A 284218-nucleotide genomic window follows, 5' to 3' on the forward strand; every position below is an offset into this window, starting at 1 on the left:
TAACAGGAACAGAAATCCTTGCTCTCTAAAGCCTTCCTCTTGGGCTTCTATTCCTCCCTTTCCCTCTGCTGAAATAGTTCCTTTTCTCCTGTCCCCTCCCTGCTTCTTCCTCTTCTTAGCAGCCCCAAACAAGTAGAATTTTCTAGGAAAGAAGAAAAAGGAAGAAGGCAGAGTATATTGGGATTTGTGGTGAGAGGAATTCAGTCACATGGCTGCACAGGCAAGTTTGTGGATCCCCATAACCCTCACAATGCTCTCTGTCAAAGAGACATCACAGTGAAGAACGGAACTCCTTTCTCTGGGGCTCATCAAAGCCTCTCCAACTTCCCTTCCATCTATAGCATCCATCAAATGCTGCTGACCCCTTCCCCAGCTGGATCCCCATAACCACACAGCATCCTCTAACCCCTACTGCTGAAAATGTTACCTAAATCTGAGTAGCTTACAGCTAATGCTTCTTATTGTAAATGGCAGATGCTAAATGGCAATTCTGCCAATCCCTCCTCTGCAGCTTTGTGTCCTTACATAGCTTCCTGTGCCTTTTACACTTCCTTATCCTCTGTCCATACTTCAGGTGTTCTGTCCTGATGTTTTCACCTGCTCTGACCATGTACAAAGTCTCAGCAGAAATACACCAGGGGGCATCTCACAGCTCATACAGAATTCTCCTGCTATTAATATGCTATTCCCTAGAACAGCACAATGTCTATTCAGGATAAATCTCTGTGGTATTTATCTTCCAATTTCACCATTTTCCTTAGGCAGCTCACTTCTTTCAGAGCTTGGCATTTTCAGATAGTGAAATAATGGTTTCCTCCAGTCATTCATTTAATTTAATAGGCCCCAAAATTGCCTTGAGGGTTTTAATCATACCAATCTTTTTCATTCTAAAATAAGGAGTAAATGTACATGTAACTGCACAGCTCTTTGGTACTGTATAGACCAATTAGAACACTTATTTTTGTTTTCATCATTTATTGAAATTAGGTCTATGACACTTCTAAAACTTGCATTTTAGAAATACTGTTTTTTACAGCCTACTCTAACATATTTCTCTGGTAAACAACAAGTTAGTGTGCAACAAAGAGTACCTTGCTGATTGGGATTTTTTTTTTCTTGTTTTGCTTTCAATTTGCCTGGGAATTCTGAGAGAGGTTAGGCATCCCTGCTTGTAGTGATATTTGCCCAAAAAGAAACTATGTTTGGCTGCAAGTGGCTCTAATCTAAACAGATAAAGTAGGCACAGGTTGTGAGAGCAAGAATCTTATCAACATACTGTATAGAACAAATGAAGACATCAAGCAATAAATCCAGATTTATGGAGAGAGCACCTCAAGGGACAGTCATGTCTCCTAATTCTTGTCCTCTCAGCTATAAGAATATAATTTCCTCTGCAGTTTCTCACGTGTGCATAAGGTAGGAAACACAACTACTCCTGAATTTCACATATTCTTTGAAAAAGCAATAAAAAGATGAGGTTTACTGCAAACATATGTCAGGCCTCTGAAAAAGAAGAATGATTTAAAGTACAAGTTTGTAAATCAAATTGTCTGATTGCTCATGAAAATGGTCACGTTATGAATTTTTTTTAGGATGTGTTATTAAAGCAGACTAAAAAAGACAAATTGGAAGGGGGAATAGAAGAAAAAGAAGAAGAGTACCACTGTGATTAAAATTGCTACAGAGAAGTAGGAACTACTGCCAGTTAGTGAGAATCAGAATAATTTTATAAATTTTATAAAACCAATGGGAAAAATAGATCTAAAATGGAACTATGAATATTACTGGATAACCACCCTTTCCTTGTTACACATACATCCTTTTTATGCATTTCTCAGTTCTAGGAAAGTGAAAGCCCATTCCTGAGAATGCAGGAAAAACCCTGTAGTAGGAAAAAGCAAAAAGGCTCAGCATCCTGTTGTACAACAGATTTGGGGCTAGAGGCTGAGATATCTTTTGATGAAAGATTATACCTGCTGTGAGAAAAAAATACCAAAAAACCCTCCTGTATAACAGAAATGCCACAATTCAGGCTTGGAGTCCTAGTGTTAGTCTGAACTCTGTCTAACCTCAGCTTATGTGACATAACTAAAGGTTTTGTCAGACTGTTCAGGAAGTCTGAATATTTCTCATATACTTACCTATGAAAATGACATTTTAGAAGTTTTCATCAAAACAGGAAGACAAAGTGATGCAACAGAAAAAGCACTGAAGGACTCACTTCTATTTTTTTGTCTGCCACTGCTTTGTTGGGTGACCTGGAACAAACAACTTCATCTTTCTGTGCTTAACTTCCACATCTGTAAAAAGAAGATAATGAGACTGAACTCCTCTGAAAATAAAGTTTTTTTCCTTTTCTTATCAGGGAGTTAAAACAACGATGGAAGGAAACTCTTGGTAGAGTTGTGACATAGTTCACTGGTAAAAAGCCAATTCAATTATGAGATTTCTCGGGTTTATGGAATTGTTTTCATTCTCAAACTTTGCAAAACAGTCCAAAGTGGAAAACAAATCAGCCCAGGTTGGCCCAGACTCCAGAGCCTGTGAAGTGATCTGAGCACAGTTGAGCAACACTGGACAGAATGTTTAGCCAATTACCTCCCTCCACAGATTCCAAGGAAAGTTTTATTTCAGTAAAAAGAAATTCTAGAAAATGTAGCATCTCACTCAAAGATCTTAAGAGTGAGAACTTCTGAACATGAAAACCAGATGGAATTTAGTCAGCAACACCTCAAAGATAAAACACAACTTTTCCACAGTTCTGGAGAGACTCTACAGAAGAACTTAAAAAGTGTTAAGAAGTGCAGAAAAATAACACAGCCTTGGCTGGAAAATGAAGGACAAAAATTTGAAGGGAATTGAAGAGAGCATGACAATACTGCTCTGTGTGCTCAGTACTGCAATCCTTGCTAAGACAAAACAACTCTTAGCAAGATCCTCAGATCAGGGAATTCTCCCAGGCACTGTATGTCACACAACTGGCTCCTTCCTCATATTCCTGCAGATTGTAGGGCCACATCACACATGCTCATCATTCCAGTTTACTACTTGATTCCTCCTTCATTAGGATGGGTTAATATATTTAGCTGGTTTGCAGATCTTATCTGTGTCTTGTGTATGGGAAAAGGGAGAGAACCTGTTTATTGTAATGCATTTGGTTTGCTCTCATCTCTGTCTGAGCAGGATATTTGAGAGTACAGTGCTCTCCTGACACCAGCAATGCTAGAAGGTATTTATTATTTTTTATTATTTATTAGTATTTATTGCACCATCAAAGCATTCTGTCAATAAATAGCAAACATGCAGGAGCACAGCTGGTGCCCAATGAAGTTTGAGAAAAGCTTCATAGCTTGTTGTAGGATGTCCAAAAAAGAGCTTGCTGGCTTGTTTTGTTAGAACTTTCATCAACCCAAGAGGACAGCATTAGTGCTAAAAGTTTTGTATTTCCAACAAGAAAATGTAAATAATTTGAAGCATGAGAGACTGAGGAAAAAACTGATTCAGCATTCAAAAACTCATTTAATTATCATCTGGCTTTTCTAGTTACCCTTCTTTTTGATTTCTTTGCCCTGAATCTTAGCCTAAATTCTTCTAAGACAAGTTGTGCTACTCTAACAAGACCTAACTGGTCTGATTCACAGATGACAGCATGCAAAGCCTGTCATCAACCAAATTCGTTTTGATTTCCCTTTGTGGAAGAAAAAAATAAAATCTCTTTCAGCTACAGGATTGAATGGCTTACGAATTGGCCATTCTGGGTGTCAGCAGCAGTACCTGTGGCTGCCCCAGCACTCTTGACCATTGGTTGTCTTCCAGGATGAGGGAGTCATGTAACTGTTCTCCAAGTGTCACTATATATCCCTGCACCATGATGCAACACACTGTCACTAATCCTTCACACAAGCCTCATTACCAACAGATCTGAGTATTTTAGGATGGCTTTTCACACATAATCTCTTGGATTCTTCCCCTAAATCAATACTTGCTGAATCAAATCACTGGTCTGACTAGCTAAGGATGAAAGGCTAAGCAACATTCCCTCTGTACAGCCTGGCTGAACCTACAAGTTTTGACACCTAGACTGAAGTGTCCTCATGCCAATGTCTTCATCTACATGCAAATTCCTCCTGCAGTCGATACAGAACTACTCAGTACAGCTGATGGAGCAAGGAGCTATTGAGCTGCTCAGAATACACTGATCTATCTGCCTTGAGGTGGTCTGAACAGCTTGCTGTGCCACCATGAGCAGGGTTCAGCTTGCCAACCATCTGTTCTCAGTGACAACTATGGTGGACTGAGATATCAACAACTTCCGTGTGAGATTTAAGCCAGAACAGGTCTTTTAGGAAACCTGCTGCTTCTTGGAGCAGGAGGCCAGGTAGAAAACTCCTCAGTGCTTAAACTGGCACTTGGTGCCTGCATTTATGTAACTAAATCCCACATTAATTCTCTGCTGAGTATAAGGGGAGCTTAGACATCTGGTTCACATGGAGACACCTACACATGGAAAACCAAATTTAGGTGCCTTAATCTGCTGGCTGAATCCACCCCTTTACTTGGAGATTTCCTCAGCTGGCAGCTGCATTAGCATTATGCTTAAGAGGCTTCAGTAGACATTTTTCTCATTTCCATTTCTAATCTGCTCATGAGAACATTTATACTTTTGGCCTTTCCGATACACTTGCAGCAATTTACAACTGTAACTCTAGAGAAAACATACTTTCTTTTATTTATTTTAAATGTATTGCCTGGAAATTCCACTCAGGACATCTAAATCTTATGCTATAAGAAACACAGAATTCACTTTTTCTATTACAACAGATTTTTTGACCACTATCACATCCACATTCCTTCATGGTCTTTTTCCAAATTAAACCACTCAAGTGTATCCAAACACTTTTTTTTTTAAAGGAAGCAATTCCAATCAGTTCATTGCTGTTCAAGGTACAGAGGTACCTTTCTTGGTGCTTTGGGGAGAATTCCACACAATATTCAAGTTGTGTAAGCATTTTTGATGTTGCAAATCTTCCCATCTTGTTCTTTATTCTGGTTTTAATGTACTGAACATCCTTTTTTGCCTTTTCACCTGCTCCACAGCACAGAATTGATGCCTTCAATAGATGAGCCACAAGAGCTCCATAGATTCTTTCCTGACTGCTCCTAATAAATTTAAAGGCATGTGGTATGACCTTGTTCTACAGGCTTTTCCTTGGTGGCGGATAACAGTCTCTCCCATTCAGACACCTGTTTTTGCAAAGCTATTTAGAATGTAATCCCTTTGAGATCTCCACCCACTGTCAAATTTGATACGTATAGCCCAAGATTTCAGAAGTATTTAAAAAGAGACAGCAGAACAGATAAACCCATATATATATTCTGAGTTTTCATTTGACCTTATTCCCTTGGGAAAGCAAGGAAAAAAAAACCACATCAAGTGGTCTTCAGCAAAAGTAACAATGGGAAGGAAGAGGTTTGAGAGCAACCAGACAAATGTCCTGCTTCCTCAAACACTCCAAGTAAACTCTCCAGCACTTGCAAGGGCTTTTCTATGCCACTCAAAACCAGAATCACTTAGAAACTCTACTAGGGGATGTGCAGACTGACTTCAGTCATAGAGAGCCCATAGGCAAACAATTGTAACAGGAAACCACTGAAACAAATGCAAGTCCTCCCAGTTATTGAAAGAATACTTGGAGTTTCCTCCAGTCTTCTCTCTCACAGCTGGTCAACAAGCACTACATATCAGCTGGAGAAATTTGTTCTGAACAATTTGGATTTGGAAAAACAATACCATTAATTCTGTTTGGTTTTGGGGACATTTGCCTGCTTTTTCACAAAGTAGATGGGTCAATCTAAGAAAAGAGAGAGGATTTAAAGAATATCTTTTGTAGCTGACTGTCCTTTTCTCTTGTGTAATTTCTGTGTCCATGTCAACAACAGAAATCAAATTTCAGTGCTTGAGTACATATGGAACCCAAATTTTGACCCCAACCCACATTGACACAGGATTACTTTGGGTTATGGCTCCTTGCCAGGACTGTTATGAGTTCTTGCCTCTTGCTGTGAGCACATAGGAAGTGGGTCAATTAGTTAACACTAAGGAGTTATCACAGATCTTATTAAGCAATTGGGCTGGACAGATTATCATTATCAGGAATTTTGAGAAATGAAACACATCTCAAAAACCTTACAGTAAGTGACAAAAAAAAAGTATAGGTTTATTAATTCTGTTAATAAAATGATAATCCAAGCACCAGGGAACTTCTTATCAATAAGAATTAAAAGAGATTAAATAGATGGAATTACAAGGTGGGCAACAACTGGCCAAATTGGGACTTCCAGGATAATGGTTCTGCAGAAAACAGATATCATATATGCTCAGGTTGCTTTTACTTAAAAGAGCTTAACACACACTTGCAGTCCTTGGGCTAAATTATTATGAGAGAGAGATCAAAGCTGCATGTTAGCCATTATGAAGCTGGAATTCTGAAAAGCTGTCTGATGGGGGTTGACTGTGTGGCTATCTCATTTAACTGTACCTTGCTTTCATCCTGATCCCTGCTGCCTCCTTGCCATCCACCTACTAACCCCTCCACAGGCTTTAACTCCCTTTTCTCTCACTGCAGCTTCTGATTATGGATTGCCTTTTTGCCCTCTGTACTCTAATGCTGCAGCTACAGCTCTTTGACAGGTTCTGGGTTCTGCTCTATTTTTGCTATTATAAAGCACCTTGCCATAATCTTTGGATACTGGGAGCAATATCCACCAAAGAATGGGCTTGGATGTGTCAACCCAGTTTAATTTCCACTTCAATAAAATAAAATCTGACATCTTCAAAGTGTCACTCAGGAGCTCAAGTTCTGTAATCTGGGTATTTATTAAATAAGCTCCCAGTCCTGACTATGCTGTGCAAATCTGTCATTTAAGTTTGTTCTTAAACCTCACCAGGGTTTACAAACCCAACATGCCTTTCAGTTTCACTCCTTTGCCTGGAGAAACGACACCTGTGAAGTCAGTCCTGCACAAAGATGGATCTGTGGTGTGGTGGGTTTAGCAAGCCAGTGGTTTGACCCTTTATTCTGGATATCAAAGATCTGAGGTTTCAGCATGACTCCCCACCTGTGAGGATGTAAATCTTGTCGCTGTGGAAGCACATTAACTGCCAATCTCAGGTTATTTCAGTGTAGTTGTGGTAGATTTTCCTCTGATATCTCCCTCTTCCAGCTGAATAAAGCACCCCCTCACACTCCACACAGCAACTCAAACTATAGGGTGAGGGATCCATGGCTGGTCACCCCAGACATCCTCCATCAGCCTGACCTACATGCCTTTTTTCCCCCCTTCAAAGTCCCGGGACAAGTACAGGAACTGGAGTATCTCTTTTATGAGGGGAGATTGCAGGAGCTGGGCCTGTTCAGTCTAAAGACTGAGAAGGGATCTCAATACACAGAAGTATCTCAGAGGCAGGTGCCAAGAGGACGGTGCTGCACTCTTTTTGGGGGTGCCCAGTAACAGGACAAGGAGCAATGGCCATAAACTAAAACACAAGAAACTTCACTTCAAGATGAGTAAGACTTTCTTTACATTGAGAGTGGCAGAGCACTGGAACAGTTGCCCAGGGAGATCATGGATCTCCCCTCACTGGATCCAAACCCACCTGGACACATTTCTGTGACACCTGCTCCGTGTGAACCTGCCTTGGCAGGCTTGGGCTGGATAGGACCCAAACAATTCTGTGACTCTGTACTTCCATGAGGCCATTTAAGGCCAAAAAGCCCGAAACAAATACTTGGAGGGGCTGGAAAAGGCTTTAATCGTCCCAGAGCGCTGCCAGACACGGCGTAAACCCGGTGGGATGAGCAGACACATTCATAGCTAATCTGAGGGGAAGAGAAGAGTGAAAGCCTCACATCCGCAGCCCTACACTCCTGATTCCCCTCACAGCTCGGCAAAAGGGATACAAGACACACCACACAGCCCTTCGGCTCTAGCCCTCAGAGCTCGCCATGTTCTCAGGCTGCCCCAGCCCCGCCTGTCATGGCGACGGCGGAGGAGGGGGAGGAAGAGGAGGAGAATGGGGAGGGGAAGGAGGAGGAGGCAGCGGTCACATGGCGCCAGCGCCGCCACAGCGGGCGCGGGGCGGGCGAAGGGGCGATGCCACCACCGCGGTGAGTGCGGGGCTGTGCGGGACACGGGCCGCGGTGGCGGCGTGAGGGGAGGCGGCCCCGGCGGGGGAACCGGCGCCGGGGTGAGGGGCAGCCCGGGGGTGCGGGTCGGGGTCAGCGGAGGTATCGAGCTCTCTGTGCACGGTGGTGCTCGGTTGTAGATTGGACTCGATGATCTCAGAGGTCTTTCCCAACCGAATGGATTGTGTGATTCTCTTTTCCCGCCTGCCTTGAGGCAGCGGTTCCTGAGCCCCAGAGGGTGGTGCGGTGCGGGGCTGCCCCAGTTCGGGTCGCGGGTGAGGTGACAGCGGGAGGCTGCCCCGGCCGGGTCCCCGCCTGACCCGGCCCCTTGCTGGGGGTCCTGCTTTAACCTGACCCCGGGGGAAGACCGAGGGGCTGCAGCGGGGTGTGCTACACAGGATGGGAGATAACGTAATTACTGTTTTTATACTCTTTAAATGCATGTGAGAGAGCAGCAGGCGCCTGCCTGCAGGTAGATTGAAACTCTGCAAATCTGACCCGAAATGTGAGGATCGCTGGTGTTGCTGGCGCTGCTCCGTTCATTGATTCATTTGTAGGGCGAGGTCAGGCATTGCTTTTTGGAGCGCTGTGTGACCCCGTGAAGTATTAAAGCTTTCTTTCCTTTATGACTGGGAAATTTATTTTAAAACCGTTTCTTCTCCCCCCCCCCGCCCCCCGTCCTTCCCCCTTGTTCTTCAGTATATACTTATATGCAACAGTGAGGCATCTCTCTTCCTTTTTAGCAAATATGTGTTATTCTTCGTGGCTGGTCTCCAGCTCTTTAGTCAGTTCATTATTGCAATGTGGTATTTTTATTTTTTTTGCGTGTGTGTTAAAGCTTGTAAGGAAAGCTGCTGCTGAGCATGCTGGAGCAAATGGACTATCTCAAAGTTACCTGCAGGGCAGAATAAAGGTTCTCTGGTCCCTTGCTTGCAAGAAAACAGACGGATCTGAATAAGCCACTAAAAGTCCTGTGCTGCTTGTAGTGGGGGGCTTAGAAGGTCAGAATTCTCTGCTGTGGTACTGGAAACAAGCATTGTGTTTAGAATCCACCTTTCCAGACAGCTGTTTCACCTTTGTTCACTTTGTCACAGGTGTCAGCCTTAAAACTGCTGTTGAAAGTAATTAGAACACTGATGCTCTTTATTACAGCATCTCTACCAAGTTGTATCCTGAGTTGTTTTTAATATCAGTTACCGGGCAACTGCGGTAGACCCTACAGGACTTTATTTATGTAATTAAAGTGCAGCCCCTACTCTTTCAAAGAAAAAAATAATATCTCATGACCTGGTTTTGTTGCTATTCTGTAAACAATCAGTGTTTTCTTCATTTGGTCCAGAGTATTTGGAGCATTGCTTTCTGTTCAAAGGAAGGGTGAAATCTCTCAGTGCCAGTACAGTCATTTTGCAGGTGGGCAGGGTTGTTAGCACTCTGCTAACATGCTGTTTTTCCCTGGAAAATGTATTTCAAAATAAGATCAAATCCCTTCTTTCCTTAGAAAGAGTAGTCTGGTTGTCTGCAAGTTACATTAAGTATTCTTGCATACTTTATGCGCTAGAATTTAGTTGTTTTTTTTTTTCTTTCCTTTGGATGTCATCTTAATAGGCAACTATTGGGTATCTCTGATTAGTTTAAGCTGATCCAAATGCAGACTGTGCCCAGGAAAGGATGGTACCAATCTCTTCCTGCCAGTATGTTTCTGCCATGCTACCCCATAGAGAACCTCTAAATATGTGAAATAGTCCAGCTGGGATTCCTAGGCCTCATTTTAGAACAGCGTAAATGTCCAGGTGGTTCCAGATAAGAGGCTTTTGATTAACAAGCAATTGGCCTCCCCTGGTAGAACTGTCTCTGAAGAACTGCATGCCTTCTGCATAAGCTTTTCCTCATCTCTGGGTAAGATAAGCTCCTGCAGAGTTTTAGGAGCTCTTCTGCAGCAGGGAAGGAAAGAAATAACAGTGCAGCTCTAATGAGCCTTCGTCTCCCAGCCTCAAATGAGGATGCCAGCAGGGGAAGTGGCATTTGTTCTGCTGGAAGAGAGTCTGACTGCAGATTTCAGGGCCTGTGGCCTGGCTTCTGCTATATAATCCCATTCTCAGAGGATACAAATCAATACTGCATTATGCACAGGAGTAGCACTGGGTAGAGTTGCTGAAAAGCTGTGTGACGGTAGTTTATGAGAATGGGTGAGTCTGATCATTTTCATAGTGATGTAAAATAACAATAGGTGTGATTGAAGCACTTCTGAAGGTGGCAGAAAGCCTGGAAACAGCAGGGCAAGGGGAATAAAGATAAAGTATTGGTATTTTGAAAATTTATACAGAAAATAGCCTTCCTCACAATAAGTGATGCAAACCTTAAGTTTTTACTGCTAGGTATAAGGCGTGTGTGTGGTGTGGGGTCACATGGATGAGGTTAGAAGTGTCTGAGCAGATAGTAAAAGTGGGGATTTGGGATCTTCCAGTGACAAAGAGCAGGATACTGTGGGGGTGAAAAGAACAGAGGCAGCATGGTTCTTTGGTTACATTCCTTGACAGTCCTGTAGAACAGTTGCAGTCAGAGCAGCCTGAAAGCAGGCAGAGTAGCAGGCTGAGTTTGGCACTGTGGCAGCTGTGTGTTGATAACTTGAAGTGGAGAAGTAAAGTGAGACTTCCATTGAAAGGAAAATGTAAAAGTTCCAAGATTACAATCATTCCTTTCTGTGATTGTTTGTCAACTTCCTAAAAAGTTTCATCTGCCTGGTAGGTGATACTGCAGCTAAAGGTATCCCCAAAATCAAGCAGTTTCCTTTGGTACCATTCATTTTGGAGAGATACTGCTTATTGTTGCAGAGTAAAAGTATGTTCTTGTATTTCAAATGCAGAAATGAATTTGATTTTTCCTTCTCAAAAAGTATTACAGAGGTGAAGTCTGTTTGAGTCCCTGTTAGAGTGTGGGAGGCAGATAAACTGTCTTCTTATCTAAGGTTTCTTTTCAAAACATATGGTGGTTTGTGGGGATGGAAGCATCTGCTGTTGCAGCTACTGTGTCAACGTATAAAGTAGTGTCAGTGATGGGGTCTGTGCTGTTCAAGCAGGGTTTTGCAGCATGAGTGAAAGCATTTGTTTGGTTCTCTTTGTGTAAGAGAGTTGTATGCACTACATCCTTCAGCCACGTTCTAGCGTGTTTCTCATCTGAGTCAGCATTGTGTAAGAATTTGTGTAAATGTTCTGTTTGAAGACTCTGTAAAAACTAGAAATACGCTGCAGCAGAAAAGGTAGAAAATTAGGAAGCTGATTGCACTGTTTCATTCAAAAATTGACTTCAAGTGTACTAAATTTCTGATATTTTGGTATAAGAACTTCTGAGCTTATTCCCTGAGATGTGAAAATATGTTAAATCTGTAGATTAAATAACTGATGGTGTTACTGAAATGTAGAGCATGGATTAAAGTGCCTGTAAACATGTGTTTTATGTGTTGTATCTCAGCCCTTTCCTGTGCAGTCTGGCTTGGCAGCCTGATCCTTTGCATGTTTGAAACTGGAACACAGTGCTCAGGAGTGAATCAGCTTTTCCACTGCTGACACGAATTAGAGACCCCTGATGCAGGGTTTGCTGCTGCCTGCTCTGTGCTTTAGAGGGTGAGCAAGAAATTGTGCAGGCCAGGGAGGAGTCCAGAGCTGCTACCACACAGTGCTCACAGGTCTTTGATGTCTTTGTGGCTTGAAGTTCAGCTGGGAGCAGGTGAGCTCTTGTGGTTTTCTGTCTCATGGCAGTAGTGGCATTGCAAGTTCTGTGTTTCTGAATTTGGCTGTGACTGACAAGTTCTATCTTTCCAGCTCTTCTACAGAGACTGTTCACATTTGTGCTCAAGCCTCTCTTGCCATGGAGCAGACAAAAGCAATTCCTCTTGCTGCTCGAGGGGGAAGGAATATGTGCATAAGCTTCTTGTCATTCCCAAGACTTCAGCAATGGAGACACTGCACCATTTAAGAAGTCAGATTTTAAATTGACAGGCTAATAAACTTGCAGAGGCATGCTGAAAGGAAGGTACCTCAGTGAAGGGTTGCTATGTGCCAGACTGATTTAAGCAAATACTTAATGAATGTTAGAGGCATGTTCATGGAGGTCTTTTTAGTTTATGTAAAACCATCCAAATGTTGCCTGGCTAAATGACACAGATTTTCTTGTGCAGACAAGAATTAAACTGGATCCTTTAAACCTTGAAGGTGGCCTTAATTAAAACACAGATACTTTTCCAGGAAGCACAAACTATCTTGTTTTGATTCAAAACCCCTTATGAATCAATCTTTGTAGGTATTTTGACTATTTTGCCAGTTCCTGAAGCATAGCATCAAGAACAAAGAGTCCCACTGTCTCTATTGATACTTCTCATATTTGTTATTGAATATGTTTTCTGGAAGTATTTCCTTTAGTTTTTCATTTCCTGAAATACCTTAATTTTGTCAGTTAGCATGAATCTCTTATCTCTGGTGTCAGCAGATGTCGAGACTCATCACCTATAAACCAGGAGATGGCCAAGTTCTGGATTGCACATTAACCTTCTGTGCAAGCAGAGTGTTGGGAGGCATGGCTCCTACTGAAGCAAGAAAATGTATTTTTGATCTGCTATTCATTTTGTTGCAACATCCATGATTTCAACATCAAAATCCTGAGTGTTTTTTCCCCTTAGAAATATTGGCAATAGATAAGTAGAAGAAAAGTGACCAAGAGGGGATGGAAAAGGAGTGGTCCACAACTCTTTCCTCAAAGGGATTTCTTGTGAGAAGGAAAGACTGAGTCTGTAAGATCAGAGAAGGAAGGAAAGACTAAGAAAATTAATTTTTGCTATAACTTGTAGAAGTTTGCTGTCCTTATGCACAATGCACAGTCTGTTTCTTCTAGTGACTCGTTTTAATCCAACAATTAAAGTATTTTCCTTAATGCATGAGGAGAGAGCTGAGACATTGAGTTGCTGAGAATCTCAGCAAAATCTGCAGCAGAGCAAGCACTTCAACCAGAGAGTTTCTTGGCTTGGTCTGGTACCTGTCCTGGTGCAGTCAGTGAGCTGAAGAGAGGACACAAAGTAGGTTTATATCCTTAGGTTGTCTCTCTTTTATTAATGTCTAGAGACATTTGTGAGGAGTTAAAAGAGGTAGACAGAAACCTGTGTGCAAAAAATACTTTAAACTTCTGATGAGAAAATGAATCCAAAGCAGGAAGATTGCAGGGTCTTGGTTTATCTTAGAATTTCTTACAGGGGAAAAATGAAAGTTCCAAATGGCATGGATACTGTGGACTCTGTGCTAAAGCTTGGAGTGAAAACTCCAAGTGATGTTTGTTTCTGGACACGAGAAATGCAGATGGACATTAAGTTCAACTCATGCTTTTAGTATTTTCTTTACTTTGCTTTTTTTTAACAATGGCCATGCCAACAATTTCCAACAAATTCCAACATTTCCAACATGGAAAACACAGAACATGGTACATTGAGGAAATCACTAAGATTGTGCTATCCTTAACAGCATTGAGAAATGTAACAGGGTTAAGAGCTCTGAGCAGTTTTAGCATGAGTTAAATATTTTCTATTAGAGGCGATCTAGGGATTTAAACTGTAACTTGTTTTAACCTCACATCTAATTCTGGGGCTACATTTCATCTATTGTTTATATTTTTGTTTGTTTGTGTTTAGTTTTTGTTGTTTGGGTTTTTTACACAAATCCTTATGCTTATATCATTTACTCAGGCTCCATAAAGATGTTTGATTCTGGTCTGAGTGAGCCAAGTATTTTTATGTAAATTTCTGCCTATTGAAAAGGAAAACTGTGCAGAAAGAGAAATGAAGTAGACTTGTATGATTTGTGGGGAGTAGGCACGGAGGTCCAGGAATTCTGTGATCTGAGGCTGCAGGATAAGGTGCAATGTAACAATTCTCATTAAGGCAGTTTCCAACTCTCTAGTACAAATAGTAACATAATTGCAGCCATTTTGCCTTTGATACATATTCAGGTGGAGTCTTTGGAAGTTCCCAGCAGGAGTTGGCAGATGTCTTTTGTGTATTTTTTGTATCCAGCTGTTGATACCAGGTGAGTTCTGCGCAAGTGGATGGTAGATGTCTTCTGTGAGCTTCTGCAGAACCAGTGCCAAGTGCAGTTTCCATGGTTAGCAGTCACAGGTTTAAAACAGACTGGTCAACCCCACTTTGTACCCCTGTCCCACTCAAAAGTCATTAAGTGAGGCCTGTTTTGTTGGCAGATTTGCTGCCAGCTTTTTTTTTTTTTTTCCAGGGGGGTTGCACAAATGAGGCCTGAATTTTTTTTTTTTTTTTTGGTCTTTTTTTTTTTAAGAATTAGAAAATGTGTTTTCACTTTCCTAGTAAAAGACTGGAAAAAAACCCCAAAGCACTTCTGATGAAAATTTCTGAAAATTAACTGAAAATATACCTAGAAAATTTCTGTTGAAATGTGGGAGTCTTATGAAGTTCCTAGGGATTTGGAAAATGAGAACTAAAGGAATTTTTATACAATTTCATGATCAATTTCTCTAGCATTACTGTGGTCTAGTCGTGATGAAGAATGTTACTGATTGATTATGTGAGTGGCAGGAAAATGACCATGTGTATATTGCCAAATCCATGGATTGATAGATGGATCATGCATCAGCTGAAAAAACATAATAAAAGAGATGTGAAAAATAATTAGAAAAAGAAAAATATATTGCTGATTTTGGGGCAGTGAATGCAGCCAAATGAGTATATGCAGCATTGGTATTCTCAGACCCATCCAAACTGGCTTGTTTTCCTAGAGAAAGCTGTGCTTGTTACCCCATTCCCAGTCAGGACTTGCAAGCAACAAAGTGTTAAGTTTCTGGCTCAGCGGTTGATTGTTCCTTGGGAATGAAGACACCGCCGCTGCTGCAGTCAATGTGCTCTCCCTGTGTAACCTTGCTCTGCTTTAGTGCAGACTCTTCTGGAAAAAGGTGAGGGTTCTACAGTTCAGCTCTTCCTGTAGAAGTGTCATAATCTAATTATTTTGCATGAATCTGCATTTTTGTTGTTATTTTGGTAAGCTTTGCAGACATAAAATGTGAGGAACGGCTAAGCAGATTTTAAACATTTAGAAAAGGTATTAAGCAGCTTGTGTGTAGTTGACCTTGTAAGCTCTCTTACATTCTGCATTTGTATATTGTGCTGAAGGGTTGTTAAACTAATATTTGCATGCCCATGCATCTCTTTAATGTGAGAGAGATGCAATGAAGAACAACTTGTGGGGTGTTTAACCTTGCTGTTTTCTAAGCTCTGTGAAGAAGGAAGGGACTGTATTACAAAATGCATTGCAGCTTTCTTTGGAGACATTGTGGCTTCTTTCAGAGCTGATTTTATTGATGAAAATAAAATCTTGCTGTTGGAATTAGAAGAAAGTATTTGTTAGCAACAAGAAAGGCTGAAGGTATTTTTAGGACTCCGGGAATGGCATGACATGTATTTGTGAGCCAGATGGCTTAAAGGAACATCCAGCCCAGCAGCCTGAGCGTTTGTCAGGGGGATAGGTAAGAATTTCTTTCTTATAACTGTGCTTTGGGAAATAAAAAGCTTTTTTTGAGGGGAATGAGAACACTGCAGCAGCATGAAACTGTACTGTATAGCACTTATTTACCCAGAACTGAGAGCTAGGATTTTGGTAAGCTTGGATTTCTAATCCAATAGTTCTTGTTTTCTCTAATCAGGCTGCACTATTATGTTACTTTTCTTGATGCAATGTTGTACCACTGGTTGTAACTAAACCTAGTGTTCTTTTCAACTGTTTGTTAACATGAGATCCTGACTTTAAAAAGTTTTTCTTTCCAGAGCTTGTAACTGTTTTTTCCATTAAAATTGTGTCCTTTAATTAGAGCCCTCGTGAGATACTCTCTCTTCATGGAGTGGAGCAGTATGTGGGGAGAAAGAAATCCTTTGTCAATTAAGGAAAAATCCAATATGTTTTAATGTCGACAAGAAGTGGAAGATGTTACTGCAGAGGATACTTAAACATTTTTTTTAAGGGTGCCTTTTTTTCCACAGGAATTTCACATTTTTATTATAAAAAAGCCAAAGTGTTTGCATACACTCTGGAATGGCAGCCTGCCAAGTAAAGTTTTTTTTTATTGGAGTTGAGAAATTCCAAAAAGCTTGATAAGCAAATTTATGTTCCTAGAGGAGGCATTTCAATGTATAGTTCACAGATTTGAAAATGACACTATGCAATATTTAGACATTTCTGGTTAAAGCCCAAAAACTGAAATACAAATCAGTATATGAGTGAGTAATTTGACAGTGGAAAAATAGTCAGGGCTGAGAACATAAAGACTTAACAAGATGAATTTTTAAATTTATCCTGAAACACTTAAAGCTTTTCAGATGTCATATACTTGGAATATAGTTTCATAGATATTCAACAATTCATGCAACTAATCTACATGCCTTTCTTTATCTTTAAAATATAATTGATATTATTAGTATTTTAAGATTATCTGTAAAGTGTTGCTCAAGATTTTGTATTCATTCCAGGAGGATTTATTTTAGGTGGTATGACATGGATTTGTATATCTGTGATGAAATGACTAAACTGTTGGCTCTCAAAGCTTTGAAAGTTGAATTTAGAAGGGACTTGCTGAGGCTAATTAAAAATAGATCTTAATGTGTCATCTCATTAAAATGAATGGGAACAGTGGTCTTATGCAAGAGGAAAGTCTGTGGTCCTCAGGATATTTCTGTGAATGAGTGTTGGTGTGACTGAACATTAACATGATTTAACATTAGTCTTTTTTTTTTTTTTTTTTTTTTTTTTTCTTTCTCCTACCTTGCACCTCACTAAATAGCCTGGGTCTGTTTTCTTGGTAACATCCCCGTAGGTAGCAACAGGCTGCTATTTTAATTCTCATCCCAAAGCTGTCTCTTCTGCAGGCTGAAGGAGCCCAGCATCCTCAGTTCTCACAAGGCAAGTGTTCCAGCCTGTGACCATTCTAGTGGCCTTTTACTGACCTCAGTCCAGTTTTCTGATGTCTGTCCTGTACTGGCAAATCCCTCCCTGGGTGCTGTCCCTGCCTGTGGTCACAGGGAGCTGTGGAATTGCAGGTCAGCTGCCTGTTCTCTTGTGGATCCTGAGCTCTCCTTGCTGCAGAGCTGAGCTCTGGCTCGGGCTTAGACAGGCCTTGGCTGGTCCTTGTCTGCAGAGCTGTTCCTCAGGCTGTGCCAGCAGCCACAGAGTTTGTCTGTCCCAGGTGCAGGACTTGGCATTTGTCCCTGCTGAATGATTTAGGTTCCTGTAGGCCCAACCTATCTTTACATGAGTAGTTACCTGCCTGCATTCTGTCAAAAAAAGCCACTTGATTCATAAAGTGCAATCACCCATCCCTCTGTAAGGTCAAAAATTAATGGTGGTTTTTTAATTAAAAACAAACTGATAGGTAGATCCAATTTAGTGATAAAACAATCCTGTAGGAGGGGTTTAAAAGAAGGAGTTAAATTGGCTTGGTGCTTAGATTCTGGAGCACATGAAACACTTTTATTTGGAAGTGTCTATTACTTTTGCTCTGGCTGTATATTCAGTGACTGTTGCTCCTAATGATGTGTGTTGGATCTGCCTGAGGTGTCCCTTTCTCATCTTGCTGGTCTATTAACTGTGACTTTCCCTGAAGAGAGATTCTAATGGAAAGGTTGCATGGAAAAAAATAATTCTTTTGCAAGTGCAGAAGGTGTGTGAATGGCATCTCTGTTTGTGTAATGAGTGTCTCTTACTGCAGTACAATTTCTTCCTTATCTGGCCTCTGTTCATTGTACTGTTAATGCTGTTGTTTGATAATGATTCAACCAGTAAATTGGAAAGCCATTTCAGGGGTAGCTATAACATCTTGGAGGCCAAGAAATGTAGGAAGGGTTAAGGCTATTAAAAGAGCAAAGTTGCATTCATGAGTAGTGTTGGTTTATATTCTTGTGTTTTGCTCTCCCCAAAGAGTAAGAAAGTAAAAATTAGAAGCATCTATAGAAGGCTATGCAGCAAAATATCCTAAAACTCTGCAGAAAGATAAAGTAGTTTAATGATTTTTAAAATTTTTTTTTATAGAATGCTCCTTAAAAATGAGGATTATACACATCTGTTCCTTGCCTCAATGTAGGTCCAAAATACACAGGTAGTCTTGCAGGGGACCTGAGTAGTATGAGTTGAGTATCTGTCTTTTCTTTTTTTTTTTTTTTTTTTTTTTTTTTAATTGTTCTTGGAAAAACTACAAGCAGACTTAAAGGTTTTCTGAAATAATTTTAACTCCTATTTCAAAAATCTTGAGGTTAGTCTGATCCTCTGTTTGACCTCTGACAAACATGAGTTTTGGCACAGTTATGAAACATCTACTCATACGGTGTGTTTACTAAACTGTTGAGGTTAATCCAAGCAGCTGTCAGTGCTTAAGCAGTGGCAGGTCATAGAGTCTGTAGCAAATATTGCTCTTTAAGCCAAAATATTGTGGATTGTGGTTGACATTTTTTGCTTCCTTTAAAAATATCCAAGGCCAACACATTGGGCCAGTGTTACTGAGAGCTGCACAGGTTGCTAACAACAAACCCTCCTGGGCTGTGGGGGGAACACAGTTGTATCTTTGTTGGGCCAGTTATTAAATGAATGTAAATATTCCTGGGCTTGATGTATGAAATGAATGTCATGGTGGTGGTGTGAGGCTGCTAAAAGAAGCTGCTGTGACATGAAAAGCCTATTGCACAGTGAGTACTGCAGCTCAGGTCTGGCAGGTGGGCTCCTGGAGAGTTTTTCAGCTTTGTGATTGATTGAATTTAAGAGACTTTTACTGAGTTATTAATATTTAACCTTTATAGTTCTCTTAAAAAAAAATCAATTATTTACTTTGTGTGCAAGGAACTGAGAATTATATGCTGGAATTTGTGGAAATTAGAGAGCAGTATTTTACTCCTGGCATTTCTGGTATGTGGGTCTGCAAACTCAGTTCCAAGGCTTTGCCAAAGGAAAACTGTCATGAAATAAATATATGGTAGTCAAAATAGAGCAACAAGAGGGACGCTGAAAGGCTGAATATTTGGTTAGAAATTCTCAGAATACTGTTCCTTTCAGTCTTGGTCTCTTCTGAGCTGATGCTGATGGAGACAGCTTCTAAGATATGTGTTTTCGTCTCTTGCCTCCAATCTGGATTGTAATTTCCTGATGTAGGAGATACTGCCCCCTTGGATGATTTGTGTTTGTTGTGTTGAAGTGTCTCTGGATTCCTGAGTACACCAGAGTGAACAGCCATGAACTCCATGCATCTCTAAGGCATGGGAATGAATGCCTGTAAAATAGTTAAAGGTGTTATCATTTATTACTTGCTCTGGAAGCTCCTATCTTGCCAAGGGAAAGGAAATGCCTTCTGTTTATTCTGGATGTTCTTTACTACTTGAGTTTTTGGAAAGGGGAATTTTTTAAGGTGTTTCTTTTTTTATTTTTGGCAGCTGTACTGCTTTTCAGAAATGAAGGGGAGATACATGATAGACCCTCAAGTCTAATCTCTTTCCAGGAAAATTTGTGAGGAACTGTATTCTGAAACAATTTTTCTTACTATGTTTAAATAATGGATTATTCTTTTGTGGCATTTAGTATTTTTGCTTGAACTTGAATAAATAAATAGAAAGGGATTTTAGCTTTACAGTCCAAATAGCAATTTATTGGTGACTGAACTCTTTGTTACAACCTTGCTTAAGTGAAAATTGTTCTTATGAGCCCGTTGGTTATCTGAGTTATGCAGTTCTGCTTTTTAAATTTCAGTTGTTTCTATCTAACTGATCAAACCTGCCAGCTGTGCTTGCATTAGCAGAGCTTTAGGCTATTGAGTTGAAAATACATATAATCTGTTTTTTTCATGCAGCATATATCAGGGCTGAGAAAGATCCTAATACTTTGGATTTGAAAGGCATGTCCTTTGCATTTCCTGTATTCAGGAACAGGTTTTCTCTGTTGAAGGGGAAAAAAAAAGTGAGAAATAAAGAAGAATTTGGCTTTGCTTAAGGTTTTCCTGCTTGGAGAAACCGACTGGGAAAGGATGGATGTTTAAGACACTCATCACGATATTATGACCATCCATAGGCTGAGACAGTTGTTGGGTAAATTGGCAAAATGTATTTCCTAGAAGGCTTCACAGCACTGGAGAGGAAAGGAGCCTGGACAGAGTAAGACTTTTATTCACTGTGTCTGCATGGGAGGAGTTCATGGATAGGGAGATGGCTGAGGTAAGAATCAAGGGTTGAGTGTCAGGCTCTGTGAACTGAATGTTTCCTCCTGTGTCCTTGTGCCCAGCTGCAGTCTCCCCTCCTTCTCCCTCTGCACTTATCAAAGTGGTTATTTTTTGTTGCACACTGAAATGAGTGGAGGGATTCTTGAGGAGGGGCAGAAACATATTCATGTGATTGTGCTTTGTATGCATAGAAGCGTAGGGCTGGGAAGGTTCTCTTGGTTCCTCAGGGCAGATCCCAAGCAGGACTGACATGACTGAAGACTTGGAAACCTCCTCTGGCCTAAAGCACACCTGTAAGAAGGCAATCAGTTTAAAACTGTCTAAAATTGGAGTGTGCAGCTCTGATACAGATCATGACTCTGTCTGCTTAAATGGTGGAAGTGGTTGAAATCCAAAGGACAGTGTTTGTGTAAATACATATGTGTTGGTAAATACAGTAAACTAAAAAACCTCAATGTGCTTTTCATACACAGGGTTAACTTTTTTTTTCTGTTCTGCCTTCAGAATGGTGTGCATAGTGAGTCTGTATTTTCCTGCCAAATAAATTACCAGATATCTTATTTGAATAGCACGGTACTGAACGGGCACAGGCTGTGCATTGTGGAGGTTCTGTCATTTGAATTAAATGCAGTATTTCAACATCTTTATCATTTTACAAAATGCCAGCATAGTGAAGGAGAGGAAAAGAAGGTAAAGCAGATCTAGCAAAGATCAGGTGGAAATAGTACTTGGTCTATTTAGCTTTGGTTTGCATTAGTTACTTTTGTAGCAGTAGCCAAGTATGAGCTTTTAGCCTGGTTAGAGATGGAAGGGAACAGCAGTGTTCTCACTCTGGTGATTAGTAATTTATCCCTTCCTCTTTAATCTGAGTGTGCCTGATGTCAGTCAACAAACTTTAACCTTGCCATGGCTGGATGTGCCACAGCAGTGGGTGTAGGTCTGAGCTATGAAAGTAGGTCTGATGCAAAGAACTATGGAAATATTTAATCCATGAGGAATTCTGCTGTGTGCCTGTCTTCTGTTACTAGAGATAGAATAGATTAGGTTTGTTTTTTCTGTGCAAGCTGCAGTGTAGATGTATCCTTAAACAACTCTGAAATGAAAAGGTTCCTTCCCTGTTATAGTAATTTTTATCTAGCTAGGACAGTTCTGTTCCAAAGTGTCAGTGCATGTTAGGATTGTCCATCTGTGTTACCATAGTGAATGGAAAAACACCTCTAGCATTTTTTGAGGAGCAGTATGTTAGGCTTGGACAAATCTTACTGCAGATGACCTTCTGCTGGCCATGCAAAAAGAACCTGGCAAGGACCCAGATCCTCTTTTATGAAGAAGCATTAATTGTCTGCAGAGTGCTGAGCAAGAATAATTATTATAATGAGAGGATATAAGTGTCTGCTCTTGCTCCTCTGCAGCCTCGCATGCTTGTTCTGAGCCAAGGTTCACCTTGGTGTGGTTGTGTTAGCACAGGGCATGAGACACTGGGGATTGGTCATCTGTACTTCTCTAACTGGTAAACCTATTCTGCCAGCAAAAATTAGGATTTTTTTCAGTCATTTCTGCCCAGAGAGTTTGATGCCTGCCTGATTTAATGGCCTTGCAGCGAGATTTCTATGTGACAGTGTTAGAGAGAGCCTGTTTCACAGAGAGTGCAATTCATCTGTATGCACAGGGTCAGCCTGAGATTTAAACCCTCTGTAAGACCTTTTTAAGCTCCTTGGGCTCAACTGCTCCGTAGATTGTTTCATTGCAGAAGTGAGGGAGTTTGACATGGTAAGAACAACGGGTAAATTATTTTTGAGGAGGGTAGGTTTTGGTTTTTTGCTTTACTCTGTGGATATTTTATTCTTGGGAGATGATGACCTGCTGCAGTCTGGAAAATGTAAGCTAGAATTTTGACATATATTCTTTTTGGAAGCAAATCACTAAGGACTCAGAATTACATTGCCAAAGTAAATGGTGTCTTTATAATGTTCTTTGGGATCATTAGCAGCTTCTACCTTTGTTTAATAGTTTCCCGAATTGAGAAGGAATAATTTATTTGTGCTCATAACTGTTCTGTTTTCTTTGCCAGACTGACCTGAAAACTTCTGGTAGTTTCTGATTTTGGAGTAGTTTGAAAAATGTATCAGCATAAATGATTGACTCCTACCCCAATACTGGTTTTCCTAAAATAAAAGTTTTGCTAGCTAAAAGGAGATTCAATTATTTCCTGACTTCTTTTTACTGTGCAAAGACTTAGTTGTGGTTAGATAGTGATGAAAGAAATCTAATTCTTTGAGTCAGCGTTTTTCCCCCCTCAGTTTGAGGAACTGATCTGTATAGTTTTTAAGGCGTGTGGGGTTTTTTTTGTTAGTGTCGGGTTTTTTTGTGTATTGTTTGGAGGTTTTGTTTTGGTTGGTTTTGTTTGGTTTCTTTTGCAGGGTGGGGGAAGGGTGTTGAACATTTTTTCGATTTGGGGAACTCCAGAAAGTTTACCCAGTTCTCCTGACCCATAAATATTATACTTTCACCAGCTTTGTTTGCTTCACTTCACAGTTTTGCTTATGCAGTATAGCTTTGGGGAAAATTATCTTATGGATGTCTAAAGTAAAACTCCAGTCTGGGTTGCTTCCTTCCAGCTCTAGATGGGCATCTTCTTCAGGGAATATGAAAGCTTTTCTGGAGTCTGCAGAGGCCTGGAGGAACCCAGTAAATTACCTTAGAGCTTTTCCTTCTTTTCCTGTCCCATGTCTTCTTTCTGTGGAGAAGATTATCTGTAAATGTGACTGTCTTGGTGCTGTGTTGTTCAAATGCATCCCATGTTTTCTTGAACTTCTGGGACATTCATGAGGGCTTTTCTTAAATTTGGGGTAAGAAGAACTGAACCACATAGCTTTTTTGAATCTGTGGTCTCTCATTCTGTGTTTTAGGATAGGATCTGAGCTATGAAAATGGGTACATGTGGACTTACTCTTGGGCTACTGGCTCAGACTGGCCCTTCTTGAGCAATGGGGTTGGACAAAGTGACCTCCAGATGTCCTTTCCAGCCAAAACAGTTCCATGGAGAATCAATTCCCTGTGTAGAGTATATTATATAGTTATATGTTTAATTCAAGGCAGGAGAAATATACTGTTGTGGAACAGAGGTAGTTATATAACTATTCTGAGGAAAATTAATGATTTTTACCTTTAATTGTGGTGTGTCACTGGACTCTTAGTGATTGTTTGCTTCATATTTTAAAGCAGTGGTATCCACATTAAATGTGAAAACTGATCATGTTTACTTTATGAATGGGACAGTGAAAAGGGATTTACTTCTTATGGTCTGTGCCTGAAGTTTAAGCTCTAAAAATCATCTAATGGAGTAATAACCTATTGAATGTATATTTTGCAATGTATAAGGTAATAGGCAGGACTCTCAAAATGTGTGTTTTCACTCTTTTCCAGGTAATTGAGAATGGGCCCTCAAGGATGCTGAGTCTACAATGGGAAGTGTCACACTTCGCTATTTCTGCTATGGGTGCCTCTTCACATCCGTGACCTGGACACTTCTGCTCTTTGTTTATTTCAACTTCAGTGAAGAGAACCAATCCTTCAAGAATGTGCCCATCAAGGGGCTGGAACCTCAGAGGCCATTTCCAAAAAAATTCTACCCCCGTTTTACACGGGGGCCAGTTCATATACCTGAATTGCAACAGAAAGAGAATAAGATAGGAAATTCTTTTGGAAATCATATCCAGGATCCAGTTAAGGGGGAGATAGAATTCTCTCCTGAAATGGGTAAGTGGTTTTTAGTGTTAGTGACAAACTTAATGAAACAACAGGAGAAATGAGTTTTGTTTTTTTTTTTTTTTTTTTTATAATAGAACACTATCTCAGGGGAACATGTATAATGAAGAAGTTTTGTTTGTTAAAATGCAGGTAGTACTCGTGGCTCTCTTCATTAGGAATTACTTGAAATTTATTTTACAGTGCTTAATCCAAAATACACTCTAACATTTACATCTATGCTGTGTAAGTTCTGATGAAGACTAGGTTACAGCAGTAACCTTTGATGAACTAAATCTTGCTTGTGGAAGGTTCAGTGTGTGTTTGTTTCATATCTTACTCCTGTTTTAATTGGGCTCAAATACATAAGCCTTAATTAGCTACAGAGAAAATGTACTTATATGCAGTAATTAAAAATAGCTTGATATCAATAAACAATGAAGAGGACCTGTTGGTTTGGAGATTATTCTTGGAGTATAACTTAATCCACAAGAAATTCATGTGGGACGAACTTGCAATGCAAGATTGAGATGACAGTGGTTAGAGCCAAATCCTGCTTGCCTTGTACCTGCAAAGGTCTGTATGTTTCACTGGAGCATGTTTCATCAATGAGGTGGTTTTGTTTTGTGTTCCAAAATAAAATGCTTTCTGTGTTCTAGTGCTTACAGCATATTCACTGCTGGGTTTAGATGTGCAAGCAGGCACATTGTGTATTGGCTTAAATCTTGGTTTGAGTCTGGAGGCAGAAGTGTTGTGGCCAAGTGTTGGGGTATTGGCTTCTGCTGCTGCTTTGGGAAATAGAACACAGAAATAAACCTTCATAGCCAGGGTTTAATGCTCAGATCTCAATGAAATCCCCTGTCATGCCTGTGGATGAATGGTGAATCATGAGCTTAGTGAGTTTATAGAACTTCACTTTCTGAGTTGGTTATTAGACCTGTTTGGATGTCAGAAAAATGGCAGTTCATGTTGCCCTGTGGCATCACAAGTGTTTTTCACTTCACTGCAAAAAGCCTGAGTGCCAAGTGAGGTGAAGGCCAGTCCAGAGGTGGCCATTTCTTTCCAACTATTCAGTCTGGGCCAGGAAAGAAATGGAGCTTTTTAACTGAGAAGTCCTTTGATCTTCAAACCAAGTGACTGGTTTGGTTGGTGAAAGCCAAGGGGAGTAACAGTGCCAGGATAAATTCTACAGGAATCATCAGAAGACAGCTCTTAAGAGGAGGTGTTGTATGAAGGGGTTTTGTGAAGTCTGTCTAGGGTACGACGGTGATAAACACAAAAGCAAAAAATAAAAAAGTGAAAAGAAATTTGTATATGATAGTCAGAAATAAACTGTTATCTAGTAGGTCAGTCTGTCTTTTTTGTTAACCTGTGAAAGCCACATAACACTGCTGAAGTAAAGCCTAGAATGAGGTTTTGATTGCAAGCCCCGTGTTTTCCAGGGGCTTCTATCTGCTGTTTGAACTGAAATCATTCAGGTCTTTTGCATGCATTAGATACTGTTCTTCATGAGAAGGTTTTAAAAATATTAGCACTCCTTGAATATATTCATAAGATCAGGAAAATGTAGTTAGTGGTCGGCTATGGATGGATTGTAGAATGAAACATTTGGGATGTGTTTTAAGTTCATGCTTGGTGTGAACAAAACATTTTAAGGTGACCACGTTTTAAGGTGCCACTGATTATGCCAGAATAATGGAGCTGGGTGCATGAACTGACCAGATGGAGACATTTCTTTGGGAATGGATGTGGTTCATTAGGGGACTGACTGACCCTTTTAGGCTGCTGGGGCTGAGGGAGTGACACTGCCACTGTAAACAGACCTCATTCCTACCCCCGCAGTGCAGCTCATGCACAGTGGGAGCACTCACCCCTCAGCAGCACAGCCAGTCACAGGACACTATGTGGGTGTGTCCCATTTGTCTCACAGATGTCACTACCCAGCACTTTCCACTTTGTCTTGCTCAAATGTCAGGGCATTTACTCTTGAGCTGTTGGACAGTGCAGCTGCATTGCCATTGCTGAATTCAAGACTAAAAGCCACAGGGTGGTAAATGTAAATGTGGGAATGTGGATGGAATTCCCTCCTGAAAGTCACCTGGTGCTTGTGGGTAGACTTTGTCATTGAGACAGTGCTCAGAAGGCCCAGATGGATTACTTGTTTTGAAGCTTTTTTCCATTTCAAACTTTTAAAATTACTTCTCTTTTGTGTTTAACTCAATTCATTTTCTCCAGGCTTGAGCTCAGCTGGCTTTTGCATAGCTGGTGAAAACTGGAGAACATGAGGTGTGGAGACAGGCTGAGAGGATTGAGTTTATTCTGCCTCAGAGAGAAGGCTGAGGGGTGAGATTTTATTGCTGTCAGCAGCAGCTGAATAGGAGGCTGCAGGGAAGATGGAGGCAGACTCCTTCCAGAGTGCATGGGATTATGATAAGAAATTGGAGAGAGGGCATTTCAGTTATGGAAGAGGAAAAACATTTTCAGTGTGATGGTGTCAAATGCTTGAAAAGGGAAATAAGAGGTTGCAGAATCTCAATCTTTGGAGACTCTGAAGGCTTTTAAAACTCAACTGCACTGGTTCTGAGCAACCTGATTTAGCTGGACCTGCTTTTGGGAAGGAGATTAGACCAGGCATCCCTTTCAATCTGAATTAGTCTGTGAATGTATGAAACACATTTTCCTGGAAGTACAGTAGCATGTGAGTGAGGAACCCTCTTGTTAACTATTTTCTGCAGATTTTGAATGATAAGGAGATGATGGGCAGGGTGAAAGGAGATAACTTACATGATCCTTGCTCACTTCTTGTACTGAAATTTCAGTAAAATTGCTTGTGTAGGTTGATAAATACTGAAGAGGCATCTCATTCTGTGCAGCCAGCTGAATAGAGACAATAAAAAATAATCACTCTGCTAACCTGAATTGTTGCAGAAGTGGCTGGAGGCACAGGTGGTAGCAAACACCAGCTCTCTCTCCCTCATGGAGTTGTGTGAAGTGCCACAATGCTTTGGTTCTATTCACACTGATGAGTGCATGGCTCAGTGAGAGAAGCCCATGGCACTGTGTCAAGGCAGGCAGGATGGCATTGAAAATTTCATCTTGCCTTATAGCAGTGCATTTCCTAATACCAACAGTAACTTCTGCCGTGCTTAGTAACAGTTGTCAGTTCTGCTAAAATAATCAATAAACATCAGCTCTGCTGATGTTTTACTTGCTGTCAAAGTCCCAGGTGAGATAAACAAAAGTTTACAGTTCTTGTATAACTATTTATATTACCATGGGCTTCTGAACTGCATGAAATGGGAGCTGCTATTGTGAGGAGTTTTCTGCCATTTGAAATGTATTTCCTCACTCAAAAATCCCATTACACGCCCGTCACCTGTAGGGATAGATGCTGATTAACTGTATGCCAAAGTCTATCCTCTGTTGCTTGTTTGATATTGGTTTTAGGTGGTGCTAAGAATTAGACGCCATATGAGTGAAGGGAGGCAATAAACACGGTGGAGCCAGCAGTCTTTGGAGAAGGATTTAATTTTATTACAGCTGCAAGGGCTCATAAGTGCTGCCTGTTTGTGAGAGGGAGCAGAAATAGTTGCACAAACACACACTTTGCAAAAACAGAGAGATTTGTAAGAGCATAATGGGTTTTAGAAGAGGTTAAAGCATATGTTTCAATCCTTGATTTCTTTCAAATGATGTTTTTGAGCCTTTTAGCTGATCTTGGCATGTTTCTTTTGCAGGAATGATTTTTAATGAAGAAGATCAGGAAGTGAGGGACTTGGGCTATCAGAAACATGCTTTCAATATGCTTATCAGCAATCGACTGGGATACCACAGGGAGGTGCCTGATACAAGAGATGCAAAGTAGGTGCTGATTTTTGGAGAGAACGTGGTATAGTTTCATGTGCTCAATGGCTTGTTACACCTGATGCAGTATTTAATATTTTTGGTATTTCTGTCATACACTATTCCATCCCCATGTGTTGCTGAAGGCAGATTTTTCAGCTATTTAACAGGAGTGCTTGAAGTTAGGATTTCTATTCTTAGGTCTTTTCTGTCTTTTTGGACTGAATATTGTTTCTGGAGATGTAATTTTTATTTTGTCAGCTGCTAAAAGTATATGATAGTTGTGCACTGCTCTGAATATTTTCTATTAAAGAATAGATATTTTTCTATAATCTACCTGGTGCATATAGGGGTGGAACAGCTCACCTCTGTAACCATAAAAACTCCAAACACTGAAAAATAAATAAACTTGCATGAATTTTTCTAGTGGTTTCTCTGGTGTGGGTGAATGTAATGAATTGTACTTGCTGATTGTTATTCCCAGAATTGAGCTCATTCTAAGTAAATGAAACCTTTTCTTCTATACTTCTGGGTTTTCATTTATAATTTCTTATTTTTTATTGGATCCCCCCATGCCTGGCACCTTCATATGGCATTAATCTGTGATAGTTGGCCCTATTAGAAGTAAGGACGAGCTTTGCAAATAAGAAGAAAGAATGATCTTTTGCTTTGAGTGGGATTCATCTTGCAGATTAAGATGCTTAGATAACTGCTTGTTAGTCAGTTGTCTCTGCTTTTATTATAATTAGCAGAGATCCAGTCAGTGCAGTTAATGAAGCATGCAGAGCTCTTCAGCTGACAAAACACACTTGACAGCCTTAGGGTGAGCTGAACACTATTTAGACTGCACTGACAGCAGTGACTAGACTTAAGTGTCTTAATCTGCCCTCTGAATCCCAGTGTTGGTTGTGTAAATAGGTATTTAGTCCCAGTGGAGTTTTTCTGGGATATCCAACTCTGTCTCCAGCAGCTGGCCAATAAAGCTGTGTTATTTTTGTGGGCCTTATGTCATATTTGAACTGTCTGAGCTACCTGAAGGTACTAGACTGTGTTTTGACAGCTGAAACAAGCCCTTAGTATCTTCTGTTTTCTGTCTTGAGGATCTCTGGTTCTTATTCCCACCTCTGCATGGCATTCTCTGTTTCCTAACAAGCAGCAGAGTTAACTATGAGTCTGTGTTATGTGGAAAATAATTTACTATGCTGAGCCTTCCTATAGCTGTTACACGTCTGGGCTCATTATGTTCACGTTAGGGGTTCCTCCTCCACATTTAAGGTTTGCTTGTTACTTAGAAGTTTCAGCAGTGACCCAGCCCTGTGGAAACCCCTCTGTAAATAGTGCCAAAGACTCTGTTCCTGTTTGCAGATGCAGAGAGAAGTCCTACCCTGCTGATCTGCCCTCTGCCAGCGTTGTGATTTGTTTCTACAATGAGGCTCTCTCCGCCCTGCTCCGCACGGTGCACAGCGTCCTGGACCGCACCCCTGCCCACCTCCTGCACGAAATCATTCTGGTGGATGACAACAGTGAATTGGGTGAGATACTCTTTGGGAATATTACCCTGCTGGGCCTTCCTGTGCTTTATTGACTGCTTAAAGAAATTGTGGAAGTCATGATGCAAAACCAATTTGTACTGCAGCCCATCAGCAGAGTGCCAGCCAGTAGAGATGTGTGGTGTGCTGAGATGCCCAAGGTGCCACTGATGAACTTTGTATCATCCAGGCTTTAACATTCAAAATCAGGTTTTGAAGTAATGATCATAGAATCAAAGAATTTTAAGGGGCTGGAAGGAACCTTAAAGATCATCTAGTCCCAACTCCAGCTGTCATGGGCAGGGAACTTCCCACTAGACCAGGTTGCTCAAGGCCCTATTCAACCTGGCTTTGAATGTTTCCAGGGATGGGGCATCCACAGCTTCCCTGGACAACCTGTTTCAGTGTCTCACAAACCTCACAGTAAAGAATTTCTGCTTGATATCTAACCTTACTTTTCCCTCTTTCAATTTGTACTCATTACTCCTTATCCTGTCACTAAAGTTCTTGGTGAGTCCCTCTCCAGCTTCCTTGTAAGGTTCCTTCAGATACAGGGAGGTTGCAATGAGGTCTCCACAGAACCTTCTTTTCTTCAGGTTGAACAGCCCCAGTTTTCCCCTTCCTTCAGAGGGGAGATGCTCCACTCTTACCTCACCTCTTGCACACACTAAGTGGGGGGTCATGAAGCAGTTGTTTATAGTTTGGGTTTTTTAGCAGTTCTTTGCTTGGACTGCTCAGGTGCTCAGAGCAGGTGACAGAGAGGCCACTACTGAATGTATCTGAAAGGAGCTGGAGTGGCTCCTGGCTGCAGCCTTGCCCATGGGTTGCTGTGGCACGATGGAAACAGCGCTGGTTTGTACTTACTCAGCATTCCGGAGCGGCAGCAGCGCCCTGGGGCTCAGCGTGGCTGGGCGGGCTGTGCGTGGCTCTCGAACAGCCTCTTGTGGCCACGCCGGGAGCGGCTGTCCTGGCTGTGGGAGCGGCCTCTGCTCCCGCAGGCGTGGAGGGGCCCTGGAGGGGTAGACCCTGCAGAGTTGCTTTGCTCCTGTTGAAGGATTGCTGCTTTTTCTCTCGATTGACAGACAAGGCAAAGACAGACACGCAATTCAAGCATGGCCCTCAAAAAGCCTTTCATTTTGGTTCTTCAAAAGCCAAATGCCTGTTGAGGAATGTGCTGGCATAGCAGTTCTTGCCAGCGTGACTGTGCAGGTTCCCTGCTCACCTCTGTTCAAGTCCGCAGCAACTTTTTGCATTTTAAAGATTTTTTTTTTTAGATTGTATTTTTATTTAATATATATATTTATAGCTCCCTTGGTCTCATTGTTTGGTTTCTGGTTTAAGGTCTCACTTGCTCTAAGAGACTGATTAGATATGTCTGGTGTAAAATCACATTTTCTTGTTATGCTGGAAGTGGATTTCTCTGAGGTCAGATCAAATGTCGAGATACAAGAGAGAACAAAGATCAAACACTGTTCTTTGCTGAGAAGAATGTGTAGTAATTAAAAGCTTGTTTTGCTTTGTGTTTTGTGAGCATATGCCTTGCTATAAAGTGTCTTGTGCAATTTGCTGTGTATTCAGAGCTTGCCTTATTTCAAAACTCAGTCTTCTGAATATAAGGATGCATTTGATTGATGCCCTAGTTGAGGCAGCAATACCATTACTCTTCTGGTCTGTTGTTAAATTGAAGCAATTAGTGAATTTGAACCAAATTAAGTTCAAAACATTCAAGTAGCTATTTTTGCCTTTTTGACTTCAAATGAACTTGTTCTGAAGCCAAAGGCAGGAGGAGGTATTGTTTACACAGAATTACTGCTCTTGATGCTAATGATCCTATGGTTTTGCTGCTGCTTAATTTCAATGGATGGACTCTTACAGTAGAAGAAAGGTGGGGACTGGCGATGGTTTGGGAACTGAGGAAATGGATAAAAACTTTGGCTGTGCTATGGATATCATGAGCTCAGGCAGATTGCTTGATCTTTATGCCCCTTTGTTTTGTTTTTTAATTAAAGATTAATTTTCCTTCCATTGCCTGCTTTCTGAAGTGGTGTTCTAGATGAAATTTTCTCTAGTTCTTCACCTGCAAATATGAGAGTCGTGGTACATATCAGTGCTGTTCTGCCAACCTTGGGTCTTTGCACTTAGTTTTGCCTCAAAAAACTTCTTAACCTCAATCATCAACAGTTTTACTAGCCAAGCAGGCATTGCCATGGCTCAGCTGAACCCACTGTTGTATTTTTTTTTCTCCATTCCCTGAAAGGTAGGATTTCTTTTTCTGGTATAACTTCTTTCTCCCTAATTTAGCCTTAACCTGTTACGGAAAAGCCTGAGGATGTGTTTTGAAGGCTGTTACTGGAGGCATTCTTCTGTGTAGAAGGAGAGTATGAGGAACAAAAAAGGAGCCAATTGTCTGCAACTCAGTACTTTAGAGTAGTTTAAAATAATAACACTCCAGACTCCCATCCTAGGGCCCATTTTGCCTTCGTTGCATAGATATGGAAGAAGGTAATGCCTGAAGTAATTTTTGAAGACTGGCTAAAAGGGAGCAATTCTCTCTTTGGAGGAAAATTTCTCAGGCTGGACTGAAGCAATTTTTTGGGTTGTATCAGAAGTAGTCAGTGTTCCCAGTGGACGAGAAGGTGAGACACAAAAACCCATCAACAGCAAAAATCCCAATATGTGTCTGAGACAAACCTGCCTGTTCAGAATGATCTGTGATATAGGCACAGTTGCCAGCAGAATGCCATTTTTTATGGGTCAAAACTCTGCTGGCCCTTCCATTCTGCTGCTCAAGCCGATGTTGTGGACCTGGTTTAGCTCCTGGTGTGTGAGTGACATCTTTTCCTCTTTGTTTTACCTTCCTATTCTTGTCAGAAGTTTGCAGATGTGAAACTCCTTCTGCATTTATTTGTCTCATCTGCTGTAAGAGCTGAATTTGACAACTGAGCTTTTTCTGCTTTGTGCTGTCCCATAGTTTCTACAGGTGTACACTGTTCTTCTCTTGCTATAATGAGTCAGGTGAAGAGTGATTCAAACACTATTTTATTTTAGGTTTGGAAATCTGTCCTGCTTGTTTGGGTATCTCATTAGGAGATACTTCAGAGATTATTTAATCCATTTTCTAGGAGATTTTCTCTGAAAACATCTTCCCTGTTGTCTCTGGCATAGGATGTCGTTACTCCAGACCACAGGAGGGAATTCCTGTGACCCAAATTCTGTCTGTATCTCCCCAGAGAGTTTCCTTTGTCTTAGAGTATTCTCTAGCATTGTACTTTCTCTGTATTACCTTCTCACTTCTGATCCACCATGTTTTCTTGCAGTGCATAGGCTGAGATCTTAACATTTGGAATGGCATCTGGGAATCTTCTGCCTGAAAGTTCTTATTCCTCCTTAGGGTTACAGCTCTGACTTCCACATATATTCCATTGACATTTAACAGCAACTTTAATGTTTGAGCTGACAATAATGTTTATTTTGGCATATTCTCTGACAAAAGTCTGTCTGCCTCTCTGTACTAAGGTTCTCTATCAAGTCTCAGTTGGGTTTTTGCTTTTCTTTCTCATTTTATATTCCTCTTTATTTCTCCAAAGCTTATTAACTTATGCTTTTCCATTACTTCAGTCTTTGTGTGTCCATCTTCTCTTCAGTAGTTCTGCTTTAATGTTCGAAACCACTGGCCTTGGGTGAAAGGACTATTGTTACTCTTAAAATTGCCATTGATGTTAGCTAAGTTACAGTAGTGCCCATAGACTCCAGTGAACTCCGCACTCCTTCAAAAGCACAGGCTTGCCAGCAGAATCTTTGATCCTTTTGGATTTTAGAAAAGCAACCAGCTGTGAGTGAGTTGTACTTGGTATCTGTTGTTCTGTCAGTTAAGCAGGCACAGATAATATTAGGTGTCTTCCTGCCTCTTTTGAAAGGTCTCAGCATTTGTTGGAATGTAGTAATTTAAATAATTTGCCTGCATGAAATGTTTATTGTTGCATCTGTTGCAAATGTCAGTCACCATGAGAAGAATTTGGAAATGTGCTTCTTTGAACAGCAATTTTTTAATTTTTTTTTGAGTCTTGTAGTTCCAGTTAACTTGAGTAATGTACTAAAGGCATTGCAGGGGAAGTATAGAATGTGTGAGTATTGCCCTTATCATACTCTTGGTTTGAAGGTCTGTTGTGTCAGGGTGATGTTTTGGTCAAGACTTTGGCCATTTTTGAGTTAAATGTCTTGAGATTTTAAACAGAGCTTTCAGAATTTCTGTCCTGTTGTTGAATTTGTTTTCCCTTTTTCAGCTGACTTGAAAAAAGACTTAAGTGAATATGTTAAAACTCAGCTTCCTAAAACCACAAAATTGGTAAGAAATGAGAAGAGGGAAGGTTTGATCAGAGGAAGGATGATTGGAGCCTCCCATGCCACAGGTACACTTCCTTTTCTCTCCTTTCCTTGCATACTTTGATGATTAGCTGATTGGATGACTTCTCTTTTTGTAGTGCACCTTTTCAGATGTTGGATGTTTGACCTGTGGTTACTTTAGCCTCCTGAAGGGGCTCTGCATGTCATGCCACACTCTAAGCTATGCAACTTATATTTACATACTTGTATACTTATACAACTTATCCCAAATCTTTCTTCCCCTACTATCTCAAATGATAACTGAAATTTGGATCTAAATTTGAGTGTTTTTTAAACCTTGAGACACTTTAAGTGTCTCAGCTGTTGATTCTTTTTTTTCCTGGAGACGTTTGTTTTCAATAAAATGAGGTACTTTTTTAGAGTGTATAAGTGAAATTGTGAAACAAAACCAATATTGTGCTCTAAAAAACTGCCTCATTTTATTGAAAGTTATGAGCACAAGTTATCATCATCCCAAATCTTCCCCTGCACTATATCTCAAACAATGACTGCAGTGTTAGTAAGACAATGTGGAGTATTTCCTATTCTTGCCCTGAAAGAATATTGTCTCAGGAGCATCTCCATGTGGTCAAGATACTGTAGTTGCAGAATATTTTTTGCGTGCTTTATGTACAAACTTTTGCTCAAATGAAATCTGCTCCCTTTTAAGGTACACTAATCTAGTTTTTAAAGCTCAAATCTAATAACAATGTTTTTCTGTATTAGCTCTTCTGAGTGTTAATTGGGAAAACCAATATTTGGTGATTCATAAACAGCCTTTACCAGAATGTGCTTTCAGTTAAATTCTCTGGCATCTGAGAAACTGTGTGCTACTTTCTTAAATAATTTTGAGTGGCAGATAAGTCTCTTAATTGGTTTTTACTCATTAGCATTGTAATGGTATAATCCAGAGAGAAGACTGTGCTTGCATTTTCCAAGCTGTGCTAAAATTCCTTTCAGTTAGTGAAATTTTAAGTAATTTTATTGCTCTTCTGAACTGCAGGAGTTCCATCCCCATGCCTAGTCAAATACTCTCTGTGGGGTGACTTGTTGTATTAGCATGCTCCAAAGTTGTTTTCTTTAAAGCTGTTTCCCATCTTTTCCATGTTATTCCAGTGTTATATAAATTTTAAGTTGTGTCATAAGGATGCTGGTGCCTTTTTAGACCAACTGAGCATGAGGGTGTGTCACAGATCAAACTGTTCTTACTGACTGTGGCAGGTAATCTCCAAGTAAATTGGCAAGAGTTGCTTTGTCTAATGCATGTGTGTTTGCACTGAATTGCATGTCTGTGTTCCATGGCACTGAGGAACATTCTTGGCACTTTGTGTTGTGTGCTCTGCAGGGAAGGTGCTGGTGTTCCTGGACAGTCACTGTGAGGTGAATGAGATGTGGCTGCAGCCTCTGCTGACTCCCATCAGGGAGGATCACAGGACTGTGGTGTGCCCTGTGATCGACATCATCAGCGCCGACACCCTCACCTACAGCTCCTCCCCTGTTGTGCGGGGCGGCTTTAACTGGGGCCTGCACTTCAAATGGGATCTGGTTCCCCTGGCAGAGCTGGAAGGACCCGAGGGAGCCACTGCTCCAATCAAGTAAGGCTCCTCCTGTGTGGTGACAAGCTCTGTGTGACACAGGGCTGATCAGGAGCACTTCCTAAGCAGTAGGGAGTGTCCTCTGGTTGTGCAGGTTTAGGAGCAGGCACCTAACCTGTCAAATATCTGACTTGTTTATTTCACTTAGATGTAGGGAATAGTAACCAAAACTGTTTCACTTTAATTTCTGGCATTTAGTAATGAATTAGATATATCTGTTTTATTGGGTCAAGAAAGCACATTTCTAGAAAGTGCTTATACAATAGCAGTTTTTGCTGAAGACAAAATTCTGAGGGAGCTTATGGTAGTTTGTTATAAATCTATCCAATAATTTCACTTTTGAGCTATGCATTGATGTTTGTTTCCAGTCTGTTGATGTGCTTGGCTTAATGATCATTTTGATACTGCCTTTGTTCTCGGAGTAGCCTGCATATCCCACTAATAAGAACTATATAATTTCTGTGATGAAATGCTGAAGAATTACTTGATTGGGAAAATATGTTTGTGGTAATAGGAATTTGTTTTTGAGGTCTTTTGAGAACTGTTTTGAAACAAAATTCTCAGTGAAGCTCAACGCTGGGACTTGAAAGTTACCTTCCTTATCTTTTAACCATTGATGGCTGTGTGACCTGTACAGAAGTGGCAATATCTGGTTCTAGTGGATGTGTTGCTGATGTAAAATGGTGTCAGCAGGCACCTTTTTTTAGGAGCAGACGTGTGGTTCAGACACAAGAATAGAACTGTCCCAAGTGAATCCTTCATGAAAAGAGCCAGAGCTACTACAGCAAAGGCAAGAAGCTCACTGTGCTTTTTCTGGTTGCAGATATCAATCAGTACAGAATTCAGGTTTGTCAGGTGGAGGAGCTTCCCCTTTTTTACAAAATAACTCTTTGTGGATCAGATTTGCCAAGTGAATCAGAAATTGGTGTGTTTTCATTTCTCTCTCATTCTCTTTTCTTGGACTGTTAATGAAGAGCATTTCTGCTGCCACAAACAGTTCCAGCACAGGTTCTCTGCTGTCATCTGACAGCTCAGCAGTTGGCCTTCTCATGTCTCCCATCCCAAGATTTTGTCTGAGAAGCCAGGAAAATTACTAAGTTCTTTAACAGTTTGACTGGCCTGTTTGGAGAGTGTCACTGTGGCAGTTTCTGAACCTGGAAGGAAAGGACAGACTTAAAAAATCTGAGTGGAGAATCAGCATTGAGTGTTAAAATCCTTATTCTGTTAAGAACTATTCTCACATTTAATTTGGTCAGTGGCTGAAGATTAGCTGTTGCTGTGTTCAACACTGTTGTTGCATTCCTTCAACTCACTTTTATGAAAAGTCCTGTGCTAAAAAGACAGAGAACTTTATAGTTAAAGCAAGTGTAATAATCTCAAAAGATTACCTTTTCTGAGTATGAAAGTGATTTTTTCTACCTAAAGGTCTCTGCCTCCTTTGAATAAGGAGCCTAGATTGCTATTTAACCTTGAAAAAGGCTTTCCATCCAACAGAAAGTATTGCATTTCAGAGACTTTCCACAATGAAGTATTTTGGTGTCAGAGTGGGAAAACTGAGTAACCTTTCAACCCAGTTTTTAAGGTGACTGAAACTGGAGTAGAAATTTGTGTGAGAACAAGCAGTGAAATATTGGCCTAGGCTTGCTTTCATCACAGGGGGTTTTTGCAAGGGTGGGAAAAAGCCTTTTTCCAACCCATGAGATGTTCCACCTATCTGATCATGTTTTTATGTAGGGTTTTTACTCTGTTATACTCTTGTAGATCATCCACATATTCTAGTGTTGTGATACATTAGGAATTCAATCTAGAGACTGAACAGTGAGGATCATATGCAGATTTTTACAGAATAGAACACATTCTAGTAACATACAGACAAGGTGAAAAACTAGGAAATGCCAGAGGGCCCATCTCTATAAATACACAAAGTGTAAATAACTTGCAAGTAAACTGATAATTGAGTCAAGAATGAAACAAAGCTGCCTCTGGCATTTGGTGTTCCTCTTTCTCTGTCCCATCCCTTTTACTCAAGTTTACCAGGTAAAGAAATATGATTTATAGATATTGGAACAATGGAAGATCACAAATATCACTTACAGATCTGCTTTTGCAAATGCTTTGAGACTAGAACTCATGTCTAAGTGACTGAAGGATTTAAGTTGTGTTATGTCAGTTTATCAATTTGGACTTTGGGACCAACAGATTCAGCAAAAATTACTGTGTGGGGTTTTTTCTCTGTCTAAAAGAAAATGGACTTCCTTCCATGTACCTTTTTAGGTCACCCACCATGGCTGGAGGGCTGTTTGCCATGGATCGAGAGTACTTCAATGAGCTTGGGCAATATGACAGTGGCATGGACATCTGGGGAGGAGAAAACCTGGAAATATCTTTTAGGGTAAGCAGAGAATTTACAGCTCTGTACTTGAATGTTTATGGCTTTTTCTTGGGTTGGTGGTGGAGCTTTTCAATGATAGCTGTAAAGAAGCATAGGAAAAGAAGAATTATGCAAGTTCTTGAAATTAGTTTATGAGCAATGTCTAATGAATTTCACAAATTGATTAGAGATGAGTGGCTTGCTCGCAGCAGTATTGCTAAGATGTAAGGTTAGTGTATTTCCTTGGAGAGTTCTGCCTCCTTTCTGAGGACCTGGCAATGTAAAGTTTTCTGGAAGTAAATTAAGAGTCATCCTCATGGAGAGGAGTCATCTTGGTTGGAAAAGTAATGAGAAAATCATAATCAGAAGATCTGAAAACCAAGCTGCATTGGGCTTCCTATATTTTCTTTCATCTTCCCCGTCACTCCACTGAAAGAAAAACAACTTACTGTGCTTAAAGTCATGCTTATCTCTTTATTTTTGTAAAGGGCATTCATCAGCGGGTTTGACAAGAGTCTGCCTGAAAATTATATGCTATCATGACAGATATGAAAAGGGGATTAAAAGGTGAAGTTAGCATAAAAAAGCAAATAAACCTAAAACCAGACACAAAGCCCCCAAGACTTTAGAGAATTTGTCAGAGAAATCAAGATTAGGGTTCAAAAATAAGAACTGGAATTTTGTACATTTGAGTGACTTTAAAGGGGAGTGTACTAAATAAATAAAGTCTTTCAATTTTCAGTATAAATGTAATTATTAGGTATCTGAATAGAAGTGTGTGGAGTGTGAGGAGATTATTGTAGTTATCTTGTAATACACTGTTTCAATAAAAAGGGCTTTGAAATACTGGAATACATTGAGAGAATTTAGAGCTTTTGGAAGTCCCTGTCTGTCTGGGGGAGGGTGGAAAATAGTTGAGTCTTTATCTTGTCTAGAAGGAGTTTTAAGCATGTCTTGATTATGAACTGCTAATGTGGGGTGATTTTCTGGGCCTGGAGAACATATTAGTCCAGCAAAGGGCCAGTGCTGGTAATTTGCTGGAAGATGAAGTTAAAAAAGCAATTAAAAAAAAATGAAGCAGAGTGTAAATAAAGTGTATATCCCTGGTGCCACAGATAAAGACTCCTAAATGTAGCATCTGAATGGGAACAGTTTCTTAGTTCCTCTATCTTAACACAAACAGTTCTGTCCAATAAGTTTTCATACTTAGTTGAAAAGCTCTCCAGGTTCCCCTGATGACAAAGACTGGTCTTTGTTATCTGTCACAGAATTGTGGACAATTTTCCTGCAGGTAAATTAATTTAGTTAACTTAATCAGCCCATATATCCCAGTGTTTTCTGATAGGTCGTTAGTGCAAAACAGCAAAATTTTCTGTTTGTCTCTTGAAAGCCACGATGTGTTTTGTGGAAAGTTTGGTCATATGAGAAAAATAATCTTCTGTAACATGGAGATCTAAAAATCTAATTTGTCAGAAAACATGGCATGAAGGCCAACATTGCTGACACCTAATTCTGCATAATGTGTAACCTCCCAAGGTATCCCTTAAAGAGGGGGACAAGTTAGTGAGCAATCTGAACAGTGAGTGAGCAATCTGAGCATGTTCTGTTTTTTTATGGACAGATCTGGATGTGTGGGGGCAGACTTCTGATCATCCCCTGCTCCAGGGTGGGACACATTTTCCGTAAGAGGCGTCCCTATGGTTCACCCGGGGGACAGGACACTATGGCTCATAACTCACTGAGGCTGGCACATGTGTGGATGGATGAATACAAGGTAAGAGGCAGTTCTAGGTTGTGAAATGAAGTTATTGAATGGTTATTGACTGGTTTGTTTGCCAAAGAACTATGTCACAGTGAGATCTGTTACAACTCTGATTGGGTTTTCCTTCTGTAGTCTGAACTCCTAATGTTAGTTCTGATAGGAATTCCTAAATTCTGTAGAATTGTAATTTGGCTTTTGAGTGCTCAAGTCTCCTTCTTGTTACTTTACTGCCTGCAGGAGATTGAGTTTTATGCCTTTTTAGTGAAGTAAAAGAAAATGGATGAGCTTTTGTAAGCTCTGCATTGCTTTGTGTCCAAATCAGAATTACATGGCAGCCATGTACTGTGCCTTCAGGTAGTTTCCATGGTGGTGAGACAGGGATTTTTTTTTTGGCTGCTTGTTTGCTTTCTGTTTTAATTGGCAATCTGCTTCATAGTCTGTCTTGCCCTGGAAGAGCAATCAGAATTAACTTCTGGGTTCAAGGGCAAGTGTATTCCTTCCTTGTCTTCAAATCTGGATACTGATGCTTTTAAACATAGATCACGTGTTTCTGAGTCCCTCATCCCTGAGATGCTTAATGACATTTTGCCCTCTGAGACCACAGGATTTGCTGTGTGCTCAGTTCCTGTGGTCCCTACAATTTCTATACAAGATATATTTTATTAATTTTATGTTCTTTAGAGGTTTATGTTTCATTCCCCATCCTTTACCTTGATCTTCAATTTGAGGAACCTTTTAGAGGTTATTAATTTTTATCTCCATTCTTCATCTCTGTAATGCTTTGGTGGATCTGATCTATCACCTTCCCTTTTACCAATGTCTGGGCACAGTTGTTTTGTGATTAATAATGGCTTTCTCTGAAGCTTGGAATTGTTTTTGTTATAATTTTCAGTTGAACTGCTTTATCCAGCAAGCACTTGAGCTGCTGGTTCTAGCAGTCTCTTGTCACAGATTTGTGTTCAAAACTTTCCCAGCTGTTTCTGGTCTGATTCTCTGATAGCTGCCAGAGAATGCATGGAAGACAAGCTTGACAATATTTTTGTTTCATAAGAATAATGCAAATATTTAGGGCCAGTATAATTTACCAAAGCAATCTAACAATGCACAGAACAAAGATAAGACTTAAGGGAGTAAATATCAGTATTTAATAAATGAAATGGCATAAGGGAAATGATTCAGCAAAATTTTCATAACTGTCAAAAGTAAAATGCAGAAGTATAAGTTCATGAATAAGTGGTAATAAATAACACATTCAAAGTAGGATACCAACATTAGAACTTCAGCCAGGAAAGAGGAAATTGGAATAGCTGAGCTACTTTTAGAAGCAGGCCAGATTGTGATGTCCAGTCTGTCTCCAAACTTCATCAGAGCTGGCCAACAGTCCAATGTACACCAAGTACACACTTCCTCTTCCTCTGCTGTTAAAATAGCAGTGATACATCAAGCACATCCAAATGCTCAAAGATCTTGATGCGGAGAGAAGTGTAACTTCTCCAGAGGTGATACTGTCTGTTTTCTGAGTATCAGAGAGCAGGAAATAATTGAAAACTGTCAGAACCACATCATGGTGGGTGGATTCCAGATGTCTCCTAGAGATGAATCCAGCAAAATACCATAGTTCAGTGCCCTGAAAACTGAATTATAAATGGTACCTTGTAAACAAATTAATATGCAAATACAATGCCTTTTTTGTAGGCTCTATAAATCTATCTGGAATTAAATGCTAAAAGGGGATTTTTTTCCCTAGTTTTAGCAATAGTATTTGTGCCATGTTATACATTCATGAGTTCCTGTTTGTCCCCATTGTTGTCTCTGCATTGGAGTCAAACAGCACATAAGATTGCGTTGGAATCTTAATCCATCTTCACCTAATCTGTGTGTCATAAAATAGAATGTGAGAAGAATAACATTGTGGGAGCCTTTTTGGAGATGATGCAGATGAATGGAAAGAACTGGGCTTCCCAGAAAGCCCAGGTGATAGTTCTGAGTATTCACATGAATAACGTGTGTTCCCACTGAACTTCATTATATGAGTCCCATTTATAGGTCTATCCTGGAATGGTTTTACCCCAAACATTTGTAAAGTTGGAAGGCTGGAAACTGTGCAAGACAAAACACACTGGAATCCCACAACAATGAAAACAATCCATTGAACAATGAAAATAATTTCAAGAAACCTTTGTCAGATGAGGCTGCTGATGATACATGCGTCTGTTTTTTACTTCCTGATTTTAGGATGCCTCTATTGCCATTGGAATAAAGTCAGGGACTGATTTGTTTCTTCCTCAAGTTGGCATCTAAAATGGCTCAGCAAATTTGTACCCGAGAATTATCTTCATCAAAAAACCCCTCAGTAAGAAAGATAGATTACCTCAGAATTAGGCAAGATTAAATCTCACTTCCCGTGACAATGCAAGCATTGCAATTTCCTACTGCCAGTTTCAAACCTACTGGTTGAAAACACTAGCAAAATGAAACTAAATTTTGGGAGTTCTAGAAACAGCAAAAAATTGGGACTCAGTAGTCTGAAATTTTTCTCCCCCTTTCCCCAACCTGTTTCTCTTAAATACAGGAGCAGTATTTTGCTTTGAGACCTGAGCTGAGGATGAGGAGCTATGGAAATATCACTGACCGTGTAGAACTGAGGAAGAGATTGAACTGCAAGTCCTTTAAGTGGTATTTAGATAACATCTATCCTGAGATGCAAATATCTGGGCCCAATGCCAAAGCTCCACAACCAGTTTTTATTAACAGAGCACAGAAACGACCAAAAATAATCCAGCGTGGAAGGGTAAGAGAAACTTAACTATGTGGAATTCTGGTGTGTTAATTATTATGAGACTTTTTTCCCTTTAAGATTTGAGCAAATACAACAAAAATAGTCTGTTTCCATAAGTTTTGCAACAAGTTGTCTTGAAAATAACAGGATTTTTGTCAAATAAATCTGATATATATTTCAGGTCATCCTTAGGCTAGATACTGTTCTATGAGGTTTATTACCTTGAAGTTCTGACTTAGGAAGTTTTGCAGTCTTTAGAATGTGTTCTCATGGCTGCTGGATCTGAAGATCGATTTGGAGAGAGAGAAATTTGGCCTCAAAATATACATGCTCTATAGGTTTATGATGCAGTTTATGTACTTTATGAAGAGTACAGTGTAATTAGTTTCCAAACTCATTGCTTTTACTGGGTCAGTTTCTGCAAAGGTGAACATTTGCATCTGAGGCTGATGATGGCTTTTCTAGTCTTGCTGTTAGCTAATGAACAAAAGATGAGTTTTTCTCCTCTCTTTTTTTCTTAAAGTAGAAGTGAAGAAAGAAATTTTTTTTGTGTATTCATGAAGGAAATCATGATTAAATTCATGCCTTAGCTCTACACCTTTGCTTATGGGTTTGTATGCAGGCAGAGTTACTAGACAGTTTCATCTGCTCTTTCCAGGGTCAAATTCACTTGATGTGTGCTTTTTATGCTTCCCAAAAATAATGGATAGTTTCAAACCCAAGACAACTATCTCAATGTCTTTGGAATAAACTGCTTCATGTGCACTCACATTATGGTTAGCAGGTTCCCTTTTAACTCAGTAGTTGGAATCATTTAGTAGTGATGTCCCCCCCAGGCTGCAGTAGCTGCTGGTTCTGCAAGGAGTCAGGAGGATCTGTGTTCATGCAGGACCTCTTGACACCATTAGATTTTTTTCTTGGAAACATCTGTCTGGGAATCCTCAATTTGTGCAGTATTTTTATAGCAATATCCCAGCCAAGACGTGAAGTTTGTAATGTGGTTTCCCTGAATAAAACTGATGGGCTGATTCCTCTTGTTGTTGGATGCTGTTACTCCCCTAGTCAGACTTTTAAAAAAAAATTTAATAGCTTTTTTGCTTTCATTCAGACAGAAATGTAACTGAGAAATTGTTGATGTTGGAGAGAGCTCCTTGAGGGATCTGAATATCTCAGCAACACTTAACTGCTGGGAAGAGTTAACCTTATTTACTGTGGGTTAATTTTGAGAAAAACTTTGTGCACCCCTTAAGAAATAGGGTAAAGAAGCAGAAAAATGCAGTTCCTTGGCTTGGTTCTCTGGGGTTCAAGAATTATACCCAGCATTGTATGAGAGAGTCAGCTTTGGCTCTGATGGCTGTATAAAGTATTTCCAGATGCCTGCAAGGAACAGAATGATCAGCCAATGTCACCACTGTGTGCCAGACTCTTTAGGATTTGGGAGGAATCACTCCAAATCTCAGTTTATTCTCACAAACTAATTGGTCCACGGATAAGTGGTGGTTTGACAGCTGGGAAGAAATGTAATGATCACAAATGGTTGCAGCTGTTACCAGTGATATCCAATGCTGGCCATTGTGGCCAATAAAAAAAAAAGGACAAAAATCATGCAAAACTCATGTAGTCCATGGTTTCAAAACCTTCTGTTGAGTGAGGAATGATGAAAATGAGATCTGTGCTAGATCTGGGGTGTGAGGAAATGTTACTTAGAATGTTTTGTGTAATTTGTTTTAGATGTGTGTGGGGAACAGGAGAAGCATGGTACACTCAAGGCAATTGTTGTGCCTTGGGACAGCTATTTCCAGAAATGGTGTTTAGTGAAAAATATTATTTGGTATTTGTGCTAATTTTTGCTATCATGTGATCGAACAGTTTGTTCCTTTTATTACTGGAAGTGTATTTTGGTTTCTAAAAATTTGTAGAGTCAATAGCAATGCCAAGACTGCTATGGATGTCTTCATAATAAAGTTCAGCTGGCTAGTTAATCAGCCTGGCCTGGAGTTCAGGACAGCAGATTCTTTTTTCCTCTACATCCAGCTCCAGATTGGAAATAAGTATTTTAATGTGGGTGTCAGATCTGAGGCCCTGCCATCTCTCAGCTCATAGTGTGCCGGCAGTGTTTGCTGCCTGCAGAGCCTGATCCCCACCACATCAGGGGCAGAAAAATAATCAGACTGAAAAAAGTCATCTGCTGGCCAGCAGTTAGTTCAGAGCATGTGTGTAATTTAAAGCCAGAACCAGAGATGTTTTGTCTCCCTGAGACCTCTGTGGGGATACATCAAGATCTTAATGACTTTTTGGTTCTTGAAATAGAAAAATCTAAACATGGTACAGCAGAAAATGTCTTGGATGTCTCTTAGGGTGGGCATCATTGTTCAAATCAGGAGAGACTGGCAGCTTGCTGAGAGCCTCCTTGTTTGCTTTGATGGTAGGTGCCTACAGTTGTGCATGACAGGACAGGCTTCTGACCTGAATTCAGTCCTCTGATACACCATCCCCCTAAATCAGACTAGGTAGGGCATTAGAGCAAAAATAGCATTTAGATACTTGTAAAATGTTCTCTCTCTCCCTGATCCATCAGTAAAATACCATAGCTGATAACAGTGCTTTTCAGTTATGTAAATGCTCTTGAAAATCAATTTGCAAACAACATAAATCTCTGAAGTTGTTTTTATTTCAGTAATTCCTTCTCCTTTCTCAGGGAGGCCATCCTGTTCCATGAAGAGAAGCTGTAGGAGAAGACTTATGTTTAAGCTAAACTGTAGTAAAATGCAGTTTATACAGTAGAGTCAATACTCCTGAGCAGAATTTATGGGGCCTTAGACTTCCATGGAGAGTGAAGTGGGCAAAGAACCTTGACAGAGTATAGACAGGGTGTGTGTACTGCACTTGTACCAGAGAGAGAAATCTTGATGTAATTAGAAAGCAAATTGGAACTGTTCAGTGCAGTTTTTTCTCCAAATTATCTGAAAAACAGAATGGCATTTTAAAAGGCAAGATTTTTTTAATTACTGCAAGTGTTGGCTGAGTTTTTTTGAGCACACTAGGGATCTAGGGCTGTTTTTCACTCTAACTATCAAAGTGTTTTCCTTTCATAGCTGTATCACCTCCAAACCAACAAATGCCTGGTTGCCCAGGGCCACCCAAGTCAGAAAGGAGGCCTGGTGGTGGTTCGGGAATGTGACTACAACGATCAGAACCAGGTATGGGGTTCCCAATTATATTGAATTAATTAATGTCTTTAAAATGACCAATAAGTTTTCCTGCTGGCAAAGTGCCCTGGTGTGACATCTCATCAGGACAGGCTGATTACAGAGGGTCATTCAAACCATGGGGCTGGCCAAGGGCACTGTGGAGCTCCTACTAATGCTGAGTGTTGGATGTTATAATCTCCTGTCTCTATGGCATGAATCTCTCTATTTGGCTGAAGGCTGCCCTGAAGTGGCTCCTGATGGGTTCCTAATCCACTGATTGGCACTTCAGAATTTGTAGCAGCTCTTTCAGTTGGTTCCTTATACTGGAATTTAAAGCAGCCCTTTCCTGCCCTGCTGGTGTTTGTGTACTGCACAACCAGTCCTCTGCTGCTGGAGTGGCTGCAGTTTGGGATAAATGAATGATTTGTTGTTAAATAAAAGGAATTCAGAAGATTCTTTGGCCACAGGTGAATTGCTGATCTGGGGATTAATTAGGGATAGATGTGGAAACCTAATGAGAATTTTTGGATCACTACATGAGGCCTTTGCTGTTTCACTTCTTGCAGGTGACAGAAATTCAGGACTTGGATAAAAAGTCTCCAGGACAGAGAGATCTTCAGCTAATGCCATAAAGGCTTGCATAGCTAAGAACTATTCTGAGAACTTTATGATTTAGGAGCCCATGGGACCCAATTCTAAAAGCTAGGTTGGATCTAAAGAGAAAAGTAATCAAAGACACAGAATAAATGGAGCATGGGATGTAAAGCAGCATAGCTTTAGTAAAGGTGGGTTGTGCTGGACTAACTTGATGCTCTATGACACAGGCAACAGTTTTCAGGGTATGGAAACTGCAGCAGTGGAGGCAGAGTGATTTGAGATAGTCCCAGCAAAATGCTGTGTGCTTTGTCACCTAATGGGACTTTGTGCCTCCTATTGTGGCCTCACCAGCTGAGTGTGACAGAGGAAGACAGAGGGGTGTTTGCAGTTCTCTGGATAAGTGTGGCTGGCTCTTGACACGTGGCCTCCAGGTCCAGTTGTCAGGAGCAAGTACATCCTTGTACTTCACCTCTGGAGCACTGAGAAATCATCGCCGTGACCAAATTGCCAGTTCCTGTGTTAAGGGTGGATTAATTAAAGCTGGCATGAGAATTTTTCCTATTTGAACTATTCTGTTAGCCATAGGACAGGCAGCAAGTCTTGTAAATATAGAGGCTGTGTGAGTGTAATACTGACTGATGGGCACCATCACCACCAAGTGATTGCACATTTGCAGTGCCAAAGCTGCAATTCTGAGCAATTCTGTCTTTGGGTGAGAGAGCCTGGGCATGATGTCCACACAGTTATGCTTCCCTTCTCCTTGCTGCAATATTTCTCATCATGAAGTGCCACATGCATGAAGGAAAATCTGACTTTTTTTAATCCAGGAGAGCAAATTTCAGTTATCCCTTTGGTACTGAGCAAGATAAATCTGTGCTGTGATTGTTGATCTTTGGCTGCTTTTCTCATGAATCTGGTTTACTAGTGATAAATTTAGCAATTATTTCTCATAAAAAAAACTGGCTGTGCTATCTTCTTTCACAATGATTTTGTTTTTCAACCAAGTATGTCAACCAACACTGTTTTTCTGCTATTACACTTATTTTGTTCTCCTAATAAATCCCATGAATGCATTCAGCCAGCTTGCTGTCATAACCTTTTGAACAGTCTTGCTGTAGATAAGTGAGAACAATGTAGAGAAAGATGACATTTATTTAGCAGCTTCTTATAAAAATAGCAAGAAACATCCTGACTATTGGAAGCTTTTAACTGTAGTTTCACTCAGCTTGTTGGCATTTTCAGCTGGTTTTGCCCTAGAATTATCTGGTTTATGCCTTTGTCCTAGGAAAAAGGCCTGTGTTTGGTCTGGTGAATTCATGTGAGAGTTGACCAGCTTCTCTAAAGTCATGGGACTGGCCTTAAAAGCAATACTGTTTGATCTTTGGTTTATGCTTGCTTTGTTTTCTCTAGCCTTCATGGCTGCTAAGGAATTTCAAATTCTCATTTAACTTGGATTTAAAAGAAAAAACAGGTATTCTGTAGCTTTCAATTATATCAGCATTATGGGCAATCCTTTTCATTGTAGTTGACTTAGATGGTCATCATTAAGTAGAGCTGAAAATTAGTCAAGCACACCACACTGTCCTATTTTCTCAGGCTTGACATGACTGACATTGAGTTCATATTTTTGCTATAGAAAGAAAATAATAGGGGAAGTGGTTTTTGTATCTAGAAAATATATTAAAAATTTCGTCTGTAAGTTATAATGAAAACTAGGATGCTCTATTAACTGTAGTAGAAGCAGTCTGGGATAATTCTGGGGACTGGACACAATCCCAGTTTTAGAAAACAAAGTCTTCACAGTGATGATATCCTAACTCTGCTAGTTAGGAAGTGCATGCAGGTTGAAAATATCCTGTACCTCTGTTGCTTCTTTTTTTTTTATAGATTAGATTTTTTAATGGTTGTGTTTGGGTTTTTTTGTGGTTTTTTTTTTTTTTTTTAATTTTCAGGAAAATACATAGGTGGATAAAAGAAGAGAGCTCTCAGAAATGAGACATAAATCCTGGGAAGGCACTTTTCTGCTTACAGACTTTAGATACTGTACTGCCTGCCAGGAATTTCTTTCCCATATGGGGCTGTTGCTCCTGACAGTCTTTAGCAACAAGAGCTGAACATTATCCTTTCAGTGTTCAGCAGAAAATTAGTTAATAATTTTTTGAGTATGCTAAGGCTTGCAATTATGTAACAAAGAAACCTCATGGGGCTTTACTTTCCTGGTGCTTGAATCTGTTAATAATCTGCAAATTCATAGTGATACTCTAATCTGGATTTGGAACCAAATTTGGGGCTATTTTTCCTCTTCCTTTGTTTTCTACACTAAACTTATAATTAGTTTGAAATTAATTTTGGCTGTCTTGTGTAAGCCTTTCTGGAGAAGTATCACACTGGATTTAACTACTGCCTTGTGTTCTTTGCCATTACTCAGCTTTTGATTGAAGATCTGTTCCCTGTGTCACTGCAGTCTTCTCTCTCCACTCTTACCAGTTCATCTCTTGTTTGGACTTGGCTCCATCATTGTTCTTTCAATAGTAATTCTCTCTGGCAAGTCCTGCCATTTCTCCATTCTCTCCTCCCTCTTTAATCTTGCCATGCTTTCTTTTTCATGGCAGGCTTTAAACAGAAAAGACTATTTTAGAAGGCACAAAATGCCTGAGGTTGGGGCAAATTTTAATGTGATCTCTGCATTTCTTCCAAGGAGGCCTCCCTTGTGTTATAATAGTCACTGTGATAATGAACTGCGTGCTTTCCAGTCATGCTGTCCAACTGAGGCTGTGTCCCAAATCCCAACACCCCCCAGAAGGCTGCTTTTAGTTTCATAGGCCAAAAAAAGAGACAAAGCAAAATTTATGTGCCTGACTTTTCTGCCTAGAGTTTGATATGTCATATTCTGACTGTGAAACTCATGCAGACTTAATGGAAAAAAAATTAATTACACAGTGGGCATGGCAGCACTGAGCTGAGACATGGGAACAGGGCTGGAACAGGAGCACAGCACAAGAACTTTGTGTGTCTGTAGGTACTTCAGGGACAGGTATGGCGGGCTCAGCTCCTCTTGTTTCCCATGACAGGGGGAAGGGAGTTGCCTTGCCCAGCATCCCCAGAGGCTGGGAAGTGCTGTCCAGCTGCCCTGTGAGTGCCAGGGCTGCACTGTGCATTGGGAATAGCTGTCATTGGGTGCTGAGCCAGATGCTCCCAGTATCTTCCCTGCACTGCAGGGCTACACTTTCCATTTACTTCTCTTTTCTCTACCCCTCTGTAACCCAGCATATTTTGAGGTGAAAACCCCCAAGTTCCTTAATTGCTTTGCTTTCTGGCTTGGGATTCAGACTCTCCTGTTGGTTATGAGAGCTCCAGGTCTTCCACAGATGTGATCTTGGCCAAGGGAGGGAGAACCAGCAGCTCCTGCAGTTGAACCAGGCTGCTGTTCCTGCTTCCCTGAATGTCCAGCTGTGCCAGATGTGCCTTGCTGAGAGCCAGCAGGGTTTGGGCATGAATGGCAGAAACTGAAGGTGCCTGACACATTTCTGTGCCAAGAACAAAAATTACCTGCTCTGTTCAAGCAGCATGTGGGAGAGGACAGACAAGAGGCAGCTTGAGTGTGTCCTTGCTGCTTGTTGGAACTGACAGTTGGTTTTTTCAGTGTGATCACAGAGAAACTCTTCTGTCATGTAAATTTAGGAGCCCAATTGCAGTTGAAGCTGCAAATATGAACCAGTGCATTCCTGTTTCATGCAGGTGGACCCAGGGAGGGGACTGCATTCAATTCTCACCACTCACTGCAAGGCCCGTCTCTGACATCGAGATGTTGAAGCGTCTCCTCTGTAGGTCAACAAAAGATTCAGGGAAACTGCCCTGAAAATTGCAATAAATGTCTTTCTGTCTTCTCTTGCAGGTCTGGATTTACAATGAGGATCACGAGCTGATTTTAAACAATCTGCTTTGCTTGGATGTCTCTGAAACTCGCTCGTCCGATCCCCCTCGTCTCATGAAGTGCCACGGCTCTGGTGGCTCCCAGCAGTGGACATTTGGGGTAAGGGGAGAGGCTGCCCTATGGCACATTACATGTAATCAGTGTCTCAGTCAGGGACAGCAGCACTAACAGGACATCAGGGCCGAGTTTAATTGTGACCAAACCTCAGCTGTACCAAGGCAGTTGCACTGTACCAGGCTCAGCCCATGGTTCAGGCAGCCTGTACAGAAGTTGCTTTGATGGCTGCATTTCAGTCTTAATAAGACTTTTGCTGTGCTCTGGGACATGCAGACCCTTTGCAACAAAGAAAGGTTTCTGCAGCTCCACTGAGCTTTTCTTTTGCCAATCACAGCCCCCCACAGCACTGTGGCTCATCTGGAATATGCCAGAGAGAACAAAATCCACTCCAGAGCTTTGTTATGTTAGGTTTGCAGGCCTGGGAGACAGGAGGAGTCCATGTGGTGATTCCTGCTTAGTGATTGAAGAAGCACAGGGCAGAGCAGTTGCTTCTGCCCTGCAATTGATCTCATTAGTTGAATTGTTAAAGCCAGAAGTGGCCCATTCCACAAAACTGAGCCAGTGCTGCTCACACATGGAATTTGTCTCCTGGATATTCACTCAGAGGCTGTCCCTGACATGCCCTCAGCCTAGCTGAGAGTCTGTAGCACCAACATGGTTGAACAAAGGGAGGGAGAGCCCTGCCAGCACTGCCAGTGGTGCTTCCAGCACAGCTCTGCACAGCCTGTCTCAGGTTCCTACCATGCTGCTGGTTGGCAGCTCGAGTTCCCAAGGGGAGTCCCACCAGTCCTGTTGCAGCCCAGGATGGTGTGGAGATACAGAGGCAGATACTGTGTGAGCCCAGGGTTGTGTGTGTCTGACACTGGCACCAGCACTTCCACAGCCCCCAGGGACAGTGGGAACAGTGAGCTGAGCAGTTCTGCTGGGCAGAGGTTGTTGAAGGCTCTGCAGCTGCTGTTAGCAGGCAGGGATGTACAGGAGTGGGGGAAGGGCCACTGGCATTGGGTGCATGTGGCTGTTGGTGATGCCTGTGGCAGGACTGGAGAATCTGCACTTCATGTGTGACACGTGGGCTTTGAGCTGGCCATGGCCACTGTGGGTGTGGGAGGTGGATCTGAACAGGGTCACATTGGTGCTCATCAGTGATCCACAAGAAAAGAAAGTGACTCAAACACTAGGATTGATTAGGAAGGGGATAGAAACTGAAGCAGGGAAATGTCAGCACACCATGGCGGTTTGTACTGCATGTGCTGGTCCCCTCCTCTCAGAAAGGCTGAATTAGGCCTGAAGAAGGCTCAGAGGGGCATGGAAAGGCAAATGGAAGGTGTGGGGCAACTTTCCCATGAGGAATATGAGAGCTGGCTGGGGCCCTTTAGATATCAAGCCTTTTGGAACAAGGGGAACTCCATTGAGTGAGTCATTGATACAGGGAAATACTAACTGAGCACTGCCAGTTGTGGTACAAGACTTGGATTGGGGGGATATTTTGGAGGAGTGTTTTGCTTTCTTACCATGTCCTCCTGCTTCACTGGGCATGTGGTTGTGGCCACAGGCACTGGCAGAGCCTGGCATGGCTGTTCTCGTGGATCTGCTCCCTCTGTGCAGGAGAGCAGGAGGTGGCTGCCCACGGGAGCTGCTGGGGCTGTGCAGAGAGCCCTTTCCAGACAGCTGCTACAGGCTGGTAGTAGAGGAGATGGCACAGTCATCTAAAGGTGATAAAAGAATAGGATCTGTTCCCTTGTCACTCTTGGCTGGGGTTTGGCCTTGCCCTGGCTGTGGGCACCCACCATGCACGAGGCCTGTCATGATGTGTGGGTGCTGAGGGCAAGGGCACTGCTAATGCAGGGTCAGATGCAAAACAGGGATCTCTGTTCAGCCTGGAGAAGTGAGGGCTCCAGGGAGACCTTAAAGCATCCTTGCAGTGCCTAAGGAGGCTACAGGAGAGCTGGAGAGGGATGTTTTGCTAGAGCATGGAGAGATAAGACAAGGGGGAATGGCTTTGAACTGACAGAGGGCAAGTTTAGGTTAGATATGAAGAAATTCTTTTCTGTGAGGGTGGTGTGATGCTGGAACAGGTTGCTCAGAGAAGCTGTGGATGCCCCATCCCTAGAAATGTTCATGGCAAAGTTGTATGGGCTTGGAGCAACCTGGTCTAATGGAAGGTGTCTCTGCCCATGGCCGAGGGCTTGACATGAATGATCTTTAAGGTCCCTCCCAACCCAAACCATTCTAGAATTCTATGGCCTGTCTGTGCCCACTACAGTCTAGTGGGCTCTCTCTTTGCTGAGTGCTGGGGAATGGGTTTGATCATCCCTCCACCTCATTAAAAGACTGTGGTATAAACAAAATCCCAGCTGGGGGCCTGTGAGGATGTGAGAGCCTTTGTTTCAAAGTCTGGATGTGGTTATGGGGTGTGCTGTACTCCACTGCTGCTGTGGGTCTGGAGTGTCAGGGAGGCTGCTGAAAGGCTCATCTGTCAGAGGGAGCACCCCCTCCCCTTGGGCATCACTTCCAGCCCCAGTTTGACAATGGAGAACAGAAATTTTAGTAAATAAATCCCATCTGTCTTTGTCTGCTCTAGAAAAACAACCGCCTGTACCAGGTCTCCGTGGGGCAGTGCCTCAAGGTGGTGGATCCCCTGAGCCACAAGGGCTACGTGACCGTGGCCATCTGCGACGGGTCCCTTCCTCAGCAGTGGCACTTTGAGAGCTGAGACAGCCAGGAGGTGGCTGAGGAGAGTTCAGCTGAGCCCTGGTTCCCCTTCAGCCACGATCTGAAGTCATTCTGGAGGGGTTTGTGTGGAGCCCTTGGCTGCTACACCTGGCACAACCATGGAAGGACCTGCTGGAAATGCCCTGCCCTGAGGAGCTGAGCGTGGGAAGGTCGGGGTGGTCACTGGTCCCTGGTCACACACTGAGAGCAGCAGCCCCACTGCACCAAGAAGTGAAATTCATCATCGCTTCCTTGGATGGTCCTGGATTATTATTGGACTGGTTTTAAGTAAGAGAAATCATTAGAGCAATGTAATTTAAATGGTGAGATTTCAGCTCTGTGGATCTTCTAAATGACAATGACAGAAAGGAGTCCTCCTTGACTATTTCATGTGCAGTATCTCAATAATTTACATTTCTAGTATGGGATTACTGGCCAAAATTATTTTACTTTTTCTGGAAAATATTTTTATTCCCTTTCATCTTCTGATAATTGTCATTTGAAATATTTAAATTTAGTTCTTTTAATTTTAGGACATTTCATGTAGTTTAAGTTCTTTGCTGTCATTCGTCACCTCATATTTAAAACAAAGTAACTATTGCAAAGTCTATTTTGATGACTCATGACAGTAGCTGCATTTAAAATAAACTATCATTTTTTATTAATTTGTATGGCCTTACTCTTTGTAGCTGTTAGACCAGAAAGCACCAACTTAGACACTGATGGAAATTAATGTTCAGACAATTTGGGTCTTGTTTTCACTCCCTCTCTCCCTTCCTCACGTCTTGGAAGGCTTGACAGATAATTACTGGGTATTTTTACTCCACTTCTCTCTTTTCATTTATTTTACTATTTCTTTGACTTCCTGCCTCAGTTTCTTCAGTGTGTGGGAGCTCCTGCAGAAGAGAAAAGCTGCTCTTACCCAGTGTATTTTTTCTTAGCACCGTTGTTGGCCTTGTTTCCCACCCCACAGCCACAGCCTTCCCTGGGAACGTGCAGTTTGGATTTTGGAAGTTCCAGGACAGCCTTGTGCAGCAGAAACATTCTCCAACTGCACAAATACTCCAGCATCCCCTTCCTGACCTTTTGGGCAACGTGAAGAAAGTAATGATAATGCTAGAATAATTATAGACCCACATCTTTCTGCAGAGAGGAGATTTGATTGTGCCAGACTCTGCTTGGTCCTTCACCCACCTGCCAGGGCCAGCACCTGGGAGGAGAGAAGCAGAGGATGCAAAGGAGCAGGTAAGAGTGGCCTGGCCACAGGGCAGCTGCTTTGCCTAGTCCTGGAAGGAGTGAGCCCCTGGCTCACTGGAGAACCACGTACCAGCGTTTAAAAAGCAGAAGCAATGGGCTGAAGTTATTCAAGGTAAAGCATTACAATGGGAATAATTAAGTAAGACACCAGCCATGCTCCTTCCTACCAAGGAAAGCCTCTAAAACCAACCCCAGCCCCCTTGGTCAGCTGAGCCTGTGCTGTGCCTTGCTCAGGGGCAGCTGGAGTCTTTCCATCAGTTCCCAGGTGACTCCTGCAGTCAGGCAGGGCTTGCAGGGTAGGGCTGGAACATGGTGTCAGCTCAGGTGAGCCCTTTCATTGGCAGCAGTGGCAACCTGGGGGGTTGCTGTGTGTGGAATTCCAGTCTTTGCTGGGGTGAAAGGATGGGCTGCAGCTTCCTTTGTGCCTGTCTGGTTCACCCTGACTGCTGGCACAGCTCCTCCCAGCTGTGTGCAGGGGAACAATTCTCTGGGACATTGGTGGTGGGAGCCACATTGTGCAGAAGCCTTGCTTGGCCTTTTCTTCTGTTGCCTTTTTGTTGTCTTTTTTTAGAAAAAGTAAAAAATCAGGAAACAAACAAATAAATCCTCAAACAGGGAGAGCCACAGCTTGCTTTATTTACAGTCTGAGTCAGTTGCCACAGAGAATTTTGGACCTTTTGCTCCCAGTGGGGAGAGTTGGAGGCTGCTGTCACCGGGAACGGCGCTGGTTTGCAGGAGCAGATGGAGGTGATGGCGTTTGGGATGGTGACAGTTGGTCCTGCAGGGCATTCCTGGCCACAGACAGACCTGGTGCAGCCACACAGCCAGGCCATCAGCTGAGGGTGAGAGATCTCTGCTGGGAAAACCCAGCCCTGGGCCAGGGGCCTGTTCCCAGCTGGGCTGCCGGCTGTGAGCAGGAATTCAGAGTTCTGCCCTGTATTTGAGTGACTGCTCCCAGCTGACCTAGGAGGCTCTGGTGAATAGGAAGCACAGAAGGAAAAGCCTCATCCCTGTCAGAGGCCCCAGCTTGCTGCTGTCATACTGAGAATTTATTATTTGTAAAGAAGGAAACTCTGTCTGGGGCTGAATTTTTAAGTCCCAGTGTCAAGCTCTTGCTTCTTGCTGGCTCCTGGAGTGGGTGGTGGCCGTGGACAGACAGATCCTGCAGCAGCCAAAGTGCACCACATCAGTAACACCAGGGAACAGCTCTGGCCTGGCTGCTTCCCACTGCTCCATGGTAAGTCTTGGAGCCTTTTTTTAGTCTGGACCTATTCTGGGAGCTTGCTGGGAATGTCTCTGGTGGTAAACATGGAGGTTTAACCCCACTCTGTCCTTTTTGCCCATTCTGGAGGGGACTGGGGAAGGGTGTTCAGTGTTCCAGCTCAGGGGCTGAGATGAGGATGTGGCAGCCACTGTGACATTTAGGATGCACTGGAAAAGGGGGAAGGCAAAATATTTCTCAGTGGTGGAAGCAGACACAGATCTTGGAAGAAGCAGAAACCAGACACCTCAAATGACAACAGGAGGATGCACTTTATAGATGTAAAATATTTTTATTCGTAAATGCTGATCTTCTAAATCTGTTTCCACAAATTCCAAAACCCATAACACTCTGTATACTTCAAAAAATTCATTTTTTTGTGTTGTTTTTGTATTTTTTTTGCCAACATTAGATACTATTATACAGAACAGAAAAAACTGTAGGACAAATACTGGTAGGATGTTGGAATATTGTACAAGAGAAGAAAAATATTCAAGAAACAATTTAATACAGCTATTTATCAAGAGAAAAATATATACAATTGATTTATTCTGTAAGATAAAAATACATCATGCCATATACATTACAAGTTCAGAACTGTATTACTGAATATACCAACAGTTTACAGTCCACTTTAATTGTGCACACAAAAAAAAAAAAACTTCATTTTTTTTTTTTATATTTAGCCTGTGAAGTGTCAGTACCAGAATTTTAAGTACAAAATAAAAAGCTAACCTGGTTCAAAATGCTGATTAAATTTCTACAAGCAAACACAAAACAGTGTTTATTTTTAAAGAAATGTAAACAAAAACAATCCATACAAACACATCTTTAAATTACATTTTCCAAAATCCTATTGCCAGAGTCCTGCAGCTGCAAGCACATTACACCTAATTTTTTTCCTTGTTTTCCTTTTAAGAAGGCTATCACATGAGACTGAAGCTCCAACTCATTCTATGCTGTTTACATGATTTAATCTGTAGGCTGAACAGTCACCTAATCCTTGACTACTTTTGCTGAAGAATAAAAACCATGTCCAGCCTCTGTTTTGGGTGGTTTTAGCAGTTATTCACAGTTATCACAAATTGTAAGCACAAAAAAACCTGACTTAAGAAATAGGGATGCAACAATATAATACAAATAAAATTAATCTAAATTACCCAAACATCTACAAAAGTCAGAGTTGTAATATACACTGCCTTTACCAGGCTTAAGGTTTACTTAAAAAAATTCTCATAAGACCACAGTTGAGACTGCTTTAAACATACAAAACCCCCTCTCTTTAAATTGAGATTTTGGTTATTCCGAACTGGGAATCGCATGTCCGTGAGTTCATGAGATCATATTGTAACATCCCTATCAACGTTTGAGAATAAGCACCCGAACTGCTGCAGAGTCTGGTAGCATTTGGTCAATAACTATTTTTATACTGTATTTTTTTTCTCAAAATATTTACACTTTTATACAAAGTAACAGAGTTTGTTAGTTCTGCAGGTAACAGCAGCAGCTTGGCTTTCTTCTAACTTTCTTTTTAAAAATAGCTTCATTCACTTATTCAATAATAAATACAAAAAGGTTCTCTTATTTTACAGAAATCAAAAACTACAATAAACTGACTCATGGAATCAAGTATTTAAATGTATTTTAGTGCAAGTTATTTTTTCCCTTAGCTCTATCCCTAAGGAAGTCGTTTCAGTACATTCCTTGTTCAGTGGTGTCTACTTTTATTTAAAATTTTTTTCTTTAATTAGAGGGCCTGCCCCTTTATCAAATAAGGCTGTGGCCAGCACTTTGGACTTCTCCCTTTCGCTGGTGATTTCAGTCTTACATTCATAGTGGCCACCTGCCCTCCTGCAGGTCAGCCAGCGGTTCTTTGCCCAAGTTAAACAGTTTCTCCTTAGTGAGCTCAAAAACAAAAGTGCTGGACCATTCTGTTAACTCTGTTTCACCTCCACATGTCTGGAAAGTCAGCTTCAGATTTTGCCGGCTTGCTTCTGGCGCTTGTTGGTTGGTGGGTTATTTTTCCTTTTTTTTTTCTTTTTTTTTTTTTTTTCTTTTTAAATACTTGTGTAAAAATCTGTATTTCCAGAAGTGATATTTTTTTTCCCCCTTTAAAAAGGCAACAATTTTCCGTCGACAAAATCAAAATGTGAATCACTTCTTCCTAGGGACAAGCAACCCTCAAAGACAGCAAGGAATGCATTCTAGTTCATCCACTTTCGGCAGTTTACAGCTCCACAGTGACATGGAATCTTGTGCTGGTCATCTTCAAAATCAAACTTATAGTCGTAGCAAAGCTGGAAGGAAAGGCACAAGAGTGGTTATGGAAGAGCTGGGATTTGCCACAACAGGTTAAACAGCAAAACGCAGCAGAGGCTGCACTGTAAGGGACAGGCACGGTGTTACAGGAAAGGGGAAGGGAAATGTCACCTCTCCCCAGAGCAAACAAGTTGTGCCACTGGCCAGGAATCACAGAACGGATGCACGTGGCAAGAGGGGTGTAAAGAACTTGCCCTACCTCCTCCCCCTTCTGGATTCTTCTGCTGGAGCTGATGATAATTTTGTGTCCTCTCTCAAAAGTGACCACCTCAGCCACGCAGTTGGGCGCGCACGAATGGTTGATGTACCTACGAAAGGAGAGTGGGACAGATGAAACCTCTTAGGAAAAGCCAGCCCTTGAGGCAAATGTGAACCAAACCTCAGGATGGCCTTAGCTCCATGGGCTCACCGCCTTTCCACATACAATTACATTACTCTGTACTTGTTTCTTTACCTAAAAAATGTCAAAAAAAAATCAAGGATCAAAAAAAATTCCTTTCTTCACAGCTGCCACGAAACGTAACTGAAAGATGAGCAAAGCTGATGGAAGAGACAGTGGGACAGTTTGAAGACTGAATGTACCAGCTCAGAAAATAAACCCCACAAACTCAGAGCCTCCAACAGCCCCAGGCCAACACGGGGGATGCCCAGGAGGAGGTCAGGGATCCCTCCAGGGCCACCCACCTTGCAGGGCCTCCCGTTAGGGTGGCGTCGATGACGTGGTCGTTGTCAATGCGGAACATGTACACGCCCCGGTTCTGGAAGACACAAGCGGCACAAGGACTCTGGTGAGGTTTTACTGCATTGCCAGTGATGAGCCAACAACATGGGCCAGCTCCATTCTGCATTCCAGCTCAGGCACTGCCCACTGGCTCACGAGGGAAAGCACTGCCACGTACTGCCTGTGTCCCCATGGGTTCGTGAGGGATGATGGGTCATGAACACAAACCTCCGGATAATTCAGTTTTCCCCAAGAGCTTCCTACTGCCTTTCATCCAGGGTATATGATGGCCTCCCAGACAGGCACTAACTGATACAACGCCATCAAGTTACACAAAGGAAGTGGTTTTAAATTTAAGAAGTTCTTATTAAAAATGGAGGTCCTAACATATCTGGCAGAACTGTGTCCTCTGGAACAGAGAATGTGTCCTCCCTACCTGGCCAGGGTGCTGAGATGTATTAAACACTGGAATACTCTGATAACAACCATTGTAGAATCCTCTGGTTTTATTTTAAGCCTATTTGCATTTATGGCACAGCAGAAAACAAATCAGGGGACCTGAATTCATCAGGCAGACCAGCATTTGTTTTGTTCTTTGAATGTCTGAATGGGAAAGGGGAAAGAGAGAATGAACCAACAGCCTTACCTGAGACTCATAGAGCTTCTCCTTCCTGTTTGCCACCTCATTCCGGATAATTGTCCCGATATATTCAATGACCATTGTGTGCTTTTCAATGTCTCGAGCAGCATATAAGCCCAGGCCCTACAGAAAGTACACGGAGAGTTAATAACTTTACACTCACACTGTGTTCCTCACTGTGCCCCAAACCAGCAGTGGAAAGGGGAGAGAGAGAAGCAGCACTGATTAATAATTGATGCAGTAAAAACTCAATGCAGAATCCAGCCTCACACATATCCCAGAAAACTTGGCTGCTGTCTTGGTGAGAAAGTTGTTCTTACCCCTCTGACACAGACTGTGTAAAGGTTATAAATTCACTGAGAAATAAAAGAGGGTTCTGCGAGGAACCCAGGCATGGTGAAGTTCAGCCTGAAATAAACAACAACCATGCCCACACATGGCAGGATTAGTGACAAAGCTTTTCCAAAACAGACTGTGGGGCAAACCAGCAGCATCACAACAAGCAATGGATTCTATACTCTTATGAAGGCAAACAAGTACTGAGCTCTTCCTGCTGGTCTTGTATGGCTTCATCAGCTTGGCCTGAGCATCTCATGCTTCCACTGTGTATTTCTATTTTTATTAAGTTTTACTATGGTTTTGAGGAATAGGCTAAAAAAAAAAAAAAACAACAAACCACTCCAGAACTTTAAAAAAATCCTTTTTCTAGATGACAATAACAAAGGAATTTTTAAGATATTTACAGTAATTAGAAACAAAACTTACTTAAGGTAAATCTGTGCAATTGATGTGGCACGTTAAAATTTTAAGATTAGGAACGAGATTGGAAGGAATTCTGCAATAGGTTTAATTTCAAATTTTCATCTGGATTTGGATAAATATATAAGACATCTACAAAATTTAGCTGTAAACCACAATTTTTAAAATTCCATTTCCTGAAGTGGGAGCTGACCTGAATGCGAGAGCGAGCCAGGTACACGTTGGATTTCCACTCGGTTTTCATCTTGCGGTACTGGGAGGACTTGGAATGGACGAACTGTTTGCTGTAAGGCGCGTTCAGCTCCCCCGTGACTGTGCTCTGAAAGGACTTCGATGTGCTGGTGCTATTCAAGGTGTGAGGCCTGTAGGGATTGGGCATGTAACAGGAAAGAATACAAGAAAAACTGAAGATTTCTCTGAAAACAGCCGGGAAACCCAATAAAAATCCTCTCAGACATACAGACACTTAAAGCCAGCTAGCGGAGACACAAAGCAGTTCCTCTGACTGGGGCATGCACATTCACAGCCAAGGACGACAGGGTTTGTAAGCAGCAGACGAAAGCACAAATAACCCTAAAGCAGCCTATAAACCCTGGGCTGTACTATGTGAAATTAAAACAAAATACCTTAACACAAACCTCTTGACATGGGTACTCATTTTAGGCTCGGCACGGGCACAGCCCGTGGGGTTGATGGCAAGAGGAAGTTCCATTAAGGGGTTTCGGCCATAGCGGAAAGTGTAGTTCTCACAGGCCTCAACCCCTGGCAGCTGCAAAAAAAAAAAAAAAAAAGAACAGAGAGAAAGAAAAAAACCCAAATAATTACATGTTTAATTACACGTGAAAAAAAATGTCTGCTTTTCCACACTTCTTTCTGGTTCCCTTCTCATGTGTCTATCCAGCAAGTGGGATGATCCAGCAAGAACTGGGGTGGTGAACTCACCGATTCTGCAATCCTGGCCACTGCAGAGACTGTCAAACCAAAGAGGTCTTCACCCTTCAGATAGCTGGGGAACAGCTGGAGCATTTCAGATTCTTTCCTAACAGAAGCAACGGGCTCCAGGATTTTATCCCACACACCTACACAACCATTGGGAGAGAATTACAGTGATCAAAAAAATAAAAACTATTGCAGTTGGTTTTAAAACAAATGCCTGAGGATATGGGAACCAGAACCCAGCACTGAGAAAGCTTTTGTCTTTGATTGCCTGTACAAACAGGCCAGGGCCTAAAAAGTGAAGGGAAGAATGACTGTTGAGTTGCTAATTTTTGGGATTTAACAAATCCCAAACAAAAACACCATTGATTCTGCACCCTCAGTCCTCAGAAATGAAGCTTTCACTGTTCTCAGCATGGAAACTTTGGGTCCTCTGACAAGAACATGGACAGGCTTCTCTTGAGAAATCGTGCAGAAGTAAGATTTTCTGAAAATACACAATATATTCTATTTCCACTGATTGTTTGTAGTCAGTGCTCATTAGCACCCACAGCACCAAGGCCTTGAGACATGGAGGGTTACAGGCCTCCAGCACATGCACAAGCCAATTTCCAAGAGCTGTCTAGGTGTTTATGGACACCCTGACATTCTTCACCCTGACAGAGACATTACCCACCCTGAGAACAATGTGGTCACTCAGCTGTTTTTAGAGCTCCCTAACTGGAGCCCAGTTGATTAAAGGTAACTCAGCAGTGGCTCTGTGTTTAACAAAGTCACGTTTCATGAAATGAAACCCACACTGACTTTCCTACTGCTTTAGTTCATTTTCAAACTCAATCTTGGGTCTCCTCTGTGGACTTGGAACAATTCTTCTGATCTGCAGCTTATACAATTTCTTCAGAGGTGATCACAGCCTTCACAGCAGGGTATTAAAAATGGGCCCTGGAAGCTCACTATAAACATTATGTTAGAACAGTGCCTACAACAGCTGCTTCAAACAGGTACTGTACCACAGGAATCAGCAGTACCACAATGAACAGCAAAGCCACAAATTCATCATCTTGGCTGACAAAATTTACCTTTAGGTGTTGTGTCAGTCAGAACCAGATCCTCGTGGCCCTGCTCCACCACCTTGATGACGAAGAGCGGGAGCCCGTCCTTCTCCTCGATGGAGCAGAGGTAGCGGCAGCGCCTGTTGGCGTACCTCATGCTCCAGTACAGCCGGCTGGCCTCGTAGCCCACGGGGAACAGGGCTTTGGAGGAGTGGAAGGCCTGCATCTGCTGTGGCAGCAGCTGGCCCACGGCGTGGAAGATGAGGCTTCCCACACGGAAGGTGTGGTCGCGCTCGCCGCGCTGGACGATGCTGGCGATCTGCCGCACCTCGTCGCGCTGCACATACACCCTCCGGAACACCGCGAAGTAACTCAGCTCCTGCTCGTGAGTTCCCTTTGGTTTGTGCATGGGGCAAAGCATGGTCTTGTCTTTAAAAAACATGCATTGTGCTTTTATGGCACAGGTAAAATGGTAAATATTGGTGCACCTTAACCTGTGGCAACCGCTGGTGGCACCCATTTTGTGACAGAACATGCATTTCATCTGCAGGCCTCTCCGCAGTGCTAGTTCCACGTTTATTAAGGCACCAGCTTGTGTCTCGTAGACTTCTGTAGACCAAAGAGCACAGTTCAAATGGACCCAAAGGTCTAAATCCAGGTTGAGGAGCCTTGCTGGTCCATCAGTTAATCCGTCACCCTCCTCATGACAGAAGCAACATTTCCTGTAGTCTTTAGGCACGGGGTCTGGTTTAAGGGTTGTGCCCAGTTTTTTAAGAAATTCATCTATTTCTTCTTCACAAGGAGGTTTGAATGATCCTTTAGGAATCACAATCTGAATGCTCCACTTTTTCCATTTCATCCCTTTCCATTTCTTACTGGGAGGCCGGCAGTCCTCCAGACTGCTGTGTATTGCTTTTAACCTGGGTTTCAGTTTCACCGTTACCTTCAGCTCATCCGGTTTCGCCTCCACCTTGGCTGCTTCAAAGGCAGGGGGGAACATGATGGGGGGTGATGAGGGTGGGGAAACCTTCTCCTGCAGCTGAGGCAGACAATGGACATCCAAAGTGGAGATGTTGTTGCTGTACTGATGGAATGCTTTGGGCGGCCTCTCCTTCATCGGCGACTGTGGCAGGGGTGGGACCGATTCCTGATAATCAACAGAAAACTCTTTAAGAAAAAGATCCCAAACCTGTTAATCATTAAATAAAACCTGAAAACATGGGCAGCTCAGTATGGGAGAGGTTTCTCCAAATGCCTAAAATCATGATGCATCAACAGAGAAAGATTAAATTATCCTGACCCATGCTACCACAGCTTGGACCAGGATTTGGAGCAGGAAACTCCCTGCCTACCTAGAACATGGTGTCCCTTTGATACATGAGAGAAAGCACAAATAATGCTTCATCCAGGTTCTGAATGCAGAACTCCTCAATTGCCCTTGGTGAGCTGACTGCCAGCTTTAGCTCCTAGGGATTCTTAGAAAGTTTTGTTACGACACAAAGTCACAAACTAATTTAAAGCATAAGAATCTGCTATATGGTAGAAATGGAGAATTTAGAACTAGTGCCACATAATTTTTTCCTGGAAACAAGTGAGGAGTAATTTCTGCAGGGCTCCGGATTAAATACAACTTGAGGACTTAAACTATACAGTCACAGTAAACAAGAATTATACCTGCAGAGATTTGTGGAAAAAAAAAAAAAACAAACAAAAAACTAAGAGAGAAAACAAGAACAATAAAGGAAGTTTATATTATGAAGTGCTTAACGTGGTTTGTGTGATTAATCTTGAAAGAGTAAATTAAAGGATCAAGAGGCTGAACATGACATTTAATTAACTTAATTAGGTACATGCTGATGCACTTGTAGAGGAATGTTACCCTGTTTATACAACAACTGAAAATGAGCTACATGGGACACTAAAAGGATATGGATGTACACAGAGTTATCTTCTCCAGGTTGTATGTTTTTAATTCAGTTCCTCCTGAGAGAGTAAGGAGGATGCACTTGAAGGAAAGCTTCAAACTATACAGTCCATACAGGACTATGGAACACATTAATTAGGTAAAGCTTGAAGGACACAGCCTGTTCTGACCAATAGTTTAGGGAAAAAAGGTACATTTGATCTAGAAAGAGCAGAAGACAATTCAGTTAAAAGAAGTACTCAAAAAATTTTAACTGTGAGAAACTCAACAACATTCAGTCTTCAGTGAAGACTATTTCACTTTTAGTGTTTACATAATTAGATAAATTTAAGTTCCCCTTCTTCTGACCCTGAATGACCCCTGAGACAGCAAGAAATTATGCCACTCAGGTGTTGGATACCCCTTGCAGTGTCTGCAGGCAGAGAACTACAGCAGAATTATTCTCAGGGGACCACCTGAGAAAATTCCCTAGCCTGATTCTAGTTCAGTGAATGAACTTCTTCAGATGTACTTCTCCAGTAATAAAAAACTGCTTTCCCTGGTCACTGTCAGCTCACAGGCTCCTTACTGGTGTTCTGGTAATCAATGTTTTAAAATGGCAGCTTCACCCAAATAAAGTAAGGGAACAGGATTCTATTTTCCCAGTTACACTGAACAAATGAAACTCTTTTTACAACTCTTTTTACATCTTGCTGCTCAATTATTATTTTCACAGCTGTAATTTTATTTTTAACTGTACAAGCCAAATCCAAATGCAGGATATACCCCTTAAAAATGTGTCTGTGGTTGTTTACAATGCCCAGAGAACTTGAATCACTCATTGTTTGAGACTGCATCTTCAAAGCCTGGGAGGGGAGCCAAAGGTGATGGCTTTTCTGCCATGCATCTGTCAGACACAAAGTTCTGCAAATATGATTTTTAATTCATGCTGTTGCTTCAGAATCTCAACGTCTGAATACAGAGCAATTAATTTATAAACCTCTCAGATGAAGTGCAAACTTCCCCCTTGGCCCCTCTCTGTTCTCCAACAAATAGCTGCAATAATTTCAGCTCACTTGGGTCTGCCAGTGTTTGATACTTACTTTGTTCTCTGAGTTTTTTGCTTGCACAGCTGCTGAATAAAGAACAAAGCAGTTGTTGCTACAGAATACAATGTCCTTCATTTTATCTGAGCCTTCTTGGGAATCCTGGGAATCAAACACAGAAGAAGTGCATTTTAATACCATTCTTCACATAGTAAGTGTAATGAAACAAGTCTTCCAATCTGGCTGGAAACTCTTTTATTTGTAGAACATTTGTGAAATAATGAGGGATGCTGTGATATAAATACTTGATTATTTGACAGATCTAACGTTGCCACCACCTACACCCCTGTTCTTCAGCATTTCCTGCCTTTCACAGAAGTTTAACAATCAAAATAAAGCATTCTACACCAAGCACCCATCTGCTCCATAGGCACTCTTGCAAAGCAAAATCCATTTTCTTTTATCTTTAGATGGCAAAAGAATGTCTCATTTCAGCCTAATCAAAGCCAGATCACACTGTTTTATCTACTGATCCATCTACAAAACCTTACTGGGAATTCAGTTGCATTCCTGTCTGCATGAACACTTTACTCTCTGCAAGTTCTGGCTGTGTCTTTGTGGTGTAGTCACCTCCACTTCCAGAATGCACTGAAGAGCAACGGCATTCTTTGAAGGAATGACAGTTCCCAGTGTAAGGACAAGAGATTGCAACTGAAATAGGATTCCTGCCCAAAAAGAGTGCAAGTATTCTGGCTCTTACAGTAATTCCTGACACAGCAATGTGGCTGCCTCACAAATGAGCTTTTTTTGAATTGAGGTCCCTGAAGAAGTCAGGGAAGGAACTGGTAGCAGAGCTTTGAGAAGCCCCATAGATGGGACCTGTTTTATGAAATGTCCTGGGATTCATTTTGTATCAGTAACAACTTTGCCATTTTTTAGCTGTACTGCCTGAATGTCCCACTCTGAATCAGGACACACAAGGAAGGGGAACACCACAGGAAGCTGAAGTGCTCTTGGCTGGCAGGACAAGCAGGGCTTTGTGCCATCCCTTGCTTTAAGGAGCCCAGCTGAGCACAGGGCCCTGCCCTGGCACCTCAGCACTGACCTGTTTGAGGAAGGGCAGGTCCTTGAAGGATTTCCTCACGCCACTGCCCAGAACCACGACCTTGCAGTGGGAGCACCAGCGAGGCCTCAGTGCTGAGCCTTCTGCCATGCTCTGGCTGTGATCCTTGTAGCCAGCCAGACCTAGGGAACAGATTTTCCGTCAGAGGCTGGATCAGATCAAACCAAATTTATGAGATATCACAGTATTCTACTGGTGTAGAGCACTAGCACCCTCCTGAATAGGGCATGGAAGGAGGGCTTTAAACCTCGACCTGACAGGTAAATTGTATGAATCAGACCTAAAAACAGCTGTGCAAACCAGGAAAAAACACATTCTTGTGTAAAAAAATCACAAAATTACCAAACACAGGAATACAGGCTTGAACAACTATGTCAAGCTTTCCAGCATGGGAACAATCTTCCTGAATTATGTATTTTAAACCAGACTGGATATAAAAAACCCTAATAATCTTAGGAATTAGGGAAGAAATGCCTCACTGACAGTGATGTAAACAGACAATGGAAATCTGAGATGGATGAGAACTACTCATGGTGAAATCCAGGAGCATCCACATGATCATGTAAGAAGTGAAAAGTTTTGTTTAGAACAAGAATCAATTACTGAATTCTAGAGCATGGATTTCTGAGGCTGAGATGCATCAATAATGACTCAGTTAAACCGTGGTACTGAACACTGGGAGGTTCAAGCCCACTCACCATTGCTGTTGGCAGGGAATGGCACATGGGGCTGCTTCAGTCCATAGGGCCCCACGATCCTGGCAGGTCCCATGGATCCTGCCTGGGGACCCTGCAGGAGCAAGTGCTGCCTGTACTCCACAGACGGGTTCCCTCTGTGAGTGTTGGTGGCTGCCATGGAGGATGGGACATCTGGAGCATTACTGACCTCGTAACTGTTGGGAATTCTGACATGGAGCAGGTTGGAGAATGCTGCTACAACGCTACTGATGTTCTAAGAACAGGAATAAAAACCAAAAAAAAATGTTTACATCTGACAAGCAGCTCAGACAGCAGAGATACAAACTATTAGAAGATTGCAACTGCAGCATTATTGCACTGTAACCCCCTCAGAGTCACTATACATAACCCAAATTAACTGCTGTTGTACTCTATGTAATACATGCTTATTCTTTTTACCTCAGCAGCTGTGGGATGTAAAGTAATTGCTACAGAGATAAGGCCAGATTTGGGACCATTCTGGGATGGTCCAAGCTGGGAGGAGAAGAAGCCAGAACCAGGTAAGGCTCCTGAACCGGGTTCTGATTTTATGTAATTCCTTTTGGCTTCTGAACCTGAAAATAAACCAGAATACAGCACATTAATCCTACACTTAAAGGAACAGACAGAAAACCAATCCTAGCTGTAAATGTTCACTCTGCTGCAGCCTCACCTTTCCCAGTGCTGCTGGGCAGGATGGGAATGATGGGAGATGGGACAGGTTCTGGGTTCTCCTCCTTTACAACTGACAAGTCTGGGTAGCGACTGATCTCCATTCCCACCACGCTCTCAGGAGAGGAAGAAGGAACAAAGCTGTCAGGAGTGTCCCTGTCCTCACAGTGATCTTGAACCCTAGAACAAAACCCAAAAAGCCTGGTTTGGAAATGGACTAAACTTTTGGTAAGCCAAAGTTAGAAATCATGACAGGGAACTAAAATGAACTTGCTGGTTGCTCCTGGTCACGGAACACAAGTAGGTGGTTGGCCATCACCTCTGGGTATCTCATATTCCATTGCACACATATTCCATTTCTTGGGAAAGATCCATGGAGAAAACAAAGACACTAACAAAGCCAAACCCCCTGTTCCCCATGGCTCTATCCACCAGGGTAAAAAAAACGAGCATTTAATATTTGAACTGTTTTAATATTTAAAAATAATACTCTCTGGCCTTTATCCACATACAGGCTCCACGGCTTCACAGACACCCATATTTTGGGCAGGCAAGTGAAAGGGAGGCAAACGGGAAGATCTCTGCAGGGAGACCCATGTGCCAGCCAGTGTTTCTCACCTGGGACACTGAGTGGAGCTCTGCAGTTTCAGGCTGGCTCCTGCACAGTCTTGCTGTTGCTACAGCAGTCACCTGTCACTGTAGCACCACACTGCTCCAGGAAAAGCAGATATTTGTATAGTTTTCTTCCACTTCTAAGAGATCAAGGTAAGGAATCCCTAACAATTTAGCAGAATCTGGAGTCGAGCAATAGAAGCAGGTCTAGCAAGCTACTTCACCATGCTGCTCTCTACATATGGAATGTTAAGAGTTAAAATGATCCCATTCCATTCTCTGCCATTCTGTGCCTGTGCAAAAAGGATTTTGTTTCTCCACACCTTCGCAGTCTCATCCAATGAAAGATCACAGAATCTGCTCCAAACACCCTTTTGAAGATGTCAAGTAAAACCTACCTTAACTCCTCCTGGTTGTTGTGAGGTGGTGTTGGAAGTGAAGCAGGGACATCCACAGTTTTTGGGCCCTGAGCCATTGCTCTGGCTAATAAATCATCTTGTGGTCTGAAAGGCAACTGGAACTGCTTTGGCCCCAGAGCTTTGGTAACTGAAACCAGAGAGGCACAGCACAATGAGACATCTGGACAGCTCTTCCAGTGATAGATATGCTGCCTGCTGGGTGTGGGTGGGGCCTGATGGTGACAACACTCTCAAGGCATTTGGGAGTTCAAGTAATTGTGACCATTCAGGATTAACTTCCATTTTTACAAAAACCTGCAAATTTTGAGCAAACAGGGCCTGAAAAACTTTTGAGTGTGTCTTCTGCCACTATGAGAGGATGATTGTTTATGTAAAAAACCCACAGAACTACAAAAAAATCAAAAATTTTGCAACGACAAAGGAAAAGTGGTGTGAAAAAAAGGATTTTAATCACTGAATAGTCTTTACAAAGACCCAGTATAAAGAACAGAAAGCAATTTTAACTGTCCAAATTGTAATTATCAGGAAATACACACTTACTGCACACATTCTGGATAGGCTGCTTTGAGCTCACTCAACCAAGGAGCTCATGCCAGTCATTTGTACTGGACCCAAAAAACTGATCTTAAGGTTTTCTTTCTCATTTCTTAAGAGTGTGTCTAGTTCTCAAAATATTTTTTAATGGGAACAAGGCAAAGGCACTGACACCTTACACTATAATGGTGTAAAATATTGCTGGCTAGTCATTATTATAACCTTGAGAAGTCTGGGCATTTTGTTTTTCTAAAGGAGCATTGCAACTGAGAAGCATCCTAGGAGGTAACCTGGAGGAGGAGTCTGAGGGGACACCTCGCAGCAGCCTCCAGCTTCCTCATGATGGGGGGCAGAGGGGCAGGTGTGGATCTCTTCTCTGGTCACCAGTGAAGGGACCCAAGGAAATGGCCTGAAGTTGTGCCAGGAGAGGTTTAGGTTGGATATCAGCAAAAGGTTCTTCACCCAGAGGGTGGCTGAGCACTGAACAGGCTCCCCAGGGCAGTGGTCACAGCACCAAACCTGACAGAGCTCCAGGAGCGTTTGGACAACACTCTCAAGCCCAGGATGGGATTGCTGGGGGTGTCCAGTGCAGGGCTGGGAGCTGGACTCAATAATCCTTGTGGGTCCCTTCCAACTCAGCCTGCTTTGTGATTCTAAGATCTATTTTGCCATTTGCTAGAAGCAGGACAGACCTTACAGCACCAACACACATGAGCCTTACCATCATGGCCTCCCAGCACTCCAGCCTTGCCAGCGAGCTCCTCGGTGGTGGCGAAGCCATTGACCAACTTCTGGCAGGCCACGGGCGGCGGCGTGGGAGGGAGAGAGGCAGGGGGGGTCGGGGGATTGCTCAGATTGTTCTGCTGCAGGACAGGAATTAAAGGACCATCAATCAGGATGGAACACAGCGAGACAACGTGCCTTGTTCCAGTACCACACAGTGCAACCCACTCAGAGTTTTACACCCAGATGTAGAACTGATACGCAGCCATAGCTGAGACCCAAGCATGAGACACAAAGGTATCTACTGGACAAGACACAATGATTGGCTTTTCTTGTATCAGGGATATCAGAGTAACAGTTCACATGAGTAAACACTGCCAAATACCCTACCAAAAGATTTACAAAAATGCACAAAGAACATTAAAAGGAATGATTTCCAACAGGTTCCTACAGTTTCAGCAAAGGTCCCAACTCCATGCTGAGAGAGCTGTTCCACAGTGACTCTCCAGCACCATGAACAAGTCAGCTTCCCCAGCTGCCCCTCAAGGGGAAGCTGCCTCACCTTCAGCACAGGATGAGCTGTCACTGAAGCAGCCACCATGGAGCAGCAAATATTCTGCAAGTCCATACTCTGGGCTACCTCTCACCAGTTTATTCAACTGCCCATATTTTAAATGAAAATTAAATGAGAACTTCAGTATCTGCTGTTCCTGCAGTCATGCCCACAAAGTTAATCCTCATTACTTTTGACCACAAGAACTATTTCTGTAGGTCCCATTCTCAGCTTACACACTGTGTAAGACTGGAGAAAACACCACTGGTTTTAATAGGTTTTCATATTAGGGTATCCAAGCAGCAAATTTGATTCTGTCTGTTCAGTATCCCACTGCCCTCCCAGTACTGCCACTCTGATCTCAGAGACTAAGTTTCAAATGCTGTGGGTTATTAACTCATCAACAAACAGTCTATTTTGTTCAGAGTTCCCAGGGTCTTAGTTAGGGCTTGGTGGGCAAATGAGAAAAAGTCTATTTCTTATTTAATTCACATTAAGAAATGTTTAATGCTTTCAATGACTTTGCAAAATACTGAGAATTCAGTCTTTTCTGCTCCACAAAACTGTAATTACAATTTTCATTATTTAGCATCCATTTGTTAAAAGAGTATTTGTAGTTTTTCATTAGTTTACAACAACACAGTTTCCAGAACCAATATTCTCTTTCAGAGAGTAAAACAATGGCGACTGTTTCACACTATCTAGTCGAGCAATGGAAGGTTATTCTTCTTCTAGTTGCATAAAAGGCAAGAACTCTGACCAGTAGTAATACTATCATGGACTCTTTTCCCACAGAGAGCACACAACAGAAATCCAGATTAAAACCATACCTTGTAAATGAGCTGGGAGTAGTAATCTGAAGCCCCATCAAGAGTAGCACTACCAAAACTTCCCACGAGTCGATTTCCACCATTGAGTTGGCCACTGCCATAAGGGAGAAAGTGTGCAAAGCTCACTCCAATTATTGGTTCCACCAAAGGCAGAAGAGAAAGTTGCTGTATTAGAAGAAAAAAAAAAGTCAGAAATTAGGTCTAAGACAGAACACTGCAATTCTCCAGTCAGTAGAGTGGTTTCTAATTTAAGAGAAGAATTGGAATTTATCCACTGTCAGGAAATTGTTCAGCTCCAGCTCCCTGCCAGCTCATCCAGAGGCTGCCAGAGCTGACAGGAACTCTGTGCCTTTTGGACTACCTGCCATGTCAGCCCACCTTCCAAAATTAAACACCAAACTTTAAATTCCCTGATTTTGTGGAAGTTCACATTTTCCCCAACCTGTGATCAAAATTCAACGTAAGCATCAACTTCACTTCCATTGGGAGAAATCCACAGCTCCACATGGCCTCTGGACTGCCTTTGCCAGCCCCTGCACACTCACCTGTTTCAGCTGGATGAAGGTATCTGCATTAGGATAAACTGCCTGCTTCTCTTCTTCCTCTTTTTTCCTCTTCTTGGACCGAGGAGCTGCCTTCTCTCCCGTCCTCTGAGCCCGCTTGTTTCTCTGCTTCTTGGTTTCAGGTCCTACATCTGTTCTCTGGAGCTGGCTGTTACTGCACCCAAACGTACCTTGCATCTGGGCTCCTGCAGTTTGCTGTGTGAAAAAAGGAAGTGCAGCAGAATTTTTGACATGTTAATAGACAGTTCACTCCAATTTACTGCACGACTCTGAAAGCACAGGCACAGAGTAATAAATCTCACTGATAACAAAGTGTATTTTACTGGCAGGTGGAACTGCTAAACTGTCCCTACAGACAGAATTATTACCTCCCACTAACACCACTGACATCTGAAAACATCATTAAAAACTCACAGGCCAGTAACATTCTCTTTTGAATACCCCCTAAAATAAAGTTACATGTGCATGAAACCTTGGAGATGTTCACGAGGGCCTAATGAAAGACAGACTTGGTGGCAGAAGAGAGGCATGGAAATTAATATAATACAAAAGTATTTTGAGGCTAGCAACAAAAAAAAGTGTTGTGAAACCTTTCTGGATTGTACCACTTGCTTAAATACTTCCAGTACAAATCTGCAAAGCCTTTTTTCCCATGGAAGCATGGCTGGGTAAAAGGGATCAGGATGGGATGCTAATGCTACAGGGGCAAGCCAAAAGAAAGCCCATTTCTTAAAAAATTCATTATTATTTTAAACAGCCCTACATGAACCCTACCACCAGTATTCTAAGATTCCTATCACATGTTTTAACTGTGGATCTTTAACAGTTGATTACCTGCTGCTCACAACTACCTTTACTTTTATGAGTATTTTTTTCTTTTAAACACATTTAAATTTTGTATTAAGAATGAATTTGGAGTTTAGGCAGTCAAAACCCAAAAGCAGAAATTAAGAATACAATAAAATGACCAAGAAGTCTAAGTGTAAAGTGTATCTACCTCTACATAAAGAACTTTTCTTTAGGTCTGTTTTTAAAGACCTTATAAATTAATAAATCATACAGATGACTCAGGTGGAGTCACAGGAGAAAGGAGACACATCATGTTCTGTACAGACACATGCCAGTCAGTAATTAGGAATCATATTGTAAAATCCTGCATTAACACTAGGAAGTGGTATTTTTTGAAGACAATTTTCTGTACAAAATTACTTTTTTTTTTGCTTTTTAGTGGTTTCTGAATATGCTGACCTAAGAAGCCATATTAAAACTCATTCTTTGCTCAACACAGGTGATTTACTTGTGAAGAAAAGGCAAGAAAGAGGGCAAAGTTCCTTAAAGCTGTTTCCTCCACCCCTGTACAGGTAGGTTATGTCCCCACACATGCCCACAGTAAGGCACAGACTAGGCTGGACTGCTCCTGACCACAGTGTAACAAAACCAGGACCAGGCTCACCATTCCTTCAGCTGGACTCTGCTTCTCTGCTAACTTTTTATCCCCAGAAGCCTCTTCTTCTGCTCGGCCACTGTTCTCTGGTTTCTGATTTAGAAGAGATGAGGACTTCTTGTTTTTTAGCAGGTGTTTCAGCAGTTCATTCCCTGACTCCCCTTTGGCTGCCAGAGCACCGGGTGGCTGTGCTGGATTCGGAGCTGAAGAGTTTGGCTGTGAGGTGACCTTATCCTCCTCCACCTTAATACTGCTTGGATTTTCTGGTTTAGGCTCAGTTTGACCTGAGCATTGATCAGTTTCTGCCTTCTCCAGTTTAACTTCCTGGAGGCTGCTGGGTGTGTCCATTTTAGCCTTCTCAGCCTCTGCATTCCCCCCGGGCTGTTTCTGGGACACGCTGCTGCTGCTGGGGAGCTTCCCCTCCAGCTCTGGGGAACTCTCTCCCGTGTTGGATGTTGAGGGGCCCGTTAGCTCCACGGACTCCAGCTCATCCTGGTGCCGTGGCTCATTGGGGGTGTTCACTGTGGGGGTGGAGGTAGCATCAGAAATGGTTGGGGTTGATGGTGCAGTGATATCTGAGTGCGGAGTTGACGGGGCTTTTATGGACTCGGCATCGTCGTCCTTTTTCTTTTTCCGTGTCCTTTTCTTTTTGCCTTTCTCTTCTGGGATTATGTCAGAATACAGCTGGATGAGAGACTGGCCTGATACAGGGATGTTTGCAGCCTGGGGCACCCCAGTGTCCGACCCACATGGGGCACTGCCCCCCAGCACTGGAGATGAAGGGACAGCAGAAGGGAATGGAGGCCTGACCTGGTTCTGCGTAAAGGCAGCCCCAGGGAGATTCCCATGAGTTTGTTTTACATTATGGAAACTGGGGGCTCCACCTGCACCAGCAGATGCATCAGGTCCAAAAGCTGCAGGTCCCACTGGCCTTCGCTCTGTGCTTTGCATAAAATTGGTGGCAGGAGGGGAGGTCACAGCACCCTGCTGCAGGATCTGCCCCATCTGCTGCTGCTGTTGCTGTGGGGACGGCTGCAGGGGCCGAGAAGTTTGCATGAAATCACAAGGCAGCTCAGAATTGAAGAAAGGTATCTGAGATAAAGATGTTTTGTTATTCATTTCAGGCCCCATCATACTGTGCTGCTCCAGCTCCATCCTCTGCTGCAGAGCTCTCTGTCGATCCACCTCCTGCATCAGCTGGATGCGCTGCCGCTCCTGCTGCTCCCGTAAGCGCTCCTTGCGCTCCCGCTCCTGGAAACTTTCACTGAAAGGGTTGTTGTCCTCAAACTCCACCCTCGGGGGTGGCCCTGACTGTGCAGCTGCATTTGGGCCAGGCACAGGAGCTGGTGCACCAGGAGTAATTGGCAGTGGTGTCATTGGAGGCTGCATCCTTGCTGGATTCAGGGAAATATGACTCGGAGGGTTTGCAGGTTGCCATCCGGATAAGTTTGGCATCCTGGCGGGGTTGGATTGCCCAGGCATCACCACTGCATGCTGCTGATGCTGGAGCTGCTGTGCCACCATGGGGAAGCTCTGCTGATTCATTGCTGGTGCTGTTCCTCCTGGAACCATTGGAGGCTGGGCCTGGACCCCTGGCATTATGGAATGTGGGGGCATCCCACACTGCTGCTGCTGCTGCTTGATCCGGTACTCCTCAATCAGCTCCGCGTGCTCCTTCTGCTGCTTCCGGATCTAAACATTGAAACAGTCATTATTCACCTCTGCCACAAACTGGCTGTGTAAGCAGCACAAAGCATGTAACTCACCACTGTAATTCCAGGAGACAATGAACCTCAGGCCAAACCAGAATTTCTGCAGTGTTTTTAATGCTGAACAGCCATTATTTCATCAGAAATACTCCCCAGTCCAAGACTTCAAACAAAACAGCAGTGTCTCAAAGTTCTAATTACAGATCAAGACCCACTGTGCTAGAGAATATATAAACCTAAACCAGCAGTGATCCTTGTCCTACAGATCTTATCACCCATGCACAGAATACAACAGTTGGGAACAGACAGGAAAAGGGAAACAGTGAGATGGATGATGTTCACACATCAGCAATGTTTTAAAAAGATATAACTGGAAAGGAAAAGTTTGCAGGAAAACATGGATATTCCCATTTGTTCACAGGCAGATCCTCAAACACCCCATGTCAGATGAAAACTGCAACTGCTGCTTGGAAATTTAAGATTTTAAGACCAAAATAAACTCAACGTGGGCACTGCAAGTTATGCCTTGTAGCTTAGACAAACAGGAGAAATTGAGGGAAGGACACAACACTGTCAACTGGACAAGCAAGAGCCTTTCAGAAACACTGCAGAGACCCAACTAAAATGAAAATAGAAGGCTTTGCAATCCACTGGTTGATGATACATACATTATGGAAAATCTCCCTCTCACTTCTGCTCATTTGATTATGACTTCCACAGCTTATGTAGGGATAGAAAAACTCTGTAATGTATTTTGAATTGTGTGAGAGCCCTCTCCTTTAACTGAAGCAAGGACTAAGACAGAAAGCTCAGGATAACAGTGATGCCACAGGACACACTTCAGGCTGCAGGACAGATGCACCCAAAAGGTTATTTACACAATAATCCCAGATCCAAGATGATTTATGAGCTCTGCCTTGGCACTGACACTGCTGGATAAACAGTGCTACTGGACAGAGCCACTGACTGGATCCATCTGCAATGCACAGACCCCGTGCTCCAGGGCTCCTCTGTGGTCCTACAACACTAAACCTGTGCTGGCTCTGTGGGGCTGTACCATGAGGCCCTCAAAGCACCACAACCTCCAGGGGTGGATCAGGCATGACTGCCCCTGGAACGAGCTGTGGCGTCCAAGGCCCAGGGCTGAGCACACCCAGAGGCCCTGAGCTGAGCTGGAGATTTCAGCAGTGCAGGGAGGGCAGGGCAGAGCCTGTGAGCACAGGCACAGTGCCACAGGAGCCATCTGGCAGTGTCTGTGTGGCTCCATGCCTGGCCAATAACCCTGACTCACATCAGCTCCTGGGGCACAGTCAGCTCTGTGTTCTCTGTGCCTGTGTCCAGGACCAGCCACTCCCAGGGACCCAGGAGCTCTTTTCTCTCTCCATACATACAGAGACTTTTCAAAAACTAACAGGAGCTTGATTGCAGAAAAATGACTTGATCTGATTTGAAAGAGTGGCAAATTGCTTCCAACAGAAGGTGGTTAAAACTATGCTTTAAACCTCATTTAAGCTCCTATTAGGTACAGAACAAAATGCTGCTTAGGATGTGGATGAATCAACTGGTCTAAATCAGTGGCTAAAGGGCAGTGGATGGCTTCTGCTAGCAGTAGATTAAACTTAAATTTAAAAATTACCAAGAGGAGAACCTTAATTATGGGGCAGTAAATGGATCTGCCAGCAATGTCATGGTTAACAGCTCTTACTTCAGTCTAACTCCACCAAAAGATTAGACTGTCATATGTACAATAAAAATTGGTTAAAGGGTATTTTTTTTTTTTTTACATTTGTTCTACTTGTGACTCATAGTGGAAACGGAAAAAAATTATGTAGAAATAATTTACCCACTCCATTCCTCTTCCACACAGTGGAAAGATGAGCCAACTAATATTCCAACCAGCACATATTTTGTCTTGAAGCAACACAGGAGAACTCAAGGGTCAGATATTGCTCAGAACTTCATTCCAAGCTGTCTCCTGCCAAATTTTTTCCTTTATACTAGTAAAGGATAATTCTAAAGCATTTCCATTTTCAGCAGGACTAGCTGATCCTGACAATCATGCCAGGTAATTTATAATAAGTCTTGAGGAACACAGCACTAACTCCTGGTGGGCAAAGCATGTTAACAAAAATATCACAGGTTTCATCTCACTATTATCACAGTTACAATATGTGAAATCCCAACTGAATGTAAAGAAAACAAAGCCCAGTGAAAGTAGTTACATGTAGAAACAGGGGCCCAGAAAGGTTGGGAAATCCCTTCCCCTGGCGACTTACAGAACTTGACTGACAAGGTGCTGAGTAACCTGATTTAATCTTGAAGCTACTTCTGCTTTGATCATGACTAAAAGACCTCCAGACATCCCTTTGACCTATGTTATTCCATGACACAATACTGATGATCAGCATGTAGGAATGATGACAGACAATAAGACTAGTCTAACACTAAAGATATAATAAAAATAGATTTTCAAAATGTAAAAAAATAAGAAGATTGGGTTAGAACATTCACTCAAGCCTGAAACAAAGCCCTGCATGCTAAAACTTTTCTCTGAATGTTTCATTTCGCTTAGCATGGTGCCAAGAACTCTGCTGCAAGTCATTTGGCCAAGGAATTCCCCTCTTTCTAAAGTACTAACCCAGCTTTTTGTCATAACGTTTGCCACAGAATATTCCTTTGCAGCTCCAGTGTCACCTCACTCCAGAGCAACGCTGTTACACACACAGAACAGAACAGGGAGCGGCTCCTTCAGGTAGAGCTCCACTGTGTCTTCCAGAAGATTTAAAGGGAAGACTTCCTACCACTGTGACAGCTCGGTGCCAAGGTGAACAGCCTGGATTCCAGATGATTACCTGATCTAGCTGTTTTTGGACCATACTTTGCTGCTCAGTAACATGTTTCAGCTGCTCGGCATCCTCCTCTGGGAACTCCCGGCCGGCTTTCTTGGCTGTGCGCTGTTTGGCTGAAAGGGCCTTCTTGGATTTTCTGTGGGCTCCAATCTGCTCCTCCAGGTACTTCTGCTGCATTTGAAGAAGTTGTTGTGTATCCTGCAGCCATTCCTCGTATTGCTTTCGTTGTGAATCATCTAGAGAGAAGGGAAATGAAGTGTGATATGATCTCATCCTGGAGATGAGCTCTCATCCCACTCTTTAAAGCTCAAGTTTAACCATCAGGTTCCCCTCCTTATTTTAAGAAACTAGTGGTCAAATTCAGCCAAATTTGACAGAGAATTTGATACTTCAAGAACTGGTTATGTTCTTGGAGTGACTTGAGTAAATGAGGCAGATATCCAAATTACTGCATTTGTGAGAGGAAACACACTTGCCAGTGAGCAAAGGTGGCTTTGAGAACTGCTACAGAACCCAGTGATTCTCTGTCCTGCCACAGAAGAGGGGACATGGAAGATCTCTGGAAGTACTCAAGTACAAAGAGATTAGGGAACAAGGACGTAAAGAAAACATGGCCTGATTACTTCTAGTTTTTGCAGAAAACTGTTGTGCATACAAAAATTATTTTTATTACAACTTCTAATATTAAAATTATGAACACAATCAAATATTCACAAAGTGAAAGAATTAGACTGTCTTTGTAAAAATCCCTTTGTCAGTGTCAGCCCTCAGCATGGGGCATTCAGCACCAGGGCCATTTCATGCTCCCAAAATAAATGCCTCTCCTTTAGGCTGTAACTGAGACATTGCTCTTCTTTCAAATGAGAAATGCTCGTCTGCCACGGGCAATCCATTGCTCTCTGACGTTTTTCTGGAGGCAAAACAACCATGTCTGATAACACTTGACCTGCACTAAGCACAGAAAGCAAGAGAGAACACTGCTGATGGTGCCATTTGTCTCCTGATCACTTTCAGTAGGCTGGGACACCACAAATAAGCAAAGATCTTCCTTGTGAAGACCCTGGTTTGACAGAGATACCACACAGCTCCATGATTTCAATATAACCATGTCCTCCTTGCGCTCCAGACCCTGCCACCTTCTCCTCCATGAGTCACTGTGTCAGTGACAGCTTTGACTGAACACCTCAACTAAACCTACTCAGGGTGAGCTATAGCCTCAAGGTGCTTTCAGGGAAAACTTCTGCCGAACTGATCCCAAAAACTGAGGGGACAATTGAGTGGAAACACTGAGAGTAACATGAGAAACACCAAAGCACTGAAATTTTAATGAGTTCCAGGTAAGACTAACTACTACTGAACTGAAAACCAGATTTACTCAAGTGCTCAGAACCCATCACCACCCAACCAGAGCAGGGCCTTGCTGAGTGCCATGTGGAATCACACCACAAATAATTAATACAGATAATATTGCCAAAGCTCCTGACTGCATACTCAGCGCTGCTACTTAACCTTCTGGAAAATGTGAAGGAGTTTACTTCTGTTTCTTATTCACAAATATCAAGTGAAGTATTTGTAGTGATAGAAACACTTTTTTACACATGGTCTTCATCTCTCAACTAATGCTCAGTTTTAATTTCTGATAATAAATCTTTCTCATCACAGACTAGGATTCACAATTGATCCAGGACAGCCAGAAATATGGAATGCAAAAAGCTAGTGCAGTGTATTTCTGCTTTCAACAACTGTGTTTCACCAGCCAGGCTCGCCTAACCAGTGCCTGGAAAGCTTTTTCTGGTATTTGTTCAAATGACAATGATGCTGCACAAAACTTTCTGCTTCTGAAATAAAAAATTCCATCAACACACAGCTGTTCTCATTGAGCTCAGAATATTGCAACACAACCCAAGACCAGGTTTCTGATACAGCAGTCTGCCAGTTAATAAATTACTGCTCTCACACAAATCCAAATAATGTTAATTTTCTGTTTCCCTCTTTCCTTATGGTGTTTTGTTGATGATAGCTTCTAGAAAAAAATGTTAACAGCATTTACTATACATCCCTTCCCTACCTGGCATTGTAATGATGAAATGACTCAATTTTAAAAGGATGATTGTTTTGAAAGACAGGATCCATTTATGGATAGTTCACTTTAAAGAAAACAGAACAGTAAAATGGAAAAAAACCCAACCCATACAATAAATTATTAAACTTCTACTTACTGACAAAACCAGGACCAAAATTGGGAGGATTAGGTCTAGAAATCTGAGGTGTCAAACTTCCATCCTAGAAATTACAGTAGAACACAGACAAGGATATTAAATCATGATTAAATTAAAATATCCAAAACTTAGTGATCACTATTGAACAGTTTTGTTTCAAGGCCATATCAAGTTGCATTACCTGTGTAATTGCCTGCTGCATATGATTTTGGCCTTCACTGGTTTGAGCCCCTGGCACTGGCTGACCCATAAAGGGAAACCTATTGAGAAACAGAAAGAGAAATTGTAACCTTGCAAAACAGCATTTTAGAAGAGAGAGAGACAACTTTATTATGTTCAACTTAAACAAAGCACCCAAATATTATACAGACAGGCACTTGAACTTCTGTACCAAACCTTTTCAACATCTGGAGAATACAGACAGAATTTTGTCCTTGGTTGAAACTACTGCATTTTACATTTTTCAGAAAGATGATGTAAACATGACCTACTGTGCTAGAACAGTGAAAACACACACACCCAAGTCTGTATTTGTATTATAATATTTTATAATTTAAAGAAAAACAGTTAAGAACAGTCACAGATTCTCCCTGGCCCATGGACTCCCCACCTACCCTAAGGACAGTCATGGTGCAGCCTGCACAGTTCATGGCTCCTTTTGTCCTCAGAAGGGATTTAAGCAGAGGATGGAACTTGTACTACTTGGGCTAAAATAGTACTTATACCCAGCATTAAATGATTTGCTGCAACATGAGGTTCCACTGTCACATGGCCACCCCCTGTTTTCTAGCACAACCCATGGGAGATGTGTCATTACCTAATTAGCAAGTGGTAAAACAAGAAGAACATCAACATGCTGGCCATGTTGACCCATGACATTACAACTGGAACACAAATCTGATGCATTTGAACACCTTTTATAGCTCCTACTGCCACACTGTCTTTATTCCTAGGAGATAATCCTGTGTTAGCACCAAATGCAAACTACAGGACAGAAAGAATTTTTTTTCATTTCCTGCACAGTTTCCCTGAGCTCTGTCATTTCCTTTTACATTCCGTAGTCCTAAAGAATGTTGTCAAGAGCTGCCTACCTGTTCATGACCATTGGTGGCATCCCCATGTTACTCTGTGCCATGACTTTGTTGATCCCCTTAAGAGCCACCATTTTGGCTTTCATTATGGGATCTGTAATCGCATCAAAATCTGTAAGACAAAATCAGCAGCAGTGAATCACACAGCTGAACATCACAACTTATTAAATGGAAATCACTTGTTTGCATTTAGTTCATGTGTAAATCTTCAGTAAAACATTAACTGCATTCCTATTTCACATTAATTGTCCTCCCCACTTTGATATTCAAGGTCAATACACAGTTTCATGTATCCTGTGGAAGTTAGTGCAGCACCAGCTGTCCTTGCTTTCAGCCACAACACACAACATACAACCAAAAGCAGGTCAGAATGAGAGTCTGAGAACAGATTAATCAATTCTATTTCTAGGTTTAAGACTCAGGAAGAGGAGTTGTTCCTGTGATCTCAACTGGCACACCATCACTAATGCACTATGAGAATGGCCATGATGGTCACTGTAGTTACAACTTAAAAAATTCTCAAAATTTAGTGTTTCATTATCAGTTAAATAATGGTGATGGTCTTGATTTGAATGCTCAAACTGCTAGCTTATATTAAACAAGCAACAACAGCTTTTCTTAAATTTTTTCAGTACAAGCAGAATTACATGTGATATTTCTGGGCCTTCCCTAGACTGTGGGTTAGTAACAGCTTTTGATAATCCCTTTCCTTATGACACAATAAATACTACAAAAAAAAGTCATAAAACAACCATAAACATAAAATTGATAGATCAAATATCAAGAAGGTCAGCTACCGCACTTGAACGTTTAATTTTGTTTACAAAGGATGCATTTACTCCCTATCTCATAAGAACCTAAAGTATAAAGAGAGAATGTGACACAGCTGATGTCACAAACATTATCAGTTAGAGCAGAGCTACCCTGATCCTGGTAATGACAACAGGAGCCTTGCCAGAGCTCAGAATTCCACCTACATGCTCAATTTCCATACTCCCTTAGTACCTAATAGGCAGGCTGATTTTTATTATGCCACCTTCAAGCTCTACATATTTACCTGCTTCTGGCAGTCCTGTGGACTATTTAACTATTTGCTGCTGCATTTTTAGAACACCAACCAGAACACAAACAGGACACCCACATACCAATATTGGGGAAAAATGGCTCCGAACGCTGGCGAATCATGGCTTGCATCTGTCTCTGCTGCTGCTGTTCCTGCCTCTCCTGATCCAAGAGGTCCTGCAGAAGAAGTGGCTGCTCCTCTAGCAGAAGTGGCCTCTCTCTGTTTTGTTGCTGAGCTAATGGCTGAGGGAGCATCATCTGCTGGGGACCGGAGATGCCGCTGGGACCAGGACGGTTTGGTACAGCCACAGTCTGGTTAGATGTCTGTCCTGTCCCAAAGTTATGATTAGATGACTGACCCTGAATAAATCCTGGATTTGGTGACCCTTGAGAAAAATTATGGTTCATTCGTGGAACCATGGGCAGATTGGAATTTAAAGTGTTTTCCAAGATCTGTCCAGCAGGTGTCATGAGTGTTTGTGGAATACCTGATCCATGGTTCATTTGTGTGGGTGGCAGAGATTGAGATGGAGATCCCAGAGTTCTTGCTTCAGCATTGTCTGAGCTTTCACTAGACAGCAAACTTGAGAGGACTGGGGTGGACCCAGAAATACTGCAGGAACTTACTGCTCCTTGAACAGGCAGTGGAGCAGATCCCTGAGCATCTGGACTAGGCACAGTTGTATCTTGACTAGGAACAGCAGGAGTTTTGTCAGGGAATTCTGGGTTAGCAGGTTGCCCAGGAGCCTTTTCCCCATCCTTTAACTCCACTTCAGCAGCCCGTTGAGTACTTGTGGACTCAGTATTTCCATCACCTTTTTCATTTTCATTCTTCTTTTCCTCTTGACTGTTTGGGGAAAGTACTTTTGTTTTCATTTCATTTTCTGCAGCTGATTTCTTTGGTGGAGACTGGGTCTCAGCAGGGGTAACAGCTGTATCACCTTGTTCTTTCTGTTTGGGTTCTTCTGCCTTGCCCTGGATATCTAGTTTGTCATCAATGGGAACACTAAGGTCGAGTTCTTCATTAAACATTCCTTTCTTATCCCCCACATCAAGGTCTGGGTCTGTGTATGCAATTAAATCAAACTCCCCAGATCTCAGAAGATCATCAAGGTGAGGATCATTGGTTTCCAAATTATCTAGTGTGTCCAGTTCATCTCCCTTCCCATCCTCTGTGTCCAGGTTCAGATTTTCCAAATCCTCATCATCTAAATCTTTGACTTCAACTCCATCAAGGTCTTTCACATCCAAATCTTTAACAGCAGGATCATCAGGATCAAGCTTTTCTTCTAGACCATCACTTGGCTGGTTAGGAATCTGCAAGTTTGCAGATTCATCACTTGGTGCAGATGCAGACAAAGATGTTCCTGGGAACGCATCAGCAACTGGCTGACCCAGAGAACGCATTACAAGTGCAGGTGGGTTCTCAGGATTGATTTGATCCTGCTGGGACTGGGACATGTGCTCCAAACCCGCAGCCATCTGCAGCTGGTTTGGTATTCCTTGAGAATTGTGTCTCAGCGGTTCTGCCTGTCTCGGGCCTGGGAAATCCTGCCTGGGCAGGAAGCCGGGGTGCCTCTGGTGCTGAGCTGCTGCATCCAGCACGGTGGCAGCAGCAGGGCTGAAGGGCAGCCTTGGCCTGCCATCAGGAGCTCTGTGACGCAGCTCGATGAACGCCTGCCCCAGGATGTTGTGCTGCTGCACTGGAATTCCCTGCGGGGGGAAATGCTGCGAGATCCCGGCTGCGTTATTGATCTGAGGGCTGTTCACGGCCCGGGGCATGTCAATAGACAGGGATCTCCTCAGCTGTGGGGGAACTCCAGGGCGCTGCATGGGCTGCTGAGGACCAAGGAAACGTTCCTGGCCCGAGGGTGGACCATGGCCCCCTCCTGGAAATCCATATCTAAGATAAAACATGAAAGGTAAATGATTTTTTTTTTCTCAGTCTCATACGACTAAGTAACTGTTCACCAAAATGCTTTACATGATGCATTCATCAAGATATTTAAAGCAATGTTTTGACTAATTATACTTACATTTAAATGAGCTTTATGACTACAATAAAATAATTGCTTTAATTATGTTTAATAAACAACCTGTTTTCAATTTCAATAATAATAATAATGGATAGAAAACTCTGACAGTCAGAACTAACCTAGTAATTAAAATACAAGTTAATACAATTCAGAGTAAAAAAACCTCAGTGTGTGGATTTAGAAATTAATGAAATAAATCCAGTTACTGAAAAAATTAACTTCTGAGAATGTATGTTGATGCTGGCATTCATTTTACATTGTAGCATTCACCGTAAAAACACCACAGACAGAAGCTGATGTTCAATCACATACTCATTAGAAATTAATTTATTCATTATTAAGACATCAAAAATAAAGTCTTTTACTTTTTCTTAGAAATGCCCCAAAAGCCATGGGAAACAAGATGTTTCAGTCACATAAGTTTGACTAGTTCTGCAGTTTATTCATTTATTTTTCTGAATTACTCCCAACAAAACAGTGTAAAATACTTAGTGTAATACACACATTCTAATGTTACAGGAAAACCCACTGCACGTACAGAGTTCAGGAAGGTTACCAGCTCCAGCAGATGATTTTTCACCCTGTCTAAAAAGCCCCCTTTCTCCAACTATCCCTGTAATATCTTGAGTTTAAGAGATCCAAGAGCTCACCTCAGACCATGAGGTCTCATTCCCATGGTGTTCATATCTCCTGGAAACTGGGGCCTGTTGAACTGCCCATCCCCAGGGAACGGCCCACGCTGGTCCTTTGGGTACATGGAGAACCTTGGCCCACCTGGAGGGACCACAGGGGATCTGATATTCCCAGGATAGGGAGGAGGAGGGCGGTTAAAGATTTGATTTAAGTTGTCTTGCTGCCAATGCTGAAGAGGGGCTGCATGGGGAGGAGCTGCTGCGTCCTGCAAGGCCTTTTCCTGGCGAACTGCATTCTTCTTCTGCTGCTGCTGCTGCAGAATAATCTCACGGAGCTTCTGGCGCTGTTTACAAGAAAGTAAATCATTATACTTGACACTGTAACTGACATCTTTTGAAGTGTTACACTCTGCTAGGTTAAGCCTTTTGGAAGAAATAGATTCTTCACTTGTTCCAGGAAAATATAACAAACAACCACAATCACCTCAGAAATGAGGAGGGTCAAATGGTGCAGGGTGCTGGTACCCAACTTAACATCCAGACCTCTTGGTAAAATGTATGGTGTGATCCCATTCTACCATTTAACATAGAAGCAACTCTCTTTCCATTTTTCTATTCCAGTATTGCAGGCCCTTTCACCACAGGAAAAGTGCATTCTGAGAGACAAACATGACTAGAGTTCCACTGAAGAAAATTCAGCAAAAGGTTTTTACACCATAGCTACAGAGTTCACTCTTAACTCTGTATGATAACCACTATGATAAACCACTGGTTTCCCATTAAATTCATTTAACATCCATCCTTCCAAACAAAAGATTGAGCAGCTTTCCCCAAGCTGAATGTAATTCAATCTCTTAGCAAGAGCTATTTGCCAGACATTCATGGACAGAAACATGAAGTGTATGTGCCTCAAGAAGAGCTGCGACCAAGGGAAGGATTGACCTCAACACAATGGCCAACTGCAAAGTCAGACATTAAGTCTGATATCTTTGCTTGTACTCCCTTCTCCAGGCAGTGAACAAGTCTCTGACAATCAGTTCCACAACTCATTTGTTACAGAATAGAACAAACTGACCTTTTAAAATATTTTTTTTCCTCAGACTGTAGCTAAAAGCACTATTACTATTACAGACCAACCAATTATGTCTTCAGTGGCTTCAAATACAGCCTTTGCTTCTTTTTTTTGGATCTTGTCCAAACTCCTTAAAAATGACTGATGTTTCTGTATTCTGTATATTGTGCTTCTATCCAGAAGGACCAAACTAACATATTCAGTAAACTAAGATAATTCATATCTTACACATAGTTATGTTTAATGGCAAGAAATTTCAAGTATTAACAAGATGGGGGAAATTATTCTACTTCTAGAATTTTAATATCATCAGACTTCTCACCTGTCTTAACTTCTCAGTATCTGCTTGAGACATATTCATGGTGTTCTGTGTATCTGTTACTCCCGTGGTGGGTGCTGGACCAGGAACTTGTGAAACTTTGGGAAATTGTTGTCCTTGAGAAGTCATGGGAGCATTTCCAGATGCACTGAAGGTGCCCTCAGATCCAGGCCGTGGCTGTTCAGCAGCATCATGGGCCAGCTGACCAGTTCCAAAAGATTCTGGCTGAGGTCTTGGAGTCATTGGTGGCTGATCATATGGGTCATGTGCTGGAGTAGCTGCACCATGGCTAAAGGAATCTGTTATTGCAGGTCCTGCAGACCTGGGAGTTTGAGAACATGGGTCTGATGGTCTGACAAAAGTGCCCTGCAACCTGCTCTGTGGTGTCTGCAGGAAAGGATCTCGACCTGTTATTAGTCCTGGCCTTGTCATGGCAGGTCTGTTAAAACCCTCAGGAATCCCTGGCCTTGGGGTTGCTGGCTGCTGAGAGTAAGGATCACTGAGAACTGGCCGTGGTGTTCCAGGAGGTTGGGCATAGGGATCAGAATGTCTCTGCTGGTTTGCTGGGGACTGAGCAAACAAATCTGCTGGTTGAGCAGGTCTTGGTGTTGGAGGCTGCTGCATATATGGATCCACCGTGGTGGGACGAGGAGTTCCTGGGGGTTGGGCGTAAGGATCAGCAACTGGCCGAGGAGTACCTGGAGGCTGGGAGTAAGGGTCCTGAGAAGCCGGCCTTGAAATGGGCCCAGACTGAGGGAAAGAATCACCCTGCTGCCGCACTATCCGCGGCGGGTGGGCAAAAGGCTCCTTCATCGCAGGGTGGGGAGTGAGGGGAGGCTGGCTGTAGGGATCATTGGCCTGGTTATGGGAAAAGTTATCCACAGGCCTGGGTGTCAGAGGGGGCCTTTCATAGGGATCGACAGCAACGCGCCGGGGCGTGGCTGGCATGGAGGAGTAAGGATCCTGCGGGGACTGAGGAGGGCGCAGAGGAGTTTTGAAAGGTCCAGGGCTCCCATCCACAGGAGCAGGAGTGGGAGTCAATGGAGGCCGTGCATAGGCATCAGCAGAGGTTACTCTCTGTCTCTGAAATGTGTCAGTCCTAGGAGCCGGCTTCGTAAACGGATCGCTGCTTCCAGCAGCTAAAGGAACCTTCCCTGACTGCTCCATAACTATGGGCGACCGTGGGACTCCCAGTGGTTTGGAGAACTGCTCTGATGGCAGGACAGGCCTGGGTGTGTCTGGTGGCTTTGCATAGGGATCGCTGCTACCTGGAGATGAAGAACATGAGTCCCTGACTGGTGAGGGCCTGCTTCCCGACGGCTCCCGAGATATGGAGGGCTGTGCTGCACAGGAATCTAACGGGGTGATGGGGTTCCTTCTGACAAAGTTCTGGTTGATGGGTGCTGGTCTGGGTGTTCCCACCATTTTAGCATAGGGATCCATTGGAGAAGGAGGCCTTGTGTTTGTGGAACCTGGAGAAAACATCTGTTGTGATGATGTCTGAGGAGTCTGAGACTGAGACAGTGAATCGTGCACTGGGATTCGGGTGGGAGTGGGAGGTGGGGCCTGTGGCTTTAGGAACACATCATCTGAGGACACTGATGTGGGTGTAGCAGGGAGCTGTTGCTTTGTGAACAGATCCTTATGGAATGTCTGCTGTGCAGGAGACATACTTCCATTGCCAGTCTGCGGCGTTAAGGGGCTCTGGATCCCACTGCTGGGTGTGTCTGAGCCAGACTGGTTCAGGAGCTGCTGTGAACCAAACTGCTGCTGCTGCTGTTGCTGCTGCTGTTGCTGCTGCTCATTTTTCACCTGTTCAAGCTTCTGTGTGGCTTCTATTTTGGCCTGCTGCTTACTTTTTTGCCGCATTTGCTGTTTTAAAATAATGAGGAAATATGTTACACTTCTAAGTTTAGGGTATACAAAATTTTTCTAATGACTGAATCTATAATTGAAACCTCAGGACACATTCAATATCAGTTACAAATAATTGCAAATTTTAAATACAAAGGGAGCAGAGAGTCCAGCTATTTGTAAAGTTTAATTACCTTGACATGCATCTTGCTTGCCTGGGAATAAGCATTTCCCAGGCTGCCTAAAGAGCATCACCACTTTCCAATCTTATACTCTGGAGACAAAGGTTAGTGACATGCAGCACTGGTGTGGGCTTTGTGAGACATCCAGCCCCATGGGAGGCAGCAGTCTGCAGGACAAAGTTACTGCAATACAGGGTATGTAATAAAAACCTACTGCAGCGACCACCCATGCAGAGAAAGAACAACCTGTTTCTATAATACACAGGATTTAATAGTCAAAATTTAAAGAAAAGGTTTTTCACAAACAGCTTATCTCCTGATAACATCTATTTTCTTCCCAAGCAGAATGGCTGACTGTATACTCTTCTACAAAGAAAGACACAAATTGATTTCATTGCAACAGATTCCTACAATGCAATAAAAAGCAGGGAGAAAATAACAAAACACCTTAAATGCTACACACCTGTCTGAACTTCCATTCCTGCTCATGTTCTGATTCCCTCTGTTTTAATGGATCTTTAAAGAGGTCGGAGTCGATGCGGGAGCTGGGATCAATGCTATCCTGTTGCTGCTGCCTTTTCATGGAGTCATTTGACATCTGTACTTTATTGATGCGCAAAGCAGCTCTATTATCTCTGGCTTTTTGCTGGAAAAAGAGAAAAGATGCAGTTAAGACTTATTTTCTTCTACTAAGTGTGCACACTCCAACTGTTATTCCTACAAAATCTATCACCAAATTATTTGTACAGCCTGCTTTAATCACACACATCTTCGTGGAAATGACATTATGCACTTCGGAAAGAATTCCAAACAGAAAAATTTCACACCTCTATGGAAATTCTGTGTTTAACATATACAGAAGGAACTAAGAGGTTATTAGCAATTAGTAAATTAGTAAACCTATTAGCAAAGCTTTTCTATACAGGAGGGTGTCTGTTGCAGGCACTGTGCTGTGCCAAGAAATCGTTAATGGCACCAGTTTACCTTTCAAATCACATACTGGTGTGGTCTTACAACGTGAAGGCTGAACACAACAGATGATGTTTGGATCAATAAAGGCCACTAATGTGGAGAACTTCAATGACAAGAAAAATACAGTCTAGTCCATTAAATGACCTCTTAAGATCTGAGTCTGTTAACAGTTAACAGTATAAACATAGGATATGGGCTTATGGATCAGGAAAAACTGTATGGAGACACAGCAATTCCTCTTCAATGAGGCATTTTACAGCCATAGTGACACTTTAAAGTATCTAATGGAAGTTTCAAATCACCTGTTTTACCACCAATCTAGGATGTGATTTCTTTTCTGAACCAAACCCTCACATCCTCTCCTTCACAAATTTATCTGCTGCTGTCAAGTAGGGGTTGCCTAGAGGAAAAGGCTTTAATACCTCCCCCCCAACAATGAAATAGTGACATAGATGAGAGCACCAATGTCACAGCAGTAGAAAAATCACTGTCATTTCTCCCTGTAAGTGATGGGATTGTGCATGCTAAGTAAAGTAAAAAGCCTACAGTGAAAATTTACTAGTATGCCTCGGAATTTCATTTCAGCCTTCATTCAACCTCTCAGAGTGTAAGTCCCTCAGGAGAGGCACCACAGCAGCTTCTTGTGTGCACAATGCCAGGAACACCAGCAGGAGCTGCATGGCAGAAGCACAAGGACTGCTCTGAGAGGAATTAACCATGTCTTGCTTTGTAAATACTGGTGTGCAGGAGCATGCCCTCCCCTCCTCTACATAAGGGAAGTAATTTTTGCTGCTGACTTTTGGATACCCATCACAAGGATACGACTGCATTTTTTAAGAACAATGAATAATAAAGCAATCAGTAATAGAAATAACTGTGAAGTGGTAAATGCCACCCATTAAGTGGGTATTATCTTATAAATACCACAAAGAAGGAATCACCAAGATTAACTACAGCATGGGCAAGGTGACATAGAGGTCCAAAGGTGCTGAAATTGCAACACTGAGTAAAAAGCAGAATGATGATGATGCCTCAGTGATACAAAGGATAAACGAGAGAATTATTCTTTCAAGTGGAAAGGGTTTCAGAAATATCAAGAACTGCACTTCTCACAATGAATTTGGGATATGATTTATCCTCTTAAGTCAGAGATCACAACAATTTTGAATTTGGACAGCAGAAGATGATGTAGTACTGCTAAACTCTGAGTCATCAACATGCAGAGGAATGAAGTTTGTTTACTGGTGGGACTATATGAAGAAAGTGCAGGTAGGGGAAGGCTATGAGACTGAAAACTGCAAAATCCACAGAAACCTGCAAAGTGAGAATGATCATCCAATAGCTGCTGAGACGAAACAAAGATGAGAACCAGGAGAGAATGGAAGTTAAAGAAAAGTACATTTGCCAACAATCGTTGGGAAAGTCCAAAAGAATCAATAATACTCTGGATACACACAGGCCTCAACAGAGGTTAAGGTTCACCCCCTGTGAATGGCAGAAGTTCTGCAGGGTGAAATCAATGACTGTGTAATTCCAGATAACTGCTACAAGTATCTGTGTGTTCACTTAACACAGATGTGAAGAAGGTGAATGATTTTGGAGAGAAAAATGGAGTCCTTCATGCTCCCCACAAAATGGTACCAGAAAAATGGACAGCAGAAGATATCAGGAGAGTTTCCATACAAAGCAATACAAGAGAGTAAGCAGAGAAAGGGAACAGTAAAGCAAGAACACGAGGAGTAGAAATAAATAAGGCAAACAAAGGTGTGAGCACTGACACCTCTGGAATTGTTAGTTCAATAGCTGAAAGACTTCAGCAGCTCTTAAGAGAGGAAAAAGAATAGCCCAGTGAGAGGGGATGATGAAAGAGAGAGGAATCTCATGATCAGTTGTTATTATCCTTCTCAAGAAACTGGTGAGATTCTGTGTAGAAAGAGACAGAGCAAGATGACTTGAGGCATGAATTAAAGACAGCAGAGAGGCAGTGGAAGCCACAAATGTTCTCATCTCAGCTGATGTCTTTACATTGCACAGTACTAATAGAGTTTATTCCAAGACTGAAAAACAAAGAATACAGGTAGAAGTTTTCAGACTTAGAAGTTAAATTAAAAAGGTTTTCTTGCAGTAAGGGAACTATCACTAAACCTTGAACTTGAGTTATTAAAAACAGAACAAAACAACACAACCTTATAAATGAAATGTATGTTTGCTGGAAGCATGCAAATGCAGGTGGGAATTGTTCTTACCACATAGGGAGCCCTCTCTTGAGAGCTTGCTTTCCTCCACAGTTTAGCAATTTGCTTCACTCTTGTAGCCCAGTCTGCAACCAAAAAATGTGTCAATACACAAGGCTATGATAAGTCTGAGATACTTTCGAATCAAAATGCACCAATTGCTGCAAAATATTCAACTTGATTCAGTAAATCACTCACCTGGGAATTCTTCCTTCAGGTTAGGGAAGTTGATATTTGTATAGAGAACAGGTGCTACAGTTGCCATTTCACCCAAAGCTTCTTCTTTCTCCCACTTCAGGGTGCTTCTTTGAGCATTGGACATGGTATCACCTTCACCCTCCAGAGGTGGAGCAGCTGGTGCCCATGAGCTGTTGGGATCACTCATCATTGGATTGAAGGCTGGATTCTTATCCCTGACAGACCAGAAAAGGGGTTTGTTTTACAGATTGTATAAAAACAACAAAACAAACCAACCCTCAATTAGCAAAGTACTCATTCTGTTTGCTATTTCAGCAGTAAACACACAGCAAAAATACACAAGATTTTGTGGTGGCTGTCAAGAACTAATAATATCACATTATTAGTAACCACCAACACCCTCCAGCTGTTTTTGTTACTTAGATTTTTTTTTTTTAATGCTAAATATACCAAAAATCTTTTATTCTCCATCTGGACCTACCTGGCATCAGTGTATGGCTGCTGTGTAATGGGAGAGAAAGTGCCCAGCCCTCCTCCAGCAGCCAGAGCCGTGTGAGGGAGATGAGGGTTGGGGCCAATCAGACCATTCATGAGGGGCACTCTTGGAAATGCATTCTCTCCTGGAAAGAAGCAGATTAAGTCGCTCGTTTAAGTTTTCAAGGGTGACTGCTTCTAAGACAGAGGCAGAGCCTTTCACAAAGAAAACAATGTCTCCTCTAAAAACTAATTGCTTTAAAATTTTTCAGTGCTGACCTTACTTTTTTGGAAAAGATTTTACATCAGTTTAAAATCCTTCTCTGTAAGATTAAAGGATCCTTTTCTACTCTATTACATCCCTGCACACTTTTTTTTCCTTGTCTAAAATACATTTTTTTTTTTCAAAAATGGATTCTCAAAACTTTTGCAATAGCCCATGCCATGGCCCTGCACTTTACATTGAGGTAATAAACTTAAAAGCTCATGTTCTTCATGTTAGTTAGACCCAGACACAAGCAGCAAGCCGTGGAGAAGGCAGTTTTCAGTGCTTGCAGGATGATCATTAGCCACCTGAATTAAACATCTCCTCTTCTGAGACTCCTGAGCATTGTATGAAAGTAAGCCTCATTATCTACTAACTCCCTAATTTGTAACCAATGAAACAGATAACTCTACTCAAATGAGCATTAACATTTTCTAATTAACTGTCCAGTGTAGCAGTAAGAAGGCAGAAAATGTTATTTATTTGATTACAGTATTACAAATGTGGCACAGGCAGATTCATTCCAGCAGATGGTATTTGCAGATGTTACTACACAGAATTAACTCTGGCCTTTGGATCCCATCACTTAAGTGAGATTATAACTGTTGCCCCAGTATTTCCTTAAAAGCACAGAAGTAGCTCAGGAATCAGATGTATCTGCAGGATGATACTGTATCATTCTCCCATTTTAGGAGACTGTTTCTGATCTAAGGGTTATGCAAGCTATGCAGCAACCATAGTTGTAACACAAAATTTAAGAGAATGTTACTGTGCTGGTTAAACACAGTAACCAACTGTGAAGACCTGGCAAACAAACAGGATGGAGTCACGGCTCTGGTCTGCACTGCGCTCACAAGTCTATGAGAAGAGAGCAAAAATTTTATCTGAAATTGCTGAATCTTGATGCAAGCTGCACCATTACTGAAGCATTTATCTATGGATCATTCCACTGGAGCAGAACCAAACTGTAAATCCAAAACTTTGTTATCATGGCAGTTCCCATAGGGAGGAGCTGAACAATCTTAGAGAGCTCACACGCTGGAGCTATCCACAAGTACTCAAGTAACTGGGAAACAGACAATGCTATCTATATTATCTTTTGCTTTAAATCAACTCAGTATTTACTTAAAACACTCTCCTAAGAGGTTTTGAAGTATTTTGCTTTTATGAAAACCAATCCAACTAGGAAACAAATCAGTTTTCTTCTTATGATTAATTCACTGGTCAAATCAATTCGCATAGTCCTTCTTGTAGTACCAGTATCCAAAGACTGGACACTCTTCACATGAGCTCATGGAAAACCCACTAGAGGTGATGTCTGAAGAGAAAAGGAGCACATTCAATTATATTCCCACTAAAAAAAACTGGCTTAAAAAACCAGCTCTACTGATAACATTAATAAAATCAATCTATCTCTTCCCTTCAATACCAGAGCAAGATGCTGTATCTAACTCATGCTAATTTTAGTAGTAATGAAGAAAAAAAAAAGTATAATTTCCAAGATAAATTTTAAATTTGTTTACCTCCATTCTGTTAGGACTAGCTAATACGTAAAACTGCATTCTTACAGATATTAAGACTCAGTAAATCAGTGTTACATAGAGACTTGCCTTACCCTTGAGGAGGTACTCAAAAGTAATTAAAGACTGAAGTCAGAATAGAACACATGCTTTATCACAGACTAATTTCCAAACCATCTAAGTGTCAGCTAAAGTAAAAGCACCAATATGTCAGAAAAATCTCAAATAACTGTCCTTTTCTATTAGCAACATTTACATGGATGTTAATCACATACTCCCTTCAGAACAGGTTTAGAATAATATTTCACAAATTAACAATGGCAGATTGCACAATTTTGCACAGCATAAGATGAGTCCTACTTCCACATCAGCATTTAAAAGGTGTACAACTCTCCTGGCCAGGCTGCTGCCCACAGAAGCACCAGAGGAACATACCTTGGCTGTGCAAAGACATGAGCTGTGGTGGGGGAGGAGGCTGTGGCAGAGGAGCCGGCTGTGGGGCTGCTGGACTCAACACAGCTGTGAACAAATCTTCAACATCCTTCCCTCCCAGCTCTGCAAAAAACACTCTGCATGAGTTGCTGGCATTGCTTGTGAACTGTGTTCCATATAAGACAAGGAGGATCAGAACACATACCTGGGATTTTGTACAGTTTGCCAAGAATAGCACCTGGACAAAGGAAAGGCAACACAAGGTAAGTAACCATCAGAGGAAGCAATGAAAGTAATTGTGCAACCAAGTCCAAATAGGTCTGTTACAATACAGAGATGAGTCATTTGGGGGAAAGAAAAAAAGAAAAGATGATTTCTACCTAAGTTCTGTAGAAGATCAAGATTAAGGACCAAAAAAAATTACCATCTGTGACCATTTTGTCTAGCTCTGGACTGAGGATTTCATCTAACTGCTCTTCACTCAGTGACCGCGAGCTCTGGGTGACATTCGGCTGGGGCAGGGAAGAAGGATCATCAGAGATGGGGCCAATATCCAATCCAGCTGGAGGAAGAAACAAAATTAAATTAGACATGAATAGCAAATTTTATTAGTATTGAATAAAGAGCATAAACCCTGTTTTCTTCCCCTAGAATTCAGCTGTCAATTAAAGCAGGACTTTCTAATATTTGAAAGGTAAGGCAAAACAAAACACTGATTGGAAAAGGTAAAAAAAACCTTCCCACTCTTTACCTCCAGTTTATTGTATTGTTTGAGGAATGTTAATGGAATATAATGCAACTGGAAGAACAGGAAGTTAGACTACTGAGTTTAGGTTCAGCATGGTTTCAAATGTACAGGTTTCAGAATATAGCTCCACTTTAACTATTTTTCACTTTTTGAAAAGAATCACACCAGTAGTAAACATGGTTCATCCTCATGTACCTTAAGGTTCACTTCAAATATTACAAATTATTTATGGAAATGCTGTTGAGGTGTAGCCAATATAAAACAAGTTAGAGAAGTTTCTCTTTCAAAAACAAATCCTAACTATTACGGGTTACATCAAAGTGATTTGCTGGCACTAAGAAAACAGAATTCACTACATAAATTTCCTAATGTCCCAAACAAGGTCAATAAATCTCTCAAATGAGAAAAATCTGGGGGAAAAGGATTATGTCTTTTAGTATTTAAAATATATTTCTGTAATAATTACCAAATAACCCCAAATTTAAAATAATGAAACATGCCATTCTACCTATTGTCAACCCGTCTTTTACATAAAGTGATGAACCATTATCCAGTGGAAAAAAAAAAAGGATACTGACTGCTTTAATCATGCTTTCATATGCTCACATTGATAAAAATGCTTTTCATTTACAAAATATATCATTATGATAAAAACTACACACACTACTACAGGAAGTAATATTTACAGTGGCAGCAAGAAAATGCATGGGTTTGTATGATGAAACACAAAAAACTAAGGAAGGTTTTCAAAAGCTATAAGCAAAACTTAATGCAGGACTCTTAAAGGCAGAGTGCAGAGTTTAGAGGTTGTGTTAGACTCAAACACCACAGAGTGGAAAATGAAACATGAATTAGTGACACAGTAAAGGAGAAGCAATTTCTACACATGCAGTTCTTTCAGCTAAAACCACTAGAAAAAGAGGGCTACTGCTAACCATGGATCATCCATTGCTTAGATTCTTACCAAATGGGGAGGGTGAGTTCTCAACCTGGAAAGTGCATAAATCAAGACCTACAGGACCCAAACCAGATAAAATGGATGATTACCACACGAAAACAAAAAAAAGTAAAGAAAAAGCTGCATGCTGAAAAAAGCTACGCAGGTATGAGAGACAACGGCAGCTACATTTTATCCTCTCTTAAGCAGCAAAGCAAAGAGCCAAGTAAAAACAAAATGTTGACAAGTTTGGGCATTTTTTGGTAGAATAAAGCAATATCATTCCAAACCAAGGTATTCTTAAGATATGAAAATTGTATCTGAAATGACCTAGAGCAGAACCTACAGATACAGTACAACAAATACATCTATAATAAAGAGGAAAAAATAGGAAACAATAGGGAGAGACCCTATGGACATACATACCTGAATGATCTCCAGACTTTACCAAATCATCAGAAAGTATTCCAAGAATATCATCATCAGTGTTTAAGACCTCCGAAAGATCAGCTAAAGGATCGTCAGTGCTGCCTGCAGAAGATTCAAAGAACAAAATCAATATTTCTGCATCTCTGGTGATGTTCTTGAGCCCCAAACACAGATGTTCCAGGCTCTAAGGGTCTCCTATGCTGTCAAACTGCAGGTGTCCCTGGGGTCAGAGACTGTGCTGACCAGCAGCCCCTCCCTGCCAGGACTGAGCCACCTGCATGTGCTTACATTGTTTAGTCTTTTTAGAAAAGATCACATCATGTGAAACATAGACTGGATGATCCCAGGGGAAAAATAACCCCAAAATCTACTCTGAACTTGCAACCTCTGAGACACAAAGGCCCATGAATGTGTAAGTCAACAAAAAGGTTTTATATAGGACAGCTGACAGTAAATCCACAAAGGTAATCAGCTACTTCTTTTACCACCACTCTTTCTTAACACAGAAACAACTGGTTACCACACCCTGAGAGGGAAGTGAAATCTAAGAGTAAGAAGCAAGAGTAAATAAATAGAAATTTAAGATGGTACTTTTAAGATCAGAAGAAAACCTGATGGAGTGGTAACACCCAGAGATAGAAATGTCATGTTTGTTTGCCATCTAGGAAAAACTGGCCTGGTCTAGCAATAAATTCTTTAATATTAAATAATAAATTCTGGATACTATTATCTTCTTGACCTCCAATTCACTAGAGAGGAATTACTCCAAATGGCCCATCTGGTTTTATTAACTAGTTGCTTTGGACTGTTACAGATGTGCAACATTTGCAAAAAATTTTTGACAAACAAATAAAAGTTGAGAAAAATATTTTTCAGTAAAACTGCAGACTGTCATGACTACATGAGCAAACACTGCCAGACTAATAAAACATGATGAGATGGCAAATATAAATTTAACAGAAAAAGAAGGATTAATACAAATCATAAAATATATAATGTGGAAAACAAATATATGGCCAGGTTGAAGAGGGACCAGAAAGCCAAAGAACACACACATTTCGGACAAATACAGATGTATTTCCCATTGTTACAATCCAACTACCCCAGGAAAAAATACAGCTTAATTCAGAGCCTGGTGCCAAGGATTTACTTCTATCATGAGGTTACTTTCCAAGCTGCTAAGTTTAATCATGAATTACAAGTGCTTTCTGCTGATTTTCAGAGACAACCCTTTTCCCTTCTTCCATTACCAAGTCCAAACGAAAATTGTTTTTCCTCATTTTACTAGTTTTATTCTTCACTTTTACCCTTTGAAATGCAGACAAGATGAAAGCACCCTAGTCAAATCAGGTTTTTTATTTGCCACTCAACAAGGTGGATTAATAAGCCAGTGCAGACCAGTTCATTTAAATGTACAAACAAAATACAGCTCCTACTAAGACCAGCAAAACTATTTACCAGTGCCTCAAAACCACACCACTCTACAGGCATAGTTATTTGTGTACCTGATAAAAAGTACTGTCAAATGTCTCTCAAAAGAATCTAGTTGTTGGTGTTTGGTGGGTTCTTTGTTGGGAGTTTTTTAGTTTGTTTGGGTTTTTTCCTTCTGATAATTTGGTCTAATTATGCAAGTAACTGTAACCAGTAACCACAAGGTGATGTGATGACTTCAGCTGGCTGATGGATTGATCTTAGCCCTTCTTTAACTTTCCTCAACTTAGCTTGAAGGCAGCTAAGTATCAGGGAGGAAAAAGCCCATGAAGGAAGCATTGGGACTGTACTGGCAGCCTTTAATTCTTCTCAAGTATTTTATGTTATGGTGCTTTTCTCCACAGCCCTAACAATTCAACTTCTAGTGTGAATATAAATCTATTGCGCGAGTAGATGGGAGGAGCTCAGGTGAAAAGATCTAACATTTAAAGATACAAAGTTTACCACCTGTAGCTACAAAATGGCCATGAATAAATTCAGGCTTCAAATTTGACAGTCTCTAACTGAAGGAAAATTAGGATTCCACAAGGAATGAAGGAAATTAGATTCCATAGTGGACTTCAGATGAGATAAACTGGAAAAACCATCCTGCTTTCAAAATGGAGTTTGTGAAGTCTATAAATAAAGATTTGAGTGTTGGTGACAGCAGAGGGATAGAGCCTATAATCCATAAAACTCACACAAGACATCTAATCTAAAGCATGTTTTTATTTTTTTTCCTTCTATTTTTTCCTTGTTTTAATTCCATGTGTGTTAAATATTATCTTGGAAACAACGAAATCACTTGAGTCAGCTGCTTCAGATCACAATCAATAGCTGGTTGACATCTGCTGCCAAACAAACAGCTCAATACTGCTCATTAATTTGAATCTTTCAGAATGGAGATGAAAGCCAAGACAACGCAAAAAGGAAAATAATTTGCTTATAATGCTGGATCTCTAAGAGAGTACAGTTCTAATGCTATCTTGTGAGCCTGATCTCTCAAACGCAGCTATTTATTTATTTATGAAGTTCTAAAACCATAAAGATGCCTCTCCCAAGGCTGCAGCCATCTGAAGATGTTTAATCACACTGTAACATTTCTAGTCATAAAATGTCCCAGCAGCACCTGAATCAGTTACAGAGACTCAGACAACTCCTCTCCTTTTGTCTGGGAACAATTTCTTTAGCATTCTCTGGAGACCTCACTGGAACAGATGACTTTTTCAGTACTTCCAGAAAAAATACATTGAATTTAAGCTATTTCAAACTAAAGGAAAGGTCACATTGCAAGAGCCTTCACAAAACACACCTCACCAAGTGGCTTCTTTTTCATCAGGGACACACAGGTCAGGAAACTCAAGAGAGAGGCAGACAGTCCTCAGAATGCAACAGATCTAAATCAACACCTTCAACTTCACCCATGAACCTGTGAGCAAACCTTTGCACTCTGTTCCAGCACTTGGAAGTGATTTAAGGGTTGGTGCCATGCAGAACTGAGTGCAGAGAGTGCCACATGTTATAAAAACATAGGAAAGGTGAGTTTTCTAACCGAAAATAAAACTAGCAATCTCTCTGTCAGAAAAAAAGCAGCGCTGGGAGCCTGAAGTTCACTTCAGTCACAGTTCCTAGAAATTAACAGTAAACAAAGGGCTCCCAAACCCCTCTTCTGTCCAGCTCTGCCAATCCCAATCACCACTGCAATCCTGGCTAGTGAAAGGTCCAGCTACCCTTAACAAAGGTGTGAGAATAAATAAATCCCAGAACATGTCCCTGAAATGCACTGTCAGCTCAGGAGCAGCCTGAACACATCACTGCCCTCCCCAGCAGTGCTGGGTACCTGCTGGAAAGCAGAGCAGGGTCACTCCTCCAGATTCTTAAGAACTCTCTGGAAGATGAACAAACATATCCAACCCTTCATCCTGGGATTACACAAGTGGAGTTTTCAAGAGAAGAACGTTTTCCTTGTGGAAAAGACCTGTGCAATTAAGGAAGGGCTCTCACAGGAGTCAGCAATCCTTGTGGGAAGTGGCAGTCTAGGAAAACATCACAGTTGGTGATATCACAGTCCTGCAGCCCCCCAGTGCAGGGAACAAACAGTTCATGTTGTTCCTGCTCCACAGCCAGGTCTGTATGGAAATGATGAAAACAGCACAGTGCCCTGGGACACTGTTCTCATCTGCAGCTCCAGCCAGAAGAGAGCTCAGCAATCAGCCAGTGAACCTCTCACACAGGGGGATGCTATCATGGAAGTAACTGCGGCCCAGAAAGTCACAGACAAAGAATTCAGAACTGCACTGGAAATGATCAATACTGCCAGGTGACTTCACCCACTGGTGCCCCAAGTACACCAAACAGCTCCAGCTGGACACAGTTTTGGCTGGAAATCTGAACAGTTGCAAGAGATTTGAGAAAGACAATTAAGTTGAGAATGTTCCTGTCCTTTGAGTGTCTCACATGTCAAATGACAAGGACAGTAGGTTATCCACTAAAGCCACTGCTGGTGATTTATTTATTAATAGCCACCTTTTATTATTTATTTCTGAATAAAAAGAAGACAAAACGACAAAGTGTTACAACTCTGCTTTTTTATGAAGAACTTTCAGACTATGGGAAAATAGACCATTAAATTAACATCAACTTCATGAATTTCTAAACCCCTGTACTACCACAGCACATGAACACATTAGTGACTTCAAGCTTACAGCTGATAGGCCAGCAAAGACCTCTGAAGTTGAATTTCTTTGGCTTCAAAAGAAAGCCAGGGTGGAAAAAAGTCATAGAGAGCTTATCTTGTAGTGCTGGAACTAAGGAAATACAGACTATGCAACACTTCATTTCCAGCAGCTTCACCTTAAGGGAAGTTACTTTTTTGCATTTTCCATTACTCACAACTTCAACTGTAGAAGAATCAATGTTTAATTATAACACAGCTTTTTGCTTTTCATTTAGCAGATTTTCACTGGGTAACAATCACAAATAGGTGACCTTTCTTCAAATGACTCTCTGGACAGTGGGAACTGTGAAAGTGTTGCAAACAGCTATAGATAGAAAAACTTTGGGGACCAGCTGAAACCTAAGTCATAAATTAATTAATATACAAAAGAAATAGTGGCAGTTTCTTAAAATAAAGACACCTCTAGCTGACAGCATATACTTACTACAAGACAGAGAAAAAATAATTTGAATTATACAGTAAGGTTTTAATTGCTCTTTTGTGTGAGGCTGCTCTTTCAGCAGCACTTTACAACCCTCTGGCTATTTGCAAAACTCTCAGCAGAACCTTCAGTAAGGTTTTGCAATAGCAGAAGCAAAAGATTGCCTAGGGGCTACAAACTGTACCTGGAAAGGGCACTCATGTTCAGAAAGGACATGGTGAAACAAAAATTCCAAGGAGACTGGCAACCTAAAATATCTAAAACAGTAAAGAAAAGAATACTTGGATGATATTCATCCAACTAGTATTCACTAAACTACTAAAAATATCTTTTAATGACAGTCTCTATGTTTTCTTCTATAATGAACTGTATGCTTTTTCCTACAAAGAGCTAATTTTCATGGATTTTATAGCTATGGATATTATAGTCAAGATGTTGCAGATTTGCTTTAAGTGCCAATTGTTGTGTCATCCACTGCTCTTTCTGAAACAGCTGGAGCCCTTGAGAAGAATATCACTAAATATCAGTGTTAGTTAACCCCACAAGGAGAGTTCATATATAGAATGCTGAAAAATACATCAGATAAACCATGGGAGGAAAGAAGAAAATAGAGTGGAAAAGCCCCAGACATCACAATAAAATTAAACTACTGAACTATCACTAAGTTCAGGTTTGTATACCTTGAGGTCCCAGTTTTGCCTGAGCTGGAGTGGAGGTGGAGCTAAGAAGAGGGTCAGATGAAGGATCCAGGAAATTGGTGGCCAAGTTTGTTTTACATGAAAGTGGAAGTGACTCTTCAGGTAAATTATCCAGGCTCATCTTGTTCTGTCTACTGGTATCCAGTAAGTCTTTCCCAAAAAAAGCTTCCTGCAAAGAAGGCAAAATGATTTAATCTAGGAAGAACACTGTACTGACTGAAAAATCTGAGTAAATGACAAAGTTAAAATTAAAAGCCAAGGTTCAGTAATAATAAAAAAGCACAGTCTCAGTGTCACAAACATTCCAGTATGGCAGTATCTCTTCCTGGCTATGAGGAGTGCTACAGTGGCTACAACTTACCTGAGGAAGCTACATTACCAAAGTTTTAGGATTAAATTCATGCCTTAAGATTACACAGAAAGACTTTAGTCTTCTTATATATGTGTAGCACAGACAGTGTACCAATACAGTGTTATTATTTATCAAAATTTGTTTATTATTTAAAATATTTCTCCTCACACAAAAAAGACAGCTGAAGAAAGGGCACATTATTGGGCAACCTGATGTAGAACCTTGGTTCCATTGTGAGAATCACCATACACTGCATTTCACAAAATCATCCTCATGTCTAATTGCAATAACAAAACACCTGAAGATGCTTAACTTGCACTATAAAAGTGGCTTTTAAAATATTATGTAACAGCTATCACTCACCTAAGCCTGAATACTCAGTCAACCTTTATTCATTATATAACAACCTTTCTGTTCCCATGTTGTCCTTAAAATCTTGATTTAGGACACAGTTCTAAAAATAAGTCTAAATATAGATTTTTCAGTAGCAATTATTGCAATACCAACAAAGAATCTGAGAAATATTCTATGTTTTAAAGGAGAAAAACATGCATTAAAAAAATATATCCTTATTACTCCAAAGGAAACATTATTAAGATAAGTATTTTCTTTCCAAGTCACTTTCCCACTTATGAAACACTATTTTTTAAAGAGAAAATGTTCTGCCTCTCTGTTAATTCTCTGCTTTCAATCCCAATCCAGTTCATGCCATGAAGTTTGGTGAACATCTACAAGACAGTGAAAGTTGCAACTTTAGAAGTTCCCTTCATCATGAAGAAGGTGGCTGAGAAGAACAAGCCAAATAAATGAGATACAAATATATATAAACCAGCCAGTTTGTAACCTGATTAATGAAAGGCAAGTTGCTCAATCACCATTAATATCCTGGTTATTATCCAGAACTGCTGCCTCTTACCTGCCAGGGACACCATGAAATCAATGGGAGGGAAGAGCAGACATTATTGTGGTAGGGAGATGCAGGGCATATAAAATCCCTAAAACTGTAGGAAACAAGTTTCCCTCATCAAATCATGTTCTATAATCCACAATAAGCTAAATGAGAAGCTGAGGACATGGCCTGATCAGGCTAAGACATCCTACAAGGCTGAATGTGGAAACATCACGTGGCAGTTCAGAGAGCAGAAAAATGATTTTTTCCAAACCATCTGATCTCTCAGAACAAGGAGAGATCCAAATACATTGAGAAGAATTCCCCATAATCCTGGAGATTTAACATAATATATACTTTCCTGTACAAGCTCATAAACGTTCTTTACAGGAAACCCATTTCATTTAAATCATCACCTTGGAATCAGAAAAGAAACATTACTGGTTTAAATGAACTATGAAAAACAAATGAAGAGTAGGCTTTGAAAGAGATTTACAACACAAGGAGCAGACTACCAGCTTTACCTGCAAGTAGGCAGGGAAGGTTTCTTCGAGTTTATTTTTCTTTTTCCTGTAACGTTTTTTGATTTTCTCAGTACTTTCAGAAGCTGGGGTAGACTCCTCAACTGGAGTGTCTGGCAGCTGCTCTGTCCAACCTACAAAGGAACATCAGGGCACAAGTAAATAAAGCACTCACTATTTTGCTCTAAAGGCACAGTGGAAGCACATCTGGGCTACCTCTGGGTGTGTGGGTTACTGCACATCACTCCAGATGCATTCCAAAGTGGCTTTTATCCAGCTGTGAACTGCCCTGACCACCAAGGCTCTGGCAGCAGGAAATGCCAGATGTGACACCAGCCACATCACTGTTGTACCTCCCAGGTACACACAGACCTTTAACTTCAGCATCCCCAGGCAACCTAAGAATTTGCCAATCTGACAGAAATTATAGGTGCCATTCAACCAGATATTTGACAAGACAATTCCACTAAAGAAGTACCTCCAGTGTCATCATGCTGAGTTATACATTAACCCCCTTTCATTTCATACACAATTTTTTCTCAAATTAGAAGTAAAAAACTTATTTTTTAAAAAATCTGAGAAAGAACTATCATATCAATAATGAACAGCCTAGAAAAAGAAATCTATAAAGAAGCCCTTCAAGAAAAATTACACATTTATTCAGCTGTCATATTTCAAAGTGGCACTGCTTTTTCTAATAAACACAAAAGCACACAGTGCTCATCAATCATTCAGTATTTTATTACAACAGAGCAAGAAAAACACTGCAGGTAATGCAGAACTTTACAAGTTCTGCTACTTCTGCCTTGCCAAAGCAAATTATATGAAGTTAAGGACTTTGGCAAGTCATTTCAGAAACTATATTATCATGGTAATAAAATCAGCTCTGCTTTGTACTGCAGTGATCTCCTGTAGGATATCCAGAGGTCCATGAGTGGAATGAGGTTCACCAACACTGACCTCTGCACTGTCTGAGAGGGAGGCTTTACAGAGAAAAGGAGTGGATGTGACAAGGGTGTAAAAAATCATGGTAAAGCTGATGAGTACTGGCCACTGAGAAGGAGGCTCTTGGCAAGCTATGATTTGTATTTTTCTCAGCTAGCAATTGTACCTGAGCACAAAAAGAAACTCCAACTTTTAACTGAAAAATACTTATTTAAGAATACTCCTTTTTAAAAATATGCATTATAGTGTTACCCAGAATGGGGAATTAGCTTTTTAGCCAATTTTTTAAAGAAGTTTTACTTAAAGGAGCAGACCCCTATGCAAATGAAAAGATCTAACACAAGATTTTCAGCACAACCTGAAATAAGGCAGTATGCTACACTGAAGTATTATTTACAAAGCAGAAACACAGCTGTAACACTAATATTGAAAACAAACACTATACCAAGATTGGGAACTTAATCAGAATATTTGGCTGCACTGATAAAAGAAATATTTACTGGTTTTATGAAGTAGTTCTACAAATGCAAGCACAGACAACACTTGAATGTTAGATTTTAATAACACTGCCTTGATGCTGTAGCAAAGATCCAGTCTCCACCATGTTGTATAAACCTACAAGAGACTGATCTGGCCCTACAAAAGGTAAAAAAGCCAGTATCTAAACAGAAAGGAGAGAGTGACAGGAGAAATCTCAGGCCAGGGTCTTCAACTGGAGCGGTATCAGCCATCCTTCAGAAGCAGCTGCCTACTTCTAATGACTTTCCAGGGAACAGGCTCTGAACTAAACATATTCCTCATCCCCCCTGAATGATACCTCAACATTCTCTAGATTAGTGTGAGTAACTTCAGATGGATGGAATAATTTAGTCTAATCACACACAGCAAGAAAGAGAAAAAGGCCCATGAATAAAATCTGACTTCTCTCATCAGGTGCCCAATCTACTGAGAACTGCAGTGTCAGAGCTATGAAAATGGCTCTGCCATGGGAAAAGGCACCCAACAAAGTCAAGGATTCTTCCGCCCTGAAGGCAACACTGATGGGGAAATATGATACACATCTAGAAAATATTTCTAGAATGAATGATTTTTTTAAAATAACCTTTCATAACATTAAACATGAGGACAGCTTATGAAACTCTGAGATATCCAATATCTGGCTTAAAATAAAAAATAATTATTTCTTCCTACAACAATAACATATCACTAAACTCTCTAATAAAGGATTTCCCAGAGCATGAACAGATTTATAAAAATTGATTAGACACACTCATGGAATATGAAACAGTGCTGAGTATTAAAACTGATGGTCCAGAAGACACCCCTGGACCTGGGCTACATCTGGAGAAAGAAGATTGCTCTAAATCTAACACAATAATAATAGTAATAATACTAGTAATAATAATAATAATTCTCACTATTTATCTCCTACAGCAGCCTGCAATTCATTATTTCAGTTTCTTTGTACATAATGGGCTCTGTTGAAATTATAGGTATGCAGGAATGGGTATTTTCAGTTGAATTCCTAAACCCATCATGACAAACATAAATGCTGATGAGCTGTATTGCTTTTACTGCATTAAGCATGAACAAACACTTAATACCAAATTCCTGCACTTACCTTCATCTCTGCCGGGCAACTGTTCAGAAACAGATCCAGAAGAATCTTTCCTGGAGAGAGATCTTTTTGTCTTCCCCTGCCCCGTACGACTTCTCTGACGTACCATAAATCCACCAATACCTGAACATGGAAGTAAAAATTCAATGTATTGAATAAAAACTGTGTTTCATAGTACAAATGAGAGCCAAGATTATTCTGCAGGTCAAGGAGACTGCTGCACCTAGATGTCTAAGAATGAATCTGAGATACGTGATGAGTTTTCATTTCGAATTTTACGAGACATTTCTGAATTTTTATGTCTCACTGGGTACACATGTAATGAAAAATGATGAGAATTTCAGGACTGTAGAACACCCACAAGAAGTTCAAAACACCAAACCTGGCAACTTTCAGATGTTGGTTTTCCCCTCCCTCGGGGCAAACTGATGAGTTGCTGGAATTAGCTGTCAATCTACCAAATGAAACCTATTAAAGAACCTCAAAGGACCACAAAAAATCCTCTGCAAATAGCTCTAGAGAGCCCACCACTCCAAATGATGCTACCAAAGAAGGACATATCCCAAATAAAAAGATAATTAATCAGTATCATAGTGGCCTGGAACTCCTGAATCCTTCACTAGAGACTGACTGCAGAGTTCCTGATCTTTGCAGTTGGTGTGTGTGGATCTAAATGTATCAGATACAGATCTGTTTCATTTTCCAGGGGAATTGCTGGCTGCAGGAAACTAATGGATAACTAATGGATGTATTCTACGCGGATACCGCTCAACTGTTTGTGCACCAAGACATACAGTTCATTAATTCAGTCAGGATAATTAAGAGTCAACTGCACAAAGAAATTAAAATAAATGAATTCATCCAGTAACTGCATTCATTAAAATTCACCTGTCAGAAGTAATCTGCAAATACCTGGTAAACTACTCTTTTAAAACATTTCAGAAAACACATAAAATAACTGCAAAAAGTTGTCTGAAGTTCAGATATTTCCATATATATACACACATAAAAACTCTCCTTCAACAATTATAGAAATACAGCACAATTTCCTATCAAGTTAAGAATCAATAAGGCAAATATCTGAACTACTACAAGTAATTGACAAACGCACTAAGAAGAAGTGCACTGCTGACCAGCAACCTTTGGAAATGTGTTTTGGCAAGAATAAAAAAGGCAACTTTAAACAGAATAGGGAAAAAAATCTACAGTCAACAATAAGCAATGGAATACTTCGGAATTTCATAGAGTTTTCTATTTTTTTTTTTGCATTAATACCGAAAGAAATGAGCAATGGACACAGAATGATCTAAGTTACTTTATCCTACCAGGTCTGTATGGTTTTCGCTTCCTTTTTTTAATCCCATCAGCTCCTTCAGCCACTTTGGTATCATCATCCACAGCTTCCCGTTCTGGGCTGGAATCTGATTTCCCATCACAATCCATAAGGTCACCTTCTGCAGAAAAGAGGCAATGGTAACTTTAACTGGAAAAGCCAAAGAAAACTATTTTTTCCAAAATTTCCACATCTGTTTTATGAGAAACTGGCTGAGAATGACAGATTTTTCAAAAGGGTGGCAGAAAAATCATAATCCCTGGACATTTTTGGGAAACCCATCCGATCTATACACACATTTCCTATGAGATGATGTTTAGACAAAACCAGCAAATAAATGCTGTAATTAGTATATGTAAATCAGAAAAAGTTTTTGGTACCTCCTTTGGAAGCTTGTGCTAAGTGTCTGAAAAATCTCTAGCTATTCCATCAAGGAATACAGACCCAGTTTACCAAGATATACTTCCTTTTCTTCATTGCCCTCCTCAGTTTTCTTTGATAGGACTTTTTTTTTATTGAGAAGACACTCAAAAACTGCAGCCTGCACTTGGAAAGGCAAAGTGTAATGACTTCTAGTGTAGTGGGCTCATGACTTGAAGCTGTGTGACTGAGTGAAAGCAGACTGATCTATGAAGAGGAATTTTATTTATATAATACAAAATTGAGCCCAAAGGAATTACTCAGCCTTGAAGATGAAGACTGTAATTCAAAGTTAGAGTTTATATTCTGTGGGAAAGCAGGGTAGAAACAGATGTAAAGTATGTTGACATTAAAAAGCCTTTGGTGTTGAAGAGTGAGGGAACGAATTCTTCTTGATATCCCCAAAAAGACCTTGCATCTTCATTTTATCAAAAACTTTCTGAAAAGTTAAATATGCTCTCACCCCTGAAAAGATACTGGAATTCTCATCTTCTGCTTTGGATATAGATGTATAATTCTAGATGGAATAAAACCCCATGCAGTTGTAAGAGGGAGAAATACTGTTACAACAGAGCTGGACTCTTTCACACCACTTTTGCTGTAGCAGAACTGCAACCCTCACTCTTCTACAGGCTAGGTCACAGCCCATACTTTCCCACTGATAAAGACCTCACTGAGTTGTTTATCCCACAAAGCAAGTGGATGGCAAAGGCCACCAAGCTGAAGCTCCCAAAGCAAGCTCAACTTTCAAGTGGACTCTAAAATGTAGAAGACCCAATGAAATCTGAACCTGATGCAAGCCTACACAGAAGATGGTAACAAAATTCCATGAGCTCACTTTTCTCAGATAAAGCCTCTTTTTTCCATCTGGAACATCAAGAGTCAAAATAAGGGTTTTTTCCTTTTCCCCTAAATTACTACACTGTGTAACTCCAAGCAAAGCCACGGCACAGCTTTATTCACGCTGATGCTCATACAAAAATTCCAGATGTTTGGAGATAGACATTGATCCTCTCTCCAGCGTAGAGCCCTGCACACCCAGAGCTTCAAGGAAATCCAACCTATCTCCCATGTACTCGCTGCGCTGTTACCATCACTCACATGAATGTGCTTTATCTCTCAAGAAGGCAACAAAAGGTGATCAGAACTGAAATTGAAGTTGTGGATGCTCTGGCTCTCCCTTTCACACCCTGCTATCACATCTCTATATCCTGTTATCTACTTATAAAGACCTACCACTTACAGAAGCCAACAAGCAGATAAAGAAGTAGAAAAAGTCATATAGAAAACATGAACATATTTTTAAAAGTTAAGATTATTAACCACTGAAAGAGAACAAGGGAAGTGACTAGCTGACTCCAAATTCAAAAGCATTTTTTGCTGTCAAAAACCCAGCTGATGGAGAATTTGAAAATATGAGATGAAATTTCAGAGTCCATTTAATGCTAGGATGATGTACCAAACCCTGTGAATACTGAAGGACATGAAAGAAAAACAAACTGTTTAAAAGGTTATAAAGAAATAAAAGGAAGCTATTTTTAGTAAAGAATAGTTCTAGTCAACAACAGAGGGTAAGAATGCACTCATCCAACAACAGGAACAATACTTCTATCAACAAGCTAACACTGAAACTTCACTGATGGCTGAAATACCCAGCTTCTTATGACATTTACCCTGATTAACAAGGCAGTGTTGCACCAACAGAATTGTGGGGAGGTGGGGTGCCTGTGTGCCTCAGTTCCTCTCCAGAGACACCTACATGACCATGGCAATGACTTTCTCACCTGCCACTGGAAGGAGCCTTGTCCCAGGCCATGGATTGACACCTACTGTGCCATCACCTTCCTCAGCACGCACAGCCAGACCATGGCAAGGACAATGGTGCTGCACCAGGCAAGTGTTAGCCCAGACCACACTGACTCTCACCTTACTACTTTCAGAAGAGAGAAACACTCTCAGCAAAGAACTACTCCACTTTCCCACTTGATTTTACTACCAGCCTCTCAGTGATACAGATGTTGCTTTACTGAGCCAACACTTTTAAACAGTTTGCAGTGAATTTGAGTACACTTGTACTCTGTGAGTGTGCAATGTTTTCCACAGGTAACCCAAAGATAAGATATAAAAATCATCTCCTATTTCCAGGGCTGGCAGCCCTAGCAAGGTGAGTTTCCTATAGGATGGATGACCCATAAACAGAACAACAAGGAAAATTCCTGAAATGGACAACAATGAGCCGTGACTACTGTTCAAGAAATTTCCATAAAACATTCCGTACAGAACACAGGAGTATCAGTGTAATAAAAACTCCCAGGGATGTTTGCAATACACACAGGTACTGCAACACTCCAAGCTACAAGACATGCCAAAAGTAGACTGCTACCTCTACTGTCATCCATCTCCCCATCTCTTGAGTGCTCTGACTGGGCATCTGGGGGTGTCTGAAGCACAGCCACACTGTTCTGATTTATAATCTTCAGTTTAAGCTTTGGTTTCGTCCGTTTTCTTCTCGGTACTGTAACAGTGAGGCTCTGTAACTGAGACATGCCGGATTCTGTCAAGCAGACTCCATCCTGGGTGTATGTCTTCGGTGGGTCTATAAAAGTTGAATGAATCATAACAGCAATATAAAACTCTTTTCATTTACAAGTCTTTGATTTTTTAGGAATAGCACTTACAAGAGTTAATAATCCAAAAGTATGGAGCTGACCCGTGAGTGAAGAAATTGGAATAAATAAACCAGAGATATCACTGTCTTACACATTACAATTACAGCTTTATGATTTCGAGTCTGATGTCAAATCCAGCCATAATCCATTACATTGCTATGAAACAACTTATATCAAGGACTCATTAGAAAGAACAATTTGATTATGGAAATTGGTGCCTTGCAGGGTATTTCTGTATTACTGAATGGCACCCAGAGAAAACTGTGCAAGTCATACTTTGGGTCCTTGTTGCTTATCAGCCAAGGCCCCCATCCAGCCCTCAGCACTTTACCTTCATCTTATTAATAACCTTAAACCTCCAAGAACTCCTGGTAACTCAGGGAAGTTATCAGCCCTATTTCATAGGCAGACAAAAAACCCAGTGAGCTGCTCAAGATCAAAAAGGAAATTGTGGGTAAAACCCAAGTCTCCCATGACCTGCAAGACTGCTTCCTCCTCAAGCTGTTAAATGACAACTGAGTCCACTGATAAGCTCTAATATTCTTTAATTCACCACGCAGAAAGGCCCTGCCACCTGTGCTGAGGCCCTGCAAGTGGAAGCTTGGGAACTTTCAGGGAATTGCCAAATAATGAAGAGGCTGCAATGATGCTTCAGCTCTCTGGAGCCAACTAAATCACGATTTGGTAACACAGCTTTTGAAAACAGACAAATATAATAACATTTGTTCCATTTAACCAAAAACATTTGCTCATGTAACATCTGACAATACAGCTGCTTCTGAACAAATTCTTCCCACCTGACTGCCTTCTTACACTGGACTTGAAAGGTGTGTGTTTCAAAAACATCTCACACTCTTTTTCAGACTGAATATTTGAGGGGAGAACCTTCTCTCAGGTGTCAAATAGAAAAAAAACTCTGATGTGATGGAAGCTGTCCTAACACGATGGAAGCTGCTGGGTGCTATCATTATAAAGACTGTCTTGTGAGTAGGCTTGTCAGGATTATAAATTCCTAGCACAAACTACATACAGAAAAGCTGCATCCTCCTAACATCTCAAGCCTGTAAACATTTGTGTACATGCTTGACTCAGCCACACTGTGTTATCACCACTTGGTATTAAGGCAAGCAGCTAAGACTGTAGGATCAAAGCATAATTTAAAGTAATTATTACAGTGCAGGTATGGCAGGCAAGAGAGAAGAAAGAAGAGAGAATGAGGAAAAAAAATGGAAAGCATGCTGTGGTAACTGAAGGATAGTTAATGCTGTGTGTTACAAAACCACAGGAAAAGGAATTTTTGTCTCATGTAAAAATATACCCTTAAAATATTCTAAATGATCAGATATTAAGCATTTTCATTCTTTACCTAGTTCTTTTGATTTTGAAATAATCTGAGCTCCAACTGATGAATCACAACAGTCCAAAGAAGGCACTGAAAAATATAAGGAAAATAATTTCAACTTTGAAAAATGGTGACTTGACTTAAATTGAAACTATCAATTTTCCTTCAAGCAGTTCCATTAAACTCCCTAATTTATACTGTTGGCAATAATTTACTTGCACCTTTAAAATAAAGTGCTTTTCAGCATCACAGATGTGACTACAGAAGAACCCTGATAGAAACTGAAGTTCTCCAATTTCCTACAGCCAAGAATGGCATTGGAATAGCACTGAAGTCAACGGGAAATTATCTCCTTCTACTGGACCAAGGGCAAATGAATACACTGGGTCTTTTGGGTTTGAAAGCAACCTGTACACTAGTCATGATGTTCAGGTTTTGCTGCCCTAATCATTAAAAATGTGAGGACTTTGTGAAGTGAGTATTGATCAGTATTTCCCCAAGGAGGGGCCAGCACACTCCAAGAGCTTTGCACACAAGGCTCTCACTGTGTCTGTGCTGTGCTCTTACACAGCACTTGAAGAAGGCTGAGGTATTGAAAACAGATAACACAGGACCTGTAAAAGTTAGGGCAATTCTTATTCCAGGTAAGAATATTGATAAATGGAACAGCAGAAACTCAACTTAAAAACTACACCTTGTGTGCTACAGGGCAGCAATGGAACAGTGTGACTGAAAAAATAATAATCAAAATGTCCTGCAACACAAGGCTACTTCTGCAGCGGGCAGAAATGCTCTTCCCTTTTGCCTTAACTACATAACTGCAATCATGTTTCACTCACCTATGAAGTGCACACTAAACTTTTATTATTAGTAATGATTTCACAGAGATTACGTAGACAGAGCAGTAAAGGGAAAATCAGGAGCTCCTATCTTGCAAACACTGAACTAGAATCAGAAAACCTGTTAGTCAGGCACAGTTAGCATTACCATAGAGACAAGTTTATCCACACTTTTTTTTTCTTGTTCTTTGGCCTAGAAATCTTACTCATGCTGAATTTAGGACTCAAGATAACATCTGGAGTATTTCCTTTGTGCCTGTCACACAAGCTGAGACCCCTGAGGCAGAGAACACGTGGGGGGTTCTGTGTGTCACATCAACCATGGCAGTGTGCTGCTGTTCCCACCTCACAACACACCATGGGAGCCAGGACAAGATGGGGAGAAGCACAAAAGCTTCCAAGTAACACTTAAAATGAGTATGAAACATACAGGATGCTTTCTAGCATATAAACAAACTTAGAGAAAGTGCAAGTCTGTCTTCAAAAATTACAGTGCTTTGAGAATTTTATGCAATGTGCAACTAATGCAGAAGGTATAACCTACAGAAAACCAGTATTTCATGCAATAAGTAAACAAAAGGAGCCTATGATAACTACTGAAAAACTGAACTCAACAGTGGAGAGAAAGACAAGGAAGAAAATAAATTGAGAATTACATTTTGAAAGAGACATGAAGCCAGAAATAAACAAAAAACATGGGACAAGCTGCAAAAAGGAAGATACTCAAAACACTGAATTAAAAAAACAGAATAGAGGCAGCTTGTAAGAACTATTCAAAGTGGAATAAGACATCATCTGTTCATTTAATTTCTTATAATTTACAAGATGGTTTTAAGAATGAAGTAGCAATTACTGAATTGGAATCTAAGGTAAACAAGGAAATCAGAAAGACAGTTGTGAACAGAAATTTGAAACCCTTAATTTAAAAGTCAAACAACAGAGAGATCATCTCATCCAGGTCAGACTGAACAATTTTAGCTCTGGAGACTGAATAGAGTTGAAAGGCTCAAATAAACAAGCTGACAGTGACAGAGGTGAGGCCTTCAGAGACCCACTCACAAAAACTGCACAAACAAACAGTGTTTGAAGACAGTATCAAACAGACTTCCAGAAAAGGAGCTAATGAGAGTGCAGATTACAATCAATAAAATGGATAGCAGAAAAGCATAGTACTGTTAGAGAAAGCCTATCTAAAGGAAAAAAAAAATAAAATGGAAAAAATAGTGCTTTTTGAGGCATTCAGCTGAGGTTTAACCAAAATTGTTAAACATATCTGCAAAAGGATTTAAACATGCTGAATATTGTACAGCATTTAGTAGCCCTCAGCTGAAACCAAATAATTGCACAGAATACAATGATGAGAAAAGCAAGCAGAGTTCATTTTTAAGGCTGTTATAGAAAAGAACAATTCTATGAAAAAATGAAACCAGCAAATGGGACAGAGTGGAATGGCTGATGTAGAAATACAGAACTAACAGAGCACTCTTTATTGAGTGCCTGCATAACTGTGTCAATGACACAGGGTTTTTTTTTTTTTTTGGTAAATGCAGTAACACAAGAACATTAGAGCTGACACAGTAAATGTGCCAAATAATAAAAAAAATCAGAAGTTAACTTTTTAACATGTGGTATTATATTGGGTTTGTATCTTGTCAAGTGAATAGAATTAAATTTCAGAAGGAAGAAAAATTACATCAGTTTAATGAAAATGATACAACAGAGACTGCTAGCCACAATGTGTCTCACTGGCAGCATCAGGTACCCCTGGACAGAGGTAAGTGATACCAAATCCTCACTGCCTCCATGAGCATGTTTACTTGAGCCCCAGGAAGAATAACTGCACAGGTAGCTTCAGAAACTGCACCCAGATCAGTTCTAGCTGCTTACAGAAAACCAGGCAGAGCTCTGCATCCTGCAGAGGAACAAAAACAGCACCAAGGGAGGAGGAAGCTGGAGTCTGGATGGAGACAGGATGGGAGTAAGTGAGGAGGGATGAAATTTGCAGATGGGGCATATGACATGCAAGGGCAAATGACACAAAGGCAGAACTGCTGAGTAGATGGTCAAGAACTGCTTGTCCAGGAGATGATGTGGGTGAGAGACACACACCCCCCTCAAAAGTGTGCAGGAATTACAGCACAGGGCAAAAGCTGCTGCTACCTAATGCACCTGCCTAGAATCTAGTCATGAGAATTTATAAATTTCTTTACAGGACACAGCAATATGCTGGGGGACATTTGTTATAACTTGAGACAGTACTAAAAGGAACCTGATAAAACAGTGATCAGAAATGGTTATTTCACAATAACCTAGTAATGAAGGTTTCTGGTACACTACACTGGAGCAAATCTTACACCATTCTGGCTTTTGATATTTATGTATGTTCAAGAAGAAAAACACTATCTTTTATCTCTGTTTCCTGAAGAAGATGACTTTTTAAGAATTTCAGGTATGATGAAACAGGGAAGAGCTCTTAAAAATTTAAAAAAGTTTCCACTTTCTGAAGACAGAGAAATGAAAGTCCCTTCTTAATACCTACACACAAGAACCATTTATATAATCTTCACCAAGGGTACACCTGCAATGTTTTGTTTCTTTATTGGTTGAGGGGCTCTTGTTTCTTCTAGAAAGGAAGTGGTTAAAAACCCTGTAATAATACTTGACACATCTCTATGACAAATCAAATGGAAGGGGCAAGAACCATCCCAGTAAGAATCCCACAATGTGATACATTTTTAGATGCTTTCTACTGCTAAATAACAATTATTTCCCTAAGTTTATCAAACACTAATTATTCTCACTTTGAAACAAAAAATTACAGAAATTTTCCAGAGAAGTTTTCGAAGAATTCATGAAAGACTGAAACATTTCATATAAAAGTACATGCAGGTATTTCTATCAACATGCATCAAAGGACATATTCAGACATGCAACTGTGCAAATTTACATGTGTTAGAGAGGTTTTAATACTGAGTCAAAACAGGAAAGAATAAGCTGAAAAACTTGTCTTACAAAAAAAGGTAAAAAAAAACCTGCAAAGAAAACCTGGGACCTCCCAAGGGATTGGCTCCTATTCCTTAGGATCCAAACCTATGCAACACAACTACACAGAGGTGTGCAGGAAGGACTAACTCAGGGGCCAGCTTCTGCCTGGAAGTGAAACACCTCTTGTTAAGCTGTTCCATCTCACATATCATGGACTTTAATTATCTCTACAAGGTAGCTCTGCCAGCTCCAAGGAGAAAGGAAGAAGTATTTCTTACTTGGATTCTTTTGCTTTAAGTACTCAAAGCTTATAAAAATATACAAAAGTCTGTGTTGTATCTGCAAGTTTCTTGCTTTTTCCACTTAAAAAACCTCTTTCCTTTTGAATTTTTGAATGCAGATCTTTACAATGAAGTGACTTGCAAAAATACAGAAGTATTAGTCATTTTTCTATTAGTGATAAAAATGGGTTCCTTGGAAGTGCTCCAGCAGGGAGTATATAAACCTCCAAGGTCAGGTCAGTAAGTTACAATTACTGGTGTGATGAGGACATCACAGTGTTAAGGGACATTAGATGCTCTATTGAACTTTTCTTGGCAGACCTCTCAAGCCTCACAACATCTTCCATCTTGATCAGGAAAACCAATCTTACTGACAACTTCTTGGTGGATATGAATTTTTCTTGAAACATTTGCTTAGTTCTTGTACCTTCCTCCTACTGTTCTCTTGTGATACATCAATGAAGGGGTAATATGAACACTTTCATCTGCTTATGCTAAAAATGGGAATAGATGTCAATGTTAAAAGGAGCTGACTAAAGCAGCAACTTCCCTGAGCTGACATGCAGGGAAAACAGACCTGGGCTATCACCCTTGCAGCAAGACTAAAATGTAAGACTATAAATCATGTCACAGGCCAACCTAACTGCTGACAGGCCACTCACAGAACATTAACCAGCACCATCCCATGGAACCAGATGTGCTTAAAGTGCAGTAACCTCAGCTCCTGAAGTGCCACTGCTACAGAACTGTACTACAGACCAACAAGGCTGTTGGTGTCCATGTCCAGAGAAGTGCACAGTTCATCAGAAGGAATTACACATTTTAATTAATAAGGAAGTGATAACTCCCAAACAAAGAAGCATGGCCAATTCTTTTTGAGATCGCAGCTAGGGAGGGAAGCATTGGTCTTGAATACTGGGAGAGCTGAGGAAAAGGCATTAGGAAAACATGAAGGAGGAGGGGAAAAATGCTTACACAGACTGTTGATACAGCTATTGCTGCCTTAGACAGCCTCAAAGCATCAAAATACACAAACTTTTTCTGCTTAGAAATAATTTTCTGATTCTTCTGTAGATGCAACTTTAGAGAACTGGGCTTTTTTCCTTCTACTTGACAAAGTGAGATGCCTTTGACCCCCTTCACTACCAATGCTCTTAACAGTTTCTCCCTATCTTTAATACCTCTACCTAGAATTCCCACGAGGTTTCCTCTGGCCTAAATCACTTGAGGGTGCAAAAGAACCTAGGACACTTCCACAAGAGGCCTTAAAACAAACATGAAAAAAAAAAAAAATCTTACTTCTACCACGAGCCAAACCTCCATCAGAGCACAGAACACATTCCCAAACCTATTTATTGCAGTGTGCAATCCTGCCATTGGTTTCGATCGTCTTCTTACCGTTCGTTGGTGGAATGTATGGCCTACAAATGGTACAGTCAAAACCCAAATCAGCTATGTTTTCCACTTCCTCCTCTGTGTTTAAGTTCTGACAGATTGCATGCATCCATCTAGAAATTAAGTGGGGGAAAAAATACAATTTAAAGGAAATAGGTGGTGTTTTAGGAGACCCAAGTATCAGTCTATGGTCCAAGTAAATGGGGAATAGTTGTTCAGTTTGAATTCTTTTAGGGAGAAACTACAGAATCAGGTTTTCCATATACAGCATCCCCTACAGTGGTGTGTGTTACATCCTGTATATGGAGCAGCAGATCAACTATTTCCCTCCACAGGAAGGAACTCTCTATAACACAATCTCCCAAGTATGTTTTTGTATGGTAATTTTCTCCCTAAATTGCAATAATATTAATCACTTTATACAACGTAATCTAGATTCAGCCTCACAACCATAGTCTTGTGAGGTAAGTTAGTTTTATATTTACAGGGCAGGAGGGAAGAGACACAGAGTGATTAATTTATTTGCCCAGAGTCAGACAGTTAAAGTCTGTGGTACAACCAGGAATGAACTACTAAGAGACTTCTGAGACTTAGTAATCCACTGTTCTTTACCACGTTTCCTTCATCTCTACAATTCAACATTAGGGGGGAAAATTAAAATAAGACTTGAACAGGAAAACAAGTGAAATATGAGAAATCCTTACCGATCACACTGTCTACACTGAATTATGAGCTCCTCATCCCTGTACGTGCGGTAGCAGATGGGGCAGGTAGACAAACTTGCACAGGGAGCACACTGCGTGTAATTATTTTGCCATTCACATCTTAAACCTGGAGAAGTTGCTCCACAGTGTCTGCACCAAACACACCTACAGAACAGACAAAAAGATTTATTACTGTCTATTCTCAGGAAGATGATTTTGGGGCTTTAAATGTCTTCCACTTAGAAAGAGGTGAATAATTAAGTTTTAACTTAACAACATGTTTAACCACAAATGTTTAACAATATTTTTTATACTTTTTAAAGAAAGTTCCTAATTAATAATTCCCTTGAAACTGCAAAAGCAGGCAGATGGGTTCTTGTAACAGCTCAACAGGTCAAAGGAGTTCCTGCTTCCAGTTGCCATTCACTTTGAGATCTGGAAACTTAACCATGTGAGAGGTCTGGTCTGTTTGTGTTTCACCCAAGTAAAACAAATTGTTTTCACAGGGTTTTATGTCAAGAACACTAGGGTGAAGCACCCATTCATCTTTCCAACTGAACACTGGAATGATTACAAGGAATATAAATTAGAAATTTTTTTTGCTATGAGTTTCAAAAGTGAAATTTTATCTATCTCTGCTTATGCGGTTTTTGGTATGAAGAGGCAGTTCTAATTGAATAAAACAACTCAAAAGCATTTTGTTGGCTTTGTTTAACACACCTGACTTAGACACAACTAAAACCATGTTACAATTCAACTGACATTACAAATACTAAGTGACAGAGAGAAGCAAAAGAGGCCAGCAGTCAGCACCTCTGACCCCAGCCCCAAACACACCATTTGCACTTCCAGCCTCCCTTTGGCACAGTCTGCAGGGGTGGGTCCAGGCAGTAGGTGTGGTAGCTGATGTCGCAGTCGTCGCACAGGAGGAGTCTCCCTGGATCTGTGGCTTTCCCACAGGCTTCACACACTGTGCACTCCAGGCACCTCCAACCTTTGCTGAGTACCACTTTAGTAATCTGAAAAATGCAAGGTGAGAATTAATTGAAAATGGCCCAGTGAAGTGTGATCAATGTATAAATTAAGGTCTGGCTTGAGGAGCTCAGGACGCTCCTCTGGGCACACCACCCACATCTAAAGGAGCTCTTTAGCAATTAGACTTTCTGAAGCTTCAGTGAACAGGAATGGATTAAACAGAAAGAAACTGTCCTCCTGTCTAATCTTTTTAAAAACAGGTGCAGTGTTTCCCTTTTTAAGTCACCTGGGACTTCACCTGACTGCCAGGACTTTTCAAATATCTTGGAAAGTGGCATGGCAGCTGCATCAGCCAATTCCCTCAGGACTCTGGGATGCATCTTGTCAGTCACAGAGATTTGTGTACATTCTGGTTCCTCAAGAGGTCACAAACCTGATCCTCATGATGTGATCATGGTGCTGGTGTTTTAGTCATCTGAAGCAAGCAACTAACTTACTGCAATTAATATATAATGCAAGAGTAGTATATAAACAAAAAGTCAAATTATAATTGCATGAAATACACATATGGCATTTTGCAAAATATGTGCAAAATAAAGTTTTTTGACATGTTTAAAAAAAAATCTCACTTTTACACAGATATACTTACATCACAACCAATGAAAAGTGTACAGTGTATATACTGCAGTAAAAAGCTTATTTTGTGCTTGCTAGGTCATTTCACAGCATTGAAATTTAATTTTCACACATTCTCTCCTAGACTAATGAATGTAAAATGTATTAATTAACCACTCCAACTGCTGTCAATTCTGACAGCCAACAGGCAAATTGAATCAACTAAACCTTATGCCCCAAGTAAATGAAGATGCAGCGTAATTTTTTCTTTGTTTTTAATTCTGCTTGTATCTAGGTTTAAAACTTGTATCTCAAACTGTTATTTTAACCAACTGCTGGATAATCAGTGCTATTTATGGTTGTGAAATTACAAAAAGGTTAATTTCTCTTGAGGCTATGCATACTATAAAATGACATTTAATTAAAGTCTTTCATAAGTCACATACAAATAATGGTCACATTAGCTGATGAATATCTAACAAGTTAATGACTCCCCTAATTACCACAAAACCGAAGGCAGCATGGTGCTATTAAAGTACAATATGAAAACAGTGCAATCAAGTAGTTTTTGTGTGGAACGATAGCACTCACCTTAATACTGACACAGTATGGATGGTAACACTGCCCACACTGGGAACAGGCCAGCAGCCGGCCCTCAGCACCTTGGCCAAAACTCCCACAAACCACACACATATCCTGCAAGGACACACAAGAGCAGACTCAACACGTGCCAGACACTACATTCTGAAAACACCTAACTGAAAAATCCAACTAGCTTGCTGTATAATGTAACTCCTAACAAGGACTTCATTTACCTTTTTCTATTTAAGAGCAGGGAAACAAAATGAAAAATTTTAATTATTATCCTAACCTGATGGAGAGTGAACTTGTCACTGTTAGAGAAGAGGACAACTGTATTATGCATCGAGTTTTCTTCCTCATCTTTATTAGATGAAATATCCATGGTTGTGACCTATTAAAAAACCACAAAATATAAATAGCAAGCACATCACATTTTCTAAGACATGAGACAAAATGAAACATTCTCTAAATAAGTTTTGCAATTATTTATACATACAGTTTCAACTTCCATAAAAAGCTGCCTCCATCAGAAATTACTGCATTAATTCACATTTTCTCATCATCACTATTATAGTTTCACAGACATATTCTCTTCCTCTCCTTTTTCCACCTTCACATATTATCCCATTACACTTCCAAATGGAAATGGAAGGAAAGACATACTTGAATTAAAAAATCACTAAGCAGAAACTGTCATACTGTGCCCAGTCTGCTCTGTTCCCTCCATGTAAACACTGAAGTTCTTTTTATCAAAAAGTTAATTGCAGCAACAGACTTTTGAATATTAATCCAAAAAGCAACTGCAAAAATGTAGTTTGTCCCATATTGCCTAAAATGAGGTTTAGATAATGTTCCAAGCATGCTAGAGGAATAAGCAAGAGCTCTAAAGTTACTTGCTGCAAGCAGTTTATGAGGCTTATCTATCTTTACCATAAAAACTTGCACTGAACTTGAAACAGCTGTTTTGATCTCAATCCATCAGCTCTTACTGTAGACAGTCATTTTTCTTTTTCATCAAGTGATTTTTATTCTGACCTGCCCTTTATTAATTCAGCATATTCATATACAGATTCTCAGGAAGAGAAACACAAATGAAACATTTCAACTGTGTTCTGACTTTCACCTTAAAATACAGAATTTGCTGTCCATGAATTTAAACTAATAGGCCCAACTATTATCTCTGAACCAGGAATATAAGGGCACAGAGCTCCATAAGAAAGATTAAATGCATGCTAGAGAAATGTAACTTTGTTTCACCAGCTGTTCCAGTTATATATATGTGGATTATTTTAAATACAGTGTAAGTTCTACACAGATAAGTTTTGTTTAAATAATAATTTAAATATTTTACAAATCCAAATGTAACTCTAGGGACAAATATAAATACCACAATACCAGCTAGAGGAATCCCTCTGATACACAGCTGCTGAAACTCAGCATCTACTAAGAAATGGCTAAAAAGGGAATATATTCTTTATGTGTTTAGATTACCAAATATTTGAGAGCACTGCAGCTGTAACCAACCAGTTAACTCCAGAGCACCTGAAACACCTTGATACCTTCAAGGACAACACTTCCCTTACCTAATTTTCCACAGGTTTCACAAAGTTCTTGTAAGTGCACATGCAAAAGAGCAGAATTTGAAGGACTGAATGACTACAATGTTGGTGTTTGCTGAACCCTAGCACTGACCCACCATGGGTAAACCTGTACCCACCTTTTTCCCCATTCCCAAGATATACCAAGGTACTTCCAAATCTGTGTGGCTGTCCACTGATCCCATCCTGAGTAAGAATTAATTTTGTGCAAAATTTGATTGAAAATACTCTCATTTCAAACATTTATCTGGCAAAAGGCTGATCTCTTGGCATTGCTAACTTCATCTACTCTATCACAAGGCAGCCACATCTCTGCAACTCTGGAACTGCTTTCAATGTGATGACTCAAAGGATCAAATTTCTGTAGGAAATGGTGGACAGTGATGTCCGTCTTGTATTTATAGCAAGTTACCTACATCACTATCCTCTGATCAATTACAAAAACTTTTAGGAGTTTGATCGATAAACCCCAGCATCTCTTGAAGTACAGATTTGTGCTTTGTAACACCAAAATAATGATGTGAATGCCTCCAATTGAATAAGGTGCTGTAACTACTCTAAGTGGAATTCATCCTGTATGTTTAAAATTACAAATCTGCTTCTGAATCTTGACCATCCAGTGCTTTAAAAGGGAAAAGTGATAGAGATGATTGTTCCTTTTTCAAATCATAAACACCAGAATATCCCAAGATATTACTACACAGGCAGCAGAAAGAGTGACAAACTCAAACAGATTACATGTAAGAACACAAAAACACAGCTCTGAAGACAGTCTCAGAAATTACTTCATAAAGATATAAAAATGAGCAAGTCCCTCTCTGACCACAAAGAATAGGATGTCTCTCAAAATATGCAGGGCTTGCTGGTAAACAAAGTTGAAAAGGACCGTTCAAATAGAACAAGCACACAGTGGGAAAAAAAAAGAAAAAAAAGAATTGTTTTACAGTCCAGATTTCCAAGTTTTTCATACCAAAATCCCTCTTCTTATGAGGAGCAGACTAGGACTGTGTAGGATTTTTGAGTTTTAAAAATACTTCAAGTGTTAGGTAGTTAACTATCAGCTTTAGTGAGCAAACACTAGCTTACAATCACTTCAGTGCTCCTGAAGAATAAGAGACAGCAAATATAATCATTATTTTCTCAAGAGTTTCTGGACAGAAGCTGTGTACAGAATAACAGACATCTGATCACAACAGAGAACTGAGAATCACTGATATATTAATTCATTAAAGACTCAAGGAAGCTTTTATGGTAAATCATGATCTGTAAGGGCTCTCTGAAGGAGTCAGCAGTTCTGGGAACAGGAAAATCTGATTGATGCAACTTACTTCACCACCAAACTCTCCTGGCAAAGTCCTTCACTTAAAAAACTTAAACTGAAAAGGAATCGTCCCTATACTGATACAAGACACAAAATAAAGAGGGGACTAAATTATCAGTTTTGTATGTGGGAGAACAGCACTAGTCAAAATCTGACAGGGCCTGTCGGCCAACAGGTGGTGGTACTCAACACACTCCTGTGCAATCTGAAAAATCAAGTGAGAAGCAAGGTGACAAAGCTTGCCAACAGGATTGGAATATTCAGAGCAATAAAATCCAAAAGACAAGTGTGAAGAACTGCACAAGAACTTCATAAAGCTGAGTGCTGGGCTATAAAATGGCAGATGGAAGTCCACAAAGTGAGGAAATTAACATGACAAAAGAACTAGTATTGATAATCAGAAATAGGGAGTAGCTTCCCTACAAGGAACAACTCAAAATACTGGCATCCTCCATACTTGCAAGTCAAAAGTGGAAGGAAAAGGAGGAGAAATGATGCAGGTCTAAAGAAACTGAGTGGCATGAATGGAGGAAGTGAATAGAAACCAGCTTTCCACTGTCTCTTCTCTAAGAGCAGTGAGGGGCAGGCAGCTAATCCAGGAGGCAGCCACTTAAAACACAATCTGAGGAGCTGCAGAACTGAAAAAGGTTAACGTGGTTTCCTAAAATTTTTAAAGTGAATGGGAAGATTTATGAAAGAAAGCTCCAACACAGGCTGCCCAAGACCACCTCCTCCTGTTCCACAAGTCCCCAAGCCACAAACTGCTGAAATGTCTCCTCCTCTTCTGTTCTGCACTCTTACACCACCTCTCAGTCCAGAAGAACCTCTGCTATGGCCTCCTATGGCTGCAGTTACATTCTCATGCACAAACCCTGCTCCCTCCTTCTGGTTGTTCCAGTCAGTGCTGCCTTTACCCAGCATGTAGTTCTGCACCCAAGGAAATGGAAGGAGTACTTTAAGACTCCCAACTGTTGTGTCTTTAAATGGCAAGAGCAGCACAGAATTGCCTCAGGCCCATTGAGCTGTAGTGTTCTAGTTCTTCATCACAAGCAGTAACAGCCAGGCTCCATCAAACACCCCTGGCTCTGTAGAGCTCGTTGGTTTTTAAAGCAGTATTTTAATACAAGAATTACAGCTGAATAAAATGATTATATTAACAGACTGTAAAAAAGATGTCCTCACCCCTGGAATGACCACAGCCCCAACTCCATTCTTCAGTTTTGATCTTCCTCTGCCACCTCTTCCCGACAGCCCCGCTCCACGCGGCCTCCGCTTCCCTGGGAATCCTGATCCTCGGCCCTATTCAATGGAAGGCAACAATGTCAATGCAACCTCTCAAGTTCTTTTCTTATATGGGATTCAAACTTGTTCAGTTCATCTAGGGAAAATCATAAGTAAAAAACACCTTGTGATTTCTGGTGAGTACAAGCACACCAGGGCATGGTCATTAAATCTCTCCATAATTCTGTGTGAAATACCTTTAATTACTTACATGGCATAATATGATCACCTTTATCTTCAGTGAGAAAGCAGCCAAAACCAGGAATGTTTATATTCTGCTCAGGAGTTAACTGGAAATATGGATTTCCCCCAACAGTTACCCCCATTTAATTTGCAAAGTTTCCAAAATATATCTATTATTCTATGATTCATTTTTCTTTTCACTTTGAACAGTCAGCCCAGACAGTCATGGGACTTTTACACAGGGTCTGGACATTTGATTACTGGTAATCATAGATGCTTTTCTTACACTGTGAATAATCAAGTGAAACCTGGAATTTATTAGGATTGAGTCCTGCTCACAAAGGAAAGTGGGAGCTGGCTCCATGGGGCTCTCTTAATGCAGCATATACAGAGGGAGTTTTTTATACTAATTCTATAAGTTACACTCAGATCAACATTCCCCATAATGTGAAGTTTTTTTTACACAATCTCCACTTGATTTACAGAGAGCTTCTTTTCTCCCTTCCTTATTTAAGATGCAGAGGCAGAGTTGCAGTGTTGTGCTTTGGAGTATTCAGTGTGTTCAACTACAATTATCCTTGGGAGAGTAAGTATGTTTTTACTAATAATTACCTGTTATTCATACAGTGACTTAAGTTTGAAATTTAGGGGTTTTTTTGTTGGTGTTTTTTTTCTTTTTTTTTTAATTTCAAAATGAACTAAGCACAAGAGAATTCCTAATCCTCCCTAATCATTTCCAGAGAGAAAAAGAACATATTCACGTCCACAAATTCTGGCTGATATATCAGACATCTTTACAATGTGTCTCAAAGCATCTAATCTGTGTAACTGATAATTATGGCATGTACTCAAATAAGCACCTTTCCTACAACAAAATGAGCACTGAGGTTATTTATGGCATTTCATATTTGTCAATAATCTCATCTCCCAATACAGCCCAAGTATGGAGTACAGAGTATGGGGTACCCAAACATTTGCTGCAAAATACTTTTAATACCAAGGCAAAACATTTGCTCTGAGAAACAACACTGAAGGAAGGAACAAAGCTCCACGGGGACTGTGACACCAGCAGACATGAAGGGTCTTTACTGATGCAGACTGTTCCTTGGATGGAAAGAAGCACTGTGGGCTCAATACTCCCCACAGTATTTCTCAAATATTCCAACTCCTGGCTTAAAGAAGATATTGAACTTTATGGTCATAATTAAAGGGAGAATTGAAGGATCCCAGTGTTAAAATTTTATAAACATCCATCTAATAAAGAAAAAAGAAATTAAATTGACTCACACACCAAGTCAATGTAACACAATGATATTTGAGGAGTGAAAGGAAGGATGCTGCTGGAGGCTGAGGTAAAACAAAAAATGTCCTTAGATATCTATGGAGCTAATACACATAGGACACACAATCATCAATTTTTTTAACATGGAAACTCTTCTGACAAGTTTCTTATTTTCTGTTTCAGAACAAGTGTCAGTATTGTTATTTTCACACAACTAGTAACAGGAATAAGTACATACTTGTATCAATGTTAATGCTGAATATTAAGCTGAAAATTAATGCTTAAAGCAGCAAAAGCTAAGCTGATGTCAAATCAAAATAAAATTAGCATGAGAGTTAAAGTGAGATGAACTTAAATCACTGGGAGCTACAGTTATTTGTCAGATTCATAATTTAGCTTTTTTTGCCTTTATTTAAACAAATAATTTTACTTTAGTTACTTCAGGTGTTTTAAATAGTAAATGTCACTGTGGATACAATTGTGGTCCATCTAATCAGGTAGGAAAGTTGTTTATTTCCCCATCAGCTAAAAACGATGTCACTTTGAATCCACTCTGCAAGATTTCTCCACAGCAACAAATTCAAGCCATCCTTCAGATCTCTGCTCCTTTCCATGCCTGGCTTACCCTACTGCCAGTCTGAAAGATATTTTCCTTCTCAGGTAATTTATTTTGACAGCCATGTAAAGCCAACCACAAAAAGTGATGTACTCAAAACACACAAAATTTGGGTAATACAAAGTATTCTTTGCCACTGAAAATCAAGGCAATGCCATCACAGTGTATGCTCTGGAAAGCTCACATCTTTTAACCTGAAACTTCCAGAGCTTCAATAATTTTGTGAGATTTTGAACAGTAACAGAATGGAAGATTAATTAAGGTGTGAGAGACAGAATTTCATTACTAATCTCTACAGCAGAAAGATAGCAATGGATACATGAAAATAAATTCAAGTTATTTACCACTTTGATGCTCCAAATGGCACTGCCAGGAAGCTGTCTGGATTTAAAAATGTCCCGACCTTCTGAAATGTCTGGGGACCAGGAAGGTGGGCTCACTGTATTATTGGTACTCCAAGCCCCCTAGGATACGGTAGGTGAGAAAATAGATGTATAAAACTTTGCAACATAAAAAAAAAAAAAAAAAAGGCAAAAAAGCAAAAAGCAAGCAACAAAAAAAATCTGAAAAGCAAAGCACATGCAGGCATAGGCATTTCTACATTAATTTAAGTAGTCAATTAGTTCACTGAGTGAGTAGAAAGTGGGAAATTTTAGGTTCTCAATGAAACATGCCCTAAAATCAATATTTACTTCCAACTGATGGTTAAGCACAACAAAATGAGTTTTATGAACAAAGATTAATACAAATATAAAGCAAGCAATCATAACAACAACAAATAACATGCCTAAATTTTATTGCATCAGTGAAGAAGACAGTAGTTGGAGGTGGTAACAACTCCTTTTATATTCCAAACCACATTCTGAAAGAACTGATGGCCTCAGTTGACTTTTCAAACTAAACTACCCCCAGTCACAGCAACAACTAGTCTGAGAAGCACAGCAAACAAAAGGAATATGAATAAACCACTAGACAAAAGAAAAGGAACATAGTCATGGTAATCAACAAAGCAGCTCATTCCTGCAAGCCTGCTACAAATAAACCATTATAAAACCCTACCACTGATTTTTTTTCACCCCAGTGTTTTCATGTTATGCTGAGGTATCACATTTTAACATGTTATTATGTGCATGTAATAATATACATCCATATGGTGTACCTACAAGCGCTTTTTAACTAATTATTATCCCTATTTATGTAGTTCCATCATGGTGAGGTATTGTATGACTGTCAGTAGTAGAAATAAAGCAAAATGAGAAGAAAATGCTAAGACAGCCAAGGAAGAAAATGCTGAGGCTCCTCACAGAAAGTAAAATCTGTGGAAGACTTTCTCAAGCACAGAAGAAAGACTGCAGGAGACAGACATCTTAACTTCACTGCCAATTTACACATTAGATTAATAAAGGACAATACATTTTCCTAATTTTGAATTTGTGAGAGTAAAAAATATTGAATACCAGGATGAGAATGGAGCTGATGAAAAGTGCAGGTTTACCTTCCCCAGAATGCCATTCAGCACCATAATCCCAGGGCTGATATGGAATAACCTCATGCATACAAACGATCCCAACTATTCACAACTGCTCACAAGGGCAAGCCCAAACACATTTACACCTTTGAATACCAGGATGTACAACAATAATAAGAAGAAGAATCAAGGAAAACGAGATGGCTCTGCAAAATACATTGAGGTTTTTTCTCCTTTTCTGAAATGCAATTTCTCCAACAAGAACGTGTGGGAAATGAGTTTCTTTGGAATCAACACCTCCGTCAAAACATACATTCATCTTGAACTGTAAAGAGGTGTCTTGCTAACAGGTGCACTTTCTGAAAACAGGGCTATCCCTCAAGTGATCTGGCTTGTCAGTGACCTAAAAAGCCTAATTATGGATAGAAGTCTCAAGTAAAACCACCAACACTTGGTACAACGCACAGTGTGGACACAGTGGTATTCAGCATAAATCTGCTTTCTGGGAGGTTAGCTCTGCCTGCACAGGAAAAGGAATATGGACAACATAACACTTAAAAAATAACCACTTGACAATTCTGCCCACATGAGGTGGTAGCTGGACACACAACCTACAAACTGCTTAGTGCCCAGAGCACCTGTGTGCTTGGGATGGCCATCAAAGCCTCCCCACTGCCAAGGGGCTTCCAAAACCCACTCCAGCAGAACAGCTCCTGATAGCAGCTGCTCAAGGGTTCCACTCAGTGTTCTGCAATCAACACCCTGCACTGGAAGATTTTGCTACCCCAGTTTTTTCCTTGACTGCAGATAGGTGGTCATCATGCAGACAATTCAGAAGATCAAGAGGTTCATCACCTTCTAACAGGGGAACAGTGCTGGGCAGAAACCTTCTCACTTTCAGATCTAGAGATGGACAAGTCCCTGTTCACACCCAGGGCACAAGGACAGAACATTCCTGACACAACAGGGACATCATGCCAGAAATGAGGGGGAAAAAATGAAATTTGCTACACTGGTAGGCAACTACATCAGCAGGTCTGTGGCACAGGAGATCTGCCTTAACTATTCCAGCCCTAGTTCTAATATAAAGTAACAGTCAATTTTAGCAGGTAAAATTCAAAGTTTCATTGAATTTTAATTAGTTTCCTCATTACTTCTAAAATTCATTTTGCATGGTAGGTAACTGTTCTTATAAAGTGGCAACACAAAGAAAATCTATTTATCAAAGAAGCAATCTTTACATCAATCTATAAAGTAGGCAACATGCTCACAGTGTCAAAATTCAAGATCTTAAACATGCTGAAAATACTTAACAACTTAAATTACCTACTCTTAGTTTGGAGGTACAAAATTATTCTCTTTTAGGAAGATAACTTTTCTAGTGATTAAATATATTCAAAAGATTAAAAAGCTAAAAGAATATTAAATCTGAATATGAAATATTCAGTCTTGCAAAACAAAATGATTTGTATATGATTCATGAATCATATTGTTCAGAATTAAATTGGAAATTCAATCCAAGTTTTATTGTAGATCAGAAAAATTTGAATTCTTGGTCAGATAAACTTAATTAAAAACACACATTTCCACAATACCACGAACAAATGAATTACATCAAAGAGATGCATTAATTATATTTTTGGCTTTTAATTAATGCCTATTACCACACAACACTGAAGAGAAAGTTCTATTCAGTTCATTTACATCAGAACCCCAGCAATAATTATGTACTGTGACAGAAACAGGAAGTTCTAATTCTCCATCATATTCTTGAGTCCTCAAAATTGAACAACACAGCTGCAAGTAAATTATAACAAAAGGAAACCCAGTGTCAGCAAGGGTCAGGAGAGCTCACTAAATTACCACTGACTGTGTTTAGCTGTTTAACGCTTTATGAATCCTACTGCAATTGCAAATGCACAAAGCTGGATTTGCAATTTAATATTTAATGTAATTTTAGGGTTGTGAACAAACTTTAATCACTTGAAAATACAGCTCTCCTCATTAAAAAAAAACCAAAAAACCAACCAAGCCCCAAGCATAAAAACCATAACAACAACAACTGATACTTGCAAAAGACTCTTTTTTTCTCTTATTTTTCAACACCTACCTTTTACAACAACATACTCAGTGATACCATGTAAGTGAAGACAGCAAAAAACCCATCCCATCCAAGACAGTACACATCCAAACCCATCACAGTGCTCTGCCTTCTTAAGTCTCATTTAAAACAATTTCTAAAAATACCAACAGATATTCAGTGTGTTGTGGAACAGTGATTACCAACATCTTCATGATGAAAGTTAAATATCTCTGAACAAGGTATTTCTCAAGGAACACACCCTGGAATAATACTAAAATAATATTTATGGAATTTACAAAACCAGCAGAACTTCATTGTTTTTTATTCAAAATTACTCTACAGAATGCTCTCAACTCTTCACCTACCACTATTTCAGAGCCAGAATTTGTAATGCCTGCCATTTACTGACTTAATCTTATGCCTTCTAGTACACAGTGGCATAGCAAAAATAACTTTTTCAATTCTGTTCAATTCAGATACACAGAATAAATACAACACCATTTAACACAGTGTTCTTCCAACACTATCCCACAGAATCCCCATGTAACAGGAAACCAAACTGGCTGGATGCAATCCTGTGCCATGTGCTCTGGGATGACCCTGCCTGAGCAGGGAGGCTGGACCAGATGGCCCATTGTGATCCCTTCCAATCTGACCCATTCTGTGATTCTGCTTCTGCTCCTGTGCACAACTCTCCATTTGGAACAGTACACCCTCTTTTAAAAAATGAATGTTTTCAGCTGAAAGAATAATTTAAAACCCCCACAAAATAAACCTAAACCTATTTCTGTCTGCAATCCAAAATGATTTAAATACGTGCCTTCCACATTGTGGATTTTCCAATTACATCTTACTCAAAAAAACCCTCCTGGCTGTAACTGGACATTTAAAAATCTCTTCTTTTCATAGTATACAGAACATCATTCAACAGCTTTCAGTCCTTCATCAAAAGCCCAGAGCAAGAACTTAAGACTACTGAATAGAAATTTGAGGCATTAACATATTTCTGCAAATATGACATATACACCTGACTGTACAGTGACCCAGCAAAACCTAACTGCAGCACAACAAACACAGACCTCCTAAACTCAGTGGAAACAGCAGAAAAACCTTCCAGAACACTCTCTCATACAAAGCAAAAAATTCTGAACCCTTAGATGACATGTAAAACCAGAAATAATTGTGCAATATATAAAAAAGCTTTTTTAAGACTAAGTCCAGAAAAGCATGAAATCATCAACCTGGAAGTCCCAAAGACTAAAAATAAATTGTGATGAGAAGATGAAACACTAACTTGTCACACTGACACACTTTTTGTATAGAATTTCACCAACAAGAAACGAATACCCTGGATTGATAAATCATTTTCCCTGGAACACAGTACGAATACAGAGAAAGACGTTTCAGAAAGTGACAGACTTGAGGATTCTTTTCACTTATCAAATTTAATCCTAGTCAAACCACAATGACTTGTACAAGACAGTTCTTGCATGGTATTTCCTAATGTAACAAAACCACAGAATTATTTACCACACCATTAGAAACGCTGATCAAGAAAATATCTGGCAGAGTTGTAGAAGGTTCTCCTCTAAAGCCAGTTTAAGAAGCTTTAACACACTTTGAAAGTACCAGCCAAAATAAATGCATATATGAAAAATATTAAAAGGTAAGTTAAATAGCACAGCATTATGTCTATCTGCATTTGTAGCAGATGAAAAACACAACAAATTTTCTTCTAGTCTGCTTTAACCATGAGCCAAAAGAAACCTAAATTCTCACCAGAGAAGCATTACAATGGCTTTTTCCTTATTTACCAGAACATTAATTCCTTGAAGAAATAAACTACACACTCAGGAGAATCAATGCATTTTATAAGAAACAGGTGGATTTGAGGAGTTATACTGCAATTTAATAAACACAGAATGGAACAGTGCATGTGCTTACCTGTCTGGATCTGGGTCTCCCAGGGGAAAACTTGCGTTTGGTGATGGCCGGTTTGCCCATGCCGATTTTTGGAGTGACTGATATGTAGGTGGTTGGGAGAGCACTCCCAGCAGCTGGAGGCAGCACTGGGGGCTGACTGTGCTGCACATCTCGTGCAGAATGCAAGTCTAGAGAAACATCTGGTGAGGAAGACACGTTTGTCTTGTTCAGATTAAGTGATGGGGGAAGCGAGGGGCAAGTCTCAGCTGGTGGTTTTATGAGTTTGTCTCTGACTGGTGAGCTATTTGCAACACCTCCATTTGAAGTAGTCGTTTCTACTTCTAGAAGAGCTGGTGCTTCTGATTTCTCAGGGGTTTCTTCCTTTTCTACATCTTTCTGCACTTTTATTATTTCCAGTTGTTGCTCTGTGGTGACAGAAATATCTCCTTTTCTTTCAGTCTCCAAAATTTCTGGTGTCACAGTCATGGTCTCAGGTACTGAGGACAGAGACCGAGAGTCTGCTGTGGACACTTCTGATACCTCCACACTACCCTGAGGCAGCTGTGTCTCTTCAGCTTGTTTATCCAACTCCTGCTGTGCTACAGCTTGAACACCTTCTACCACTTCCATCATTTTCTCAGTCTGACTGTCACCAGATGCTGGTGTCTTTTTAGGAGATATTTCCATTTCAGCTGAATTGATTTCAACAGAGACTTCTGCTTCCAGTTGTGTGGTCTTTTCTCCTGGGGATATGCCTATAATTAAGTACAACCATATTAAAGACTCACTGTGAAAAAGAAAAAATCTCCTGGTGTTCTGATCAACAAGTATACTTGGTACACATCATGCAGGCCAACACATATCACTTTACTTCAGTGAATTTAATATGTAGCTTAAAATATACTTCACTAACATCTTTCTTTGTACCTATTTTTACAGTAGTCTATATTTTCGGTTCATTATTTTTCTTCCCTAAAAACACAGCAGAGTAAATTAAAAGAAAACAGACTCAAGATTAATTTTTGAGGAACTAAACACACATTTCCAGGTAGGCAAAAGTAATTTCTTCTTTTTAATTTCTCTGTATTGAAGATGCGTGCTATCATAAATTAATGTATTTTAAGCTACTGTCCCAACACTTCCAAAAAGCTAAGAAGAACAGGACAAGTGCAAATAAAAAACATTTTCCTCCTAAAACTCTTTCATACTTTAGGAAATCAACTGAAATGAAAACAGCTGCTGCTGCTTTAATTTAAGTAACTAATATATTATGAATTTCTTTTGAAAATATTTATCTAGCCCTCTTTTGAACCAAATCAAGAACCTTTCATCCATAACTTTCTTCATCAAGGAGTTCCAGAGTTTCTGTTCCACTCTATAAAGAACCACATTCTTTGTTCTGAATTTGGCTTCTCACACCTTCCTTTGATGGGCCCTGATTCTCTTACAGGCCACTTGTTTTCTATTACACTTGCACTCTTCTTAAACTCACACTTCCTCAGCCACTAAGTTCATAGAAAGCATTTTATTCTGAATATTTCTTCACAGTTTAAGTCGTGGCCCTTTTACCACTGTGACGCACAACTGAGTAATCATAGCTAATCTGAAAAGTTGGGATTCTTTTACTTTGTCTTTAAATACAAGTTTCTTGTCTCCCCCTACAACAGCCATTTTCTAACATCTGAATGGGACTGAATGGGACATACTGACAGGTTCTTTACCCCTGATACTGGTCACTAACACATCTAGTGGATTTGACCCTTCTTTAGCTGCTCCTCCCTGTGCATTTGGTAAGATGCAGTTTCTCCTGAAACAGAAATGATCAGCTGCTGCAACCCTGTCAAAGATCATCTTTTACTTACAAAGGGAAAAAAAACCCCAAAAAACCCCAGAAAATCCTTAACCAAGGATGCATGTGGAGTTACAACCATAAGAGAAAGTGTGAGTGACAGTATTTGAATAGCAACTAGTCATTGGCTTTTCCAATAAATTTCCAGCATACAAAGCATTCAACTATTTTTCCAGCTTGGAAAAAGCCAGTCACAACAAAAAAGTAAAATGAACAAATGAAAGTAAAGCAATGCAAATATTCTGAAGACTCTCTTCGCCTTCAGTAAAACACTTCTTTTATCAAGCAAAGAAGTTAATACTCTTGCTTGAGACTCAGATGGAACTGTTGCAATTTGTCTCCTATTCTCCACTTTCTAGGTGCTTTTTCCTCTTGCATTCATAAAGCACTGCAAACCTCACTGACTGGAAGAAGGTTCTGGTTCTGAAGAGTTCTGAACTGGTATTTTCTCAGAGTGCAAAACTCTTTCTTACCTTCTGTAACACACCCAACAGCTGATTCCTGATCAGGGCCATCACCTGGAATGGGCTGTTCCTGAAATGCCATCTCCTCTCCAGCACTTTCCATTTCCATTTCGTTTGTACAAGCTTAAGGAGAAGCAAAGCAGTTATTAAAATTGCTCTGTTTATTCTACAACTCTGGCATCAGCAACTGCTGTCACTGTTTGACCTTTTGGCTACAGAGAGACTGATATCTAATGATGACAGGACTTAGGACAAGTCAGGTCAGTGAGAAGGTTAAGGAGACTACACAGTACTCCTTAAAAATGAAGAATATTTTACTCATTAACACTGAAGGCTTTAGATGTCTGTAAGGCAACTACATACACCTAATAGTGAAAAAATGCACACAGTCACAGACTTCTGCACTGTCTGAGCAATACAAGAAAGAATTTTCTTAAATTCCAAGTCTATAAAATTGAACAGAACTGGCAGCATGAAGGCTTCAAATTTGTATACAAATACTACAGTGGATTATGGCACAGATATAAAGTTCCAGCTACCATCAGCACTGGCAACACTGATTTTCACCTTATGTATTCAACAAGATGAAAACTGAATTTTGCCCCTTTAGAACTAACATATCTTAATCTTTGCATGGAAGAGGCGCTACTGAGTGGTTTTTTGGCTGACAGGATCATTATAGAGTACAGTAACAGGATTTTTTTTTTCCCTTGTGTAAAAGCTCTTTCAGTAAAGGAAATTCATTAAAATGCACTAGATGAAGTATGGAAAACAAAGTATATAGCAAGCATTAACTTGAAGAGAACTGATCCTCCATGGATGTCAGCACAAAAAAGTGAAACAAATTCAGCCTTCTGCATCAAGACAGTCTTTTTTAGGTTCAAAAAGCCAACAACTATTAGGTGATACTACTTTTAGCACCCTAAAAGCTGCTCTCAGACTCTGTCAACTTTAAAGCAATATTTTAACTTTAAAAAAATGATCATTTAGATTGGCTCCAAATCTGATTTTAAAGTACAGGAGTGTTCTCCTGGGTATAAAACCCTGCATGATTCTACTGACGTAATAGCTCCAGATTACTCCTAGCAGTTGAGATGACAGTCCTGTTCTTCCTTGGGGACAAGAGCATGCTTGTCAACGTTTCTACTAGCTAGAAATCCTAACAGAAGCATAGCTTAAAACTTCAGCCTTCCTTCAGATTAACCTGCTACCTACTCAAAAGGGGTTTTTGTAGGAGACTGGGAGTTGTGACAGTGTGATTTGTTTTGGCCATCTTCAAAATGCTCTAAGAACACTACCTGGGAGTCCACAGCTCTCCTAAGCTTTCAGAAGGGAAATGATCTGCAGAGGATGAAGTGGACACTCTTCCTAACCTGGTGGCTGTGTTCACTGATGGGGTGAACTCATTTACAGACTCCTGTCACTGCCCTCCCTCCAGGAGCACCTTTTCCATCATGTCTTTACTGCTCACAAAAGGTAATGTACAGACTAACATCAAAGGGATGACTTGTTTATAAAAAACATCAGTTTGAGCACAAACATTAGGGTTTTAGCCCAACATTTCCCCTTTCCTGCCAAAATTTACCAGGCTTTCAAAACTACAGATACTTATGGATAACAAAAGGTCAGTACAAAGGTACTGCTGCTTAAGCCCAAAAAATGCACATGGCAGTGGCTGTGCAGGTAATCTGTTACATTTTACCTTGCTTCTGAATTTAACCACAGCTGTGCTTCAGGTAAATTCAGCCTGGATGAGTGTAGGTGCTGCCCAACAGAGCACACGGTGTGAAATACACAAAAGCATTTCATTTTGAGTTTATAACACAGCTCTTGTGGATGACCCACTGGGCTCAGATCAGCAGATCCAAGTCCTCCCTGTGCTTCCTTACTGCTACTGACTTATTTTTTAAAACATACTTCACTCTTCTCTACAACTTTCCACCTTCTGCTTGATTTGTCCACTTAGACAAGAATGTCTCAGAAATAAGATGACTGATCATACATTGCTTTGAAAAAGACACCTATTAGAAGCTGTCTAGTTAAATAAACACCTGTCCCTTGAACACAGTCCAGCTCCCACTGCTCTGTCCTTCCTGGATAAAGTAAGGAGAACAAGCCCTTTGAGACTGACCAGCAGCTGAAGAGAAACAGAAGAACTGAATGTTTCCAAAAATATCTACCAGGCACAAATGAGTGAAACAGCCAGATTGTCACATGAATACATTAATGAACTATAGCACATCCAAAATAAATTAGTAAAGTTTACAGCTAGAGCCTGAGAGGCTGGAGCTGGAAGGTTGAGAGCCACAATTATGGTGCTCACTAGCCCATGTTTGTACCCAGGATGCTGAAGCCAAAAAGAAAAACCACCCATGGACTGTTTGAGCAGCTGCTGTTAGAGAAGGGATGAAATTCTCTACTCTCCCAGGGTAGAATTTGAGTGGCTGGTTCACAAAAGACTTGGTGAGACTACAGATATTACATCTGATGTTAGCATTTTGGAACTGTGAAGTTTAAGTTTGATTACCTGTTATACTGTCAGGTTCAGGAATGAGTTCAGAAGTGTTCATTACATCACATGACTGAGTCTGATCCCCTTCTCCTTGTCTACAAAGAGTGCAGATGTAGTCTTTTAATTGAGACTCCAATTCACTACCTGGAGATCTGTCACAATCTATGTGAATCCATCTGGGGAGATTAATTTATTGTGATTTAATTTATTGTAACTCTGATTTTAGTAATGAAAATATAAAGCATCATAGTAAAAATCCATTAAAAAACAGCATTATTTCCCATTCCTATGGGGAAATAGAGATTTTCAACCAATGCTTGATTATGGAGAACTTCAGAGGAAAAAGCATGATATGTCAGCATGTCAAACAATGAACAAATTTAAACATGAAGACCTAAATTGTCCCTAATAAAGTCAATCAGACTCCACAAGATGTAGAGCATCATCATGATGCTGCACAGTGAGATACAATATTATTGAATAAGAAACATAGCTTACATTCTTAAAATGTTCCAAATACTGCATTTTTAGGTTTTTTTAATTACTGAAATAGTAAAAGACATAAAATTAAACAGAAAACATAAACTTCACAATTAAAAAAAAAACAAAAACAACCCAGATTACTGCAAACAAGAGTCTTTCAACTTTAGGACAATGACTTTTTCAGCCTAGTTCCTCACAAAATAGGTTAAATTCAATAGGCAGCAGCTTGCAGCAAGTAACTGCCAGGTACCCTCAAGTAACTGCCAATTAATACTTATTTGCTAAGATTAAAATAAAGCTGCCTACTATTGTTCATTGTATTTAGGGATGAAGGATCAAGGAGCTGCCCAAGTTCCCGTGGCACTGTACACCAAACACATTGTACATCCTTCCCAGAAACCCATCAGTTTCATACTGCTCATCATAAGCTTTATGCACTTTAGTACAAATTAACAAAAGCTGGATACTTACCTTTTGCACATGTGACAATGCAACATATCTTTCTGGAAGTCTTGGAGGCACAGTTTTTCACAGAAAGGACAAGATAAGTTGTCTTGCTGTTGGTAACAACTGTCACATACCAAACAATTATGGTGCCACTGACAACTTGTTCGTGTGCCACACTCAGCACATACTCTACAGTTCTAGAGATCACAAGAATTTAGTAGTTAATTATGATATTTCACAATGTGATAGAACTGCCATTAACTGACATTTTCCTGTTTTGAATTCAATTTAATAGCTTTTGTCCTTGATAACACAAAAAGTTATTCAAAATCTGATAGCAGAGCACGAATAACCTGCACAATAGCAAGAAGTTTCGCGACACTACTCCTGACTTGAAAGGAGTATTTCTTATGAGATCAAACTTTTTTATTGCTACTCTCAGCTATCTTATGACTGCCACAAACTGATGTAACATTACATGTATCTCATATACATGGACTTCCCACTGCAATTACTTACAAAGCTACAGACAAAACAAGACATTCATGCTGCCTTCCTCAAATGCAAAGGAACCCACAAGCTGCAGAACTGTTTTGGTAAGCAAGGAGGAGTTGAATATCAAGAGACTTCAAGTATGGATTACATACACTTTGAGTTTACATTTTTGTTCCCACTGTATCACCAGAGCAGCTGTTATTAACTGCAGGTTATCCACTGCACCTGGATCCTCCACTTCTCTTTTCTCTGTGGAGGCTGATTTACTGTCCTACATAGACTGCTTCAGCCACAGCACTAACAGCTCCCCCCACAGAGCAGCTGTAGAGCCACAGGATTTACATCCAAGTGGGATTCCTTCAGAAATTACAAATTACATTACACAGCAACAGCAATCCACAATACACCTGCAACAGCATAGTGTGGATAACAAGGTTTGGGCTCTTATAAATGACCAGGAGTTCCTCTGAAACCTTTCCACTTACTTTACATTTCCAACCATTTGTTGGTACAGCATCCATAACTGGCTGTAGACAGAAAGTGTGGTAGCCTTTGTCGCATGTATCACACACCAGCATCTTGTTGTCTTCCCCAGAGTGTCTAAGGAAAGTAAAAAGTGATCAAAAATTACTTCAACAAGCAGCAACAAAATATCTGTTTCAAGAAAAGTCTAAACAGGAAGACACAGGTGTGCACATAAAAATATACAAACACTACTTACAAATATCTCCAGAGACAATGCCTTCAAATTCATTTTTAAATACAAGTGCATACCACTATGTTTATTCACCAAGACCTGAGCCTGTGCAACCATTCTAAATACCAGATATTGGCCCACTTTCACTTACACATGTGTAGACACATTTAATGGCTTTTCTGTACTGCAATCAGTTCAGAATCTGCAACATACGTTTTGTTTCTTTCTGAAGAGAACATCCAATTGTTTCTGCAGTCTGACTGTAAATTTTGCAAAGGAAAAAAGGAGCCATCAAGTCTGACTATTGTAGCTCCTACAATGTCAGACAATATGACTGCAAGAGCAAAACAAACATTAAAGGAAGATATTTCAATTTTTCTACTATGATGTATTAAAGAGCTCCACCAGAGATTCCAGTGATAAAACAAATTTGCTGAGAACAAGACAAATAGTTTGGTAATATCTAAAGGCATTGTGTTCTGCCTTCGTTTAAATAAATTAATGCAGTAAGTAAACATGCAACAAGATTTGCCTAGATAAAGCCTTGCAGTACATGGCATTATACATGCTAGATACTACCACATTATCTGGGAGACCTGGTGTTTTAAAAAGCCCTCTCTTTGCATGAAGATATGCTTAAAATGCTGTTCTTCCAATAATGGTGAAGAACTGCCATACCACATGAAGTAATTATAAAATCAAAGAATGGTTTGGGTTGGAAGGGACCTTAAATCCAGTTGCATGGACAGTGCCTACTCCCACTAGACCAGGTTGCTCAAAGACCATCCAGCCTGGCCTTGAACACTTTCAGGGTGAGGCAACCTGTTCTGAGTTCCCCTCTGCCCAGGCTGTACTCGTGCTTGGAACTGCCCCAATCCAGGTGCAAAAGGTTGCACTTGGCTGTGTTGAAGTTCATGAGGGTTACACAGCCCCACCTCTCCAGCCTGCCCAGGTCCCTCTGGATGGGATCCCTTCTCTTCAGCATCAACTGTCCCACACAGCCTGGTGTCAGTGGCAAATCTGATGAGGGTCTGTGCCCTTGACACCACTGCCCATGTCATAACAAAGATGTTTATAACAGCACCCGCCCCAATTCTGACCCCTGAAGAACAGCACTCATCACTGGTCTCCACTTTAGTCCTCAACCCCAACTCTTGAATCTGTGGAGTGCTCCATCTGCCAAATCCATTTCTCTCCAGTATAGAAGCAAGGACAGTGTGTTGGACAGTGCTGAACACTTTGCACAAGTCCAGGTAGGTGACATCAGTTGCTCTTCCTCCACAAACTCTGTAGCCCCATCACAGCAGGCACCAAAATTTTCAGGCACTGTCTGCCCTCAGTGAGGTCATGGTGTCTGTCACCATCACCTCCTTATGTCCCATGTGTCTTAGCACAGCTTCCAGGAGGATCTGTTCCATGACCTTGGTAGGCAGGCGGGTGAGACTGATAGGCCTCTGGTTCCCCAGATCTTCCTTATTTCCCTTTGTAAAAACTATGTTTCTCCTCTTCCAGTCAGGGGGAACTTTACCAGACTGCCAAAACTTCTCGAATATGACAGATGGTGGCTTAGCCACTTCATCCACCAGTTCCCTCAGAACCCACGTGGTCCCATGGACTGGGTGTGAACATACCACGTCTTCTCTGCTTTTCCACTAAAGAGAAGATTTGTTAGCAGATGCTGTAATTACCCAATACAACATTTTCAGGGATGCTTTTTAGAACATTCTTTTCTATTCTAGCTTCATTGCTGAGATTTGCTATCTGCTGTGCATGATCAGGGAACACCCATTTTTTGAAGTGGGTTGAGTGAATGCTAGCAAGTACCAAGTGTTCTGCTTGGAAAACAGGAAAGCACTGACTGATCAGACACGAAGCAGTAGTAGAAATGGGTTTTTTTCCTTAGTACTGTCCCATCTGATCTGACTGGAGCTGAACAAAACTCATTTCTTTTTCAGTAAGTCTTTTAAAAAAAAACAAGCAAGCAAAAGAACCCTGCAGTGCCCATCAGATTAATTTATAAGAGAGCAAGCCCACAAACAGTCCGAATTTTCTAAGTGAACCCTTACAGTGCCAAAGCAACTAAGTTTCATTGTGTCTGCCTTCGTCTGGTGCAACTACTCAGTCAGAGCCACTCTTGTCACTTTTTTTCTTTGCTCAACTAAGCCATGGTTTTGTTTTCATAGTGATTCTTTATCTGCCTCTCAAAGACATTAAATGAGAGGGCCTAATGCAGGAGACCTGCCCAGTGTGTAGGTACAGGCACAACTGAACTGTCAGCTCAGTAAAAGCACAGGTTCTTAGACAGTGAAGGCACTACAGTAAAATTATTTATTTGGTAAATTTGAGAAAAAAATCCTCCTGTATATAAAAGGAGAAAAAAAATCAGAATGTTTTGCTGCTTTCCAGAACCTGCCATGATAATGGTAACTCTAGGGGTAAAACACACAGGACTTTCAGCTCAGCTCTTTTAGAACAAAGCTTCCAATACAAGGGTTTGCTCAGCTACTTAATACAACAGAAAAGATGGGGAAATAATCTATACTTTTTGGAAAAAAACCCCAAAAATTTAATGAAACCTGAACTTCAAAACCACAGCACATAAATCTCACATCATCCACCTCCATGTCCTGTAAGTCTCACTTACTTGCAGTTCTGGCACACTTTGCAATCAGGACACTGCCAACCTGCTCTTTTTAAAGGTGTGACTTGAATGTCCAGGCACATCCCATGGTAGTGCTGGCCACAGGTAGTACAAAAAAGTTGATCTAGGAGGTCTCCAGGGCTGTCGCACACTGCACAATTTGCTTCTTCCTTTGCTAAAAATAAGTATTTTTTTCAATTACTATTTTGTTCAAAATTATGAACTATCTAACAAACCCAAAAAATTTGTGCATACAAAACTTGACCATTCTTATGAAATTCAAATTTAATTAATATATTTAATAGCTACTACTTTAATTCAATTTTCTCAACTAGTCTTCTCATAACAAAAGTAAATTCATCTTAAACCTTAATGAAGTCTTACAAAAGAAACAGTTTTATTATCCTTGAGATAAAGCTGAAAGCTTTGGAACCAACCCCTCCATGAAACAAGTACAAAAAAAGCTCCTAACAGATCTAAATCTCTTATTTACCTGAAGTGTTTGCAAGAAGGTTGTCCTAACTTGAGTTAGGACAAGCAAGTCTATTAATTTGAACTAGAACCTGACAGAAGACAAGCCTTACCAGTAAACCTCTTCCTTGTTCTGTCATTAAAAGGAAAACACTTTGCTGTGCAGGACTGCTGGTCTTTAAAAACAGAAGAGTATGAACTCACATATTTTTTATCCCTGAACACACATGAATTCTTGGGTATGTGAACTGTGACAGTGCATCTAAACAAATGCATTCTTAAGCTGATCCTATGACAGTCTAGTTTTCATAAAACCTGGTACTAATTGTGTCATTTGAACACTGTGTACTTACATCTTTCAGGAGCCTGATCAATGTGGTCTGGACAAAGGAGGGACAAGTTACTGAAATCCTGAAATGTGCCTGCTCCAGCAGCACAGGGGTAATGGTACATCTGGGTACATTTCTCTTCACAGCATTTGATAGTGGCTCCAAGGTGCTTACAAAATGCACATCGCTGAAAAACAAACAAAACAAGTCATTTAAAAATTCCTTTTTCTTTCATTTTTTTAGCCAGATCTGTTCTCCCTCTTCATTTAGCAGATGAACACCTTGGCCAGTAGGAGGTAGTGAACACTGAGAAGGAAACTAGCGAGTAGTGCTGTCTTTCAGTGGCATTCCCAAACACAGCGTGCTCTAAACGCACTCTGACAATTAAGATTCTTCTTGTCACAGAAAAGGATTTTCATTCTATGCTATCTAACCGAGCTATGCCTTCAGTAATGGGGCTTGGAGACTTATTCTGAAAATAAAGGCAGATTACACCATGCTGTCAATAGGTTATGACTAAAAACCACATGGCTCTGTAAGCTGTAATGTAAAACCACAGACACTGTAATCAGAAATGCAAATGGAACTCAAGTATGATGTTCTCCCAAAAATCTTACTGGCATTATACAATTCTCTCTGGGACGATAATGCATTACATAACCTTGCACTTTCTTCTCATCTTGCCTTTCAAGACTACACAAATATCACCACCAAACTTTGAGAAGTCATAAATAAGCACAATTATTATTAGACACCAGAGGAATATTTTCTCAGAAAGAACTACGCAACAATCCTCCAGTTCTCCAGTCAAGAGAGAGCAGAGTCTATCAGTCTGCTTGTAAAAAATCACCCACACCTTTCTGATTCAGTTAATCAGTCTTTTTTCTTCCTCAGATTCATTACAGTCCCTGAAGCACTGTAACATCCTTTTGCACTTTTTCACCAAGGCAACAATAATTTTTAAGGCACAACACCGTAAGATTTTGAGTAAACTTAAGAAAAAACAGGTCAGCAGCTCACAGGAAGGCATACATAATATACAGCAACAACTGAGCTCAGGGACTCTCATTTTTCACAAGAAAAATACAACACTAACACTGGCGTGTTTGATTACTAGCCGAAGAGTCAAGTAACATCCAAATACAAACATAAACCAAATCAAAGAAAAGTTATGTACTGCATCTGCTTAATTCTTAGAATACAGACATTATTTATTTCCATAATTCTTCTCTGTTTCAAAGCCTGGCATGAAATTAGGCATGAAACATGAAATAGGGCTACTACAAGTCCACAGATATCAAAACCAGTCCACATGAAAATACAAATCACAAAGCTGTGTCAACAGCTACCTTGATATTCTTTAAAACCAGATGAAATGAACATCTTCAGAAAAATATCTGCCTGCACTACAACTCATGGACAACAGACAGAAAAAATATTAGTGTATGCTAAATAGAAGTGCAGTGTAAAGAGAGAAAATGCTCTGGCAAAGAAATTAAAGGGGATCACCGTGGAGAACTATTGCCAAATTTGTGGGCTACAATGCTTAGTCTGTCCTGCGACTTGCAGGACATCTCACCTCTACCTATGTCTAACACTTGCTGACAGTGCAGGTAAGGTGCATCCTGTTACTTTACCAGCTGAAATGCAGAGGAGAGGAGAGGGAACAAGATAAGCAAATAATAGCATGGAGCTCTTGAAGGAGAGCAAGGCAGCAGCAATGGTAATTACATTTATGGACTGCCAACAAAACCAAAATCCTGCAAGAAACCCCTTTTAGGAAATGATACCTTCAATGAGCACTTGCTGAGGATGCTGCACAAGGTAAATCCTGAACTTAGATGTAAACCCATGAAAATACAGCTCAAAGCCTCCAACAACAAGAACTGCAGCTCCACTCTGAGCCACACAGAACCTGTTTTGTCCTTGATGTTCTGAAAATCTATGGAGATGGACCAACTCTAGACACAACTCTAACAGGCCACACATTTTTCAAAGATTTTACTCAGTACAAAAAAAAAAAAAAAAAATAGGAAGGGGAACTTGGGAGGAGCTAAGGTCCAAAATGTATCCCTCAAAAAAGTCTTCAACAAGACTTTGCTGGATCCCATCATTGACCCTTAGTAGCTATTTAATCAGGAAAAGAAAATTATGAAAGAACTGCAAGCACTTAAATAATCCAACTTTTATTAAAAGCTAGGAATAATGGAATAAAATAGCAATATAAATGGCATTTTTAAATACCACATCTGTTTTTCAAGACCACCAATCAACCATGGTACGTATCAACTACAAAATCAGAATGCAACTTTTCCCAAATGCTCTATGAATAAATGAAGAAATTCTTGAAAATTAGGAAACTACAGGATTACTAAAAAACCTTGAAAAATGTTGATGGTAGTTTCAGGAACCACATAAAGATGCTGGAAGAAAAATGGAAGCCCAAGTTACATGTAATTGAACCCTTCAAACCCATCTGCTAAACTGCATTGGCAATGAAAAGCATTTGGCAGATAAGTGAAACACACTTTGAAAACAACTTGGTATGTATCATCTGAAGCAAATAAAAGGCACAGAATATCAACATTTGCTGAATTTGTAAGAGAGATAAAGCAGTCTGAAAAAACTAATGCCCAAAGGGATTTTTTTGGCAGCAGATGTTGGTGAGAAGAGTTACTTTTCCAGCACTAGAAGCCAACACTCCTCTGAAGCCAGGCCCCATGCTATGACCCCAAAAGAACAGCAGAAATGTATTAAATGAAACAAAAATATTAAAATCTCTGCTAAATAAAATCAGTAACAAATACTACTTTACTACTGCTAAAATATGGCACCATGACAGCAGGAGATGGAATGAAGCAATAAATCATGCTGCCCATGAGATGCATGCCCATATGAGGACAGTACCAGAGGCAGGGACAGGCTGGAGTCTCCAGTTTCATTAGAATGAGCACAAAATAAGGTGTTATGGGAAAGGGGGGGGAAGCTGACTTTGAAGGGCAGCTATTGGAAAATGGTAATCTGTCAAGGCAAGACAAACACTGTTTTGTTTATGGATCAAATAATTTTACATTCCCATTCTACAGGAAAAAAACCCCAACTTTACAAGGTGTCAGAAAGCTGGAGAGATAGTTTATTACTTATTCATAGTACACTCAAGGAAATAAACTAAAGCAGAGCTAGAAGACTATTTTCCTACTCAGGAAGTCCTTCAGTGGTTACCAACTGTTCCCTTCAGCAAATTCCTTGTGCACTTGTCCATTGCAAGAAAGCTCTGAGTCCATCCCTACCTGTGCTACTTCTTACTACTGTGATTTCCATCATTTAAAACTATCCACTCCTCTTTCTACTTGATAATTTTGACCTTTTGTTTGTTACATCTGCCTTTTCAGACAGAAGGAACTGATTTTTAAAAGCAAAAGCTATGCCATCTTTAAAATTTGATTTCAAAATTCCCTTTATTAACTAATCCCACTGGCTCAAATATGACATTGTTGTACAAATACAGTGGAAGAAGAAGAACTAAGTGAACCAATAGAAAACAAAACCTGATCAATCACCTTCTCTGTATTCTAGCTCTATGGGAGAACATCCTCCATGAAATAAAGAGTGGCAGAAACCACACAGAAGATTTCCAGGAAGACAAAAACTCAAAAACCTCCTTGCTACAACTGTAACTGCACCAAAACCAGCTGAACAAAAATGTTAATTCTGCCTCGGTTAGGTCAGCTGATGTCACAAATCCTACTGGTTTTACTGGAAACAGATGGCCAAAGTGGAAAATGGTGACAAGAGCAGCAGCTTTTTGTTTACGTTTTTCCAACCTTCCTGCTGCTCCATACTTTAGAGTACTCCAAAATCCTCTTCAAATTATAAAAAGACAACATAAGAGTTTATCCAGATAGTACCAAGAACTAATCAGAGGTCATGTTTTATCATTATTTTATTCCCCTTAAAATTACTTTATAGTACTACTGTCTCAGCAACCAGACAAGTAACAACCCTTAGAAGGCAGATATTAAAGAAAGGCTAAAATACAGTCTTTGAGTAAGTACTTTGCAACTTGATTAGTGTCCTAAACCTAAATGTTAGTACTATGAATTGCAAAATGTTCTTGAGAAAATGACAAGTTTTTCACTGATTACGAACTTTTTCTTTAAAAAAGATCAGGTGACACAACCTATGAGAACAATAAGAACTTTTAATTTTATGATAGTGTACCAAAAATACACACAAGCCATCTGTCCTTGGTTAAACAATTTAATGTATTACCTGTAAGAGCAAATTTCAAACAGTTAGCTATAGGGAAATGCTGTCCCCCCCCAAACCTGTGACTGAAGAGAACCGGACCTTAACAACCTGTCATTAATGAGAGCATGAAGAAATTTTTATGTAAACAGTGATTAGTGAAGTATGTTCTGTGGTGGTTCTGATAATCTTCATTGGTTACTCCATCATCTAGAAAGAGCTTTATATTGCTTGCAGACACTAATGACCATTAGCACCTCTCATGTCAAATACACTGGTTTAAGGACCATAAAGCACTAAAGAGCACAATGCAGTAAAATGGCAACATAAAAACAATTAATGGCTTTTGACTGAACTACTAATTAGAAGTACTAAACAGAACACCTTTCCAGGAGTACTGGAAATTACCTTCTAGCTTTTTAATTTTATATGACTCATGTCACAAATTTGGAAATGACTTCAATTTGTAACAAGCAAGTCAATCGGAGATCAGTTACTCCTTTTCCTCAAACCTTAACAAAGTGACTCAACACATGCAATCAAGGCAGAAAGCAGAAATCCCTTTATGTGTGGAGATTTCAGGCTCTCTACAAGTCACTACTTTGTTTCTCACTCACACCAGTTGCATCTCTTTTTCACCTTCATTAAAAAGTACATTAAATAAATTGGGTTGCTATTAAAGCATTTAAGAATTCAGAGAAAAAAAGCATTCAAGTTTTGGAGGGGTGTTTTTTGTAATAGTGGTGAACAGGTTAAAAATTTGCAAGAATCAAGTTTGCTAAGTAAGATACCATTTTTTTATTTGAAACCTGAAATAGGGAGGAGAAAACATACAAACTTTATTGCACACAAATTCTTCCTCATATAACCTGAAATGTTCCCAAACCCTGTTTATTCAGAAGCTCCACGGAAGGGTTTGGGTGCCTCAGAGCTGTGTTTTACTCATCATTACATAAGCTAGCAGAATAACTGCATGGATATGATTTCCTTCACAGGCTCTGCCTTTGCTGCTTTTTTCGCACTTTCATGAAGAAAAAGGGGGTTTTTTTAATCACCTCCTCGCTTTCTGCAAGAGTTAGGATAATGTAAATGTTTTGAGTGAGGCTAAGCTTTTCCACAGCTATCAACTCCCTTAATTCCCATCTAATATCCACCATGGCAGAAGAGCACACATGAGCCTGTTGTTTAGTTAGACTGTCAACAACAAGAAGGTCAATAATGTTTAATGTAATTTAAACTGTGGTTATTAGGCTTCAGCATCAGCAACTCCAGGACAAACAAGGCAAGAACAAAAATCATCAGCTTTGGTTTGAGGCTGCTTTTTGGCAGGCTCAGAAAACAGACTATTGTGCCAGTTCCATTTGATTCATGCTCAGAAGGTCTTAAGAAGTGTGTGTAGACATTTCTTTGTGTTGGCAGAGCATGGGCTGAGCCACAAATTGTTGGGAGGCTTGAGAAAAAATAATTGAGGGAAACATTGCTACATGCTTGTTGTTTAATGATCATCTCTAGGCATCTGTTACTGGTCATTGCAGAACATACTGGGATGAAGTCAATTTTCTGTCAAACCCAGCACAGCTCCTAAACTCCTAAATCATATATATGCATTCTGAAGTAGCTCAACCATTCTATAGGTTATGCCATAAGTACATTTATAACAGTTTTTAAAGTAAAAGGAGAATTTACTGCTCATCCAGTCACACTGAGCTTCCAGAGAACACAAGACTTGATGAGGGCATCCAAACTTCATTATATTTAATAAGGCATAGTCATTGTATGGAATTTACTGCATGGCCATTCAGTTGGCCAAACAATGGGTCACCATTTTCAGGCTCCATTGACAACACTGGCCAGATCTCCACTGCCTGCAGCTGGAATTTGAACACAGCTCAGAGGCAGGTACATTCACAGGGTTGTCAAAATTTAGATAAGAGTCTTGAGCTGTCCTGTGTTGACACAAGTTCTTTACTGTACCACAGCCAAGTCCACACCAAAGTTTTTGTCAGCATTGCAGTATCAAAGAAGGGACGTGAATGGAGACTGTTTAAAAATACTTTCATATAAATCCTCTTCTATTTTTGCAAGTTTTCTGAACAATAAGGAGTGGGGGTAAACTTCTCAAACACATCTCTAAATTCTCTTATATATTTTTGGAACACTTAGACAAAACTTTCCAGCCTTTTCTGACAACAGGAAAGTAATTAACAAAAGCATTTCGTTCATCTTAAAAACAACCTCATTCATGGGACTTGTAATTTGTCATGAGTTTTAGAGTGGGGGATGCAACTTCTGCTCCTTCCCTGCAGATCTATCCAGATGTGACCAAGCTTGAGAAAACTATCTCCTTTTTTTTAATGTAAAACACTTCCACAAGTTTGTCAGTGAAATCACAGAAAAACCTACTCTCATTGATCATGACTGATCCTCTCCAATTTCTAGCACTGACTGGACATCATGTACCTCCTGCAAAGGTTCCTTCAGTCTGACAAGGATTAGAGGGAAACAAGTCTGTAATAAATACTCTAAGCCTAAGCACAAAAAGCCCCCGGAATGGAAAGCAGACATCCCTAAGGATCCTGATACTACTGTCACTTAATCATCTGGGGAATAGGAATCCAGCACACAGGGAGATGGACAAGTAAGAAGCCAAGAGACAAAAAGGATTCACCGTGTGAAAGAATCTGATGAGACTGGGAGGAGAAACCATAGATGGAGATGGAAGCTGAGGAGGGGCAGGGATAACACTTAAAGGGCCAATTAATCAAACCTGGGCACTCAAATTGGATAAAGTCCTTAAGGGAACTTGGTGCTAAGACTCAGGAAATGGTGATGGGACACATCTCAGAAAGAACCCAGACAACAGGGATGAGAAATGTTAAGGAGAGATGAAGAGTGGAAGTGGCTAAAAACATCAACCTGAACAAAAAGTCAGAAGTCTGAGAAAACTGAAATTGGATGAAGATTACAAGGAGGAAAAGTACACTGCTCTCTGACACCCAATGCTGTATCACTATCACCCAGTCAGCTCAAATAGCAGCATTCTTATGTAGCCACAAAGGCTTTAAACCTGCAGTTTGGGAGGTCTGCCTCTTCCTTTTCTCCCTGACAAAAGGAAATGATACAGGCAGACAAATACAAGGCAACACAAGACATGGAGACATAGATAAAGGAATGGGCAGACACGCACACATGTGTGTACACTAAAACACAAGGAGCATTACAGATCAAACGTGGATTTTGTGCATAAAATTGATCTTTTAAGAGGAGTCACTGACTTAATGAAACCTGTTACCTGTGAGACTGTGCTTGATTTACAGAGAGAAATAAAAGAAATATTGGAAAAGGTTGTGGATGGCTTGTGGGAGAAGAAAAACACTTAAGTTATTGCAACAGAGCTATGGCCTGCAGAAGAGTTGTAGTTTCATTTCTTCCATGAAGCTCCTTGATGATACTGGGCAGAGCACTAAGTACAATTTTTCTTAGTTTTTTTTTAGTTCTTAATCTTACTTTTAAAAGCCTGGAGTTTTCTTTGCCCTGTAAAAATTCAGCCTTAATTTCTACATAGATTATGCACTCACAACTGCACCAGAGTGAAGGAAGAACTGCAATATCAGTGCAACCTTTTTAACTAAGTCTGAGTATTTTTGAAACTCCTTCAATTTGCCATCCAAATTAGCAGATATAAATAAATTCAACTTCTCTGGGGGAAAACGTAGCCTAAGACACATAACAAGGCCATATAAATCTGCTATTAAAAAAATTTTACAGACATGTTATTCACATGTTCATTACAGTAAAAACATTATTGAAAAAACCATGCAGAAATGAGGAAATCTTTCTTTTCAGCAGTATCTGCATAGTCTACATACCTACACACGAAACAATAATGAAAAAAATGGAATATTGAAGAGCTTTATACTAAGGCAGCAATGTCCATCCTGTGGACTGAACTAGGCACAAACTGTTCTGCATGTGATCATACAATTAAAGATGCAAAATCAGGCCAAGGCACAAAAGACATTAATTGTGTGCAAAGGACACAAACTGTGTGCAGACAACTTGTCTTCTGACATGGCCTTACTTTGTGTTTTCATTTTATTGTCTTAATAAGGCACTCTTTTAAAAAAGATTTTGAAGATACATTACCCTGATTTAACAGAAAGTAATGTCAGCCACAGTCACTATATTCACTCAATGATACATATAATTTACAAGGTAATAGAAGGGATGGAGTGACAAGAAACTCTGGATTATGTAGAGACATAAAAAAAATGCAAGAATTTCCTGCCTTTAATACCTTCCTCATTAGTGAGCACCTCCTTAGTATTCCTTCCCCACTGACTGCAATCAGTACCTTATTGTTCATAATTCCTATTTCCTTGGCTGTTCCTAAATTGCACTCTCCAAATGGCACAAAGTCATCGTAAACAAAATCCTACATCTTCAGTTCACTAATTTCTGTAAATTGAGCTCAAACAAAGCAATTAGGTGGCATACTTGGAAACTACCAGCTTGAACATTAGTATCATTTCTTGCCTAATAAAAACTTGACATGTTTTATCTGGCTAGGGCTTTTAGCTTTTTTTTTTTTCAACTTGACTAAATTAGTCACTTATATGTATTTGTCCCATTGCTTCTCCCAAGACACGGTATTCCAAATATTATATAATTATTTAACTCACTAGCCACTGAAATAAATAAGCAAGCCCATGTCTTTTCATCCTGTTCCTTCACTGGTATTCCTTGGGCAAGCATTGTGAAGTGCAACATCTTGACACAGAATTTAAAACACTAAAATAACTGGTCAAATATTGAAGCAGGTTATTCAACTGGGCTTCAGGGAGGTGAGGGTAAGAAAGGGCTGTTTGTTTCAGTTTTGCAGAATGCTGCCTCAGTAGCTTGTGAACAAAAAAGCTGCCAAATTTTGTAATGAATTCCACAGAACATTAAGTCTGATGCTTAGCAGAAGCCATAACTGTTAAGTAAATGATATCCTTTTGATGAATATCCTTATTTGAAAACAACATTGATTCTTCTAACCCTCTAGCAGTGTCCCAAAACAGATGTGCACAACTGCAAATTCTGTTTGCTTTCAGGTTTACGAAGTGTGATGACATTTTTACAATCCTGCATGAGCCCTTTTACCCAGGAGTAAAATAAAGCACAATAATTCTTCACCATCTGTTTGTTAATTTTGCATTCATTTAACTTTGCATTTTAAACTAATAATCATTTTCTTATAATATAGTTTGCTCCATTGGTAGAAATTACAGCTGTTCAATTAAAAAAAGAATGGTTTATAACACAGTTTTCCTCTAAATAATTCCATTGCTCTTAATTATAGAAATGTTAGTGCCATCAAATGGAAAAGAACTGCCAGAGATTAGTGTTATGCTTTATATGTCACAGATTCCCTTAGTAAATGTACATATTTTCTTCTGTTCCAGCACCAATTCCTACTTGGTCTCTAACATTAAACTGATTTTTCTCCACTACAAGATTCTGTGTTTTAACATTGTTACGTGCAAAGGTACAAACAATTAAATGAAGCTTCTGTTTCATTTGTGGCACAAAGTCAAACCAAGCACAGTTCTACTTCTTCATAAGGCTTTTCCTTAATCTCTAATGACAGGACAAGGAGGTTTTGATATTTATATTTAAGCTGGTTACAGCTAAACTAGGGCTGGAATAATGTCCTAAAAGCTTCTCACCATGTTTACAGTCAAATGGGGAAATCCCATTCCTTTATCAAAAGTAAAACCACATTGAAATAACATGAATAATACATCAGAGCTAGTGAAGGGGAAACAATTTGGGTCAACAAAAGATGTGGTGCCTGGAGAGAGCAGGAGCCAGTCTGAGATTCTGAGAGCTCTATTGTGGACTCTGTGTTATGCTCTGGACAGGGCATCTTCCACACAGACCAGGCTGTAAGGTCACAAGCCCTAAACACAGACTGTCCCCACACTGACACAGTGGAGAGTCCACTTCACTGAGATTCCTGGGCTTAATCATCATCATCTACAAATAAACTCCTCAAGAGACACAGGCTGCTCAGCTAATTCATGTCAGCAGTCCAATAGTATTAGAGAGCTGTTCAGATGTTTAAAACAATCAAGATGATTGCACTGTTTTCTAAAACCAATTTTATCTGATGGCATCAAAATCTCTGCATCAGATGACATCCTAATGCTGTGACAGTGTTAAGATAACAATTCTGTCACAGTACTAGGATGAGTATTTTACTTAAAACACCCATAAGGTAAGAGATGGTTTACCACAAAATTGATTTATTTCAATTAAAGTAGTTCAGAAAAGGCTGAAAAACACTCAACTGGTAACTGAGACTGTAACAGAGCACTCACATACAGAAATGAACTTCCAGAAGCACCACGCACAATAAGCTCACTCAAAATTAGGAGTGAAAGTCCAACCACAGGTTAGTGAGATGCTCAGCTTCCAGTCCTACCAGAATCCTGAGCATCCTGACCTTTCAGCTTCACAGACAAGAAGAATTGCTGCCAGAGCCGACCTTTTCTGGGGGATTTATCCATCAGAGCATTTTATGTCTGACAGGAAGCAAACATTCTGGAGGTGCCCAAGGCACATACTGATGTCATGGATTTGTAATGGTAACAGTCTTGCCAATGATTTGCCATCTATTTCAAGTTACTCTCATTAAAAAACCTCACCTGGTGTGACATTTGAGATAACTGAAACTCCTACTTATTGAACGTATCAAATCCATTTATATTTTGGAAAATGAGCATTTGCCTCACAAAGCTCAAAGAATAATAATAACAACTGAACTGTCTTCCTGTGTCATTTCTCTAGAAGTTCTCTATTTGCTTTTAAAGGTTTATAATTTGTCAACACATTTCCCTGGAAATACTACACAAAAACATCTAATATTCTGTAACAACCTGCAGTAATTGAAAGGAAAAAAGCCCTCAGTATTTGCTTGGATATTTGGTTGGATTGGGTATTTAGATTCATATTGACTATTTATTCTGCAGATTCTGTCATTCGTCCCAGTTCTTTGCAAAACAATTCCATACTGAAGCAATGTGGGTGAAAATTTTTTAACAGAAATATTAAAGTATAAATTAAAAAGTACAAAGGGAAAGGCTAGATGGGGAAGCACTGGCAGTTTTATTTAAAAAGTATCCAAATTGCAGCTTGAATACATGTATCTAAAGTGAGACCATGACACTGCAATAAAGTGTATCAAATAATTTTACCCAAGTTAGATGCTTCAAGAAATAAATATTTATTTATTTCATAACAGCTACTTTCCCTCCCTGATGTACTGAAGGGGAAAGTGATATCTTTGAGGGAAACCATTAATATCACTGAAATCACACTGGTAAAAAAATACTCATGTGAAGTGCTGCTTTGAGAACATGCCACTTCATCAGTTCTTCAATTAATGTTATTTAATAGGATTTTTATAATTAATCATGACTATGACTCATGGAACACCTACACATTCATTATTGGCAGCAGACCTACTATTGTCTGCCTACTTCTTATTCCCAGGTCAGAGCTGCAGAATGGGGAGGACAAGTATATACATGAAAATAAACAATATTAATTCTTTCACATAAACAAATGACTATCAACAGTGGTCTATTAGGAAAAATAGCTTTAATGCAATTAATGTCTGATTTCACACTGATGTGATGCACTTGCACAGGATGGGCAGTTGCTCCACATTTGTGAAGATTCCTAAGATGCCTCTCTCATGCCTGATTTGCTCCATGTTATTAAAAAAACACTCAACGACACCTGCATTAATGGCACTACTTCATACTGATGTCTGCAATATTTATGCTCAATCTGCAACTCTGGGACAGAACTTGCACTAATGGAAGTCAATAACAAAATCTTCAGGGAGTTCAAAACTATTTTTTGCTAATGGTTTGATTTTGTGAGCTGCTGAGTACACCAATCTCAGAAGCAGTTTTTAGGCTACTGCTTAAAAGCAAACTGATGCCAACAGACTAATATGAGTACTCCTGAGTTTTAAAGCATGTTTATAAGATATTTTTGAGGATAGGTGAAAATCCCAAATGAAAATCCACAATATAATTTATAGTAATCAGGAAAAAGCCTCAGACCCTTTTGACTGGAATAATCAGAACCCCTTTATAATTCTAATTTCATTAAAGAGTCTGGACTGTAAAGCTCTCATTCAAAAAAACCCATGTGACTCACATTCATGATAAATTTAACAGAAATGCTTAAATAAAATACTATATAAAAGGGAAACTGCTGTGAAACCTAGATTAGAGTCAGTTGTGTAACACTAAGCAAACAATGCTACAGCTGAGCAAATACTCCTACTAGTCCCACTGAGGTATTTTTTCTTTTTATTCCTGTGCTATATATTAAGGAGAAAGCTGCTGAAGAGGCCTTTTTATTTCTATAATGCTCAAAGCATAATGAGGACCTGTCCTTGACTGAAACTAACCAATATTAACTCCAAAAGACTGATTACTCTTTTTTCAAAAATATACCCATCACACAAAAGGCAAAATTAGACCCTTGAACACCAACAATAAAAAACCCCAGATGAGCTATGGAAAAGACTGAATATAAAATATTTAAATCAGAAGCAACCATGAGTGAGGTGGTAATGAGGTTGGAAAAGGGGGCTGCATTTAAAACACCTACCAAGTTGAGGAGATTGGTGGTACTGCCACACTTCCTTGTGTAAATTTTTATAAACTTACTGCTGGCATGCTGGTTAAGAGATGGGTATGGTTTCCTGACTTTTTAATATATAAAGAGCTCCAGTTTTCTTATTTGCTGAAAATACTAATGACATAATTATTTAAATAAATTTATTATTATTTTTATACATTTTAAAAGGAGATTTTGTTTCCTTGTTCCACATTCAGACTTTGGGGGCATTCCACTGACATTTTCTCTTTTGTAGACATTGAAGGACTATGTCATTGTTGCTGAGAACAGAAAAACAGGAGAAAGGGAGGGCCCAAGTATCTGCATTCTCATTTTCTACCGCAAAGCTCCAAAATGGATCAGTCCCACCAGCAAAATGATACATTACCAAGGAAGAAGGTACATTCTTGATTGGAGAGACAGTTTGATTTTCCTTTAGTGGGTTTTCTTTGCTCTTCAGACATGAGGTTTTCTCTGGCTTTAACACATAACCCTCCCCCCAGATTATAAAATATTGCAATGGAATGTTAGTGAACTACTATGTCATTGCCTTAATGCTCAGAGTAACATTTATGAAATATATCAAGGGAAGTGGGGGGACAAGAAGAAAAAAAAAGAGGATTTCTTTCGATGCATTATGAAAAAAAGTGTTTTCTACCCAAGTCATGCAAAAGGAAGAAAAGGTCTTTGTGAAAAACACTTCAGCAGTTTGGAACACACACTGAACAATTTCACTTCAGAGCTTCCAGTGAATTATTTTAGTGAATGTTAGTGAATAAAGGAAACCTGCACTGGAAATTCCTCCAGGAACACAGGCCCTTTCATGCTTCTCAGCAAGGCTCTTCAGCTTTCACTCCTGGGCTGTTGCTGTTTCTCAGCCTCTTTCTGTTCTCCAGTCCATTTTGTCTGGTTCCTACACCTCAGCCTGCCCTCAGTGCCTATCACCTATTCAGCATCAAAATCCTCTCAGAAATGTTGCTGTAGCCACAGACTCTCTTCCAATTCTGGTACCCACCTATCTGACATCTGGAGTTCAAGAAAGGTTCCTTTTTCAAAGCATTCAGCTTGAAAAAAACCCACACTGAAAACTCTAAGGCTGACTCTGCTTTCCCACTTGAGTGTCATGGGAGTGCTCCCACGGTGAGCTCCCTGGAACTTCCTCCTGGCTCCAGAGCAGTAACCCAGAAGCACCACTGCTCTCAGAGAGAAAAACAATGGATCAGGCTGAAAAATCAAACACTTCCCCCTTCAGACGAAGCCACACAAACCATCTTAAGGAAAGACACTTAGTGCTGCTTAAGAAACCCAAGTATTTTCCTCTCTCATTTGCTGCTGTATTCCACAAGTGCAGTCATAAGGGGAAAGATCATTTAGGTAGATTCACCTGCCAGAAATGTCAGCATGCTTCTGTTCTGATGTACAAAACTGTAGGGGACACAGAGCAATGGAAGCAAGAGAAATTGTATTTGGAAAGAAGTGATAGTTTATGAAAAATCCTGGCTCATTGTGAAAAGAAGTTTATTACTTAAACCTAAAACATATATTGGAATCCATGCCACTGGCCATTGTCCCTGGCAAGGGTAGGCTCTAGAACTTGGTTCTTATGGTCCAAATAAGGAACAAGACACAGTTTTACTCTAAGCAGCGAGTTTCAATGTGCACTAACAGTACCACTTCTTCTGCACACAAATTCACAGTATTTTTTTCATATACTTGGAAACAAATAGGTAGGGATACAAACATAGCTGTTATTTCACATAAGGTTCACGACAAAGCACATCAAAAGAAAAAACTCAAAATTTGTTTTAAAATGTGCATCTTTTGCTCTGCTTCATGTGAAAAGGCAAATTCTTCTCTGAACTGTGATTCACAAATTAAAGCCTGCCTTCCTCTTGTAAATACAATAAACACGATGAAGAAAATATAAAAAAATAACAATAGCTAAGTAAGTTTCACAAGACCATGTGCTCCTTCTTCCAGGCAACAGGTCAGAATCACACTGGTAACAGGTTATGAAACAAGGAACTACTACAGATACTGGAAAGTGACATTTAAATATCTGCACTTGATAAGAATCAAACTCCATAAAAAAAAAAAAAAAAAAGCTCTTAAAAAAAAGCTCCATACCCAGAAAAAGCTCTAAATCAAACACTTTGCTGATATTTGGTATACTGATACTCTACTGTACATTAGCACATAAACAGAGCAGTGTTTTGTGTCTCTAAAGAAAGGAACATCTTTTGTTTCTTGGATAAAGTGGAAATGTGTCATACAGTCTTGAAATAAGTATTTCTTCAAATTCCTAATAAACTTTTCCACTTGTAAAAATCCCAAAGACCTTAGCAGGCAGAAGCACAGTACTGGCTTTACTGGAATGTTAATAATAAAAATTTTAATTATGGGAAAATTACTTTAAAAAAATCTGTATTTATTTTAAATGAAATTTGGCTGGGGAAAAACATAATATTGCTCAGAACATTTTAGAAACAAGTTTTTAATTAAAAACTTTCATTTTAATACTGTAGCTTTGTATGTCATTATTTTTTTTCACTGGCTGGCTGAAGTTACTTAATGATAACAGAGTATCTCATGCCACACAGCACAAATCTGAAGTATCAATCCATCTAACAAAAGGTGGGGGGAAAGAAAAAACAAGCCAGCTCTTCACTCAATAAACCTCAATTACATTGCAACAATTAATCCTTATTAGCAACCTCTCCCTCAGTCATGTACCCAGACCTCTCAAGTATCAAAGTATTCTCAGAATGACTAGGAAAATAAATGAAAATGAATGAAAATGTAAATAAATATTTTCTCAATAAATGGAAAATTCAAAATTAAAATTATTTCCAAATCCCTTCAATCATCAGACATGCTGAGCCTTTACTCAAGCCACATAATTCCCACATGTTACTGCCTCTTACTTCACGACCATAACTATTCAGACAGACCAGTCTAGTTTACAGTAATCCTTACAAACTTTTAAATACACCACTAAAAATTCACATACAAGCATGGAGTCTAATTATATCCCAAGGTATCCCTAATTAAGGCGCCAATATAATTACAAAAATGTACTAGAAGAAAAGAATCTCAAAGCTCTTAATTCACATTTACTCAGTTTTAACTAATACTTCATTGTCTTAAATACCAGCAGGGATTTAGAAAAATGTAATTTATTTTGTTCTAGAAAATGTGGTTTATCAGACAACACGAGAAACAGAAACTGTGTTTTGAAAGCTGAGTCCTTAAGTCTGTAGCTTCAAAGGTGCTGTGTTTTGATAGGTAACAAAACTCTTCTGTCAGAACTTAATTCACATTTTTCTGTTCTATGTTTCACTGCAGAAGAAAAAACAGAATCACAGAGTCAAAGGATGGTTTGGGTTAGAAGGGACATTAAAGATCATCCAGAGCTCTAATCCCCTGCTATGTGCAGGGACACCTTCCGCCAGACCAGGCTGCCCAAAGCTGCATCAAACCCAGCCTCGAACACTTCCAGGGATGGGGTAGCCCCAGCTGCTCTGGGCCACCTGTTCCAATCCTCACCTTCCCCCACAGGAAAGAATTGTTTCCAGTCTAAACCTACTCTCTTTCTGTTTGAAGCCATGGAGCTTTGAACAAACTGGCTGGAAGGTGCCCCTACCCATGGCAGGGGACATGGAACTGGATGATCTTTAATGTCCCTTCCAAGACAAATCTTTCTGCGAATCTGTGACCTCACATGAGCAACACTCTTGTAAGAATACTTTAATCACTGTTCACTTGACAATGCTAATGAGAATTAAGCTGTAGATCTTACTAAGTATTAAATATCTGTTCTCAAACTGCTGGACCTACAAAAAACCTGAACACAGAGAGGTCCCATGGCAGCTCTGTAACCTGAACAGATTTAACAAAGCTGTACTGACATAACTTATGGTGTACAAAGGTGTTCCAGAAGAATTATACATGTAAATCAGAGCCAACTATGACAATTTTAAGATACCACAGCTGCTTTCCAGAACTTGGGAAATACAGCTATAAAACAACTGACACAGGCTTTCTGATGACATTTGTAAACTCTAAGAACAATTCACATTCTTCAAGGCAACAAGGATCTGGCTTTAAGTGACCAAAATCCAAACTATTATGGAACAGAGTAAATCATGGAAGATAATTTACAGCGTTAAACAATCCCTAAAGTTGTACCGTCAGTCAGCAAGGTCCTTTAAAAACAATCAGCAGGGAAATGGCTACAGATCTCTGGAGAAACTCCAAATAACAACATAGAAATTCATGGAAAACTTGAACAGTCCACCACTCTCATTGCTAAACTGTTACAGTATGTCTAAAACACGCCAGGAATTGAATGAAACTACCAAAGTGACCAAAAGCACAGGCAAGTGTCTTCTTGGTGACACATATGTCACTATTTCTCCAGTCTTTCTCTAGCACTTTCTGTGCTGGAGCTCTCTAAGAGAAAGCAACCCATTAAAAAAAAAAAAAAAAGTAGATGTTTTTTTGGAAGAAAACTTCCTGCAGTACTTCCTCAGTTGCAGGACAAAAGCAACTACAGGAAAAAAAAAACTCAGTAAGATAAAAATCAAAAGCCAGTCCCAAGAGCAGCCAGGTAGTCCCTCCCAAGCTGTAGTGAAGGGAGATGAGGAGAAGCCAAGTGCCTGCTGTGTGCAAAAGCACCATAAAAAACTCAGGGGTTGAGAAAGGACTCCTGAATCCCAGAGGTGCTCATTTAATTTTCATGTTACAAAGTTTGCCCTTGAAAAATGGGCAAATTCAGAGGACACTACCTAGAAATGGTATAAATTATAATATATTACATTCTCTTCCTGCAATTTTCTCCGGATTTAAGAATTAGTCATTCTTCCAACAATGAAAAAGGAATAAGGGAGCTTTTAAAGCATCAAAGGGCTGCAAATTCTGCACTCTATCTAGAAAAAACCCCACATCACTCCATGCTCTGTTCAGCTGAGCTGTGACATACACAAAGTCAACACCATCCCTACATTCAGGATTCTGTCATCTAAGCCATTTCGCACACAGCTTTTCTCAACAAAAAGTAAACTAAATGAAAAATTGCTGTGGTTAAATGGGCACAATCCTCCCCAGTACATAAGGATGCTGATACTCTTACATACAAAAAACAAAGGAAGTATCATTTTAAAAAGGAAGTATCATTTTAGCCAAACTGGTTTTCAACTTGAAGCAGCACAAATAAAACACACACACCATGAAAAACAATTTTCAACAAGATGAGAAGAGCACTGAGATTAAGGGGTGAAGATGCATTCAAAATATGGACAGTTTTAAAAGATGTGTAAACATGCTCCCCATCTTTCCCCTCAACTTATTTCTTTCTGATCTAGCTTGGTAGACATCACACTAAAATCAAGTCTTGAGCAAAGAATTTAAAGTAGACTTTTCATTATTATCATGTTTCTCCTATTCAGCCGTCAAGCAGATAGGAACCTCCTCCTTGATTTCCACCAGCACTGTTTTCTTTGACTTTTGTGTCCTTGACAAACTCTCCCAAACTTGGAAACTGCTTCCTGCATCTTATCAGAAGAGAAAGCTGGCTGGGAAAGTTACCCTTGCATTCCTCCCTTGTACTCAGTTTGTTCAAAAGTGGTTTAAATACATTATCTAGTTAAATTCACTTTCTGAATTGAGCTACTTACATACTAGGGGACAAAAAGCAGTCCACCTTATTTGGGACTCTGTAGCATACAGAGTAGCTATGGTTAGACAATGTAAGGCAGGTAATTGGCAAACTTTATTTTTCTTCAGCTGACTGCAGACAAACAAACAGCACCTACTCAATACAAGCAAAACAAACATCAAAATTATAAAGTATTACTTAAAAATACCTGAAAATATAACGAGAACCATTATCTCAGAAACCAGTCTTGTTAAAAGCTGAACAAACGTAAGCCTTAAAGGTCTCTACATTTTACATGATAATGTAAGTGCACATTTCCAAATATCAGAAGGCTGGAGAGTTACAGAAGTGTGAGACTGAAACCAAAAATACAAGAAAAAGCTGTAAACTCCACTTGTCCATTTCTATTGTATTTTTTCCAGGGAAAAAACTCTAATTTCTGTTCGATCAGATTCTTTTGCTTAGTTTGTCTTATTAAGTCTACAATTCACATTGGTTTTGCATCTTACACTAAATATCTGTAGAAACACCAATAAAGTCCATCTTCCTGAAGCTAACAATGTGACAGCTTCTTTACCATGGTGAATCTTATATACTGAGCAAAGCAGTCTATTCTTATCTTATGAATGACAAGAAAAATTGAGTTAAGTTTTGGATTAAACAAATCACTTGAACTTTTCTCTCCCCCATTGATATTTTCAAGAGTTGTCTTCTTTCAAACCTTGAAACAAAGTGACTCCCAAACCCCATGAAATGCCATTGAAGTCGTGGGGGGAAGGCACTGCCACACTGGGGTGTTGAACTCTACCTTACACACTGTACCAGGATAATGAGGTGAATTCTTAGGATCATCCTGAGAAAAGCTCTGGCACTAGGTTTGTCACCGAGATCACCAGTTCTTCCTTATGGCTTCCTGAACTTAGAAAGCAGTTCTGAGAAAAGCCATGACTCTCCCTTGCTGAGGTAAGCAAGACAAGCAATGAGATGAACTGAGGCACTTCCATGACAGATCTGACTGCATATTCCAGCTTTTCTTTGCCCCTTGTCACAAACCAATGTGACACACAGGATTTCAAACACTTCACAGATGCAGGTTTGTGCACTCATGAATAGTAAAGAATGGCAAACCCCAGACTTTGAAAGAAAGACAAAGAATCCACCACTGTCTAGACACAAATACATGAAACAAGCTGGTCAGGTGCCTTTGCCAGGCCTTCACAATGAGCAAATCAAAAGAGCTGAAGAAGAAAGACACGCTAAGCAGGGTATTTTGTGAGACATTCACAGATTCTGAGATCTCTGTAGTGCTGGGTTTAAAACCTTCAGGAAAGAAGGGCCCAGAATAAAACCAAAATGGATAAAAAAAATGCATTTTGGAACAGGTCAGTGGAGTATGTCCACACAAGCTTTACTAATGCAATCACAAGTTCACTGAAGCCAAATGGACATCTCAACTGGTAAACAGAGTAATAAGAAACACTGTCATATCCAGTTAAAGCAGATTTGCAAACAATAGGCAGCCTAACTAATGAGAAACATGAATGTAGCTTACAAATTAAAGCGTTCCTCAAGGTAAGAACAGGCCTAAAATGCTCCCCAAAAACTAAAAGACCTAAACCAATGGATTATCAAAAGTTGGTTACACTTCAAATATACATTTTTACATGAACAGAAGGAAAAGAAAATGTACTTTCCCAGAAAAGGAAAGATGCAGCACTGAAGACCACATCACAAACCAGTTCCTCATGCCAAAAGGACTTCCAAGAAGACAGAAATCCCCTACCAAGCAAACAACAACAAACCCAAAGCAAATTTGGTGGCAAGCAGGGAAAACATCATACAGATTTGGTTTTATTTAAACTATTTTTCTGTATGCCCTGAGCACACAGTTGCCTTTGCATGGCCAACAGATTTCAGAATATCTGAACAGAATCCTTCTTTTAAAATGCAGGAACATCCAATTAGAACAAAGCCCAAACAAATAGAAGCACAAGATGCTGCAAACACAAACACATACTTTCAATTAATTAATCTACCTTTCATTCTAAACTTTTAAAAGTAACTCACACAAAGATAAGCTTTTCCACTACCACACAGGACAACCAGGACCTTTATACTTTTTACTGCCTTCTTAATTTTAGTAACAAGTTAAAAAGTAGTGGAAGAATTATTACCAAGTATTACAGCCTGGACACAAGCTTACTTGGATTACTTGGGCTCCAAGCCAGTTCCACAAAAACTCCTTGAGCAATCACTACACTTCTCCATAGTCAGGAACAGAGAACTACAGAAGAGTTTGGTCCTTATTTTTTGAAAAAATAAAACAAAATAAAAAGGCAAATAAATCCCTGGTGTGATAGTGGGATAAAGAAGTCCAATTCCATCTAGCTATTTTTCTAGAATCATAGAAGTTGTGCCTTTACTCAGCTCTCCCTGGGGATATCACAAGAAGGATAAAAGAGAATAACCAAATCAGCATCAGTCTTTGCTGGCTGACTGCTGAACTACACAAAAAAAAGTTTCTCAATGGCTTCAGCAAAGACTGAATAGAAAATACATAGAATGGCACTCAATTCAAACTCCTCTCCTCTCTCTGCATTGCCATGAAACATGTGCAACAGGGGGATCTGAACATTACTTGCAGAATTTGAAAAGATCAGTAGGGAGATTCAGTACAGCACATGAAAAGACAGCTGAAACAGAAACTGCAACACCAGAGATGTTCATTCTTCAAAAAAATTTGTAGTTAAGTAATTCCATTGTAAACATCTATGCAAAACTTAAAAAGGTGCTGATGACAAAAAGGTGAGGTACCATCACCCTGAGCACAGGGAAAGAGCAAGGTACTGGACAGAAAGAAATAACGAAATAACAAAAACAGGATGAAATTCAACACAGTAAAACCAAAACTCTGCCAGCTCAACCAGGATTTCTGTTGAAAGAAATTACTACAGACAGGAATGAGCTGATCACAAAATGACGGCAAGCCAAAAACAAGGGGGCAAAAACTGTCAGCAGCAAGACTTTAAAAAAAGGATTCAATTTTGAATATTCTTTAAATTCTTACTGTCTTTTTTTATACATACACAAAAATATTTTAACATTTTCAAGCTCATCTAGAACTTCATACTGTCAGGTTCACTCATTTTCAACAGTCTTATTTTGAAAGCACAAATACAGAAATTAAATAATTATTCAAAATAAAACATTTACTCAATATGAAAAGAAAAAGGTGCAAAGAAAGCTGTATTCTATGGCTTGTATTGAAAGACTGATGTGAAGCATCTTTTTAGTTCAAATGATGGAGAACATCTACTGGCATCTTACACCAAATTTTTTGTTTTATTATAATGCATGGAAAGGAAGAAGACTCAAGTGAAAAAAGGCCTAAGCATAACCATGGGAAAACCACCAAAAACTACAAATATTTGTTGATAACATGTCTGATTTAAAACAAAAATTAATACTATTATTAAAAAACCCTCTTGGGCATTATTAAATATGACCAAAAATATAGCTACATGTGGCAAAACCAAAGTGAAATACATCTCCAAGATTTCAAAATAGTACCAGAATATGACACCAGAACAAGTTCATCCTTTTTAAAGGTACTTATTTTTCCAAATACGTTATCACCTCAATTTAAAAGATGAAATATTTACGTGTGTATTTGTATGAGTATTTAGAGTATCAAGGTAAGTTTTCATGGCAAACACTGGCTTTTTTATACTAAGCTGCTTTTTGAAAGTGGCATGAAAGTAATTGACAATTTTTTTTTACTGCATTTGCGTCATATAATTTCAGGATATAAACTGGTACAATAAATATTACCTCTACTTACCAGAGATTTTGCTAATTGAACTCAACTTTTCTTTTGTCTCTAATTTGTTTTGGTCAGCCTGGTTCTTCCTACATTCTAGTTACCTCAAAACTAATTAACGTTATTTTCCTTGCAACTCCATAAAACTTTTTAATAAATTGCAATGGAAGTTTTAGCACCAGGATGTGCCCAAGAAAACCTTATTATAAATGAGAGCTCAGAGATTCATATATGGGTATTTTTAGTCACACTTTGTATTGCATTTGTCTTTTTATCAACACAGTTTTCTTAGAGATTTGAGCATTCAGGTGTTTTTACTCACTTCTGTGCTCCCTGAGACAACAGCTTTGTCCACGTTCAGCGCTAGCTGCTCTTCAGTCTGGCAGACGCCCACAGACCACTCCGCACAGCGGTGATGAGCCCAGCAGTGACCTGGTGTGTAGGGAGACAAAGGGCCAGCGTTGGACAGCTCTGCCAGGCACTTCCTCCAGGCATGGAACTCCCTTCTGGCAGTAAATACTTGCCAGAAATAACAGAGAGGTCTTCTTCCCCTTATTTTCTTTCAACATTGAAAACCCATCTTATGACACATTGACTATATTACAGTTACTATCAGACGCTGCAATTTTATTTTATATACAACACACCTTTTTATCTGTTTATAATTTTCAAGTGTCTGAACATGTAATCATAGCAAGGGGGTGGCAAAGCATTCTCGGACTTTGATTCTACATTCAATACTTATGTAACACACACAGAGTTCCATTTCACCTTATATTTCACTGTAGATAACATTTCCCTAGGTTTGTACTCTGATTTATGATTCCCAAGTACTGGAGATCTGTATGTTCACGTAGAATATGTTAGTATGATACTTTATAAGTCTACACAAAACTTTAAAAGCTCAAAATACAACATGAAAAGATACTCATATAAAAGACTGAGAAAATGGTCAATATAACAAACAGTTTGTGGTACTGACCACAAAAAAATAATACAAAGTAGAATATAAAATAAAAATAAAATTTAAAAAAATAAATAAATTTCAAAATACTGAGAAAATGGTCAATACAACAAACACAGTATAGAGATACACCTACCTAACCAAAAAAAAAAATCAGAATTTGTAGAATTCAACAGACAACTCTTACAGGATGTTTCTAATTCAATTCTGAGAAAAACAATGCAAATGATGTATACTTCCAAAGGAATTCTCTGACTGTTTTATACAGCAATTAGAAATGATGGCTTACACTAGCTGTTGAACTTAGGTATCAGCCAACCTAATAATTTAAGCCACAAGAAAAAAATCCCCAAAATCTCTATATGGGTTTGGGAAGAGTCATTTACAATTAATAGCAACTTTTAAAATGTAGATTGATGAATCTACACCCACTATACTATAACTATTTAAACAAAACCATTGGATTTTTTTTAATTGGACCTTGAAATAAGTTTCCACACTCATGAAAAAGTGCCATTTTTATGATTACGTAAACGTATTTCCATTTTTTGGAGAAAAATATGTGAATGGACTACTGGCATCAAAGCATTTGGACACAGATGTCTTATGAAAAAGTAATTAATAACTTAATTACAGAAAAGTTCAATTGAAATGAAAGAGCAGATGATAAACCAGACATTCTTCTGACAGAAAACCTGCAGATTCTGGAAACATGCACGTGCATTATGCCTCTACTGCTCTCCTAAATCTTCTATTCCATTGTTTCCAGTAAAATTTGCAGCAGGAGATCAGGTAATGTCAGAGGACTAAGATTTTTGAGAATTATATTAAGCTGTACCTCATTCCTTTTCCCTTTTCACCCCAAAACAGAATCATGGTACTGAAGGTATTACTACCTGAACACCAGTTCAGCAGCAGATTACAAACATTTCCCCACACAAAGCTGAGGATTCTCTTTTCTGGAGGGAAGACTACAAAAACAAAACCTGACACGGGCAAAAGCTACCAAAGCACCATCAGAGACTTGAAAAACACCACAGCACCAAAAACCAACAGCTGCAAAACTTCACTCATGTCATTGTGGCTACTCTACTGCTACTGGACAGGGAGAAAAAGGATGGAGAAGAATGGATCTTACCTGTTGGCTCAAATAAGGCTTGAACATCAATGTCATCTGGTAAGCCAACTAAACTGAGTTCATCCCAGAATTTGACAACCTGATCATCAGAAGCAGTTTGGGTGCTTACACTTGTACATGATGCTATACTCGATCGAGATCTGTATCAGGGAGCAGAAAAACAAACTTAGAAGTGACCACATTCTTTGCTCTATTAGCCAGATACTCACAAATGATCCAAAACTCATGGCAAGTGACTACAATTTTTTCCTAATATGATAAAATATAAACCAACATGAACAAAAGTCCTCCTTATATTTTATCTCAACACTTTGCCCAGTAACAGTTTCCAGTTCAAGCTGCTATTCAGTAAACAAGCCTGCTCTCTCTTCCAGTTCTTCAGGACACACATGCTTCTTTAAGTTTGATTCTGTTTGATATTAAAATCTGCCCAACCCTTGGAACTGAGAATGAGGAAACATCCAGAAGTGAGGTGCATATAGAAAATACTACAGCTATGAGAAGATCAGGACTTCAAAATCTGTTAGGAAATAAACATTTTTATACAATGCCATCAAATGTTAAAAAAAAAAAGGGTGGGGTGAGGGGTGTGCTGGAGGAAAGGGGGAGGGGGGAAGATTAAAAAATGCAGTGATATAAAGACTACTATATTGTACGAGTTTTTAACCTTATTGATTTGTTCCCCAAATTCTAATCTCAACAGAAAACAATTCACAACTCAGATTACTGCATTTAAAAAAAAAACAGAAGTGACAATTCTGCCTTTATTTCCTGCAGGCTAAGAATATCTTGGACATCTAAGGGTGTGCATTTAGGCCTACTGATAAGAGACCTGATCACTGATGCCTCAACAATTGGTAGGAAAGGTGGTGCTGCATTTTCCACAAAGGTTCTTTGAACTTGATTAGTCTCTGCTATTAATAACTCAATTGTATGCATCTGTCAGTAGATACAGTAACCACTGGAATTTTAATCTGTGATAACTCCACTTTCCTGAAAACCATGCTTTACTTCAGCCATTACATTCATAAATACATTTTAAAACCCCTTAGTTTATGGGGAAAAGAGTAACATCTCTCTTGCATCACCCAAGAAATTTTAGAAGTTTCCGATTTTTCTATTTTCTATTTTTACTAATATTACATGGTCTCTTCATGACCAGCATAATTAAAAAAAAATCTACCCCAAAACCTATTAATGCTGACACTATCAACATTTAAAACCTCCTTAACAAAGCACTATGTTCTGTTTGACAAAACTGGCTCCTGAACACCACTTATGTTCACTGCAATTACAGAATGGTTTGGGTTGGAATGGATCTTGTTCCATCCCTCCTACAATGGGCAGGGACACAATCCACTATCCCAGAGGTTCCTCTAAGCTCTATCCAACCTGGCCTTGGACACTTCCAGGGATACAGCATCCACAACTACTCTGTTGTGGATGCTACATCATCCACAGCCTGTGCCAGAGCTTCACCCCATCACAGCAGAACCTCCCCTAACACCAAACTGCTACTCACAAAACCAAAGCTTAAAGGATCTTTAAGAAAAACTAAATCTCAACTGACAAGGCATTTTTCTGTATAAAAAAGCTTTCTCACAAGATCAAACAATCCATTCACAGAACTTCTCAATTTACTCTGCAATCTTGCCCTTTCTATAGACTTTTCTGAAAATATTTCATATACCTACAGAATACAGCCTGAAGCGAGGGTGTTACTTTTATTAGCTTTAAGAAAAGCCACTTTTCCATATCAGCATTACACAAAGTGCAGTTTTCCACCACCACCATGATGCCAAAAACATGCAACGTGCACCCAAGGAACCTCAGCGAGAGTGGAACACTCTGAGCAATTTCTGCAGCAGCAGCACAGCCAGGGACAGATCTGACTCGGGAGTTTGGCACAGCCAGCAGCTGCCTCCCTCCTTGTTCCCTCCCCAAGGCCCACGAACGGAGTCAATCCCCCAGTGCTCACTTTGTGCCACACACCGCCCTGGCTCTGCATCAAGACCCCACCCTCAACCCCGCATCCCTGCCCCACATCACCCATACCACCCTTGATCCTGTCCTGCTCTCAACCCTGCAAAATGGCCACACCACCAGCATCGCCCTCAACCCTGCACTGCCCAGGGCCCCTCACCATCCTCAACCCCACACCACCCACAGCCCCTCACCGCCCTCAACCCCGCACCACCCACAGCCCCTCACCGCCCTCAACCCCGCACCACCCACAGCCCCTCACCGCCCTCAACTCCACACTGCCTGTGGCCCATCACTGCCCTCAACTCCTAACCATCCTCAACCCCTCACCGCCCTCAACTCCTCACCACCCTCAACCCCTTACCGCCCGCAGCCCCTCAACCGCCCGCAGCCCCTCAACCGCCCGCAGCCCCTCAACCGCCCGCAGCCCCTCACCGCCCGCAGCCCCTCACCGCCCTCAACCCCTCACCACCTTCAACCCCGCCACCACCCACAGCCCCTCACTGCCCTCAACTCCACACTGCCTGTGGCCCATCACCGCCCTCAACCCCTCACCACCCACAGCCCCTCACCACCCACAACCCCACTCGGCCCATCCCGTAGCCATGGCCTGTAGCCCTGCATTGCCACTGGCACCCTTCGTGTTTCTCTAGGGTTGCAGCCCCCCTGTCACACAGACTGCAATGAGTGATCCCACATTCACCACCAACCCTGAATGAACCCAAGTCAACAGAAGGTCCCAGTGACAGGACCCCCACACCCACAAAGATATGGCTCTGATCAGTCCCATCACAGTGTCCTCACCAGACACACCATGTACTTACCACCACACTGCAGGGCCGGGTATGCCCCTGCCATCTCTCACAATCACTGGGAGGCTGGGGGACCATGGAAAACCCCCCCTGTCTGGGAGAGCTGCCAGCAAACCCCACTCCTGCAGGGCAGGAACCACTGCTGTGTGCCCTCAACAGCACTGGCACCAGGGCGGGAGCCAGTGCTGGATGGCAAGTGGAGAGGCCCTAATGGGCAGAGGCTGCCCATTACTCCAGGCTATACAACACATCAAGTGTCAAAAGTCCATCCTCTTCCACCCTTCGTGTGTACTTTTACTTCAGCATCACAAGTAGCTATGTCTCTTATCTGTGTTTTTCCAGAGTGAAGATTCTCACTTGGCGAAGAAACAAACCCTTTTTAAAAAATCAAAAGAGACAGCCACTGCTATACCACTCACGTGTTGGTTGCTCTGGGGCTCCATTTTTAGTTAGGTTTCTGTACATGTTGATTTTCCTTACAAACATTTTTTAATATTAAAAATACTCATTTACACAAATACAAGTTAGTGGCCTATTGCAATACAGAACCAGTAAAGATCCTTCCTGAATTTCATGCAAAATTTTAAAATCTACATATTTATTTTAGGACAGACTTACTTCTTCTGGCCTCTCTGTTTGCGCAGCACTGAGTTTTGCTTTGGAGTTCTCTCACAAGCTCCATCGGTGCTGTCGCTGGCTTCACTCTTATTTAAAGGCTGGTTTTTCCATGGGATAACATACCCAGGAGTGGGACCGAATTGTTTCAAATCTCCTTGTCCTAATGAGCTCCGTTCTCCACAGTAACAAAAGGCGCAGAGTTGTTCGCTGTAAAAGGGAAGATCATTACTTCTTTATTGGGGGGAAAACCAGCAGAGGATATCCCATCAAAGAGCAAATTTCATGCTAATTTAACCCTTTATAACAAGACAATAAAAGCTCCCATGTGCTGTCAGGTATAAGAATTCAGCATTCAGAAACACTATTTCCAGCTAATTAACAGTTACATTAAAAGAACTTATTTTCTGTTCACAAAGCTGCCTGATTAAGGAAGCAAACAAAAAAATGCCCATGCTATATTCAAATGATTAGAATTTCCAAAATTCTGTGTGTCTACACATATGCTTGCTAAAAGGCATCAAAATGTAACAGAACACAGAGAACATTACAACACACACACCTTTCTGGAAGCACGTACAGCTTATGTGTAACACCATGTGTAAATACTATAGACTTAAAGGTCTACTAACATGGAGATAAATGGAATAATGAGAAAACCACAGCAATGGCTACAGTCACACATGCCAGAGCACATCACATGCACAAATGCAACCATCCTCATTTACTTCAATATTCAAAAACAAAATGATGTCTAAAAGTTTTACTGGAGGAATTTTATATTTACAGAACCGTGACCGCTGCAATACCCTGTACCATTTGCAATTATGTTTTAACATGCACAACACAGCGACAGGATTGAAATGACAGCTCTGACAGCACTCCTTGTGTCACATCATATGGAAGCTACTGAAAAATATTTCTATAATAAACATATCCACAAACTTAAAATGTGAACTTCTGCAACTAATGCAGCTTGCATTAAAGGAAAGCCATTTAACACTTTTTTTTTAATGCTTAAATGAGCAATTCTGTTTTCTTCGTATTTATGCCCCAAAGACCCCAAAAAGATGCCTCAGGGAATCAGGCACTTGGATAGAGGCTTGGTTATGCCTGGATTCCATTTAAATATATTTCAGTGCATCTCCAAGGTGGCACATTTGGATTTGGGACAGTCTGTGCTGTGTGAGTGAGAGGAGGGAAGTGAAGTGGGAGGAAGAGAAAACCTTAAGGCTAAACTGCTGTAAAATATTTACTAAATTCTGGGGGGGGAAATAAAGCCTCCTGTGCTTTTCAGCCTGGAGAGACAAGAACAGCACCAGAAAAAAGTACAAGTGGAAAAGGAAAGTTCCAGATCAGAACAGAAAACCCCAAGAATCCAGCAAAGTCTCTGATATTACTCTGGGATGACTCCTTTTGCTCTCACCATAGAGCAACAATAGGAAGAAAGAAAAAGAAGAAAATTAACCCGGCCTACTACTACTGGTAATACCAGACAGTCAGATGCTAAGGAAGGGAGAAGTGTTTCATGAGCCCAAAATGAAGCCCAGAATGAATCAAAAAGCTTTTATTTATGGTTGATAGGTAGGACTGCACTTTCATTGAGGCAGACGGACTGCTGGGAACAATCAGGTTGGTGGGCAGATAAAGTAAGTCCCATTCGTGGAACTGAAATTACACCTTCCTGTGGTACTGTTAGGAAACATTTGTCCTCATCTCGTGGCATTGGCTGCATATCCCTCACTGATCTGCCTCAACACACAACCAGCATGAGCCAGCACAACCCCCGGAGCTGATGGCAAATGTCTGACACGTTCCAGAATCTTTAGAAAAAGATATCTGAAGACAAAAAAATTCAAAGAAAATATGGGTAAAGGTAGTGTGAGAGCAGTAAAAAGTGAAAAGTTACACTGAACAGTACATATGTCTATTTTATAGCTAGCTTTTAGTGTGATAGAACAACAAATACACTATTATTTGTCTGTCAGTGACTGTAACCACTGGACTGCCAGTGAAACCTGATATGGCCTCACAGGCAGAGATCCTAAGCAGGGAAAGCAAAGCTATTTATGCTGGTTGAGGCTAGAGAGACTTGTGAGGAGACTTTAAAGATTTAAACAGGCAAGAGACCATGGTATTTAAATTACACTAGTTAGAAACATAAGATTATCCACAGTGGAATAAATAATTATTCATACATCCTGTTAGGACAGACTATCACTGCTCATTAAAAGACTTGAAGGTAATTACAAACAAATAAACAAAGTCCTTTAAAGTGGAGTCATAACAAATATGCAATAATATTAAGATCGATAAAAGAGAAATACGAAACAGTAATTAAGAAAAAAAAAATAAACTAACTTTTCAAGTGGTATTATTTGAAAGGCATACAGGAGTAAAGCTGGTATTTCTGGAGCCCGTAAGGCAGCTCTAGCATCACAACCTCCAGCAGAAGCATTCTGCAGGCAGGGTGGAGTGAAACAACAGGAGCAGTGAGTTTCACAGCTACTCTGCAGCGTGGTGTGGACAGCTGTGAAGCTGTCAAGAATCATATGGTTTGTGCTACTGCTCCTGCTTCAGCAGAGCTGGGGAATGCAGCTGAACCGAGTGCTCGCCACGGGGAGGGGGCTGGGGGAGCCTTCACTGAAGGTTGTGAGCACACGGTGCAGAAGTTCAAGACAGGAGCAGCAGAACGTGCCCAGAGCACTGCCAGGACACTGTGGGGCTGAGATAGAGGGGAGAGATTATACAAAGGGGGGATAAAGGTTTCACACTCTCCAGGGGGATAAGCAGAAGGGGCTTCAAATGCACCCAGAGCCAGACAGGCACAGACACTCAGTGGCAGTGAGCTCCCTGCCTCTGCTGGGATGCTGGAGAGACCCTCTGCAGGAAAGCCATGCCCCTGTGGCCCCTGACATGCCACAGCTGCTGGCTTGTCGTGCTGTACAAAGTGGCCAGTCCATCATGTTAGCCTTTTAGCTTTAAGTGCTCAGTAAATATTTTAAGTTATGTCTGTATGGGCAGAAGGTAGAGATTTTTTCTTATCATCTGAGGACTGCAGAAAGTACTTACAAATCTACTTTCCATATGTCAATATGCAATTAGAGGATCTAAATCTGTGATGCAAGAAGAGCTCTCATATTGAAGATAATGAAATAGAGATACTGGCAAATCTTAAGATCAAATCCTAGATCTGTTATCATAATTAACATATTTTAAGAACAGGATAATTCAAAATGGGATAAAAAGCAAGAGACAATGTGTCACAAATCTTTTTATAAGCTACTAAAAAAAAGGCAGCTCAACAGTACTCCATTTAAGATATTTCTTAGTTGCTCCAACTCAAAATCTAAGTTCATCATTATCTGTAACTTCAACTTAAATGACATATTTTGCCATGACAAATGCTCCTTTCTTATAAGGGTTTAAAGATCCAGAGGTGGTTTATTACCAGGAGGTACTCCTATCCCTCACCTCATCCCAGAGGATTTTGTAGATTTGAATGCACAGTAATTTTAATACATAACACTGAGGAAAAAACTGTGTTCAGAATAAACCAGATATGCTGGGTTTTGGGGATGCAGTAAGAGGCAGAAAAGCTAGTAATGTCTGAAGCTAATGTCTGTTCCCATTGAGCCATGGGAGGAGATCCAGACTTGAATCCTTGGATTGAAGGATGCCCTTTCTAACAAGAAACATGTTGATCCCATCACTCTTTCACAGACACTCTCTCCTACAGGTCCTTATTTCATCCCATCAGTGTCTCTTCCTTACACAGAATTTACTCAACCCTCTGACAAGAATCTAAAGCACTATAATCCTCCCCTGTCCACATCCTGACAAAGGATAACAAAATGCCCTGCAGCCACTTAATCCTGAAGGAAGGGAGACCAGTCACTATTTCCTTTACTTGACTGATGACAGTCATCAGGACTCATCCTAAAACTCAGACTTTCCCATTGAAACAACTTCATTTCAACACATGCAGTATTGGGCAACTAATTGCACAATATTAAATCACAACCAGAGGAGGAGAAACATCTGGTTTGCTTGCAAATATTCAGTCAGAGAATTGAGGTAAAACTGAGAGTCCCCCCCAAATTATTTTTTAACAGAATTAAGCCTTAGCATCAGGATTACCAACACCTGTAGCTGTACTTCCAGGAGTAAGCAGAGGCCCCTCCTGGATCCTTCTGAGCTGGGAAATGGCACTGGGTAATCCTGTGTCAGCAAAGGCTCCTTGATAACAAGCAGATGTGCAGACTGGCTCATGCAAACATGTTTTGTTTATGCTGTGGCCCATATCTCACAGATGTGCACTTGTGCCTACATGAGCACTGTGCAGCTTCTGGAAATCTTCAGATGTATCCAGGGGAGGTTGTGTGACCCTCAACAGTATCTCATTCTCACTCACCTGCCTGTTTTTCATAGATGGGTAGAATGCACCACACACACTGCAGTGATATGGGGCACTGCCATGCCCCCACAGCCCCATGTATACAGCTGGGGGAGTAAATCCTCCTTTCTCACAGGAACAACTTAATTTCCTTCCAAGCAAGACAGCAAGTGGCCTATGCTGAGCAGGTCTGTCAGTGAGATGCTTGAAGTTATCCAACCCTTTCAGAACTCAATGGAGAGGATGGCAGGCTAAAGGAAATCCTGCAGCTGCCTGTTCTGCAGAGAGGAGTTAAAGGTGCCCTTCTTTCAGGAGAGCCTGCACAGGGGAATCCAAGCATCACACAGAGATAAAGGGGAGGTTGCCAACAGCAGGAGAAATTCAAACTCTTGGATTCGGCTCAAGGAATGCTCACCTTGTAACTTTTCTGAAATCCCTCCTAGCCTACTGTGGCAATGGTATTAGCAAAGGAGTTTTGCTGTGCATTTACCTTTTCCAATTAACCATGTTAAAACCAGGTTTAAACAGGAAAAACCAGTGGATTACATGTGAGAAATGCAAGGCATGGCAATTCCAATAAGATCCACTAGCTACAGCCATTGCCTTTTCATTAAAGACTAAGTTGCAGATGATCACTACTGCCATTTACCACGATAACAACTGCACTAAAGTTAAAAAGAAATCCAATTTGGAAAGCATCAAGATTTCTTTCATTCATGGTCTGGGTTGAAAAGGAAAGTGAAGAGGGTTATCATGTGACTTTTGCTACGAATTTGTTTTTAAAGGCCTGGAAATGCCTTCAGGATGTCTTTTTAACACACTACTTGTTACAGAAATTTACAGTGTGTTTAACATCTATTTTTCACTATTAAAATTAAGCTCATCACAGTGAAATGGAGTAGTTGGGAGCAAAACAGAACTTCAGAGCATCATTTTTACTAATTACCAAAGCAGACTGATGAGAACTGGCCTTGAGAATTCTTCTTCCACCTAACCCTGTTAGCAGTTTTAACATATGCTAAAAGGCTAAATGAAACACTACAGGGGACCTATTAGTTATTTAGCTCTGCCAAGTTGTGCTAATGCACAAAATACCTTTGCTCTCATTTTATGTTGTTTTATTTAAAGAGTAAAGTGTTCTTCTCCTTAGTGAAGATCCACCATTGTATCATTTATGTAAATTCAAATCAATACCTGCAATCTGCACTTTAAGTGAAATTAAAAAAAACATTTCTGACTTGAAACAATACTGGGGATCTGCATCAGTGCGAGTTCAAATTTATGTGAGATATTCACAGAGGTAAAGTTTATCTAAAACTCAAGATTCAGATGAAGCTTTACAGCATCATCTAAATATTCTGTAAATATCTGGACCTCCATAAAATGAAGCTTGAAAGGAAACTACTGAAGAAACCTCATCAGGAGAGGCATAACAGCTTCACATTGATACAGCATTAACAACCCAATAAATCACCCTTCTGAATGAAGATACTAAGGACAGACAAGGATGGAAAGGGCAAATGGAGACACCACAAAGAAAAAGAAGCAAAAAGTCTCTGCTAAAAGCTGTATTTAAGTGTTTGATGCACAATCTCCTTCCAATAGGTAGCTGAATCACAGAACAACTTGAAATTGTGAAGTGGTTTGACACTATTATACTGTTACAGTGATTTGGGGTCGAAGCAAGTATTTCACTTATGCAGCATAATTCTTTTTAAAAAAAGGAGGCGGGAGAGAGTTCATATGAACTTCAGGTGAAGAATTTTAAAAGTTTATACAAAGCAATTAAACTGCATTAGACAATAACTGCTTTCCAATTTCTTCAAACCAGCACAGTTGGAGCACTACAGCCATATAATCAACTTAATGATACTCTTCTCATTTAAAAGAAAGAAAACATTCCCCTCCAAACACAACCAAAACAACACATCTTACTGACATTTTAAAATGTAGAAAATACGTTCTTATTCACAGTGAATTGTGTAAGCTTTGATTTAAACAAGTATTTAAAGTTCAGTTAGGGTTTAACATACCCTAGATGCAAGAGGAGTTACCAGAATGCCAGTGCTGAAAAAAGTGAATTTAGAGGTCCAATCCAAGGCCCTCTAGATAATTCCTTCAGGTCCATGTGAACTGACTTGTTCTCTCAAATAACAATCCCTGATAGAATGCAATTGACTGTACCTGAAAAGTAGCAACTCATGCAATTCTGAGAGTTATCTTCACCTCTGAGGGATAAAAGTCAAAGAATAAGAAGTCCTGTAGCTTCAACCTTGGGTACGCATCTGTGCCCAGAAAGTATTGTCTGTGTAAACCAAATTCTCTCTCCTGGTTATTAAAACATGATACACAGAATGGTTTGGGTTGGGGGGACCTTAAATACCATCCAGTTCCAACCCTCCTGCCAGGGCAGGGACACCTTCCCCTACAACAAGCTGCTCCAAGCCCCATCCAGGCTGGCCTTGAACACTTCCAGGGCTGGGGCAGCCACAGCCACACCCAATTCACACAAACGTGCCAGCCTCTCTTGGAGGGAACTTCATACAAATACTAAGTAGGGTCTTACTATCTGAAAATTACTGAGATTTACCATTTAGCAAGCTGGCTTTAAACAGCAGTTTTCAAAGAAAGCTTCATCTAAGCCAGACAAGCAGAGGTGCAGGGATATTAAAGAGGAGGCAGACATGGTACTATCCATGCCCCCAGTACATTCAGTTCAGGGCCTCCCTGTGTCAACTGTGATTCCTCTACACTCATTCTCAGTTTCCCTTTCCTGAACTTGCCCAGTCTGCTCTTGACCACACCTAAAGTCTCAGCAAACCACATCCTTTGGCAAGGGTATCACTCTAGACAACTCTCTGCTGTACAAAGAATCACCTCCTTTTATTCTGCATCTAACCCTTAAAAGTTTCACCTGATGACCCTCAGCTTCTTGCAATAAAAGAAACTAAACAGGATACAGCCACCTTCCCTACTCCATCTATGATTCTGAACTTATCTTCCTTCTCCAACATCTTTCAGAGACGGAATGGTCCTGAATTAACTGGAATCCACTTCAGATCTTTGATCAACCCTTCTGTTCTTCTGCGAATCATTTAGAGTTTCACTGTATTAATTTCTGAAGTTAGACTTTCTGTTACCCTATGAAAATTAGTCCAAACTTGTTTCTCTAAATGCTTCTATCCTCACCAAGAGCAGAGCCCATGTGCTTCAGAAGAGCTTTAGCACATTGAAGCTATGAGCACAAAGATTCTCTCCTCACTAAGCACACTCCAATCTCTCAGTCCCAGAGTGAAAGCAGACTCCATATGCACCATCCATTCCCTATGAATGAACATCCTTCTGGCAAAGGTCACAGACACTCACAGGGATCATCTCTGCAGCTACAGCTCTGGGGTGCTGTGAGTCCAGACTTTACCACTGAAATTGCTTGTACATTCCATCAGCCTCAGTATGAAAGCAAGGAAGGAATGCAGGGCACAACACAGAGTTTGCTGTGTGAGGGAAAGGGAAGGTGCTGGAGAAATGAGACTATTGACTATGGGAAACAACACAAATCACACAGACAGCTGAAGGAAGCAAGAAGAAAACAGTCACAGCTGACAAGGAAATGAACAAGAAAATGGACAAAAAGGTGAGAAGAAATACTGCGTAACAAACACCTGTCTAGAAGCCACTGGAAATGGATGGAAGGAAACTGCACATCAGGCAAAGAGACAAAAAAGAGTAAACCTCAACTAAGTGAACCTTGAAACAATTATTAAAACTGATGAGTAATTTAGAATTAGCAAAGAAAATGGGAATATGAGCATCCAACAACATAAAAAACCCAAGAAGCTGGCAAAGAAAGCTGGAAGCAAAAAAAAAAAAAAAAGAAAAAAAAAAGAAAAAAAAAAACACCAAATGTAAGAGGTGATATTTGGAAGAAATGAGAGAAAACACTGTATTCACTCAACACTGACACAGAAGATCCCAGACCATTACCACTGTCTGTGAATATCCTGAATCTGTGCAATCCCTGACAAAGCAGGCATCCCATGCTGCAGCATGGCCTGACAGACTGACAGCCATGGGGTGCTTCTGTCTGTCTGTCATCTCCCAGAGGACAGAAAACTTGTCCAGGCATCAGACCTGACCTGCCAGTGCTCAGCTTGCTGCTCACCAGTGCAGGACTTGTAAGCAGCAGGGCAGACCCAGGTGGAGACATGCAGCTTTAGGATGGGAATGAGACAGAAAAACTGCCTAAGAACATCTGTGAGAGGCTGAGAGTGGAACTCTAGAAACCTGGAGCACCTGTGAGCACCTGCTCATGCTGGGCAGGAGACATTTCATGGTTTCTGTGGTTGGACCTTCCTACGGAACAGATTAAATCAGGGAGCAAAGGTCTGTGCAACTTAAAGGTCCAGCCACGAATGCCATTGATTATGGTGTCAAATCCCATGAGGCACAAGTCCTACATGAGAGCATTAATTACATTATGGTCACAATGGCAATTGTTCAGCCGAAGCAAAAGGCAGGATTCTGGCTGCCTGTGAAACCTTTCTTTGGCCCCATTTGTGTGACACGCCTTCTGTGCTCTGAGAAAGACACAGACCATCTGGAGAAAACTCAAACCAGCAAGAAGGATCTGAGCTCAAGAAAACATCATCTACAAAGAAAGTAGGAACAAATTTGGGATTTCTGTTACGAGGTAAAGCATGCTGGGGAAATAAATGAGAGACTTTTGCACAAAGCTGTCCTCCATTATCCTTGGCAGATGGTATGAGTAGCAATGGAATAAACCCAGGATGAGGAAAATGTGTGTTAGATGTGAGCAAAGTAGTTCCAACAGTAAAAACAAAGAAGAGACTGGAAGGGACTGTTTAGGGAAGATATGGAGCTTTTATTACTGGAAGATTTAAGAGCAGTTTATGTAAGCTTGTGTCAGGAATGACAGCTGTAGATAACTGCCTTGGAAAAGGAGGTGAACTAGATGAGTTCCAAAGGTCCCTTCCTGCCCTATAAATCCAAGCAAAAGTTGCTTTAACAATGATTTGTCACAGAATTCTTCTTGAGACCATTTCCCTAATAATGCATGAACAAACAGGATGGAAATCCAGTAAATATTTAACTTTTTTTCCCCATTTTTCAGTGTGTGGTCTTAGTCTTTACTTGTGCCCTGCTAGCCAAATCAGTAATTCCACTCTGGGTTAGGCTGGTCATTAACATAATGCTGAAGTAGTACTTCAGTTTGGAAGACAAAGGAATGCTATGTCCTCCTTCCAGATGTAAATCACTGTTTTCAGAGGAAGATCCCATAGATGCTTATATGGATCTAGAGCTGGAAATGTAAAAGCAAAACTCTGCAATGGCTTCAAATGCCCTGTGTCATGCATAATGTCCATTCTCTGCAGAAACTATCCTTAGAGAAAAACATTCTCATAAAACTACAAACTGTATCACAGTACATGTTCATAAAAAGGAATAATCAGTTTCAAAATTAATCTTAATACTGGTATCTCCTCAAAACATGTGCTTGACTTTACAACTTCAACAAATTTTTAAACATATATTAATATTAAATCTTTTATCTAACTGCCTCCTTCCTAGAGATCTAGCTTTTCCTTCCATCACTGCAGTATTATTCTATCCAGAATAATCCTATTCTATCTGTCTACTCTCTGCCACTCCATAATTTCCTCTTATACTGAGTGTGGCTCTGTTACAAATTTTGTAATGTGCTTTAAGATTATTTAAATTTTAAAAAAAAGGAACAAAGATTAAGAAGTTCACTGATACTTTTTCACTATTTTCTTTGTTCACACAATCTACAGATGTTCACCAACCGCTTCTTTTTGATGGAATAAAGCACCCAAGCCCTCCATCTCCACACTCCAGACTTCATCTCAGCAGCAGCAGCCAACAAAATAACAGGGAATGGTGCAATTGGTCTGGAATGAAAATTACGTGCTTTGTCCAATTACAAGTGAAGCAAGAAAGCAGGAAGGTGTTTTGCCAGTTCTTTGGGGGTTTTTTTGTAGTTTTAGCAACAATCTCACAAGAGCAGATATTTAAGCAGGCCAAAGCACCAAAATCAAAAAGAGCTGTGTGAAAACCTCAGCTTCTACTTTTTAAGAATGTTCTGTCTTCATGATTATGGCAAAAGGACTGAAAACATGCAATTAATGCAACTCACAGTCTCTGAGAGCAGACAGAAAATAAAATGAATCAAAAGGTGTTTTGTTCTTCTATGAAATTGTGTTTCTAGGCCATTCTCGTTAGCTTTTAATGCCAGGGGTTGCCAATGTGGGAACCAGAGGAGGAAGGTGGAAGTGGGCTCTGCTCTGAGTCGCAGCCGGCTCCTGGCTCCCTGCCTTCCCCAAGGGCTGCACTTCCCCTGCTCTCTGCAGGCAGCACAAACCAAGGCAGCAGATTCCTTTGGAAGAAGCTGGATTCCACTCAGCCATAAGTCCTGGCCTGACAGAAGCTTCTCACAAGGCTTATAAAAAGAAAAAAGGGAACAACCAAAGGAAAAGGCTCCAAAACCCATGATGCTCGTGATATATAGGAGCTGGCAGTGTTACTCCTGCCACTGCCAGGCTTGGGAGTTTATGTCTGCTTGATGTTATTGCCCCTCCCCACATGTGGTCAATAATTCACTCACTCCTTTCAAGCACACGCCTCAGCCCTTTCAGCCTCCCTACCCCAGTATGGCTCAGACTCTTTATTTTAATGGTGTTTTAACACATTGCTTTCTGAGCACTAATCCTGAATCTGGTATTTAATTCCCTGCCCCATTCCCACTTGCTGTCAGTAGTTCTCTTGGTTTCCCATATCCCACCTTAGGAAGGTTCCAAAATTTACCAGCTCTCTCGCCTTTCCCTTGATTGTTTTTATTTAGCTGCAGTCTCGGGAAGGATCCAGAGAGAAATACCACAGAAGCCAAGTTCTGGCTGATCTCTCAGCTACTGAAATCCCCATCCTAGTTTTGACGTGTCGAACTATGTTAAAATCACTGCTTTTTAGTAGCAAATTATTTAATTTTTTCATGGAAAAGACTTTATTTTATGCCCTGTGTCCTGTGCTTCTCTAATACCTTCATCTTCACTATCAAAGACAGAAACATTGAATTTTCTTATACTGAACACTGAAAAATCAATGCAAAAGTAGCTCCACCTACACCTTCATCTACTTCTTGTGGAAGCTTGGATTCTTTTCTGTCTTCTAGGCAATTTCTGCTCTGTCTGTTATGATATACTCTCATAATGCTCCTATGTCTCTCATACCTAAAGCTATTTTTAAACTCTTCCATTTTATTAGAAAGTGGAAGTTAGTTATGTTATAAAACAGAAAACCTTACCAAGGAAGAGATGAAGCTGATGAGTATGAATTATTTGGAAATCAGCTTTAAAACTACTTCCCCAAGTAACAGCTTTAAGGCATTGTGGAGTCACTCTTTATCCTAAAACTTGATGCATTTCCTCCAGTCATTACACAAGCATTAGCAGAGTCTGTTATTTCACACACTGTATTTTCTCCTAAGAAAACAGAGTCAAGCACCCTGAATTCAGTCCTCCAGCCCCTGCATGACACAATGTCAGTGGCAGCACTACACAGACCATGACACAAATGATTGATCAAACATCACAGATCAGAAGAGGCTTTTTTCAAGAATCACATCCACAGAAACCCTGACATCTGGGGTTTTTCCACTGTTATGAGGACTTCAATGACTTTTACAACTAACCCCAATTCTGCATCTAAGTTTGAAATCAAAATTACCTGGGGTCAGAGAAACCCTCTGATTCCCAACTAACAGTTTCATATCTCCTCAATACATTTTTTCCAAAATGTCAAAGACAGTCTGATCACTATTATTTTAATTAAAAATTAATAGTACTCAGCCTTTTAATACTTTGATCAGCCAAAGCAATGAGCACATAATAGCCATTCCATCCTGACTGATCAAAGTCAACACTTTCAGTTGGAAGGAAGAATAAGTTGAGGGCAAATAAGGGCTGGCTCAGAACCAGGCCAAAGTTTTTCCAGGAGACTGTTGTCCAGCTTTTAAGAAACAAGTCTATGGCTATGGAAAGTGGTGTAATCAAATATTCATGATAACAGCAAAAAAAGTAACCTTGAGAAGAACAGAGAGTGGATGAAACAGCACTAAATTTTTTGCAAATTATCCAAAACAGGGTCAAATAATGAAGCAAAACAGCTGCTTAGTTCAAGTTGCTCTACGTATTTAGTGCAATTTAATCTCAGCGTTGGAAAATTCCATCGAGAACAGAAATTTTTATGTATTTCACTCAGGTATATGCACAAGAACTATTTAACTGAATTCTCTGTAAAAAGGAAGGTAGCTCTTGGAATCTAAGAAGTTTGTGAGCATGTAAAACATGAAAATTATATATGCATCAAGTAGATTAAGTAATTTTTTTGTGCATGGAAAATATGCTCTGTGTTGGATTAGGAGGAAGAGAAATTATGACGACAATTCTCTCCAAGTCTGTCAAAATATAATTACACCTGTAACTGTCTGGTAGCTGGTAAGAGCTTCCTTCTGCAGCAGGAGAGACCTGCAACTGGGTTAGAAGCTCTTGTCAGAGCTTCACCAGAGAAGCTCTGCTAGAATTGTGTGACACCATTTCAACCATTTCATTTCAGTGATCACAGACAGCATGCTCTGGTTTCCCTCAGGTAACATAATTAATGCTTTCACTGCTTTTAGGCTAATTTGGATCAATAACAAGTTAAAAAAATACAAATGCTATTTTCTCTGTTATAAATTCCAAAACAAGGAAGTTTAAAAAATACAAATGCTATTTTCTATGTTATAAATTCCAAAACAAGGAGACATTGCAAGAGATTTGGTTTACTTTGTTCCTGAAAATACACAAGCTGCAAAATCAAAAAATAACTTTCTCTAAATTTGCTAATACACCATTTCCTACACAGCAGGAAAGCTTCAGTAATCACATTTTACCTCCTATCACTTATGCCTGCTTTCATTTACCCAGCTGTAACTCAAGGCTTTCCCAGAGCACTGTGAGGACAGCACTCACGGAATGCGCTTCTCACCTTGATCTCCTCGTACGCCAATTAAGGCACCAACCCCAAACTTCAAAGCAGTGACAGCGAGTCCCAGCCCTGTGCCCCGAGCACTCTGCACCCCAGAGCCCCAGCCCCAGCCCCAGCCCTGCCCCTGACTCAGCAGCCACCTCCTCCTTCTCTTTCACTCACCTGGTTTTGGCTTCCACACCCACGGAGGCGGTGGAGCTCACGGACTCCTCGGACACGGAGTGCTGAAGGACTGGTGTTAGCTGCTTGGTGCTCTCCACTTCTGTCTGGGCATCCTCTTCTGCAGACTGCTCTTTGACTTCTGGGTAAAAAAAAAATACAAAAAGGAAAATATTTAATATTTTATCTGCATCTGGAAGCTTTCCCTTGCGCAGAAAACATCCATTTTCTTTACAGACAGGTTAATCCATGTAAATATCTTCTGCCACACAACAAAATTAGAAGAATAGGAAATTACCACATCTAGCTAAACCATGGAACTGGATGCTTACAACATGATTTCCATAACACAAAGTACCACTGTGAACTAAAGCTGCACAATAGCAACAAGGAATGGGACAAGGGGAGAGCTGTTCAGTGACAAATTTCATACAAGGCTGGAGTTTTAGGCATTCCCGTTCTCCCCAAATCTCTCACGCACCTGCTGTGTCAGCCCTGAACAAACATCACAGTGAGCATGCTACTCTGGGGTATATTAAACCTTTTTTCCTCCCCTATTGCCTTTAACTTTGTTCAATTCCCTGCAAATTCATGCCTGGTTACACTAACTACACTGGCACAGGGTTGAGGAGTTGAAGGAATGAAGGACGTGGTTTATGCCAGCTTAAACATCATTCTAAAGGAAAATAACCCATTTTTTTAGCATACTTTTACATTACCTTAGTTGTTAGTCAGAAAAATATATACATCTACAGCTGACAGCGCTAGATTTGACTACAAAGTTTGGTTTTACTCTGAAACGTGAAATGTGAAGTTGCCACTGTCTGTGCTACTTTAAATCCTCTTCCCAATCATTTCCCCCTTTGCTTGGAGTGAGTCAGGGATTTCCCAGAAGGACATGGAAAAGTGCTGCTCCAAGTGCACCAGAATGCACAGAACAAGATTCAAGGCTGTACAGCAACAGAATTTGGTGTTTCTGCACTCCTCTGTACTTTGATTTTGAAACCTAAGCAACATAAAAATCACAAGACTCTGACAGATGTGCTTTGACATATCCAGCTTAAGATACATGTGCCTCATCCTGCCCATGTCCATGGCTTCTAGATCTGTCTCACAGCAGTGCCATTTTGGCCCCCTTCAAAATTCCCAGTGAACATGGGTTTGAGCTCAGAGGCCAGTACATACAGCTCTTGCAAAGAAGTCCAGTAAGAGTAAAGCAGTAGATTATTTAGAAAACTTCAGCAGAAGAGACATTCACATTTTTTTAAAAATTAACATACATGTCAAAATATAATTAAATATTGCAAAGGATAAATGACAAGTGGAGAAATGAAAGGGTAGAAGAATCTGCCACATGGGTGGGCACGCATAAAAACCTGCTACAAGCTTTAATCTTATAAATAAAACCAAGAAAAGAGAGGAAAATTCTCAGAGCATAAAACTGTGCAGCTTGGTCTGAAATACTGAAATCATATGCCTGCTACAGCACACGGAAAATGGGAAATCTGTCTTGTTTCATGCAGAGAGATTTGAAATAGGATTTGTCTTTAACCTAAAGTGAACTCATTTAGGAAGACAATGTATAACATTTCAAACCCTCAGTGAACACCTCAAACCATAGTGACGAGAAACACAACATTAAGAAAAAAAAAATTCCTGATTATGACTCTGTGTTCCAAGTATTTATCTGAGCTGGTGTACATTGAAACTGCATCTCCTACTTCAGTTAACTCAGTAACATACATCTGAAATGTTTTTTGGACATGTGAAACATCCAAAAGTGACTAACTGTCCAAAATCCCAATGGCTTGTGTTAAACCCCTTTCACCAACCTACTCTGAACAAACATGCTGGATCACGATTTGACACTAAATAAATATCCCCATGGGAATGCATCCCTTGTAATAGTAAACGTCTCTGTACGGAAAACAAAACAAAATAAACCCAAACCCCACACCCTCAGTTTTTGGCACATCTGAACAAACATCCCTGGATGTTTCCTGGATGAAGATTCCCGAAGCAGGCAGCGTCCAGCAGAGCCATTCAGAACGGTCTGCAGCCCGTTTCCAAGAATGCTGGATCCAAAGGACAATCTTGTGCCAGTAACCCCCAAATTTCTAAATGCAACCTCAATGAAGAGAGCAAAACATAAACACCTAGAGGACAGGCAGACGCCAAAGCACTCAGAACAAAACCCACAGCACAGCCCGGGACAACCACGCCTGAGGTGTGCCAGGAAGACCACCGGAACCCCTGGCCCTGCTCTGATCCATCTTGGCCACTTTCTTTAACCTAGTTAAACTGTGCAAAAGGAACTCTGGCTTGATTGTGTGCCTGCTGAAACTTTCAATCAAGTAAAGGAAAAAAGCCATTTACTCTCTGCCAGCTTTCAGCTCATTACCATTACTGGGCACCCAGCACGCTGGGAAGGCCAAGTTCAGGGGCGCTCTCAGTCACTCCCAGGAACTCTGGGCTCTGGGAGAAGACACAGATTGTTTCACTACACATGACAACTATATGAGCTTACATCCTTATGGTGCATTTCCCCTGCTGTTTGCTTCTCCAGAGAAGGAGGGACCCAAATTATACTAAATGAGACAAACAACATCTCAGTTGCTGTCTCTGCAATAAAGCAAACTGTGCCTCAATATGCCATTGGAAGAGTGAAAACACGGCGCTCACTAAACAGCATGAAAATTTTGTGTGTTACTTGTGAAAAAAACTTTGTGAAAGTTTTCCTGCGGAAGATGAAGGAAGAACAGGAGCACTTAATGCATTTCACGAGTCAAATTCCTAGGAGATGGATCCCAGCAGTGGCCTGGCAAGGAGACATCTCAGATACAACTCAGAGATGTTCTTGGAAGTACCTGGCACAGTATGTTTAATGAACATCATCAGATTTGGTTATGGCTTTCTACTTTGATGCTACTGCAAATGAAGGACCCATGGATGATTAATAAATGGGAAGGTCATTTGCAGATTCATATGTGCTTTATTTTGCATCCTCTTTTCATGATTGTTTCTGGCACAATGAAGGTCTTGCCTATGTACAGTGAGTTAGTGGGGAGACTGAGATTTAGAAAACTAGTTTTACAATTCCCCAGTGTCTCTAACTTATTTTTTAATGTCATTATCCTTTACTGAAACTTTAGGAAAATACTAGGAAACATGGCACTTAAAATTTTTTTTTATTACTTGAATGCAATTCATAGTTTTTTCTCACCTGGCTGCTGAGGACAGAAAAGCTTACTTTTCCTGTTAAAAGAAAACCCTCAAAAGTACGAGGACTAAAGTTCCTGTCCAAATGGGCCATCCAAAAGCTTGAGACTTCCACATGCTTTACAACTTGGGTAACTCACAGAATCACATCTGGTTGAGGCTGGAAGGCAGTCCAGAGCCACCTTGTCCAAACCCCTGCTCAAGCTGGGCCACCAGAGCCAGCTGCCCAGATGGTTTTTGAGCATCTCCAAGGATGGAGACATGAAATACAAGGGAAAAAAATCAAATTGCCTAACACTGACTGGAGACAGATATGCAGGGAAGTCACTGGGACTGGTAAGATTTACAGCATGTGTATTAAATTTCTCTTTTAATTAATATTTCCATCACATTTGCTTCAGTAATATATATACAGTGGTGAAAAGACAATACTGAGCTTTTGCACTATTCAAGTTTTCATTTGGGTTTCTTCAAGGAGGAGAAAAACACTTCACAAAGGTTCAAAGATTTCTCATTATTTTTATTCCCCTTTATAGAGCAGAATACAGAGAACAAAGAAAATAACAAACAGCACATAGCACCCCCAGCTGATTATGTTGACTACCCACCTTCCTAACAGTAGCTGGTCTCCTTATTTACATGTCTTATGTAAAGATTTACAACATTCTGAGTAATAAAATTGTGCTGCTAATTTTCTGTTTCCCTGCTCTATCTTCAGAGCCCTTGGAAAGCTCTCCCCATGTGAGACACACGTGGCACATGCAGGCTCAGGAGGGAAGCCCTGGTTTCTGTAAGCCCCCCCTATGGCAGGGCTTGTGGAAAGCAGGAAACTGGGGATGGCTGGGATTTTATTACATGATTACAGCTTTCTCTGGGGATGTGATGAAGCAACATCAACTTAAGATCTTAAATGTTCTTTTGTTTCTTTACAAACAACTCTTTTCCGTTTTCTTGCAATCACAAGGCCCTATTTTACAAGCTAAACATAAACATGAATGGGTAAACATAAAGCGAAATAATGAGATGTATGTGCGGGCTCTGCTGTGGCAGTCAGGCAAAGGACAGACATCAGCATATCCAAAAAAGTTTTCTTCTACATACTCAGAAACTACCTGTCAAGTCAAAACCTAAAAATACCATAGGAGTTCTACCAGAAAAAAAATATTTAAAATATTATAAAACTCATTATGAAGTGGCACTTAAAAAAAAAACCCAAACAAAATCCAAAGAGCTGTCATAAACATAAAATTCATATTCTACTACTGAATTAATATTTAGGTGCAGCAGGTTGACTATTTAACTACTCTACTGTCAGACCTACTGATTAGGCAGACAATGAAGCACATGTCATGAGCTTCCAAAACTTTCACTAAGAACAGGAAGCACTGCAGGCTGGAAAATACCAAGAACACCAAACACAGCAGGGAGATCCCAGGGGTCTCAACTGTTGCCTACCAAGATGTTCTGAGACAGGGAGTAAAGAGCTTCTGAAGGCAGCCACAGCTATTTTTGCATGAGGAAGGAGTAATGCTGTGTCAGGAAACAGCCAATGGGACCAGGTGCTTTACACAGCCCCACAGGGGTCTGCAGAACTACAAACACACCAAAATGCTCCAGGAGATTTGACAGATAAAAACCAGGTCAGTGTAGCAACAATATGAAAAGAAACCTTAAAACAAGGGAATGCAAACTATGAATTTAAAATGCCTACCTGTCCTGGGTTTGGCTAGCATAGTCAATTTTCTTTTTAGTATTGAGTGTTTTGGATTTAGGATCAGATTTAATTTTGGTAACACACTGATGTTTTAGTCGGTGCTAAACCATGTTTACTCTAAAGCAAGGACTCTTCAGTTTCCCATGCTCTGCTAGCAAAGAGATGCAAAAAATGAGCCAGGGGAGGGCATGGGAAGGACAGCTGACCCCAACTGGCCAGAGGGATACTCCAAACCATAGAACACCACACCCAGTAGATCACAGAATGGTTCGACTTGAAAGGAACCTTAAAGATCACCCAATTCCAACCTCCTTCCATGGGCAGGGACACCTTTCACTAGACCAGGTTGCTCAGAGCCCCATCCAACCCATCCTTGAACACTCAGGGGGATGGGACAGCCACAGCTTCTCTGGGCAACCTGTGCCAGGGGCTCACCACTGTTCTAAACTCAGCCCTGGGGTTTTACCTTGATCCAGTTCTCCTCCCTGTCCCCTGGGGCAGAGAGTGAGGGGGCACCTGTGTGGTACTCAGCAGACAGCTGGGATAAACCACAACACTACCCAGTACTATAATTAACAAGTTTCACTCACTGTTTTAGGAACAAAACAAGTTTCCACTACTCAGAGTCCACAATTCTGTTACTGCTGTGGACACAATTTGACAGCAACATCACCCACCCCTCCTGCCAGTGGCTGAGGAAGTCACATGCACAGATCTCTTAGGTGCAGAAATCTTTCACAATATCTAAAAGAGGGTGGTTTTAGATAACTATTAGAAAATAATTCTTCCTGTGAGCGTGGTGAGATTCTGGCACAGGGTGCCCAGAGAAGCTGGGGATGCCCCATCCCTGGAAGTGCTTAAGGCCAGGGATGTAATGTGGTCTATGTGTCCCTGTCCATGGCAGGAGGGTTGGAACTGAATGATCTTTAAGGTCCTTTCCAATCCAAACTATTCTATAATTCTCTGATCTGCATACTGCAACAGGTATTAGACAGAGATGAGAAGAAAACCTGCAGTTATTCAGTACATTCCACTGTATATTTTGATACCTCTCATTCAAATAGTTCTTAACTGTTAAATACATCTCGTACAGAAAATTTTGTATTAGCTATAGAATAAAAACAAGATTCTCAATGTAGGACCATTTAAACTGTAATTTTGATTGCCTGAAAACCAAGAAACCATTTTATGGATAACCATAACATGGAACTTCCATGACTGAGGACCTTCCTAAGCCAGGAGTGGTATTCAATAGCACTCATCTGATTGTTTTTCCACTAATTTGTTTAGGTCTTCTTGAAACCCATGTCAAGTTGTTCATGCCCAAAGCATTCAGGAACAATGAATTCTGTAATTGCAGAAGATGCTGAGTGCAAATGCACCTGCCCCTGTACTCCATGAACACCACCTGATGTCCCCTAATTTCTGTGCTGCAGAACAAAACGAGTCATTGTGCCCTGTCCATTTTCTCCATACCACTCATCATTTTTTGGACCCTATTACATTCCTCCTCAGTGAAATCACTTCAGATTGAAGGTTTTACCTTAACTGATCCCCACACAGGAGCTATTACTTACTTCTTGTCATACCTGTTGGCCTTTCCTGTACTTTCCCAATTACAGCTCATCCTTTTGGAGAAGGCAAAGCAGAACTGCACGTGGCATTTAACATGCCAAGGGTTTATAAAGCAACAGTAAAAAGAGAAAAAAAAACCTCACTGATGCTTCATTCCACTTACCCCTTTGCCAGTAATTCCTAGAATTTCCTTCTCTCTTTGACTTATAAAAGCTTCTGCAATTCCCAAACCTGAAGCACCACTTGCTCAGGCAGCAGAGCTATTTGAGAGTGATTTTTGTTTATATAAAAGCAGGATGGTAATTTTGCCCTGCATGTTTTTTACAAGAACTACTACTGAATTAAGAGTCATTTAATGGGTACATATTTTATTACCCTAAATAAGTTCATTTTTCCCACTACACTCTTCCCCTTTGAACCTGACCTAGAGAAGAGCTACCAGGGTAGGTGTTTGTGGGACTCCAACATCAGCCTGATTTATACTATGATTTTAATTCATCATCAGTGAATTTCCCTTCTATTTCTTTTACCCAACTGAAGAGTCAGCCCCAACACAGCATCACTGTAATAAAAATTAAGACAGGTCTACAGAATTAGCAAGTGGCTCCTGCTCATGGCAGAAGGGATGGAACAAGATGATCTCTGAGGTTCCTTCTAACCTAGACCATTCTGTGATTCTATGAACTAAAACATACACTGAGCAGCCCCTCTTTCCAGTGAGAAGAGCATGTAACACACAAAGCACATGCACCCATTTCAGTGTATTTGACTGGTAATGGCCATGCAGATCTTCCATCACATCACTCATGACACAGCAGCAGAGTTAAACATCTAAGTAATCGAGATGAGGAAAATTCTAGGTCTTGGAATTCTAGGTCTTTCAAAACCTGTCGGATTATGTTTAACAAAGCATTAGTTTGATAACAAAACTGCAAAACCACTATTGAACAAATAAGCAAAACCAGAAAAGTTGCATTTCAGAAATAAACTCCAGAATGAAAAACTCAGTGAGGTTAAAATTGATTTGGATTTAACAGATTCCACCAGCTCTCAAAACACCTGAGACAGAGGTATCAGTCAGTAGGTAAAAAAATCAGATTTTTCTAAATGGCCCATTTTAAGTGTGCATGATGATAAAATGGCATTATTGAGTAAGCCTGTTATGGTTTAAATGCAAATATCAAGTAACCTCCTCTTTTGTTTGCTTTCCTCATTACAAACAAATTACCAGAATATAAAGCAAAAATAATAAGATACTTATAATAATTATAACAACATGCTTCAGTTCTGTTAATTTTTCCAGTGGCTGAGCAGGTAAGAGTCAGGAGCATAAGAAAGAAGAAATTACTCCTTTTCTAATGAGTACACAGAATATTAGTTGCCTTAAAAATATTAAAGTGCATTTCTAAGCACGTATTTGCCACAAATTGTATGGCCAAGTTTAATCTACAAGAAAGCCCTCAGTGGTGTTAATTCTTCCCTTCATTAATTTGAAAAGGAATGAGTGGTAATGACGAGGCCAAAGTATCTGTCTGGATTTTAAAACTGGATTTTGGTATTGAAACACATTGGAAAGAGCTTTTGCCATCAATTCACCCAGACCAGGACTTGCTCTCAGGTGTGTTTTACTTTGCCTCAATGAGAGGCTCTACTAAGTATGGTTCACATGATTGCAAAAGGATGCCTGCACTGCCTTTAATAAGCAGGATTTTGCAGAATTTTTTTTTCTCTAGGAAAGTGCTTTTCAGGCTGCTTCAAAGCTGATGAGATTCAGACTTAGTCCAAAAATCCCTGGCAACTTCTGCATGAATAACTTTCCTCCACTGAGAAGTGTTTGTTTCTGGTTCCTCAGTGCTTTGCCCAGAGACAAATGAGTCTGGTCAGAGGAAGCCCCATCATCAGGAAGTTCATGTGAAGTCCAACAAGAAATGAACTGGCCAGGCAACGTCACTGGGTCTGATAAAAATGTTACTGACAACAATCATGTAGATAAGGAACTACTGGTTGATAAAATCATTCAGGTTCTTTTATGTATTATCAGAGGCCTCTGAACACCATGGGGAGTTGAGGGTCTGGTAGAAAGCACTGCTGTAAGAGCTGGTTGACATGGTATGGATAGTTAACAGAATAAATACCTGACCCAAGAGATTCAGCAAATAAACTTATTTTATTGCATTTCTCCCAGATCTGAATCTCAACACTTTTATGGTGGGACATAGACAGGAAGAATTAAAGACCCTAAAATGAGTTGGGATATTTCACAAGTGTTCTTCAAAAAAAAAGGGAAAAAAAAAAAAAAGGAATAATCAGATAATTAACACAGAGAATTCAGTTTCAACTTAAATGCAGAGCCAAGAAAATATCAAGTACAGAAACTTGCTGAAACTAACAGAAGATGGGGAAAAGAAACAGAAGCCAAGTCTTCATTAGTAGCAAAAGGGCTACCAAACCTACAGAAAGCTTACCAGGAGCTTCTTAGTGTATTATTTCTTTCTTTGGATTAGCAGTTTTATATTTGCATATACCCCTGTGCACAAAGCCCCAAGCTTTCCAGAATTTTCTGGTTTGCATATTCTTGGCCATGAGAAACTCACTCATCAGAAGAAAACTGTTCTTCCATAGAGGAGTAGCACAAGAGGATCCAGAGGGGAACACAGCATTTTGCAGCAAACAGTGTTTTACTGATAACCAGAAAAGTGGAAGGTGCTGACAGCTGGAAGGTTTGATGGGACCAGAGACACCAGGCACAAACAAAAACACAGGAGGCTCCCTGTGAACATCAGGAAATCCTTTTTTACTGTGAGGGTGCCTGAACACTGGCACAGACTGTGCAGGGCAGGCTGTGGAGCCTCAACCCTTGGAGGTAAAAGCTGTCTAGACATAGTCCTGGACAGCAAGCTCTGGGTGACCCTGCTGGAGCAGGGCTGTGGAACAGAAGATCCCCAGAGGTCCCAGCCATCCTTAACCATGCTACAATGTTGTGGTGCCAAAATGATGGGAAGAATGGGTAACCACAACATCAGCTGGATAGAGAAACACCAGTGCAACATCACTGGGGGGAACCACGGTGAAGAAAAATGAAGGAGCAGACAGCTGGAAAGACAAATACAAAGCTGAAGAGCAGAACAGACATGAAGTGAGGAGCCAAAGGATCAGCAAGAGAGACAGGGCTGGTGGGTAAATGAAAGGAGTCTGTCCTGAGGTTTACAAGAAGCTGAAAATGTATTGATTCAGTAGAAGCAGTTGTCAACACCCTTTTTTCAGGAAAAAAGTTTACTTAGCTCCAAACAGCTCTTTTTTTCCAAATTCCAGAATTTCCTTTCTCCAATTCCAAATCCCTCCTCCTCTCTTTCCGTTCTTAAGAATTCATCTCCACCAAAGGGAACTTAGTACTTGGCAGAAAAGGGACAGGGCTCAGGAATTGCTGCAGTTGGCAGGAGAAGCAGCCATACTGAACTGATCAGAGCAGCACACGGCTTACCCTGCTCTGCTTCCAACTCTGCCTCACTTCACATGTGAGATTACAGAGTTTTGGGAAGGGCAGGAACTTGTTTCCCGAACTGCAATTAAAATGACTGTGCCTCAGCATTGCAAAAGAGCCCCTTTGGGAAGAATTTCTGTCTTTTTTTTATTTAAATAAGTATTTGTGTCAACATTACAAATGGAAATAATGTTTGGTACTTGCACACTCCTTGCTTTTTCTCCCCATAAAAGATTTGACAGCTACTAAATATTTCTTATCTTAGGTGGGATTATGTGGGGCATATCCTTTTTTCCCTCCCAGAGAGGGGAGTTCCTACTCCTCCTGCATTGCTCCCTTCCCTAAAAGCAGGGCTCAGTATACTGAATATAACATTAATAACATGTACTTCTCTAATTTCATGAAACTTAATTAAATAAGACAAAACAGAAACAACCTCAAAATCCCAAATTCACACAGTCAAAGAATTCCCAATTATTCTCAATGTACAAATCAAACAATGGAAAGGAAGCCAGGAACACAAAGACTCAAAAAATGTCCCAAATCACATGTCAAGATCTTTAGACATTTAATTTCAACTTCTGTAATATTACTATATTGTGTTTTGGTTTGCCAACTACTGCAAAAATTTTCTGGCAAGACCACTCTTAGCAAGCAAAGAAAACAAAACCCTTTTCTAGTTGAAGCAGAAATTAATAAACTAGTACAGAAATACCCTAAATTTAATCTACACAGTTTTAAACAGAGCAACAAACTGAGATTATTCCTTCTCCTACACTTCTGTACTAACTCAGGTAAGTGCTTAGAGTAAGTTTTAGAGGCAGCAGCCTTTTCAGATAATATGATTAAACCTCTAGCAAGTCACATGGTGCCCTGCTTTTAAAATAACATAATTGTGATTCTGTCTCTATCAAACTGCTCAACATGATAATGCTCTTTCAAGTCTATTTTTGTTCCCCTGCAAAAATGGGATTTCAGACATATGTATTTTTACTAGGCATCCTTTCAGTGAGGAGTACAGTCTGTAAATCCATCCTGGGCTCAGCACTGAAGTGATGGTGCCTCACTTCCAGACCTGCTGGAGTCTTCTTGGTCCATGGGGACTTCCATCAGTGCTCCTACTGCCCACACCTTCAGAAATGGGTATCAGCCACCTGTGACACTCAGGATTATTCTGATGAAAGATAATGGAGAGACTTATCTATATGCACTCTCAGAGACTTAAAATAATTATGTGTCCCTCTCTCTTCTGAATCAGAAACTGCTCTCAGGTTTCTGTTGAGGAACTTTGTTTAAAATGACAAGAGCAAAATAAAATACAACTATCACTGAATTCTCTACACAGTAGTGTACCAGTTGTTAAGTTTGAATTTCTTTCCTTTATTAAACATATTTTAAATTTATAAAACTTATCACTTTAAGGGGACACTTTTTGCCCCCTTCACTGACTTTCATAAGAATGCTTCTACCACACAGGATAGGAAGAGTAATCATCATCATCATCATCATCATCACAGATGATGTAATAACAGAATTAGACCTAGTCTTCCTTCACTCTGCTCTGTTTTTCTACACAAAAATACCTGCTCCAACTTTTTCACTTATATATTAATTTATTAGTCTATTAACTAGTAATTACCTACATGTAGAAGCTGCAAAAGATCACCCAAGTTCACCACCATCAGCAGTTTTATTTGCAGAGGCAGAAAAACAAAGGGCAGAATAAAACAATGAAACATCCCTGAATTCAGCTTTAATTTAGGCTCCCTCCACATGCCATTAACACTTGAATTCAACACAAGCTGCGACTACACACTCCTGACACCCCCCAAAGTCTCGAGTCACAAGCACTAAGACTTCCCAGCATCACTGCACATCTAGCAAGGAAGAAGCAAGCCACCAGCAAACAAAGCCCATCCTCAGGAGAATTTCAGCCTCCTCCTCCTCCGTGACTTCCACCACAGCAGTCAAGCTCCTGCATGGCCCATGAAAAGAGCAAAAATGGCTCTTTTCAGGTCCTCTATTTGTTGTCTCTATAAATCTGCACTAAGCACAGATCCTTGTCTTTAAGGGCTTCACGACTTCACCCCCTCCACTCAGCAGCTTTGAGAGACCTGGACAACTCCCTTAACTCAGCTGGCACTTCCATGTTGTTGCTGCCCTGACCAACAGCTTCTGCTGTTCATGTCTCTGGGCTTCCTTCCACTTCTCTCATTACACATACAGGGCCACCTAATTAAATTTATAAATCCTTAGGTCTCCACTTTCATTAAGGATTTTCAAAGCTTCTTTCTGTCAAACCAACAAACTTCTGCCAAGTGGCCACAACATCATCTTTCTTGGTGGGTTTCATCCTTCTGTACTCAGTCCCTGGTTAAAAACAAGGAAATGGCTACAGACACGTGCCTGGCAAGGAGATGACAGTTCTTCACCATGGCCTTTATCTCATGTGTTGGCTCATCTGTTTGTCTCTTTAGGCTCCTGAACTGCCAGAACAGAAATCACAAACTGTTTCAACAGTACTCAGTCCAGAACAATGAGCTCCCTCTGGTAACTGAAGCATTTGGGTACCACCATAACAAATATTTACCAAAGCAAGAACAGAGATTTATCCTGTTTCCTAAGCAGCAGCAGGAAGCATTAGCATTTGGTTATCCTGGTTATCCCTTTGGTATATAGTCTGCTGTAGTTAGCTGAAGATACAGGTCAATAAGTAGTAGTGTATTTTGGCAGGTATTCCAAAAACAGCAGCTGCCACTTCAGAGCATTTATTTTTTTTAGATACAGCCTTGCAAAAGTAGGAAAAGAACCTCTACATATCTACACTACAAAGAGATTCCCATTACACTATTTAAAACTAATAGCTTCAATAGCTTTAAATTAATATAAGTCTAAATATCAAGGTTTTTTCCTTTTAATTCTGCCCAAATGGCACATCTCATACGACAAAATGGAAGAACTATTTCTTGACTACCAAAGTCCTGCATAACTAAATGCACTTCTGAGAGAGAAGCAACACCCAGAGAGCATCAGCACTATATTCTCAGTACCTGTTTCCACAGTGTTTTCTGTTTCTGCTGCCTCCAAACCATCCATACTGTCTTCATCCTCCACTGCAGTTTTTCCTCTACTCCGAGGCCTGCAAACATAAGAAGGAAAAACTCTTTTTAGACTGAAAAGCATTTGTAAAATTAGGATTTAAATCACTTCATTTCAAGGGATGAATGTCAGCACTTAATTATGTAACATTCAAGCTAGCCCATTACTTCAGTCTTGTACAAACTGGAAGCTTCCTCCCCCCTTTTTCCCTGTTCTAGGTTTATGTCCCCAGCAAGGTACACTTGAATCAGCAGCTGGCCCTTTAATTTTCTCTGATTCTTCTTACAAGAAAAATACAATAATGAACTTCTACTGATCAAACAACAGGCTAACTCAGCCAGATTTTGACACAAGCATCCTGTCCATGTAAAATGCAACTACAGAAAGGTAAGAGAGAACACTACCCAAAATCTGGGCAGCAGCTACTTTAAAATAGAGACTGATCCACACAGAGCACCCTTGGAAGAAATTTCCATAGAATAATAATGATGCTAAAGCAATGAAACTGAAACACACATTATTTTCAGTGAAACAATATTTTGACACATGAAGTAAAATGTTATGAGAGATGACTAGATGTCATCACATTAAAAAAGTCATCACGTGAGGACAGCCTGTCAAAACTAAAATACCTGGCAGATTTGTTTCAATTTCAACCAAGGTCTGACGGAAAGCAGACAGGTTTGTGCTACAAATTCCAGCCTTTTTTCCCTGCCTGGCTCTTCAGTAACTATCATGGTGGGCTGCTGAGAAGCCCAGGCATCCAGATTCCCAGCTGTTCAGCAGCCCATTTGAAAGGGAGCCAAGAGCTTGGCAACTCGCCTCCCAAATTTTCAGGCTACTTGGCAACCTGCCTGGCATGCTGACGGAAAGCCTGGGAGATCCTGGGAGCTTCTGATTCCAAGTACACAAATTTTGAGCAGTTTGGGGCATCTCAGCAGTTCCAATGTCCAGAGCTCCCAGGCAACCATTCACCCAACCAACATGCCTTGAATCGGCAGGCCAGCGCACGGGCACCCCGCCTGCCCCCCCAGACAAAACCCCTCCAGTTCCTCTTTCACAAAGCATTCTGAAGGGTTTGGGTTTAGTTCTGCATTGGGGAGAAAAGGTTTTGGGTTTTTTTTGAAGCGATTAAATCATTCCAAAACCAGCATTTCCTTTTTTTGTACAGTCTGTTATAGCACTTTGGTCCATCCAAACTATTTCCGCAGGACTGGAGCTGCTAACTCAGCTTCAGAAGAAATGCTATCATGCAATGCCTTTGGTTCTCCTGGATCAAAGAACTGGGCAGAACTGGAACCATCTCTGGAGTCTGTACAGGTTGCTCTCCTACTAGAAGAGGACTGACTCTCTTGGACTCCCTAGCAAGACAACCCCTTCAGATTGTGTTGGGACCATTATAGTCTCTGTGAAGGAGCAAAAGAAGAATTAAAAGGAGGCTCAAACCAAAGTCTGAAAACCTCCCACTCAATTTACAAAGGAGCTGGGGGAAAGAGAAAAGCAAGAGATTAAGGACAGGAGGACTCCTCTTGGTGTCCCTATGAAATTTGTTCAAGATAATGCTGAGAAACGTGAGCACAGATGGAACCCTAGGGATTACAAGGTTATTGCTCCCCTTGCCTGCTTATCCATAAGCAGTGACAGCACACCCAGAACACACAAAATATGTAACAGCCTTCTTATGAGAGACAGAAGCATTCCCTTCACTTATTTGCCACTTTACAAGCTCCCAGAGTAGTCTCTTAAAACCCACGTTTCACAAAAATTCCAACCAGAATAAACTGCACAGTGACCATAAGAAACTGCCTTGCACTCCTCCCTGCAGCCACTGCCTCAGCCCATCCAGGAGCAGTGACCAGTGAGCTGGCCTGAATGGGGACACGTTTTGGAAGTGGGAAGGACACAAACACAGGTGGCAGCAGCATCTGAGATGGTCACACAGATGGATTCCCATTTGTAACAAAGAGCAGGGAGTAGAGCAAATGGAGTATCACGGCCACTGGATAGAACAGGCTCTTCCAGCAAGACTGAGATACAGCAAGGAGGGTAACACTCCTCGAACACTTAGCAAAAGAAGCGGCATGTAAAGAAGCCAAAAGCATTTAAGTATTAAATTTCTTGCAGTTCTTCACAACATCCCAGCACATCATCCAGCACCAGTGAAAGGACAGAAATGCAGGTGAGCGAAAACACTTCCCTTGGTGCAGGAATGCTCAAAAGCTTTACAGAACACAATCAGCTAAGGGCAGGGATTATTTCTAAATCCTATCCCAATTATTCTTCTACCAACTACCTGTCTGCAATGCAAAGTTACAAGTCCATACCAAACAAGGATTACTGCAAAATCACCACAAACATATATGATAATTCTACTTTTCCACAGATACCCCTTTTCAGTATTCCCCATCACAACCCTGGAGGCAAAACTTGCTGGATAGTGGAAGATGATGATTGTTTGTGTTTATTTAATAATTTACAGATGAGTTTAGATTTCCTACTGAACTACAGTTCATGTATTAAACACCAAAGTACCTCACAAAGTCTTTTTAAACATTTTGTTTAAACAAGAGCAGTATTCGTGCCTTGAACTCCCTATCGTATTTTAGCAACCTATTTAACACCAAGGAAAAGCAGAGGTTTCAATTAATTACACATAGCTGCTTTTTTCAGCAGAAGATATAACCATATCTGGTGTTTCCTTGCCATTCCCCTCGCCCAAATATTCGACAAAAAACCTTCTTAATGTTGTGCAGGTTTTAAATAAAACTGAAGAAACAGTGGAAAACACGGTAGATTATATCATTAACTTATTTTTGCTGCTTACATTCATTTCCCAATCATCAGAGGAGATTTTATAGCCTACAAATTTATGTTTGGCTTAGAGCAAAAAAATAATTCAAGTCACAAAACAGTGAAATATACACTGTACTGACAACTATAATTTAATGTTTCCACAGCAAATGCCATTTGAGAAGGCCATATAGCACACCTAATCGCTGCAATCAGCATTTGTAATAAGAATGGATTGTTTAATGTTATTTGCATTAAGTTTAAACATTTTATTTAATAGTTTTATACATAAAGCTTTTGGCTGGTTTGCATAACACTAGATTTTTCCACTGACAAACCATGTTAATTTTTTTTTTGCTGCACTTATTTTCACTTGCCCTTAAATACACTGGGAAAAGCAGTCTGTGCTCCATTCTTTGCCTGGGACTTGGTTTCTTCTGAAGGAGGATGTGAGAAGGAAATAAGGGAAAGATGGTGTCAAGGGCCAGTTTTTACAGTCTTAAAGCAATTATGAAACAACAGCCCATGACTATTGCCCTTCACCCACACAAAGCCAGGCAGTTCTAAAACATAATTGCTGCATTGAACGCTACAACCTCAGTTCTGCTCTAGATCTTGAAGCCCAACCCCAAACTTTCCTACCAGGAGGAGTAACTACATCACCCTGTAGAACCCCCAGCAGCTCAGAATGTTGAACACAGATGAGCCATGTCTCCTGCAGCTCACAACAGACCCAGAACAAAATGTACAGGCAGAGCCTGACCAATGCACACTCTGGCAGAAAACAATAAATATTACTCAGTGGGCAGGCAGGGAGCTTGGTACACAGGCTGTAGGGCTGCCAAGGTCCCTGCCAGGGCTTCCTTGCCTGCCTTTTTCCTACAACAGAGGTCAATTTACAAGGGAAAAAAAACAAGAACACGTCTATTTCTGCTCAAAAGTACAGATCTGCTGAGAGCAATATAACTTCTTGAAGTGTTTAAAGCACATTCAGCATTTTATAGAATAAAATAACAACAAAGACAAAACTAGACTTTTTTATTAATACATGAATATAATTACTGTCTATGATAATTTTACTCCTCCTTCAATAAAACAGAGTCAAATTTATCAAAATCCTTTGTGACCTACTCTTAATTCTTTTTATCAATTAGCTTTTTTAGCTAATGCCTTTCATTAATCTCCATCTTTAAATATACCATGGTAAACAAAAATCTCATAATTCTTCTCTGGGTAAGCAACTAATTAAATTCAGCCCTGAGGGGGAAGAAAAGCCCAGAAAAGCCCTTTCACAGGGCTCAGCAGAGCATTAGGTACTCTCTCTGCAGAGAGGGAAAGCCCTGCTGAGGCTATCTCAAAGCCCTGAGGACTTGGATACCACTGGGAGATCACCAGGTACCTGAGCAGCTTCTGCTGAATGCACAGAGAGCAGCATGGGAGAAAATGGAAAAGTCTCTTATTCACCTGACACTAATGAGATGCTGTTTCTTTTCTTCTCTTTTCTGCATGATTGGTTTTTTGTTTGGTTTTTTTTTTGGTGTTTTGTTGTTTTTTGAAAAGTCACGGCAATAGCACCAAAACTGGACAAATACAATGTAGGTCAAAAGTACATCTTGGATCTTACTCATTCTTTTCACAAAGTGATCAGGAATAAGGCCATGGGCCAACATTTCCTGGAACCACATGAAATAACTGACAAAACTACTATCCTCAGATGCCTGTCACTGCCAGGACTAGTTTATGATTACCTAGAAGTTACTGCCAGACACCAGCTTCTCTAAGTCTTCCCTAAGCTGCTACCAACAAAACCATGTGACAGCTTGTTCAAGACCATCTATCAAAACTACCCTACTCACCCCATGCCTTTTGTTCCAGGCTTATGAAAACAGGTACACAAGATCTACTCAAGAGTTGAGTCCTTTTTCCAAAATGCTGAAACCTCTACATCATTCAGAAAAGAAACCGCCTTCCTTCGTATGCTCTGCAAACCATGGAGCAAACTGATGGCACTAAATATATAAAACAGGGCTAATAACCTTAAAAAGCAGTGCAACATCTGGGATACAGTAACATCCTAAACCAGCACAGATGTCTTGTTAAATGAACATCTGTCCACAGCCTTACTCTGGAAGATGGTACAGGAATGATTTATAAAAAGGTTCAATTAGTGCTGCCATCAGCACGGCTAGTCACAAATTAACGTTCACAGGCACTTCCACAAGTGAAAGCTGTTACCCTCTTTTCAAGAATCTCTTTAACAGGTGTGCAAAAGCCACATGCTCCCACTACACTACTACTGAAGCGTGGAGTTCTAAATACAGCTGTAAAAGTTTAACTGGGCTTAAGTAGAGGCTAAAATACTCAAGGTTCAGCTGGTAGCCCCAAGCGAAGAGAGCCACAGCAAGCAAGAATCACTCATGGAAATACCTATGAGATAAAAGGAGTTGTTTGGTTTTTTCTCTCCCTGAACACTACTTTGCTATTTATTACTTCTAAGAGTTGAGAAAATTCTACATCCAAGTCTGGATAAAATGAAAAGCACAGCTCTGGAAGCAAGGAAGATCCCATCTAGCTAGAATAAACTTCAATAGTCCTAAACATTAACAAGCCTAAAATAGGTTTTATATTGACTCCTGCTTCAAACTGATTCTGATTTACAAGATTCTCCACAGGATTTTTTAACTAAGCAATCAGTAACAGGTGAAAATGTTTTCTGCATTTGGTCTCACTCTCCCCTGTGTTTTCTTTTGTACATAGTAAAAAAAAGAATGCAACATGTAGTTTCTTCCTATTTACTTCTTATGTTATATATGTGTATACTAAAGACTGAGGGATCCTGATGCATGGGAAAGATGTGCAACAGAAACATGGCAAGTGAAAGGTGACAAAAAGTTGACCGTTTACTAATAGAGAGAAGTGAAAACTTTCTTGTTTAACATCTGCTGAACCAGACTTTAATTAAAATCTCATAGAACTTGCACAAGCTTCAGTTTCATTATTAAAACAGCTCAAAAATACACTTGATATTGCCTATTGGTCTCTTGGCACAATCAAAGACAAGTGTGTTTCTTATTAATTTTAATTTATAAAGCATAATAATCTTTGAATAAAATACTACATCAAAGAGAAGTAACCCAACTTACATTTAAAACCAAAACATTGCAACTTCCCATCTTACACCTCCTCTAGCCAGTAACGATCTAAAAAACAATTCAGTCACTCAACGTTATTCCTTTACTCAGGCTAAAACATCTTCAGAGCTGAAACTTTTTCACATTTATATTTAATGGAGTTACTACTGAAAGCAATAAACACCTGAAAAAAAAAATTATTGCCTTTGAGATCAGGATGTCTGAGAAAAAATATAAAAAGAAGTTACCTCCTTTGGACAATTCCCAGCTTAACTTTTCCAGTACTCCCCTGTGACAGGGAGATTTGTCAAAGATTTCCTACACCACCCAAAGAAATGCAAATAGAATTCTTTTCAAGATTATCTGTACCAAATACCATAGATGCATCTTTGCCTTCATTCTAGAGTACAGTCAGTGTTGACATAAAGTAAACAAATGCAAAGGAAACCCACAGGTAAATGCAGAGCTCTTGAGAAACAAGGCTGAGAGACCAGGAGTGAAGTATCAAAAAGAATCTGAATTGCATAGTTCTAATGATTTAAAAGCCAAATAAATTAGTACTTTTGAGCAAATGTGAAGTTTGGTTTATCTGTATTTTTTACTTCAATTGTCCTCACACAGGACAATTGTAATATTAATTGTCCTTACCTGAACTATGCAGGTTCTCAGACCCATACTGGTGCAAAACTACTCTCCATGGGAGACTGAGAAAAGGCAAATAGGATGTGCTGCCTGCAGGCACTCATCAGAGAAGTGTCTACCCAAATCAAAGAGCATTGGGAATGTCACCCCACTGCTGAAAAATCTTAACTCAGTTTTGCAGAAAGCCACCAGATCCAGGAGGATGGAGCTCTGTTGAGTGATGAGGCTAATCTGGACAAAGCCACCATATTTAGTATTTTCTCTGTTCATCCCTGATGCCATTAACTGTTGTTCAGTTTGAGTCTGGAACTGTTCTTTTGAGAGATAAAGCTGATGAAGGCTATCATAGCTGAAACAGAGCTTCACTAATAATGTCATGACCATGAAGTCTTCTTCTCAGCTTGTTACCCATTTGAGAGCACCCTCAGTGGGATGGCAAGAGAGGCAGAGTGTCACACCAGCCAAAGACCAAACCAGGAAGATTCAGTATCACTAATTACCAGTTGCAGATACATAATACACTTTTCACATGAGCCCATAAAACACCCATGAAGTTACAGCTCTGCTACAGCCAATTATGGCCTGAGACATGGACAATAAAGCTACTACATTGTAAGGACTTCTGCACACCTTTTTGTGAAACCATTACATGAGAAAATCTGAGCTGGATGTTCAAAGTATGAAGCCAGGCTCCCTGATCTACATGTATGGACTTCAGATTTGGAGACAGTTCCAACAACAGAGTGAGAAATCATACAAAAGGCTTTCAGATCTTTTAGCTTTCTTTTTTACTTTTCAAACTGACTGCTTAGACATCTATAAATTCTGTAAGTGAAAATTGCCTTCAGTCAACTATCTGTCACATTAACCCAGCAATGCACAGCATCAGAAACTGCTACAGGTTCTTCTTTCTCAGGAATCACATTCCCACTGATATGTGGCCTCATTTATAGTTTTAGTTCCCTAACACCAAACATTTCACGTACAGACCTCAACAATTATACACTTTTCAGAAAAAAATGCAAAAAACTTTCAGCTGCCATTATAACACATTGTGTATCTGCAGCTTTGCACAAACTACATCCTTTCTATATTTGTTACCAATGCACTTGGCCACATTCACTAACATAAAGATGCAAAACAAGGTACTAGAATTGCAGCACTTGCAATATTTTTTAAAACCTTTTCTAGAATCAAATGAAGACAATTTTTTGGGAGCACCAAGAGCTACCAAGTAGAGGCAGGTACAAGTTTCCAATCCCAATAAGTTCTGTTTATCTACCTGTCTCCAGACTTGATAATGGCTCTGCCTTTGTAACTCCCCCAGACAACAGGTAGTGTGAAGCTCTTTGGTAAATTTGCTAAATAATGTTTAGCAAGTCCACTGACTGTTTTCACATGTTCTCTTCTGACAAACAAATAGAATGAAATGGCAACATGAACAGCTGAGAGACCACTGGTGCTGTCAAGAGCACAAATTTCTAAGCTCTACAAGACTTTCACATGCGACAAATTCACCCTGCTCCATCCACCACTGCTCCTGTCCACATTCCTCTGTCCTTTAACTCAACAAAATTGCATCAAAATATGCTCCTGCACCCAACACTGCATTTTCCTGATGGGAAGCATAAGCATTCACTTCCATCTGAACACAAGACTTGTTTCTCCATGACGACGGGCTATGCCAAGTTCCAACTCCTCCGATCTTGTGAACAGCCATGGTGCCCAGAATTTTTTACCCACATCAGCACCAAGCTCATGTCTTTTAAGAATTATCCAGCTCCTTGTTCTTTCACTTGCTGCAGGGCTTGCCTGCTGCTCTCTTCTGAATAAAGGTGGCAACACAGTGGTAAGGGCTGTAATTCTCATGTCTGGTGATTTCAAGATCCTGTACATAAAATTCAGCGGATCTGAGTCACCACGCATGAGAAACAGCTGCCAAGTACTTGGAACTTGGTAGAAGTTTTGGTCTCTGTGAACAGATTTTTGTAATTTTAGCACCATTAATTAGAAGTCATTTTCAAAGATTTCCTTTTGGAACTTTGCAGTCTGACAGAGTCTTATCACAGGAACATCGTGAAGATTCTTGCAAAGTGCATTTGTCTCCTTAACTTAAATAGCCTCACTGGATATATTTAGGTGCCAGGTGAAGGTTGTGCTCTGTCACTCAGCCACACAGTGCAGGTATACAAACAATCCAATAATCTAATACTAAATACTCAAGTTTTTACTCGGAAAAGTGTTTTTATACCCAGCAAATGCAGTCTGCATACACTGATTATACAGTATTGTAAGCACTGCTTTTATTCACCATTAATTCAGCTTGGACACTCAAAAAAGGATGCAAATATTCAACCATCTTGTATTTTAGATAAACTAACCCCACTCACATGACACCACTTTGAGAGGTTTCCAGATCTTACATCTATCAAAATGCATCAGTCAGCTCAGAACATCTCATGCCTTCTCATCGAATAAAACTCAGAATCTTTTGTCTCAAGTCACTTTTGTTAATGTCTTCTGGCTTCACAGCAAACACAAGTCTTCCTGTAGATTACATGGACAGTAACTCCATTCCTTCTTATGTTTTAGAAATGTTTCTGATGCCACTAATACAACAAAAAAAACCAACACCCTTCTCTCCCTCAGAAATGTGTTACAGGATTTCCTGAGAAGGGCATCTGTCCACCAGTTTCACCTGATATTATGTTTATGAAAAGCAAAGAAGACCCTCTGGGCAAAAATTTCAGTATATTTAATCTTAAACAAGCATTTAAGCTTCAACTAGAAGGATCAGGACATGAAAGGAAGGGCAGTACCCAAAGAGCTATAAATAACCTGCTTTTATAGAAGATGCTGGCCTAGAATACATTAGATAGAATTTTCTTTATAATACTCAAATTAATTGATGGCATGTAAGAAAAGCAGTTCTTGCATGTCAACCACAGTTTGTCATTACCCAACTAAAATGGATTTAGACAAGAAAAAAACACAACAGAAATGAATGTCATATCACCACGTATCTTTTCCATCTGTTAGCACCCTTAGTGCTCCTTATAAAGAAATACATTTTTATTTCAGATAATGTCAACAAGTATTATGAAATATTTCTCTTTCAATAAAACTGCTAAACCTCGGAAAGCCAAAGGAAAAAAACACAAGGTCTGCTCACTAATTAAAAATCCATTAAAACTTAGTCAGAAGGCTTGGAAAACCTCAGAAGAATAAAAATAGATCTAAGAAGAAAATGGGCAATGGAATCAGATGGGTGTCAGTGTATATTTATAATTCACATGAATTGTTTTTCTTCTTTAACAAAATTGTTTTCAAACTAGATGTAAAACCTAAAAGCAAGATCATGGAAACTATTTTTATACCAGAGTAAATAAAAGTCTGGAAATACTATGGTGAAATATAAGCAACAATATAAGGAACATAATAAGCAACACTCCATAGCACAGACACAAGTAATACAGATCTTCAAACACCTCTGAAAGCTTCTGTATGAACAGGCATATCAGTCTCTAGGGGTGTTGATGAGATAGAAATTCTAAGATTTTTGTTACAAATTCTGCTAACAATAATGTGCCTAAACCTTTTTTTCATCCCTGAAGAAGAATCTTCTAACCTGGAGTCATAAATTTGCCTTCTGACAATTACAGATAGCTTACAAATAGCCCCAAGTAATTGTAAGAGAGAAGTTTCAAACTTCTGTTCATAGGATTGTTAAATTACCATTATTATTTGGGACAATAATCATTGCTGTTCACCAAAATTTCACCTATTTTTATTCGAAATCACTACCAACTATACCAAGCTGGTTTGTGTATTTTTTCTTCATGCCAGACTTCAGCCCTTTAATATTACATATATTAATTAATCCTACTTTTTTTAAATTATTGGGCGGGTTAATTATTTTTTTCAAGTCTTAGTTCCTCATTTCTTTAGTATGCTCTTAAAGAAATTTTTTTTAAAAATGAAGTTAATAAAAGGATGGTATTTCCAGCACTTGGTGTTAGAGGAGTTCTACCTGAAGATCACCTTCACTCTCCCACCCTGCCCAGGCTGAGCAGGGATCAGGCTGTGTCAGAACTGCCAGCACGAGAGTGATCTACTGCTCAGCCTACGTCATATGATACAGGTCAGAGTTATAAACAAAATTGTCCCTGTGTCACATGAGAGGGGCACGTCCCCAGCCAACCCTGCTAGAGCAACTACTACAATGGAAGTCATCCAAGAGGACCAACTGATACCTCCAGGTCAAGTTCCTTTGAGGCCACCATCCAAGGACACGAGGCTGCAAGCTCATTCCATTTACTGCCCTGCAACTTGCACAAGGTCCTCAAGTTCTGCAACTTCTCTCCAGTTGCACAAATATACTCAGTTTAAGCATTAAAATGTAGTTTTTTAGTGTAACAGGAAAACAATTCTCAAAATCTAAGCTCACTGTGGAGAAAAACACGAAAATGTTCAAGATTCAAACGTGCAGACCTGGCAACTTACAAATTATACTAAGTTGAATTAACACTGATTGAATTTATACCAAAATGCAAAAGAGGTAGTTTTCATCCCCATCAGTTTGCTTCACTCATTAGAGGTTCATGAAAGTCTGTGCTGGAAGCAGCCAGGGAGAGAGCAGTGGTAGGAAAGGGTTACTGGAGAAGGAGGAGAGAAAATAAAGCCAGTGGAGCTTCTTTTAGTGACAGTGCAAGTAACACTGTCTAAAAGGATTTGGAAATCATAATCTGAATCCCTTTGCTTCCTAACTTTTTTTCTTTTTTTGCAAACCACCAGAAAAAAAGTAATGAAAATAATCAGAAATGATACTGTAGCTGATTTATAATGGGACTATTTGTATATTTACCTAATCTTTTCTGAGCACAGACCTTCTGGAATGACAGCTTCTTAGATATTTATACTTTTATTTCAGCTTGCTTTTTACATATACACATATGCTTCTAATTAACATTTACAGCATGGAAATTCAGTTCTACTCACCAGACCACACCATGGAGCCTTAAAAATTATCTTAATCAAACGTTTCAGAAGTACTTTCAGGTATAAAATCTGGCAGAGCAGCTCTGAAAGAGCTATACTGGCAACCACTTGTGAAGATAACACAAACAGGGAAGTACATACGTGAAACTTAATGGCCCTAAAGCTACTCATGTTTATCCAAGTACTGCCTCAGTGTCATGACAGGACAGAGCAGTTCCTAGCTCACAGCCACACAAATTTCAGTGTTAAAATAATAATTTTTTCTTAAAGAGTATTCTGCATAATTTTTTTTTCAGTATTTTTGCACACTGAAATTTCTCCTTGAAAGCCTTTCTGCTAACAAAAAGAACTACAATTGAAGCATGCCTTGCCCTCAGAACCTTAGAAACCATTTGTCTTTTGCAATCAATGCATTAAAGATAACATTTGAAAAGAATCTTCAACCACAAAGGTGTTCAACATTCATTACAGCATCCCTGGAAAAGCTGCTACAGGGAGTGCTATGAGAGCAGAAGTCTGACTGCTCACAGATTCAGTGGACACAATGCCAGAATCATTATCCATGCGAGGCCAATATCCCTAACTATCACTCAATAACTGTAATTGATTGAAGCCCAGCTTTCACAAAGCCACTCACTTTGCCATTCCCTTTGTCATTTGTTCCTCCTTCTGAATTCATGCTCATTTCCTTTGTCAACTTCTCTGTCTCAGCTTTCAACCACTGGTTCTTGTCCCCTTCCCTCTTACATTAGAGATCCCTGAAGAACTCAGTATTTTCTCTGCCGGAGATATCATTCACTGTTCTCTAACTACTACTGGTTTTTAGGGTTTAAATCCCCCACCCCTATAAACAAACAGACTGAGCATCTCTACCTTCCTCCCCAAAGCAATCTTCTCCAAGCTTTCTACAATCTCTGGTCCGTTTCATGACTTTTTGCCAATATTTCAGTCTTTCAGCCGTGGATATCTGAATCATATTGAAATGGCAGCAGCAAATCTAACAATCTCTATGATAAACAGAGCTTTAGTGCACAGCCACAAACATCCCACACTTCAAATCTCTTGCCAGAAATGCTCCTTTCTGGACTGCAACCCCATCCCTAAATCTCTACATGGCAACACTGTCCCCTCTCCTTATTCTGAAGAGCATTTTGTTTAACTGCTCTTCTGCCTCTTTCCTGTGCTCATCCATGTCATTCCACATCCAGATTTCAACAGCAGTAATTGTTATTAATATTGACTAATACCAGACTTCACTGCTCGAGGACCACCCAAAAAACCCAAAGCAAAGCGATGACAGTTCCCAAAGACAACAAAGTGCTTGGTCAGCCAGTCCTTAAACCAATTACTGCAGGCTTTATTCCACTGAATAATTCAAACAAATAGTTTTAATCAGAGAATAAAACACTGTTAAGCCCAGCACCTTTAAAGAAATCCATTTACATTACATCTTCATAGAAAATGATGGATAAAGGACCACATCAGATGACCTAATACCTACATCAAAGGAAACTTGTAAAACTCGCAAAGTGGATAAAAGGATGAAAAGGAAGGGAAAGAATAAAAAAAAGCCCACCAAACCTAAGAGTTCCTGCCTCTAAAGAACACAGCAAATGTCTTCATTTCTAAAACAAAAAGTATCCATATCTGCCCAAAAGCCATGCCTTCCACACTTGTCATTTTAGTGGGAACCATGGGATTTCACTATCTCACAGAAGTGAGCAGCATGTATTTCAATACACTTTGTAGCATAATAAAATATTCTACTAAAATTACAAGATCTAAAAAACAATTACTTTATTGCTTCTTACAACTTTTTCACTGTAAAATTCAACTCCAAGGTAGTAATTGGCAGGGACAAAATTATGTAGCAATTAGGGCATGACAGCAAAAGCAAACAAGAACTGAAAATGGGTTCGACACTTCTGGTAACAAGCAGGTAATTATCACAGCAGCTTGAAAGGGGCATAATCAACCAAACTGACATCATCCCTCCCACATAATAAAATGTGAAATCCCTTTACGTGCAGTGTAGCTCTTACACACAGCTGGTAAATGCTGCTAGTCTAGTCTCGATGTTTGTGTCTGCAGAGCAGCTGAGGTTACATTTGGGATGGTTCAAGAGTAGATAATTTTATTTATTTATTTAGGATGGTAATAGCTATTACATGTTTTCATCCGATGTGGATTACAGATACTATCACTAGTAAACACTATTTTATAAAATTGCCCTCTGTTTTCTGAGTATAACTTTGTTTTCAAAGTTCCTAAGAAAGAGAAGAGAAATCTCTGCCTACCATAACATTTTCACCACCATCCACAAGATAAAACAGGTTTAATATTTTTAACATAGAAATAGAAAGTTGCTAGTTTTAAATATGCTTCATTCTTAACTACTCCATTTTACCAGCAACACTTTTTTCCCCAGGATGCATTTGTTTAAACTCAGGTGTGAACATTAACTGTTGTCTCAAAGCAGCACTGTGCTGTGGACATGCCTGTTGTTATCTCAACAGTGTAACTGCAAAATAAACAGTAACATATTCATCTTCATCATGTATTTGAAGTAATTAAAATGTGATTTAAAAACCCATTCATTTATCAGCTGTGCCCTTTCAGCACTATTTTACTGTGAGATCCTCACTCCCATCAGCGCTTGGAAAACCCATCAGCCCAAACTGACTCAATCAATGGTGGCTGCTCCATCCCTTAGAGCAGGCTGGGGGAAACCTCCTTTTTCCCTGTTTTGTATATTCCTACCCCGTGTTCTTCTCCATTTTCTCTCTGTGTTGACAAATCCATTTACCTCCACACTGTCTGTCAATACCATTAACTGGCTGCTCCCACCTTTTTCCAGCTCATTAACAGCAAGGCTGAACCCAAGACTAATCCCTAAGCCTGCCGTTAACTATTTCCACACAGCTCCCACCTTGCCATGGCTTTCACTCCTTCTTCCTTGGATACCAGCAATTTCCAACACACTGGAATTGCAGCTCCATTTGTATTGATTCTTCATCACAAATTTCCACAAAACATTTACAGACTAGCTGCACCGATCATTTTGTAACCTATGCTGCAAGTACCATAAGTAAAATGAATTATTAACCCTTATTTTGTTATTTTCTAGAGCTCAGTGCTAACACATCACAACATGAATTCTTCAGACAGCTGTTAAGCCATCTACTTTTTAGCAATTATTTTGTTATATTTAGACTTTTTTATTTTTTTTTGTACAAAATTCTCATGAAGATAAGACAAAGGTGGCTTCCTGGATCTCAGCTTCTAAAAAGTGTTAGGGCAGTTTGGAGTATTTCTTGTAAAAATTAAATTTCATGCGTGTGTCACCTAAACATGGCATGCCTTGACTCATGGAAGGTTTGATTTACTGACAAGTAAAGCAGATGTGGGCACAACAGGAGATGTTTAATTGCTGCTATATGTTACTGACATGATAAAGATGTTAATACTATATAAAACCTTGTCTTTTTTCCTGCATATCTGAACCATTTTAAATCTCAAATTATTTCAACAGGTTAAAATTGTTCAAGATGTATATTATCAAGAATTCTCTAAACTATAGAGAATTTTACCACTCTAAAGTGATAAAAGCACAAGTTTATAAATTTAAATCTATACTACAGTGAAAGGAAATGTCAACCTCAAAGCTAAAAAGGATAAAGACTAAATAAAGACTCAGAGAAATTCCAGGTCTCGTAACCTCCAGAAAAAGCACATAAAGTCATCTGATTAAGGACAAATAATTGGTTTTCTTCTTTGCATCTGGATGCCACAGTAAAGATAATATGCTTAGTTTAGGGTCCATAAGGAAACTTTCTTCATCTAAACAGCTGGAAATAATGTTTTGTTGGAGAAAGTACAGTATTTTGAAGCAGAGATTCATCCAATGAAAGCTCTGAGAAGATGCCAGGAAAATGAAGTTAATAGTAACACCAAAAATTTTACCTTCTCTATACAAAGACACACCCCAACACCTTTTTTTCTTACAGCCAACTCTTCATCTCAATCTGCAGATATGTTGAGGGTTTCTTTCCTCCAAAAATGAGATCAGAAGTTGAGGTTTAGCTTCCATTGGAAAACAAAAATAAATGTGGGCATGAGTCTCATTAGACACACCCCACATTAGCACACCCCAACACTTAATTTCTTGCAGAATATAACTAAGTTGGTAATGCACACCATAAGAACTTCAGCTTAAAAAATAAAACAGTAACACTGACCAAGTGTTGTACCATTAAACAGAATCTGTTAGCAATGCCATTGAACTCATGGCTAAGCTTAATACAAAATATCACCAAATATAAACTTTATTGGCTAAATAAATTTCTCTTCTTCCTCTTCCAAGTCAAATGCAAGCCTGCTTAAATGCTTAGCCTTGGATGGGCACATTAAAATAAAAATATATCAGTATGAGACCCTGACTCAAAACCATCACATGCAGGTCTGGGTAATTAAACCTGTGTAGTTTGTCAAGGACTGTCTGAAAGCTCTTTGGTTTTCGTGCATTCTGTTATCAGCACAATTCAGAGCATTTAGATGAAAAGCCTATATAATTCTAAACTGTTATAAAAGCTTTTTTTTTATGAAATCCTACAAATTCTGATGAGATTTTTATGAATTCTTTTGAAGAAGAATTGTGTTCTTTCAGGTCTCCTTGGCCATAAATTTTATATTTGGGTTCACTCAAAAGAAATCATAAAAATTAAAACTGCTGAACCTACTAGCTAATAAATATCCCATCACTACAACAAACCATGAAAGAATCCATCAATGGATTTGATTTTTAAAATTAGTGACAGCACATCTTAGAAAACATACTGCTGAAGAATGAATGGCAGGGTGCAAAAACCTCTGAAAAATGTCATCCACTCCTAAACAACTCAGATAAAATTTGCTACCCTATTGCAGCAGCTGCAAAATTCCATCTCTGCTGCCTTCTACACACCTGGAAGACTACAGGAACCAGGTTTCACATCATCAGGAAGATTACAGGCCAAATACAAAGGTGGTCTGACACATTACTCCCCTACACCTCAGTAAGAAAGGTTTCCTTTTTATCAAGAAAAACTTTCTTGATAAAAGAGATTCATTTCAAAGAGACGTAACAAAAACTACCAAGGCCAACCAGTTCTTCAATGTGAAAAATGTATCAAAAGAAAATGTACATAAAATAAATGTGACTCAGATAAGCAGCTACTATCAGTTTACTACAGGTACCATGTTTGAATAAAGCAAAATGAGTTAACAGTATTCCCCCACAATCAGTTTCAATACTTGCATTAAATCTAAGGAAAACAGTAAACTCCTATTATACGCTTTTAAAAACAAATTTATAATAGAAATATGCCTGAAGCTGCATCATAGAAAAAAAAAATAATAGCCAACAAAGTATTCAGAATTTTCTGTCCTATTATTCAGGAAGATCTAAGAATACCAAAATATTTTAAAAACAATAATAGAAAGCGAAGCCACATTAGAAAACCTCCCCCTAAAGCTTGCAGTTATTGCAGTACTTCTTAAGGCAGAGTTTCATGACAAAAATACTCATTTTGTGCAGCAGAGACACACAAAAGGATTCTTGGGGATGCCAAACACTTTCAGAACTCTCCAGTGATGACTCATCCTGTTATGTATACAAAGCTTTCATTAAAAAAAAAAAAAAAAAAAGAAGTCAGTTGGCATCATTACAGATCCTCAGTTAGCAATCTTCAACTTACTCTTAGTTCTTGTACAAAGTATTCTAAACACTGCAGTGAAGTATTCTGGTATGCTAATTTTGGGGAGGAAAACGTGCAACTTAACTTGAATGGCCTTTCTTACAGGGAGTTTCTACTCCAGCTCACAAACTGCTCCAAGATGGCCTCAAACAGAGTTTTGAGCTACACAGAAATTCTTTGTTGCTCCACAGCAGTTCCTTGCCAGTCGTGCTGATCAACTATTTTGCCAAAACCAGAAAAATAAGTCTTTCAAAATGAGTCTTGATGACTGGAACAAAAAGAAACACTTCTTAAAGGGGGGAAAAAAAATAAAGGGGAGGGGGAAGGGTAGTTTAACTGCTCCTAAAAACTTTGAAAGCATTCCTCCTGGATATCTCCTTAGAAGTGCTGTTTTATCTCCCCCACCCCAGATTAATTTATTTAGATAATCTGTTGTTCTGCAACAAAACCACAATAAACTAAAACTGCCACATAGATGCAAATAATTACCATGAACTGTGCTGCTATACTGACAAGTATTTTTTAATAAGACAGCTTTCTTTTTTATATATACAACTTCTTTGAAATGTGGTGTTGGTTTTTTTAATTGGCTGTTGTTTGCTTTACTTATACACATGAATGTTTGCAAGATGTACTGAAACCAGAAGCCTCCCACAGCACCACACACAGCACAGCGAGCCTGCATCTCACTCCATCAAGTCTTTCCAGACTTTTCCAAGCCAAGAGGGTCCTTTCCATTCCTGCTCATCTTCTACCTGCAGGCAGCCACCTCCAAACCCAGGTAGGGAGGAGCTTGGGCTCTAACAAGCTTTGACCTCCTCAAACTCATCTCCAGATTCACTGCACACAGGCAGCAAGTCTGGAGTTCGCAGCCCTCCCACAGCATCGTCTGGCCCAACTCAAACAAACAAGCGAGATAGAAATAATTTCCTTTATGTTCAATCCCTCCAGTCACTCACTTCTCTAATAATTCAGTTCCTAGTGTTGATCCTTTTCTAAATATGGCCACATAAGCATAAGCAGCGAGTCTCAGTGCCAGCTATGCAATTTCTCTTTCCCACTGGGGACAAGTTTTCCAGCATCTCAGATGTTTTCAGAACAGACGCCTCCCCCACCACTGCCACATATACATTTTATTTTATTTCTTATGAACGCCTCTTACCCACAGCAGTTACAAGTGCCAAATCATCTGATTTCACAGAGTGTCAAAAGAAAAGCCAGATCTAAGAACTTTTATAGCATTTTCTATCCCTTCTTCCTCTGCAACATGTTGATTTGGAAATAATACTCATCATTTGCTCAAATTCCAGTGGCTACAAGAAGTCTGCTGTCCCTCTCCAGTCATTTGCACTGATCACAGGACTTAATCAACTACACCATGTTTCTCTAAGTTTAAGCTGTCCATGGGTACTGTCAAGGCTGTATGTGATCAAAGATACAAACTAAATTTGTGGATTCATGCTATGAGTCTCTAGCTTTAAGCATACTGATTTCCATGTTTCACAAAAAATAAACCAAAGGAACAGCCCATTTTTTACTGCTTCCAGACGAGCTATGAAGGCTTGTGTAAGAAAGCCTAACAAAATCCTTTTTATTTTTTTTAATTTAGTTGTAAGTTTTTGTTATTCTCTCATTACTTATGTACTACCACAGGTGGTCATGGCAAATTACCAACATAATTTATGCCAGTTCTTTAACTGCAAGTCTAGCTTACTAATTAAATACCAGGAAAAAAACCCCAAACAAACAAAAAAAAAGCCCCACACCCCAGTCTTCAGCAGTTAAAAAGCAGAGGTACAGGAAAGCAGGAGACCCCCCCAGACAACAACAGAAGCTTCATATTTGTCTTTAGCAGATTATGTTTAAATGAAAGCAGACACCATTTTCATTTCCTCACGTTTAATCAGCAATGGATGGAAGAAGGCAGAGGAACAGGGAAACAGCAGAGGTTTGGGCTGGGGGGTGAACAAGGAGCCTCACAAAAACCAGGAGGCATTTCCAAGCACACAGCACAAACATAATGGAGGGTCCAGCACGGGCTTGGCTCCACCAAACAAACAAAAGGGGATACTTTAATCATATTTTAATGAGGCTTTGCACGTGACCTGGTCCATTAGATGCTGAAATGCTGCTGCAGTTACTCTACAGCCACCTTGGCATTTGGTGGCTAATGCTCCAACTGGCCTCTACGGTACCCCTGAGGAAGGAAAAATAAATAAAGCTGCTGCAGCAGCTTTGGTTGATAACAGCATTAATACACAGGGGGTTTAAAAGGTCTGTAGATCCACAGACATCAGCATCATCAAGTGTGAAACCTTAACTCAGTAATAACCAGTTCTATCAGGAGACATATTATGCAGAATAATTAAGTCAATTTAGGTTATATAAAAAACAGGTTCATTATCTAAATACAAGTATTATTTAACTAACAAGTATTATTTAACTAATTAATCAAAACCTAAGCTATGCAATAGACATTTAATATCAGAAAACAAGATACTGTGATTCCTCCTTAAGGCTGCAGAAAAAGAAAAAATTTCCTGCCCTAAGAACCAGAAAGAAGAACCCTAAGAATCCTAATAGTCCAGAAATCCTGCTTTTGGAGTCTATCTGTTTCTTAGTGCCTTCAAAAGGCAGTCCTGTTACACACACAAGTTTTTTTTCAGTTTAAATAAAATTTCCCTGATGTGCCCTAACACTGTCAACCACATCTTTGGAAAGCACATCGTCTGCTTTTCCCACACACACACATTTTCATGCATCCTGACAATTACAACCACAATTCATATTGAAAAGGTGATCACAAAATCAGCATTTGCTGTCTCTTCCAACACTTACTACACTGCACTGATGCTAGTAGGCAGAAGGATCAAGAAAATCCCTGCTGTTCTCACACTCTGCAGCTGAACTGTGGAACTCCATGCCCAGCACGCTGAAGTTTGTGTGACTGAGAAGAGGCTGGACACATTCAAAGGAGATTTTTATGCTCAACAGATCTGACACAGCAATACTATCCTTGACTCCAGAAAATCCCACAATTCTTTCCCAATCTCCTGCAATTAGGGGTTGGGGAAGTATCATTACAAAATTACTTTTGTCTTACTTTCCTATTAACCACTGCAGGAAACATGATGATGGGACATCCACATCTCTGATCTGACCCAGCATAGGTGCTGTTGTGAAATCAGTAATTCCTCCAAATTATTTTACAAATAGACTCTGAACCAGGAAAGTTCATCATACTGCCCAGATTACTGTCACATCTAAAGATTAATCTTTAGCAACACTGAACTTTATTTCCAGCCTTGTACTCAATATCCTGTACTCTGAAAGCTGAACCAGTGACTATGCAGCTTTTAGTGGTTTATAAAAGTTTCATTCCTCCGAAAGACTGGCTCCTGATTCCTGAGTCCAGAGACTCCCATGTGGGCTTCCAGAGATTCAGTTCTGCATGGGGGGAAGCAAAGAAAATGCCCAAGCATCCTACAGACCTTCCCATCCAGGATCTCTGTCCAAACTGCACTGAAAAGGTCATATACCTTATCCCCTACTCAGGGATCTACCACAGCAAAACAATTACATTGAAGCAAGCTTCAGGTCATACAATCATGCTTTTTAACAAGATGCTTTCACTGTCAAAGAACACCTATTTGTCTTGTATTTAAGCAACATGAAGCTCTTCTGGCAGATCAATGGATCCTCCTAAGTCACCGAATTTCTTGCACATCAAAAACAAGTTAAAGCCCCTCTGTCCTGTAAATACAATCACCTGACATTTTGCTGCTATCTTCTAATCTGAAATAATACCCAATCCATGAGCATCCTAAACCTACCTTTATATAGGGAATTTAGAATTTTTTGCTTCTTCTTGTCACTTCAAGACTACCAAGAGAGATTCATACAAGGTTATTCTGGCCCCCACCCTAGATAAAGTCCTTCTCTGAGCACTCAGGCTCATCTTTTTGATGGAATTTGACAAGCACCTTTGAATACCAGGACCAAAGAGCCAAGGAAGGAGTTGTATGAAAAACATTTGTTGTTCATTGACTGTTGGCAAGTTTTTCCTCATTCCTAAAGTTGCTTAATTTCACCCATCTACTTTCCATAAGGATGTGGTCAATGTTCATGAGGAAACCTAGTAAAAGTCAAAGTGTACTATGCAGAATGGCATGACCTGGATAGTTCTGACTTGGTGGGTGTGCACGGAGCTCTGTCAGTAAATTTCACTTTTGCTGCTCAGGTAGAATCAGGGTATAGGATGATCTGCAGAAAGTTTAGTTCTGATGAGTTTAGCAGGCTTAGGAGGCTGTTGGAAAGACTGGAGAGGAGATTACAGGAGAGATTATTTCAAGATACGTCTTCTTTCAGTACAAGCTGCAACCACTGAAAGGATTCTGCAAATTGAACTCCCTAAAATGCAACCACCTCCCCCACTGCCATCCTTGCTTCTCTTAGAGCCTTAAGAGACATGACCCCACCACCACTGCTTTTCTGCCCCTAACTATACCACTACAGCACATCTTCCAAATTTCTCAGAAGTAATTCAATGCTCAGAAGATGCTACAGAAGAGTCAGAAAAAAATGCCATTATAAACTGCTGAACAGACCTCGACCATCACTGGCTTCTCCACCACAAAGAAGCCCTGGCAAGACAGCCTTCCCTAGAAAAAGCCTACTGCTCTTCACCTACAAATGTATGTCTTACCTACCAAGAAAGCCAAGTAGCTCTCCTTCACCTGCCTCCTGGCCTGAAACTTCTGGCACAGGGATGGTGAGAAGTGCAAGGACAAGATATGGAGTACTACATGCAAAATTATTCAGCTTACATCATTCTCATAAAACTGAACACATATTATCAGTCTTTCAGATGCTGATTGTGTCTGATAAAATCAAGTACCTGACAGTAGCATGGGTCTCAGAGGGATGAAATAAGCCTAGTTCTCTCTGAATGACCCCAAAGTGCCCCTCTTTTTCCTTTTCACACAACAGGAGTGTGATTCTTGCCAGCCTCTGCCAAGCAGTGGGAGTAAAACATGACTAATTGGCCAGTAAAAGAATAATAGAGAAATCAAGAACAAGTTTATGCAATTTATAATTGTTGTGATTTCAGCTTCGCACTGTTCCACAGAATCTAAGTTGACAGAAAACTGTTCTCACGTTTTCTTGATATCTGAAGAATGAAAAACTATCCCACAATGCCTGGTTTATTTTTCTCTGAAGCATCCTCTTCCCCACAGTTTCTGATCATGCAGAGCAGCAATTGGTTAGCACTATTCAAAACAGTAGGTGCAGAACAGTCTAGGCTATCGAATTCTTACTTGTACTGATGAATGTTTACTCTCATGACTATTTTATTTCAATGGAAAACTTTCTATTGACTTGACTTGTCTTTGAAACAGAATTGTGTACCTTAGAGAATACCCCATCGTGCTGATTAATAATTAAATGAATCCATACAGTACTTATTCACTGACAGTTCTTTATTTGGAGGTCCAGAGGCATCAATAATGAAAACTCCTCTGTAGTACGGGCAAAGCTGTCAGCAGCAGATGTTGAAGATCAGGCAGCCATGAAGAAAGAAATAAATATAATATAGGATGGTTTAGATATCAACTGTATGTAGGTCTATCAATGATCAGGGGAACTACCTCTCCCTAACCTTTACATCTCTCAGCTTTCACCAGAGAAAACAGCAGCTAACTACCTTCATCACCATGGGTGAATGCAGATATCAGACCTGGCCAGAGCAATCCCCGGCTGCACAGCACAGCCCAGGAACTCTGACTTTCTGGTAACAAACTCAACTGGAGTCAACTGATTTCACAACACCCCCAAGGGAAGCAATAGAATAGCCTGAAATAGAAGCTGTTCACCAGTTCAGCTTCAGGATTCGAAAACTTTCTATGGAAAACTGACACAACCATCTCAGTTACTGAACCATAGGCATCAAGACAGGTTCATATCTACATGCATTTCTGAAAAATGGAAGAAATTAACTTACTAACTCCTCAGAGCTAAACATTCTTCATCATTCTAGGTGGATTTTACTATCTGAGGACAAATATACCAGAGGAAAAAAAAAGAGATTTTTACATCTGTTGACTAATAAATACCTGAACAAAATCTACAAGGCAGACCTGTTCTCCCCAGCCCAGTTTCAAGAATTTGTTAATGCAGGATTGTACCCTGATCCAAACAAACCACCTCAGGAATCCTCCAGACTTCCTCACCATCACTCTCTTCTTCCAAGAACTAGACTTCAAGTAGTAATAGTTGTTATTTCTGGAGCTGCATAAAAATGTCTTCACATGGTTCCCTAGACTGTTTATTTTTCTTAATTTAAAAATCTTAGCTTCCTTTAACAAGGTGAAAACAAAGATGACAAGGAAACAGAAATGAAAAGACAACTATATCCACATAACACTAAGCACTGCTTACAGACAAGCTACCTCACCAAGGTGGATTAAGGTGAAAGAGAAAGACTGAAGTCCATGCTCCTCAACATCCATCTCCCATCTCTTTTACAGATTATACTCCTGTAACTCTGGGTTCCTCTTTCCTGAGCACTGCAAGCCCAAAAGCCCTCTGCCTTGTTTCTGTACCCTTCCCTATGTGCAATCAGCCTTCTACTAAAATATTGCAAAGCCAAAGTGAAATGTTTCCAAAGAGAACAGTCTCTCAAAGGTTAATAGTTGTACTTACTGCTCAATCCTGACCTCCATTTTATGGCAGCCCTGAACATACACTGAATGACTTCTGCCACAACTGTGACTAAACCTTCTGTACACAAGGCAAGGCTGACATGGCAGTGACAACACCTAGCACACCTATTATTTGACCCAGATCAAGGACCTTCGAAAAGGTTAGAAAATATTCTAGGTTCATTCATTCCCTCATCACTCTCCTTGACCACTGCTGGTGTCTTCTTGCATGCTAAATACATTCTCAACAGTGCCACAAAACCACGCTGACAAAATTACCCCACTCAAGCCTAAGGGCAAGGTGACTAAAATAAAGCTCCAACCTTATTTCTTCTCATTGCTCCAGATACACCATCCTTGTATAGTCCCATCCAACCCATCCCTTCCCCCTGCCCCATCCTCTTTGTTCCACCAAATACATCACATCCTTTCACCCTGTTCCTCCTGCTTCAAAAAAGCCTTCAAACTGTATTAAACTCAGTACCCTCACAAGTCACTTGATTCAAAGGCAGCAGATTTCTGCAGAACTGTAAGCCTAAATAAGAATTCTGTTTGAGGTTTTCTGAATTCTGGACAAAATACAGCTTCCCTTCCTCCTAGTCTAACTCTACCTCAAACAGATCCCCCATGGAATGATTATTCCCAGAACTGCCCTTTTCAGAGTTTGTCCCATTTTTCTCTATGGCACCTGATGTTACATGCTAACAGGGACTGCAAACTGGTTAACTATAAACTATATAAACCAGGCAGTAATAACCTGCTCTCACATGCACTTTTTCCTGACTGGAGTCTTCCAAAAGCAACCCACCTTCTCTTTTTATAGCATGGGGGCATTTGGGGCCCGGAAATGAAAAATAAGAAAAAAAAAATTAAATTAAATAGAGAGAGAAAAAGGAAGATACAGAGGAAAAACAACATGGAAGTGTGTATGGTTGGAAGGAACACACTGAGTTCCATCTAAAAAAAAGAATTCATTCCTGAAACTGAATTATACCCAAGAACTGCAAGTCCTGGCTAAACAAACAAACAAATACACAACCAGACTCTTCTTCCATGCCTTTACCTTTTCTAATTAAGTAATATTACACAAGTATTCACCTTTTAATGCTTGGAAATCAGGATGAAAACATGGGACAAAGAGGCCAGCGTGAAATCTTTTATTTTCTAGCTGTATTACAAAAGCACCATCAGCACAAGCCACACTTACTGTGTAACATTTCTCCAGTGAGTACAAACAAGAGGGAGACTTCCCTGACAGAGAGAAACAGAGTGCTATGACTAACTTCCAACAGACCTTATGGAGGAGCCAAATATCCTCCAAATGCATGATATCATCTATGCTTGTGCCTGGCTTTGGACCTCAACGCTGAGATGAAAAAAAAAATTCTGATGAGGAAGGCCACATATAACTATGCTCCATTTTTATTTTAAACAAAGATATTTCCAAAGGACAAAGCTTAACTGTGATGTTTCTCCACTCAACTCCATCTGAGATGTCAGGGGGGAAAAAGAAACCTGTCAAGACCACTAAAAGCCACATCTGTTTGCTGAATACATTCCACATCAGATTACCAAACACAAAGAGGTGAACGCTGTCAAACAGAAGGCGCTCACCTATTCCCAGAGCCACATGACAGCTCCTGTGCCATGCTCTCCCCACCGAATTTCCATGACATTTCCTGGTTCACCTCGGCCGTCCCAGGGAGCGCCACTGCGGCACCGCAAATGCCATGGATCGCAAGGAGACATCTGATATCTGTGATATCACACGCTGGGATCCTGCCAGAGAACCACAACATGCCAAAAGGATTTCGCAGAGGAAAGACAGAATTATAAAAGACTAGCTGAAGGCCCACTGTCAAGCTGGATTTTAGTACTTCTTCCAACACCCTATGTCCCAGGGTTTCCAAGAGCTTTAGTAATTACTGAAATTGGAACTGCTCAAATCAAACAAAAGAGTGTCTTTCAGCTTGTTTAGAGGATGCTTTTGACAACACTCCAGAGCCAGTCCCCCACCCTCTTGGGCTGTGAGTTTTACACTAAATGGTACACACCAATTACATACTCCTCCATACTAAGAGTTTTCTATCCACACTTTCAGAACAGGAAACCAGAATTGCAAAGCCGTGAGATTTGACAGCAGTGATGAGAAAAGAATACTTCAACCATTATTTTTAAATAGCTGAATAAATTATATACAGTAAGTCTGGAAATACACGTAAAGCACATACTGAATGGTTCTTTTAGCCTGAAACAAAAGGAGAAACAAATACATGGCTGCTTTTAATTTCTGCTCAGCCATTTACCCTTAAGAGATCATTTTCAGGCAAGTCCAATGAACGGTCACATTAAGAAACTGTACATGATGCAACTACTTTCTACTGGTATATTATGTAAATGACAGTAATATCAACCCCTGTGTCCTCCCCTCCAAAAAAAAAAAAAAAAAGCTTCCAAAGAACATTTTGCCAAAATTCTGCAAGAGTTTCTGCTTAGGAGAGAATAATACAGGGGAAAAAAAAAAAAAAGGAAAAAAAAGGCAAAGATAAAAAAAAAAAAGTCAACAGAGTCTGACAAAATAACTATATAAAATTAAATACTTTTCCTACCAAAACAAAAATATTTTGACCTAAAAGCATCTATATTTAATGCTGGCAGAATATTAGGTATTACTCTGCACAGAACAGGCAAAACGAGAGTCATAAAACAGTTTATAAAGATGACCTGTAAGTGAGGCAAGGAACTAAAAACTACAGATACTTGAACTCCAAGTATATTCTCAAAAGAAAGGCCATTTACAACAAAGTAGTAAAAGATGCATAACCCAACCCTTTAAACACAAATGTACAGTAGTCATCAGTGAAGTTACTGAATGGCACTTAGATGCAGCTGATCACACAGCACTGAGAAAAAAGTCTATCTTGTCTCCTGCTTCTATCTTATAAGTAGATGGTTAAAATATTTCCACTCAGCAGTCTGGAAGCTGCAGTTATTTTCTGTAGCAAGTGGATTTTATTGTGCAGGAGCATCAAACACCACACACGACCATCACCATGATGTAAACACAGCACAAAGACCCCTGCACGTAACCTCCAGCTTAGGAGCTGCGTGTACTTCAATGCCCAGCATTGTACAGTCACTGAGAACCTTTAAATGTCTGCCCAGTTGGTTCAGTTTTGCTACAGGAGTACAAACCCACTACTGCTTTATTTCTTCACATGAAAAAGCCCCGAACCATTTTCATACTGATCTTCAGATCTTTCAACAGCTCTATGCCAAATAACGCTATTCTAAGAAAAAAAAAATGAAGTTGAACAAAAATCTAAACTAACTCAGGAATGTTTTTCAATTATGTAATAAGCCAGTTAGAGTTTTAACTAGTGATTTACTGGTGAGCGTGTAGTGTTTAGTAGGCAGAATGAGGCACAAGACCAAAGGAGTTTTGCAGGAAAATACAAAACGCTACACAAATTAACTGGTTCATATTTTGAAAGCATGGATTGTTATGTTGAGTGGGTTTTTATAATCAGCCTGCTACAAAGTAAGGCCACTGGAAAAAGGGGTAGCCAGCCTCTCATAGTGCCCAAATTAAAAAAAAAGACTTTTTTCTTTACAGTTGTACCAAGTTTGTTAAAGCCAGCCAGTTACATAACACTTAGTTTGACTTATGACCTATTTGCTCACACAAAAATCATCATATATGATGGTCTGACCATCCATTATGCGCTAGAAACATAGCTTATTTTTTAAAGTGCTCTTATTTTTCTCTCTTAGTTTAGAACTACAGTTTAAAACGGTGGGAGGATCACCTAAAATTAACACTATAAAGGTATGCTTTGAAAGCATGCAAAATTAAAATGGCACATTCTTCAGAAATAGCGTGCACAGAATACTTCAAAATATTAAAGAAAAATTAACCCTATCTCCATTTTCCATCTCTTCAGTATTTACATCAGGAAGTGACAAAAAAAAATATAAAAGGAAAAATAAATAGTTGTGCTATAGGTATCCAAATAAAGTCGTATTTTTTAAAGAATATCTGCGGGCACACGTGTGTAGGTGTACCCAGGGCAGCGCTGACCGGATGCCCGGCTGAGCCCGGGTCAGAGCGAGCGGGGCTTTTGTGGTTCTTTCTCCCACCCACCGCCGTCCTTTTCCTTATTTTTATTTTGTAAACGGCCGCGGATTATCCAGCGAGCGTGTAACTTGAACCTCTACACCCACGTCTGGACGCGGGTCCGGGTTTTTTTTGACCGAACGGCGTCGAATTCGCCGTGCCGAGTGTCAGCGGCGCCCAGTCCCCACGCCAAGTTTGCCGCCCGGTCCCGGCGGGTCCCCGCTCCCCGGGGAGCCCCTTCCCGCTGTCACCGCCTGCCCTCGATACAAAGAAGTTCAGCGCCAGCCGTACTCACCCCCGGCGAACTGGCTCTGCGCGACATCGCCCAGCGCCGCGGAACCGCTCGCAAATCCCCTCTGGAAAATGGAGGGGCTGGCACCGGCGCGATCCGGAGGGAAGAGAAGTTATTTACATGCCAGGGCCCGAGCCCAGCGCGGAGCGGAGACGGCGATGCTCAGCACTGCCCGCGGTCTGCCATGTTCGTGCCGCTCGCTCGGCGCTCCCCCGGCCGCTGCCCCGGGGCCTCGGGCGGCTCTACAGGGCCCCCCCCATGGCGGCGCCGCCGGGGAGCGATGCGCCACAGCCCCGATCGCCGCGGAACTTCGGCTCCGGGATCCTCCCCGAACCAGGCTGGGGCCGCCGGCGGAGGAGGGCGGAGGGGGAGGGGAGCGGGGGGAAGGGGAGGGGAAAGGGAAAAAAAAAAAAAAAAAAAAAAAAGAGAGAGAAGGGAGGGGGAAAAAAAAAAAAAAAAAAAAAAAAAAAGGAGCCGAGGGAGAGAAAGTAGATCCGACGCAGCCGGGCGCCGCCAATGTGCGGACCGGAGCGCTGCGGCAGGAGCGGGGCCGCCCGCGCTCGGGAGGCGGAGCGGCGGCGGCCGGAGGCGCAGCGCCCCCGCCGGAGGCTCCCCCGGGCCGGCCCCCGCCCCGCACCCCCGCGGGGACCAGCATGTCCCGGCGGGCGAGCACGGGGGCGAACCGGGAACCGAGCGCGGGAGCGCCCGGCCGCTCCCCGCCGACCCTGCCCGGGAGCACCCTCCGAGCGCGGCGGGCGGCAGCGCTCCCGCTCCCTTCCCCCCACGCCCGCACTTTTCCATTTAACAAAGCAGCGCAACCAAAAGTTACGTTTCCATAGACGCCAGCCGCTTTCCTGGCGGCCCCTCCTCGGCTGCTGAGGCTGCTCTGGGAGAACCAGGGTTTCACGCGTGAAAGATTAGCGTGGGACTCCGGGGATCGCCTTTTTTTGTTTTGCCGTTTTTCTCCTTTTTCCACTGAGTCACAGGACCCTTTTGGTTGGAGATCAACTGCTTCAAGCCCCGGCCAAGGCAGGGTCACCTGGAGCAGGTGACACAGGAAGGCGCCCAGGTGGGTCTGAAATGACTCCATGACTTCCCCGGGCAGCCTATTCTCGTCCTTTATCACTCTCAAAGTAAAGAAGTTCTTCCTCATGTTAAGGTGAAACTTCTTGGTGTTTAGTTTTGTGGTTTTAGTTAGTGTTTTATGTTTTAATTTCTTTTTCTCTCCCCCTCTCATGCCCCCCCCCAACGTTTTCCAGGCTGCTCTACACTTCTCCAAAACAATCTGGAATGGACAAACTAAGAAAGCAAAGCTTGACAAATGTCCATCTACAAATGGCTCTTTCCTAATCCTCCAAATGCTCCCTGCCAATTTTATTCTCCTACAGAGAGAAAAACAAATCAAGAAAACATTACGCAAGTGTCACTTCACTTGCATTGATAGATACTTGCAAACCAATGGATCCTGCCAATTTGAGCAGTAATCCAACTACCTTTGTAGTTCCCTTCATGCAAAAACCCCGAAGCAGCTGTTGTGTAATGCTTTGCTTCTGTCAATCTCAAATTTTCTTAAAATTTGTTTAAGTATCAGACATCTGCAAGACACAGGTTGACATGCTGACAACAATAATCTGACTTGTTTGCCCAACGAAGTAAGACCTCATCATCGCCTCTATTTTCTCACCCATCTTAATTTTTTTTTCTTATCAAATTCTCTTCTGTCACACCAAGCTGCAGCTGGACATGGTTAATCTTGGGCACCATCTGTTGTGGACAAGCAAGAAAGTTCAGTATTGCCTTATGAGTACTGATTAGAGAAATTCTCAATAAATGCACCTAGGAACTCAAAGATATAATTTCTCCTCTAAGACTGAACAAAACAAACCCAAAATCCCACACTGATTCACAGAATGGGATCCACCCAGGTAGAGGGAGTGGACCAATGCTGCCTCGCATTTTCAACTGGAACATGTTCTAGGTGCCCAGCCTACAGGAAAGTTTTTATCAAACCCATTCTACAAAGATGAAGATAAAATTTTAAAATGAAAGCACTCACATGAAAAAAATCTCCAGGTGTTTACTCTGAAACAAGTAACTATTGTATAAGAGCCATTGTGCCATGTTAGTACAGGTACGGACACATAAATATATTTGGCTACAAGGTGCTATCAAGCTCTGGCTTATCAGCACATCTCTGTAACCACACGTATTAGCACACTCAGCCTGCTGCAAGGAGAAGGTTAAAGATGTTATTCTAAGCCTTAGCTGAGATGGGGGATGTCAGGGGTTTATTTTGTAGTAAGAGTTGATTGTCTTGGTCCAACCAACAAGTGGGGAATTGCAAAGCCCCTACTGAGCCATTAATCACTTCGCCTATTCCCTTTCACACTCACAGTCCTTCAGGCTCAGCCAGGACAAGCCCCTGGTGGGCATCCATCTCTGCTGTGTTTAAACACTTTTCTAACCAATAATTCTCAGATCAACTAAAGTAAGCTCCTCTTCAACCAAAAAAGATATCGAACAGCAGACAGAAGCTGTGTGTTCTCCAAACTGAGTTAAATAAAAGGAGTGTTTAGGGTCAGTAGGTTAAGCAAGGCTGGAGTACCAAGTTTCCCATGTGTCATCTAAAACTGCCTCTTTTCATGAGCTTCCACTACAACCCTGGTGTGGCACCATTCCAGGTGAAAGCCCTGCAGCATGACTGACCCTCCATCAATTCACATGGTTGTCTGTGCTGCTGTACCTTAAACCTGCAGGTATTTTCACATGTTACACTGTTAAAAACTTTAGGTTCTAACCTAGAAGGTAATGGGTCACCTGAGAAGTTTAAGTATGCTAGCACAAACAAGTTGTAATTTAGTAACAGCTGGTTAAAATAATAATAATGAATTAGTCTCAGTATTTTTCCCTGCTGTTCATGTGACTCAAGATCCAAGCTAACAGGTATGAAGCCATATTATCTGGCCTTGTTTTTTCCCTTCTTTAGAGATGCATTTTCTCTCACATCAAAGCGAGAGATTTAGTTCTTTTACTCTAAGAGCACATTAATTGCCATAAAAATCTTAAGAAGGAAAAAGTGTAATTTTACTACAGCACAGTCAGATGTGGTCCCACACCAGTCATGTTGACTGATTACTACTTCTCCACACAAACTGCCCATAAATTGCATTCAGTAGGATTATACATTCAGCAGCAGTTCCAATGGAAGCTGATCCCACCCTATACCTCTTCTTCCCAGCCTCAGAACTGTTCCCATTCAGCTGAATGTTGAACTGTGAGCCAAACACATGGACCAAACCTGCTACAGGGCAACCCAGCAAGAAACAGCAGGGCTGGACACTGAGAAAAGGCAAAGCAATTGTGTCTGCAGCAGCTCCCTGCCCTGATTCACACATCTCCACAAACGTGTGTCACCATAATGGCAAGGCAGGAAGTGTTTATGCCAATGCTTCTGCCAAGAAAATGTACATGGGAAAAATGGGACCAGTCGTCTCTCCTCAGACTTCTTTTTTTTTAAATATGCAACAGAAGTGATAGATTTAATGATTAAGATAAAAACTTATGTCTATACATATGGTGGACTGTTTTCTTCCAAGCTCAAATTGATTAACTCAAGGATGCCACTCTTGAGTTAATCAAGACACATTGAGCAAAGCAGCCCTATCTGTTTGTGATAGGCCCTGTTTACATTCCTAACTTTGAGAGAATGTTTCTTCACAGCCACCAAGAGAAATTCAGAAATAAAACAAGTCACCAATTCCAATACACTCCTATCAAAATTTCAGATGGAACACATACAAATAAAAGACATGGACTTCTCAACAGAAGTATTACTTGGTTACTCTTACTGGGTCATACATCTGATCTGGTACTTCATTGATTTTAAAATGTAAAGATAGCTGTATTAAAAAGTTCAAACATGTGTTTGTCTTTCTTAAACATTTCCCTCAACTCCTGCCGACCTGCTATTTCCTAAATATTCAATGGGTTTCTAAAAATATTACAGTTGTAACAACTTGAGATTAAGCGCTAAGTAATGAGCTACAAAAGGACAACAGCAGAAAAGGAAATGCAAATATTTCTCTTTAGCCTGGCAATTCTACTGAAATGTAAAGGCATTTTACCTTCTAGCATCCCTTTATGCTTCCATGCTACACAGCAACTCAAACCACCCTCTTCTGTGAATAATTTCTCTGTAAATTCCAATTTCCATGCCAAAGGATTAAACAGAAGAAGACTCCTTTTTTTACTGCATTTGAAGGGGTTTGGAAGTTCTTCGTTTCTAACTTGTACTACAACATTCTCTAGAGATAGACTCCATTTCTAAAAGTAAAAAATAAAATTAAAAAATGTTCCAAACCTGTTCCAAACAGTCCATTTCCTCTCCCCTGCTCTCCCTTCTTGTGAGCATGAACCAGATGATATCTAGACCCAAAGACAGGTTGGCAGCATGTCACACAGCCAAGAAACACATGTATTAACTGCATACCCACATTAACATACTGTGATAAATTCAATTTAAAGCCTTTACATCTAAGATGCCACATCTAGCAAGCTTGCTTTTAGAAACAGAAATTGAACAGCAATGTAAGTCAGATAATTAAAATAGCTTTCTATAAAGAAAACATCACATTCTGTCTTTTCTCATGGTTTTGACTGGCAAGGTGTGGCAAATATAATTTCCAATTTCCCCCTGCCATGTGCAGGGACACCTTCCACTAGACCAGGTTGCTCCAAGCCCCAACCAGCCTGGCCAGGAACACTTCCAGGGATGGAGTATTCACAGCTTGTCTGGTCATACTGTTCCAGTGCCTCACCACCCTCACAGCAAAGAATTTGTTCCTAACATCTAATCTAAACCTGCCCTCTGACAGTTTGAAGCCATTCCCCCTTGTCCTGTCACTAGAGTTCCTGATGAAAATTTTCTTTATCCCCCTCCCAAAAAAAAAAAAAAAAAAAAAAAAAGAGATGAGCAAATAAATACAGAGAGGACTAAAAAGCAATATAGATTAAAAACCACAAGTTCAAAAGAAGATGCAAGATGAGAAGAGGCAGAAAACAGAAATACCTGAACACTCCCAGGCCATCAGAAAATGACTCATTGCTAGTGACATGCATTGTTAGCTGCTAGCACAGGCAGGACAAAACTGTTTTCAACAGTGCATGATGGAAATCCAATGAGAATATAAATTCTGACATATTTGCTTTAACATAATCAAAATAGCCCTACCCTTTTCTAGCAGATAAACTTTTTTAAAAGTACTTTTTAAAAAGAAAATCTCGAATTCCAGGTGACACCATTTCTGAAAAAAACAATCCCAATGTGTAAGGAAGTAATAATTTATTTAGTATATGTGGAAGCACACAGATTAATAGATAAAGTAAGTATCAAGTGACAAAGGAAATAAGAAACACAGACAATGAAACAAAGAGATTGAGTAAACTATTTTCTTTCCATAAACAATACAGGAAAACACCATCTAGGAAATAAAAGTTATTACACATCATTCACTGTGTAAAAGCAATGGGTACCACAGAAATAATGGACATCACCACAGAAGGGATGCTTATGGAATAGGATCACACAGTCACTCAGGTTGAAAAAGACCTCAAAGGTCAGCCAGTCCAAGCTCCTCCACAGAGCAGGTCAGAGTCAGTTCCCAAAACAGTTTAAAAATATTTTGAAGAACAATTCCTTGTTTACATAGCTGTGCAATTACACATAGTGCTGAAATCCAATGGGGGGACCCTCTTTGAAATTACTTAGGCCAAGTACAGACAACAGAGACCAGGGCATAAAGGTGATACTCAGACAACCTAAATCACACCTAAACACCTTTGTTTAGTGTTTCCTATTAGACTGCCCCTGCCCAGACCCCAGTCTACCTGAATTGTGTTTCAGAGATAACCGCTTCACTCTTCTGACTAAGAGTAAGGACCTCTGCAGAATTTAAAAACACTTCCTCCTTTCATTAGTAAGCTCCTTTAGAACAGTAAAATAAATATAATTATTCAAGTTTTGAAAGAAAACAAATCAGACAGAAACTAGACCATCACAATGTTCCTAAAAAAGAAACCTAGGTGGCATGACTACAGGAGCTAGAATTCAGCCCCTGCCCTGTCCCCAAGGCCCATTACTAATAGCTGTTATAGAATATGCTCCCACACCACATGACGTGGTCACATCCATGCAGATATAAATTCCCCAGGTTCAGTTCAGACTACACACTAGGGGACCAAACAACATTCACAGTCTTTAGATAAAAGCCAGCTAAATGCCTATCACAATACTTTTCCAAATTCTAGCCACACGAGGAACACATTGCATCTGAGAAGATATGGAATAGCTGAGAGCCTAAGCTTCAACTCAAGTTTAAACATGTCCAAGACAATTATGACTTCACTTTTTCTAAGTGTGAGCATGTTAACTAAGTATAGACAAGAAACTCTCATTGGTCTAAAAAAGCCTTTAAAATAACATGGCCAAGTTAGCAATGTAAAAACTGGTTATTTCTTTTCTATCAAGACAGTCCAAAGCAAATAAAATGAAAAGAGACACTTGAATTAAAAAAAAAAAAAAAAAAAAGTAAGCTGAAAATATTCTTAAACAAATATTTATTTACATGATCAGTAATTTAAAACCCTCACTGACAGCATCTGGTTAACAAGCCTTGAGATCAAGATTTTCTGCTTGTCCATAAAGTAGGTTCACAACCAACAGTACTTTCTCTGTTCTGCTCTACCAATGTATCCTTGTCTGAGAAGACCACATAAAGAGCACAAGAAATGTGAGTTTTCCAAGCTTTTATATTCATTCTTTACCAACTAATATATTTGAAATGAATGTATTCCCAAGCCATTCACAGCATACCACAAGACAAAGAATACTCTGCAATTCCATTAAAGAAAGAGACAACAGCATAGCCAGACATGAGCCAGTCCTTAGTGCTACATGAAAGAGCTCAGAGATTATTTCTTTAAATCATTTTGCTTACAGATAATTTATTTCTTCAGTTACCCTCCCATTTCTGGGCCCAGTTCCTGCCTAAAGGGTTTCTGGAAGACACAGGCAGAAATTAGAACTCCTGCCCAATGTGTTTTGCACTTTCCTTTGCATAGATCTCTACCAGGATGCCTGATGCGAGGTTAATTACTCAAAATATGAACCAGGAAACATTGTTTGTGAGAAGCGTGAAGTAGCACTGAAATCCAGCATTTCCCAGAGCCTCATGGCTTGTACATCCCATCTCCTCTGCTCCCTCTAGAGCAATTCTGCAGTGAGCTGTTCCTCCTAAACTCATATCCCTATGGCTTAGAGAACATTAACTGTGGCACACTGTTTGCCCAGGAGGCTGAGAGAGATACTGATGAGAATTCTATCAGTTTGATTGAATTCCTCCTTGACAGAACACCACCAACAAAACAAATCCAGTTATGGTTATACCAGTACATAAAACAGAGTTGGTGGTGGTGGCCTTGAGGCTGACAAGCACAGGACAGCTTCCATCCACACTATCTCATTCCCAAACTCCCACACAAAGCAGCCCCACACAAACTATGCTGGGAACAGCGTGGGGACCACAGGAAACCTTGGGCCAGCCTTGAGAGCTCTTTGGCAGAATGGTCAGAACTGGATGAGCAACCACTGGAACCGTGTGACAGCAGATCCAACACTGGGGACAACAGTGTCCAGCAACTCTAAACGTTCCCTGCTGGGTTTTTCACAACCATGGACAAGAAGCTGAGTGCTTCATGTGCCAGAACACTATTGCTGGCTACAGCCATGCCCCTCATCCATAAAGAACACTAGCACAGCCACAAATTAGCCCCTTATAGAAATGGGAAAAATTAAGGAAACCGAAATGATCAGTTCTTTTTATTTCAAAATTCCCTTTTCCAAGCTTTTCTTCACAAGGAAAAGCATCTGGCCCATTTCTAAGTTCTAGTCTCATCCAGTTCCGTGGGCCACGGTAAGAAAAAAACAGTCACTTTCTTTTATTACAAGGAAAAAAGCTGGAGGTGAAACAAACACATAGGGAAAAAGGAACTGGGAAGGCTGGGAGAGAAAAATCTGAGGAAGCTGCTGAGGCTTTGGAATCAGCTAGCAGAAGTTTTCAGAGCACGTATCTCAGAGGGTAAGAGAAGGCCTTCATCATCCATACGTCTATTAGAAAACCAAAATATCAGAACAAGCAGCCCAACATGTTTGTGAAAACGCTGAGGACAACTGTTTCACAAAGTTGAGGGTGCCAGAAGAGCAGTTACTTCACACTTCACTCTATTAGGGCAGGCTCCATTTTAAACATCTCAATGTGTACAGTGATTTGGCTGGAAGTGGTAACGAGAAGCACTCGCTGTGCCAAGGAAGGGGGAAAGCGAGAGCAGCAGAGAGGGAGAGCAAGTTTTTATCTTCAATTAACTGAAGGAAGAAAAGCAAATTTCAACAAACTCTTTGAACTTGTTGCTAGAATCTCTTGAGACTACAATTTAAAGGAGGACTGGCAGTTATTGTACTGGAATGTGCACAATGGCAAAGTATTCCAAAGCAGGGGAGAGATAGGAAATGTATATGAACAATACAGGCTACATAAAAGCAGCCAGTAATAAGGGTCTGAAACTAGAAAGAATCATATTAGGAATGGAAACAAGGGCATTTTAATGAATATAAAGGAACAGCATAAACTGTCAGGGATAAAAATCAGAAGAGATAAAAGCACAGCATGCAGTATTACCACTGTGCAGTATAAAAGGCAAACAAAGTTTCAGAATTATTTTAGAAGTAAGAAGTAAAACACAAAAGTCTGTACAAACAGTGTTTAGAAAGAACAAACGGATAACAAAACAGACTCAAATGCCATTTTCTGTATTTTAGCCTTCATAAAACAGATTTATTGTAGCTAATACTAGAAACTGATTTTGTTGCTAGACTAAATAATCAGAGAAATTCAAGTCAGCAGGACTGGAAGAATTTCACACAATGCTTAAGAAACAGAAGTGATCTCTAAGCTATGAGCAATCATCTTCCCTAATACAGTCTTAGTAAAAATGCCCTAAGAGAGGCTGGCAACCATGAGCTATGGCACCCAGAGGGTTTTTTATTTGCAAATTCTTTTCAATCCATGTGGATGAACATTGCAAGGAAGTCCTTCCCCCAGGATCTGCATGAGGACATTGACACACACAGGAGAGTTACATACAAGACATGGCAGAGGCAGGGGCTACAAGTATTTTTGATTACAAGATCTTAACAAAAATCATTCTGATAAATTGAGAAGTGGCTCATATCAACCAAGAGAAACCTAATAAAGACTAGCAATCTTTTGAAGGATAAATCAGTTAAATCAATATTATGTTGCTAAAGAGGTTAAGCTGGTTCAGTGCAGAACAAAGGAGACGATCACCTGAAAAAGTTTTGTATAAAAATTGTCCTTAATTTCAGCTGTGGAGTCTTAGCTGTGAGTAATGCAAGACAAAACTGGCTTAATCAGCAGTAAAGAATATTTATTTTATACTACACAAAATTAATTACTGAAACCAATTGCCTAGAGATACAGGGGAACTGCATTCACTAAATACTTCAAAAACAAGTCAGAGAACCATTTGTCAGAAATAGAACAGATACACAACACACAGAAGGATAAGCAAGATCACCCTCAAGTCTTTTTTGGCCATACAGTTCCATTTATCTCTGCTGATACAGGAAAACTAAAATATTCCTTTTATTTAAAATAATTTCATTGTGCTTTTGAATTTCTCACTTCAGGAAAAAGAACCCTGAATAATTCACATTCTGGGTTTATGAAATGGCTTACTAATAAATCTCCCAAACATTAAGACAGAATTACTCCTCTCTTTATTAGTAACAATATGGAGCCATCCTGTCCTATTCTCTTGAGCCCTAAGAACACTGCAGACAGTCTTCACTGCCAGACAGACAGCAAGGTAAGACACCATTATTGGAACATCCAGGTTCCATGAACACTGGGATGTTCCAGAAGTCATTCTGCATTAGCTACAGCTTCCAGACTCACATGTCAGTAAATGTTTAGTGGCAGAGACTGCACATTTGGACCACATCATCACTACCAAAAATCCCTTTTATCTTACTGTGCCATACAAGTCACTCAACTGCACATGCTCCATGGAATATAAATATATAATAGACAAAGTAAAAAACTGGTAATTTTTTCTAAGGCGGATTTTTTTTTCCTGAGAGCCTCATTAAAACTAGTTTTGGCAAGACTTTATTTTCAGTAATAACGCAGCAGAAGAGAAAAAGTCCTCTTTTTCCCTCCCCCTACCCAATGCCAAAAGTCTGGGTGGAATCATCCTAGTTTGATAGTGCTTCCAGCAGTTTCTTCGAGGAAAGCAATTAGAATGTTGATAAATACAGCACTGAAAATTAGTAATTATAAATTTATATGGGAATGGCTGGCAATAGGATTGGGTGCACATGTGATTTAGTAAAAATACTTCCCCAAAAAATGTGAAAGGCAAAAATATTCTGAAAGAAGCAAGACCTCATTTGATTTCATTATAATGCCTATATATTGATATACTTGTAGAAAGGAGATTGCAGGATACCAGAAGTTATTGTTAGCATAAAATATTTTACTTACATTGTTATTTGAGGGTGCTTTAAATACTCAATTTAAGAATGATTCCCAGGATCACAGTGAGAACTGAAATTCCTCATTTAATCAATGTCTGAGGCAAGGAAGATGAGATATGCTGTGAAGAACCCTCTCAACATCACCAGTTCTTTTTGAACAACCAATGAACCAGCCTGTAAAAACCCCCATCTCCTGAATATTTACTCCTGTATTGGAAAGCTCAAAGGAGTCAGCCTGGAACCCAGAACCCCCCAAATTTCAGAGAGCCAAGGCTGCCCCTTTGCAGAGAGCGCTGCAGGCTGGCAGTGCTGCCAAGAGCTCCAGCTCTGCCTCCCTCCAGCAGCCTGGCCCTTGCTCTGGCCTCCTCCTCCTCCTCCCTCGTGCTATCACAAACACGTTTCTTTGCCAGGTTAGTCCTAGCCCAGCTCAGTTTCCCAGCCCAGCTCACCACAAGTGCCTGGGTCAGCACAGGGGAGAGAACAAACAGCTGGTAGCAAAGGGAGGGCAGAGCTGCTGCTCCTTTTCGCTGCCAGAACCAGCTTAAGATTTATGGTGTTTGGGGAAAATAACCACCTGATGCACTCCACACACTCACAGCCTATGTTTCTTTAAGTAATAAATATTCTAGGTTTTAAGGGTTTTGCTGCTTTATCTTACTTGCTTTCAAAAGCACCAGTGCTATTAGAAGAACTTACTCAGGGTAGTTCTTGAAACAAGTGCCCAGAGTTATTTTGACTAACAGAGGAATGGCATGAACAGCACTGTCTAGTGCCATCCTTCCAGTGGTGGGGGGAAAAAAAAAAACACCCAAAAAAAAACCAGAACAAAAAATGCAGAATTGAGTACAAGATATGAAAAGTACAAGTTACAAGCAAAAAAGTAGTAATTCTTGTTCCTCTGTATTTATCCAAGCTATGTGAACCATGGAGATTGTATGAACTGGTGATCAAATATATTAAGCATAGGAGAAAAACTTTCAATATTTCCTGGAATTGTCAGTCACCTAATTATTTAGCAATTAATAACATTTTAGTGTGCCTATGACAGCATTTCTTGAAAAGTTAATTTCACAGCATTAGTGTATAACAACACTGAATAAGGGAGTGACCATTAGTGGTGGATAAGGAAATTCTATTTTCCCTGCTAATACATAACCCTGCTACCCATCCAGTATTGCTGTGGTGCAAGCAAAGGAGTTAAAAACAACTCCAGCCTGAGAAAGGCAGAGTTCACCTATTCTCAGCAAGCCAACTGCCTTGGAAAACCATCTCTGAGCTGAAATGATGACAAAGAATAGAAATGTCCATTTCCAATTACTTATCTTATGAAAGAACAATGACAAGAAGTTAGTAGGAGTTAACATGCTAACAAGAAAAAAAAAATCCACAAGCAAAGCCAAGAAAATGGAACTGTTTTTATTGTTTTAAGCTGGGAAAAGTCTCCAGTGTCACTGCACACAGGATGAAGAGATGTCTGGCGTGTAGATGGCTCAGAGTAGCAACCAAGAGACTGGGCAAGACATTCCTTGTGACCAATATGCTGAGATTTCAGACAGCCATCACACTTGATCTGTCTGACAGCTCTTGGAAGTCCTCTCATGACAAGTGCTACAGAAGTTCAGTGGATCATTAAATACAAACATAGAGAAACTAACAACTGAAATGATAAAAAAAAAGGCTCAGAGTCCTTCACAGCAAGTCTGTTTCGAACTGGGGAAACTGTGCATCTATTTCCAGCATTCAGCTTAACTTCACTCATCCTTAAGACACAAGTAAAGACTCTACATAAATCTGTGTTTTAATAATTCTATAAACCCTATCCATCACGCAAGCAATTATCAAGAACTGAAAAATCTGAAGACTAATACAGATATCATTCATCTCCTGAGCACTGTGAGCCAGGCTCCCGTGAAAAAAATACATAAAGCAGTTGGGGAATTGCTTGGTAATTCAAATAGGGTGGAGGAAGTCACAGAACACGGGCTGCTGAAGAATATGGCACAAAGCTCAGCCCTGTTCTGCAAAGAGCCAACTTCAATCCTCACACCTCATCTCCTCCTCACTCTGTGTTCCACTATGTGCCTTCTGGCTTTTGGCCAAGCAGTTTGATACACGTGGCTTGTAGAGGCCAGTGTTTGCTTTAATACATTAACCCTTTGCTGTGCAACAGTTGTACAAAGCTTGTCCATCAAAAAAACCTCTGTCTTGCCAGGTAGGGATGACCTCCCCTGACTGTGATCTTGTTTAGGAACATTTTTATTCTACAACACAACATACATCTTACATTTGTAAATGTTAAATTTTGAATTGAGAAAAGGGCAGGCAAGTAAAGACACGAGTATCACACAGAAGGTGTGTGATGAACTAAAGAAACACAGCTGAGCTATAATGCTCCATCCAAAACTCTAAGCTTCTTTTGAAATGAGAGTAGGTATCTTTAAATATTGGCCTACCCTAATGCAAATGCAACTAAAGTGATGATAAAAAAATCTCAAATAATCATTTCCTGGCAAAACAACTTATGCTTAAGGGTCCTCAGACCTTAACCCATCTGCATATGTGAAATCAATGGCCTTTAAAAACCTTCTGCAGCTTACATTGGCCAAAGTAATGCAAAACTACTATGGAAATGAAAACATGGGTAATTAAAAAAGATGCACAAAATGTTCTCCACAGTTTTGAAAGCGTCATTATATTCTGCTTTAAACTAAAGACATTTGCAAAAATAACTGGTAACATACATCAAGATCTCATGAATGCTGAAAATAAAGTTTAAAGTGAGCTTAGACACTGATCTATAAAGGGTCACAATCAATGAGACTTCTGCTACTAAATTTTGCTAAGAAGCTGCATCTGTTTGTGCTGCTTATAACCTGCAGAGATTAGGAAAGCTCTGCTACTTACAATTTATTAGAAAAATGTTTACTGTACCTGTACAATACTATTCTAACACATTTTGATGAACAACCAGTTGTTCATGCACAATCAAAATGAAACTCTTCCTCCACAACCTCTTTCCAACCACATTCCTATCCTTCAGGTCCCAACCCTGGAACTTGAGGTATAATCCAAGCAAGAGTTAAGTTCCCAAGATTTCAGGCCACACAGTGAGGTGGCACTAATTTTCATTTTTCCTCTAGAGTCCTAGTGCAAGAGTTCTTTTCACCATGCATCTGAAAGCTTCTTTCTTTTCCATCATGTCCCAGCTTTAGTAATGCAACTTTATTATCTTTGTTCAACTTTCATATATTCAGTCTTTCTACCTTTTAAGGCAGAAAGGCAATACTACAAAAATATTTTCCTCATTCACTGCTTTGATTTCAGTTCTCTGTATTCTTCCTGATGCACCATAGCATGAACAACCTCCTTGCTCTAAATTTCAAGGCTCTGCATGGCCCGTTCTTGCTCCACCTCTTAAATTTGAATTGCTGCTCTGTACAGATATCCCCTTGTCAAAATGTAAGGAAGAAAACAGGAGTTTCGGCCTGGCAGTTCAGGCAGGAAACCAGCTTTCTGTGAAAATCCTCAGGGTGACAATGCTACCCTGCTTTAAATATATCCTCCAAGTTAGATGCCTGTGAATCACTCCCCGATGCTGAGATAGCCAGGGTACTTGAACTTCTGCATGTTCTTTTGCTCACAGCATTCTCACAGCTCCCTTGTGCTTTCCCAATACATTTCTTACATTTACATGCTGTCTTATCTTTACATTTAAATTAAGAAATTGTTTGTGCAGGAAGAACCTTTGCTTATGCATTTGTACTGCATGTAGTGTAATGGTGCCCTGGCCTCTAGGCACAATTACAATATAAATAATAAAAATGAACTGTTCACCTAAGATTAACTCTCCTGACAGCGCCACACGAAACTACATCCTTCAAACAATGATAAAAGGCTGTTCTAGCACCACATTCCACCATCTGTACCTCTCTCCAGGTACTGATGACACTGATTCCCAGTTCTTCACCTACAGGAAGCCTCTACTGTTCCCTGTACTTATCTGTGTCCACAGCACTGCTGGAATTTTTCTGATAACCAGGCAAAATGCAGAATGAGATGTGGGCAAGCACTGTCCTACTGAAGGACCCTCTGCTCTCTTAACATAAGCCTGCTCCTGGGAAGAGCTGAGAATCCCTGGCATCTCACAGGAGCAGATTCAAGGCAGTTTTCCATCTGTCTGCTTAAACTCATCAAATTTGCTTAAAAACATGGCCTTCAAAGAAGGCAAAGTACCAACCTAAAGCACTCTCCAATATGGCACTGCTGTTTAATGGAGGCATCCATAGCTGAGGAATTATTCTATTCTGGCTTTGCCAGTTTAATGCAGGGCTCTTCGTTTTATCATTACTTAGACTGCACTTAGACTGAACATTCAGTGGAACATTTCCTATAATGGGATAAAGCAGTTGAACAATTTGACTGGCTAATAGTGATTTAGACATGTGATTACAGTACAGAAAATGGTCTGACATATGCTCTTTTATCTGGTTTACATGAGGCACATTAATCCAACTGGAAAGCACAGAAGTGAAAAGGAAGATAGGACCAAGCATTCTGAAGGAAAAAATAGAAAACAGTTTAGTTGTCTCATTTCTGTATTTGCTAGGCTAGTTGTAATCTGTATTTTGTAAATAGGAAAACTTACAAAATAAAACCATTTTCTTCCCAAAATGGATGCAACTATAAACCACCAGACTATACCTGTGCTGTGCAGGTTAAAAAATAACATTTTTTTAGTAAAACCCTAGCTTCCAAAGCATTTATGACCTATGTCATAATGCCTGTACCAAAAGTACAGGATTTGCAGAAAGATGCAGCAGGACAGGGAGCACCACGCCAGCTAGGAACAATCAGAGTGTGAACAAAAAGAGTATTGATTCATTTTAATTTTTGTCTCAGCTAATTTAATTTCCCACTTTTACACAAACACTTATAATCATGTCAGCATAGGCTCATATTTTACAGGAATATTTTATTTCTTGCTAAACCTAAGCAACAACATCCTCATGACACCAAAAACCTAACTGAAGGCAAAGAATTACCTCTTTAACACACGCTTTTTTTCGAGGAGTGCATACACAACCTCGAACTGGCCTAACAAGATATGTCAATTTTCACAGTAACACTATTTAGATCTTTTGTGCAGACTGGTACATTTCATTAGTTGCATTTTTCTTCAGGAAAATTTCCTTCAAAATAAAACACTCAAAGGTTTCCTATGTAAGGTTTGGATTTTGTAAGTAAAAATAAAACCAAAGTATGTAAAACTAAGCATAAAGGGGATGAACACAAGAACTTCACCACATATACGTTTGCCAACTACTTTCAACGACCGCTATATTAAAAATTCTATCAGGAAAATACAAAAGATAATGAAAAGAGGGAGCTGTAAACAACACACCTTCCCCAAAACCAGAGGGGACATGAAAATCTTGGCAGGCAAACTTTCATCAATGACAATAACAAAAAAAAAATCGTTTATCCCAAACTAGTGATAGTTCTATCCTGGGATACTTATGTATTTGTAAAAACAAACGCATATGAAAGAAGCACGGTCTTCGCATGTGGTTAGGTCCAGCCCAGCAGAATCCCTTGTCATGTTGTGGACTTCCACTGTGACCTTATGGTCGGGCTTGACCTTATAAGTCTTCTCCAACCGAAATGATTCCGGCACGGAAATCGGCAGCGATGTTTGGGGTGGGCGTTTAGGGAAGCACCAGGACCTCTCCAGGACAAACACGGCAGCGTCAACCCGAGCGCGTCCCCCAAAACAAAGGGAACAACCTCTGAACCCCGCGGCTCGGACAGACCGCACAGCGCAGGAGCTGCTTTGGTCAGCTCCCGACGTTCCCCGGCCAAACGTGCCGCCCAGCTTTGCCCTATTACCGCTGCCATCAGCTATGCCATGGCAAGCTCCATCCTACTCAAAAATAACCCGCGGGGAGCGGAGCCAGCGCGGCAGCGGCGCTTCGCGGGAACCTCCCCGGGGCCTCTCTCCGAGCGCAGCCCGGCCCCGCACCCCGGGCACCGGCACCGGCAGCGCGGCCACCCCCGCTCCCTCCGCGGGCAGCGCTGCCCGGCCGGGCCCGGCCCGGCGGGATCCCCGCCCGAGGCTGCGGGAGCGGGGCGGCCCCTGGGGAGCGCCCGGCGGGGCGGGGGGGGGGCGCTGGGGCGGGCGAGCGCCCGCGCCCCCGGCGGGGAGAGGCCGCGGCCAAGGGAGAGCTGCCAGCGGCCGGGAACGGGCTCCCCCCCGCCACCCTCCGCCCCCTCCCTCCGTGTGTTTGTTGTGCTTCGGCACCGTCCCGCCGGCGCGTCCCTCCGTGCGGCGGCCGCTGACAGCTCCCCCCGCGCCGCCGAGAAACTCTTGCCTCAACTCTGCGTGTGCGCGGGGGGTGCGGGGGTGTCCTCGCCGCCACCCGCCGAGAACCGTGTTTTCCTTCCCAAAAAGAGGAGGGGAAGGGGTGGGGGGGGCATTACAAGGGAAAGCGACGAGGAACTACCGTCAGCGCACAGGGAGTACCCAGGCGAGGCTGAAGGCAGCCGAGCGTCCTGGAAGGGAACGGACCCAAAAAGAAGGGGGAAGGTGCAAAGGCGAGGGAAAAAGGAGGAAGAGGGTGGAGGGGGAAGAGCTAAAGAGAAACTCCGAAGAAGGAGGGGAAGAAAGGAATAGGGATGGTGAAAGAAAAGTGGAAAAGGGAGAGCAGGCGGAGGAAGACAAAGGTGAAAAAGGAGGAGGAGGAGGGGAAAGTGCAAAGGGGAGAGGAGGAGAAGAAAGAAGGGCCCTTCTCAAAATGGCATTAGGCAGAGGGAGGGGGCGACGAGTAGCGAGTCTCCACTGACAGCTCTGCCTGCGCCTGGCCGCCTGCCCCGGCCCCTCTCTGCCTCGCACACACAAACGCTGAACTTACTTCTTTCTGGCTCTCTGGAAAGGGGAAGCGCCATCTTTGCGAGGCCGGCCCCTAGGTCTTTTGTCTGTGGCTGCTGCTGCTGCTGCTGGGGGGGGAGCTCCAGGCTCGGGGGGCTGCTGCTGCTGCTGAGGCGGCTCCACCACCGCCACCACCAGACTCTTGTCCTCCGTTGACATCCTAGTCAGCAGGACGAGAGAGACACATGGATGATGATGATGAGGATGAAGATGAGGATGGTGATGGGGATCCCGATGCTCCTCCTGCTCCCGCGGCTCCTCTCCTCCTCACCTCCGCCTCCTCCACCTCCGCCTCGCATCGCTGGCCTCAGCCGCCGCCGACCAGCACAGGTAGCAGGGGGAGCAGCATGGGGAGAGCAGGAGGAGGAGGGGAGTGGGGGGGCGGGGGGGGGGGGGGGATCGAAGAGAAAGCGCAGAGGACGGAAGGAAGGGTCTCACACACAATAACACCCTCCCCGGGCTCGGCGGGGTCTCTCGGGGCTGGGGGAGGTGAAGAGAGCGAGCGACAGAGACGCGGCTGGTCCCGCCGCTGGGCGCCCCCGCTCAGAGGCCCCGGGCGCTGGCGGCGGCTCCGGCTGCTGCGCTGCCCGGCTGCGGCGGCCGCCGCTTCATTGTACCCTGGCCCTGCGCCCTCCCCCCGCGCAGAGCCCCCGGGGGCGGAGGAGGAGCGGGCGGCGGCGGCGGAGGCGGCGGGGGCCGAGGCCGAGCGGAGGAAGTTTTGACAGCTCCAGCTGTTGTGTGTGTCGAGGGGCTGAGTCCGGCCGGGCTCCGCGTCCCCTTCCCAGCCGGGCCGGGAGCAGGAAGTTTAACTTTGGGGAAAGAAGGAGGAGGAAGGGTGAAAAAGGGGGAGGAGGAAGGGGGAGGAGGAGGCGGCGCCCTGCCCCCTCCCCGCGGGGTGGAGAAGGGATCCCGGCGCTGCCCTGGTGTGTAACCCCCGCCTCCCCGACTCCCTTCCCCCCCCGCCAGTGCGACACATAGACACAGCGACCGACCGCCCTCCTCCTCCTCCCCTGCCGCGGCCCCACACTGCGCCTGCCCCGCCCGCCCACCGCCCGTCCCCCGGCGCAGACACCCATCCGCCGCCTCGCCGACCTCACGGGCTGGGCTGGGGCCGCGCCGGGCTGCGGGGAAACCGCGGAGCGGGGCCCGGACGGGACGCGGCGCCACGGGGAGCTCCGCGCACCCCACCCCGCACCGCGCCCCGGCCGCTGCCCCAGCGCTCCCCCACCCTCTCCCCGCCCTTGTTATTTCTTTTTTATTTATTTCCCCGTGGAAAAGGAAAAGCCCCTCCTGGATGCGAGCGGCTGCTCCGTGGCGGGGAGCTCCCGCCGCTCCCCGCACACGGGCTGCGCTCCGCAGGACGCGGCTCCGAGGGCAGCGCTCGGTGCCCGCCCCGGTGGCGCTCGCTCCCCCCGAGCCCCGCGGAGCCCCCGGGGAGGCGGCCGGAGCCCGGCGGCGGGAGCGCTCCCCTTTCCCCCCGCCGCGCGTCTGCAGCTTGGGGCGGTGGAGGCGGGGGAGCCGCGGGCGCCCCGGGGGATGGGAAGGAGGGAGGGAGCAGAGTTCAGCGCTGTGTGCGAGGGAGACAAAGTCTGGGGAGCGTGGCCGCTTTCCAGCAGCTCCGGCTGGAACAGCTGCGGGCGCTCGGGGCGGGGGGGGGCTCCCCGCGCAGGGGCCCGGCTGGCTGGCTGGCTGCCCGCCCGGCTGCGGGGCGGGGTTAAGCCTCATTACACGGGATTTAACGTGTCCCGGAGGCCAGCGGGGACTCGGGCTCCGAGGGGAGGCGGGGGAGCGCCGTGGCCTCGCAGCCGGAGAAAAGTCCGGCCACGGGGCGAGGAAGCGGCCGCGCCCCCGGACTTTCCTCCCGGGCGCTGCCCCGACGCGCTCCGCTGCCCGCGGCGGGAGCGGCTCCAGCGGAGCGCGGCCGCCGGCCCGGGGCCCCTGCGCCGGGCACCGCCCCAAGGGCACCCCTGAGCCGCCCCCCGCGGGGCCCCAGCCCGGCCGCTTCTCCCTCCTTCCCTCCCTCCTTCCTTCCTTCTTTCCCGGGGCCGGAGCGGAGGGAGCGGGTTCGGGGCGCGGATGCTGAATCACGAAACGGCGCGCACGGACAGAAGAGCGGCACGGTGACTCGTGCTTGCCGGGCGGGTTCGGGAACTTCGCCGGACTTGCAGACGTGGTGGGGGAGCGATAGCCCCAAGGGTGCGACTAAACAGATCCTGGGGGCCCCGCACGGAGCGTGTTTCCAGTGGCCTTTGGGTTTCTGTTTGAATCCCAGTTAATAAAATGGCCTGGGGTATCACACAGGTACAAAGAGGGAAGGAGGGGCTGATGTTAGTCGCTATTTTTTTTAAAGTGAAAAAAAACCACAAAGCAATCCAGACCTTTACACTGCTTTTCCTTCCCCAATTTTTCACTTGTCAGCGTCAGAATACAAAATTAAATGGTATGCTGTAGCAAATGGGACTTTTGCTGGCCTGTTTTGTTCAGAACCTTTTCATAACAAAACCTTTGTTGATTCCTTTTCTAGGTTTCTGAGTAATTAAATAGACCTTTGTGACATTTTCATCTAATGTATGAAATACATTTGTCTCCACTTACATACATATAAAATTATATGGAGCCATCCCTATTGTTCAACCATGCAAGGAGAGCAGCTGGATTGTTGGTAAGGCTTTCTTGGCCCTGTCACTGAAGATGTACTTATTTATGCCAAATAAAAAAATACATCCTGAGTAAAATGTTTGTGTTATGAAGTCTGTAAATGACAGCATGGGTATACTGCTCATACAGTTTCAGATACGGGATCTTAATGTGTTTACATGTTGTCTGACAGAAGAAAGTGCCTTTGAATTTTGTTAACTCAGGCAAGTGAGCGTAATTTAACTGAAAACATTTAATGCTATACAGGCCCAGGCTTCCATAGAGTAGAGAGAAAAAGGGCAGGGAGAGGGAAGGAAAAGGCCACTGCCTCTGCCCAGTGGGATGACTGGTGTGGCATTTGCTGGAGTTGCCAGGTTGCCATCTGGTCTACTAAAACAAATGGCCATCTCCTGACAGGCTGGCTGTGCGTGAGCGGGCCCAGAGCACATGCGCCACGGCTCGGGTGAGCCTCGGATGTGTCAGAGCCACTCTGCGTGTGCAAATTGATTGGAGCTGTGACATGTGAGCGCACCGTGGGCTCTCATCAACTGCTTGGTGTGTGGGGAATGGCTGCCACATCCCCTGGCAGATCCCAGAAATCACTGGGTTTGCTTGTCCCTGTGTTGTTCATCCAGTTCCCCCATGGAAATTTATTTTAATACCCTTAGATCACCTGCCAGTGGTTGAGCTTTGGGACGTGTGCCTCATACAAAATATGTGATTCAATTTTTTTTTCTTTTTGTCCTTGTTAATACATTAATTGTGTGTATATGTATCTACCACAATATAAAATAGGAGTGGAGGCAGGACTAAGTCAACATTGGTGTTGTGTGGTCTAGCACAGGAGAGAATTAGGGACTGAGCCCATGAGTTCTGCTGCTGTGCCTTATCTGCTCAGGTGTCCAAACCCAGCTGGGCAGGTCTGTGCTGTGAAGGGCTGCAGCCACTGCTGTGGCAATCAGAGCTGTGAAGAGCTGAGCAGGACTGAGAGGCTCGAGAGCAGGAACCTGAGGCGGAGATGGAATTGCAGGAAACTCTATTTGCTGGCATTATCTGTCACTTGGAGAAGGCAGAAGGACGAGCTGGGAGACGTGTCACCACACATAAATCCAGTGTGGGAGTGCTTTGTTGATTCAGGATATTTGAACAGTTCTGTCAGGAAAATTTTTACGTTTACACCTTGGCCACACTAACCACCTATTATAAATTTTCTCTGTCTGGAAAACACACACTTTTGCAGCAAATATATGACATTGAATGAACAGGTTGTCTGCTTTACTGAGTGTTAAGAGATCCTTTAGTTCATTGTAAACTAACTCAGGTGAGCTGACACACCTGGTTTTTTTAAACTTTCATGGGCAGGCAGCGTTGAAACTTTCAACTGGAATTTTACATTCTAGCCTTCCTTAAAATAAACATTTCTGTAGTTTTGGAATTGTTTCTGAAATGTGAGATCCTTGCAGCTCTGATTAAACAAGGCATGCTAGTGGTTTTAACTTCAAAACATCCTAAATTGTCCCAATGTGCTTCATAACAAATACTTTCATAACAGAAGAAGTTGAAGACAGAATGTTGTCTTAAATCAGCTAGTTAAGGAAAATTATTTTGTTACATTTAAAAGGAAAATGACAACTGGAATGTAAATATCATTTTGTCTTTATACAACTAAAGTGGTGTATGGAACATAAATAATAAGAAAATTATTCTGGAATATATCAGGAATGGGATCCAGATACTTTCTGGTTTATGACATTTATTCAGAGCTCTGCCAGTTTAATGATCATCCATCACTCTACATGAACCAAATAAAAGTTTAATTTTTGTTTTCTTCGCATTTGTGTTCCCATTGCAGAAACATCCAAGTTATCACAAAAGCTGCATTTAAGCTACATCAGCAACATGCTAACATTTCAAATGTTCAGTAGATCGAACCACTTTGTCTTACCCTGTGCTAAATTGATCATTGACTGTGTTCAACATCTGTTTACTTCAGTGTGCTGCTCTGAAAACTGCAGACAGTTTGGTGCTGCTGCACATCCCATATGGTTCTCCTTGTAACAAACTTCAGGATGAAGGTGCAGGGGCAGCTGAGTGCAGCAACCACACCAGCTGCCTGTGATACTTGTTTTACAACTGCATTTATATTCACCCAAGTAGTCCAGAAATTGCCAAATGACTGGATTTTTTTTTTTCAGTAATAAAAAACCAAGACCAAGATAATTTAAAAGACTTCTAGACAAAGCCTAAATCAAGTGACAAAATCAGGATTACATCATACAAATACGTGACTTCTGGTTAATTTGTACTAAACTTGGCTGGACTACAAAAAATGTTAGCATATGCTAATTGTCGTATGCTAACCAATGTGTTGTGGAAGCCTAGTTTTAAACTTGAAATGTTTGTTTCTTCTTTTCATCAGTTTTGCTTGCTTGTCATCTCATGGATCTGCCTTACTTCAGGCAGCAGCACAGCCTGGGTACTGGGTATGACACATACACACCCTTCCTTGAGCACTGGGGACTTTCCCAGCAGTTTGGGGAGATGCTTTTTGCTGCCATGGCGGGGAAAATCCTCACTTCTCACCCTGAACAGCATTCCCAGACAGCTGGAGAATTCCAGTTACCAGGGGCTCTGGAGCAGTGCACATAATGTGGAGGTCCAGTTTGCCTAGAATCCATCTAACTGCTCTCTTTGGAGGCTTTCACAGCCCACGAGGAAAAACCATTTCATTCTAGTTCATGTTTTCTCACCTGCTCCCCTCTGTGAAATAGTCTAACTTCTGTTGGACAGCAGCTGCACCCCACACAAACGGATCCAGAATTTGTAGGAATGTGGGGCTGGCACAGGCCAGGCTCTCCCATCCCTGAGAGCTCCCCATCCCTGCCTGTTCCCATCCCTCCCTGCTCCCCATACCTGCCTGTTCACCCTCCCTGTCTGCTCCCCATCCTTCCCTGCTCCCCATCCCTGCCAGTTCCCCATCCCTGCCTGTTTCCCATCCCTGCCTGCTCCCCATCCTTCTCTGCTCCCCATCCCTGCCAGTTCCCCATCCCTGCCTGTTTCCCATCCCTGCCAGTTCCCCATCCTTCCCTGCTCCCCATCCCTGCCTGTTCCCATCCCTCCCTGCTCCCCATCCTTGCCAGCTCCCCATCCCTGTGAGCTCCCCATCCCTCCCTGTTCCCCATTCCTGTGAGCTCCCCATCCCTGCCAGCTTCCCATCCCTCCCTGTTCCCCATCTTTCCCTGCTCCCCATCCCCACTGCTCTCCATCTTTCCCTGCTCCCCATCTCCCCTGTTCCCCATCTTTCCCTGCTCCCCATCCCTGCTGCCCCTGCCCAGCTCAGAGTGTGCTGAAGGCAGCAGTGCCCACGCTGTGATGGATGTGCTGCCTCACACCTTTACACCTCAGCCTCACCAAACCCTAAGGCCTCTTCATCATATTAAGCTCCTTTGACTGGGCTAATGTGACTGAGAAACACACCTTTTTTATCCATTAAGATGAGGCCAAAAATGTTAAGTGCTCAAGATGCAAGCCCCTAGGGCTTGTCTATATATCGAGTTATTACACGTGGAGGCTTTTATCTTCAGAAAAAAAATGTTCTTTTTGTGCACGCCAGAGTGTGAATTTAAAACCAGTGGTTGTAGTATAACCCTCATGCAGACTCACTCATCCTGGCATCTTCTGGGGTTTTTTTTCTTCTTTTTTTTTAGATTAAGTCCAATTTCTTTAATTTATTTAAGTGAAATCAAAAAAAGGTACTCGGAGTGAGTTTGTCCACATGAGGAATTATGCTTGCCTACCTCTGGTAGTAGCATTAATAATACCTTCCTATATGGAGAAGCTTTGTCTATTAGGAATGTTAATTTTGCACATGTTTGCACTTATTTGCATTTGAATCATCCTATTTTTACAAGTGGTAGCTGAGGCATTCTACTGAAATTCATTAAGTTATTCCAAACTGAGGCCATGATCCTGGGGATGCTAAATTAGGCAGATAAGTAACTACATGCATAAATAGATTCACTGAAGACAACTACCTCCTGATTAAAGTTTGTTCTGTCTTTAAACATTTTCAGTAATGCTTAAATTCTTCCCAAACTTGCAATTTATATAACTTTTTCTTAGAAGAAACAATGAACTGTGCTATGTAATGTATTTTTTTAGCATCCCTGTGAAGTCACATAAATATCTACAAGTTACTTAGGAACTTCTGTTCCATTCTTTGTGAATTCCTGTCTGGTTTATACATTTATGAAACTGTAATTTTATAAACTTTAGAATTCTTTTATTTATCTACGTGGTGGTGGGCAGCAGAGAAATTATATTTTGTGACATACTATTAATTGCATGGCAGTTTTAATCCAAAAAGGTAGAATGCTAATAGCTTGAGGAAAATCAAATTAATACCTGAAGGCAGTACGTGCCAAACAGTGCAGATAGATGGGAAAACCCCAGAGCCAGCAGCAAGAACCCAGGGCAGTAGCTGACCCCTTTGTGTGCACCTCTGGGGAAAGACAATAGATTGCTGTGAAGTTGGGACTTTATCATGCAGAAAGTTAAATAAATGTCTGAGCAGTGTTTGCTGTTTGCAGGAGTGGTGTGTTACACTCAGATTAGTTAACAGAAATAATACAAACCTGGCTGTGAAATGGGGGAAAGGATCTGTTGGTGTGCAATCATATATTGGGTTTTTATTCTGTGTTTTGCACAGAACCTGGTGCACAGGGGTCATGGTTCCTTCTCTGAGATCCTGGGTGCTATGACACTATTATCATAGGAATTTAAATTCTGTTTCTGGAAATAAGCTTGCCATAGATTGCCAGTTTTGCAAGGAAATAATCTCTGCCCCAGGTTCAGTGGAGTTCTTACAGTGTGGGAGAGGCCTTGGGTTGTAGTGAGGTAAACAGCTGGACACAGGTGCCCAATCCTGTTTCCAGCTGTTTACTTCAATAACATTGTGTGTCTGAGTAAGAAGGGCAGCCTTTGGTTTTTGGAGTTAATTGCAGACAGTTAATGGGGACCTGTCACATCCATGGGTCCAGAACAGAATTCAGTCCTTCACTTCTTTAATAACTAATTTTTTAAACCAATTAGCTACGTGCCCCCATGGAAACAATAGCAGAGCCTTCACAGCCAGGACTAAAGATCTGAATTACATATATAATAAAGATTGTGCATGTGTTTTCTGGCTGAGAACCATGTTATATTTCAGCCTCAAGCAAAAATTTCTCCAAGCTGTAGTCCCTCAACAAAAACACACTTTTTAATGAAAGTCCTGACACCACCTTAATTACAGTGCAGCAAACATTACCATCATAATCCCATTTCATCCTTAGGCAAGGAGAGCATCCCTGGGGGCCTGGCTGCTAGTGACCAGTTTTACAGAAACAACCTTTTCCCCAGTGCATTTTTTAATTTAACCTGTGCTGTGCTGCTTGGGGGGGAAGATGCATGTGGAGCTGCTCATGCTCATCTCCCATGCTCCTTGCAGCCCTCCTGGCACCCCTGGAGGGTCAAGCAGTACCCAGGGATGCCCAGCCTGCAGCCACCTCTTTGGCTTCCACACACTTTTGCCTGTACCGTGGGAGCCCAAAGTTCATGTCCAGCACGTTTGTACCACAGGGGATTCACCCTGACATTTTCCAGCATCCCCAGGCTGTCTTTCTGGTTTATCCCGTGCCCAGAGACAATTTCCCTTTTTTGCTGGCTGCCACACTCCAGTAAAATCCTTGCTTTGGATCCAGTGGTGCAGGGGGGAAGGCTCTCCCAGTGGCAGCCCTAATCCAGGTGGGTGAGCACAGAGCTCTTTGGAAAGCAGGGCTGTGCCATGCCCAGCAGTGATGTGTTCATTTCGAGCAGCCCTCAGTGTCTCCAGGCTTTCACTGTGTTTGTCTGGGTAAGTAAAATGTGATTAGTTTCTCATTATCATGTCAATTCAGTGCATAGATTTTGTGTGGGGACTGCAATATTGGCAGGACAAGTTTGCAAGGCTGTGTGAAGCTGGGATATTTTCCTACCAGAAGTTCCTACCAGAATTCATCTATGTACATGTATAAACACAAGGGGTAATACTTGTGGTTCTTACTTTTTTTTTTTCTCCTGCCTTCCTAAATCAAAGTAATAAATCTGTATGATCAAAAGGGTTAGAATAATCAATCTCTCCAAATTGATCTGAAAATCCTAGTTAAAGGCTAGAGGGAAATTAAACATGAGGTTTTCTGTTCTCTCTGCAACATTGTCAAGTACAGTACAGTTTTCTATTATGGAACTCCTAAAATTCTTATGTACAGAGTAAAATCATGCAGCTGAAATACTGTCTCAAAAAACAAGCCAAAGCCCTGTGTCTGCTGGGAGGACATTTCTGTTATCCTGTTCCCTTCTATTTAGGTTCTCATATGGTGTTAATCACCATGGTATCTTACAGCTTTGTAAAAATATAGTGCACCATATGCGATAAATCACTAATATTAAGAATGAAGATGCTGGAGAAAAATACTCTTCCCAAATCTAAAGCAGAAGACCTGCAGTAATGGACATACCCAGGCAAGCAGCCTGAGTAAAATGAGCATGAATTCAAGAGATGGGGGCAGAACCATCCCTAAGGTGATAATATTTCATCCAGTCACTGCTTTTGAGTGTGAATGGCACTCTCACTCCTTCCTTCCCCAACCTGTGCTCCAGCTCACTAAGGCACAGGGACTGTCCAAGCCATCTTCTGTTCCCTCCTTTGCACAGCAGACCAGTGCCTGCTTTGTAGTGTTCAGGGCATCAGTCAAAAGAAGATAATTTGCCAAAAAACACAAAGTAAGCTCGTGCATTTGTTGCTAATTAGGTGCACACATAATTACAGTCCAAACATAAAGCAAAATGAGGGACTGCACTTCCATTGGAAAGAATGCACTAGGAGTGGTCATAAATTATCCCCCCAACTGGTAATCTCAGTTACATATTTTCTCATGTTTTTTTCATTTCCCACTTAGTTCCAGCCAGATCTGTTTTCTATTTATATTGTCAAGTGTCAACACATAAATAATTTTCTCTGTTGTATCCCTCACTACTACATTCTTTTTCTTGATAGAATAGCAGAAGTGATTATATTTATAAATGGAATGCCTGTTTTGCCTAAGTACTGCATATAATTCCCCTCTGTATGAGGGATTTTTATAATTCCTCTAAAAATGTCCTGGCAAGGATCAGCCCACCAGTTGGTAGTGTGGATCCAGCCTTTAGGAACAGAACTGGGGATTCTGATCCCTTTGGCCAACAGGCAGGAGGGCACCACAGAAAAAATGCTCTTGTTTGTTTCAGAGAATGATGCTGTTGAATATGTGCAGTTATTAAGTACCCAGAAAGCAAATTCACTGAGAACTGCTTCCCACCTGTGGATTCCTCTGTTCAGCACAGAATTATTTTGGCAACTGAAGAATTCTTCATTGTGGATGGCTGTGGGAAGATATTAATCCTGTTCTTCAAGCGAGATGCGTTCACTGATCTACTAGACCTGCTCCACCTCTACTCTTTGATATTGTGAGAGGAAATCAAAGGAGTCCCAAGTGATGAGTAATCTCAAGTCATTCTTAGCCCCTCTCTGCCTTGTTCTGCAGCTGCTTTCTGCAGACAAGTTCAGATGTCCCTTGTCTAGGAGTAGAGCAGAGGGAGATCTGATGTGAGCTCTGCTTTAAGGCAAGTTCAGTTTTCCATCTCTGGGCACTCCTTGAGAAAACCTCACTCAAAATCATTGTATGGGGATGGCAGATCCCAGCCACAGACAGGTCACAGCTGCCTCACTGGATGGAACAGCAGAATGCCTCCTGGAGCTGATCTGCAGTACAGGAGGAGAAAATCAGGATTTTCTTACTGGTTTCTGCTGTCTGGATGTGCATGGGTGTTCTTTCATTAGAGTTTCTCCAACATTTGCTCTGAATAAAAGTTGTTCCAGGGTACCTACAAAGCAGTGAGCCATCCTGTTCCTACAGATGTGGCAAGCTTGAAGAATGTTGTATTGGAGCATTCAAACCCTGTGTCCTGTGTGATTTGGGAGCTGTGTGGGAGAGATGTGGGTGATGTAAGACAAGTCCTTGGCCGTGGTGAAAAGAGAGCCTGTACTGCTGGAGTCTCACAGGGTTTGAGGCAGGACCCTGCAGTGTGGTCAGCATTTCCATGGGTCCCTAAGCCAGTGGAGGTTCCTTTACTAAGTTTCCTTCTTATATGATCAGCAGAGCCAAACACACAGTGCCCTGGAGCTCAGCAGCTCCTGGTCCTGTATCTTCCACACAAATCAGCCTAAACCAACAGGGAGGTTTCGCTGCTGCAGCAGTGACTCGGCAGCCGGCACGCCCGTGTCTCCATCCCTGCAGGAAGGGTCCTGAGCTGGAAAGGCAGGGATGTCCCTGCAGGAGGGGTTCTGAGCTGGAAAAGCAGGGATGTCACGTCCTCAGCCACTGCAGTGACATCCAGGAGTCCCTGGAGAGGTGCTGTGTCCTACTTTGTGCCGATGATTGGAGCGCGCTGGATCCTGCGCCTCCAACAGCATCATTCCAGCAGTGTCAGCTACAGAATCCATCAGACTGGGAGTGCTCCTGGTGGTTAGCCCTGCCAGGCTGTGGCTCTCTTCCTGTCCTCTTGGTAAGTCTGATTTAGCTCCTTTACAGCTCTGGCTCCATAAGCTGCAGCCTCTGAAGCACAGAGAAACCCAAGTCCATTTCCCACTCCCCTGTACATTTATTCAGAGGCCTCTCAGAAGTTTTGGACTGCAGTCTTTCCTTTTTCCCTGAGTACCCCCTCTAAGGGTTCATGTTTATTTAAGATTTAACTTTATGAGCAGTTTTCTTTCTCTCAGTATACACAGTTCAAATTTGGCCTGTTCCCTCAGCTTTTGCATTCAGCTGCTTTGACTGATTTAATGTCGCTGATTTACCGGTATAATTTAGCTTGTCTGAAGGGAAGGAAGATTGATGTTGGCTGAAATAAAATTCTGAGATGCCTATGGAGTTTTATTGCCCTAGATTTTTTGATTGCTATTTATTCACAAAAGTGGGCAGAACTCTGACTTGAGATTTTTCAGGAATGCCTCCATTATGTCAGAGCTGCTAATTCTTTGAGTCAAGTCATTGTGGTTAGCCAATCTTGTTTTCTGTCTCTGTGGTAAGATTTTACATCCAGAAGGCTAACCTCAATGCTCCCCCACGAAAGCAGGCAGGGATGACAAAGCATTTCCTTCTCTGACCTCTGCACTTGAGTTTTGTAGAAAGATGAAATCTATCAAATCAGACCAAATGCCAAATCACCTGCATGAGAGTGAACAAGTCAAACCCTGTTCCTGTAGCAATATATGGAACAAAAACATACTGAAACATGTTTTTAAAAGTAATTTTTCTTCTAAATTTGTTTTTTTTTCCCAAATTCAGACTATGAACTATGAAATTCTCTCATGCTTGTGAGTTACATGTGGTTATGTATCACATCAGAGCAAACTTGAGGTTACTAGGATTTTTGAATTTTGTGTACTTGTCTTGAATTCTCTGGGTTTCTGGTGTTTTTTGGGGGAATAAGTGGAATATTCTGATTTTGTTATATACCTGCTGGGATAGCACTGGGCTGGATTCCTTCTGCTGTGACAAGGGCCACACTACTGACCCTCAACACCTCCTCTTGATTCACAACAGGGGCTGTGTCTCTCCTTCCAATTAGCAACATAATCACCCAGGAACTAAAGAACTCAGTCCCACCCAGATGCATCTGGAGCTGGTTTCATTAGTGGAAGATATATAATACCAGCATTATGTCATATAAAAACCTCTGGCTTGTCCCCATGAAATTCATTTGTGCACTCTGCTTGTACCCCTGGTGCTGTGCTGAGCAAACAAACTGACCATTTGGACCAGGCTTAGTTTCTTCTTTAAATCCCAGGATGATGATGGTAGAGCAGGAGTATTCCCTGTGCTGGAGCTGCCTTCTGACTGACCACTCTGCTGCCCTGGCACTCTCAGATCAGTGACAGACCAGACCAAGAGGCAGCAGGTGGGTGACCAAGGAACCTGCCACTGACAACTCTTTGCATGTGGTTGGAAGGACTGGTGACTGCACAATTCCCTCAAACTGGAGCATTTCAAATAATAAAAACATGGTTTGGAAACTGCCTCTAATAGCAGAGGGACAGCTGACCACTTTGTTGTCACTGCTGCCACTTTGGCATCACAAAAGCCTGACCTGAATTCTTGATCTGGCCAGTCTGTTGATCTATAAACATAGTGATCCGTTAATTACTTGGCTTAATTACAGGCAATTTATTATAATGAAAGGTTTAACTATACTTACCTTTGTAAGTTTCCATATTATTTTTCATTGAGGTAATTTTCAGGCATAAAAAATTCAGCATGCAGTGCCTTAAAACACCCCATTCCACAAAGATTGTGGAGCTTTACTGGCAAATTCTCCCCACAGTATTCTCTGCTCAGGCAGTAAATATCAGAGCCATGAGAGACATCCTGTATTCTTCACACACACACCCCACAGGGGACTAGAATCCCTCTCACTGCTGTTTTACCCATGCACTCATGACCTGGACTTCCATAATTCCTCTTTGCTGTGATATTAGCACCAGGTGTAGCATCAGTACACCTGCCTTTTCATGTAATCTCTGATAGAGAGATGCAGTTAGCAAATGGCATCAGGTATTAATGCAGAAGTGACCTTTTAATGTCATGCACAGATACACGAAGAAAGAACTGCCACTGAAAACTTCTGATTAAAGATAAAAGTAGACAGCCTGTAAAAACATTAAGATAAAAAGTAAATCCATTTGCCCTGAGTTTCCCCTGCTATCCCACCTCCTACTCTAAATTGATGTTGTCAGCACTCATGATTTTATCACAAGTCTTGTGATGTTTGATGTTTCACTTACACTCCAGCTACTACAGTTGTGTAATGAGGTTAGAAACTCAGCTTTCCTCTTTCTTTAATTTAAAGTAAGTTCCTAGTCCTAATGGTTAGAGTATAAAGCTTGCAAGTGTGACCCAGGTGCACCCCAACAGCTCAAAAACCAGAAAGCACAGTAAAAGAGCTCCACATTTATCGTTTCACAGACAGGCTTGTGATTTTGAGGGTCAAACTGTAGTTCTTGAACATTTGGAGCTGGCAATAGCAGCTTGGGAAAAAAAGTGCTTGAACAAAGTCCCACACCATGTTGCATTTTCCAGGGAGGATAGCAGTCATTATACCACAGTGATAATTCCCTTTTCAGACATGCACATTTTCCTGTTTTGTTGTTATGCAGCGTGTCAGGGCTCAGCCTGGTCTGGAGGGCTTGTCCTGGTGTGGAACAATTTGCCTGATGTTGGAGGGCTCAGACTGCTCCTTGTGCTGACACAGGAGAGGTTTTGCAGCACTCCTTAATCCCCACAGACTGGCAGGTTTGTGCACAAAAACCTGTAAAACCAGGATCCCCCCAGTCTAGGAAGTTCATCTGTCTTTTGTAAAGCTCCTTCAAGAAACCAGGAATACCCCACCCCTGCCAATCCAGCAACAAAGGGGCAAAGAACCAAACAAATGCAAATATGGAAATACAGTAACATTGAAAACAGCTGGTTTGACTTACAGTGCCCAGAATGTGCCAAGTGCAGAATTTGATGTGCAGACAAAAATACTCAGCTGTTGGGTTTGGAAAAACCAAACTCCCAACAGCAACAACTCAAATTTGAAGGAGTCACCATGTTTAAATGGAGTTCTAAATTATCAAAGACTTCCCAATATATCACTAAAAGTATGAATTTCACCAAGAACTGGAGAGGTGTCCAAAGCAATGGGTGGAGTCTGAGTTTTGACATTGGTCAAAACTCCTCTGCAGTCACAGACTGGTGGTGCCAAAGGTCCCTCTGTGCTTGCCCTAAATGATGGTGTAATCCATTCTGGAGGTGACAAAATTACAAATAACTGACAAAACATAATTGCAAAGAAAAGGTGAAAGTCCACGAGTCTCAAATACTATCTGAGTGTACAGAATAACAAGGGAGGTTTCTGTTCCACAAATATAAAAGGGTGCCAAATTAAAATTGGATAACATTTTCAAAGACCTAAAGAAGCTCAACTGATTCTACACTGCTCCTTTTTATGATTTGGTCCCTGAATTCAGCAGTAATTTCCATATGGTGATTTCCATGGGACTGACACTTTGCTGCTAAACTGCTTCCCCTGTAAAAAGCTGAAGAAACCATTATTGACTCTTGATCCCTTTGCTGAGTGTTTCAGAGGGCACACACATCTCTGTGTATCACAAGCCACATTATTTAGGCCTATGGACTTACATTTTTTTATCTCTAATTTAAAGGGCTGTGAAAAATCTCTGTCTTCCAAAAGGTGTATTCTTCAGCCTTAGGAATTTCTAAATAACTTTAAAAGGGCTACACAAAACATCATGAGGGGCTGCATCTTCCTTATATTAGTTTCTGTGAAGAAGAACTTTATTTTTGATGTTTTCCAGCTTCTTTCTAGTTCTGTTATCAGTAATTACTTTCAAATACACCCAAATCATCACCCTGTACTGAAATGAACTGTCTGTGCTGCTGGCATAACAATGTCTGTTGTGTTTTTGAAATCTGAAATGAGTAAGGTTTAAAAGATTTTCCCACCTGTATTGTCCCTTCTTCCATGGCAGTCTGGCAGGACTCCTGTTGCTGTGGCAGGACAATTTAATGCTGCTTGTTGTTTTTAAATACCAGAAAGAGTGTAAGTTCATTGTGGCACCTGTGTAGATCAAGTTGTGTTCAAGCCATTGATTTGACTTTGAAACTCCACAACATATGAATTAAAGAGCTGGATTTCTGTCCTCTGGGTCTGTCTCCTTTTCTGCCTCACTAAGCATTTATTATTGTGGTCTTGACATTCTGTTCTGCCCTTTTTCTTCTCTTTCCTCCTCCCCAATCCCCACTGTCACTCCCAGTGGCTGGGGAGTCTTTCCATTAAAGCAATCCTGTTCATCTCCAATAAAGGGCCATCAGCCAACACATTCCGGGCCTGAATTCATCTCATAAATATTGGTACAGGCTTAAATAAATGCAGTCCTTCATTTAATGTACTAGATTTCAATGGAATTACATGGGGAATTAATTTGCCTCTGTTTGTAGTCTGAAAAACAATAAAATAGGAAAATGCTTAGAACCCATGGCTCAGCTTTCCCAACTGGATGAAGGATGGTTCTGCCTGTGAATCAAGGCAGGAGCAGATTCCTGATGCTCCTGCCTTTTCTGTACAAACACATAATCTTTTAGGCCTTACTGATCCAAGGCCAGGAGGATCTCTAGGTGCCAGCTGCCCTGACATCAGCCTGTGGACCTGTCTGCAATGTCATGCATTTCAGTACGTGTCTGTAATTCCTGCTACATGTGACAACACTTATTTGGGGATGTTTCTGTCTTGGGATGATAAAAAGAGTTTTCATTTGTGTAGCACTTCACAAAGAGGTGCCAGCAGCAGCTCCAGGGGTCAGTGTGACGAGGTCCAGCAGAGATTGATCAGCTGGCCTGGCGTGTGGAGCACTTGTTCACTCCCTGGGCCGTGTGACTTGTTCTGTACCCGAGCAAAAACTGAATATCAGGATATTCCAGTACAACTGGGTGGGAAGGCACACAAGGACTGGTGATGAACTCTTCAGCTAAAACTTCATACCTTTTTTTTTTTATTCCATTTATTCATCTCCCATCTTTTCTGCCTGCATATTATACCCTTCTCTGTTTCTTTACCATCTTTTCCCCCGTTGCTCTGTGCCTTTTCCTCCCCAGATGAAACATCCCTCTTTTTTCCATTGACTGCCCTTTGTAGGCTCTCTCCATATAACTCATAATTTCTCTCCCTCACCTCCCCCACTCATCCCAACATCTTGGGCAGGAGTGATTGAAGGCATGGAGTCTGAAAGAGCAAACCAGTCTCTAGAGAGAGAAACACTGCAGATCATTATCTTCCTCACTCTGTTAATGGAGAAACAGAAAATATGTGAAGTCAGCTGATAACATAATAAATGTGTGGATGAAAGTCCTTTTGCTGCAAGAGATATCAGAAATATAAGGTACCTACAGGTATTTGATCTGAGTGAGGTCTTCCTTGAGTCTCAGTATTCCCATTCTAGGTCCCTTGTATAGCTGATGTCTGTAGGAACACACTGGATATCCAGATCTGTACATTATTTAAATGAGTGAGGTTTTGGCATGGAAGGGGCAGGAAAGCATTTTTTATCTCTTCCAGAGTTGTCAGCACACAAATTCCAGTATTTTTCATGGTTATTGATACCATGATAAAACTGATCTGCCCAAGAGCCTTTTCCTGACTCTTCATGGATCAGTTAGGTCAGTCCTCACAGTGAAAAGTGCTTGAACTGTAGCGTTACCATTTCAAATAATCTTCTAACTGCTCTCTGAAAATAGAAGAAAAATAAGAATACAATAGTTGAGACCCCTTATAAAATCTTCCTGGAGGAGTCCAAGGATACTCACCATTGGTCTCAATGGAGCTTTCACACATCCTTGAAAGGAATTCATTAAGCTGGAAAAGCTGGCTAGAAACCAGTCTTCCTATAATGTCTTCCATAATTTGCTCCAAGGGACACATTTATAGTCACTCAGCCTTTTTTATAGGTCTTGTGCAAGATGAAGGGCTGGGTCACAATTGCAAGGCTTTAATGAATAGATGTTTGTTACATGCCACAACCCAAATAATTTTTCAAGCATCTCAGCACTGCTCAGTCTTTTCAGTCTGGACTTCCCCAAGGATATGGGACAGGATGATAGCTGCAGCCTCACAGGGAGATAGTGACTGATTTTGTTCCTTCTTCCAAACTGACCCATTGAGGTGTAGAGAGAAATCACCCAGCAACTGCAATACTGCAATTTCTACTCATGGTTTTTTTTTTTTTATTTGAAGATTTCAGTTATTTCTTTTTATTCACACGAATTTCTCTGTATACAGGCTTATATGGAAACAGATTACAATAGGAGACTCCTCCAGTTAACAAAACTTCACTGAAATTTTAAATATCTATCAGTCATGGCCAGGTCTCAGGATAACATTTTTCAAAGAGCCCCGAGATCTTCTTCATGAACTCTGTTTAATTTTATAAGAATTTTCTGTCATTTCCATTCCACCAAATGCTGCCATTTCGGGCTGTGAAGCTCACTGGAGTTTTAGAATAGGGTGACCTTTGATTACCAAATACAAATTTAGTCAGAATCTTCTAATCTGAAGGAAGCCCATATTAAGAACTAGTTCCCTTCCTAATTGTACTTATCTTTCTGAGAAAATAGAGCCCTTGGACATTGGATTTTTTTGCTGGATATGTTCCACCTGGCCACAAACACTGGAAGTCATGTCTTAGCATGGTAAACCGAGTTGGTGTTGCACAAAGAAACACTAAATTCATTTTTATATTGCACCAGAACCAGCCTTGAGTCACCATATTGATATACAAAGGATCAGATAGTAAACTTTTTATTAGCAGCCAGGAATTTCTTTTGAAAATTATTCTTTTTTTGACATGCCTACATATGGCCTGAAGGATGCTGGTACTGTTCTCCTTCTATCAAAATAGGATATAATGTGTGACTGTGTTCTAGAAAAGTGTTACCTTTTTTAACAGATTTATAATTTTTTAATGTCAGACCACCACAGAGCTTTCAAGAGATAGCTGCTGGCCAAAACTACATTAGGAAAGTGCATGTTCTGCTCCATTTCCCTCAAGGAGGGGGAGGTAAACATGGGCAATCTGGACTGGGAGGGCCAGAGCAGAGGTGAGGAGGCAGCCAGCTCCCCTGGCTCCTGCTGTGCTCTTCCTGGGGCTGCTGCTGGATTGATCCGTGGCAGCTTCAAAGAAAAGTAACAGAACCTTTCCTGGAATTCACAATCCCTTGCTTTTGTGCCTGTATCCATATTTAAGGGAAAGGTTGTCTTGCTGAAGAGAAGTAGCTGTGCCTCAGCTCTCCAGGGCAGCTGTTGGGCTCTGTGCAGACAGACAGACAGACAGACAGACAGGCAGAGGTTGCTCCTGCCCCAGCCTCTGAGCAGCAGTGTTGGCTTGGGCACTGAGCCCTGTGGCTCCTGCACAGGAGCACACTGGGGTAGGGGCAGGGTGAGCTCACATCTGTCTGCAGCTGTCTGTGCTGACAGAGGTAAAATTGGGATGGGAATAAAAACCAGGAGCCAAGCTCTGGGAGCACCTCTGAGCCCACCTGGTGCTGGGGCAGCCACACATGGCCAGGCTGCTGGGCTGGATCCTGCCAGGGAGACAGGGAGAGGCTCTGGAGCTGCTTCCACACTGCCCTCAGGAACCCAGCAGGAACAACAGCTCTGGCAGAGTTTCTGCAGGCAGCCCATACACCCATTTCTTCCCAAAATGTCAATACAGAAGTAACAATACAAAATACCAAAGGGGGATATTGTATTCTGCTGGATCTCAGCTACTCTGAGAAATGGGAGGCACAGTGGGATTTTTTTTTTGCCTGCTGAAGGGGAGATGGAGACAATATTTATGGTGGAGGGCAAACAATATTTATGGTGAATTAGCACTGCTGGCAGACATACCTGGTACACAGGGCTGGTGGAGGCTGTTCTTCCCATCTGCAGGGGAAGGCAGTGCACTGTAAAGCTCAGTGGCATTTTGAAATACTTGTAAAATCTGTGCAGCACAACCTGGAACTATTATTAACCAGTTAGTCACAGTGCTGCTAATTGCAAGTCACCTCAGACCAGGGAAGCTGGGTAAGGAACCGAGCTCAGAACAACGACCACCTACTTTAGGCCACCATTAGTCATTGCTGAACTTAAGTGACTTGACTCCAGCAGGATGAGCCAGGTCACCTTGGTTAGATATTTGGCCTTCACATGCAGAGAGCAAGTCAAAAGCCAGTCTGTTTTCCTAGAGATAGGAGGTTTTGGGGGGATGTACAGTGCTAAATGCTGTGTTTGCCTTTACTCTCCTCCCTTCCCCTCCCTGAACTCCCAGCCATCTTCTCAGGGCTGCCCTGGATCCCTTTGGGATGTTGGCCCTGGAGGAACTTCTGTTGCTCTGTTCAGTTCTAAACTGACCTGGGCCCACTCTTTTTTGAGAAACAGTCATTGATACTGGGCTGAGAGTGGCCTTTTGCAGCTCCCTGTGGGGCGCCCAAACTGCTGTGAAAGACATGGGCAGAGATTTCACCTCCTCACTGTGTTTCTGTTACCATTTGTCAGTGTTTTCTGAGAGTGACCTTACAGTGATCTTTCAAATTCTGTGTAGGAACTGGCCAAAATCTGGGTTGCAGGAAGGTTTAGGTGGGAGACTGACCGGGGCCCCTTGGAGATCAGGCAATGATGGTGGTTAGGCTGTGCTCTCTTTGGCACTTCTGGAACTAAGGGCTCTAAATTCTGTCCAAATCCAGATGTTAAGGAGCAGGGGATAAACTCTAAAAAAAAGCACTCAGTATATAAACTGCTCCTGCCCACAGACAGCAGCATTGTTTGGGTCTGTGGCAGAAGGAAGCAGGGTCAGGTGTTTCTTTTGTGCTCAGTGAAATGATATCTGTGAGCCCGAGGAGCTGGAAGGGATATCTGAGGTCACTGAGTTCAGCCCTTCACTACTGCAGACAAACATGATGTAATCCCTCTCATTACATGGGCAAACTTCCATTCTAAAAGTAGTTTTGCTTGTTTTTCCTTTTTTTTCTCCCCTTGCTTTGCTCCTCTGTCCTCCTGCAGTGAAGTTATGCCCAACCTTGCTTTTAGTTTTTGAGCTCGTGTTTATTCCCAGCTAGTTTTCCTGTTATACTCTTATGTCTAGCCCATGTCTCCACATTTTTGGTATTTCTAGTGAGTGGAAATGGAAGATGATGAAATCCACAAGAAGAGAGTTCAGTATCTCTATTTGTGCTTATTAACTACTCAGCCCACTAGTGCTTGATTAGACAATTTTGAGATACAGGCAAATGATAATTACATTGGTCACAATACATTTAACTGAACATCTGAAGTATCCATTAAAAAGAAAACCCTTCTGCAACAAGAACTTTTATTTTATTAAATGATTTAAAATTTAGTCATATGGCTCTTAAAGATACTTATAGCTGAATTATAAAGTAGTTTATTTCACTTAGTGTCACTTTACATTTTACCAGTTGGAAGATCTGCAAAGTGTTTCACAAGGCAGAGCTAAGTCCCCTGGAGCCTTCTGATTCCATCTGAAAAACCTGAGCTCCTTTGCTCTCCCTTTGTTTTAGCACATTCCAGCTACCAGTAATCCCTCCACCAGCAATCTGGCATCTCTTTGCTCTTCATCTCTGTCACGTTGGACTTGGGAGATGGTTTGAAGTCAGTTTTGTAATGGAGGTAGAACAGAAAAGCAAAGGCTTGGGAGCAAAATGATGAGGGTTGAAAACTGTTCTCTGAGCGTGTGCAGGTGACTGTGGTTAAAAGGAAGTGTGAACATTTGCTGGCTTGCCTAGCACAACAGAACACTGCAAGCCACCTTCCCTTGCCATACATTTGAGGCAATTTTATTCTGAATTTCCTTCCAAGTCAAATTTTAAACTTGTTTTCTGATCAATTTAACACATTGGTCCCTGGGACATTCTGCTCAATGCCTGTAGGGCTGCTTCTTCCTCCCATCCCTGCTCAAAGCTTAGCTCTCCCCATCAGCTACAAAATAAAAGAATTTGGATGGGTCTAATCAGCATGATGGATATTGATTCACAATGACACAGGACCAGTTGGATTTGTATCCATGCACTATCAGCATGTACTGATTCACAGTCACAGGAAGCCAATTTGAATTTTTATATCTGCATCATCAGCACTGCATGTATTGGTTCACAAACACAGAACCAATTTGCAAATACATCCATCACCCCAAGGGGCACATGGCCATTTGGATGTCTTGACTCCATTTGGATATCTCAACTCCATTTGGATACCTCAGCTCACAGTTTTTACAGTGTGGGCTCCTCTTTAGGCCAGTTCCTGGAGTGGTTTCACAGGTACACACAGACCTGCATGCACTGACTGCCTCTAAGAGCATTTTCTCTCTCTGAGGTCTGGCTGCCAGTGCTCCAGACCAGCTCAGATGTGCTGTGGCTGCAGCCTGGGAGCAGGCTGCTGGGAAGAGACTGTGTGGGAAGAGCTGGGAGAAGTCCCCTGGCAGGTGACCCCTTCTTTCCAGAGCTGCTCTCCAGCTCCCACCCCAAGTCTGTGCCCGAGTGATGCTGCAGCTACATCTGAGCCTGGCCTCATCCCCCACTGAGCCTCACCTTGCTGGGTCTTGGAGCAGCCTCATCCCACATCCGTGGTGCTCCCTGACCCCATGCACAGTGTGGTTTGTGTGCCTGGAGCCCAGAGAAGTGTGGTATTCACATGCCCTCTGAACAGAGAGAGACATAATTCTCTATCTCAGGTTTTTTCCTGGAGAAACACAGAGGGTAAACAATTTTTATTTCATTTGCTGCTCCTGTGTTTGCACCCATGTGGAATGTGTTCTGGAGATTGTTTACCTGAGGTGATTGCTTGATTGGATTCTGGTGATGGTGTTTTGGATTCATTGACCAGTTGAATTCACGTGTGTGTGTGTCAGGACTTGGGCAGAGAGCCATGAGTTTTCTCTAGTTAGTTATTTAGTTAGTGATAGTTCTTGTTAGTGTAATATAGTTATAGTATAATATAATATAATAAAGTAGTTAATTAGCCTTCTGATACCATGGAGTTCTGTGCACCATTCTTCCCTGCATCAGGGATCCTCGTAGCACCACTAGAGAAGTGCTCCCCTTGCCTCTTTTGGGGCAGACACATCTCCCTTGCATTCAGGATGAGCAGTACTGGGCCCTGTTCCTGTGCAGGCACCTGAGTGCTGTGGTCATGTATCTTTCTATAAATAATTACTTCACTTCATCACTTGCAGCCTCTTTTCATCACCTCCTTTCCCTCAGACCGATGGCTGTTTAAGGATGGAAGGTTTTTTTCCCTCTCTAGCTGGAACAAGGCCATTCAATGGAGTGAGCAGCAGGAGGTACTGAAAGAGAGATACTGTTAGCACTGTTTCCACATGCCCAAAGAGTGATCTTTATGCAGCTGAGGCTACAAGAGATATCCCTTAAAATAAAGGCCAGCTTATTACCCATCTTCTCCAACTCCTGTGGAACGAAATATCCTGAAGTTGAGAGAAGCTGCTGCACAAAGCGTCTTTATAGCTCTCAGTGTGCCTTCTTTGCTGGCTCCAGCTGCCCCTACACTGTTTTTCCTCAGTCTTTTCTTCAATATTTTTTCCAGTTGACTTAGTTATTACAGTACATGGAGCAGACTGAGGAAAATACACTGAAGGTTGGAGCTGGCAGAGCAGGGAGAGCTGCGAGGGAAGTGCCTTTGCCATGCCATGACATCACCCGTGCGTTAATTGGTGGCATTCCCGCGGATGGGAGGCACTGGCCGCTGTCCTTGGGCTCACTTCCGTGATACAGAACAGAGACAGTGCCTGTCTCCTGCCAGCCTCTTTCATTGCCAGCCTTCTGGCAAAGCTTAGGACATTTATAAAAACAGTACAGTACTTTATTTAGCCTCTAGTGAGAAAAAGTCACTTCACAGCTCCAGTTTAGGCACAAGGCACTAACAAGCAGATTAAAAAAAAATATATGTTCTTTACATAAAAACATTTCAAACTAATACATCAAAGTTGATTTGTATTCCAGATGACCTCGCCAACCAGGAGGTTGAGCTGTGCCTTTTATCTCCAGAGAAATGGGTTCAAATCCTGATTAGCCAATAGAGGAAATTCCATTTAATGGTGTAATTTTGGTGGGCTGAAAAGCTGTTCCCTGCCTAGAACCACCATCTATTATGACATGATTGGCAGTCTGTGTTCAAGACAGAACAAGAACTTCACCTCATCTCTACTCTTATTACTTCTGCCTGCCATGAGCTTGCAGTTCCCAACCCTCAGCTCCCACACAGCCTGAGAAAAAGGGGATTTGTGGCATGAACAGAGTCCCCACAGCTGTGTCTGGGCAGGGCAGAGCCTGCCTGAGGCTACTGGGGGCCGTGGTGGGGCCAGGAGAATGGAGAGGTGGCACAGGGGAGCCTGAGAAAGCAAGGAAGCTGTTGGAGGGAAGTCTCAACGGAAGGAGAGGATAAGTAGGCAATAGGAAAAAAAAGGAATGAGGATGGACAGGGAAAGGATGCATGGATAAGCAAAGGGTGGGATGAAGGTAAGCCCAGAGCTGAAGGCAGTAGGGCAGAATGGGTGTAACTGTTTAAACAGCAGAAGGAAATGTCAGCTGAGGGAAGGAGTCACACAGGGTCATGATGCCACCAAATGTTCTCACTGTGGCTGGTGGTCCTGGTGTAGAAATGCCTGTAGACCTCACAGGATTGTTGTTTCCCCAAGTCTTCATTCTTCAGAGCACAAAACGCTGTTTTGCAGGGGAGCAGAAAATCTGCAAGACAGACCAGCAGCCAGCTCAGGCCTCCATCATAACTTTGCAGAAGCCACAGATCAAGCAAAGAAAGGCTCATCCTCAGTCTTATCAGTGCAGTATTTCCATATTGTCTGACTGTATTTCTCTTGTCAGTGGGAAAAGGCCATATGGGGTCCTGCCAGGTGTTCTCTATAGACAGAGCAAGTGGAGAAGGCAACAGGAATTTTCACTGAGACACTGGTGAGCCTTGTGACCCTGTTCAGTGAAGGGCTGTGAGCAGACACAAAACTTGGTCACTTTGAGGTGGTGCAGGAGTGGATGAGGATCTGTAGGTGATGGCTATGAAAGCATTGCTGCCAAACCAGGACAGCTTTTCAGCCAGACTCAATGTTCTCCTCTCTGTCCTTTTCATAACCCTCTTGCGTGTGAGAACAAGGGATATGGAACATGCTCAAAGGGGACCTTTTTTGGGGTGGTCTTACTCAGGACAACAAAATCTGAGTTTAGAAGGGCATTGATAATGAGGAAAAATGTTATAAAGTCAGCCTGATGACGAAGTGCAAGCTACAGCACCATGGGAGAACAAGAGGATTTTCCAGCTGGGCAGCAGCACCAGGAGGGATTGAGGGTGCAGAGGGGACAAAAGTCTGAGGGTAAGAACAATATCAGGTTTCCTTTCCTGGCTGCAGTTCCTTCAGTTGTGAAAGCTGCTGTCCATTATCCTGCTGCTCATCGTCTCCTCCCACCTCAGGTTTCAGCTTTTTCATACCTGCTTATCCTCAGCCTCACCTGGGCCTGCTGAACTGGTGATCAGGAAAGCCCTGTTGTCTGGGTTATTGCCTCTGACCTGGACTGCTCACCAGGATTGTGTTCGGAGCAATCCCCCGGCAGTTACTGCTGACCTGGGAGGGGGAGAGCCTGCAGCTGGGGGGTGGTGATAAGCAGCTGGAGTGGGTGAAAAGAAATAAACTTTTCACCCAGCTCAGCTGCAGGCAGAACAGGATGTGAGACTGCAACCTAAGACATAGGAGATAATTATTCTACTCCACTTGGCACCGGTGAGGCCTCAGCTGGAATAGAGTGTCCAGTTTTGGGTACTGTGCTGTAAAGAAAAATGTAGACAAACTGGAGAGAGTCCAGGAGAGAGACACTAGAAATATCAGAGGCATAGAAGGAACAACCTAGGAGGAAATGTTGAAAGGATTGTTTGTTTAGTCTGGGAACAGCAGAGTCTAAAGAAGAGCTGTGATAAAAATCTTGCAATATTTTAAAGTTTATTGTAAGGAGGATGGTGATAAATCTTTCCCCATGCTTGCTGGGGAATAGGGAAAGAAGGAACCAGCTTTATTTGCAGATAATAAAATTTAGGTTTGACAGGAGGAAAAACTATCTAGATAAGAGGGTGATGCTGTAAAACCAGGCAGGGAGTGAATGGGTCTTGTTAAAATTCAGAAGGGTGTTTTATTTTAATAATGAGCATAGAAAGAATAAAGATGTTTCTTGTTTAAATAATTCTTCTGGGCTAATGCCTGGGACTGTGTTTCCACATGCTGAGAGTCCAACCATGTGGATGCACTTGCAAGGAACAGCTCTTGGCCTGCAAGCTCCAGGGCAGACTCTCCTTTGTGAGCAGTGTATGCAAACCCCAGCAGCTTGTGACTGATCTCTTTTTCTACCTATTCCTGCAATACAAATAAGCCCTCGTGGAATTCAAGGATCTGTATAAAATTTTGCAAATGCAGGAATAACCTTTCTCTTACGATCCCATTTCTGGCCCCACTGTGTTTCTTCCTTGCAGGTTCATATGCTGTATCTCTAATCCCTTGTTTGTAGATTTGGTATGTGCACACAGCCAGAGATATATCCCTGATTGCTGTTAATCCTTTGAGTGTTTTTACATTATACAGCATATGTCCAGGGAAAGTTCTGTCTTGTGCTTTAATGACACTCCCTGATCCTCCAGCGACACTCCTGGAAACAGAAAATCACACCATCCTCTTTCCATCCCAGGGAATTCTCAGGCTGTGAATTGGGTTTTATTTCACATCACAGAAACAAAGAACCACTGAATATTTCAGAAGTTCAGTCTGATGTGTTGGCAAACCTAGAAAAGCAATGGAAGGTTGGTCTAGAGGCTGGATGTGAGGAAGAAAGCCAGCACACAAAGACTCCACACCACATCTTTGGACTTACCTACGACCTCACAAGGGTCATAATCCATGGCTGGAGCTGGTCAATTTTTTATTTTTTTGAGGCCTATGATAGAATGTGTTTTTCTCATGATGTAAACTCTACTAGAGAATAAATATATTTGCTGTTTTGGAGGTGGTGAGGCTCTGGAACAGGGTGCCTAAAGAAGTTGTTGATGCCCCATTCCTGGAACTGTTCATGGCCAGGCTGGATGGGGCGTGGAGCACCTGGAAGGTGTCTCTGCCCCACGGCAGGAGAACTGGAATGAGGTGATCTTTCAGGTCCCTCCCAATCCAAACCTTTCTGTGATTCTGTGATTCTAATATTAATTGGTTTGGCTTTTAAGTGTAACTTCAGGAATGAGTGCTTTCTGCTACAGGGTTTTACTTTAGTTGCAAAATCTGTCAGATGTGTTTTACTTTAAATTCCCAGTATATGTGCTTAACCTTCCTTGCACCTTGAGGTAATTTATCTGTAAATGAACACTAATTAAGAAACCTGAAGTCATGTGGGATGCTTCTAATATTTTGAAGATAAGTAATATTAAGCCTAAATCACATTTAAAGGGGATATTAACTGAAGTAGTAGAGCAGGACAAATCAGTAAAACAGAACAGCCAGTCAAACTGGGTTATAGTTGTATTGCTTTCCACAAAAGCCCAAAGTACCCATGGGGTAGTAATTACCATATTAATTAATATCTTTTACAGCTCTTTGCAGAAGATTGGTGTCTACAGCATGTGTTGTGCTGAACCAAGAAGTGGTCAGTCTTGCCTATTAAAATAAACTAGGAAAGCAAACCAGATGTCAGAACCTTCTCTGCTGGGGGGTTGCTGGTTCACCGGAGAGCTCCTGGAGATGCTTTGAGCCCACAGCTCCATGGTGAGCCCTCCAGCCCCTAAACCCTGGCAGTTCTGCAGGGGATTAGGATAATTCTGTGCTTCCAGGTCTTCCTGCCAGAGCTGTGGCATCATGAAAGGTTTGCTGGGATAGAAAGAGAAGACAGGAAAGGGTTGGAGGGAGGAGAGGGAGGACTCATCACCCTTGATGTAGATATTGAACAGCTGGACTGCAAAGACTGTGTTAGTTACCCTAGGCTCCAAGTAAAGTCAGTGGAGAAGAAAAGGAACTGAAGATTTTTGTCTCAGGACAGGAAATGCCTGATTCCCTGCTGCCTACAGGGGACATGTAGGTACCTGGATACTGGTGAAGTTAGCTGAGGTGACCTTGCATGGCCTATTGGTTATGGCACTGTCCTGGGAAGAGAGATCCTGAGCTCTGGCCTCTGCTTCAGGGACTTCTGATGGAGTTTGTGCAGATTACAGGTCACACGGACACAAGCATTGGTGAATGCAGTGTCCCTTCTTCCTCCAGTTGAGTGCATTATCCCAGGGCTGAGTGCATTATCCCAGGGGCTGAGGTATGCTGAGGAAAGTGGGAGATGCATGTTTGAATGTCCTTTTACAGGAGAAGGAACTTGGTTCATGTGCTGCTTCCAGGAGAGTGCTTTGACCATTAACCAACTGACAGTGGGAATCATGTCCTGCACAGCCCCTGCTCTGCAAGGCAGCAGGGCTGCTGTCACCTTCTGGGAGGAGGAAGACCTGCCAGGAGGTCTTGCAGCAGCCTGGACAGATTGGTTATTTCAGGGGGTTTAGGCTGAAGAGAAATTTCAGAGCCCTGATGGACTTGGAAGTGAGCTGGGTGCTGGCTTGTCAGGCCTGAAGGTCTCCTAGGGAGGAGCACAAGACATCACAGTTAAAAAGACTGGCTCTTCACTGTCCACACCTGACATCTGGGCAGAGCAAACCTGAATCTCTCCCAAGGGTATCAAAACCAGCTCCTATTGGCTTTCCCTGGGTTTCTGGCAACCCTTGGATGATCCACAGTGGATCACAGGAGTGAGGAACCAGCTGAAGGGCTCTGGGTGACAGCTGCTCCAGGACACTGCTGTTTTTCCCAAACCTTGCAGCACACCCCAGTAAAAGCCTTGCAGGCAGAAGGCTGTGCTGCAGACCAGTGGGAGAGAGAGCAAGAGAAGGAATGACACAACACATTACAGCCAGGGAAAAGGATTCTGCATCAGGGATTATGCAACTTTTGACATGTCCTACATATCATGGATTCAGTACCAGGGAGCTCAGGCTGTGCCCTGCCACGTTAGCAGGGCTCACTTTAGACAGCCACTGTTAAATGACATTCCCTGTCAGAGCTTCTCCAATTTCATGTCTCCCACATCCTTCTGGGGCAGCTCCTCAGCTCCTGCGTGGCACCAGGCTGGAGCTGCACGCTGCCCGTGCCTGTGCCCAGCCAGAGCCAGGGGAAGCTGCTCTCCTCTCCTGCTTCAGCTCCCTGCAGAAGGACAGAGGCTCATGGGTGAGCCCTTCACCCCACTGCAGGCCAGCACCCAACAGGACAGGGTTTGCATTTAACTACACCTCAGGAGTAGGAATCCTCATTTGGGAAGCAAAATCCTTTGGCACTGTTAGCAGACCAAACTCATCCCTGCTGGCTTTATGGCCCCTGATGGCTTTTCCACATTTCACATGGGACTGAGCTCTCAAATGCATTTTACAAACTTGACCAACTCCCTCCAATGTCTGCTGATACTTTGCTTATTCCAAATGAACTCCACACCTTGATTTTTTTTTCTTTTTTTTTTTTCTTTCAGTGGAGAAAATAGACAAGTGAAAGTGCATCAGATGTACAGTCTGGGAAGAGCACAGAGACAGCCAGGCAGCCCTAGCAGGGGTTTGGCACCTCACTCAGGAATGAGCACATGCAGGTAGAATGTTATTCTGCTGCTCCTGCTGAGCACTCAGCAGTTCAGGCTCTGCTGAATCCCAAAGTCGAGCAAAAAGCAGCTGGTTAAGGTGGAATTTGAAAATCAGTCATAAGATAAACAGGTTGCAACATTAAGCACTCTCCAAGGGAAAAGCAGTGTGCAGCATATGTTCTTACTTTGGAAGATATTTAAAAAAAAAAAAAAGAACTTTAATGGACTCTTCACTGGCTTATGGTAGTGGAGCTGTTAATTAATTAAATAACTATATATGAATGGCATCCATTGGGAAAGAGCCTCACAGCTTCCAGATGCCAGTTATTGGCCCCATTACGGACCTAAAACTATTACAGTAAATCATTACATGCTCCAAGATGAACTGGCACACGATTGCTGTGAGGAAGGATGGAGCTATTCTCACTTGTGCCATTTTTTGCCAGTTTTTATCTAGTGAGATTAATTAGTACTTTTAGAAGTGCAAGTCAGAGCTATAAAATATTAAAGGATATTCCATCAATGGAGTGGAGACCTGCTTAAGCAGAGCTTTTAAAACTTTTGGATGTTCACGGGTAGATGGGATTTGGATGAGATAATGAACAACATCTGATTTTGATTTTTTTTTTTTAAAGAAAGGTCAGATTTATAGCTAGTGGGACTGCATGAAGCCTCCTTTGTGTGCTATGGGAATACTCAGAGGAGGACATTAAAGTTTATCACTGAAGTTCAGGTGCCAGGTAAGCAAACAATTTCTCAGGCCAAAACCAATCATTTAAGGCAGTTATTCCAAACAGAAAATCAACCAGAAAGTGTTAAATAACCTTTTAGCCTGGATCCCCTGCTGGGAGGGGAACATTTTCTGACATTGGATGGCAGCCTAGAATCTATGATCTGGCCTAGAAATGCCTTTTTTCCCCCCCTTCTTTTTTAATTAATAAGCTATAAATTTTCACCCCAAATGACCACTGTGGACCTTTCTGTCTTTTTAAGCTGTGAGAAGGAAAACCACTGAGTCACCTACATCATCGCTTGCCCAGACAGAGCATCTTTTGAAAATCCTCTTGCCTGCTCTGTCTGTTTTGAAGCCCAAAAGCTGAGTACTGAAGAGGCACTCCAGGGACTGTTTATACAGTTTACCCAATAATTAGTTCTTAGAGACATTAATTCATGGATAGACACTTCCTCTGAGAAATTATTCCACAGCTGAAATTCCTCCCACAGCTGGACGAGGCAGGCTGAGCACATGGGGCTGGAGATTTTGCAGTCCATCAGCCAGAGCTGGGGAGGAGCAGTGCTGAGGGATCTGCTGCTGACACTGTCCTCTTGCTCCAAGCCCCTCTCTGAACCACGTGTGAAATCTCTCACCTGAACCTGAGTTCAACCAGGGTTCAAGTGGGGCCAGAGGGGCCAAGGAGGCTATAAGGAGCCACTTTTGCTGGTGCTGATAAGTAGCCCTCCCACACAGACCTGCTGGGGCAGACTGAGAGATGCCAGCACTGATAGGCCTCTCCTGCTTAACACAACAACCTGTTTGTCCAGAAGGACAGACAGACAGGATCTCCCCATGCTCAGTGGGAAAGTGTCCCAAACTGTCCTGGAACAAAGAGCCTCCACATGTCCCTGGGACACGGACAAGGGTGGCAGTGGGGCTGTGGGTGAAATGCTCTGCTACTCGGCCACATCACATCCAGGTCAGCCTGGCCTGGAGGACATCATCCCTTCCCCACACCACCCTGTACAGGATACAGGGTAGACCATGTGTCCAATAGCTGCTCATCATGGGTGGAAAAATCAGGTGCTTGTTGGGTGGGGGGATTCACAACAGAATGGATATCTCAGGAAAACCAACCTCATCTCACTGCTTCTCCTAAAGCAAAGGTAAGGCCACATTCACACAAATCCTACAGGGAAGTGAGACCTACTGTATGAGAAAAGCATGAGTGAGGCTTTGCTGACTAACCCCTAGTTAAAGGAAACAAATTGATTTATTATATGAGCATGACAAATTGAGGCACCGGTCTTGCAAGTTGGGCTGTGTGAGCAGCTCCCTGTGTCCACGTGGCTCTGATACAGCCCAGTCAGGCTGACAGCTGGGAGTTGGAGCTGCCAAACCGGGAATGTTGCTGGCTCGATCGCAAAAGGTTGGAAAGTTTGTGGTTATACTTTTCTGACGCGCCTGAGATTTGGGTGGGAGCCATGGGAGCTCCAGCTCCTCTGCTGAGGCACAAGGACAGGCAGCTGCTTTGTCAGCCTTCCCCAGCGTGTGTGCTGCTAAGAAAGCACGGCCTTTTCTGTTTTTAAATGAAAACAAATTGCTTTTAGGACCTTGGATCTGAAGAGGGGAGTGTCATCGTGTGTCCAACACAAACAAAAAATCGAGCTGAGCCAAGACCAGCCCAGTGCTTCTTTCCCATTCTCTGGCTGTAAACACAAGAGACTCCTCTTGGCTTGTGTGAGAGTGGGAGGGAATGCAATCACCAAGCAAAAAATGTTGTTTCTACTTGATAGTTTACCGTCATGTAGGCAGAAATTGTGCTTTTCTACTGAGCACACTTTCCTACTCCATGGAGTCTTTGACTGGCCTGTCCTTGTAGTAGAGGAAAATAAACTGAGATAAAATGCAGCTACTTTTTTTCTGCAACACAGATTATTACACTTCATTGGATTTTTTCCTGATTGGAACATACATACCAAAAATAGCAGTGTGGTCCTAAGCCATCAACACTGATGTGTTTGGTGGGAAAGGGCTCCAAGTCACTGGGGCATGGAGAGTACAGGGGATTGGTGACAGATCTTTAGATCATGGATTTTGATCCAGAACAAGGTGGAAGTGAGTGCCAGTCATCACAGGCTGGGAACAGGACATTCACCTGTGTGCAGTGAGCCTGTGGATACCTCTACAGGCCTCAGAATTACAACATGAGACAACAGCCACTGTCAGCATGGCCCAATGTCCTTCTCCAGCCTGCACCACCTGGCTCTGCCTGTGCATGAGCTTTCCTAGCACCACAGTAATTTTTTCATGCCCCATGTTCTGAGTAATTTGGGAAAGGAGCAGGAAAAAGGAAGAGAGCCATATATAATGATCGTAGAGTTAATGGTGGATTTCAAGTTTCTAGGTGGAGGAATAATGGATTAGTGTTGGAAGTCTGGTTTAGTTATGTATTTTCTGGCAGACACAGCTGGAGGAAACCTTGAGGTGTAGATGAAAAGTCCATTTTCACTTTGTAAAGATGTATGCACACCCTTAACTTTAAAGGTATAAATTTTCCCGTTGACTTCCCTGGAACTATTCATGCATTAAACATATGCATGAGCCTTTCTAGAAATAGGGAATATAAATGAGGCTACCAAAATAGTTAACCAGAAATACTTTCTGTACAATGGAATAGAAAAATTTACAAGAGGTGTGCACATAGGAGCTCTTAGGAACAGATAAATGCAGGTCACACTGTTAAAGGACAGGACATCATTGCTTGTGTATGAGAGGGTGTTTTCAGCGACCTACAGAGCAGACTGGAGTGCAGTTTGCTTTCGTTACATTAATTAAGCAATTTACTGGAATTTAGCATGTGGCAGATTGGCAGGAGGCAAGTTTAACTTGGGTTGTGTGGCTGAGATCCTTTCATTGCGTTGACAGCCTCAAGTCCTGCCAACAGAGCAGCACACTCAGTGCATTTCTGCTGGTGGCTTCTGAGCTAAGTCCAACTTAAACAATTCCATTGGGGCCTGACAAAGGGAATGGATAAAAATGAACAGGATCTACATTACTTGAGTAGTCTGTTGTGAGCAAGATATCCCAAGTCTGTTTATAAGTAATGAATTTTCATTCAAGCAGTAGCTCACCTGGGCTAGCAAGAATTCTGTTAGCTATTAGTACGTAATTATTTTTTAATATTCACATGGAAAATGTTTTTATTTTTACTGGCTGTAACTGTTTCTTCACATTGTTTTTCTTGATAGGTTTATTGTCTAGGTTATGCTGTAGTCATTAGCATTTAAATTTATAGGTTGTTCTGGAGCTGCCATGGCCTATTTGGGAACGTCAGCTACACAAACTTCCAGCAAATAAGCAAAACTGAGACTTGAGCTGGTGGTTGGAGAACAACATGTATGCAGCCTATAGCACAACCAAAACCATTAAAAGCCAAAGGCCAGTTGTTTGGAAAAGGTGCCCTATACTCAAGCCTTTTAGGCCTGGGTTTGTTAAAACACCTTAAAACAGACCTTTAAGCTTTGCTGCTTTCATGGCAGAAGCCTGGGCAAGTCACATCCTCAACCATCTTCTAGGTTTCCTTTGATGAATTAAAAATGAGTACTCAAACAAGACCATCAACTAAAAGTCTGCAAAAAAGCAATTCCTTATTCAGGAGTACTTAAGGCTTTTATACAGTTTCACAGGACTGGGGGGGTTTGGGTCTTTGTATCAAGACTATGCTCTGACCTCTCTTTTCTTCTGTATTCAAAACCTAATGTCACCCTGCCCAGGATTATCCAGATCTGCTATGCAGTATCAAGACCAATTAACTGGTGAGAAGGAAAGCTGTGGGGAAACAAGGCAAATCCAAAATGAGATGAAGCTTCAGCCTCTACTCCAGTCTCCACTTGTATTTATTCTGGTTTCCAGCAGGCTTCTTTTGGCAAAGAGAGATTTACTGCTTGAGCTTTGGCACAGTGTTTCAGACAGGGAGGAGAGCTGGGACAGGAGACCACAGTGTAAGAAAACGCACCTCACATTCAGTTTTCATTAAACAAAAGGATTTCTCCATTGCCTTTGAATGTCCTCTTCCGTATCATGATGGCTTTGCAAGATGAAATGCCTTCTGTCCTATCAATGTGTTGCTGTTGTTCACAAGAATCCTGGTGGCAACTAAATATATGTTTTAGTCTGTGTATGAATTCACATTTTAGTTTTAGTACACCTTACCCCATAATTATACTGAAGTGGTTTTGGAGAGTCTGAAAGCCTACCTGCTTCCAAAATATAATGGTTTTGGCTTCAAATAAATGACAGGACAACAGTGACACTGAAATCATCCAGAGCAGAGAGTAGCCAGGATCAATTCTACATACCGAGAATTCAGCAGGTTTTGAAATTTTGCACTGATATTTGGTGATTTCTTACCCTAACAGAAAGCACTTCTGTTTGTGTCACCTTTATTTTCCTAGAAGCTAAACCTTGGTCTTGGAGAAAACAAGTTGTAGGATCAAAAGATCTAGAAAAGCAGCCTTGTTATTCTATGTCTGCATTTTTATCATCTTTAGGCTCTAATTCATCTGTGCTGTATGTGTAAAAGTGCAAATTCAGAAGGAATAGTTCACTTTGACTTTTGGCTTTGAGATCTGCCGAATTTTCTTCATACCCAGTGAGTTCATTTAAACACCTGCCTGCAGCGCCGCCTGCTCTGTGTTCTAGCACTCCTTCCTGCTTTTCCCATTGTCCATGGTATCTTTGATCAATCCATGAGTGGAGCAACACTGTGCTGAGGATTGCACAGCCCAAACCAGAGAATGTTTTTAGTTCAAAAAATAAACCCAGAGAATGTTATTTTCTTGCCTTTGGGGTAGGATACCACACACACTCTGTCTTACCAGAAAAGGAAGTATTGGGAAATTTTGTTTCCTAGAAGAGCTATTAGACGCAGCAATAAAACCCAAACCAATGCAAAGAGAAAAGCCTGTTTTGTAACTTTGACTCTCTGTTATGCTGCTCTTTCTCCCTCCTATTTGGTTCACAGCCAGCACAGCCATGAGGTGGGTGAAGTATCACCGAGACTGGTGGATGCAACCTCTGTCCTTTATCCAGAGCAGGAAAACCGCTTGAGCTTCTTTACAAAACAGAAGTAATTTCAGCACAAAGCACAAGGACGAGATCCCACCAGAGCAGAGCCATGAGCAGAGCTATGGAATTTGATCAGAATGAGAGACAGGGTTTTCCTTTAGTGGTGTCTGTACTCTGTGACAGTGGTTGGGTATCACTGCCACCACATGTGAGCATTGTGCAACTCTAGAGGGGAGCAGAGCCGGCTCTCCCTGTGCCAGGAGGGATGCCAGCAGCAGTGCCCTGGCCAGAAGCCATGCTGCACCTCCCAGAAGGTGCCTCCAGGTGAATCTCCTTCAGGCTGTACTGTGGTGCTCGGTCACAGAGGTGAATTACCAACATCAGTGTCAGCTGATCTGCAACCAGCAAAGACCTGAGAATGTCAGAAATTCCCACTTCCACCCCTGAGAAAGGCTGAGGCATGGTGAAAATCAGGCATATTAGGATTTCCCTTCTGAGTCCAGAGGAGCCTCACTGACTCCTCTGCCATGGTGGGAGATGGAACCTTTCCTGAGCATTTCGTAGCCAGCAGTGGATCACACTCTCTGGCAGGCACGAGGCAGCTGAGCCCTGCCTGCCTGCAGCTAGCACTGACTGCTCCTTGATTTAACCACACCTGTGGGAGCAAAGGAAAGCGCTCAGCCAGTTGTTAGGATGCTTATAGAATCCCACAGGACATTTCCACAAAATTGACAACTGTGCTAGTAAGTACTTTTTTGTGTCTGCTTGAGGGACTGAAATATCTAAGTTATTATCTGCAGCAGGGACTTCAGGCTTGATAGGCTCAGAGTGCTTGTGCAGGCCATACAATCAATGGGAAGGGGCATGTAGTGTCAGCCTGCAAGATTTGTTGTGAACAGGATTTCAGAATAATCATATTTGGAATGCCTCCATGGATTTTAAAGATGGTGAACCCTTTCCTTAAACTGCATGGGCTATTCAAATTCCTGCCTCCATCGGCTTCTGTAACTTCATTGCCTATGCAACTGGTCTCTAGCATTTGCTTAGGGGATTCATAAATTTTTTTTAAAGCATCATTTTTTTTCTGATGGGTGAAAATACAAGCACCTGTATAATTTAATGAAATGTGATTTTATTGTCAGAAAAGTGCCACTGATGCATATAGTAATTGAAATGCAAGCAGTGCCAGTAGTATCACTGCAGAGCCACGAAGTTAAGGCATTAAATTAAAGGATGAGGGAAAGTTTAGCCATGACCTTGTAAGTGAATGCTCTTCATCATGGGCAAGATTGCTTAGCAGCCATGGGGACAGCGTGGCCTCCCACCAGTTTCCTGCTTCCCAGAAAGGGTTGAATGGTGTCCCATCTCCAGTTGTGACATGAGCTTCCAGTGGCAGAATGTCCACCAGGACATGCTCACAGAATTCAGAGGAGCAGAAAAGCAGCTCTGGTGGTGTCTCTTCTCCAGCCAGGTTTTCCTTTTCATGGTGGCTGCAGGCTGTTCCTGCAACCCCCTGACCATCTGAGAGTGTGCTGGTTTTAGCAAAGCCATTCTTTGCTACTATGGGCATTTTTCTACAGGCTCTGGAAAGAAATGAAGCCCTTTGCCTGCCAGCTTTTGATGACCAAATGGCTCTCCTGTTTCCAATACTTCAGCAAAGCCTTGAGGAGTTTCCCAAACAGCCTCCCCTCTTCTCAACCTCTTCCTCTTTAACTTCCCTCCTCACAGAGATTTTGGGATGGAGACAGAACTGTCAGTGATGGAGCCTGAGATGTGCCTCAGAGACAGCACTGCCCACCACAGCATGGTCTTCTCCATCAGCAGTGTGGGAGTGTGCAGATATTCTAAGTCAAAATCCCTATTCATCCCTTGACAGGAGATGTAGAGTCCATTCCTTGATCTTTTTACCAAGCCACCTCTGGGGCCTTGACTTCTGTCTGCCACTGCAGGAACCTCACAGCCTTGTTTAGCCTCTTTTTGGAGCAATGGCCTAAAATCTTGTCCTCAATATTCAAACCCCAAGATTTCTTCTCTTTCCTATCTCCCCCATGGCTAGGAGGTCTTTAGCACAGGCCCAGTGAGATGTATGAGAAAGAAACCTGGCAAAAGGTTTAAATTAACTCTAGTGGTTGTGCCAACTCCTGCACAACGAGAGTGCCAAGATCCAAACATGGCTGCTCACCAGCATTTGGCAAGGCTGTGACATCTTGTCACCGCTCTCCTAGAGCACTGGGGCCCACACAGGTACAAGGACCAGCTGGCTGGGGCACGATGCAAAGCAGGGTGGGAAAGCAGAGGGAAGAGTGCCAGACTTTTCCCAAACGAAGTCACAGCCCTGTTTCTTCAAAATCATCTACTCAGATGAGACTTTACTCCTGATTGCCAACAAAATCAAGCCTCCACAGCTACTTACCACTTAACTGATGTGTCACATGGGTTCAAGCTTCCCTGTCTGGGTAGTCCAGTCTGTGCTAGTAATAAAGAGTGCACATAAACCCTCAGCAAAGGAGAGAAGGACTCACTTTCAGTGAAACTTGCTCCTGCCACAGAAAGCTGCAAGAGTGCTCTGGAGCAAAGTGCTGACTGCTGGGAAGGTGCCTAGAGCTGGAGGGAAAGAAACCCCAACATAAAATAAAAAGTCTGGTTTTACATTTAATTCCTCCTGGGTCCAGAGCAGCAGAGTTTTATATTTTCATTATAAATAAGCTATAAAGCATCCACATAGTGGAATTCATATTCCCAAGTGGGAGCAACATACAGGCCCACTCTAGTCAACCTTCTCTTTGAAAGTATAGCCATGCCATTCAGGTCAGTGAAGTTCATGGGCCCTTTTGTCTCACTCCATGTTATTCACAGCCCACTGCCACTCTGCTGTCTTCTCTCACACACAGGGATGGCCAGACCTTTGATTTCAGAAACTGCTGCAGGGCATCAGTTCTCCATCCAGATCATGCACATGCATTGTACTCATGTTCCTTTACCTGTCTGAAATTTTTTTCCATGGCCAAAGTCTTCCAAGCCCTCCCAGTGCCTTCTCTTCTTTACAAAATGCAGGGGTCCTGTGCTACTCTGTAGCTGTTGGACACACTGCACCTGTCTGCAGCTTTTACACAGGGGAGAATTCATTGCAATTTCCTACACCAGTTGGGGTTTGGTGCTGTGGCACAGCTTTATGCTGAGGTGGGTGTTGAGTTTGGCATAAAGCTTGGTAATGGCAAAACGATGTTGCCCATCTCCCCAGTATGGTATTTGCATATCAAAAGTACATTTGAATAAAGAAGGTCAAGAGACATTTTATTAGAGCAGCCACAGAAAAGTAAAAAAGTCATGTTCCTCTTCAGACACAGATGGCTTCTATACAGCTGCCATCAAAGTGGTATTTCTTCCTCCTCTGTCCATTACTCTCCAGCAAAAACACAACTGCAGGTATGTTTCCACAGGAGAACATTTATCTTCTGCCATTTCCAAACTCCAGGAAAAATTAAGTTTCTGAGATTAGTTATATAAGAAAAAGGAAACTTGAATTTTATGTGCAAGTGCAAATTTAAACAAAGCAAACTGTTATTTGTATTTTATTTGCTCTATAAAAAGCCTAGGAATACAAAGAACTTTTAACTGAATATAAAACTCAACATTTTCTTTCCAGGTGTCCATAGAAATACCAGTATAGTAGAAAATAAATATAAAACCTGCAAAATACCTTAATTTGGTTTTGCTAAGAAGCCCTCTCATTATGAAAAGAATGGGGGAAAGGGTGAACTAGTTCCTCTTTACTTCAAGCTTGCTGCTTTAATTCCATGTTGCATATGAAACAACAAACAAAATTCTAAGGAATGTAAAAAGTTCCTGCGTCTACAAAAGCCTTAATAATACCACCCTGAGCTGAAGAACAATGGCACTGACATGAAAGGATTTTCATTTCTAAGAAACACCTTAAATCAGAGTTCAGGAATACAAGGATTCCATGCTCTTCTGCAGGGCTGATTTAAACCAGACCTACCAACCTGAAATGTGATTCCTCCCTGGGAGACTGAGCTGCAGCAGCTCAGGGCACCCCAGGTGAGACAGTGGGCTGGAGACAGGGTGGTACCTCAGGTCTGGGTGAAAGAGGAGGATCTGCATTAAACAGAATATTCCAGGTATAATGCTACACTTCATACACTGTTCCTGGCTCACAGGGATGGACTGCAGTCTCCAATAACTACAATTGGTACAAAATTTGGAAAATTCTCCTCTTAAAAAATGGCAAACTCCATGTTTAATACCCACAGAGCATTAAGGTACAAACAAAATTGCTGCTTTCCATGTTCTTTATCACTGCATCTTTCTGAGACTTGTATCCTAAAGGTTCATTTTTCCAAATGGCATAATTTTGGCAGAGGATGAGGTCAGTGAACTCCCAGATTATGCACTGCCTATCCCTCCTGCAGCATTACAGGGATATGCAGATGCTCAGCACCTCAGAAATTCAGGCTTGCTACACAGCTAAAACAAATGTGCAGAGCATGAATATTACAATTACCAGAGAATTAAAAAAATCTGTCTGCATTCAAAGTAAAAATAAAACTGGGAAATTTCAAAATTTCCTGAGGTGCTCTTTTTGATCAACTAGAACTTTGGCTTCATTTCAATTTAGGCATTTCTTTTATAGTACAATGCAAAATACAAACTACATTGTGAAGAATATAAAAGTTTTTTCCAGATGGGAATGCCAGAACATATCCATTGTTTTTTTTCCTCAAGCATATTCTTTAGCAAGAATGATTTTATGAAGAAGTTAATCATCAGTGGAGTTGCATTCTCCAATATAAAGGGGGGCTTTTTGTTTAGGATTTTTTCTAGTAGAAATGACATAGTCCTAGGATTTTCAGATTTTAAAGTTCTCAAGTTCTATTTGAAATTTCCCATTCTTTTTTACAAAAAAATTCAATGATGTTCTGTTATCATAATTCATCATGGATGCATCTACTCATGGTAAACTATCTAGCTTGGGTCCACTCTAGGCTGAATGGTTTTGGTTTTTTTTTCATGTATTTGTGTACTTATGCAAGTTTTGAAATAAAATACATATTGGTGCTGATGGATGAGAAAGCACAAATGAAGTGACATTCTATAAAATCATCAGCTCTGGGGAGATGTTGAAAAGGCAAAGTTTGCTGATGTGTCAGAGTAAAAGAAATGATGGCATAAAGAAGTGATCAGATGGAAGGTTTAAAATGAGAAGGGAAAAAAAAGGAAGTTTTCCCACAGAAAGAATAATTAAACTGAACTCATTGTGAACAGACACAGTGGAACCCAAGAGGGTAACTGAACTATACAAGGCTGGGATTCCAGACATACATTCAGCTTGATAAAGCTGCTTCAGAAGTCAGGAAATTCAAAGGTAAGTGTCTCATAACGGAGTTTTTTAAGCATCTTCCTCAAAAAGATACTGAGCTAGATACTTCTTCTTAATATGCATTTTTGTTAATAATCTCTTCAATCTCAACTATAAAACGTGCTGTGCAACATGACTGAACAAACATCACTGTAAGAAGTATTTCCCCCTTGTTTCAGTAATTTGAATTTGTAAGCTAATCTAAGTTTTTGTATTAAATAATGTACTGTGTGCAATTTTCTTTCTTGTAAAGTACTCTGAAGCTTTCAAAGGGCACTCTAGGTTCATAAATAATGTGGTATTCTTTGCCAGAACTGTAGGGCATTTTTTCTAAGTTCTGAATCTTCTTTGCCAGAATTGCAACATGTTACATGCCAAATCCTGCACACAAATGTTCTACATGTGGCAAATACATATTGGTAAAGACCAGAGGTGTGGCATTCCTGGATTTCTTAGAGAGACTGGGGAAGGGAAAGAAGTGGGAAGGAATAATGAGGAAAGGCAGAGAAAAAAGTCTGTGCATCATTTTAAAAAATGAAAAACAACAAAAAAACAACCTCCCCTCCCAAAATAACCTGTAACTTGCACTTAATTATTTCCAAAAACTAAACTGTTTTTTGCTCCATGCAGCACTCACAGATACCCAGAGCTGGGTCTTTACTTTTCCTTCAGTTATGGAAACCAGGCCTCTATTTCTTTAGTAGGTGAAGATTCTTCAATGCCAGACATTTGTAAGGGTCAGAACACCTGCAATCCCTGCTCCTCTGAGCACCTAATGTAAACGGAGAGGCTGAGAGCCAGGAGAAGCAGCAGTCAGGATCACCACTATTTAACAGGATGAGAAAATGAATCCTCATCCTCAGGCAAAACTGGCATTTCTTAGGCCCAAAGCTGCAGCAAATAAACCAAGGCCAATGTTTATAAAGTGTGAACTCTGGCCCCTTTGCAACCTCTGCCATAGACAAGCAGGCTCCTACTTCTGGAGCTTGGAAGAGGAGAAGTGTAAAACAGCAAGACCCAGAAATTCCAACAGGCATTTGGCCACATAGGTTAGACTGCTGAAGGATACCAGGACTTTAATGTGTCTTTTTAATGTTAATATTTTCTTGATTAAGAACAAACAAGTAATGTCAACAGTCCTCTATAGTTGGGATGGAATTGCTGAAATAATTAAAAAATTTTACCATTCCCTGCCCTTCACTGAATTTCAAGAAAATGGTGACAACAATTATTAATCAACCAGCAACAACCAGCTAGTTGAAAAGTTACGAGAAGGTACTTAGACCTAATC

At 41.1% G+C, this 284218-nt stretch overlaps 3 protein-coding genes across 17 annotated transcripts in view; 1 reads left to right on the top strand and 2 right to left on the bottom strand.

The window, feature by feature from the left end:
* The first annotated feature begins 8083 nt into the window (after positions 1-8083).
* On the top strand, positions 8084-53597 carry GALNT11 (polypeptide N-acetylgalactosaminyltransferase 11). Of its 3 annotated transcripts, none has more exons than XM_059839457.1 (12): positions 8084-8168; positions 23859-24191; positions 27917-28040; positions 29388-29554; positions 33835-33960; positions 35280-35529; positions 37804-37921; positions 39522-39674; positions 42235-42453; positions 45537-45641; positions 50125-50262; positions 52802-53597. In XM_059839457.1, the coding sequence occupies exons 2-12, from the start codon at positions 23897-23899 to the stop codon at positions 52931-52933; spliced, it is 1827 nt and encodes a 608-aa protein (XP_059695440.1). In that variant the 5' UTR covers positions 8084-8168; positions 23859-23896; the 3' UTR covers positions 52934-53597. The 3 variants fall into 3 exon arrangements, with proteins under 3 accessions (XP_059695440.1, XP_059695449.1, XP_059695431.1); XM_059839466.1 differs by lacking the exon at positions 8084-8168 and adding an exon at positions 8179-8248; XM_059839448.1 differs by lacking the exon at positions 8084-8168 and adding an exon at positions 14989-15143.
* Positions 53598-55722: 2125 nt separating this feature from the next.
* KMT2C (lysine methyltransferase 2C) lies at positions 55723-243562 on the bottom strand. 13 transcript variants are annotated; one of them, XM_059839320.1, is made up of 61 exons: positions 243025-243562; positions 242737-242913; positions 196762-196850; positions 183726-183864; positions 170108-170314; positions 166695-166834; positions 164915-165024; positions 142208-142370; positions 141387-141558; positions 138531-138645; positions 137575-137747; positions 136636-136796; positions 134118-134231; positions 131817-132550; positions 126666-126785; positions 124142-124258; positions 120330-120431; positions 120050-120154; positions 118706-118887; positions 117869-118033; positions 117168-117277; positions 111689-111754; positions 110037-110249; positions 107226-107354; positions 105904-106023; positions 103341-103471; positions 101558-101744; positions 96247-96351; positions 95848-95895; positions 94560-94697; positions 94341-94373; positions 94139-94258; positions 91926-92064; positions 91445-91659; positions 91259-91332; positions 88504-88686; positions 86008-87876; positions 84632-84957; positions 82029-83848; positions 80884-80995; positions 79974-80052; positions 79793-79856; positions 77577-77809; positions 73025-74707; positions 71554-71766; positions 71009-71173; positions 69624-69765; positions 68348-68495; positions 67339-67517; positions 67086-67240; positions 66648-66900; positions 65932-66071; positions 64884-64988; positions 61905-63024; positions 60832-60968; positions 60516-60658; positions 60083-60251; positions 59137-59253; positions 58454-58527; positions 57969-58077; positions 55723-57747 (listed from the first exon to the last, which is right to left on the bottom strand). In XM_059839320.1, exons 2-61 carry the CDS (start codon positions 242910-242912, stop codon positions 57655-57657), a joined length of 14943 nt encoding a protein of 4980 aa, XP_059695303.1. In that variant the 5' UTR covers position 242913; positions 243025-243562; the 3' UTR covers positions 55723-57654. The 13 variants fall into 13 exon arrangements, with proteins under 13 accessions (XP_059695303.1, XP_059695418.1, XP_059695362.1 ...); XM_059839435.1 differs by having other exon boundaries at positions 60528-60658; positions 69624-69762; positions 242737-243113; XM_059839379.1 differs by having other exon boundaries at positions 136636-136715; positions 242737-243112.
* A 37261-nt stretch (positions 243563-280823) lies between these two features.
* Positions 280824-284218, bottom strand: part of XRCC2 (X-ray repair cross complementing 2) — a 14204-nt gene continuing 10809 nt past the window's right edge. Inside the window, exon 3 of the mRNA XM_059839482.1 lies at positions 280824-284218. This exon is cut by the window's right edge and continues 764 nt beyond it. The gene's annotated coding sequence lies outside the window, so the exon portion shown is untranslated.

This window comes from Haemorhous mexicanus, chromosome 1, assembly GCF_027477595.1.
Source record: "Haemorhous mexicanus isolate bHaeMex1 chromosome 1, bHaeMex1.pri, whole genome shotgun sequence".
In the NCBI taxonomy this organism is placed as follows: Eukaryota; Metazoa; Chordata; class Aves; order Passeriformes; family Fringillidae; genus Haemorhous; species Haemorhous mexicanus.

Excerpts from the sequence above, each read along its gene's own strand:
- GALNT11 (XM_059839457.1), top strand. The coding sequence starts at position 23,897 with ATGGGAAGTGTCACACTTCGCTATTTCTGCTATGGGTGCCTCTTCACA. Across the intron at positions 28,041-29,387 it reads CCTGATACAAGAGATGCAAA|ATGCAGAGAGAAGTCCTACC; the intron begins GTAGGTGCTGAT and ends TCCTGTTTGCAG. Across the intron at positions 37,922-39,521 it reads ACCTGGAAATATCTTTTAGG|ATCTGGATGTGTGGGGGCAG; the intron begins GTAAGCAGAGAA and ends TTTTATGGACAG.
- KMT2C (XM_059839320.1), bottom strand. The coding sequence starts at position 242,912 with ATGTCAACGGAGGACAAGAGTCTGGTGGTGGCGGTGGTGGAGCCGCCT. Across the intron at positions 107,355-110,036 it reads GGAGATGGATGACAGTAGAG|AAGGTGACCTTATGGATTGT; the intron begins GTAGCAGTCTAC and ends TCTTTTCTGCAG. Across the intron at positions 66,072-66,647 it reads ATTCCCTGCCAACAGCAATG|GTCTGGCTGGCTACAAGGAT; the intron begins GTGAGTGGGCTT and ends TCTGTTCCCTAG.